We start from the raw sequence: 288,358 nt of genomic DNA on the forward strand, positions 1-288,358 counted from the left end.
GTGAGCAGGCCCTGGATGCAAATCATGTTCTGTAACAGATTGCAAACTTATTTGCAAACTCTGTAACTACCTTGCAAAGGTGAAGCAGGTGGCAAAATGAGCTAAGCACCGTCTTGCATAATTTACAACAAGTACATGCATTGCACATCTCTAAATCCTTCAAGAGTGAATCCTCATACTACATTGAGACAACGTGATCAGATGCCCCTTGTATTTTTTATGGTTCCAATAGCAAATCACAGTCTCTGGATCCCCACAAAACGAATGACGTAATGTTGATGAAAGAAAAGCACTGCAGGCTTCAAAACACGCACATTATCTTGGTTATTGCCATATTTTCTGACCTTGACCTTTAGGACTGTTAAAACTGTTCTTGCGCAATTTCCATTCATTTCAGTGGTGGTGGCCTGTGCGGGGGAAGTAAGCCATGTATTGTGCCACAGTTAGATTTTAAAGGAATCCAAGGTCAGAAAAGCCTCTGCTACGACAGCTTACACATAACACATAGCAATTCTCACTCCATTCCTGCATATGATATTTCAACACTGAACTGAGAAAAATAAGAAACCGCAAATTATAGTGCTGAGTAAAAATGTAGTGAATCTATATTAAGAAGTTTACAATATACTAGAGCTTTCCAAACCTTTCATGTTGGTGACACAGTTTTTAGACATGCATCATTTCGCGCCATAGTAATTCAGTTTTACTTGCAGACTGGAGGTTAAACAAACCCTTTTCCAGCCCCGGGAGGGGTGTGGGGAGCATTTGCACGACACACTTACACACTGCAGCCGACGTACTCCGTGTTGCGACACACAGCTTGGAAAGCTCTGCAGCATACAATAGTCAACTGCTAAACTGCTACAACATACCATAAAATTTTTCCTACTAATTTATTTAAAGCAGTGTTTCAAACTGGAGGTAACACACATAAGGAAATCCTGGGGATTTTCCCTTTCATATCCTTCCACTATTACTTCCTCAATTTCTTAACCAGGATTTAAATATATTTTATGCTGTTTCATGGCTTGCAGCCTGGCGATTGTCACTTAAAAATGATAATAAACTGTTCTTAAAAGACAGAAGTATTCTATTTTCACTTTGATTCCATTGTCAGTCCTTTTGCTTTTTTTGGTCTCATTGGAGGATTCACATTCTTAATGCTCAGTCGTATGCAATTTAGAGCTATTTAAAAGACTGGTGTGGTTTTGCTTGTTTAAGTACAACAACACTCATATGTCACCTGCTTCGTGGCTCAACATCCTCCCAACCTTTTCCCTCCAGGATTTAAGAACAATCATAGCCTACTCCCCTGCAAAGGGACGCAGGTGGCGCTGTGGTCTAAACCACTGAGCCTAGGGCTTGCCAATCGGAAGGTCAGTGGTTCGAATCCCTGCGACGGGGTGAGCTCCCGAGCTCCCGTTGCTCTGTCCCAGATCCTGCCGACCTAGCAGTTCGAAAGCATGTCAAAGTGCAAGTACATAAATAGGTACCGCTCCAGCAGGAAGGTAAACAGTGTTTCCGTGTGCTGCTCTAGTTTCGCCAGAAGCAGCTTAGTCATGCTGGCCACATGACCTGGAAAAACTGCAGACAAACGTCGGCTCCCTCGGCCAGTAAAGCGAGGTGAGTGCCACAACCCCAGAGTCGTTCGCGACTGGATTTAACTGTCAGGGGTCCTTTACCTTTTTACTCCCCTGCATTAAGTTCAAATTCATAATTTTCAAAATGAGTCATTATAAACATTATCTTTCAATTGTCCTTGTCTGTGTTATATCAAAGCAAATGGGGGAGGGGAAGCAGGAGAAGGAGAAGGAGGAGGAGCTGGCTTTTTAGCTGCTATAACTTCTCTCTTCCTTTGAAAGTCAGCCCAGTAGAGGCTTACACATGGGAATCTGCACAATGATCCAAATTAAACTATCTTGCCAGAAGCACATTGAATTCAGTTCCAGAAGTGAAATAGATTATTCAACTGTTGTCAACTTTATACTATGCAACATGCATGGAGCATACTTCTTCAGAAAGTATTAGACAGGGTAGATAAGCAATTAATCTCCATAGCGGGCCTGAAGGAAAAAGGCCAGGTTCACTAGAGAAAATACAGGAACAACTGGACACAAACACACACGTGTGTGAAAGAATTGTGTGTGCGGCTAGAGCTTAGCTTCTTGTTTTCATTCCAGAAATTCCCGCTGCCAGAGACAAGCCACTGTTCAGTTTAGAAAGCAGCTAACCTCTTAGGCAGTGGGAACTGCTGGGCAAAAGCTGCAGGCAATGCCCCACTTTTCCTCTCCTACCTGTCTTTGGATTGATCCTACATGCTTCAGTACTCAAATGATTTCGGAGGTATCTCAATGACTTATCTAGACTTAACCTTGAGAAGATGGATTGGAGGACTACAGTTTGAGTCACTGTGCCATTCAAGTGGTCAGGGATTAGAATAAGGACAGAAAGCAAACATTATTGTTCCAATAATAATTTCCAATAATAATATTGTTCCAATGTATAGTTTTGTGAATCAGGCGAGAACGGGTTCAGATAATAAGAATACAATTTATATAGAGAAATGCATCACAAAATGTTCATTGAGCTGCTTTACTTTTTTTTTTTAAAAAAAAGGTACAGATAATTAATCCACAGAGACCATGGTTCTGCCACTGGCATCTCCAGTTATAAGGATAAGGCAGCAGCTATTCTTATCCCCTTAAGAGCTGCTGTCAGTCAGAGCAGACAATATTGAGCTAGATAGGAAAATAGTCTGACCAGGTATAAGCAGTTCTTATATTATTTCCTTTGGAGAATGGCTAAAATCAATGGTGGATTATGTACTTTGCACGCAAAGGGTGCTAGGTTCAATCTTTGACAAGTCCATGTATTTGTTTTTTTTTTTTTTTTATAATAATGTTTTTATTTGCTTTTTTCCAAGGTCAGATACATCGTCAGTTATTCAACAAAGGCAGTTTTACAGAAAGAAAAGGAAAAAGGTTATAAGCAAAAAAGAGATCTTACTTTACAAAACAATTTTTCATGATCTACTGGACTTCCCCACATCTTCCATCCCCTGCATCTTTTTCAATAAAATAAAGTTACAGCAAATTAATACCTTGTTTCCTGTGTTTTGTACTTTCCTCAATTGTATATTAGGTTTAGGGGAAATATTGTTAGTTCACAATTCCAACAGTCCTCAATATAGAAACTTTACCCTAGACTTTAGTCATTTCATCATCAGAACTTAAATTCAGCAATATCAAAAATTTGAAATCTGAAGCTTGTTGTCTAAAAACTTAACAAATTCTCAACATTCACATAACTTATAATGTTTTTGTAAATAGTCCTTAAATTTTTTCCAGTCCTCTTCCACTGCCTCTTCTCCCAGGTCTCGGATTCTGCCAGTCATTTCGGCCAGTTCCATATAGTCCATCAGCTGCGTATGCCACTCTTCCAGCGTGGGTAGCTCCTGTACCTTCCAATATTTAGCCAATAGAATTCTTGCTGCTGTAGTTGCATATAAAAAGAAAGTTCTATCCTTCTTTGTCACTCTCTGGCCCACAATGCCCAGGAGAAAGGCCTCTGGTTTCTTAGTAAAGGTATACTTAAATACCTTTTTCAACTCATTATAAACCATTTCCCAGAATGCCTTCACCTTCGGGCATGTCCACCAGAGGTGAAAGAACGTTCCTTCAGCTTCCTTACACTTCCAACACCTTTTATCAGACAAATGGTAAATCTTTGCAAGTTTGACTGGGGTCATGTACCACCTATATATCATTTTCATAATGTTTTCTTTCAAGGCACTACATGCCGTGAATTTCATATCGGTGTTCCATAACCTTTCCCAGTCTTCAAACATGATGTTGTAACCAATGTCTTGAGCCCATTTAATCATAGCTGATTTAACTAACTCATCTTGTGTATTCCATTTAAGCAGCAAGTTATACATTCTTGAGAGCACTTTCGTCTTAGGTTCAAGTAGTTCTGTCTCTAATTTTGATTTTTCCACCTGGAAACCAATCTTTTTATCTTTTTTAAACATCTCTTGAATTTGGGCATAGAGGAACCAGTCTCGCACCTTGTCCTTTATTTTTTCTAAACTCTGCAGCTTCCAATTATCTCCAACTTTTTCTATTATCTCACAATATTTAGCCCAACCACTCTCCATGTTAAGTACTTTGGTGGTCTTCGCCTCCGTTGGTGACAACCACCTCGGTGTCTTATTTTCAAATAAGTCCTTGTATCTAGTCCAGACATTAAACAAAGCTTTCCTGACAATATGGCTCTTGAACAATTTATGTACCTTTACCTTGTCGTACCACAAATATGCATGCCATCCAAAAGCATTGTTAAACCCTTCCAGATCTAGGACATCAGTGTTTTCTAGTAGAAACCAATCCTTCAGCCAGCAGAAGGATGCTGCCTCATAGTATAACCTTAAGTCCGGCAGGGCAAACCCCCCTCTTTCTTTAGCATCTGTTAGTATTTTAAGTTTTATCCGGGGCCTTTTGCCCTGCCAGACAAATTTCGTAATGTCCCTCTGCCACTTTCCAAAACATTCCACTCTATCCACGATCTGCAGGGTTTGAAACAAGAATAACATCTTTGGCAATACATTCATCTTTACAGCTGCAATTCTTCCCGACAAGGTAAGTTTTAGTCTTGACCAGATTTCTAAATCCTTTTTAATTTCAATCCAGCATTTTTCATAATTATCTTTGAATAAGTTCAAATTTTTCCCGGTCAAGTTCACCCCCAGGTATTTCACTTTTTTAGCCACATTTAACTCCGTTTCTTTCTGAAACTCATCTATTTCTAAAGAAGTCAGATTTTTCGCCAAAACCTTTGTTTTTTGTTTGTTCAACTTGAATCCTGCCACCTGACCAAACTCATAAATTAATTCTAAAGCTCTTTTAGTACTAGATTCTGGCTCCTGTAGTGTTAAAACCAAATCATCTGCAAAGGCCTTCAACTTGTATTGTTTACCTCCGACCTGTATTCCTTGTACCTCCCGATCCTTTCTAATCAAGTTCAGCAGTACCTCCAGGACCGAGATAAATAGCAGGGGTGATAGGGGGCACCCCTGTCGTGTTCCTTTTTCAATTCTGAACTCTTCTGTCACCACATTATTCACTATCAGTTTAGCTTTTTGCTCTGAATAGATTGCTTCTATACCATTTTGAAACGCCCCTCCCACTCCCATCCCTTCCAAATTTCTCTTCATAAATTTCCAAGATATATTGTCAAAGGCCTTCTCTGCATCTATAAAAATTAATACAGCTCTTGTGTTCAAATTTGTCTGTAGTAGCTCCAGAACATCTATAATGTTCCTAGTGTTGTCAGACAGATGTCTACCAGGGAGAAAGCCTGCTTGGTCTTTATGAATTACTTCATTCAGAACTTTTTTAAATCTACTTGCCAGAATGTCAGCAAAAATTTTGTAATCCACATTCAGGAGTGAAATAGGACGATAATTCTTGAGTTGAGTCTTTTCAGATTCCAATTTTGGTATCAAAGTGATGAATGCTTCTTTCCACGATTCCGGAGCCCCCTTCCCCTCCATAATTTGGTTACACACCTCCACCAATGGTTGAATCAAATAATCTTTTAAAACCTTGTAATATTTGGAGGTGAGTCCATCTGGGCCTGGGGATTTCCCCAATTGCATGTTCTGAATGGCACTTTCTATTTCCTGCTGTGTTATTCTGTAATTCAGGGTTGTTTGTTTATCTTGGGATAATTTTTTCAATCCGTTACTTTTTAAAAATTGAATAATCTCCTCCTCCGCCTGTGGACCTTGAGTAAACAGTTTTTTGAAATATCTCTGGAAACACTTTCTAATTTCTTCTGGTTTCTGAATACTTTCTCCATCAACCTCCAAGTTGGTAATAGAATTCAATTTGTGTCTCTTTTTCAGCTGCCATGCTAATAATTTTCCACATTTGTTTGCTGATTCAAAAGATCTTTGTTTCATTTGTTTAATTTTCCATTCTACTTCTTGGTTTATCAATTTGGCATATTGTGCTTGATGGAACTTAATTTCTCTTAACACTTCTTTTGACTTTGGGTTAAGTCTAAGTCTTTTTTCACCCTCTCGTATCTTCTCTAAAATCTTATCTCTTTTCCCATTCCAGAGTTTTTTCTTAATAGAATTTTGTTGAATCAGAAACCCCCTCATTACAGCTTTGCTTGCGTCCCAGATTGTTCTCTTGTCCACCGGGGTATTCATATTGATTTCAAAATAATCCTTCAACGTTTTTTGGGCCTTCTTCACAATCTCCTGATCTCTGAACAAAGTGTCATTCATTCTCCATCTGAAGGATCCAGCTGGCACAAGTCTCAGATCCATTTTCAATGCGTTATGGTCGGAGCAGGTTTTAGGGCAGATCTCTATTTTTTTTGTCTTAGGGGCCAGCCCTCTAGTTATCCAAATTTGGTCAATTCTTGTCCATGATAGGTGAGCCTCAGAAAAGAAAGTCCCTTCTTTACCTAGTGGGTTTTTGGTCCTCCAAATGTCGATCAAGTCCATATTGTCTGTCAGTTCAAAAAAAGATTTAGGTAGTCTGCCATCTTTAGTCAAATTTTGGTTTTGTGACTTATCCATATGTGTAGAGACGACTCCATTCATATCTCCCATCAAAATGATGTTAGTGTAGTCTATATGATCCAACATTATCTCATGCAGCTTTTTGTAAAATTCCGCTTTCCCCTCATTTGGTGCATATACTCCTACTATCAAAAATTTTTCTCCTTGTGTTTGGATTTCAATCGCCAAAATTCTTCCTTGTTCATCTTTAAATATCAACTTTGGTGCTAGGTTCTCTTTTGCATAAATCACTACTCCTCTTTTCTTAACTTTGTCTGAGGAAACAAATTCTTGGCCTAATTTTTTGTTAATTAAAACTCTCCTATGGAGCCTAGTCACATGTGTTTCTTGTAGGCATATGATGTCCAATTGTTCCTTTCTCAATATGTGAAAAATCTTTTTCCTTTTCTCAGGGGAATTTGCACCATGAATGTTCCAACTAAATAGCTGCAGAGACATCTTGAATCAAATTGTTAGCCAGTAGGAGTGTCTTTCTTGCTGTCAAGATCTGGAGGTATTGCACCAGGCGGAGGTAGTGGCCAGGCACCTGCTACTCCTTTCCGAAGGTCCTCCCCGTAGTCGTTCAAAAATTTTTCTTGGTCTTCTGCTGATCTAATTCTCACTTTTTTCCCTTTAATGCTGAAGGATAGTCCTTGAGGGAATTCCCACCTATAAGGGATTGTGTTGTTTCTCAGTAGGCTTGCGAGGTCTTTATATGCAATTCTTAAATCCAACAGCTGTTTCGGAATGTCTCTGAAGATTTCTGCAGTTCTTCCCTGAATCACCAATGTATTTTTAAAATGAAGGCCGAGTATGTTATCTTTTTCTTGCTTAGATCTCAAAATGACCAAGCAATCTCTTGGTTTGTCCTTCTTTGCTACTCTTCCCAGCCTGAAGGCGGTGACAATTTTAAAGTCCTTGTCTTCTGCGATACCCCAGAACTTTGATATTTCTGCCGTCAGGTAGCTGATCAAATCTTCTTTCTCAAGTTCTGGTATATTCCTAATCCTAAGGTTGCTTTCCCGGTTTTTCAATTCTGCCATGGACAGGTAGGCTTGCTGTTCATTAAGCTGTCTGCTCAGTGGTCTTACTTCTCCTCTTACTTCCTCTATCCTCTTTTTATTTTGGTCTGCCTTTAAATTTGCTTCTTCGGCTAATTTACGATTTTCTGCTGTTGTTGCCTGCAAATTTCCAATGGCCTCTAAATTTTTAGAAACTTGGTCAGTCAATTTGTTGATTGTGGCTGTCACCTGATCAAACTTAGAGGCCTGCTCATCTGCCTTTTTATTTAACGCTGCCAGCTGTTCCAAAATTTCCTTAGATACAGGATCTAGTCCTCCTGCAGCCATGTCCCGAAAAGCTGGCTGTTTAATTTCTCCTTCTTGCAGACCTGTAACTATTGGAACTGATGATCTGCGAGGCTGCACCGGCAAGGTTGTTTGTATTAGCTCAGACTGTTTTGCTTTTTTGGCAGCTCTTGTTTTTGCGGCTCCACTCATTCCACAGCTGTCCATGTAGCAAGGTCAAATTGTAAATCCCATGGGAAAGACAAACCGAAAGGTAAACATCCAGGCAGAAGCTTTACAAAAAACCCTGCAGTTCCCAGAGACTATATATTCCACAATCCAGTAGGGGGAGCTCCCCAAAAGTTAAGAGAAAAAAAAAAGGTGAAAAGTTTCCACCATTAAATTCCCCTCTTTAAAAGTTCCAAAAGGTTCCAAAAGTTAAAGAAAAACCGAAAACCAAGGGGTAGAACCTTCAAAAGTTCATTTAAACTAGCAGAGAGTACGTGTTCTTTACAGTGGTGCATGCACAGTTCCTTATTTGTAACCACAAAAGTAGCCCCAAAGTAACTTTAAAGTCTTATATACAGTTACCGCAGTCTGATGATTTTTGTATCCAGACAGCCCGAGAGCTGTTTTGAAACTTTGTAATCCACACAAAAAAGAAAGGAAGAGGTTGCTGCCTATATCCTCTTGTAAAAAAGAAATTCTCAACTTTTCTTAACTTTCCATGCACTTTAATTCGAATTTGCAAGGTGTACTCCAACTTCTTAAAAGTCCCTCTCAGCGCTTCAGATTTATAGCTCTTTGCTTGGTGTTTAAACAGAGCCGGAAGACGGACTTCCTTTTTAACGTCTCCCGCTTTCAGCCAAATTTCAGAAATTTAGAGTCCCAAATCTCAAAAACCTTACTCACGAGTAAGTTGATTCCAATCGAATGTTCAAGGAAGAAAGGTCAGCGCTCATCAGCAGCAGCCGCGCGGCTTCACTCCCGCGGAAAGAGCGATGAACTCACAGCACCGCTACCCCCTCCACGTTCCGGAGCCCCTTACGGGGTCCCTTCTTCGTTTCCGAGGTCGCTCTTGGTGCCCGCCGAGTCCCACGACCACAGGCTCACTCTACCTGTGGTTTTTCTTAACGGGTCTCCGCTTTGCCGTAGCGGACGACCCTTTTCCGCGGAGCCCCTCTTCACAGCGCGAAGAGGACCGCCATTGCTGTTTCGTTCCATGTATTTGGAATCTGGGAGAGTCTCTACCAGTCAGTTTAGACAATGCTGGAGCAGTTGGACAAGTAGTCTGACCTGGTACAATCCTGTTCATATGAAAAGGGGGGATCAAGTGGGAAAGTGATAATGATTGACATGCAGGAAAATCCATACAGTACACATGTTTTCTTGGAAGTCTTATTGTGTTCAGTGGGCTTATTCCCAGATAAGTGTGAATAGGACTGTAGGCAGTGTGATTGGGAAGGATGGGAATTAACTCCCAGAGATTCAGAAGGGATTGGGGAACATTAATTTATTTCATAAGATTTATATACCACTCGGTTGTAATAAATCCTCAAAGAAGATTAAAGGTAAAGGTAAAGGGACCCCTGAACATTAGGTCCAGTTGTGGCCGACTCTGGGGTTGCGGCGCTCATCTCGCTTTACTGGCCGAGGGAGCCGGCGTACAGCTTCTGGGTCATGTGGCCAGCATGACTAAGCCGCTCCTGGCGAACCAGAGCAGCGCACGGAAACGCCATTTACCTTCCAGCTGGACTGGTACCTATTTATCTACTTGCACTTTGACATGCTTTCGAACTGCTAGGTGGGCAGGAGCAGGGACTGAGGAACGGAAGCTCACCCCGTTGCAGGGATTCGAACCGCCGACCTTTTGATCGGCAAGTCCTAGGCTCTGTGGTTTAACCCACAGAGCCACCTGTGTCCCGTTCTAAAGAAGATTAAAACAACATAATTATCAGTAAAAAAACCCACAGTGTTAGAATTAAAATCAACAATAAACTAAAAGCCATATCAAAACACATGTTAATAGTCTACATGTCTGGATACACTTATCTACCGTATTTTCCGCTCTATAAGATGCACTAGACCACAAGACGCAGCTAGTTTTTGGAGGAGGAAAACAAGAGAGAGAAAAAAATCTGAATCTCAGAAGCCAGAACAGCAAGAGGGATCGCTGTGCAGTGAAAGCAGCAATCCTTCTTGCTGTTCTGGCTTCTGGGATAGCTGCGCAGCTTGCATTCACTCCATAAGACGCACACAGATTTCCCCTTACTTTTGAGGAGGGAAAAAGTGAATCTTATAGAGCAAAAAATACGGTATTTAGCAGAAGTTGAAAAGAGTGCTGGGAAGGTGCCTGCCTGAGTGCAACAGGCAGTTCCAGAGTACGACTGCTGCAACACTAAAATATTGATTCCTTATAAATGTGGAATAAGTATTATTATGTGACACCTTTAACAATGCCAGTTCTACACATCAAAATGGTCAGGTTGGCATATATGAGCTAAGGCAATCTCGCAAGTAAATTTTGAATCTGATTGACATTAGGGTTAGCTGAGTGCTTGGTGATAACCGCTTATAAATTGGGGTTGCAGATGACAAGTAGGAAAGCAGAACAGAACTGGTGCATCTTCCTTGCAGAGGCCAGTGCTGCTTTAGCTATGTAAATGCAAGCCACTCTAGATCCCAAATCAAGTGTAATCACAAAGTGATTATTCAATGCTCTTCTGCATAGTCCCCAAGAATATAATCTTTTTTGTACAGTGCATTACCCACTCCAGACTCCTTCTTGGACATTCAGATTGCAACCCTGCATTCAGCTGGGTTTATAGACATCTCACAGAATCATACGAGCTGGAAGCGACCCTGAGGACCATCTAGACCAACCCCCTGAAATATGTAGCTGTCAGGGATCGAACCTGCAACCTTGGCATTGTCAGCACCACACGCTCAACCAACTGAGCTATCCAGCTAGCTTATACCTAACTTGAATAGGATTTGAGTAACTGAAATGAGCTTGAATGTTTCCCTTTTTATATAATCTATTAGTTAAAATTACTTAACTAACATGCATCAGAGGGAAAATTAAATAGCGTAATGGGCAAAGCCCATTTGTATAATTGCATTTAAAACTCTGTTATCCAAATTACTCATCTGTACGAAATGCTAAGTGGCCAATGACAAGCACCCGATTTTCAAAACACATAAATAAATGAAACAGCAGATAGCTTTTTGACTTTTTTACCTTGAGCCACAGATCCTCTTGAGCAGCAATGCTCTGACATTTGAATCAACTCTAAAAGCACTTCACTGGAGGAAAATGTTACACTGGAAAAATCCTTTATACGTCTCGATAGCCCCATCAGGGTCCAGGACACCTGGAAACGTTCAAATATTCCTGTGTATGGCTGAACTCCTAGATGATATCCACTAAAAATTTAGCAGGCGGCCTGCCCATGTTGAAGTCAAAAAGTACCGAGGGTTCACATTTGGAAGCACACTATTTACGCATAAAAGGAAAATAGTAGATACTAATATTACTTTGGATGAGGCCTCAAGTATTAGCTGATGGTGGAAATTGGCAGATGTTTAACTCATAGCAGTCTTGTGCTTTGCCCCAGTACATAAGTTCCGAACTGTGGTTTGTGGTGTACTTACAGGTGGTCCTTGAACCTTGGTTTATGTTCCAACTGTAAAACTAGAACTTTTGGGTTGGCATTCTTCCTTCTTTCCAGCAGCAACATAGCTACAGACAGGAGATGTAACTAACAACACTTTCTACTTGGTGTTTTTTTTAATAGGTGCACAGTTGCTGCTGAGGCTTCATGTGAATTCGGATTTTAAAAGGTGTTCTCAGAGGACATGTCTCATATAAACCACAGACTTTTTTTTGTGGAATAAACTTTATGTGATATTATTTCATCTTTTCTTTAATCGTTTCAATTTCATTGAATGCAATCCCCCTGAAATAAAACAATGCAGTTAAATGGCTGCAAACCTGAACACATTTACAGTATGAGTATATGCTTGCTTACTTTTGCAGTCAGTTCCACTAGGAGCACCATGATGTTGTTGTTGTTTAGTCGTTTAGTTGTGTCCAACTCTTCGTGACCCCATGGACCAAAGCACTGCCTCCCGCAGTTCGGTCAGACTCATGCTGGTAGCTTCAAGAACACTGTCCAACCATCTCATCCTCTGTCATCCCCTCCTCCTTGTGCCCTCAATCTTTCCCAACATTAGGGTCTTTTCCAGGGAGTCTTCTCTTCTCATGAGGTGGCCAAAGTATTGGAGCCTTGGCTTCAGGATCTGTCCTTCCAGTGAGCACTCAGGGCTGGTTTCCTTAAGAATGGATAGGTTTGATCTTCTTGCAGTCCATGGGACTCTCAAGAATCTCCTCCAGACCATAATTCAAAAGCATCAATTCTTTGGCGATCAGCCTTCTTTATGGTCCAGCTCTCACTTCCATACATCACTGCTGGGAAAACCATACCTTTAACTAATCGGGCCTTTGTTGGCAAGGTGATGACTCTGCTTTTTAAGATACTGTCTAGGTTTGTCATTGCACCATGATGGATCATACCAAAGGTCCGCGCAGTCCTGCATCCCGCTTCCCACAAGAGTCAAACAGATGCCTTTGGGAAGCTGACAAACAAGGCACCAAAAGCAGTACCTGCCATGTTATTGCACCCCAGCAATTGGTATTCTGCCTCTGAACCTGGAATATCCATATCAAGAATGGCAGTCACTGGTAGACTTACTGGGTTGCATCTAACTCTCCTGTTCCGCTTGTGCAGCAGACTTCTGCTTGCTTTATGGAATTTCCCACTGCAGCGCCCTGCAAACCCTCAAAATGTGATCCCAAGGTTTGGATGACCCCTCCGGATCAGGATTTGGGGTTGTGTAGGGAGAGGAGAGGAAATCCCATTGCATGGGTGGGATGGCGCAAATGCAATCCATTTGCCAAGGCCACATTTTGGGGCTGCAAACTCCATCCACAATGCAAAGCTCAGACGGTAGAGCACGAGATTCTTAACCTCAGGGTTGTGGATTTGAGCCCCATGTTGGGCAAAAGATTCCTGCATTGCAGGGAGTCGGAGTAGATGACCCTCTTTATCCCTCCTAACTCTACAATTGTGTGGGAAAGTATTTTGTCTCCCCTGAAATCTCCTACTAATTAATTTCTTTGAATAGCTTTTAGTTCTAGCTTGATGGCAGAACTGTTGTACTGATGCAAACCCATGAGCACATACTTGGGAATAAGCCCACTGAACTCACAAGAACAGTAGATAGGTGTAGGACCAAGCTGTTGATTCCATTGATTTCACTAGGATGTAGGCACACTTAGTTTTTTGTATGCATTATCTCATTGATAATGCTGTCACAGGAAGGAATATATGATGGTGCATTGCTCATTCTAGCTCAGCATTGTCTACAAGGACTGGCAGTGGCTTCTGAAGTTTCTTTCCCAGCTCAAACTGGAGAAGCCAGGGATCTGAACCTGGGACCTTTTGCAAGCAAAGCATGTACTCTCCCACTGAGCTTTACTAGCCTGTCCCTAAAAGTACCAAGTAGGATTCTGCTCAATTACCCAGGCCATATGTACAGTGGTACCTCTGTTTAAGAACAGCCTTGTTTACGAACTATTTGGTTTACGAACTCCGCATAACCGGAAGTAGTGTCCCGGTTTGCGAACTTTACCTCGGTCCAAGAATGGAAGCCGAATGGTGGAAGGGCACCGGTGGCAGGAGGCCTCATTAGGAAAAGCGTGCCTCAGTTTAAGAACGGTTTTGGTTTAAGAATGGACTTCTGGAACGGATTAAGCTCATAAACCGAGGTACCACTGTATATGCTACTGTGAACCTGGGGTAATGAACCTTTTCTAGCTCCAGGGCTGCATTCCTTTCTGATCAACCTTCCAGGGCCCACATACCTGAAGCAAGAGCCGGCAGAGCAACAGATGTGACTCTTATCTCTGGAAAGTAGGCTACATTCCAGCCACATATGACAGGGAATTCCACACACACAATACACGCCATCCAGGCAAGCAAGAAGCATTAGTTGAAGGACACATTCCAGCCAGGCAAAAGTACTCAAGGATGACAGACCACTGAGGGGCATGTGGGCATGATCAGGTCAAAGTCCAGGTCAGGAGAGCCACATTGGGCTAGCAGATCTAAGACTCGCCCCACTGCTTTAAATGCATCCATGCAAATATATAATTGTGTATTATGAGCATTTAAGGTGAAGTAAAAACTAAGGCCAACTAGACAGCAAAAACTCTTAATTACTCTCATTAAAAAGGCACAAGATACTAATTTCAGAGTCCCAAAGCACTGTTTTTGCTTTTCTTTTATAATTAGCATGGCTGAAATTCAAGAGCATTTGGTAACCATGACATGTTGTGAACTTGGGTGACTCACTTGCACATTGACTATCAAAACAATTCCCCACAATAGTCTAGCACACCAGGGGGGCTATTTCTACTCAAGAGAGGGAATTGCTATTAATAGCAGCTGTTACAAGTTGAAATTATTTTCTATGTGGTCATAAAGTGACTTATGGCTTGGTTCATGTTAAAGAATATTTGATGTTGATGATGACAGCTACCCAAATAAGTTCTTGTTTGGAAATTCATACTGGTGCATTGCTTGTTTAATACAATGCTGCCGTCCGTACTGGAAAAACCTTTCAGCCACAGCAGCTCTAAAGGAAAACTCGTATTTTATAACTGTGACTAATTGATTAATTATGATTAAAAACTGCGTGCAGGAAAAGACCTGTATAGTGCACATCAAATGTGTATATGGCTTAATTTCATAAGATTTATTAAATTCCGTATAATAGGGACCAAGTGGTCCTGTGTTGTGGGCATGTGGAAGCTGGGGCCTTCTAGCTGCTCCAACACTAAAACTCACATCATCCCTGACCATTAGTCATATTGGCTGAGATTGATGAAAGGTGGAGATGACAACATCTAGGTGGATCACAGTCTCATTACGCCTTTATAATACAGACTTATAGCAAGTTTGGGTGAATGCTACAGTATCTGAAGGCATGAACTATTTGATGTAGTAATATATTTAACCCTCCCCTAACACACACTTTCAAACTGTTTTAAGGTTCCTTCAAGGCTTTTCATGTGTCCTCAATGAGAGAATAATAATGGCAGAGAAGCTTTTCTAAGTGTGATTTGTAGGGGAGTGCTGGGTGTGTAAACACATTTGTGTGAAGCTGCAATGAAGAGTGCAGCTGAATGGGACACAGCTGTGGGAAGCCTGAGAAAGTACCATCCACCCATAACAAGCAAGTCTAGCATAAGAGACTAGGATGATGCCCACTGTTTCTAGGAACTTTTAGTGGTGTAAAACTTTTGTCGGTGAGCTGAGGGTTTGTTTGGACCCTGGGTGAGAACCCATAGGCTGAGAGAGGAGGTGCGCCAGAATGAAAATGATTTGATACACACACTGTATTAGTAACTTTGTATTAATGTAACATTTTTATATGTAAATCTGTATTTTTGTAATATTTTGCTTAAGTTGTCTGTTGTTGCTTCAGTTTTGTGTATGCCGCTTAGAGATATTTTATATTAAGCGGTATGATTGATTAGAAATTAAATGATCATTTGCAGAAAAATTGGGCTTGGAGGAAGCACATTCTCAGGATACGACCCCAACCCTGCTCTTTTCAGCAGTAAAGGAGCAGCAGGAGATTGGTGAGTGTCTTGTGAGTTCAGTCCACCCACAATAAAAAAGGAAGCAAGTTGCACACTGTCTGCTACTTTTCAGCCACCTCAGCTCCCAGCTCCAGCTTGCTAAGGGCTAGAGAACCCTGTGCCCACATTTCTGACTCACCCACTTCTATTTTGCATCACTCCTACTCTCCTACCCTGCCTTCCCTCCATATACTCACAAAGGCATAGCAATTTGCAAACACAAGGAGTGGTGCTTATAATGCCTTGGTTAAATTATTAAAACTGTATTTTTGCCAACTTTGATCTTCCTTACGTGTATCTGGCTTGATGTATGCAGAAAGCTTTGGGGACTAGATGAAAATGGCTTAGGTTGATGGGAAATGCGATTGATATTCCCATTGCTTGGTTTAAGTTGGGTATCACAATATTCATATGGCAGGGAGGGGAAACATGTGGTCATGCAGTTGTTGTTGGACTCCAGCTCCTTTCAGGTCCAGTCAGGGATGATGGGAGTTTTAGTCCAGCAATAATCTGAGGGGCACCAGATTATCGTATTCTAATTTCTAACTCAGCCCAGCATCTCCTCTGAAAATGTGTGGAATGGAGGAATATAAAAAAGGAGGCTGGGTAATGAAAACCATCTGTTGCATAAGCATTTTACTCCAAAGAGTTTCACCTGACCTACTTTCAAAATATAATTTCTGCAATTATATTTTTCAGCTTTACAGCCATGTCATGAAAAGTAGGCTGAGCACCCCCACCGTCGGTACAAGGCGCTTCATTTCCTTGAACTGCCACAATCCCGCCTCCCCTTATCCAAAAGTCGTCCTCTCGAGCTCCCTTGAAACTTTCCAGAGCAATCCTGGCAAGAATCTAGCATTCTCCAGAAGAAGTTTCTCTCCGTTTCCCAGGCCTGCTTCGTCAACCGCCCTTCTGTGCAATCGACTACTTTTGCGCACTACAGATCCCAGGATCCCTTCCGTAGGGTTGAGTCCCCTCCCTCCCTTATTCGTTAGCGAAAGGAGAGAGCGAGCGAGCGAGCGAGCAACCTCTGGCCGACTTTCAGAGAGTGGGGAAAACACTCGCTTCCTCTGCTTTGGACGGAAAGCACGCAGAAGAGCTATAGAGGCCAACGCTGGGGGAAGAAGAAGGGAGAAAGGTTTAGGGAGGGGTGGGAAGCGTCACAGCAGAGCGGGCTCCAAAGGCAGGGCACTCGGGCTGCAATCCTAACCCCCGTTACCACGGAGTAAGCCCCGCTGAATTCAACAGGGCTTACTTCCAGGTAGCCATAGGTTAGGATCGAGCTGTTACAAACTGGACTTTCCGCTTGCTGAACAGGGGCGGGTGAGCCCCTCTGGGGCAGCGCCCCCCCCTCGCCCGCGGTGGACACGCGGAATTGCGTCCCCGCCTTCCCGGGTTTTTAACAGTTCCGACGTTCTGAGCGCAGAATTCCGCCGCCCTCAGGATCCCAGAGGGGCGTCCCCTGAACTGGCTCAGCGTCGCAGCTGCAGCGAGGCCCGTCGAGGCAGCACTTCCAGCGGGGACGGGACTAACCGGCCGGGTTCCTCCTCCGCGCTGTACCAGGAAGGGACAAAGCGCAGGCTGTAGCAGCGTCCAGGCTTGCCCAGGAGCTGCCAGCCGAAAGTTACGGTGGCCGCTCTGTGTCTTTTCCCTACCCGTCGGCTGGGAGGAGGAGAAGGAGCGCCTCTGTCCCTCCAGCCCGACGTGGGCTCTCTGCCTGTGTGTGCCTTTGGATACACACATACGTAAATACACCACCTCTCTCGGCCCGTCCCTCCCTCTCTCCCTCTCCTGCTCTTTCCCGGCCGTCTCCTCCCCGCTCCCTCCTCCTCTTTCCCCTCCTCTTTCCCTTCCCCCAGAGTTGCCGGAGGAGGCCGGAGCAGGCAGGCAGGCAGGCAGGCGCGGTGCTCCTGTTGTGTGCGCGCCTCTCTCCCTTTCTCTCTTTCCCTGGGCTGCCTCCTCTCGGCCCAGGCGCACCGCAGCTGCCCAAGGAAGAGTCTCCCTTCCCTCTGCCCGGTGCGCAGCAGCCATGAGCGGCGGCGAAGTGGTCTGCTCGGGCTGGCTCCGAAAGTCGCCGCCGGAGAAGAAGTTGAAACGCTACGTAAGTGCCCCCCCTTTTTTGCCGCGGCTTGCGGGTTGTGCTGGCAGGGGCGTCCCTCGGCTTGCAGCAGCCGCCGCCGCTCTCCGTTCCTCCTTCCTTCCTGTGTGTATGTTTTCGCCCTCAGTCCTTTCTTCAGCTCTCCCTTTCCTTCTGCGCCTCAGCCTCTCTCGGTCCCCGGAGCGTCCCACCCAACCTGGGCTGCGGTGAAGGCTCCCCTGGCGAGCGGGGCTTTACCCGTCGGCTTGCCCACCCGAAGGTGCTCGGGGCAGCCGCGGAGCCCGTCAGCCTCCCAAGTACTTTTCAAAACTGCCAAGTGCGCAGTTCTGGTTTCTCAGCGTTTTGCAAAAGGCCCTGAGCGGACACAACTTTTACCACCTTCTTCTTTATCAGTGCCCTTTGCCAGGGGATGGCGGTGGGGGAGCGGGCGAAGTTGAGTCCAGAGGACGCTAAGTTTTGGGGTGTTTTTCCTGGAACGGTTGTCTTAAAAAGAAAAAAAAGGGGGATGGAAGACGGGAGATCCTTTTGGAACCGGGTGATAATTTTGTTCTTCGAACTTCCGCTGGTTATCCTTGTATATGATGTCTGTCCAATCCGATTTGCAGCATAAAATACAACTCTAAGGCACTGGGTCCCCCCTCCCCTCCACTGAAAGGACATCCGTGCGATAAATAACCTGCAGGCTGTGAACAGATAGTCGCATGTGCATAATCGTGCATGTAGGTGTGTTGTTGGAGCTACATGTGAACCTGCAGCCATATGGCTTCCTAGTGCACATAACACAACTTAACTGAGCTTGTGTGTTTGTTTAAGATTTGTATGTGCAGCAGACATTGCCACTCAAAGGACACCCAATGGGGAATCCAGAGTATCAGAGTAACGCAGTGATTTTGGGGTGGGGGTGGTATCATAGATGCTTAGAAACCAAGTAATTTTTTTAAACCCCAGATTCTTCCCTAATTTTCCTTCCCAGGTGTAAATGCGCACAAATCTAGTTTATCTGAGCTGTGCAGCCATGTATAAATAAAATCTGCCCGTGACATCGATTCTTACATATATCATTGATGATTTTGCAGCTGTCTCTAGTATGTGGTGCCTCTATAGATTATGTATTTTAGTTGCAGTGAGATGTAACTAATTGGCAGAACTGTGTTATCCCTAGTGCCATTCAGATTAGGATAGGAAGACCAAATACTCCTAGAAGCCTTTGGTTTTAATACCAAACCTTTGCCTCCTAAATTTCTACATTTCAATACATGTTATTTTAATCCCTTCACTCCTAGGGGTGCTGATGAGACTGCCCATTCTCTCTCATACCTTCAGGCATAACATTTCTCAAGCTACACCATTGGATTCTGGTCTCTAAACAAAACAAAAACAAAACAAAACACTAAGTACTCTAGTTAGTACAACAAAAAGAGAGACTGTCCTTAGAAAACAAAAAGCAACAATTTTCACGTTGTCTAGCCCTAAGGTCCCATCTGCACTAGACATTTAAAGCGCTATGAAACCACCGTAAACAGTCATAGTTTCCCCCTAAAGAATTATGGGCGCTGTGGTTTGTTAAGTGTGCCGAGAGTTGTTAGCAGCCCCCTATCTCCCCACAGAGCTGCAATTCCCCTAGAGAGAGAGATTTTCATTGTTACACCATTCTAGCTCTCTGAGGGGAATAAAGGTAAAGGGACACCTGACCGTTAGGTCCAGTCATGACTGACTCTGGGGTTGCGGTGCTCATCTCGCTTTATTGGCCAAGGGAGCCGGCGTACAGCTTCCGAGTCATGTGGCCAGCATGACAAAGCCGCTTCTGGTGAACCAGAGCAGTGCACGGAAACGCTGTTTACCTTCCCGCCAGAGCGGTACCTATTTATCTACTTGCTCTTTGATGTGCTTTCGAACTGCTAGGTTGGCAGGAGCAGGGACCAAACAACGGGAGCTCACCCCGTCACAGGGATTCGAACCACCGACCTTCTGATCGGCAAGTCCTAGGCTCTGTGGTTTAACCCACAGCGCCACCCGCATCCCCTGAGGGGAATAGGTGTCTCCTAAACTCGCAGCATCCTTCGGAAACTGCAGTTCCCAGGATTCTTTTGGGGAAGCCACAACTGTTTAAAGTGGTATGATACATTGTAGGTGGGCTCTAAATGCTTAGCAGAGTTTGGCTTGTTGAAGTAGATAATTCATCATTTTCTGATACAGAGGAAATGTCTCAGTAATGGAGGCATTCAAGTAGTTTATATGAGTAGACATCCTAACATTAGAAATACCTAAATATCATTATTAACCTATAACTCTTTCCTTGCATGTTGTCACCTCTGGTTAAACTGAATGTTGTCTTGCAGTGGTGATCGTCAAGTTATCACATATTTATCCTGGGAAGGGAGAGGAATGGGAAGCCCCTAAGTCTCGCTTCAAGCTCCGTTAAACACCTTGATCCTTTAAGCAAATCTGGGTTTGAAGTGGTAAAGGGATAAGTGGTTTAAGCAAGTCCAATTTTAAAAAAACAGTACCTGAGTAGAATCTTGGGATGAGATGAAATTGGGCTTCATAGAGAAAGCTTTGGCCATGACCTGAACTATTGACTAATAGGGTTAGTGGCACATGTGAAAAAGCCCAAGGACATGAGCTTGTATCTGTGGAATAGCAGTTCAAAATAATAAATCTTTGGAGGAACAGTATATGAAGCAACTAGGCTGGTGAATCACTTCTCTATGGTTGACATTTAAGCAATCAGGCAAAAAATTGAGGGAATACCATCATAGTGTCAGACTTGTTGTTAGGTGAAGTGTTGGGTTAACTTCATAAGTTACCTTCTTCTAATGGAGAAGGCCTCTTCATTTGGAGGAAGGAAGGCAGTCTTTGGATCAGATTTATAGGGCAATAGCCCACTAAGTCATGCTTGGAGCAGACCCATTGAGGTCAAAGGGCATGACTGATTTGTCCATTAATATTAATAGGTCTACTCTGAGTTCAGCTCAGTACGATATCATCCATTTAGTCTTGCTGCTGCAGTATATTAAATACTTTCCTATTTTCCTTTCAATTGCAAGCCTTTTTTTAGGGTGTTTCAACAGAAATATATATTATAAAAATACACATATCAATCATTCAACTATTATACCATAAGCAAGGATGGGTCAATAAGTCTATTTCCAGTTTGCATCACTTTTGCTTTGTGTTCACCCCATAAATCCATGCTTAAGAAACTCCACCAATTTGAATAGAAATATGTATTTAAACACACATTTCTGAGTATATTTTTTGTCTAAAATGAATTTTGAAATGTAAGATATCTTTTAAAAATTAAGGCTCAAATCCTATACTTTGGGAGTAAGCCCCATTGAACTTAATTGGACTGACTAAGTAGACATGGATAAGATGGTGCTGTCAATATAGGTTATATTGTTTTTTGAACTAAGAACTGCATTGGAACATTCAGGAAGTGTGAATGCTAGTGGATAACTATGTTCCAATTTGCGTATTGGTTTGGGAGATGCAGATCAACCCAGTCCATTTTGGAATGTGCAAAGACTGAATTCCTCAAGTGCCTCTAATTAGAACTAGTAAAGGTTTTACCCCTCAGTTTTGAAGTCTTCTTTCCATCTCCTCATTAGTGATTTGTCATCCATACTCTAAATGTTCTCCATCTCTGGCCTCTGGGAAGTAGATTGTGAAGCATCATATCAAGAAGAAAGAGCCTACCACTTTATTATATGAGGGTGGTAAGGAAGTTAATAAAACCTGTGTCTATAGGCAGAGAAGTATTCTATTTGGGTGTGGTGAATGGGTGTATGGTTTGTTTTTGGTAGAAGAGATCTAGTTGTTGTTTCTTCTGAGGCGGGCTCCTAGGAGCAATTAGTACAATAAATTGAGGTAATCATTAACTCCTTTATTTATAGTCCTGTCACACGTGCTTTGGTTCAATGTATATTACTTTTCTCCTCTGTCAACCCTACTGAGGCATTTTTACTGAGAGATAAAGTGGATGATCATGCTTAACTTAATAAGTGGGACTACATATGTGGGATTTCCTTCCATTTTTCTGGCAGATATTTCTTCATTTGCTTCATATTGGGGAGGGGGCTAAAGCAACTATGTTCAGGCAAAAGCAAGAGAGGCCAGGCTGATAAATATGAATTTCTCATGCAGTATTCCTACTGCGGGCATATTTGTGCTTCAGGGTTGCTTCTAGAAATGCTGTATGGCAGACTTTCACTTCACATTTCCTTTCCTGACTAGTGTGGAACTTTATTGCCTCACATGTTTTGTGATCCAGTAAAATCCCCTACTTGGCGTTCACGGCTGCAAGCAAGCTTTTATCTTCCCTTCAAACCCGTCCTTTAACTGGTTGTATGGACTCCTGTTTTGCTTAGCTTACAAGTTCTGATGCATTGTTTGTCTCCTGTGCATTGTTTGTCTCCTGTGACTTAGCTTAAGGTCTCCTGCGAGCTCGATTTGGGATAAGTATTGTTGTGGTTGTGTTTAGCCTAAGACTGTTGCTCTGCCCAATCAACATTAAAGGAAACTGTTGCTTGAAAAATTCAGAAAGCAAGTTGCCACACCTTTTCTTGAGTAAGTTTGATCAGGCTAAATGTCACTGGGTTCTCCCAGGGTTTCATTTTTCCACAGTGCTCCTGGGGATTTAAATGATGTGCTGCCGCTTAGAATAAATTTACTGGAATGACTGAAGTGATTCAAAACAGATTCAAAAAATGTGTTGCTGTACCATCTCTCACGTAAACTTACTCAAGTGGATGAGCAGTAGTATATCTTTTGAAAAACTGGAGCAACAGAAAGCTCTTTCCTCGTGTATCCTCCTTCTTCTTTCATGCCCCATTCTATCAGAAGAAGATCTTAGATATGTGAGATCTGGGTGTTCCTTTTATGATGCCGGGTTTTCTTGTTTTGTATTTGCAGATCTGTCAAATTTGCAACTATTATGGAGTACCAAAAATATTGGGGAGGGAGGACAACATAAAAAACGAAAGGGACTCCTAAGCACACAGTCAACATTGTCCAGAAACTCCACTAGACTTTCCTGAGATGGTTACTTTATCCCAGCAAAAGAGAACCTGGTGGGTCAAGCCAAAGGCCCAACTAGTTCAGCATCCTTATTCTCACAGTGGTCAACCAGCATCTTGCTTCTGACACTGGACAACTGGGATGATTCTGGAAGCCCACAAATAGGATGTGAAGTGATGTCTTTCCTCCAGCAACTTTTACCAGAGGCTTGCTGTCTCTTTAACATGGAGAGGTTCCTTTTAAGGATAATAGCTATTGGCAGATTTAGCTGCCATGTATTTGTCTAAAGCCATTTGTTTTAAAGCCATGTAAGCAAGCTGCCATCAACACATATTTTGACAGCAGATGCCATCAGTTCAATTATGTGTTGCGCATTGCCTATGTCGATTCTACTTCTAATTGATTTATTGAGAAGGCGTATGGAGATCAGAAGGGGCAGAGGCAGAAGCGAAGTGCAGCTGACAGAGGGTGTCAAGATCAGAAGCAGTATTGAGCCAGGTTGGGAGCAGGTGTGCAAGCTAGTCTTTCCCAACTTGGTAACCTCCAAGTACTACAACTTCCATCATCCGTCACCACTGGCCAGTTGGGGGCTGGGACTGATGGGAGTTGGAGCCCAACAACACCAAAAGAGCCACAGGTTCCCCATGCTTGTGCCAGCCTGGCTGCTGGCACTGTTGTTCAATCCCTTCTTTTGCAAAAATGGTTACTCAAATAGGATTTCCCTTTGCAGGAAGCATACTGATTCTCCTTAAGTGAGACTTATTCTTCCATGTGTTCAGTAATTCTAACTTTAATAGAAATATTCACTAGTTTATGAGGAACAAATCTGGGGCAATGGACTTGTAATTTTGTACAGCTGTCCCCTGTTAAATTGGTGCTAGATTGCCTACCTCCCAACCATCTGGTAATAGGTCTAATCTCAGTGTTGTTACATATTTCTGTGTCATATTTTGTATTGTTTACAGTGTACTTCTATACATTGGGGACGCGGGTGGCGCTGTGGGTTAAACCACTGAGCCTAGGGCTTGCCGATCAGAAGGTCGGCAGTTCGAATCCCCGCAACAGGGTGAGCTCCCGTTGTTCGGTCCCTGCTCCTGCCAACCTAGCAGTTCAAAAGCACGTCAAAGTGCAAGGTACCGCTCTGGCGGGAAGGTAAAAGGCGTTTCCGTGCGCTGTTCTGGTTCGCCAGAAGCGACTTAGTCATCCTGGCCACATGACCGGAAGCTGTACGCCGGCTCCCTTGGTCAATAAAGCGAGATGAGCGCCGCAACCCCAGAGTCGGTCACAACTGGACCTAACGGTCAGGGGTCCCTTTACCTTACTTCTATACATATCTACTCAGAAGTTGGTTTAATTAAATTAAGTGGGGCTTACTCCCAGGCCAGTGAAGATGGGATTGCAGCCATAGCTGTTCCTGTTGCCTCTTACTACTTCGGCTGCCCTCTTGGGGGTAGGGAAAGCGGTTCAGCCATGAGTATCTGTCCAACATCTTCCACACAGAATACTGGTTTAAAGAATTCATTCTCCCTCTCTGCATTCTTCCCAAGTTTCTTTAGTACCCCTTTCACAGCTAACCACTTAGATGGCATCTTAAATACGACTGCAATTCATAGACAGCCACCTCCATAGTTAGCTGGTTTCCTGCTTCAGATATATTTAAAGAAACGTTTATTGGCCATTTTGATATTTGTAGCAAGGAGCTCCTGCTGTTTTTGCTTTTGCATAGATTTCCTTTTGCCAGAATTGCTGCTCCTTTAAATTTTCCTCAGCTGGGCAAGGATGTAACATTTTGGAGGAAACTTTCTTGCTCTTTCTGTCTTCCTTGACTCTGCTTGCTAACTGGTGACTTGTTTCATACTTATCTGCCCTATCTAGGCTTCTATTCTCATTTTTAAATAACCTCAAAGCATCGTGGGGAGATTTGACCCATTTAACAGACTTGCTTCCAGCTTCTTTCTAGCTAATACTTCAATTATTTTGAAATTAAATATGACTGCACTGGGACTTTCTAGGCAACTTTCCATTTACATACATGTTGAATTGGATAGCATTGTGGTCACTGCTCCCCAGTGGTTTAGTAACTCTTACATCTTTCACCAGATTATGGGCTTTGTTCAGAATTAAGTCCAAGTTTGAGCCAGCTTCTTGGCTAATGGTTATAAGGGACAATTATTTGTTGTATCTAGAAATTTCACCTCCTTGTTGCAACCTGATGTGTATGTACCCAGTCAATGTAAATATAGTTAAGGTCTCACATTAGAATAGTTTCTTCCTTTGGCTGTGCCCTTAATTTTTCTCTATCTCAAGATCACCTTCAATGTTTTGGTCATAAGAGTGATGGCTTAGCATGAATACTTGGCTCTGGGAGAGGAGATTGCAAGTGTTTTGTTCATCTCACTAGTTGTTCTAATGCTGTGCTGAGCTAAGCCATGGTTTGGCTTAGTGTTCTGTCTGAACCTGGGGTTGTCGCTTAGCTCTCTCCAGACTAACCATGACCTGTAACCAAAAATGATCCTATGATTTACAGCTTGTGGTTTGCCAGGAGAACAAAACCATGAGCCCAGGTTCAGATAAGACACTGAGCCATTCTGCAGCAGCAGAATGACCAGGGAGGAGGAAAGTGGTTGAAATCTCTTTTTGTGGAGAGCTTGTACAATCATGCTAAGCCATGGTTTGACTTAGCATGGTTTGCCAAACAGGCCACTATGTCCCCTCTACTTGTTGGGTCTAGTATTTCTACTCTCAGTGATTCTGTGAAGTTTGTTCCTCTTAAATTTTTGAGCTTTTTGGAGTTGCTGTCATTGTTATCCATCTTTTTAGATCTGGTCATACCCAGAGATTGTTTAAAAATTGTGCTGCAACCTTTTTAGACATTGGGCACCAATAGTCTGAAGTTTGTGTCTTGTTCTGGTCTGGCTTATGCCATCATGTTCCCCAGTGCCTAACAAAAATTTAAATCCTTCCTGCTGGTGCCACTGCTACTTGTGCATTGATTCCTTGTTGGCCTTGCATGCAGAAAAGGTAACATTTCTGAAAACGTCACCTGGATTTCAACATCCTATTCAGCAACCTAAATTTGCCTTCCCTCATTGTATTTCCAGATGTTTAAATGATAGTGCTCATATGTACCACTTGAAATACAGACAAACGAAAAGGTATTAATTTGGGACCTGAGTCTCAACAAAGAAGGCACCAGGTGGTGATTTATGGGGTTGTCATTCCAAAAATGCAGCACCACAAAACACTGAAAAGGACCTCTTATCCTACGTGGGAAAAGGCTCCTGTGATTTTCTTAATGCCGGTGCAGGTTTCATATGGAAGTAGGCCATCCTTTCAGTTCTTATGGCAATAATTATGGGCTGGCATGATCTTAGCCTGGATTATGCAGGTCGTTGGCTTTGGCTCTTCCTAGCCGTGGATCATTTGTTGTTTATCTGTCCTTTTATACACCTCCATGTGTGTAAATAGGTGCAATGTACATTTTGAGTTGTTGTTCTGATTATTTTGGGGGTAGGGAGGGAAAATAAAGTTTGCCCGCATTCATGGTGATGATCTGATTTCTATCCCTTTCTAAACATAATTTTTGATGCCAGGTTTTTGCAACAGGATTACTTGTTCCCTAACACTTGATATTTGAGAGGCACACTGTCCCCCGCCCTTACTGCTGGCTGCATGCAGTTCATTGGAAAGAAGCTTTGCCCTTGGGATAGAAATGTTTAGATTGTAAATTACGGGGTGGGGGTGGGGGTGGGAGACTAGAGACAAGAAAATGTTTTTCTTTTTATAGCACCCTACCGTTTCTCCTGTGTAAATATTTTAATAGGCTACAGTAGATCTGACATTTTAAGATGCATGAAACTGTTTCTTGTTTGCTGAGAGGGCAGATTCCTTGACATGGGAATAGCAATGCTGTTGTGTGCTAGCAGCTTTTCAGACCTTTTTGAGGAACTGTCTAGTCATGTTTGGGCAATGGATCTTGCAGGAAATGTTCCATCTGTATGCTGTTTATTCCAAGGTGGACTAGGTGATGTCTGTATTCGTGAAGAGATGTTGCAGGCGGTTGTTGCTCATACAGAAACAGGGTCTGGTTCTCACACCCATATATACCGCTTGATCCCTCTATATTTGATTGGCAGCTGAGTGTGTCAACTAACCCTGCTGAAAGATGTGCCGTTGGAGGTGAAATTCAAGTTCAGTCTGTTGTGTTGGATCTGTACTGGCCATTCACACATGCAAGACTTTGCTTAGCACTGCAGTCAAGAGCGTTGACCTTGTTTATGGGAAGCAAGGTGGGTGGAGGGTGGAGGAAAAAGTGATTTTGAACTAAGGAACAGTTATTAAATAATTTGTGAAAGCTGGGATTGTTGTGTAGATAGTAATAAATATAAGCAATCTTGGAACAGGGAGAAAAAGAAACATTCACATCACTCATCACCTTATCATGAAGTGATAAGGAGTGGGTTCAGTTGGAGCTAACTCAGCTTGCTCTGGCCTTGCTCTTCCAAAGTAAGTTTTTTGATCTGGTCCTTATTGTTGCCTTTTATATATTCATACTTGAGCAGATAGCATTTATGTTCTAACCTGCTTTGTATTTTCTCTGTACTTAATATGATGGTGTTTTGTATGGTTTTATTTTGGATCTCAATTCTGATTTGTAGACCATAAATCAATGGTGATGATGATTCAGTGTGTATAGTCATCTTTTTTTCTTTTTTAAAAAAGTGTGTGTGTGTGTGTGCGTATAGTTTCATGCCACCCCAATCCCCACAAGTTGTGTGAGATTCCAGGGATTTCAGGCACTTACTCAGGGTTATGTTTCCATTAGGAAAATCAAGGCACAGTGGAGGCTAGTGTCTTCGTAAAATATGGTTTATGAACACGTATTTGGCCCTGGAAGTCTGCAATTGAGTGGGTGCAGAACATTATACCCCCAAGAGAATCTCTTATTGCTCCTCTGATAGTTTCAGCAAGCTTGAGTCCAAAGCAGTCATGGTTCCCAGTCTCTGAGTTGCAGCCTCTTCAGGCATCAGCCAAGATAGTTTTGGCCTGCCCAGCAGCTCATGGAGATCTGGCCTGTCTTCTTCCCAGCACACCTCTCACCAAAAACCTAAGCCTTTTGCAAAACAGCACATTTTGCTGTCACCTCACACCCATCCCCATCACCATGGCAACTCTGTTTTGCACAGACCTGAGAACCTTCTTTGAAGTGTAGGTGCCTGGCCCTTGTTTCATAAAGGCTTGCATTCAACCAGCCTGGCAAGGCTGGTTTGCATAAGCGGATTCAGGGATCCCTTGTGTTTCTGGCACACTTCTGTAGCTTGCATTTCGCCTTTCTATCCCAAATATTAGCTAGATTCTGACATTCATTTATTTCTTGCATTTAGGATGGTTCCCCACCCCAAACTTATAACAGCATGCTACCGTACATCTGAAGTATTCCCCACCTCTTTGTTGGCAAAGGTGTTATAAGCGTTGTATGTTGTATTATACAGTGTGTTGCAAATCATTTCAGGATGTTTCATGGGAGCAATTCATAAATGAAGTACAGTGGTACCTCGGGTTACATACTCTTCAGGTTACATACGCTTCAGGTTACAGATTCCGCTAACCCAGAAATAGTATTTTGGGTTAAGAACTTTGTTTCAGGATGAGAACAGAAATTGGGCTCTGGCAGTGCAGCGGCAGCAGGAGGCCCCATTAGCAAAAGTGGTGCTTCAGGTTAAGAACAGTTTCAGGTTAAGAACAGACCTCCGGAACGAAGTAAGTACTTAACCCAAGGTACCACTGTATATAGTCTTGCACTAGTAAATTGGGCAGTTTTATTTTTTTATTGACAAGTGAAATCTATCTTATTTCAAGTTGACTAAGGATCTTGATATTTGGCATCTCTGAGAAAATTCTGTTTTACACTAGTGAGTGTTTTCTGGCTGTGTGGCTAAAGGAAAATTTAATTCTACACCCACAGGGTGGTGTGACTTAACACTCTGCCTCTGAATATGTAGCTTGATGTATCAGTTTGCAATATCTGTGCATATCTTGCAGTGAACACTTTCATAATAATTGTTATAGTTCATACTAAAGTTACTTGCTAGCCTTTTGTGAGAAACTAGTTTTTGCTGACTATATAAGAGGTGCTGTTAAGTTTGAACTACAGGGATAGCAGCCATGGCCATGGGCATTCTAACTAAATATCTACAGCCATAAAACCTTTTTTTCCAGTTTCTAGATATGATGAGACATAACCCAGGTGGCTCCTCTTAGCCAACAATTCCTGCCACTATAAAATAGCCCTTCTTGCTACGCTTCCTTGGTCAGAGGAGCTGCTTAATAGACTTGTCTACCCAGACTTTAAGACGTTGCCTATAGATTTGTACATCACATGTAATTGTAGCTTCTTGACTGTGCTGCAAACAGGTTTGGTTCCTTCTGATGCTTGCTTGCTAATCTTTCATCCTAAAGCAGAGGCTGCATTTGGGCATCTGCTAAGCCATTAACTATGGTTAAGCAAAAGTGCCTATGCACAAGGGGAAGAGGGGAAAAAACCCTGGCCTAGTGTTGCATATGAACCAATGCTCATAACTTGTAGGAGCAAAACAACCCACAAACGGGAAGCCAATAACAAACATGTCATGGAGAGAAACACTGAGCACACTGGTTCAGGCCCAGTGCTGAACCAGTTGCTTAGTGGTTTGTTTTCCCACTCGCAAAAGAAAGGACTGAAGGAGGAGATCTCTAACTGTGTGCCTCAGCTAATTTGCTTAGCCATAGTTAGTGGTTTAGTGCTCCACCGGAACATGGTCAGAGCCTGATAGGGAGCTGTATGTACATGCCAGACTTCTGAGAATATAGAATGTGTGTGCTTTCAAATTTATAGAAGGGTGTAATATGATGTGCGGAAATAGGACTAAAGCGACTTCCCAATATATGCAAACGTTATTTAGAAAGATGTGGTCCACAAGCGATCATCACCTGATCAGTGAAGAGGGGGCAATTATAATATCATGGTACTGTGGTGGGTGGTGAGGTCAAAATTTTGCCCCCTGTCACAATGGAGATGCAAATATTTCCTTCTGTCTCATCCAGTGAGCAATGTTCAAAATCCCCCAGGCACCAGACTCATTTTGCGACTGGCGTGCATCCAGTTGCGACCAACTGAATATATTTTGCTTCCAAGTTTGGTGACTAATGTCTTCACCATCTTACTGGTGCACAGCAGCATTTTCTGCAGTGGCGCACGTCCCCATGCCAGTCAACCGGCCGATCTGTGGAGATGTCTTGTCGCTGTTCTGGATTGTTTTATTCAATCTATTAATGTGTTGTAAACCACTTTGAGCTCCACCCCTCCTTTAAAATATAAAGTGGTATATAAATGAAAATAACAACAATAACAGCACCACAACAACAGTCCCTGTTGGGGGGGGAGTCAGTCTGTTGTGGTGACCAAAACCTAGGTTTAATGTGCCATTTGGTGATTGGCTTATATATCTGAGTTTCTTACACTGTCAGTGAGCAATTTGATTGGCGGGAAGGGGGCAGGAACCATGTATGCCTGTGTGTGTATGTGTCTCCATGAGCATGGCATTTGGTGTCCACGGGAGTGTGGGTGGGTGTGCTTGTGGTGGCTACATCCAATGCTGCCATGCAGCCGCTGGAGAGTTGCCCAGGATGCTCCTCCAACCATTGAAGCTTAGCCATTCCTGTTTTAAACTGATGTACAGTTCTGGGATAAGAAGCAAGACCCAGTTCTTGGTGGATTCTCGCATGGCTTAGTTTCTCTCTTTCTTCTTTGATTTGTGAGCTCCATAGCTACATATTTTGCATAAGCTCTATGTTGTAAGTTTGAAGGCCACTTTAGAACAAAAGGTGGTGTTTTTCAGAGGAAAAGTTACTGGAGGTTTTATATTCTAAGGCTCAGTTGTTTTTCGGAGGAGGCGTATCTTCGATGCCAACATTCTCTTTTTCAAATATGAGGTTGATCATGTGCGCTCTGTACAAAGACCTGATTAAAGCTGGTGGCCAGTAGACTTGGCTACAGAAAATGTAATTGCATCATGGTAACAATGTATGTGTCGAGCTTGTTGAAAGCATAGTCTGTGTTGGCGATTATTCAAAGGTCTCTCTTGGGGGAAGGGGAAGTCTGATTGCCATTGGAAATATTTTTTTATTTAATTCTGTAAAGCACACACTTCCATGTGTATCTAGAAAAATTGCACCTTCACACCCTGTTAGTGAATGCATGTACGTGTTAGAAAAAAATCAGGATTCCATCTGGGCTGAAGATGGTAAATATGAAGTTGCACTTGTTACATGTGGTTTCAGTGCATTGTTTTAAGAAGTGGGAGGAAGAATACTTTGAAGCTATTAGGCAGACATCTGGTCTGTTGTGATTTTCAGGTTTTTTCTCTTCCCAAAATGATCTGACACAGCACTCATAACTTCTAAGCCCTGGAAGCTTCGCTATACTGAAGAATTTCCTTACAATTGGAAAAATTGCCTGGATTTGCGTTAAAGAATTCTGACCCATTTTTTTCTCATGCTGAAGCTGAACTGTGATGTTGTTCATTAAGAAGCAACATTAATTGCTAGCAAAGCATCCTGTGTATAGGTGACATTAAAATCCATTAAACAGATGCTGAAAATGCTGGGGAGAAACTCCAGCAGCATCTCTTGTGAGTAGCAGGTCAACTTTGTCCTGTTGGGACTAGCAGATTTGTCTGCTTGTTTTTAAGGTGCCAGTGGGTAACGTTTATGTATGCTGGGATATCTCCCATCTCAATCTGGGAGGCAATGTTGGCTTGTTGGTGTTGAGATGAACCCTGATGCAATTCTATAAGCTTGATGTTTTGCTCCTGTTACCTGTGTGAAGAGCCAGCTATGTGATGTAGTCATTAGTGTGCTGGAGCAGGCCTGGGAGACCCAAATTCTAATCCCTGTTTAATCATGAGGCTCCCTGAGTGACCTTGGACTAGGCACACACTCTCAGCCTAATGTCCCAATCCTCATAAGCTTGTTGTGCAGAAAAATGGGTGTGGTTGAGAACCATGAACATCACCTTGGAAGGAAAGCTAGGCCACAAGTGTAGTAACTAAATGAAAATATCCATTGGTCATCCGTATATCCATAGTTGTTGTACCCTATCTCTAAAACTCCCTTGCAATACATGCCTAGTCCCCCTCCTGGAGGCTACTGACTGCCATTTTATTTAGGAGGGCCTCTAGCTGGAGTACCGTAATCTCTGCCCTCAAGTAAGGAATAATTATCTAGGCTTTTTTCCATGTTGTGTTTGTGCAGTTAGTGCCATTATTGGTACTGGGAGGGATCCGAGATAACGTCAGTGGTTCCAGTGATAGGCTCTGCCCGTATGTCCCAAGACGTAGACCACTTATCCTGATGACCCCCAACAGTGTGTGGCCACAGAGAAAATGAATTGGGCATTAGATGGGGAAATATAGCAAAAAAGGAGATATGACCCAGTCTGAATCAAGTTGCGCAACATTTATTTTCATTCGCTGTTACATTTGTGTCCCATCTATCCCACAAGGAGCTTAAGGTGGTGTACATGGTTCTCCCTGTCCTCATTTTATCCTCACCGTTTCGTGAGCTATAAGCTAGAGTCAGCAGCAGTGACTGGCCCAGGATCACCCATTGAGCTTTGTGGTAGAGTGTGGATTTGAACCCCTGGTCTGCTAGGTCCTAGTCGGACTTTCTGACCACTACACTGGCTCAACCAAACTGCAGTAAATCTGTGTCTGGGTTGTACCACTTCAGACTGCATGTAGGGGCTGGGTGGCTTGATCCTCTATGCTAAAAAACAGTCAGTCAGTCCTGTCTCCCTACTTCCACATAGACTAGCTTAGTTGAGCCTCCTCTCTGACGTCTGAAGTGGATTTGGGAAGAGGTCATCGACAACTGAACCTAGCCTTTTACCTTGGCTTTTTCAGAATGCATCATTTGCGAATTCTTCAAACCCTTCATGTTGGCATTCCTCTAAAGAACTGAAAGTGACATATTCTAACGAAAGCTTGGCTTTGAAAAGCAAAGTGTAGCTCAGCAACTTTGCTCCGGGGCAGTTTCTTAAATTACAAGCTGCTTGCAAGAACTTGTATTCATGTAAACAGGAAAACTCTCAAGGGGACACATATATATCATAGCACTGTTTATCTATGCATATGTAACACTTTTAATTTGGGAAGTGCTTTGCAGTCTTTTATTGTGTTTGCACTCAGAACAACCTTGTGGTTAGGTCATTAACTAATCCAGGCTTGCATGTGTTCAGCACAGGTATGGCTACATTTGAAAATCCCCTTTTAGTTTTGTTTCAGCGCTTGTCTGTTCATTTGCATGAATTTGGGATGCACAGTCCTGGTGAGAGAGATAATAAAAGTGCTTTCCAACAAGGCAAAGTGTTTGGTTCCAAAACATCTGGCGGGCACCAGATTGGCAAAGAATATGATAGACTGTCTGCATTTCTCTACATGCTAGGTGACTCTATTTTTAAATGCACAGGTGTAACTCCTTCCTTTGTTCATTTATTCGTACATTTTTTAAAAAATACTTGAAATATTTGAAAATGCCTATTTGTGGATGGAAATTCAGTACAGTGGTACAGTACATACGCTTCAGGTTACATATGCTTCAGGTTACATATGCTTCAGGTTACATACGCTTCAGGTTACAGACTCCGCTAACCCAGAAATAGTACCTCGGGTTAAGAACTTTGCTTCAGGATGAGAACAGAAATTGTTCTCTGGAGGCACAGCGGCAGCGGGAGGCCCCATTAGCTAAAGTGGTATCTCAGGTTTAGAACAGTTTCAGGTTAAGAATGGACCTCCAGAACGAATTAAGTACTTAACCCGAGGTACCACTGTACATTAAAAATCTGAGATTCTTGTGGGGACTTCCATTGCCTGTTCTGAACAGACACTTATCAAGCTTGCTACTTAACAAGAATGCTTCAGCTTGTTAGAAGTGACCTTCAGTAGGAATGCCTAAAAGAAAATTCAGTATGAGGCTTAACAGAGTAAATTTCTATTAATTTGTAGTTTAACCATCCCTCACAGAGCTGCAGTTCCCGGCAACCTTAGCAAACTACAGTTCTCAAGATTCTTTGGGGGAAGCCATGACTGTTAAAGCTGTATGAGTGCTTTAAATGTGCAGTGTAGACGTGACCTTAGACTTGTGACAGTCAGCAAATAGCTGTGAAAAGTATTTTCAGAGCGTCTCATCTCTCCCATGTGACTAGTTACATGCTGGGGCCTAGAGTCCTTGGTGTTTTGGAGAAGAGGGATGTTTGGCTGACCTTACAGGGGTTGCCAATATGGCTCCCTCCATAAGTTTTTGGACTAGAACTCGCATCAACTCCAGCTGGCATGGCCAATAGCAATGGTTGATGAGGACTGTAGTTCAGGAACATTGTATTAGCACTGTATTAGCTTCCCCTAAGCTGGTTTGAAAAGAGGAAATCATCTTGCTCTGCGAAAAGTATTCAAAGACAACTAATCTTTACAGTTAAGCCCTCCAAAATTGGGAAACACTTGACTTGTCCTTTCGTGTATGTGGATTATGAAAGTCTTATAATTATATGGTGACAAAGCATATTTTGTAAGGGACAGCAATGGTAGTTGCTGTGCCAGTTTTTTTCCAGAAAGGGGTTGCTTTTAAAATAGCAGTAGAAGAAATGTTACTTCAGAACAGGAGTTATTAGCTGAATTGCAACTTAACAACAGTTTCCTCTAAGTGCGATGAGTTCAGTCTTGTTCCTTTGAACACCAAAGGCTACTTTCAACATGATGTATTTCCTGTACAGAAAGCACCAATATATAGAAAAAGGTGGCATGTGTGTACAGTAGTTTATATTTCTATTTCTCTGCATAGATGCATGCCAGGAAAATGTGACTGAGTGCAGCTTTCTAGTATGTGTATACATTGGCTGCCTTTGGAAGTCATGATGAACCATGGTTTATTGTGACAAAAATATGTCAAGCCTCCCTCCAGGTTCACGTGCACCCTGTCCTTTTACTTCACAGCATGTTGCCTCAAGGAGAACTTTGCAAGTTTTTGCTGCTTTAAAAAAAAAATTTAACCACAGTGTGCGGTGTTGGCTGAACCAAACAAGTTGTGGTTCAGCTTAATTAGGGTCAGTGACGTGGGATTTCTGGAAGATGTTGACTTGGAAAAATATCAAAAGTCCTAATTTGCATAGAGTGAATTGCATAGTAACATTTTCAGTTTGCATCAGAAAATGTTATGTTGGCCTAGAACAGGATCTAATTCAGCATGTTTTTTCACTTATATTTTGCAAACAAAGCTAAAAACTAGGAGACTTGCAAGTTTGCCTATTGCTGTTTTTGCAATTGTTGTTAAAGAAGTTGGGAAACAAATACACAAAGCAAAGAAAAATTTTCTACCCCACATCACTGATGGTGGTCTGCTTAAAACAAGCTACCTCTACACCATGATTTATGAAGTTGGCTTTTGTCAAAAAGGATTAATCATAGAAGATCATAGAACTATACTGTTGGAAGGGATCCCAAGAGGTCATCTGGTCCAAACCTCTGCAGTATAGGAATCTCAACATGAGGTCTCCCATCCAATTTGAAACCATACCAGACCCTGCTTAGCTTTGCAAATGTACTAGCAGTTTAGGGTGAATTGGGGTGGGGAGAGTTTCCATTCTGCTACTGCTGCTGTGTTCTGCCAAGCTAAGCGATGGTTTAGCTCTCCCAGACAGACCATAATCCACAGGGCAAATCTATGCCCTAGTGCAAGCAGCAGAATAACCAGAGAGCAAATTTCACATGGATCCTGTATATTTGTGCCAAGTCTTGGTTTGGATTAGCATGATGCCAGAGTCCAGCCTGCCTCCTTACACTATAAAAAAGTATCACAATTGTGTAGAATTTGCAGGAATTTGAAGAGTATACATGGTACTATCTTTTCTTGATTGTCCACAGTGAATGCTGCATGTTGGAGGTTTGCATGGGCTTCGGAAGCTGGGATCTCAATATAGGCTTAATTGAGATTTAGAATTGTACAAAATGAGTTCTTTGAGAGAAGTCCATTTGGAATTATAGTTTTGGCAGTTAGAATGAAGCAAATTTCTTCATTGTTACAGAGCCTTCCCCAGGCATGTACGTGACAAAGTTTTTCATTCACTATTCCTTTGTGGTATGAGAGATAAATGTGAGGGTCTGCCAGCCTTCTTGACCTCACGCTTCATTTTCAAAGCCTTTTTTCCCTACCAGGATGACAGCTGCAGACATTTTCTTTTTGGGTGGTGAAAACTGAGATTCTGAAAGCCTTTTAAAAAAAAGAGAGAGATGGGTATTATGGGTTGCATGGAAGTTCTTGGCATTCACCTGCTTCCTCCAAGTATTTTGTTGTCCCTCTTTGATGGTTTCAAATGTAGCTGTAACAAACTTGCAACAATGGTGCTTCTACTAAGAGTTAGCATGCCACTAATATCAGTTTTACAATTTTTTTTTTAAACATTAGTGTAAGCATGTTGTTGTTCTGGGGCAAAGGTTTGGCTCACCAAGTTGAATTAGAGGTTTCATTTCTGGGTCACATACCAAATTGGGACCATTTTTTTCTTTTTAAGTTTCCCCAAAGGGCTCATTGGTCTTTATAGGAGAGCTAGCCTTTATAGGGTCTAAACATTGAACAACAAGCCAGTCTTTCTTTGTCTGATGAAGAAAGCCTGCCAAGCTGAGGCAAATCAGAATCAAAACGTCTTGACTCCTTGGTCAGACTCTCATCCAAGGCCCTGTGCCACATCATTTCACCATCTTCAATGTGCCAGCTAAGCTTGCAAGATAGGGGCTTGTTGGTCTAATTTTCTTCCATAAGAAGTGGTCCATTTGGCTTCCTCGCTGCTTCCTTTTCAGCGCCCTGCTTTTTCGGTGGCAGGGGGCATTTGCTTGGTGACAGCTGAATATATCCTTTACTTTATTGTTGCTGAAGTTGGGCTGTGTTTGATGCCTGCCAGATGTTTCTTCTGATTTGTTTATAACACACACACACAAACACAGGAGTAGGAAGGCTGCACCAGAAGGATCAGAAAGCAAGCTAGGGCTGATACAGTGTTTAGCACTGGCTTGGATGCACATACAGGATCTATGCTCTGTTGCACGTGAAGAGGCTGCAGGTAAGGAAATGATATTGAGGCAAAAGTGAATTGTGGGGTACTTTCTTCAGGGCAGGGCAGTCTAGGTGAGGGGCTGTTGAGGTGACGTGGGCCCAGGAACTGCACACTCTAGAGCAGTAGTGACTAAGTGAGCAGGGCTTCTTCTACTTTGTTCTCAGACACACCCAAGCTCCTGCCTTCTTGCATTTAGAGGGCTTAGCAATCTGGTTATGTGCACATCAAATTTATTCTGGAATCTAACCCACGTACAAAAACAGATGTTCATAAAACATTGATGCAACTTCAGTTTTTATGTAGCGTAGCGCTGATTTCCAGCCCCCAGTGGCTAGTAAAAGCCAGTGACCTATGCTAATGTAGGCCTCTGTGGCCTCTTTGGAAGTGGGGGCGGCACCTTGTTAGACATGTTGAGAAGTGGCGCTGTAATTCAGATGAAGATAGATTTGTCTCTCGGAGCAAATAATGTTATAGTTCCCTAATACGTAAATGCTCATTTTTGCAAAAACTGAATAGGGGGATAAAGCGCCATCTACAACATTTAACTGAGACCTTAAGATGTATAACCTTGGGGTTTTTTGCTATGTGGTCCGAATTCAGCCTCTCTCTTTTTTATTTGAGAAAAGTTTTGTCATTGGAACTCATCCTTGGACGATGCTTTAAGACAGCAGTGCTGCCAGGTTTGAGAGAGCCCTGAATAAACTGCCTTCTGGGCTCCCCTACTTGCCATTCTGGCTGCTTTACTGCTGCCACCACACTGTCTTCCCCACTCCCCCACATACACCTTGCAATGCTCTGTCTTACTCTCATACTCTACCAGGAAGCTGGTAGGGCTCTTTTATTTAACATTTATGAGGTGGGCAAGTGCAGTAGCTGTGGCTGAGACTGCAGCCATGGACACCATTTTCACATCCCCAGAGTGTCTCTGAACCACCGAAGATGGCAGGTGCGGCTGGAGCCACAACAGAGGATTTGCTGCACTCTGTATCTGCCCCACTAATGGTTGGAAAAGAAAAAAGGATGCTGTACGATAACCAACATCTTGCCCATTATGCTAGGTGCAGGTACCCCGCTTGTTCCCTGTTCACCATCTGCTTTGGCTGCTGTTCCCCATTATCTGCCTTCCCATTTCACTCTCCTCTTACTTTCATATGCTAGAGGAAAAGAGAAGGATTGTGCTTTTGTTTTTAAACTAACCACAGTCTCTTGTGACATCTGAGCTCAAAAGACCATGGTTGTAAAATCTGGTTATTGAGAACAAGCCTAAACTTGGTTTCAGATCTTAGGTCCCATTAACCACAGTTCATGCAAACCACAGTTTCTTGAATCTGGGTGGGCATCATGTGGAGCTCTGCTTCATTTGAAGGTGGCATATTTTTTCCCCCTTCTCTTTCTTTTAGGAGGAGGAGGAGGAGAGGGGAATAGAAGCACACAAGCCTGAGGCAGGCAGCCACAATTTTCTGTTGCATCTGAAGCTGGATTGGAGGGGGGAAATGTCTAAGGATGTGTTGTGAAGTGTGTTTTGTGACCAAGCATTTAAGAGCTGTGTTCATAGCTGAGCCCAGGGTTTGTAACGATGCACTTGTAATATACCACATTGGAGTTGTTGCCAAATTTGGGCAGGTCTAGTCTTGTCTATCTCAGGCAGACTTTTCTACTATGTTGCATGGCTCACTTTGAATTGTAATTGAACTGCCATTAGCAATGATGTCCTTTGTGCCACCTCCCATCAACCTCCATTGAAGAACAAAATATCCAAGGCCTAAGATACTGGTTTTGAGGTTATCAATTTCTTCTGAAACATTTATGTTACTGGCATTGACCATTCCACATGAGAGAGAAAGAAAACTAAGGTTTAGGAGAATGATCAGAAAGCACTGAAGAAGTGGTGATCAGGCATGCTGTATAAAACTTTTCTGTGGTGTGCAGCCTGTTGGAACTTTTGATCTGTTTCAAGGTTTGTTTGTTCTTTTGCTAATATGATGAATGCTTTGAGGATGGTGATGCAGGAATTAAGTGTTAGTGCCCTGAGGTAGGAGGTGTTTTGAGGGCGATGACTGGAATGCAGTGCTCGCTTAACTGATAGAAGAAGCTATATATTTGCTATAAGCACTGTTGAAGCTGCATAGTGCCTTACTAATTTTATGGGATAAAGGTCTTAAATTTCTGATAATTAGAACTATCTAAAAGGAACTGAGAGGGCTATTTTAAAAAATACGGTCTGTATCAAATTTAAGGAATTTGATGATCAGGGGTACTAACCACCTGCTTTATGCTTATTGTGTTGTTTTTATGATGTTAGCAGCTCCGAGCCCGGCCTTAGCCGGGGAGGGTGGGATACAAATAAAAATTTATTATTATTATTATTATTATTATTATTATTAAATAAGAGAGAGTGAACATTTTAGCTCTGGATTATTGCAGTAAAGTTTGGTAAGGAGCAAACTTCTAACACCCTGTTATCGAGTTATAGATTACCATCTTGTCCTTATTATAATCTGCTGAAAGAAATTGCACTGCTGAATAATTTACTGTATTAGATGAAAGTCATTAAAAATTAATGCATGTATCTCTTATGGCTTTACAACATTTGTGTCTCCAAAGAAGATTTTTAAAAGGCAGGGCAAAAGTGTAAAGAAGCAATTTCTCGATATTGGGATGCTAGCTTCTTGGAACTCCTAGCACTGTAGAGTGCACGAAGATGAGGCACTGATGTTAAATCCTAAAGTGGACATATCTGTGTTACAGTGTCTGTTGTTGCTGCTCTAAAAAGAGCCTGCCTAAGGAATGGGATGAAAAATCTATCTGATGGTATCTTTGTATTAGGGAAGCCTTTGTTGACATATAGTTATTGATAAATAGCATGGTAAAATACAACATACACATATTGTTAACATTGGAAAGGAAATGAGGAAGAATGTACCAGTAAATCCATTGCAAAACAATCCAAGAAATGTAGAGGGGACAGAAACCCCATTGGTCAGACCCTGCCCAGTGGTAGAAATAGCCACTTACAGGACTGATGAGAACACACATGCTCAACATTTATCAGGAAATGTCCTGAAGCCCTCCCAGAATTCCTGAATGAGCCTTCCAGAAAGTGGCTTGTTCTCCAAAGTTTAGTTTAGTTTATTAGCTGCTATAACTTTGTGCCTTTGTAGCTTGGTGAATGTTTGGGGTGGAGTTCTCAAAGATTGAGAAGGGTGCTGAGTTCATGCACAATACCAAACCATAATTAAAACAAATCAAGTCTGGTAAGCCAGCAACAAACCATGGCTTCAGATAATGTTTTGTTGGCAGTCATATTGGGCAGGGTTAGCACATACTGCTAAGAAGAACAGAATGGCCTGGTTTGCACAAAATGTTAAGCTATGGTTTATTAATCAGTAACTTAGCATTTTGTGCAAACCAGGCCATTCTGCTCTTTATTACCCTATTAACATATTGTGGTGATCTGCCATGGATACAGGAGCACCTTGTGCTGGTCAGATGAAGCAGGATTCAAATGTTCTGTTTGGCTTTGCTCATTTCAGGATGGCTTAAATGCCTAAGTTTTTTTGCCAGGGAAGTGGCATTGGTTGTTGTAAACAATAATGTTGCATGAATGAAACCAGTTCTCCTCACGATCTTTGATGAACCCAAGCGTGGCTGCTGGGGTGTTCATTCTGCTCTTGTGCTGATCCTATGGCCTTTAAGACTGTGGCCTTTAAAGAAGAATCATCCTGGCTCAAGTCAAGGCCCATATTGAATCTGATCTTGGAGTGGTCACTAAATAACTTTTATTTCCACCAACTCACGTCTTTTTAGCTATTCCCTCACACACCTTGAGAGCAGTGGAGTTGCCAGAGTAGACAAGGACTTTTTACACTGTCTCATGATTGGAGCCTGGTTTATTACCCAGTTGTGCTATCTGACCTAAGCCACAGTTGCCTTATTTGAATGTAATGAACTCTGGCTTAATGTGTGTCAGCATCTCTACACTGAAGTCAGCATGCAGTAGGAGGAGGAGAAAGATAAGAGAGGAGCCCGTGGCCACTGTGCTTCTCTGTGGTTTCATGAAGCTCCCAACAAATGTCTGAATGTGACGGAAGATTGCAGTGAGAATTTTAAAAACAACCTGAGAGGCAATGCAGAGAGTTGTTTTTCGAAGATCTTGGCAGTGATTCCATTCTTAATTAAAGAAAACCTTTTGAGGAGGGTGGGAATGCCCTTTAATTTAGTCAATTACTCACTGTAACTAGTAGAATTCAATAGGACCTTGTTATAATTTGATAACTCAGATTTGAAGCAGAAAATTAAATTTACAGGCTAATGGATACTGATTAACTAGAAATACAATTTATTGCCATGAAACACTGCTTAAAGCATTTATTGTTTCCTTTAGCTAAGGAAAATGTAACTCTGAAAGCCCACAACTAAAAATTGTCCTTGGATTTGATTGTGCTCTTGCATGAGCAAAGAAACTTCTACTTGAGAGGGGGTGGCTGATTTCAGCACCCACCCAAAAAAACCTAAATTTCTGGTTAACACCATTTTAGCAACGTGGTTAATAGTGGTGAAAGGAGTTTTTTAAAATTGGCTTTAAAAACAATTAAAACCATGGCATTTTGATATTACAGTGGTACCTCGGGTTACAGATGCTTCAGGTTACAGACGCTTCAGGTTACAGACTCCACTAACCCAGAAATAGTACCTCAGGTTAAGAACTTTGCTTCAGGATAAGAACAGAAATCGTGTGGCTGCGGAGGGAGGCCCCATTGGCTAAAGTGGTACCTCAGGTTAAGAACAGTTTCAGGTTAAGAACGCACCTCCAGAACGAATTAAGTTCTTAACCCGAGGTACCACTGTATAGTGTTATACCTCTCTTCTTCCTGCTTATTTAAAGACACCTCAAAATGTGTTACTGTGATAATTAAAATATTGATTTAAGAATTGGGTTATATTGGAGTGTGGTAAGGTGACTTAAACTGAGAAAGACCCATTGGTCCATTGAACTCAGTGCTGTCTACTGACTGGCAGTGGTTCTCCAAGGTTTCAGACAGAAGCCTTTTCCAGCTGTTCTGGGAGATGATGGGGTTGAACTTGGGACCTTTTGGCATGCAAAACATTTGCTCTGCTACTGAACCTTATGGCACTTCCTCTGGATTATAAAATGGCACCCCCACAAAGGCCATAGTGAATGTGTGCTGAGCTTCGTACGATTCCACTACAGCTGCTGTGCCATGCCCAATGGTTTGAATGGAACATAGTGGAATGCACTAATGGGAAGAGTGCAGTGCTCCTAATAATGTGCGGAAGTCCATTGCAATTCCTCTTGCAGCTCACGATAGAAGAGCAATGCTTGGGTAGCACCAGGAGCCACCCATCTGGAAGCAGCCTGAGATAATATCACTTGTTATAGCCAGAATCCAGCACACAGAGAGGCATGCTTAAACTCCCTGAGGTCTGCACGCATGAGCACAACTGATTATGGGTTGGGTTGTGGCCGCTTGCAGATCTAGATGTATCTGCTGTTGATGATCGCTGTGCAGCAGCTTTTCAAAGTTATGTCAACACAGCATTTTTTGCACAGAACAATTGAGGCTTTTCTGGGTACTCTCGCCTAAGCGATGACACTAGCTGATTCAAGAACAATGCTTCTTGCCTTAGACATTGTGGGTTAGTCATCGGTGACGGGTGGCAATGCTTTGAAGGCGCAGGGAAGACAGAGGAGTGTACCCTCTCCCCGCTCCCCAAGTGTCTGCAGTTCTTCAAGATCTTGCAACACAGTTTCACATATTCACAAATAAAACTACATGCACTCATTGTTTTTAATGACGTTACCGTGACATTGTGCTTTCAAGCATTTTATGTCATGCTGAGTAATCAAACAATCCCAAACTGATCATCGCATTTAAAGTGATGTAAATTGTTTTGACCGAGTATAAAGCATAAGAAGCCTATAGTCTTGCAATTGAGTGGTTAGTTTAAAACAATAATTGAATTTTTGCCCCACTCCCAAAAATGTACTTGAAGACTAGTAGGTCTGTACATGTAGTGAGCTTCATACAAGACACAGATGGTTGGAACAGGATAACATGCCAACCTTCAAACAGGCCCAGATGTTATTGGTGGGACATGGATCAATTGACTCTGAGAGGAAGGAAGAATGAGTTCAAGAACCTTGGGTCAGTGTGTCTATGATTGTTGGCGTGTGGAGGCCATTTTAAGTTGTTCTTTTATGTGGTGAGCCATATGTGTGCAGTAATTCGCCATAACTACTACCAACTTCTTTGGGAAGACACAGATTGCCCAGTCTTGGGGGTGAGCTGTTTTAGAAGAACAGTTTACCATGTGATGACTGCCACATCCATTAGTTTAAAGCAGCTTCTGTGTGCTATCTCGAACCTGCATACTCAACCTAAGTGTCCTCCTTGTATTCCTCTTTATATTTTGCAGGGTAAAACCTTTGTTGCTGTAGTCTTTGCTGGTTTCACTGCCATTGTTTCAGCTTTTCTCTTCTATCCGTTGTTTTTGGCTGTTCTGTCTGCTTCGCTGCTCTTGAAATGGCAGACTTAGCTCCTCTTGAAATATACAAAAGTACAACATGTCCCCTTTTAGCATTTAAGATGTCAGTTGTCACCCTCTTGTTGCCACGAATCTCCTGCAGCTCATGTGCATTGTCAGAGGCTTGCCTTTTGGGTGCCATAGAATTGCAGAGTTGGAGGGGACCCCACGGGTCATCTAGTCCAACCCCCTACAACGCTAGAATTTCAACACCCATCCAATTCTATTTTATTTTTAAAAAAATTAATCATTTTTCTTTTTGCAATTGTAACAATAACGATAATCCAGATGTAAAACATACAACTGATTTTGAGTTCCCTTCCCCCCCATCCATGGTTCATTTTATAATTTTCTTTTCCACTACATATTCTGATTTCCCCCAATATTTTCTTTTTCTCAGTTTTATATCCCAATAATTCTTACTGCTGAAATTACTCTAATACTATCCAAACTGAAGCCATAGCAAATGTGCTAGCAGTTTTATTGCTGCATCGCCAGTGTGAATGTGATCCGCCAAACGCATAAGCCTAAAACAATGTCTGGGTGATAAAATGACAATAAGCCACAGGTTTATCACACAGGAATGGAACACCTATCATAGAGTTAATACTTCAAGTTCTCTAGAACTTATTTTTATCCGTTTCCATTATGCATTCTTTATTTTCTCATTAGTAGTTCTGCAAGAGGGGGGAAACTCTAATGGAAGAGGAACATCTGAACTCAGATCTTAATAACTTCCTAACAAGCAGTGGCAATACATTTAAATGAAGAAAGTGCCTTCATGTTACTGAGGTCCAACTAAGTGTTTCAACTTGTCCTGCTACATGTTTTCTCTGAGGCTTGTTTACCCTATTGTACAACTCAAACTTGCCTATCTTGTTGGGCAAGTACTGCTAAGACTCCAAAACTGCAAAGTGAATGATAGTAATATTACCAAAGCACATTCTTACTGTGCGCCATCTATGGCTATTGTTACAGGTAGGTAGCCGTGTTGGTCTGCCGTAGTCGAAATAAAATTTAAAAATTCCTTCCAGGGGCACCTTAGAGACCAACTAAATTTGTTACTGGTATGAGCTTTCGTGTGCATGCACACTTCTTCGGATACTTCATGTGGTATCTGAAGAAGTGGGCATGCATACGAAAGCTCATACCAATAACAAACTTAGTTGGTCTCTTAAGGTGCTACTGGAAGGAATATTTTTGTTTTGTTTCATCTATGGCTATTATCATTATGTGTGCATATGTGCAATTTTGAGGCAAATAGCATCATAGCAATCTTATTCTGTTTCTCTCTTTCGTAAAGAATAAGCCAGCTTTGGGAATGCTGCCCCTTTGTGATTATTTTAGTGCGCTTTTGGTAAAGTAGGACAGAACAGTGTATTTACAGTCTAAATTCTAAATAAGTAAATTACTAGGCTCCATGCTTAGAGAAGCTTGATCGTAGACACAGAAAACCTGGATTAAAATATCACCAAACTGTGGATTCATTAGATTAGCAAGTCATTATCTTTCAGATTCCTATTGGTACAATAGAAACAAATGCTGGGGTGAAAATAAGATTAGGATTGTAAAACTTTGTGGCCTTGATCAGACAATAACCAGCATTCCTATCTTCCTTCTGAGGCCACTGGTCTTTAATGCATGAGTCCATAACGATTCAGAAGGGTCTGCACTTAGGGCCAGATCACATGGCTTAAAGATATTGACTGTGGAGATAAGTCATGTAACATTGACCATAGTTTGCCTGGCAAGGAGAGAGGGAATCAACATAAAACCACAATATATATATTCAAAATAAAAAGAACAACCCAATAACGCCCCCCCCCCAATACCCATGTTTTAAAAGGGTTTTGGATGTCAATCAGATCATCTGAAGGCCTGGTTAAAAAGGAACATTTTTGCCTGGTGCCTAACATTTTGCCTGTATAATGAAGGTACCAGGCGAACTTCCTTGGGAAGAGCATTCCATAGACAGGGAGCCACTGCAGAGAAGGCCAGTTCTTGTGTTGCTCCCTCTGATCCTCTCAAGGAGGAGGCACATGAAGAAGGGCCTCAGAAGATGATTTCAGGTTCCAGGTAGGTTCATATGGAAAGAGGTGGTCCTTGAGGTATTGCGGTCCTGAGCCGTTTAAGGTTTTATAGGTCAAAACCAGCACTTTGAATTGGGCCCAGAAACTAATTGGTAGCCAGTGCAGTCAGACCAGGATCGGTGTAATATGTTCTAACTGTCATGAGCAACCTGGCTGCTGAATTCTGCATCAGCTGAAGTTTCTGAACCATCTTCAGAGACAGCCCTACGTATAATGCATTGCAGTAATCTAGCATTGTGGTCACCAGGAAATACACAAATGTGTGTCACTTAGCAAGCCTCCAAACTATGGTTTTCAGAACTAGGAATATATCCACACTGGACTATGAAGGGCTGGGAATCACAGTGTATCTGATCTTTGTTTCCCTTGAATTTATTCATGGAAAGGGATGGTGGTTTGTTCTCATTTTGTCTGGAAGCAAGAATTTTCCATTAAGGAAAATTTTTGCTTTAGTGCTTAAATGTTTCTTTCCAGGCCTCCATCACTAAATTTTCCAAGTTGCTATCTCTGGTTTGCTTTGTCTTTGCTTTCAGTATAGAGGCAGTCTTTTAAGAAAGGTTGGGCTCAAGTTTAGAACCAGTATTTATAAACAGAAATCTAAAGGGGGAAGTGAAGCAACTCTCGTGATTTAGTAATATCTCATTTTGTTATGAAAATGCAGCTTGAAAGGACTCTTGGTTATTGGAGGAGCCCTGTTGATTTTGGGGTGGGGTTTGTATTCATGACAGTATGATTTCCCTGCTGTTGTTTTTTTAAAAAATAAATAAAGCTAAAATTAGAAAGCACAACCCAATTATAATAGTCATGTTTGCATTTTTTCCTTTCATTACACCTTATATATGCTGTATCAGTTCAAAGAGCAAATACTTAAACTGGATTAACTTGTTTGAAACTTCAGGTATGTTCTGCGCCTGCAATTTGCATCTCTTATTACAAAACTTTGTGTAGTATTACTAATAAATAAACTGCTTCTGCAGTTGATGGCTGGCTGTCTTTAAAGCAAATTTATATAAGTGTTTACATATCAGCTCTGGTTGGCATTTGAGAGGGATCTGGCAAAGCTCCTGCCTTTTTGAACAGATAAACAGTTTTTTAAAAAAATTGGAACAGCTAATACATAATAGCTGCAAACGTTGGTAATTATAGAATCATAGAATTGTAGAGTTGGAAGGGACCCTGAGGATCATCTAGTCCAACCCCCTGAAATGCAGGAATATGCAGTTGAGGATTGAACCTGCACTATTCTCTAGCCAACTGAGCTATCCAGTGGTGTTTAGTTGATTGTGTAACCTTTTATAAATTACCCAACATAGGAATTATGCAGCTAATGAATTATGCAAAGAACAGATTGTCCAAAAATTGTTCCACCCCTTTAGAAGTTCAGCTAAAAGTTGACATTTCTACCATTTGTGCTTCTGTAATAAATGCTTCTTTTCTGTTATGCTCCTGTCTTGTGGCTATCTGACCTTTTGTGTTTTTTAGGATTAAACATATTCACTCAAAAGAAGAAGAAAAAAGCAAGCAGAAATTCTCTGTGTGCGTTTTGCTCATCGTGAATAATTTCTACAGCATATTAAATGTAATTTTTCAACCTAAATTTTGTTTCTAGCCCAGTGAGGTTGCTCCCATTGTTCTCATTGCACAGGCCCTTCATGTTTCAGAATTAGTTAAAATTTCAGACACATCCAGAATATTTGGCTGATTAGTTTAATGTTGGTACAGTTTGAGTGCAGCATGTGTCCTGCCACTTGATGTTTTGGTGTTAGCATGGTTTTTATATCATTTCACAAATGTCCAGCATTAGTTTTATGCTGTGATGGCTGGAAAGGGTCAGGGTGATACAATGACCATTTACCAGGTGGTAACTTTGTTACAAACCACAATACTGGTGCCTGGCTTATTTAGTTATTTTCTACAGCTAGTTATCATTTGTGAAATGTTCTTCTGTATTCTCTCAGTGTTAAATCTTTTGGGAAAATATGAATATATAATTTTTGCTACCCTTTTGGCAAAAATAGTTGAGTAAAGTGTTCTTTTCAAAGTGCAATTCTCCATGCTCATGTAAAGTAAAAAAAAAGTAAAGGTAAAAGAAATTTAGGATAGTCATGTTTTATTTATTTATTAGATTTGTACACCATCTTTTTACAGCAAAATCCTCCTAAGGGAGCCTATATAAAAAGGATAATAAATACAATTCCATATTTTTGAAGAGGAATACTTGTATCCTGATTGAAACAGCTGTGAAAATTTCCAGTTGTTTTGAAAAAAGATAAGCACTGATGTCCATTTTAATGCTATTTTATCCTACCAACTGAATTCATTCTCTAGGTTGAGATTTCTTTTCTTCAGACCATTTTCAGATTGATGATTGGTATTTGGTAAGCATCTCAGTGAAGCCTCTTTAGACCAGCCTTTCTTAACCTTGGGTATCTAGATCTGAGATGTTCTTGAACTACAACTTCCATCATCCCTGACCCCTGCTCTTGCTGACTAGGGATGATGGGAGTTGTAGTCCAACAACATCTGGTAAGCCAAGGCTGAGAAAGATGCTTAGGACAGTGGCAGAGGTACAGGGAAAGGTTTTACATTATTGGCAGTTGTGCTAAGTTTATTCTCCCTCTCTGCCTCCAGACATCAGACACTTGAATGAGTGGTAAATGAATGCATTTGTACTATTAGAGTGGGCCTGAGATGACGTACTTTTGGTATAGCTAACTCTTGCTATAGGTAGTGTTGAGGCTTGTTCTGAAATGCAGTTTTGATGACTGTGTGGAAATTCTAGAGTGCACAATGTAGCAAAATGTATGCTTTGTGATTTTTGGGAAAGCTGAGGCCTTATGAAAGTGGCAGTGCTTGAAGGGCAAACCCAATTTGAGGGACAGTTTTTAAAAAGTCAATACAGTGGAGAGCCAGTGTGGTGTAGTGGTTAAGAGTGGTAGACTCGTAATCTGGGGAACCGGGTTCGTGTCTCCGATCCTCCACATGCTGGGTGACCTTGGGCTAGTCACACTTCTCTGAAGTCTCTCAGCCCCACTCACCTCACAGATTGTTTGTTATGAGGGAGGAAGGGAAAGGAGAATGTTAACCGCTTTGAGACTCCTTCGGGCAGTGATAAAGCGGGATATCAAATCCAAACTACTCCTCTTCTTCTTCTTCTTCTTCTTCTTCTTCTTCTTCTTCTTCTTCTTCTTCTTCTTCTTCTTCTTCCCAGGGTTACAGACGCTTCAGGTTACAGACTCCGCTAACCTAGAAATAGTACCTCGGATTAAGAACTTTACTTCAGGATGAGAACAGAAATCACACAGTACCAGTGCGGCAGCAGTGGGAGGCCCCATTAGGTAAAGTGGTACCTCAGGTTAAGAACAGTTTCAGGTTAAGAACAGACCTCAAGAACAAATTAAGTTCTTAACCCGAGGTACCACTATATCTCTCCCCAATCTCCTGCAACTTGTTGGGAAAGAACAGACAGCTTCTCCATTCTCTGCCACCATCCCAGTTGGGGAGAGTTTATAGTTTACATTGTTCTGAGTGAAATTAACCCCCTCCTAAAAAAGGTTCTTCTCCGGTCTGCCATTCTAGTTTCCACTAACTGCACCAAGACTCCTACAACGTAGGGTGTCATCTGCTATATTCTAATTCTAGTATGTATTGCACCCGTACTTGTAATGAAGAGTTGAGACATGCACTTGGAGTTAACTAAGGCCACAGCTTGTATTTAAGTACAACAGTGGCAGGTGCAAAATTCAAGCAGAAAATGCTATGGGCTGTGCAGAGACTAGTTCAACCCTCCATAACCTAACCAGATGTTTTGGACTACCACTCCCATCTGCCCCAGCCAGCATGGCTAGTGGACAAGGATGGTGGGAGTTGTAGGCAGGGGTGGATCTACTATGAAACTAATGAATCTGAAGCTTCGGGGCCCCTAATCCCCTAGGGGCCCCTGAAGCAACTTTAGTCCACATTGCTTATAATTTTTCAGTTTAGGAGACTCAATTTGAATGGTGCAACTCAAATTGATTCATCTTTTGTTATATATATTTCAACAATCCCGAAGTTTGAGAGATAGTAGCACAGATGTTGTAAAGGTGTGGTGATCTGCCATGGAACACCAGCATTGAAGAAACCAGTGGTTACCCAGACCTCATTGCTGGTTGCAAAGGGGCCCCCATGACAGTTCTATCTTCAGGGCCCCCAAAATGTAGGTCTGCCACTGGTTGTAGTCCAACGACATCTGGTCACCAGGTTGGAGAAGACTAGGGTTCTGCCCGGACACTGAGGTTCAGTGCCGAGGGCCTTCTGGCTGTTTTCTCACTGCGAGAAGTCAAGTTACAGGGAACCAGGCAGAGGGCCTTCTCGGTAGTGGCGCCCACCTTGTGGAACGCCCTCCCACCAGATGTCAAAGAGAAAAAAAACTACCAAAATTTTAGAAGACATCTGAAGGCAGCCCTGTTTAGGGAAGCTTTTAATTTTTAATAGGTTATTGTATTTTAGTGTTTTGTTGGAAGCCGCCCAGAGTGGCTGGGGAAACCCAGCCAGATGGGCGGGGTATAAATAATAAATTATTATTATTATTATTATTATTATTATTATTATTATTATTATTAGGTGAACCTAGCATTGTTTCCTTCTCCCCTATCTTTTTGGCCTTTCCATGATTCTGAGTGTGTGATCCATAAGAACATAAAAAGAGCCTGCTGGCCTATCTAGTCCAGTATCCTGTTCTCACTCTGGCTAACCAGAAGCCTAGAGGAAGCCCACAAACAGGACCTGAGCACAATAGCACTCTCCTCTAGTGGTTTCCAGCAACTGGTATTCACAAGCATACTGCTTGTGACTGGAGAGTACTGAAGCTGATGCTTTGCCCTCCCATGGGTTCCAGCCCCTTGAAAGTGACAGTAACCCTTTTACCATAAACATGTCTCTGGATGCTCATCAATGTTTATGCTCAGCACCAAATTCATGCAATGCCTTGTCATTTAACCAAACTCCTCCATTGGTTGGTACCGCCATAATACTAGATGCCAAATCCACCTGCTTTAACTGTGCATAGTAGGTGGATAGGCCTGCTTCGCTATGCCAATTTGATCTGCAGGTAAAAAAAATAATTCCTGCTGTAACCCTAAAGCAAGTAGCAAAATCTGCATGGGAATAACAGTTGGGTGGGAAGTAAGTGGGTGTCTGGGTGATCAGAAAGAGGTGAATGGGCCTAAGTGATAGGTTTCTGTGCTCTTCTTTCTCTCGCCTCCATATTAGTTTGTGGGTGGGTGCACTGGTGTGTTCCATGCTTGCCCTGGCATGCCACATCCCTATCTCAGGCTGGCTGTGGTGCCGTCCTCCACCCTGTAGCGTTCTGTGTTGGAAAGAGCGAAATAGTCAACAAATCTCTGTGTTTGTAAAAATCTGCATCTAAGAAGTGTTCAGTGCAAGCAAAATCAGGGTTGATGAATCCTTCTGAAATAATTTGGTGTGAGCAGATTGACCAAAATCACTTTCGTTCTGAGGACATGGTCCCCAACAGTCCTAATCAGAAGAAGTCCCATCTACACCATTTAAAGCACGTGGCTTACCCCAAGGAATCATGGGAGCTGCAGTTTGCTATGGGTGCTAGAAACTGTAGTTCTATGAGGAGTAAGCTACAGTTCTCGGGGATTCTTTGAAGGAAGCCATGTGTGGTGTGGATGTGATGCATTCCTTTACTATGGAATGCATTTCGCTTCTGTACAAAGCATGAGGCATTTTTGTTGAGTGATTCTGCAAATATTTTGTATGCCGGTATCTGCCAAGACTCATCTCCTTCTGTTCAGTTGGTTGGGGTGGATTTAGACAAACGTGTCACAGTTCAACTACACAAACCATGCTTTGGTGTTGCATGTGAACTACACCAATGGCGAATTGTGGTTCTGCCTCTGAAGTTAAGCAAACGTCTTCTTGGCTGTTACCTGACCTGATTACCTAGCAGCCCTATATATGTCCCCCTTGAGTTCCTTTGGAGTAAGGGCAGGGCACAAATGTGGCGTAACAAGTGAGGGTTATGATGCAAAGAATTATTAAGGTGTACAGCATGTTACGGGACGCAGGTGGCGCTGTGGGTTAAAGCCTCAGCGCCTAGGGCTTGCCGATCGAAAGGTCGGCGGTTCGAATCCCTGCGGCGGGGTGCGCTCCCGCTGCTCGGTCCCAGCGCCTGCCAACCTAGCAGTTCGAAAGCACCTCCGGGTGCAAGTAGATAAATAGGGACCGCTTACCAGCGGGAAGGTAAACGGCGTTTCCGTGTGCGGCTCTGGCTCGCCAGAGCAGCGATGTCACGCTGGCCACGTGACCCGGAAGTGTCTCCGGACAGCGCTGGCCCCTGGCCTCTTAAGTGAGATGGGCGCACAACCCCAGAGTCTGTCAAGACTGGCCCGTACGGGCAGGGGTACCTTTACCTTTACCTTTACAGCATGTTAGCCTATGATGTAACCACATTCAGTTCTTCTCATGCAGTAACAAATGTTCTGATCAGACAGCATGTCTTCAAGAGAGGTTCAACCCCCAGAACCTCGTATTAGAAATTGATTACCAGCAACATGGTTTCTGGTGCTTATATATTTGATTTTTATTTAAGAATTTAATATCCCACCTCATTCCTAAGATTCCTGGAAGCGTGCAAACAAATGAAAATCAATATTCATAAAGCATAATGGACATTAAAGAGCAACAACAGAAGCAAGTAAATCCGTTTGAACTTCCACCTTACCCATTAAAAGCCCTTCTGCGTAAAGATGCTTCGCTAGATTATCTGAAAGCCTACGAAGTTGCAAACAGGTGTGAGCTCCATAGGCAGCTGCCTTCCTTGAATAGAGACTTCTGTTGAGAAGGTCCTCTTTGGCTTATGATGAGCAGAAATTTGGATACACTTCTGTTTTTCCATAATGATCGTCTTAATGGAATGTTCTGGATAAATAATAAGAACAGCCCTATTGGGTCAGATCAAGGGGTTCATGTTGTCCAACATTTTGTGCCTGCCAGAGAAGCACACAAGCAGGGTGTGAAAGCAACATTCTGGACTTCAGCGATGCTCTATGCATAGGGCTGCCTTTGAAGTCTGCCTACAAACTTCACTTGGTTCACAAATCCAGCCGTCAGAATGCTTGTGGGAATTGATCATATTCCACCAAACTACCATCAGTTGCCTTGGTTGCCATTTGTTTCTGGGCTCAAGTTAAAATGTACCCTTTAAAGACCTGAAGAGTTTGGGACCAAGTTCTACATTTAAGAATAATAATAATTTGAAGGTTCCTTGTGGCACAAGTACTTTTGATGAAAGATGTTAGTAGCAGCGTCAGAGAACGTCGCAAAATATGATGGAAGTATCTAATTAGGATGAGTTTGTCAGATACTACACATTATACAATTTGCGTTGAAGCAGTAAAATACATCGCTGCAAATTTTAGGTATTGTGGTCTTCCAGACCATGTCCCCACCCCCAGTTGTACTTATTAATGCAGTTGTAGTGGTGACTTTGACCATCACTTGCAGAACTGAAAAATGCACAATATAAACAGTACTTGGAAGGGGAGGGGGATAACCAAAGCTTTGCAGGCTTTTCAGACAAATGAATGTGTCTCTAAAGCTTCTTTTTAAAAAAAAAATATCTGAGTCTGTTTTGTGCAATTGCTGTGCAGCAACAGCTTCCCTCCCTCTTTCTCTCTTTTGAATGCAGACAGTGGCTTGACCAAACTGTCTGATCCACTCCATTTTCTGTCTCTGTCCCCTGTGTATTGCTTCTGTTACTGTATGAATATGGAGCAGTTGAAGTCACTGACTTGGCTGAAGGCCACTTTGTGCTCTGTGTATAGCTTCTGTGAAGACCACTTTAATGAACAGTATGATGATGTGATTCAGAGATAAGCAGAGATTCAGCTTGGATGAACGGTATGTTATTCTCTTTCTATCTTGCTTTCTTCGCTGCTTCAAAACCCTGCTTAAATACTTGATATCATCTATTTTTCCACTCTTTTCTCCACCCCTTTGCATCTCTCTTTCTCTCTCTCTGGAATCATTTTCCTTTCTTCCTTGTTAGGCAAACTGATGCTGCTTTGATAGCTAAAGGTCTGCCTCTGTTAAGTAACATCCGTTGCTCGAAGAAAAGTCTTGTTCAACAGCCTTGTAAGCTAAGATTGGTAGACGATCACCGTGTAATATATAGTATAATAATCCATGTAAGCCATTTTGCAGCCCCTAGATCCATTGGTATGAAATAAATATAGATGTAAATAAAGTATTGCATTATAACTGAGCTTAAGACTTTCCTATTTATACACGGCTTTGAGTTTTTATGTAGTAGGTTTGTAAATACAGATTATTATACATGGATGTGTCTGATTCTACTAAGACAAGAAGCATCAAATTCATGAATCCCTGGATGTTATGTGGCTTGTGGCGAAACACAAACTTGTAGTGCAGTCTTATGCTGGGTTTGTTCACAGTTGGCCCATTGTAGCCAATGGTGTTTACTCCCGCATGAGTGTTTGGATCACAGCCTTAAAGAAATAGGACGTTGCAACTTTACTTCCAGCTTTTGAACATGTGTGCCACCACTGAAATAGATAAATGGATATTTTCTGAGCAATTTTTTTAAAAAAATATATGTTTAAACCATGGATTGTTCATTACATAAAGATATCAGTGGATCTACTTGGAGTTATGACTTAGTCAGATACTACTTTGAGAAATTTTGTCATTTTGGAATACTTTTAATATTTCTTTTCATGTCATTGAAAATTATTCCTACATATATTAATCCTGTTATCCTATCTTTGTTAACTGTTTTAGTGTTTACACATTTTATTTCTTAATCATAAGTAATAGTTAATACTGGCTCTGTGTGTGTGTGTTTGCTTCAGTCTCACTAGTCTTTACATCTAGTGTAAAGTGGACTGTGTTGTCCTAACAGGGAACACGAAGGATCATATAGAGGTTACAGTTGCACTGGACAAAAATCTAAAAAGTCATCCAGTGATTGCTTTAATGTATCTTGGTGTTGAGTTGTTATTGATGATGGTGGGCTTAGAATGGGGAAACCACTTACTGAGCATAAAGTGCGGTTCTTGTTGGACCCTGGACTAGCCATTTTGTCTCAAGGTAATCATTATTGACGTAAACCCCCCAAAACGTATTTTCTATAGTTAAGTTTCTACCTCTATCTTCAGTACATTTTATTTTGTTTTATTGCCACAGCTAGTGGCTGATGCAAATAAAGATTCTTCTGATTCAAGGTGATCATGAGAACAGAAGTAGCATGTGCTGTGCTGAGCTTCTTGATAAGAGCTGTTCGACTGTGGAACAGAATCCCATGAGAGGTAGTGGACTCTCCTTCCTTGGAAGTTTTTAAGCAGAGGTTGGATCTGCCATATATGATTTAGTTGAGGTTCCTGGGCTAAAGGGGGTTGGACTAGATGACCCTAGGGACCCTTTCCAACTCCACAATTCTGTGTAGATTAAAAAAATGAAATAATGCCATCAGTTTGCACAGCATAAGGCTTTTATTTTTTAAAGTAAAGTAAGCAAATAGATACTGAGGGCTTTCTGTTTATATCTTTGCATTTTTGGATGATGCCTACCATGGGAGATGGATGTGTCTGAAATTCTTGTGCTAAAGCATTAAAGTCACATTGCAGTAGATTGCCTCATCTAAACACAGGGAACACCATTTACACAATTCTTTGTTTATTATGACAGCTGTTAAAGCTCCAGATAAAAAACTGGTAAGCATCTGCCTTGGATAATTATGATTAAAGCTAATGATTTAACAGTGATGAAAGCAGAGACTCAAAGTGTAGCTAGCTTTGAAAAGGGGCCTTTTTAAAATCATTGGAACTGTGCACTTGTTTATGTTGGAAGTTTGCAACTTCCTACGTCTACTGCGCCTTGTTCTAGATGAGTAATGATTTTTCATCTGTGGCTGCTAATTCGTGTTAAGAGTTCAGATCATTCAGTATTTTTAAAGAAAATAGATTGTCTTCCTTTCTGTGCTCCAGTGACAAACCACTGTGCAGTTTTGTTGGCATTTGTTCTACAGATTGGTGATGGCGTTGGAAAGTAGAGGAGAAGCCATTTGCTCCGTTTTAAGACATTGAGTATTTAAAAAGAGGTGATGCTGGTAGCTTTCGCAAATGATGTGTCATCTTGCATCAAACTGAGCCCTATTGTCAGGCCTCGCTGAACCTTCTTGCCTCCCACCTGCAGATTTTGCTGCAAGAAAAGCTAAAGTTGACTGGCTCTCTAATTGATATCTAGGTAACTGTAACATGAAAAATAAAGTTTAACATAACTTATTGATGAATAAGCAATGTGACTTGGCCATCCTATGGAATTCAGATCAATTTATTCTCTAGTGACATGTTGATAAAGTGAGAATGACTGGAGAATTCGCGTTCTGGCATTTGATATCTGTGGGTTCTGGCAGATGCTACAAGGGTTCTGTGGAAACTGCCATGGTGTGAAATTGCAGAATCTGGTTGCTGTGTGCTAAGATGGATGCAGAAATAGACCATAAGGATCCCTGACCTCTTTGCCCTACATCAGCTATTCTGGATGACAACGTCGCCCTTTGTATTTTTGCTAGTCTTGGAATTACGTAGTTTGCTATCTGTGTCTGGGCCATCTTTGCTCAGGGACTGTGACAAAAAACAATTGCCAGAAATAGGCACTACAACATTATGTAATGCTCTGGCAAGTGCAATTTTATATTAATTTCAAATGATACAAGTTGCTGGAGCAGAAGGGGAGTCCATCTTAAATTCATTTGCTTTTTTGATTCCCCTCCCCCTTGATTAACAGAGGGGTTTTTCCCTCACAGAAGTGACCATGGTACCCTTGGTTAAGTTTACTATAGAAACCTATAAAGATCAACAAAGCAACTGGGATATATGACTGCAAAACTAAATCAGTTTGTTTGTGGACCATATTGAGCAATGTGCAGAGGATGTTTCAGCAGGAAGTCTAAAAATATTTGTTAAAGTTTTTCTCCAGAGAGACGCCTCAGAATGTCAGGAAAATGAAACATGTGTTTGCAGGGTACAGGTACTTGAAATATTGTCTGGCAAAAATCAGGTTTGGGATCTGCTTTGTGAGGAAAACGTAGATTTACAGCAGAAGTAGAGCGCCTGGGGCCCTTCACATGTTCTCTGTCCAGTGGTTAGACCAGATAGGAGTTTTATTCCAGCAATATCTGGCAGGCCACAGGTTGAGGGACCTGTGGCCCACTGGATGTTACTGGGCTGCCACTAGACTTCTGGAAGAATGTCATAAACTTTACTTCCCATGACGATTTACGTAGCTTTAAGGCACTTAGGAAGAAATATGCATTAGAATGCAAAGCAAATTAGGACACAGCGACATGAAACAATGCTGTTAAATTAGACCTTACGTTTAGTGGAAGAATTCTGTACAAGAGTGTCCTGTGAAATAAAGAATCTTATTTGGAGATTGTTTCAGTAATTTAACTTGTGCAATAAATAATGTGTATTATCTGCTATAAAATATGGTGGACTCGTCAGTCGGCAGTGTTATAATGATTACAATGGTGAATAAGCTGTAAATAGTGGAATGCTGATTATGTAACTTTAGTAGAACATGCAAGTGTGTTTTTCTGCTAAAATTAGTGAAATCCATAAACTGCCTTGAAGACCTGGCTTAGAAATGGCATGTAATCAATTACGCCCCCCTCCCCACCCCTTTCTCTTTGCTTCTAGATGTTGCAGGGCAGTGTTTCAATGCTGTGTTTAGATGGTAAGCTGATTAGCCCTGTGCCAGGGGACTGGTGTAATGGGTTGCCATTCAGAGTGCACTGTGAAACCACACACACAAATTACCTCATCTCATTAGATGATCGAAACCTTGATTTGAGCGTTTCAAGATCATTTCATGAGCTCTATAGCAGGGAAGAGATACTAAAATTGTGATGGCTTCATTTACTTGAGCTTGTTAGATGTTTTCTTACAAGACAACAGCATAGGTTTAGTGACAAGTAGAGACGGTTTCGTGGAGGTGCTTGTTTGAAGAGTGAGGTTTTGATCTACATACCGTACAAGCTTAATGATTCCTAAAAGGCCAAATTTCTGAGAGTAATAAATGCTGTGTTCATTGAAGGCAGGGTTGGGGACCCAGTGACCCAATAGAATCTGGAGGGGTGCAGACTCTCCATGCCAGCTATGGGGTTTATTAAATGTTAAGTATTGAGGTTACATTTACGTTTGCGGTTTCGTGTGTGATGTTTTTTCCTTTTCCCTGGTTGCTCTTTTTGCAAACTTGAAAGGATCTGAGCTCCCATGTAAAAGATCCAGAATTCATGTAGGTGCAAATAAGCACCTGCAGTTAGAGCACTTCAAATGGTAATGCTTTTGAGAAGCGTATTTCCCTGTTATTACTTGCCCCCAAGATACAACGTATATAGACAGGAATGCCACATGAACTCTCAGACCCCGCTTTCAGGAAGGTGATCTAAGAGAGTAATTTTTTTGGGGGGTGGGGGAGTCTCGTGCTGCCTTCTCTCTCTCTCTCTCCTTCCCCCACCTTACTTCCCATTGCTTTTATCCATGTTGTGTGTGTTTGCAATTAGTTCATTGCAATTATCTTGTTTTGAGTGGAGACAGTACTACATAATAGTTCATATTTTAAAAAGAGATGATTTCATAGATTGGCTAGACAGACAGACCTCAACTAATGATTCCTAGGCATGGGCCAATTGCCTCAGCAATACCTAATCAAAATGGTCCTCTCCAGACTGGGTTTTCTTTGCAGTTGTACTCTGCAACATGTCATTGATGATACGATACTGCTTTAGAGGTGGATTTATACTTGACCATCCACACCTCATCCTGTTTTATTAGTTCTTCTGCAATGCTTCGCCAGTGTCATTGCATTTTGGAGGGGGGGTAGTCATAAACCAGAACATGTGTGGTGTAAGAGTTACAGGATTTCAGCAGGAAGTTATGGGACATGAATTAATTGGAAACGAAGCATTATGTCTGCCCCAAAACATTTGGGTGGGCAAACACTATTGAATGCTCGCTGGGGTATTACCGCCTGATGCCAACTTGAACACCAATAATGAACGCACAATAAAAAGGATATCTGAAGGTGCCTATTGTCACTGTAATTAATTGTTGAGTTCGCTTCCCAAACAGGGCAGAAACAGCCTTAAGGCAAGGTGGTATAAGCAAAACAAGCCAAATATATGCTAAAATGAAGAAGCTGGCCTGTACCCGACCCCGCAGCATAATTAAATTATTGACACTGAAGCTGTTGCAATATTCAACCACTGCCACTCCATGGTTCCATAGTACTTGTATTGAAGGAGCAAACCTTGTTGATGGGTTGTTTGCAATTTGAAGCAAAAGGCAGGAGTGGCGGACATGACTTTTAAGCGATTGGCATCGGTTGCTTCGGAATAGTAATGTCAAATTCATATAAGTGAGCTGTGCGAATGAGAAGGTAGCACAGTTGGCAGCAAGTGAAGACTTGTCTCACCAGGGTGGACTGCAAAGAATCTATTTTAACCTCTAAGCGGTTTTCTGTGGCTAAAGGGAGCACAGGAATGCAGCTTGGAATCCAGCATTTAAATTTAAAAATGTGTGTGTGTTGCTATCTGGAATATCTCTGATCCTCTCGGGCTGGCCAGATCTGAAACTGTGTTCTGCTGTGAGAAGATGCAGCACCTTAGCTGGGAAAGGCAAGCTTAAAGGCTGGCGGCATCTGTTTCTCCTTTCAGAGAAGCATGCAACTAAAGAAGTGTGAAGAAAGTGCTGGGTTTTCTTGCCAAAATTCACAAGCGTCAGGATTGAGACCATCTGCCAAATGTTGTGAGCAGCGGTTTTAAGAATAAATGATCAGAATGAGTCAAAAGTGTTGAGGCAACATATGTCTTTGTTTGGTGGGGGCTGAAATTTGTGCTGTGTAATGCTCGTTTTGGCAAAAGTGTTCAATGTTGTGAATGCTTGTATATTTATGTATTTGTTCATGTAGCAATTCTGTATACTAACAGAGAATTTGTTCTCCCAGTGTGGATCCTTTTGTAACCAAAATGGCGGCATCCATGCACAAGAATTAGATACTAGCCTGCTGGGAAGGGGAAGCTTGGGCAAGCTGCTCTCAGTGGGTCCCCACCTTAAGCAGCTCCATCTCCTACTTTGCCACTGGTAACTGCTAGCCTTTTGTTTGGCCTTTCCTTCTGTTCCCAGTGCACACAACCACCCAGAAAGAAAGTGCAAGGCAAGAATTGTATGCTGCTGTACCACCATATTTTATTCTGGAGAAGAAAGGTGAATAGAGCCTGGAGGTTCTGGGAGTCAAGAGTACCTGCAGTGTTGTGACGTTTAGCAGGTGCCCAACAGTGCTGATCCCCAACGCTGGCCTTGGGGAGTGCCAAGGTTTGCAGAAGGTTTACAAAAGCAAAAACTGGTAGGTGGGAACCTAAAAATAGACCCAGTGATCACAGAATGCTAACTTAGTGTTGTGGGAGAAATTGAGAATGAGGTGTGTGTGAGGAGACTGGATTGGACTATCCTGGAAAGAGCATGGCTGTATGGAAGCTGAATGAGGACACTCTGCCCTGCTGCCTCATTTGAACCTGGTATTAAAGTATATCTTCCAGTTATCCATACTTAACTGGTAATATACTAAGGCTTTTAAGTGTTGGGAAATACATTTGTATAATATGTTTGACATACCTTTTTTCAAATGGTTTGTTTTTTAAATAACTCATCTCTATAACCTACCATGGGGACTTTTTCAGGGGGTGGAAGGACAAGATATCCCTAATCTCACCTGGCAACTGTTTCAGTGTGTGCAGTAAAGGCTTATGTTAGGTATGTTGGTACAAATTCCATTTTGTATATCTTTAAGGGCCTTTTAGGCTGCTTGTGATATGCACGTGTGGATGTTAGTACGAGATTGAAAGGGAACAGGAGTCCTTTCTGTTTGCTGGCCTTACAGAATCAGGAAATACAAAAAAAAATTCAAAAGTTACTTGTGGAAATGGCTTGAGGGTTGCATCTCCTTGTGCTGTGTTTTATGTAACACGCTTCTTCAGATCACTTAAAGGTGTCTTTCCTTGTGCCACTATATGTTTTCTTGACTAACTGGATTCCATGCACATCTGGACAGCAAAACAGATCACGATCAGGAACCAGGGAACTATGCAGCTAGTTCTGTGAGCTCTACACAGGCGAAATAATCTTGAAGATGAGTTCAGGCAACTACCGGTCTTCAGGACTGTGAAAAATGTAAACCTAAATTTTGTTGCTATATTATGATGTTTTCACATGTGTACATTTGTCCTAAGAAGCCCAGTCGACAAGCTATGTGTATAACTGGCAATGAGCCAAAACATTTAGCCTCAAGAAGCCCCCAAGCAATAAAAGCTAGATTTTAAAAAAATGCCATTGGGAGTTGCTTCTGAGGTAAATGTAAAGGCAAATGGGGGTAAGCTAAAGCAGCCAAACATGATGTGACAGAGCACTGACAACAACAAAGGAAACATGAAGGCATAGTTCTTCTGTGGCTCATAAATTAAACGTGGGCCTCTAATGCTGAACGGGAGAAAGGAGATGAATAAGAAGTGTTCAGGAATACTTGTATATTTGGTGAGGGACTCATGTGCACTACTATTTTTAGTAGCATTCATGCACAGAGGTGTCCTTTATATCACAAGAAAGTGCAGTACACTTCCCTTCTCTTAGATTTACTGTTGCCAAATGGCAGAAAGCTCTGTATGTTGAAAGGCAGTTGGAACAGAAGCCAAGGACTGGAGTTGGAGTCTGGGTCAGGAGGTCCACATTTTAATCAAAGATGCCTTTTGTGTAACCGTTTTCATCCATGACAAGGCACCTGCAAGCTTCCCAGAACGGTAAATTTAGTTTATAAGGCATAGAATTTCTTGGTAGATTGTGGAGTCCAGCAGAAGTTAGCACAACTGCAGCCCCCTTTGGGCATTATTCATTTGATGACGGTCTCATAGGTAAAGGGAGTCTGTGCCTTTGCCCCTGGCAGTGTATGGTTCCCTGCCCACCCCCCACGCCCCATAACCTACTTTGTGCATGGACGCCTTCTTAGGGGAAGATTGCACACATAGAACTTCCTTCAGTCTTTCATGCATAGATGTTGGGAGTGTGGGGCCAGGGAACTACATAATACCAGGGGTCAGGCCGATGGGGTGGCAAAGTCACTGCCCCTTCTTTCTGTGAAGCCCTCTACATGCAAATGGCTGTGAGTAAGTGGTCTTTTCCCCCCCTTTTCTACCCAACATGATTAGTTCCTGCCTTCCTTCCTAACTTTCAGTGTACACTATTAATTTTTAACTCAGTTTTGTAAGTGCTAATCCAACACTAGAACCTTATTTCATGTTAACATTATTTGCCAGTTAAAGTAGCACCTAGTATCTCTTGTCTTGTGCTAAGTATCCTCTGGTTTTGTATGTCTCTTTAAAGGCATGTGGGGGAGAGCAGGATATCCTTTTTCAGTTATTCCTTGGCCTTATGGCAGCATAGGCTCCAGTCTCAGGATGGAAGTGAAAAGCGTGTTCTGAACTTCTCCAAGCACACTTTGGCTCACAGAACTAAAGAGGCTCTTAGCTGCTCTTTTGCCAGGTGTCAAATAAATGAATTTGACACTGGGAAACCTTAAAACTGAGCAAAGAGGGAGCTACATAAAGGAAAGGCAGTGCATGTTTCCGCCAGCCTTCTCTTGTGAGATTAAATAAATGAAAAGTGGAAAACAAGAAATGTACTTACTACAATTGTACCCTGATCCCCGTCCCCCCTCCAGGGAGTACAGAGTGGCTTACATATGGTTCTCTGTGGACTCTCTTCCCCACTTAGCTCCAGTAGCTGAACTGAACCACATCCATTCAGACCATCCTTTTTTCAGGAAATAATTGCCAACATTTGCAAGCAGTTAAAACTTTCCTGCAGGACTGCATATGAAATATAAAACGTATGCTGTATGTAGAGATGTAGGGTTTTTTTAAAGCAATAATTATAATAGAGAATCCATAGAAAGATACAAATCAACAGAATAAGAGTTTTGGCATTAAGCTTTATAGGTTTACTGTGCATGACAACTGCCCCTGTTCACTGTCCTTCCCCCCCCCCCCTTCACAGCACAAAAATAGTATTTGGTATGCAAGGATAAAATCAGCTTTAGGCAGTTTGTTCACCAGTGAAATAAGTACCTCTTTCCTTTACATTAAATCATTCTGAATGCATACAATTGCTGTTATTTTCATTCTATTGTGTCTGCTTCCTGTTGGTCAAAGGTTATTAGAATAGGGTGGTGTATAACGAGATGGAAAGCTGACAGGAAGACTTAACGCTGTGCTTATTTTGGGGTAGACACAACTACTGAAATGGTCGGGATTTTGTGGCTGTGCTGAAAACAAAATGAGGTACTTTTATTATCCAGTCTCAAGGTCCTTTTGTACATATGCACAGTCCTGTTTTTAAACTTGTTTCAATGGCAAATAAAAGCAACTCTAAAGTTACTTTATTTAATAGAAAAAAATGTATTTTAGAAAATTACGGTTAACTTTTCCTCCTAAGCAATTCTGTTTGGTTTAATGATATATATTTGGTCTTTTTTAAATAGTTACTGTTCAGACTTCAAGAACAGTCCTTTGTTGATAGTGTGTAATACAACTGCCTTGGAACCTGAAAGAACACTTTCAAAAAGTACAGTAATGTCCACCTTTTAATGTTTGTTGTTGAATAACAGTGTTCTTAAGAGCTAATCTAGATGACATTTATTGAGAAACAGCTGCTTGCCTAAGACATGTTACATGTGGAAATCAGAGTAGAGGATTCTTGTAACTTTGTTAAAATAAAACCGGTAGATTGTAATACTCATTGATCCACAAGAAAGTTGTTTTTTGTTGTGTGACTTGAGGTTGTTTTGAATTGCCTACTCTCAAGGTCTCTAACTGCACAGTCATGAATTCATATGTAAGAGTGTGGCTTCATAACAAATTACTGTACTTTTTAAAGTAAATGTTCATTCATCGTACTGAAACGGAATGTGAAAGGAAGAAAAGACCAGTGGTAGAAGATAACATAGGAGGGGCTGTCTTTCTTAGCAATCCATCTCTGCTGTATTGTTCGGTTGTTGTTGTTGTTGCTGCTGTTTAATATTTATAAAGTTCTTAAAGTTGCTAGGAGCTGTACAGAAAGTAAAAATGAACACAAATCCTAGCAGGAGGTTTACAATTTAAAAAATTGACAGGAAAGTAAAAGGGGCTACAATGAAGTGATTAAGGCTGCAATCCTATACAGTTACCCTGGGATTAAGTGCCATTGAAAACAGTGTTGCTTCTGAGTATACAGCATTGGTCTGTATAAATAACAAATTATGCTAATGCATGTGAATAATAAAAAAAAGCTTTGAAAAGCAGAAAGGTGTAAACTTGGATTAAACTTTTTAAAATGTAGTTTTTATCCCTTTGAGAGGTTGGAGGTTTATGTGATAGCTGCTGGTTTTCAAAGCAAAACCTGACCACAGACTGGTTTTAGTGCATTTGTTCTTCATATCTAAGTTTGTGCATTTAAGATGTGGGGTATTTTGGTTTTTCCTTATGTTTTTTTTTATGAGTCCTGATGAGAGCAGATTACACCAAAGCTTGCACATTTTATTCAGAGAAAGGGGTTGAAACTTAGGAGAATGTAATGTAAATAGCTGTGAGTCGTAAAAAGACTTGGCACTGTTGGTAAAATGGATATATATGGAGCAATTCTATTCAGGGGCATTAATAAAGAGTTGAGTAATGAGGGGAGACACTTGAAAGAGCCCCCCCCCCAAGTTGTTGTAATATAAAAAAGGAAACCACTGGACAAAAACAACAGAATATATGGTGGCTTCTGAACTGCTGTTACAGCAATGCCACCAGAATGAACCACTGGAGGTTAATGTGGAATGGAACATGATATCAAACAATACATCTTTCCAATGTGTTCATCTGGTTATGAGAACAGTTGTAGAAGAGATAGAAAATGTTTCTTGAACAACAGAAAATAAACTTGAAGATGTATTCTATTGTTGAGCACAGGGAAACATAGCATGCAACTATAAAAAAGTCACAGGTAAGACCAATTTGGGCATATTAGAAAACCATGATTTCCTGTTACATCTGAACCAGGCCAAAAGCACAGGTTTGCCTACCCTTGTTTTTGCAATAATGAGATGGGATATTATGGGAGTGATATTCATATTGTGATTTTAAGTCAAAGGAATGTTCTGAAATCATTCCCATTATTAAAAATGGTCTGATTCTATGAGTAACCCATAATACACTGAGAATCCCAGGGCAGCTTGGCATACCTGTATTTCTTCTTATTTACCATTCCCTTTAGTGTTGGGTGTTAAAAACTTTTGATTTAGGTCTGGGAGTGGATTGGGAACCAATGAAGATGGCAAAGCTTATTAATATTAATATCTAAAATGTATATAGTGCTTTCAAGTCCTTAACATGCGTTAGCTAGTTGTAATTTTTAGAACGACTCTATAAGGTTAGTATTATCTCCCATATTGTGCATGGGGTGTGGGAATTGAAGCTGAGAAAGAGTGACCTGCCAAATACAATCTAATGAGTTTTTGGAAGAGGTGGGATTTGAACCACAGACTTCAAGATTCACAGCTCAATTTCTTAGCCACTAAACTACACCAGCTCTCTAGCTTGTTGAGCACCACTGATGGGGCCAGGATTTCTCAGTCATCCTGACTGGTGTCACAGAAGTTAAACCTTACCTTTGCTACTGTTCAAGCTAATAACTTGAACATAGGGTTAATGAGTAACTGTAGGTACATAGGAAGATTAGTTTAAAGTTATTGCATTATAATTTATCATACCATGTGGATACTAACAGCGATGGGAAACTGAGCTTGTGAACACTCTAACTTGTACCTTAGAATCATGGAATAATAAAACTGTAGAGTTTGAAGCACATACATGAACGTAAGAGGGGCCTTCATACTGCATCACACCAAAAGGCCTGTCTAGTCCAGCATCCTGCTTCCACAATTGCCGTGGGAATCCCAAGAGCAGGACATGAGGGAGATAGTGCTCAGTCCCAAGCACTTGTATTCAGAGACACATTCATTCTGATGGTAGTACATAGCTATGATGATCGGTAACTGTTGAAAGCTTTATCCTCCATAAATTTGTCTAATGCCTCTTTAAAACGAAGTTGATGGCCACCACCACATACTGTAGAAGTGGATTCCTAAGTTTTTAGCTGTGCAAAGGAGTACCTTGGTTCTCAGACGCCTTGGAACCCAAACACTGCAAACCCAGAAGTAAGTGTTCCAGTTTGCGAACTTTTTTGGGAAGCCGAACATGCTCCGTTTTGAGTGTTACGCTGAGGTCTGTCTGTTTTTGCTATTTATTTTGCATTTTTGTTTTTGTGGCTTTTTTGTTTTGCTTTTGTGACTGTGTGCAACCCCGTTCGGCTGCTGATTGGTTGATTGTGTGACTGCAGTACATTGTTTATTGCTTTAATTTTATGGATCAAAGGTCTCGTTAGATAGTAGCATTCATCTTAAATTGCTGTTTTAGGAGTTGTTTTTAAAAGTCTGGAACAGATTAATCCATTTTCCCTTACTTTCTATGGGAAAGCGCGCCTTGGTTTTGGAACAATTTGGTTTTGGAATGGACTTCTGGAATGGATTAATTTTGAGAGTCGAGGTACCACTGTACTTACTTTAGCGTGTTGTGCTTCTCACACAATCCTTGGATAACCCTGGCCACATGGCTACAACAGGTTGAGGTGGCCTTTAGAATAGTCTTTTATTACATGAACAAAACTGTAATTAGACAGCAGCATTCTAGGAGTGTTTCTAATAAAGAATGCTATAACAGCGCTAAGTACCATGTGGTTGGTAAACCCTTAATAGCGATAAAGTTCTTTGGGTTGCATAAAAAACTCCTAATTACTAAGCGTGTAACAACTGCAAAGCATAGCAAACTTTCTCTCTCTCTCTCTTTGTTCTTCTTGCCTTTCTGACTGTTTTTTTCCTATTATTTTTTCCAGTGTAATTGAACAAATTCCATTTCAGATTGCTAAGCACAAAGCGCTTCAATGCTGCTTTTCTGTTTTCAATGTTTTCTTTGTTTGTATAAGCAAGCTAAAGTTAGAACTGACCAACACAAAACTAGCAAATGGTGACAATAGATTGAAAACAGGAAATTTTGGCCGTGTGTGTGTGTATATTCTGAACAGATTATAAGGATGATAGCTGGTGGAGTGGAAACTTCCACTGAGACTGTTTTTTCCTTATTTTCCCCTGCTAGAAAAGATGAGGCTTCCTGGAAAACAAGCCTTATGAGGTGTGAGTGCAGAGTGTTTTTATATCTTGGTCAATATCTTAGTAAAGGTGCACTGGATATTTTCCACAGTTCATTCATATTTGTGAAAGATTTTGCAAAAGGCATTAAGAAATATGGAACTCCATTCATCTCAAATACTATTTTCACCATTCTCTAAGACCAACCTGGCAACAACTTTCTATTGAATGCCTGAATAATAGTTGTATGTGGAGTCGAAGATGGGGCTGTCTCTACCTCCACATTGGCAAGGGGATGTCTATAGGGGGAGCTTGTTGTATGTTCATTGCCTCCTGCTCTTGCGCATGATGTGGAACCCTGGTTGTTTCAGTGGGGAGGATCCTGCATGCATACCACAGGGAGGCCAGGTGGTTACGTGGGGCCAGTGGTCACAGCCCCAGCCTTGCGCTGTGTAGGGAGTTAAAGCTCATGATTGAATTCCTGAATCAGGCTTCTGTTTATTGTGATATTTGATACTATTGTCAAGTAGCACTCCATAAAACAAATGTGAGAATATTTAAAGCAAATTGCATTGAATTTTCACATTTAAAATGATACAAAGCAACTATTTTAATTAAGGGAAAATAGGGAAAAAAACTCACCATTTGCTTGTTTAAAAGGCAAGGAAACAAGAGATTGAGGCTCATTCCAATACACATATACTTGGGGGTTAGCCACATTGAGTACAGGGAGGCCTTACTTTCGAGTAGTCGTGCATGCTACTGTGCTGTAAATTGTTTTGTTTGTAGCCCATTCCTCCTCAGAGCTTTTGTTCCTTTGTCTTCACTGATCAATATTCTGATCCTCAGTTTTAGGACTGGTGGTGTAACATCCCTACAATACCAAACACTATTTATGGTTTGGATTAAGCTGTTTCATTTCTCTGTCTTGGAGGAAAAGTTAACATTTGCTTATTGTAGTAACACTTCTGTAAGCAAAGATCTGTTTAGCCTTTCTGAGCATGCTTTTCCAGTTTCACCATCAGGTGTCCCAGCTGCAAAACGTAAATGGATTTTTGTGAAGTATCTCTTCATAGGCGAATGAACATATAAACTTTGTAAGAACTCTGTTTGGGAACAACCCAAATGTTTTGGGTTTGGAAAGTACCTCCCAAAGCTGTACTGCTTAACTTCTGTTGTGTAGCATGGGCTTCTGAAGCACTTCTCAGTAAGGCAATGTAGAGCTTCCACCAGGCAGCCAACACTAAAATGTTAAAAATAGAACATGCTTCAAGAATGCCAGATATTTTCAGATAACAAAGAGTGATTTATGTGGGCTCCCTTTTCAGTTTGACAAAACATAGAAGGGCCTTTGTACTATGATTAGCACGCGTGCTGATGTCAGTTCTCTTGTCTAGCTTCAAGCTTTATTCTGCTGCTAAATTGTGCTTTTGTGCTATAATCCAGAGAAGCTTTGTGTCTGCCTTATTAGTGTGTAGTTTGTGGAATTGCTTTTGTTTCTGAGGATAGTCTGTGCCAGTTTCAGTGTGAGTGACTCATTATGCAACTGAAATAAACATTCCCATTTTCACAATGTGGAAAAAGAAATCTTCTGGGGAGATAAGGGGAGGGGGGCACAGAAGCAGGTGTTAATGGTCACTGTTTCAGATACTTGGTACTTTGTGGCTTGCCAGGCTAAAAAGAATTATCAGTTTATGAAACTGGTTCCAGTGAGAGTTGTATTTTACCCTCCATGTTGAATTGGGTCTCTGTTAGCACTGAAATACAGAGGCGATTTCAACTCATGAATGTGCAGAATTAGGAAGTAAACTTCCAAATTACCTTCATTCGGTGTGTTGCAACCACATCATTAAACAAATTGCAGCTCAGTTTTGTGTAGCATTTTTTACACTACCCAAAGAACTTGATCATTATTAAGGGTATACCAACCACATAGGACTTACAACATTCTTTATTAGATCACTCCTGTCTTATTAACAGTTTTGTTCATGTATTTGAAGGGTGTGGAGGGGGAAAGCAAACTCAGGCCCCTCCACGTAAAAATGACCTCCCCAATCAGATCTGGGAGTGGGGCAGGTGACAACCTCTGGGTCAGGAGGGACGGGACTGTTCCTTCTGCACTGGGACAGCATTGGAATCCTCACAGAAGGCTGTTTGATGGAGTGACCCTCCTCCTTTGCTGTTGTTAGTGGCAGTTTTGGTTTCTTGGTCTCAGTAGACAGCAACCCCTCCCTGGATGTACTCTCTACCCAGATCAGATATTTTTTCTGCCTGTAGGCATCTCCCCCCTCCTCTCCACCCCCCAAAAGCCACATAATTGGAAGTTAAACAAGTGTTTGGATTATAAACTGTGCAAATATGAGTTGTACTGGAACTTCTTCTTCAAAGCTGTTTAAAAGAGGCTGTGCCAAGTTGCCATCTCTGGTCCAAGCAAACTGAAGAATTGCCGGGGCGACACAGGAGTCTTATTCTAGTCTAGCAGCAGCACAATGAGAGCTCCAATGATAGTATGTGGTCATGTAAATTATAGTATAGAAGAGGAAGAATTTTCATTCTTGTTTTCATTCAGAATTCAGAATTTTGCACTTTGTATTGCAATTGTGAGTTTAGATAGCATGCTACTTAGATCTGCCAGTTACCTATTGGGATTATTGTTACCAAGCCTACACATGTCCTGGTTTATGTTACATGAACACATGTGTTTAAAAGTGCAACCATTAAGGTATGATATTTGAAATCTTTGTTCCAAAGTTTGCTATATGTCACAGAGGTTATTGCACTGTACTTACACTTTTAATCACTTGGGGAAATTAGCAAATACTGTACAACTCAGTCCCAGTTTGGAGTTAAACACAATAATATGTACTTATTTGTGTGCCAAAATTGTGGTGAGTGAGTAATTTGATTTGTGGTTTGAAGCACCAAATGCACTATTACAGAATTGCAAGATGGGTTGGTTGTTGAAAAACTATATGCAGGCTATCCAAACCCACATGGCCTGAACCAGTAGCTGACACTTAGGTTGCTACTATCTTAGAGACAGCAAAAGATGGAGGCAGGGAGTCTAATGGCTGCTGTTGTGTAAGAAGTGAGAAGCATTGTCAGGGATGTTGCAGTGTGCAGAGGAGGCCAAGGCATGCCAAGAGGATGAACGATCAAATGCAAATGACCTGGGCTTGGACCATGGGAGGGCAGAAAGATGGCAAGATTTAAGACATGAAGCAGGTGGAGAGAAGTGAGAGGAATAAAATGCCAAATACTATTTGTCACAGAGAAAGAAGGGGAGGCTTTCTTGAGGTCCCAAGCATGCACTCTGATGTCCTTGGAATGCTCAGACAAATAGGATTTTAAAATACTGTACAATGTTGTCCAGAAAGCACGTGAAACTTCCTGAGGGAAGCAGTCACTCTTAAGACAAAAGACAGTTACATTAGGGACAAAGCAAGATGGAGGGGAACATTGGGAGCTAATTAACACAGTTGCTGAGTCATTACCAAGCTTATCAATGCAAGTTTCCTGCTGCATAGTGGCAGGGATGTCAAGAAGGGTCTTTGTCCAACCTGGTGACTGAGGACTTTTGTGGGGAGAGATGGAGGCATTTCCCATTCAAAGTTAGACTTACTGTAAATTTCGACTTAATTCAATTACCAGACGTAGGTGCTTGCTGGAAGGTGTCCTAGAAGTGATTAATGTTATTTGAATCTTTGTTGCTGAGATATTGGGGGGGGGGAGGGGGCAGCAATTAGGCTTTCATGATTGATTGTGCATACCAGTTCTTGCAGGGAAATTCTCCTGTGCAGCAGCTACTGTAGAGATATTTGGTAGAAGCCACTAGAGCTCCCCATGATGGGACTAAACTTGAACTGCCACAGTTTCCTCTTATTGTCTTGCAATGGCACTGCACTGATTGTCCACAGTACTCACGTACCGCTCAACCAAACTATGGCTTGGTGTGACAAGTGAACACAGAGGGGAAATTGTGGCCCTTGCCTGGATCTACACCAACTGTGCTATCAGGAGCTAAGTCATCGTTTGGCTTAGAGTTGGCTGCACACCTGACCCCCATGGTTTGTATGCTCAAGACATGGTTTGTTTTTGGCTTACCCATATGATTGCTCATTGATGGTTAGCTGTGGATTCGCTTAGCATTACATGTGAACTGGATCGATGTCTCGGGGCATGTGCAGAGTTCCAGTCGAACTGAGTTTCTTAGTAACAGATTGCACTCTGGACCAACCATGTGTCTCCTTTTCCTTCTTAGGCCGCTGCTGTCCCTTTTAGTGGAGGTTTAGTGAACTAAATAATAATTCATGATATTTCAGATTTCCAGAACTTTGGTCTAAGATACAATTTTACAGCTTCGAATATTTTACAAAACTGTTTATTGTTTCCAGCGCTGGCCGAGTAATGCACTGGTATAAAATATGAATTGCCTGAATCTTTTCTGCCTTCCCTTCTCTAGGCATGGAAGAGGAGATGGTTTGTGCTCCGCAGTGGTCGACTGACAGGGGATCCAGATGTGTTGGAATACTACAAAAATGACCATGCCAAGAAACCAATTCGTATCATTGACTTGAACTTGTGTCAACAAGTGGATGCTGGATTGACATTTAACAAAAAAGAATTTGAAAACAGCTATATTTTTGACATCAACACAATAGACAGAGTCTTCTACTTGGTTGCCGACAGTGAAGAGGAGATGAATAAGTGGGTTCAATGTATTTGTGAAATCTGTGGGTTCAACGCTACTGAAGAAGGTAGGATTCCTCCCTTGGTTCCCCCTTCCCTCAGCATTTAATCTGTATTCTTTTCCCCTAGGAACCCCAAAGCACTCTATGAGACAATTGCAAGGCAGTGCAGATGTCTGCTGTGCCGTGTTTGCTTGTTTTAAAAAACTGCACAGTGTTTGGAAGTTTGCAAATATTGGGTCATCATGTAGACACAGTCAGCAACTGAAGAGTTGTGTTTTGAATTCTTTACACCATATAGAGCCACATTTTTGTATGCTTCTCTAGAAGGCATTGCCTTTTTGGAGGCAAAAGAGAAAGGTTCTGTATTTGATTTTATAGGCTTGAATATTTTTAGGACAGTATTTGCATAGTGGCTAGTTACGAGTTTTTATAATTTGTCTGGCTGTAGATTTAAACATATATATTTGTGGTTGTAATAAGCTAGCTGAACAGCTAAAGCTTGATTGCAGCTTGAGCAGTGGGGTTGACTTGCCAGACTGTGGTTAAGTGGAACAGCGGCCAAAGAAAAGCAGATCTTTTAGTACACAGCAATAAAATAATAATAATTAATGGAACCTGACTTAGTATTTGTTACCTACCATTGCAAAATTCCCCAAGGATCTCAACAGCTACCCCCTGCTATTAGTTCATAGACACGAAAAAGAATTTATTCACTGACTATTCTGACTTTCCCAGCATGTCTTGAACTATGTAATGGCACTTTTAACATGAGGAATGTCTAGCTGACTTGTATTAACGCACCATCAATGTCTCCAAGATGTCGCATTGCCCCCATTTTCACCATTAATGCTTGGAAGCTAAGATAGAAGGGTTCTGCTGGTGCACTGAGATTTCTGTTTCCCCTTCTACTCCTATGTTCCCTTAAAATCTGCTCTGGTGTGTCCTCTGGAGCTAATTTTAAAGACCTGTGGGGAGCTGTAGGGGAGAGGGACTTATGGTTATGCTCTCTCCAGACTAACCACAAGGTGTGATCAGGAACAACCCTTGGCTATAGCTCGTGGTTAGTGAGGACAGAGCTTAACCATGAGTTCCAGTTTGTACAACACATTAAGTCAAACCTTGGCTTAGGTCAAATGGCCACAGGCAGCAAAAAGGGAGATGCAAAGCACCTGTCAGCTGATTTCTAGGAGCCTATACATCCACACCAAGTCAACATCTTGCCCAAGACCTTGCAACTATACTGTGGTTAAGGTGAGATTTTAGCCCAAGTCTTCCTAGTATGATTCTGAAATGTGAAGAAGGCTTTTCAAAATTGTTTCCTGATTTTTGTAAGGTTTCTGCAGGAAAGGCAAGAAATGCTCTTTGAATCCTTCAGCAAGAGATAGATTTGCACATCTAAAAATCTGAGAAGTGAACATGCAATTTTTAGATGTGCAAATCTCTCTCTTGCTGAAAGATTCAAACAGCATTAATGTGATTGTTTTGAAAGATCCTATGAACACACATTTTCAATGTGGAGGAGCATTTGAAACTGGCATCATCCACACATGTCTTGAGGAAGTAGAGTCCGTTCTGCCACCTCATTCCTACTCCTAGTTCACTGCGTGTGTAGACTCTGCCTCTTTATTAACTTACAGGATACAAAGTGATATTGAATGTAGGATAAAAGAGGTGTAGGAAGTTGCCTGTACAAATGTTCACAATGTTGTACAAAATAACGTGTGGGCTTTTAATCAAAATAGATGCATGTGATTCAGATGTACTCCCTGCTTTGGATGATGTGCTCTAAATTTGCATGGTTTACAGCTTGCAGACAAAACTCCTTTTGTCCTATGCTCCTTTGTAAGCTAATCACTTAACGTCCATTGCCATTGTATCTGCACATTTCTACTTGGTATCAATTTGAATTGCATTCGGATTGTTTTGCTTCTGTACAGATGTCCTAAGTGACTCATCCCTGAAAACGAGTTGCAGTGCAAGACAATCACTGCAAGACAATTTTGTTTGTAGCTGATTCATCACTTTCCATGGCCTCTTCCCATGTTCTGTGAAGTGTGCCTCCATCTCTGTGTCTGAATCTGACATTGCTTAAGGTCTTATCATTGTGGAGGGGTGGAGCTGGTATCTAAAACATGTTCACCCTGCCTTTAAAGTATTTATTATTTCTCAAAAGGTTGGTGGTAATTTTCTGCTCATATGTAAGGCTGGATATTGGGAAAGATCCAGTTTATGTGTATTGTACAGTATGCTACACCAACATAGGGGGCGTTTAAGAAGCACACATATGTTATATTGTTGTTGGTGGCAACTAAGTACAGGGAGAGAAATGAATATTTTGCTATTCTGAAAGGTCTTTGGGGGTTATTTGCTGTGGCTTTCTGATGTTAGAATTTAGCATGCAGCTTCACCAAGGGACACATTTGAAACAGTAAGCAGTCAGACACAACTCTTGACTCATGATAGTGGTTGGGTCCAGCCGTTCTCACCTCAAGACAGGTAATCTGTATCCCCCAGCGCAAGGCAAGTAGTTAAACTATGGAATTCATTACCACAAGATGTGCTGATGGCCACCAATTTACACTGCTTTAAAAACAGGATTAGACCCTTCTCCCAACTGGTAAGAAGAAGAGTGGAAGAAAGAAGCAGCTGCCTACTGAAGCTGGCAAGATGATGAGTAGGGCATACACATTTCCCCCAACTGGCCTGAATTTCTGACGGGAGAGACCATTGAAAGTGGGGTGCTTACATGGCTTGGCTTGCCATGCCGTGCTCTTGCTCTGAATGGAGCTTTGGATCAACCCACTGGCAGGAAAAGGGGTGTTTCAAGGAACAGGCCACCACTCCTTCCAACATAGGGCACTTGCTGCATCCACCCCAGTATGGGGATATTAACAGCAGGCTACATTAAAGACTTGTAATGTCATTTCCCCCCCCCCCCCGTTAGTAATGTAGCATTTATTCAAATGCAAATCACATTAATTGACTGAGCATCTCATGATTAATTGATTTTTCAAAGGCTTCAGTTGGGCTTGGCTCTGATTTAAAGAGACTTAAATGCAATTAAGCAAGGATTGAATGCTGCTGCATGCTTTTTGTAGATGCTGTGAAGCTACCTGGCAGTTCTCTACAGGCGCCTGCCGAATTGCCCTCGGCTGTCAACACTTCCCTGCCATCTGTGCAAGCAGAACCATCCCTACCTCCTCCATACCAGCTAATTAACATCCCACCATCAGAGTCTGCCTCAAGTCAAGAAGATCCACAAGACTACCTGTTACTAATTAACTGTCAGAGCAAGAAGCCTGAACCCACAAGGTAAATGTTAACTTCCTCCCCCATAAAAGTGCTTATGGTGACAAATCCGACATTGGCTGCTGCTGTTGCAGTTTGAACATGTCTTGCAAAAGCCTATCTCCTCCACTTGCAATGGCATTTGATGCTCATCAGGCTTGGACAGACTTAGTGTTGCTATCTAACCACTGACAGTGACAATGTATTGATTTTACTATATTATTTGGTCCTTTAAAAACCGGTCACAAAACATGGCCCCTGTCTGACAAATGAATAAAGTGCGTATGTAAACCCATTTATTTCAGTGGGTTTATTGTGCACTTAATTTACTCCCTACGGCACACCATGGTCAAGGTGCTACAAACCTTCGGATTACTTGCCTATCTTAACATTGGTACACTTTTTGGAAAAAACAACAAATTTTATCCATGATTTTTCCAAGAACTAGGCTGCTTTTTGTTCAAAATGGTTTGTGTTGCTGACCTCTCTCAATTTTTATCATGCACTTGTAAACCAGCTCATACATAATCTCGGAAGAAGGGGAGGAGTATTTACTGCTGGAGGATTTTGAAAGTAAAAAGATTCCCTTGCCGTGAGTGTAATGTGAATTGTTTGGGATCTTGTGTTTAGACTTTAACCTCAAAGCTATAACTTGCTTGAATCAATTTCAGTGTGCGTGTGTTGCACGTTGTGCTGTGAAATTTTAATAAGCAATGCAAATAATAACCACCTGGAGGATCCAAGCACACAAAAAGGATTGTGTTTCGGTGTGCGAAGCTGTCTGTGCTTTTGTGGACATTTTTTTTTTAGGGGGGTGCTTTTAAAAATTCAGAGAAGAATCCTTGGAGGTGTTTTTGTATATTATGTTGGAAACTGCCCAGAGTGGCTGGGGCAACCCAGTCAGATGAGCAGGGTATTATTATTATTATTATTATTATTATTATTATTATTATTATTTTACTACGCATAACTGAAGAATGCTGTGGCTGCCCTACATTCTTTGTATTCTGCTCTTTTTTCTTTCCCCCCGACGAAAATCCAACAGTTGCCTTCCCAGCCCAGCCCCAAATGACAGGTAGCCATGCTATTCATACCGTGCCAGTTAGCATGTCATAGTAAGCCGTAGTTAATGCTCCACTGCGGGCTTTGAGGTGGCTTGCATATTGCTCCTACCCATTAGCATGTCAGAGAAACACGACCCCTGGCTTAATGTTACTTCCACATGGGGACTGTGGTTTTTCTGTGCCAAACCAATTATGATTGCTAAGCCAATTAAAAAGCCATGGCTCCACATCACGGTTTGTTTGGAATGAAGCAAATCACAATTCCTAGTTTGGAAGTAACACTAACCCAGGGGGCGTGGTTGAGCTCCAGGCAGGAGGTGATGCTCATCATACTAGGGGAGGAGTGAAGCAGGAACCCAGTCACATGTTTGAGGGGAAACATTAAGTATGGTACACTGCATGGCTGGCTAACCTGTGACCCTCCTGATGTCATTGGACTCCTAGCTCTTATCAGCTCCAACCAGCATGGCCTCATTAAAGGATGGTGTAAGTTGTAGTCCACCAACTCTTGGAGTGCCAAGAGTTAGCATCCCTGTGATGTGCCAATGCAGCCCTGTGTTAACAAATTCAAGCATTTCATGCCTCAGCCTCCTTTAAGTATACAGGCTTTTTCACTTTTAATTCCCTGCTATGTGAGCAAGATAGGTTTGCTGATTTTAGAACATAAACATCTTCTCTCTGTGTGTTGTATAGTGGTTTTATGAATGGCCACAAAATGCAATCAATACTGCATGTAGCAGCAGGTTACAATTTGCAAATCGTCTCAGTTCCTGTCTCATCTTAATAGGGTTTCCCCTTATTATAGCACAGTGGCGTAGCCTGGGTTGTCAGCACCCGGGGCAAGGCAAGTAATTTGCACCCCCTAACCCGTGGATTTGCGTCCCCTAACCCGTGGATTTGAGCCCCCTAACCCTAACCCCCAGATGTTGCCCCCGGTGCGGCCAGCCCCCCCTGCACCCCCCACGCTACGCCACTGTTATAGCACGAAGTTTGCTTGCTTTAAAAAGCAAACAGTATTTAAATAAAAAGGATGAAACTTAAACTCTCAAACCGAAATTGAAAATCTCACAGTTGAAATAACTGATGAGTATACCTCAAAATTGAAAAAAAATAATCTTGTTCAGTTATTTAGGGTGTATATTGTGACTAAAAATAGTACCTAACATTTATTTATCTATTCAATTTATATCCCGCCGTTTATCCCAAAGGAGCCCAGGGTGGTGAGTTTAAGACTCAACCAACATGTTCCAAATTATCCTCACATTTTGACTGTAACCAGCTTTGCAAATATTAATTTAGGAAATGGTCACCTGATTTATTTTCAACCTGTGTGATTTTTTGTCCTCCACCCCAACTGCCCTTGTAATACCCTTCCCACCTAAAATGTACAAGACAGATAGGAACTGAGACTTTAGCAGTGTCCAGTGCAGAAATATAGAGGATCATTGTGTAGCTATTCTTTGGATCCAAACATTAGAATGAGATTGACATGTATGCATATGCAGCCTTTGTGATTTCACCCTTTTTAACACAATAAGAAACTTCCCCTTCTAGTATAAAGAGTCCATATGTTATAGGTGCATGGATGTGATTCACATAAAATCAAACTATTAGTTATAGTTTACAGTTGTGATTCACTGTTTTCATCTGATTATTTTGCAAAATGTGCAAAAGTTCCTGTAATAAACTTGGGATATGCCAAGAAATTACTTTCTTTTTTTAAAAAAATCTTGCATTTAGGTCACAGTCTGACACAGCAAAAACTGCCTCTTCAGAAACAGACTGCAATGATAATGTGCCTTCCCATAAAACATCTGTACAGTCGCTGAACAAGCATGCAGTGAATGGGTTTTTTCAACAGCAAAGTGTCTATGACTCTCCCCCGCCGAGAGCTGCCTCCGTATCTGTGGATGGCAGCCTTTATAATTTGCCAAGGAGTTATTCGCATGATGTTTTACCGAAGCCATCTCCTTCTGGGACTGATGCAGATGGAGAGCAACATGTTTTCAGTGTTCCATCTGCAGCATCTTCTCTTGATGCACAACTGAAGGCTTTCTCCATTAGTTATGACATTCCCCCAACACCTGGAAGTACGTACCAGATTCCACGAACTTTCCCAGAAGGAACATTGGCTCAGAGTTCGAAGCTAGAGACTATTCCAGATGTCCCTCCACCTCGGCCACCAAAACCTCACCATCCTTCGGACCGCTCACCTGTGGAGGTGTGCAATATCTCCCGCACTTCCTCAGATACTGATAGCAGCTACTGCATCCCTACCGGCGGAATGCCCCCATCGCGCAGCAACACAATTTCCACCATGGATTTGAATATATTTCGTAAAGGTTAGTGTTCTTCCATCTGGCTATGCTTTAACACAAATGTTCCTTGAGGTGCTCCCAAAATTCAGCCTCTCTAAAAAAAGAGCAAGATCTGCCCTGGAAATCTTGGTTCTTGGGGGGAAACTACACATTTCACTTCAGCTGTGAGAAATCACACCTCAGTTCCCACTTACTGATTCTCAGTATTCTCTTGAGAGAGGGAAATTTGCATTGAGGAGAGGGGCAGGAAAGGTGTATTTAACGTTTCTATTCGTAGTTGCTTTCTACGTGGTGCTTCCCCAGCTGCTTATACACTTTGCAGTGTTCCAGACCTGGGTTTATCTTGAAAATACGGGCTTTGAACTCTGCAGCGATAAAAACAGCTGGAAGCAGGGATATTCTAGGGGGAAAGCTACTTGCAGGATTCTTTTCTTCATTGCAAATTACCTCTGAGATTGCTTTGCAATGGTTGAGGCCTGTTGACTCAGGCTATGTTTTCCTTTGGCAGATAGTTAAGTGGACTCACAAGCTCTCATTTTGGCTTCCAAGTGTTTGTTTGTTTGTTTGTTTGTATTCAGATCCCACCTTTTTTCTAAGGAGTTCAAGGTGGTGTGCATTGTTCTCTCCCTCCACAACAACCCTGTGAGGTAGGTTAGGCTGAGAGGCAGTGACGAGCCCAAGGTCACTCCCTGAGCTTCATGGCTGAGTGAGGATTTGAACCCTAATTTCTCACTTCCTAGTCCAACTTTCTAACCACACCACCACACTGGCTTACTTAATGCAGAGAGAGTGGACAGCACTGTGGTCTAAACCACTGAGTCTCTTGGGCTTGCCAATCGGAAGGTTGGCGGTTTGAATCCGCACAATGGAGTGAGCTCCCACAACTTTGTCCCAGCTTCTGCCAACCTAGCAGTTCGAAAGCACACCAGTACAAGTAGATAAATAGGTACTGCTGCAGCGGGAAGGTAAATGGCATTTCCGTGCTCTCTGGTTTCTGTCATGGTGTTCCGTTGCGCCAGAAGCGGTTTAGTCATGCTAGTCACGTGACCTGGAAAGCTGTCTGTGGACAAGCGCTAACTCCCTTGGCCTGAAATGAGATGAGCACCACACCCCATAGTCATCTTTTACTGGACTTAATCATCCAGGTGTCCTTTACCTTTACCTTTCTTACTTAATCTGAATCACCAGAAATTCATTTTTATTTTTTTACAAAGATGATTTCCAGCCAGGGGAAACTTTTCATATAGGTAATTACTTCATTTTCCTTGTAAATCAGTGAAGATCTTAAATATAGGGGATTGTTTGGGAGCTGAGAAGCAGGAACCTGTGAGCAGAAATCTCTTTGTGCAAGAATCAAGACAGTGCAACTCTGAATTCATGTTACAAATATGCTGGTGTATGATGTGTCCATGTGGTGTAATGGTTAGAGTTTTGGACTATGAGCTCTGAGAGGTTTGAATCCCCACTCAGCCAATGAAGCTCACAGAGTGACCTTGGGCCAGGCACAGTCCCTCAGCCCAACCTACATCACAGGGTTGTTGTGAGGGTAAAATGGGAAGGAGAACCATGTACAGCATCTTGAGCTCCTTGGAAGGTGGTATGCAAATGCAACAAACAAATAAAAAATAAAAGATGTGCTACATTAACTGCTAAGATACACTATATAATAAATTGAAGATATATAGACTGTGATTATTGTTATAGCTCCCTGTTGTTGTTTTTTTAGGATCTGTTTCAAAAAAAGTTGGTTGACGTAATAGACCTCAAAAACTCTTGATCTACTTTGTACTTAACCTGAACAGATTTTTTAAAACAATATTTACTGAGTTTGCAGAAGTTAGTGGATGTTGACATTATGCTTTGTGGATGTCTGGAATCAATCACAGGTACCTAATAAGATGGCCTCCACAATTTTAAAATAAACTTTCCCAACCTTATATAAACTGAAGTTGTCTAATGGCACACCCGTAACTCATTATATATAGCTCTTACATTTTCCCTTCATTTCTGCTTGCCTTGCATTTTTCTTGTCTTTATCCAGTTTAATAATCTACTCCAAAGAGTTTACTGTGTGATCTGCAAAGTACCATGTGCAAGGATCACACCTTATAAATAACACATATGGATGCCCTCAACCATTTCCCAGCTCTATAAAGGCGCTTGAGAGCTTCGGCGATGGCCTGGCTTTCTGAAGCAATTAAGATTTTAATTAAAATTTACTTGGTGTGGTTTTGTGTAAAATTCAAATTCTGGATACATATTCAGACAGTGCACAAAGCCAAACTGTGGGAGTGGTATGGGGCTAAGAATGCCAGGGGTGAAAAGTGAGTTTAAAGAATTAAGAAGGGGAACAAGGGGAATCCAGAAGGTGGCACTTAGAACAATTGTTAGCAATGTAAAGTGGGGTGGGTGGGTGGGAGGCAGGCAGAGTCACCTGTGAAGAAATGGGGCCAGGAGAGAGTAAGGGGAGGTTTCCATATGTTGTCCAATAAGACACACATGTATTGACCAATCACTAGTCAACATGGTTTTTCATAATGAAGATGTTCAGTTTTGTATCACTTTGTCTGGGCTGTGCATTTCAGAATGGTTGTGTGTGAAATGTTGCCTATCCTGGTATTTCTATTTCTTAAAAAACAAAGCCTACTGTAATCTGTGGTGAATGGTGGTAAGAAATGTAATACTACTACAACAGGTATTTGCTTTCTAGGTTGTTGTTTTTTAATACATACTCTATTGTAAGATCTCCCTCTTTTTAAAATTTCTCCTCACTTTCTTCTCCTTCATGTGGTCTGGGTGCTTTCGTCACTTCCAGATTTTAGGATTGGTAGTGCCTTGCATTCAGACTGCATAACCAGACATAGACAGCAGCAAGATAGCATCCAGGAAATTTCCCCCCTTGTGCTATTTGCAGCTAATGGTGTGTGTTATGCCACCAGGTGTAAAAAGGAGGGGAAAACAATGCTTTCTTTCTTCCCCTTTCTTTAGATATGGGTTCTCAAGATTGCTATTTTATTCCACGGACATTTCCGAATGACAGATCAAGCTCATTGGAAGGTTTTCATAACCACTTTGTAAGTATGTTTTGATTTTCAACATTAGCACAAGGCATATCTGCTTATGTATACTCTGATACGGATGGAGGCAGGGCTGTGAAATCCTTCTACACAGAATGCTTTGTTCTTAATATGATAAGTGGGCTAGCTCATAGTGTTGTGTGAGACAACAGGGGAGGTAATTGAGTCTTGGGAGGGAGGGGAGGTAAGTGATGGGGATAGCGGTTAAGAACATGGGAGGCTGCAAAGCTCACACACCTGATTAAAAACATGTAGAGTGTGGCAGTCAGTTACAAGACAGAGACAAAATGTAGATCCTGGCTGGAGCTTGTACAATGCAAATGGGGTGAAGCAATTCCATAGAACCTGCAAAAGGGGAGAAAAAGACACACAAATGTTTTGAGGCCGGTCAGGTGTTGTGCAATATATGTACGCTAAATTTCTGTTCACCTGTTCAGAATGTTGTTTAATTTCTTGCTGTCGGAATCATTTTTGTTTCCCAGAAAAACAAAAGCCTGTTGACTGTAGGAAGCGTTTCAAGTGAAGAATTGGATGAAAACTATGTCCCCATGAACCCAAACTCTCCCCCGCGGCAGCATTCTAGCAGTTTTACTGAACCTTTCCAGGAAATGACGAACTATGTGCCGATGACTCCTGGCACTTTTGACTTTTCCCTCTTTGGAATGCAAGTCCCTCCGCCAGCACACATGGGGTTTAGGTCGAGTCCCAAGACCCCTCCCAGGCGGCCTGTGCCTGTTGCTGAATGTGAACCACCACCAGTGGATAGGAACCTCAAGCCCGACAGGAAAGGTAAGGAAGGGGCATGCACTGCCAAGCACTCTTGAGTGTTTCATGATCCTCGTTTTGTCCTTCCACCTATCCATCTTGTTCCACAGAATAAAATCCTGCTTGAAATTGAAGCAGCAATATTAACAGTTTACAATTTCCTTTAAAACACACAGACCTCGACAGTGAATATATTTACGGTTGTTTTGATTAATCACTAGATTGTACTGCTACTTCTCATCATATGTGGAAAAAACTGTGACTGGATCAGAACCTGCGCTTTCATTTGTGTTTAGAATCCACTTAAACCAGGCTTCTTCAAACTTGGCCCTCCAGATGTTTTTGGCCTACAACTCCCATGATCCCTAGCTAGCAGGACCAGTGGTCAGGGATAATGGGAATTGTAGTCTCAAAACATCTGGAGGGCCAAGGCTGAGGAAGCCTGACTTATACTTTTATATATATATTTTTGGTAAGGCTAGCAAAAGTACACATTCAGATGATATGGATATACGGTATAATAGCTGCGATTCTTACATTCCATACATAATACAGATGCTGCTGCTTTAAAAATAGCATTTACAAAAACCTTAGTACAGGCTTCCTGTAACTCAGCCCTCCAGATGTTTTGAGACTACAATTCCCATCACCCCTGACTACTGTTCCTGCTAGCTAGGGATCATGGGAGTTGTAGGCCAAAAACATCTGCAGGGCCGAGGTTGAGGAAGCCTGCCTTAGCAGGTAGGCATATGTTAAGTATTAGCAGTTTTTCATTCTTTTTCATTCACATAAAATCCATAATTCACAATTACAAAGCTGACGATCAGATTTTCTGTACTGTCTATTTAAATGTATGAGTTTCTATGCGCATATGCCTTTCTGAAGGGTCAAATACTTAGCTGTCTGCATTTGGCATCATGAATCTTCCTCTCCCAGTTAACAGCTCTTTCCATAAATGAGGAAGAGACCTTCTGGAAGGCTGTACCAGAAGCTACCTAACCTAGCAGCACTGGCCAGCGTAATGTATTGTGAAATAATGGCTGCATTCACGCATCACACTACTTTAGCATAATGTGGACCAGGAGGAATGTGTTGTATGCAGCGTCTGGCTTGCACCCTCTCACCTTTCTCCATGTGGCTGGAAGCAGCAGTGCAGAGGCTTCTGCTTCTGCTTAATCACATCCAGACCAACAAACTGTGATGAACATTAACTGTATGGTTGGTTTCTATTCACACCATAACTGATTGAAATTGGGTTTTTAAAACTAATCATATTTACTGGTAACAGCAACATTCAGCTAACATGGCAAACTGTGATTAAAGTAAAAGCCTAAGCAGAAGCTTCTAAACACCAACACCTGACCTGCATGTTGAGGGAAATGATTAAGGGAAGTATATGAACCCAAGGCTCACTGTGGCTCATTCACAGGGGAAAAGGCCATACAGAGACAATCAAGTTTTAATTTTAAAAAAACTAAAAGGCACCAAATGTTTAAGCATATATGTGTCAGAAATAAATGTCATTTCAAGAATGTTTTTGACAGCACTGTGTCTATTGAATTATGCATTGGGGTAATTATGCTTTCTGCTGCTTAAACCTCTCAAAGCTTGCATGTGTTGGTGATGGTATGTTGCAAGCAGCATTGCTAGCAAATTGGATTTCAGCTTGGGGAAAATCCCTGTTACCTCTCAGCACTACTGGATGGCATTCGTCTCAAATCTATTAGTTAAATGGAACAAAAACAAAAACAAACCGTATTGAATTGGTTGGTAATAAAGAATGAAAAAGAACGGTGCTTGCAGTTAGAGGGGATGGATGAGATCAAAGTTCTCAGAAAGATCTTGTTTGAAATGTGCATTTCCTTTCTTGCTCAGCATTGTTGCCATCTATCCTGCTATCGGCCTTTTCCTTCAGTAGAGCTATATTGAGATGCTGTAATATAGATCATTGTTAAGCTGTAAGCCAATAGTACAGAAAACTATTTGATGGCAAAATGCAGGCTAAAAAACACCATGCTTTGAAGTTGGAATATAATCTAGAAATCAGAATATGTTTGTTAGTACATAAGGATGAAGATAGCTCATCTAGACAGGCATTCTGTTCTCATAGGGGCCAGTCAGATGCCTTTGGGGAAGTCCACAAGAAGGACATGAGCACAGTACTATTTTCCCAGTCATGTTCCTCAGCAACTGGTATTCAGAGGTATAGGGCCTCTGATGCTGGAGGTAGAAGAATGAGGTCTTCCCCCCATCCACTGAATTTGATACTTTTGCATTTATAAATTGAACGTATAGAGAAAAGACAGTTGTTGCATGCCGACTTGGAAAAGATAACGGCACTTCTATAACTTTATATATGAATATACATGCATATATGTCCCCCCCTTTATATAAGGCAAAACAGAAAATAAATTTCACTTTCAAGTTTGGTTCTTGGGTTTGTCCTGTGCTCCTGTCTTTGAAGCTGTGTTAAAACAAGGATGTAACATTGCTTTTTTTTAGTTTATATACCTGTGTCTGTCAAGATAGTAACATAGCATTTCATATGCAGTGATACAGGGTGAGCACTGCTAGGAAACTTTTAAGTTGCTTAACTAATGACAGCTGTCTAGTATTCTGCCCTAGAGATATCTAGGTTGGATCTTTAAAGTGCCTCTTACTTGGATATCAAGAGACGCTTAAGGAATTCCTTAATTAAGGAAGTTCGTGGAAGGAAAGCTCCTTTCTCATTCTCCTTCTTGCATCAACCTGCACCCCTGAAAGGCCTCTGTGGATGACTGGTAGTTATCCTCAGCAGTGGGAAATAGGTTGTGTGTGTGTGTGTGTGTGTGTGTGTGTGTGTGTGAGAGAGAGAGAGAGAGAGAGAGAGAGAGAGAGAGAGAGAGAGAAAGAACAGAACTTTCCTTCCATTACTTTCTTTAGGTCAACTTACCTTAGGGTCCAATACTATAGGTTAACTCCTGACTTTTACCCTGTTTATAAATAACTCTTTCCTGTGGCTGGTAAACAGCATTGCTTTTTCTGTGTATTAAATAATCTAATAGTAGGTAACTAAATTGAAAGTCTCTTTGATAGGGTTTTGTTTTATTTATTTAAAATGTATATTCAGTTCTGTAGCCCTCAAGATGACGTGACAATTTTAGGTTACTGTAGTAGAGTAGACTAGAATAGAATTGTAACCCACAAACTGTTGAAGCCAGATGTACATAGATATTAACATGGTTCAGTGTGACTAATGAACTGTTCCCCACTTGAATGACTTGTGACCTCAAGACAATATAAGGGATATAAAGAAGAGCTAACAAAGTCTTCTACATTTTTTAAACTTTTATTTTATTTATGGTTGCATTTCAAATAATAATGATCTGCAAGGCTGTTAACAAGGAAATTTAAATGGCAATGCATATAATCAATCAACAAAAAAATGCATTAAAAGCTATGGTTTGATACAGTTCAGCACAATAAGATACAGTAAGTACACTAAGACAAGCACAAGTTTGTGAATGTGTCTTCACCAAAAGGAAGTCATGTCTATTGTTAACAGCTAAAATGGGATGTCCTCTGTAAACCAATGCTGCATCTTGGGGATTAGAAATTATGCCTGGATTTGGTTTTGTTTGGTTTTAAATTGCAGTAATCCACAGTTTTACAGATACCTATTTAAAGAAAACTGTGATTGGCGCAGTTACTTTCTTGCTCCAAAACAAGTTTTATTTGTAATTAGCAAGGAGAAAACTTAACCAGAAACCGATGTTCAGATGACAAATAATGGCTTTGCTAAGGGCAGGGCAGCACAGGAGGAAAAAAGGCCAGAGAGCAGTAAAGTGGCTGTGTATGGGCACTCTAGGAGCCCATACATTTGCATGGTCCCAGAAGGCCATAGTTTGTCGTAGTGATGTGTGAGCCAGGCCAATCAATGCATCAGAAACAGGTGTTGTGTTTTGTTTTTTACAGCATATTAATGTTAAAAATTGGGGGGTCAGGAATAGGAATAGGAGGCAGGTTTAGCTCCATACCATTGGTATATAGCAGAGTTCACTCTCCCCAGAGTTCATCCCTCCCCCCCCCCCCAATCTTTAGTGGCAGACATACACTCATTTGGGGCAAAATTAAATTATTTGCACAGTCTCTCTGTTTCACCCTGAGACTGGCAGTCATCCCACAGTGGCAGAATCAGTACCTGTGCGCAGAACATGTGATATGCATTCACCAGGAGGTTTCCACCACCATCGGTTGAGCATGTGCACTGCACATCTAGTAGTAATGCATGTCTGATCATCACATGCTGTTTTCATGCATTTTTCTATGTGGAATTTTGTTTCATAAAGTGATTCTAAGCTTAGCATGCTAAGGAGATGGCCTGCAGTGAAGAACATGAACATATGAGGTCCCATTGGCTGCTGCAGCCGGGGAACAGCTTCATTTGGATTTGAAGACTGATTTTGCTGGAAAGTAATCGTGGTCTTTTCCAATATAATGATCTAATAATCATTCTCCTACAAGACAGTGGAGACATGCACATGGTGGTAGTCCAGCACATGATGGTAGTCCAGATCATATTGTAGGCCTTGCAAAAAGCCTACAATATAGAAATCCGACATAATCCAAGGGGAAGGAAGTCCATAGCCATGGGGCCACCACAGAGAAGGGCATCTCCCTTGTGGCCACCCATCTTACCAACCTAGGAGACAGGCATGCCAGGGTAAGCCTGAAAAGCAGTTCTTAAAATGTGAGCAGGATAACATTGGTACAGGCAGTCCAATAAACAACAAGGGCTCAAATCATTGCGGGTTTTCAGGGTCAAAAAACTAGACTGATCCCAGAAGTGCATCAGTATCCAGTGCAGCACGGTATTGTAGCCAATGGGGTTAATCCGAAGCGTGATTATTGCTCTTTGAAAACTTTCCACACTACCCCAAAATCTGCTTTATGGCATAAAGAGCAGTATTTAAGGCAACACAGAGAAGATACTTTCCTACAGGAATTAGCATGAACTTGCCATTACAGATTGTGACCCACAGTTGACCCTTCACATACATTTTGGATGTGCATTTTTGGCCAGTTCTGGACCAGCTGAAGTTTCCGAACCATCTTTGAAGGTGGTGCCATGTAGAGTGCATTGCGGCAGTCTGGAGTGACCAGAGTGTGGACTGCTGCTGTAAGGTCAGCTCCTCCAGATAGAGGTGCACTTGGCATACCAGCAGAAGGCGGTGAAAAGTGGTCCTGGTCACTGATGCCCCCTGCACTTCCTCAGTCAGCTCCAAATCTAGGAGCACTCTCAAACTGTGTGCATGGCCTTTCAGAGAGTATGCCAACACCACCTGTGAACCTCCTTCCTGTAATTAAGGAGACCCATCAGTTGATGGCATTCTACCATCTCTTCTTACATTGTCTCTTCCATGCATGTTTCCATCATGCATTCTGAATGTTGTGCCTATGCACTAGCATGTGCTTTTGCCACACTGCAGGACTCTTTCCACCAGCTGCTTGCTTTTGCTTCTAAGCCTCACCTTTCTGCAAGGGGCTTGGCAATTTGTTTATAGGGGGTCCATTTTTTCCAGTTATTTTTTTTTTTAAAAAAAACTATATTAAGAGAGACTCTTCTTTTTACCAATTAGGTCAGAGCCCTAAAATTTTAAGACCTAAGCCACATGGTTTAGAGCGAACAGATTCCCAAACCATAGGTGAATTTACTACAAGAAGAAAGGGTATGTACTTCAGCACTGCATGGTATCTGGGGCTGTGTATGAAAATGTTTTCTAAAAGGGAAACTCTTATAAAAACATGGTCGTCGCTACTCTTATCTCAATTTATTGGTCCGCTTATTTGTTAGCCGCAATATTTCCTGCTTAAGAAAAGGCATTCTTAGCACACAGAAAATGGATTATGCTGTACATAAAAGCATCGTTCCTTCAGTCAGCAATTAGCCCTGCCTGCTTAATGATTGGATAACTGTTTGTTTTCAAATATATTTCCAGCCTGCAGGTTATTTTAACTAACGTTTTCTAATGTGAAATGCTTGAAGGTGCAGATAGTGTGACTATTGGGATGCAGCTACTGGGATCTTTATAGGACTGCTTTAGTATTACAATACTTTTTAAAAAAAAACAAAAAACCCCGAAATATATACAACGAGCACTGAAAATCTGAGATAGGCTAGTGTTTACTGCATTGCCTCATTGGAGAGGGAGGTTTTAAATAATGCTAGAAAAGTAGCGTGTTACAATGGCCAAATCACCATTTAGCACATACCTTAGCTGTGGATCTCACTGTCATATGAATGAAGCAGTTTTTCCACTCCTAGTATGTATCTACTACTAAAGGTCTTCAGCTGTCAACTGTCGCTGCCATCAATCAGCAGACAAGTTGCTGCTCATATTGCTTTCAAAAAATATTGGTGCCTTTGGAGACTTTGCAGCTGTGTGGAGCTCCATTTGAGATAGGCAATGTTCCTGCAGCCCCAGAATCTGGAATATGTGACAAAGAACAGTCCCTTTAGGTATATGCAGAATGGAGACCATTACTTACGATGTATATGTCATAGCACTTACATTTTCATGGACTTGCTCCTACGTATGTTTGTGTAGGCACAATTATTTAAAATTCCTGTGAAGTTCATTGATGTGAAAATATAAAGTATACATTTGCATGTTTATACTTTCAAATGATTCAGAGGACTTGTTAAAAGTGCTTCACAGTAATGATGTTCCCCATCACCACATGAACACTTTAGAATCTGTCTGAGGGTTTTAAGACGCTTTTAAATACAATCTGCTACTTCAGACTGCTCTGAAAACCAAGTGCCTTGAAAGCTTGTGAATGGTGCAGTCCCCTCCTCTGTTTGGGCATTTGCAAAACAGACCCCTGTTATCTAGTCTCATAAATACTGAAAAGTGCTTAAGGCTGTACAGCTACATAAACATACAGTGGTACCTCTGGTTGCAAACGGGATCCGTTCCGGAGTCCCGTTCGCAACATGAAAAGAGCGCAACCCGCAGTGGCGCGTCTGTGCATGCGTGGGTTGCGATTTGCCGCTTCTGCACATGCAAGTGATGTCATTTTGCGCATCTGCGCATGTGCGAGCGGCGAAACCTGGAAGTAACCTTTTCCGGTACTTCTGGGTTGCCACAGGACGTAACCTGAAAGAACGTAACATGAGGTATGACTGTAGTTATGAATAAGTCCCATTGAAGTCAGTGGTTCTTACTTATAATACAGTCATACCTTGGAAGTTGAACAGAATTCGTTTCAGAAGTCCGTTCGACTTCCAAAACATTCAGAAACCAAAGCTTGCCTTCTGACTGACTGCAGGAAGTTCCTGTAGCTAATCAGAAGCCGCAGAAGCCCCATCGGATGTTCGGCTTCCAAAAATAGTTCGCAAACTGGAACAGTCACTTCCGGGTTTGCAGCATTCGTGAGCCAGATGTTTGAGAACTAAGCTGTTCAAAAACCAAGGTACGACTGTAATAATAATAATTTTATTATTTATACCCCTGCCACTCTGGCTGGCTTACAACATATCTAAAAATATAATAAAAACATCAGTCCTTTAAAACTTCTCTAAACAGGGCAGTGTACTTATGAGTACATACTTATTAGGTCTGTCAGAAACACCATATGCAGATAATTTACTGTATGTGACTGACCTAAATGCTTAAAACTGTTCTTTAATCCTAAATAAAGTAGCCTGCAGACACACTGCAATGAGTCCTAGAAAGGTGGGATCAATTTCTGGGAGGGGGGGGGATTATTGCAGGATAAGGCTGGGGGTATAGGGTGATGTGCAACTAACATGCTCAGAGTACACACTGAAATAGATTTCAATGGGGCTTCTCTGAGAATGACAAACATTGAATATTACCCATAGCTATTCATTTTGTAAAATAGCAGTTATGCAATTTTAATATGGACTGTTTTCAATTGCTAAGAAGCATTGCCCCGTTCCCCAAACTAGCAGAGCCTTAAGATAACTACATAATCATGCTACATCAAGATATAACTCTGCTTGGTTATACACTCCAGTGACGCCACCCTTAAAGATCTCAGGCCATGAAACGGTGTATAAATTTGTAAAGTAAATAAATATGCAGAAAGGCAATGTTTGCATTGACATTTCATTTTAAACCATGGCTTAGCCCTATATACATAAGCAGGAAGGATCTGCTATAAATCTCAGGCTTGTACATTCCCCATCTCTTTCTCTTCCTGCATGGTTGGGTGAAGGACTTTGGCAGCATTTAGAATCCTGGCTTGTTGTATCTTATGAAACAGAGATCATGGTTTGAAACAACTTCTAGTGTGTTTCAAAACAAGATGTTTTGAAGTTGGGTTGTTTTGAAATTGACAAAAGTTTTAAATGGTTTAAAATAAACCATTAAATAAATAAGAGTTTATTTTAAACCATGATCTCTGGATCATAAGTCTGGATTCATGGAAAGTAAAACTAAATTCTACTGAACTTCTGCTACACAAGAGTGGAAGGGTGAGCATTCAAGGCTCAAAGCTACTTCTTCCTATTAATGCGCATTAATGAAACCTATTAAATCCTGCATGTGTAAGAGAAGACAAACAGACCTGAAGAGCTTACATTGGTGCAAAGAAAAGCCCTTTTCTTCCTAGTTTCTGTAGCAAAGCAGTTTGTGTACAAAACAGCAACTATGCTGTTTATATGAGAGTTTGACTCAGTTTAGATTCTTAATGACTCACTGTGGTCACAAGAGCCTAAAAAGGTGAAATTGGAGGCACTTCATAGAGTAGATTCGTACATTAATGTTTCTAAATGTAGTAATTCTTAGCTGTTGCATCATTCAATTAGCAGTAGCCATTAGTTAGTGTTTGATAGTAAACTAAAACTGTTTTATTGTTGTTAGCCGCCCTGAGCCCGGCTTCGGCTGGGGAGGGCGGGATATAAATAAAATTTATTTATTATTATTATTATTAAAAGGATATATATAAAACTCAAGTATTTGAAGAAGCTCTCTAATTTTAACACATTCCTATTCCGAATTATTTCCTCACCGACCTTAAAATAATGGGAATTGCAATAATATTGTAAGAATTCCTTTTGAGGAACTGTAGTTCTTTCCTAGTACATTATTTTAAAAACTTGTTTGCTTCTTTATATAGTAAAACCAGCACCACTAGAAATAAAACCTCTCCCTGAATGGGAAGAATTGCCAGCTCCAGTTAGATCACCGATCACCAGAAGTTTTACACGAGAGTAAGTCTTCTCACCCTTTTAAGAAATTAAATATTTGTTTTTGTGGATGTGTGTGTGTATTATACAAGTAAACCTTTGGTGTGAAAAGAAGCATTTCACCCCACTTCTATGTATGCTTACTTATAAACAACTCTCACAGTGTTGAGATTGTGTGTTTTGGGTTGGTGTGTTTTTGCAGCGTAAGACTACGCATGTTCAGAATTACTTCTTAACATGTTCAATGCAGCATATACCCTAGTGCAGCGATGGAGAACCTGTTTTCCTACCAAGGTCCACATTTTCTTGGTTCTTGGCATCCTGTCTCACAACCTGAAACACACAAATATATGTCACATTGTCAACAATGGGATTTTTTAATTACACTTCGATACTGCTGTAATGATTATCATCTCTCAATCTCTCAATCTGTTCCTCTGTTTGGTTATTACTAAGGTTTTTATTGTATTTTATGTAAGCTTCATTGAACTTTTATTTCTTTTTAAAAAAAGGTGTGGTGGGGAAGTATAAATATTATAAACATTTTAAACAAATATAATAATACAACTGCAAAGCATACATAAGATGGTTCCAGTTTTACTTTTTAAAACCAATGTCTCTTTATTTTAGTTCCTCCAGGTTTCCTTTGTCTCCCCGACCAGATTCAGTCCATAGCACAACTTCCAGCAGTGATTCACATGACAGTGAAGAGAATTATGTACCCATGAATCCAAATCAGTCCAGTGATGATCCAGTATGTAGTTTTCATTTTAAGTACTCTCTTTACTGTGCAGCTGTTTCTAAAATGATGTCACAGACCTCATCTGCACTATACATTTGAAGTGGTATCATACCACTCATCACAACTTTTTTTTTGGGGGGGGGAGGAGGCACTATACTACATGCTCTGATAACTTCCATATTGGATTATTCTAATGCACTCTACATTGGGCCACCCTTGAAGATGACTCAGAAACTTCAATTGGTCCAAAATGAAGTGGCCAGATTGCTAGCTAGGGTTCTTCTCAGAGAAGTGGCTTTGTTTGCTGGTTCATTTCTGGGCCCAATTCAAGGTGCTCATGTTAGTGTTTAAAGCCCTAAATGATGTAGGGCCCAAATGCCTGAAAGACCCTCTCCTCCCCTACATACCATCTTGGGAGGTAAGATCGGCAGAGGGTGTCCTCTTGGTTGTTCCACTGCCCTCAGAAGCTCAGGGTAGGCAGTGGCCCAGGAGAGGACATTCTCTGTGGCAGCCCCTAAGTTGTGGAACTCCCTTTCCACAGAAGTGTGTCTGGCACCTTCCTTATATAGCTTTTGGCGAATGCTGAAGATGCACCTTTTTACCCTGACATTTGACGCCTGAGCTAGCTAACTAGATAGATGATAGATAGATAGATAGATAGATAGATAGATAGATAGATAGATAGATAGATGATAGAGATAGATAGATAGATAGATAGATAGATGATAGATAGATAGATAGATAGATAGATAGATAGATAGATAGATAGATGATAGATAGATGATAGATGATAGATAGATAGATAGATAGATAAATGATAGATAGATGATTGATAGATAGATAGATAGATGATAGATAGATAGATATAGACCCGCCTTATTTCTGTAATTATTAGTTGTTTTAAACTGTTTTAAATATTGTGTAATATTGCATTAATATTAGTGTTGTATTTTAACTGTTGTAACCTGCCCTGGGACCTTAGGGGCAGGGGTAATAAATTGTAGTAGTAGTAATAATAGCTCTCTATACCCTTAGCAAACTACAGTTCCCATAACTTTTTGAGATGAATCCATGACCTTCTGAGGTATGATACTGCTATAAAATATATAGCACAGATAGAGCTTTGTTAGTATGGGACACAGGTAGTTAAACGGTTCAAGGATGACATTTTTGTTACCTTATTTTCAGATTTGCTTATATTCAGGGCTGTGTTACAAGGCATGTTGCAAAATGTGATGTGTCTAGACAGTTTCTCACATGCTGTGCAGTGAGCACTACATTCCATTAAAGTTGTCACCATTGCTGACTTAAACATTTTAATTATAATTTCAGGTTCTGTTTGGGAGCAGCAGTCTCGATGGGGGAAGTAGTCCTATGGTAAAACCTAAAGATAAGCAAGTGGAATATTTAGATCTGGATTTAGATTCTGGAAAATCTACCCCACCTCGCAAGGTAAACAAAACTGAGTGGTTTATTAGTGACAATATAGGTGCCTTTCTGGGGTTAACATAGCAGCCGGCACAGCGATTTCTTCAAGTAGCTCTTTATTTTGTAAGCTGGAATAGAACTGACTGCAAACAGCTCAGCCGGCCTGCTTTTATAGGCAGCCGGCTGTCAACATTGTAACAACCACAGCCCAGAGTTCCCGCCTAAAATAACTGCTGCGGACCTGAGTGAAAACTATCTACAGACCTGAGTGAAAACTATATACAGTATCCCCCTGTTGGCCCAGGGTGAAACTACACTACATAACACCCCTCCCCACCGAGATAAGGCGTTAGTTACAATCGTAATGGTTTCCTTATATACAGCACTACGCGTAATGGTTCAATTAGGCACAAAAGCATATCGGTTACATTTACCATACTTAGACCAACAGTGATACATGTCCAACAACATAGTCCTTTAAATAAGTTGGGCGCTTGGAAACTCTGCCAGACCGCCGGGGACTGGTAGCCAAGTCCGGAGGGCCACACAGTTCTCGCTGAGGCTGTGGTGCGACCCTAGGTGGCGTTGGAACCAACTCCCCTGGATCCGCTGCTGTGGGTGGAGCCTCCGCAAGTGGAGTGGTCTGAGTCTGTTCTGAAGCGGCTTGGTTCGGCTCCACGCTGGTAGTTTGCGAGGGAGGTGTAGGTGGGGCCTCGCCATCTGTACGTGTCTCTTCTGGAGCTGCAAGCGCAGTTGGGGGCACCTCGGTAGTGTCCAAGTTCCCAACCCTGCGCCTAAGCTGGTCTATGTGCCGTCGCCACAAGCGTCCATCTTCGAGTGCCACCTGGTACGAGCGAGGTCCAGTGACTCCCACTACTGTGGCTGGCACCCAAGGAATGTCCCCCACATAGTTCCGGGCAAAGACCTGGTTTCCTGGGACAAATGACCGTGGCGCGTTGGCACAGCCTGGGGGTTCAGCCACGGTAAAGTCCGGGTGTAGCCGGTCGAGCGGTGACCTGAGGCGGCGGCCCATAAGCAGTTCAGCAGGACTCCTCCCTGTGGCCGCATGAGGGGTGATGTGTTGCACGAACAAGTATTCGGCGACCCGCTCATGCCAGTCTCCCCGGTCCAGGCGCGCCAGTGCCTCTTTTGCCGAGCGCACCATTCTTTCCGCTTGCCCGTTGCTGGATGGATGAAAGGGTGCCGTTAGGGCATGGCGGATGCCCAGTCCCAAAAGATACCGCTCAAAGGTGGAGTGGTGGAGGGCATCAGGGCGACCTCCAGCCATTTGGAATAGGCGTCCACCACTACCATAAAGGTCCGGCCGTGAAAGGGGCCAGCCAGATCGATGTGCACCCTCGACCAGGGTGTCTTTGGCATCTCCCAGGTGTGTCCCTTAGCTGCCGGTGGTGCAGGCCTCGACTCTTGGCACGCTTGACAGGCGGACACCCAGGCAGTGATGGCATCGTCCATATTAGGCCACCAGACGTAACACCGAGCCAATGCCTTCATTTTGACAATTCCCGGGTGGCCAACGTGCAGAGCCTCCAGGACGCGCTGACGGAGTCCCTGGGGAATCACGACGCGGTCTCCCCACAGCAGACAGCCGCGATGAGCTGAGAGTTCATGTTGTCTGGTTGCGAAGGGCTGGAACTCCGATGCAAAAGGCCCTTGTGGCCACCCCCTCCACACCCAGTTGAGCACCCGGCTGATGGTGTGATCCTGGGCAGACGCGGAGGCCACAGTGGTAGCTGATACAGGCACTGCCGGAAGATCCTCAATCAGAAGGAGCGATGAAGCTGGAGCCGGGTCTTCCACAAATGCTGGAAGAGGGCAACGGCTGAGGGCGTCGGCATGGCCCATCGATTTCCCCGGGCGATGGATGAGCCGGTAGTGGTAGGCAGCCAGGAAAACAGTCCATCGCAGCATGCGTGGCGAGAGGACCGGTGGAGTTGGACGATCACCGGCGAGGAGGCCCAGGAGTGGCTTGTGGTCAGTGATGAGGTCAAAAGTCCTGCCATAGAGGTATTCATGGAACCTCTTCACTCCAGCCACAAGTGCCAATGCCTCCTTGTCGAGCTGGCTGTAATTCCGTTCCGTCGGAGATAGTGTCCTGGAAAAGTAGGCGAGCAGTGCTTCTCTTCCATCTGGAAAACGGTGACTAAGGACAGCACCAATGCCAAAAGGTGAGGCGTCGCAGGCAAGGACCAGCGGCCTGGATTCACTGTACTGTACCAGCACACTGTCTGAAGAAAGGAGAGCCTTGACCGCGTTGAAGGCCGCCGTCTCCCGATGACCCCAGGCCCAAGGCGTCTTAGTGCTAAGGAGTCGGTGAAGAGGCTCAGCCACTGTGGCTTTGTGGGGCAGGAACATGTTATAAAAGTTCAGCAGCCCCAGGAATGCCTGCAACTCCGTTTTGTTCTTTGGGGTGGGGGCCTGCTGGATAGCGCGGATCTTGGATGTGGTTGGGTGAAGGCCGGAGGCATCGATAAGATAGCCCAGGAACTCTACCTGTGGAACGGCGATCTGGCACTTCTCCCTCTTTACCTTGAGCCTGGCCTCTTGGAACCTGGTCAGCACGGCACGGAGGCGCTCGAACAGCTGCTGGTGTGAGTCTGCAGACACCAAGACGTCATCAAAATATGGTACCACGCCCGGAAGCCCTTGCAGGAGACGCTCCATAAGGCTTTGGAAGATGCCAGGAGCCACACTCACCCCAAACTGCAACCGGCGGCAACGGAATGCCCCCCGGTGGGTGACGATCGTCTGGGCTTCAGCAGTGGCATCATCAACTGGCAGTTGTTGATATGCTTGGGCAAGGTCCAGCTTAGCGAAGACCTTACCCTCACCCAGGGAATGCAGCAGGTGTTGGACAACAGGAACCGGATAAGCGTGCTGCTGAAGTGCCTTGTTGATCGTGCACTTGTAGTCAGCGCAGATTCTCACCGACCCATCTGGCTTGACAGGCGTGACGATGGGGGTTTCCCACTTGGCGTGGTCAACCGGCTCCAAAACTCCTTGGGCAATCAGTTTGTCCAGTTGTTCGTCCACCTTAGCCTTGAGAGCAAAGGGAACCCGGCGTGGCTTTAGCTTGATGGGGGCGACTTGTGGATCAAGGCTAAAGGAGATGGGCGTACCTGTATATTGCCCCAAGGTGCCGTCAAAAACCTCGGCAAAGTCTTTGACCAGACCCTCAGTCTCTGCGTTAGAGATGCAGTTGATGCCGGTGACTTCCAGGCCGAGGGCATCAAACCAGTCTAGCCCTAGGAGGCTTGGCCGCTGACCTTCGACCACCACCAACCGGAGCAGGCCCGAAAAATCCTTGAAGGCGATCCGGAACCGGCCAACGCCTACCACGGGAATGTCGTTTCCCTGGTAGTCTCTCAGGTGTACGCGGTGAGAGTTGAGTTGCCTCTTGGACACTCTGGGTACCAGTCTTTTGATGGTGCTCCATGACACGATGGACAGGGCAGACCCGGTGTCGATCTCCATGTCACATGGAGCTCCTTCAATGAGCACCGTGACGTTCAGCTTGCGTCGCGTAGGCGAGTCGGTTTGGCCAATCGTGGTTCCAGACGGGCAGCGGCAGTTGGTGAGAGCGAAACAACTTTCCTTGGCAGACTGGAGTGAAGACTTGGACTTGCGAGTCGATGAAGGGGGGGTGTCAGACGGAGCCGATCGGCAGACCTTAGCGATGTGGCCCCTTCTGGAACACTTCCTACAGATGGCGTCTCTGAATCGACACTTGGCACGGGAATGGTTGCCTCCGCAGCCGGCACATTCCGGTTGGCCCTTGGACTTCTGTTGGAACTTCCTGCGCTCCCGCTTTGTCTGGTGCACGTCATCGTCTTCACTGGAGGATGCCTCATCACTGCTGGCCTCTTCATGATGCACCGGAACTGGCTCCCTAGCAAGACGCGGGCTGCTGGACTTGCGGATCTCCTGAGCGGAGCGTTCAGCAGCTTCTGAGGCCACAGCCTCCTCAATGGCTTTCTGTAGCGTGAGGTCTGGCTTGGCTAGGAGACGCCGTTGCAGATGGATGTCCCGGACCCCGCAGACGATTCGATCCATCAGGGCATCGTCTAAGTCTCGGAACTCACAATGCATTGCAGCCTGGCGCAGGGCGGTGGTGTAGCTGTTGATTGACTCCCCCTCTGCCTGGTTCCGGTGGTAGAACGCATGGCGGGCAGCAATCTTGGACGGCTTTGGTGCATAGTGGTTGCGGAGCTTCTCTTGGATCGTGTCCCATGGTGTTGCCTGGACTGCTTCAGGCGCAACCAATGCTCGGGCCGTCTCAAACACCTCAGGCCCACAGAGGCTGAGGAATAGGCCCCGCTTCCGATCCTTTGATACTGCTGTCAGCTCGTTGGCTTGGAGGTAGCAGTCGAACCGAGCGAGGTAGGAGTCCCATGATTCAGAGGCTGGCGCAAACGGCAGTAGAGGCACAAGTGAAGCCATGATTCCGATGCCGGCGTGAAGGGCGATGGATGGAACACAGTGCTCTAGCCAGAACAGTCAGCTCTGAATTGGTTCTGCCCAGTGATTTCGCTCAGTGATTTCGCTCTGTGATTCAGCTCAGTGATTCAGCTCAGTTCAGAGGCTGGCCGCATCTGGCTGTGCTCTGATGTCCATCCATCCCACCTTCGTCGCCAGTATTAAGTTGTGGGTTGACATAGCAGCCGGCACAGCGATTTCTTCAAGTAGCTCTTTATTTTGTAAGCTGGAATAGAACTGACTGCAAACAGCTCAGCCGGCCTGCTTTTATAGGCAGCCGGCTGTCAACATTGTAACAACCACAGCCCAGAGTTCCCGCCTAAAATAACTGCTGCGGACCTGAGTGAAAACTATCTACAGACCTGAGTGAAAACTATATACAGTATCCCCCTGTTGGCCCAGGGTGAAACTACACTACATAACAGACAATATAGGTGCCTTTCTGGGGTTAACAAGACATATTGCTAGAGGTTCACTGGCATACTGGCAGAAATGTTTCACCAGTATAGATTTTCTTCCAGCATTGTCAGACTGTCAGAACAGGGGAAAATGAGACACATGGAGTGTGGTTGTGCATACACCATATAACACAGCCCTTGCCATGCCTTCAGAATTGGCAGACTATACTGAATCAGTGAAATGAGCTACTATAGTTCATTACCTCCCATTATAGTCATTGGGAGTGAAAAACTCTTCTCAGCTGGGCAATGAATCTGGCAGTCATTGTGTCAGGGAATTTTCTTTCTCCATCAAGATACAGGTAAATTTTTGTTTATTAAATTGTCCCAGGACAACTACTTATTTTTAGGAGAAAATGCTGTATTTAATATTTGCTTTTTCATTCCTCATTACCACATCACAATTAATACAGCTTTAAGAACTAAATGACTTTTATCATCAGCCTCACTAATTAAAATTGGCTTCTGTCTATTAATACTAAACCAGCTTTATCTATCAGTTAAAACTTGCCACCAGTAATCTAGCACAGGGTTTCCCAAATTTAGGCCTCAAGCTGTTTTTGGACTACTGTTCCCATCATCCTTGACCACTGGTCCTGCTAGCTAGGGATGATGGGAGTTGTAGTCCAAAAACAGCTGGAGACTCAATTTTGGGAAACCCTGGAGACTCAGTTTTGGGAAACCCTGTGGAAAACCATGGAATCTTTAATGTCACCTGCCATTATATTGCTACACTTAGGCTTTTCTTGCAGCCAGTATTCAACATACTGTACCATGTTTGAGGATAGGTGAGATGAATAGGTGTTGTTTTAATAAAAATGGTACAGTGCAAATAATTATATTCACTGATACATTTGTCTTACATTTTGGGGGGACGAGAGTTTCAATGAGTTGCCCATTGGACACTCTCACTTGAAAAAGTGGGGGAAGGAAATATGTGCAGATTCTTCCTTACCCCTGCAGCCCCCTGAAGAGCTGTTCTCAAGAGCTGGGGGTCTCCCTGGAACAGTGTGGTTGATGGTTGGAGGATTTGCCAGGGCAGGGGGTGGATTGGCCAAAACTGCCCCCTCCTTTCCTTGCTGGGAGACCCTGCTGAATCTTAGTCCCTTCTGCAAAGAAGTCTTATCTTTTCATGAAAAGGATGCTCTGAAGCCAAACCATAGACTTGTTTTAGCTTATCTTGTTCTTACCCTTTTCTTCATTTCGTCTCCAGAAAAAGAGCAGCGGTTCAGGCAGCAGTGTGGCGGATGAAAGAGTGGATTATGTTGTAGTTGACCAGCAGAAAACACTAGCGCTGAAGAGTACGCGGGAAGCTTGGACAGACGGGAGGCAATCCACAGAATCTGAAACGCTAACTAAAAGTGTAAAATGAAAGAAAAAAAAGAGAATCCTCTTGTCATCCTCCTCAAATTTATAAAAAGAGCTGCAGTTATGCCATTAACTGATGGAAGAGTACTGGACAATTCTTGAATGATTCCCCGCCCCCCCCCCCCAAGTTATATGAAAATCAAGGTGATACCATGAGATAAAACAGTAACCTGTGGCATCTGGGTAGATCATACAATGTAAAATAATGTGTAAAATAGTATTGCTTAGGTCCCAGAGAGGTTTTGGCCTGAAGTTAACACATTTGTAGTATTACAATGTCTTATGCACTTTCCCCCCGTTAAAATGTTGGTTCAGCTTTCCCCGGCTAATGTACTTCTAACACCTTTTTCTCCCAACACTACTATATTTTATAGCATTCTAGAAAGTAAGCTACTTATGATATAGAAATCAAGGTCTGAAGTGCGTTTTAACAGCTCAAAAATGAATTAATAAGAAATAGTTTCACAATTTTAATCTACTTGAAATGTCAAGAGATGATTTGTTAAATACCTATGTTTTATATTTAATACATGCGAAGAATATTTGGAAGGCTACAGGTTACCTTCCTAACAGACATGGCTGTGACTTAATAATAGTCATTATTGGTTTTAGGATCTACCCTTCTGTCTTATGCAATATCATACCAATACTGGAGCTCCTGTTGTAGTTTCATTCGTGACAGTGTTCATATTCAGTGAGCAAAGATTCTGCAGGGAGGGATCTTTTGTACTGAAGAATTAAACTTCGCATAGTCCTGCAAATCACTGATGGGGTGCAGTAATGAGTAACCTTACACTTCATTTGCAAACCATTACTTTTACATTATTTACAGAAGGTAGGCTCTCTTGAGATCAGGTACGTACATAGCACTGTGGTGCTAACACACTTATCAGGTTTAAACAACAAGTTTTAAGTTTTCTACTTCTACCAAGCCTTAATATTGGTTTTCAGTATGAAAATTAAAGAGACAGTTTGACATTCACTGTTTGTAGTACTAGAAAATACTGTGATTTTTTTAAAAGTAGAATTCAGACTATGAGCGTTATTCACCATATTCACTGTAGACCTGTTGAAATCAATGGACTTAATGTCCAGTGAGCTCAGTGGTTCAACTCTGACTTGGTAGGATATAATCCTAGGTCTTGATACCATAGTGCTCTTTTAATGATCCTTATTATGCCTAGTTTCCTGCTTGGCCTTATATTTAAATTCCTATGCAATTGATATCTCTTAACATTTTGTGTTGTTGTTTTTAAAGAAAGGTGGTATGTTGAAGTGATCTCATTCCCTCTCTTCTTTTTTGATAAAGTTCTTTCCCCAGGTACAGAGTCCATATTGAGTACTTTGTTCTATTAATTCTCTACCCCTCCTTCAAATAGCAGCCTCTCCTAAATTAGAAACCAGATTTAGTTGCAAGGAAGAAAATGTACACCTTAATCAATCCATTAATCTTGTTATAATGGCAAATTACTAATTCATTCTCACACGGATGCATTAAAGAAAATTCTTCTCCATACCTCTTGAGTTACAAATGAACATAGAAATACATTAGTATTGTTTTAATGAATGCTGGCCTTAATACTGTGCCTAATTTCCTGTTGTCACCCCCTCAATAGTATGTAAATTGTCTTTATTCCTAACATGGTTTCTTTTTAAATTAGAAATATTTTGATGTTTTCAATATTTTTTTTTTGTAAAATAAAAACTAAACATGTTTCATTCTGAGATGAATTTTAAATAAATTCAAGTTGTTCTGGTTAACACGTGTGCAGTTGTCTGAAACTCACAAAACAGCAATGTATTTACAAAGCTCTTGAGTTGCCAATTTCCGGTGCCTTTGAATGTAGATTATTAACCCAGCCTAGAAGTTGTGAACTATCTCAAAAAGATGATAGCAACCATGGCAGCATTTTATCCAGTCTTCTTGTCCTGCTAGCATTTTTTTCTGTTATTTTCTACTTTGTCTCTATTTTCTCAGCAATCTTTACAGCTTTAAAAAGACAAGCCCATTCATCACTTGGATAGGCCACCACCTCATTTTTCTTACTGATTAGGTGGGAGAAGGAAAGATTGAATTGAGGAAACAGCAGCAGCACTTCCGTTTTGCTGCCAGGGAAAGTACATTTTTAAAACAAGGCGTTAAGTTGTGGGTGAACATATCAGACCACACAGCGATTCTTCAAACAGCTCTTGTTTATTCACAGGCCAGAACAGAACTGAACTGAAGGGTTCAGCCAGCCTGCTTATATAGAGCTCCACTAGAACGCAACAGTAACCATTTTCTGTAACTATCCAATCACTGAACGTCACTTTCGATCCCTTATTTGCATATGTGGACCTGATCTATCTACAGTATCCCCCTGCTGGCCCAGGGTGAGAACTTCAGTACATAACACAAGGCTTGCCCATATCTTGGCTTAATGTGGATTGTGAAGCATTTATTTCTTCTTGAATCCATCCACTCCTACCCCCACATCCATGTAGTGTTCTCTGTCTACTGCCATCCCACACTTTATCCTCCCAAAATCTGAGGATTCCCTACGCAGTTAATGTAGCTCTCCTATTCAGATTTTCAAAGTTTAGGGCTTCACAGTCCACATCAAATCTAGGCATAGCTGTCAACTTTCAGATTTGAAAATAAGGGATCAGCAGCCTCACCTGTCCCAGGGACAGTCTATGGGATATCTAACAATCCAGGATAGCAGCGGGAAACAGCGCTGGAATAAGGGAATTTCCCACACACAAAAAGAAAGGTTGGCAGCTATGAATCAAGGTATGGTCAGGCCCTTAGTTAGGTAAATGCAATGAGAGTTCTTTTTAATAATTAGAATTTTTGAGCAAGAATTTACAGACCGTATAAACAGTGGTGTCCAAACTTTTTTCAAAGAGAGTCAGATGTGATGAAGTGAAGGGCCGTGAGGGCCGACGAATGGGCCATCCAAAGTTGTTAACCTATTTTAGGATTGAAGTTGTTGAGCTTTTTTAGGATTTTACTCCCGGAAATAAACTGCCAAAAGGGGCCGGATTAAACCGGCCGGTGGGCCAGATTAGGCCCCCGAAATGGACTTTGGACATGCCTGGTATAAAGGATAGTGCACTGAAAGGCATCACTTGTCCAAGCTTTTCCAAGCATTTTTCTTTAACTGGGCCAATCTGGATTCTACACAACCATGTAGATTTTTTGTAGGAGCAGAAAGCATTTCTTCTCATGCATAGCAATTTCTACCATTGTGTCTCTGCCTACCAGCTGTATCCCACTGTCACATTCCACACAGTTCCAAGCGGTTCCCCCAACCTCAAGAAGGGAACAGGTTGCAGTGGAACAGAGCAGCCAGGAAAGCCCCATAATGGGCCTTATTGGGGTTATAAACTATGGTACTACCTAAGTGGAACTTTTTATTTTTGCTGATGGGCCTGGAGTACAGAGTGCCTTGCATTCCCAGTAATAGCAATGCTTTCAAACGATGACAGTGATGTAAATTATGAACTAAATTAGCACTTCCTCAACTACACCCACACACAATATTTCGTTTGAGGATTCGTGGAGACCCAATTCCCTTTTATATTGTCAGTGTAAACACAAGAAGATTTATAATAGGAAGAGGAACTTTGTGTACATACCGTATTTTTCCATCTATAAGATGCCCCCATGTATAAGACTATTTTGGGAGACTCAGATTTAAGAAAATGGGGGAGATGTATCCGTGCATAAGATGCCTCCTAATTTTTGACATTATTTTTAGGGGGGGCTAGTCTTATACACAGAAAATAGGGTAATTTCGATTGCATGCAAAGGAGAATACGTAGCTTAGCTCTTACCGTGATTTGTATTGCTGATACTATATACGCCAACCTCAAATTCAAAATAAAAAAAATAGGGAAGCTACTGTTGAAAACAAATTTATAGCTTTGATGCCAAACAAATATATTGGGTTGTTAATGGTATAAAGGTGTATTGTTTATCCATGGGGTGTGACTACAGTTTTAACATTTTACAAGGCAACTGGGACACATACTGAAACTTCCACAAGACTTAATTCAACATGCATATCAGTTGAAAAGAATTAACTCTCACTGGCATTAACATGGAACTATATATTTCTGTGAATCTGCTCACCTTTCCTGCATACTCAGAACCTATAATGTATGTAACACTAAACTAAGCAATGGGTTAGTATGGTAGCAGCAGGACAGAGAGAAGCAGCAAAGTGGCTATGATTTTCTCTCTGGGGACCTGTACACTTGCTTGTTTTCACTTAGCCACACCACTACTGCCCATTGTATTACAGTAGTGTGTTCTGGTTAGCATTTATCAAGCTGTCTTATAAGGAGGTAGCAAAACAGAAATAGTAATTATATCAGATTATATATTTCATTGAGCCAACCAGTTGTTTACAACTTTACCGGTGAAACTGAATATGTTACATGGCTAGCCTGGTGGCTGCTCTCAAAACGGAGAAAATGAGTAGCAGATTATGTAAAGCCAAGAACATAGATCAAAACGAATTAGATTTGCAAATACTACACATTTGGATCTGCGACATTGTTGTTGAAATATGAGATCCTAGTAATTTCTCTTGGCAAGACCTAACAGCCTACTATTTAGTTCTTATTTCAGTCGGTCCCTGAAGAGATGTTCCAAATACATCCACAAAGCCATGATTGGTGGTGAGCTCCCTCTTGTGTATGGCAGTGGAAGGAGGCCTCCTCCAATATCCCTGTAGATCAGAGCTTTCCACACTTTTCATGTTCGTGACACACATGACACAGTACACACACTCCATTTGACTGGGAATGCCCATCAACTTTGTGGGGGCCCAATCTCCTCAAATATTCTATTGTGTGGGCCAAAGCTCCCACGGCCCCTAGGAGTTGGCTACCATGTCCACCAGTATTTCCTCTCCTTTGTGGATCATCCATTCTTGAAATGGATAACTATCAGCAATTTAGCCAATGAAACATAATGTATAGGTTATGAGATCTTCCAAGAGGGTTCAGCCCATCACAAAAGTGAGGCTTCATGCTTCTTTGAGGGTTAACTGGCTAGTATGACCTATCCATTCTTAAGGAAATCATCCTTGACTTCTCACTGGAAGGACAGATTGTGAAGCTGAGGCTCCAATACGTTGGCCACCTCATGAGAAGAGAAGACTCCCTGGAAAAGACCCTGATGTTGGGAAAGATTGAGGGCACAAGGAGAAGGGGACGGCAGAGGATGAGATGGTTGGACAGTGTTCTCGAAGCTACCAGCATGAGTTTGACCAAACTGCGGGAGGCAGTGGAAGACAGGAGTGCCTGGTGTGCTCTGGTCCATGGGGTCACGAAGAGTCAGACACGACTAAACGACTAAACAACAACGACAATGCTTTTAGGTACAAAAACTTGCAAGGCCCTTGATTAACCATGCATCTTGCAAATTTCTGAACCTGAAAGAATGTTAAAAGGTGTGCAAATATCCCTTCTCTAAGTAGATTTGAAGGCATAGGTATTCAGCCAGTGGTGGCATAGAACAAGTTGCTGTCCTCAATTATGGCTGGATGATTTCTACAAACTGCAGTGATTTGGCAGGGCCGAGGGAAGTGTGGGAGGCACGATTTAGGGGTAAAGTGGGCTGGCAGGGGGTGGGATACCATCAGGATTAAGCAGCCCATTAGACTATTTTGAGCCAGAGTAAAAGTTAAAATAGCACATTCCTGACTGCCGCAGTATAAAAATCTCTGTTAAGGAAGGAACCATCCAGTAGCCAAGCCCACCCTGCCTATAATATCAAACTCAAATTCCCCAAATAAACCACTCTTTGAAAAACTTCAACAACAAAAAATCAACAGCAATAACACCTGTTTTTAAAAGTATTCTGTTGCTTTTTCACATGTAACAAACATAATTTAAAATACAATAAACAATAGCAGCTAGTCTGTCATTTATTGGAACAAAAGGAGTAACAGAACCCATTTATAATGTCTATTAGAGACTCGTATCCAACAGGTCTCTCCAGATGTTTTGATGGGTCTGGGCAGTGATGTAGAAGGATAAAGGACTCATCTTGCCTCTAGTCACTCTGATCGGGCACATCAGTTTCTCAGCCAAGGCAGTGGACCACATCTGAGCATACTATGCTTCTATTGCAGAATGCCAACCTTTAGCTATTTCTAAATGAACAACTACCAGCAAAAATGTCAGCATCTCCTGAGGAGATAAATGTTGATTTGATTCATCTATTCTTCCCAGCAGGGCTAACAAGGGAGTTGGAGATACCTGGGTTGTTTTGACATCTTTCTCAATTACCTTCTGATGCTCGCTGACCTTGGATTCTGTTTCTGTAGTACTCACAGTTTGCAAGTTGCTTATTAAGTTTTACTTCAGAGTCTTCCATTTCTCTCTAGATCATTCTTTGATTTCCCCTGACTTACTGAATGTAATTAAAATTATTTAACTTGAAAGTGCAGTTTGATATGTTTGGCAAAAGCAATTACTTTTAAAACTTATTTTATTTTCCAGCATAGTGAACATCTGCCTGACAGGATGCAGCTAATTTTAGAGGCTACTCTGTTGCGAGGATGGCAGCAAATGAATCTTACTTCTCTGCCACCACAAAGTCAGCGCAGCGCCAGCCAGCAAAGCTTTTTTGAGTGGTTAGGGGCTTATCATATCTGAACCAAGAACAAATCCTTGGAGGCCTACTGTGACCAACACTTTGTTGAAAGTTGCTGACATCAATTCTAATTTAGGTTGGTTCTACACTAAGACTGTGAACACACCATACAGTGGTGCCCCGCAAGCCGAACGCCTCGCAAGACGAAAAACCCGCTAGACGAAAGGGTTTTCCGTTTTGGAGGCGCTTCGCAAGACGAATTTCCCTATGGGCTTGCTTCGCAAGAAGAAAGCCCATAGGGAAATCTCCGGGGACCTCTTTTAAATGCTAGCGGTGGGGAGCAAAGCCTTTCCCCCCCCTCCGGCCTTCAGAAGAGGTCCAGGAAGGCCGGCGGGGGCCGAAAGGCTTTGCTCCCCACCGCCAGCATTTTAAAAGCAGTCGGGGATAGCAGGGAAGCGCTTCCCGCTATCCCGGATGGCTTTTGAAGGCAGGCGGGGGGGGAGAGCAAAGACTTTTGCCCCCCGCCCGCCTTCAGAAGAGGTCCTGGACCTCTTCTGAAGGCTGGCGGGGGGCAAAAGTCTTTGTCCCCCCTGCCTGCCTTCCCGGGGGCTTTTAAATCGCCCCGGGACAGCGGAGAATTCCTCCGCTGTCCCAGGGCAATTTTAAAATGCTGGCGGGCGGCAGTGAAGGCTTCGCTGCCGCCCGCCAGCATTTTAAAATCGCCCCGGGACAGCGGAGAAGTCTCCGCTGTCCCGGGGGCTTTTAAAATGCTGGGGGACGGCGGCGCTGCCGCCCGCCAGCATTTTAAAATCGCCCCGGGACAGCGGAGAAGTCTCCGCTCTCCCGGGAAGGCAGGCGGGGGGGGGGGGAGCAAAGACTTTTGCCCCCCGCCGGCCTTCAGAAGAGGTCGGGGGACAGACTGTCCCCAGACCTGGTCTGAAGGCGGTTTCCATAGGAACGCATTGATTGATTTTCAATGCATTCCTATGGGAAACCGTGCTTCGCAAGACGAAAAACTCGCAAGACGAAAAGACTTGCGGAACGAATTAATTTCGTCTTGCGAGGCACCACTGTACATTTAAAGCACATGACTTCCTCCAAAGAATCCTGGGAACTGTAGTTTGTTAAATGTGCTGGGAGTTGTGGTACTGTGAAAGGTAAACTGTGCCATCGAGGAAATGGTTTTTGAAGGGAATAATGTGATTTAAATGAATGGTGCATACAAATCCAAAGGCTGCCTACATGTTACCAGCTTAAAAGGCAACTAGTCATTCTTTTTATCAAAGCTGGTTTGGGGGAAATGTGTCAAAATACAGTATTTCATTAGAAACAACAGGATAGATCTGGCAGGTCGCTAAAGTTATGTATACACCACTTCCCAAACCTGCAGTGGGAGCACACAGGATGCAGAGTAAAAGGGAGTGTGTGCACAGCCTAGGTTTTCTCAGCATTACTAAATATTCTCTCTTCCATTTTAAGCTCTAAGTGGAATTAAAGCAACGGTTCTACACTGCAGTTAACATTGTAATTTATCTCCATTCACACCCAGCAATGCAAATGGTGTTAAGGGAAAATGGGGGTTGTGCATGTAGGGCAGACCCTTCAAGTGTCCCTAATTTCCAGGAACAGGCCCTGATGTAGAGAAGCCGTCCTGGTTTCTGATTTGATCCTGGAATGTCCCACTTTACCTTAAAGGTAAAGGGTAAAGGGACCCCTGACCGTTAGGTCCAGTTGTGACCGACTCTGGGGTTGCGGCGCTCATCTCGCTTTATTGGCTTTATTGTACAGCTTCCGGGTCATGTGGCCAGCATGACTAAGCCGCTTCTGGCAAACCAGAGCAGCACACGGAAATGCCGTTTACCTTCCTGCCAGAGTGCTACCTATTTATCTACTTGCACTTTGATGTGCTTTCGAACTGCTAGGTTGGCAGGAGCAAGGACTGAGCAACGGGAGCTCACTTTACCTTAGGACGTCCCTATTTTCATCAGAGAAATGTTGGGAGGTATAGTAGGATGTTCTTTTCCAACGGAGAAATGTTGGAGCTAGAGTAGGGGGGCGCATGCATGTGTATCATTTGAAGGGATGGGTAAGGAAAAGAGTGCAGGAAGTGAAATTGACAACTATATGAAGCTAGTAACAGCTGTCATCAGAGGATCTGAAGTGTCATCAATATATGGATGATACCAAACTCTATCTCTCTGTCCATATGAATTAAGAGAGGTGGTTGAGGTGTATTGCTTATTGGCAGTAGTGGGCTAGATGTGGACCAAGAATTTGAAGCTGAATCATAAATCGACAAAGGTGTTTTGTGTCCCAACTTCTCATATCTGGGAGGTGAGATGTGACCTGCTCACCTTCTCTGTCTCTAGCCCAGTGGGAGAGCACCAGCAAACAATGTAAGCGAACAGAATGGCAGTTGCCCCTGGCTGCTTGCTCATCTGTTCTTTCTCTCTCTGAGCTGTGATGGAGACTAGGCCCAAAAGCAGAGGGATAATTAGTGGGTGATCACAAGGAGGAGAGAGGCCACTGGGGGATTTTATCCAATGACCCCCCCCCAAAAAAAAATCAAGCTGGCGCAGGTGATTTTTGTTAATATGGGAGGGAAACTCGGAAACTACAGCTAATCCAGAATGCGGCAGCTAGACTGGTGACTGGGAGTTGCCGCCGAGACCACATAACACCGGTCTTGAAAGACCTACGTTGGCTCCCAGTATGTTTCCGAGCACAATTTAAAGTGACATTTAAAGCCCTAAACAGCCTCGGCCCAGTATACCTGAAAGAGCATCTCCACCCCCATCGTTCAACCAGGACACTGAGCTCCAGCGCCGAGGGCCTTCTGGCAGTTCCCTCACTGCGAGAAGCAAAGTTACAGGGAACCAGGAAGAGGGCCTTCTTGATAGTGGCGCCCACTCTGTGAGACGCCCTCATCAGATGTCAAAGAAATTAACAACTATCTGACATTTAGAAGATATCGGAAGGCAGCCCTGTTTAGGGAAGTTTTTAATGACTGATGTTTTAAGGTATTTTTAATTGTTGGAAGCTGCCCAGAGTGACTGGGGAAACCCAGCCAGATGGGCGGGGTATAAATTATAATGATGATGATGATGAACATTTCCATACCCGCCTACATTTTTCCAATGAAAATAGGGACATCCCATTCCATAATGATAATTTTACTATTTATATCCCACACATCTTATTGGGTTGCCCCATCATTCTGGGCAGCTTCCAACATATGTAAAAACATAATAAAACATTAAACATTTTTTTAAAAAACCTTCCTTATACAGTACAGGATTGCCTTCAGACAGCTTGGCGGTTGGATAACTCTATACCCTCCAACATTTCTCCAATGAAAATTGGGACATTCCAGGATCAAATCAGAAACCGTGGTGGCTTCTCTAAATCAAGGACATCCCTGGAAAATAGAGACACTTGAAGTGTCTGCATTTCTGTGACTGTGTATTCTAGCCAATGTAGGCTTTACAACTGCCATAGAGAAAACAGCAGTATTTAGAGGTGTTCGACCAGTGCTTGGAAGCAGAGATGGGTTGGATGAAGGTCAGTAAACAGAAGCTGAATCCTGAAAAGACAAGATCTTATGTTCTCAAGTTCTCATGCCTGGGAGGTGGGTGCAAATCCACTACTTGGGCTGCTCTTGGATTCAACACTGTCCCTGGAGGCTCAGGTGGCCTGAATGGCTAGGAGTGCCTTTTCCCAGCTCCAACTGGTCTGCCAGTTGCAGCCTATTTTGGACAGAAATTACTTGGCTGCTATATGGAGACTCAGGAAAAGCCACAGAGGCCTGTTCTTGTCCTGTTTTTTTGTCATTTTGCTTCTGTAAAAAACTGCCTGCTTTAGAATTTAGGAGGGTGAGCCACAAACATGTGAAGCCCAGATAACGTTGCTTGGCAATTTTCAGGAAAACCTCCCTCTGCCAGGCATCTCTCCCCTTCAAGGTCTCCAGGCAGTGTGTCCTGTTTCGATTAGCGCAAGGAATCTCGAAAGAGGGAAAGGAAGGGGGGATGCTTATAAAAAGTATGAACAAAGGCTATTTGGGGCGGATTCACCATCACACTCAGCTGAATAAACAAGTGATGATGGGAGACCAAGGCAGCTTGGGCCTGGTTAGCAGACCCCAACGGCTATACTCCATTCTTTGGTAACTTCGAGACTGGATAGTTGCAATGTCCTCTATAGGGGGCTACCCTTGAAGATGACTTGGAAACGTCCAACTGATCCAAAATACAGCGGCCATATTACTGGCTGGGATCCTATTTAAATTTCATATAAGCTGTTTTAAAACAGCTACACTAGTTCCCAGTTCATTTCCAGGTCCAATTCAAGGTGCCCCAAATGGCTCAGGCCCCAAATATTTGAAAGGCCACCTCTTTCCCTACAGAGACTCTTGGGTGTTAAAATTAGCAGAAGTGGGCCTCTTGATAATTTGGCAGCTATCTATGCTCCTATTCATTGGAAAACACATGAAATGATCAGCCCCAATTGTTTAAAGCACTGGTCTTTAAGTTGAACTGGTGATGTGGGGCTCACTGTCATTCACATCTTTCTCTAAAGTGGGTGATGAGAGTGGTGTTACTTTTTTGTTTTGTTTAGTAATTGTTTTTAAAGAGGGAAGGTGCCTACTTGACCCAAAAAAGGACAGGTGATCTGTAACTTTAATAATTTAGAAAAGGGAATTTCATCTTGTCCTGCTTTCCCCATCTTTGCATGACTAGAGAAAAAAAAATGGTCGTGATTTTATAAAACCCCAAAATCGCACCCCATGTTGCAAACTCTAGTTAAATGTATGATCAGGATTATATTGTTTTAAGGCAGCAGCTCCCAAGATATTTTGGGACTCCAGCTCCCCTTAGCCATAACCACAGGCCAGGATGAAGGGAGTTGGAATCCCACATAAACTGAAAAACCCCTTTATCTAAATAAGAAATGCACTGCCTCGCCACGCTTCCTGTCTTTAAAAACGAACAAACTCCGGCAGGCTTTCGCTTTCTTTGGCGGGTAATGTTTTTAATGTGGCGCACTTGATAAATCTGCTGTCCCCGTTTCGCTTCCACATCGGGTCGGGTTGTGGTTTTATATTGTTGTTTCTCATCCTCAAGTTGTTATATTTTAGTTATCTGAGAGATGCGCAACAGCAGCAGGCCGGAGGTTCGCAAATAAAATAAAGCAATACAAGTATTTTATTTTATTTTTTTTAAAAAATGGCAGGCACCCAAACAGACTCTGGCACGTGCCTTCAACATCATGTGTGAAAACGTCCTAATGTGCGTGTCCAAGCCTCATCCCGCCTTCCGGCCCGCTCCCTACGCGCGAAAAGAACGAACGCGGGCCCTCCCCGCTACTCAAATGACGCAAACACAGTCCCCGCCCTTCCCTCGTTGATTCCGGAATCGCGCTCACACACGCGCGCGCGGCCCCAAATCCCTCCTCCTCCGCCCTCACGCCAAAATAATCGCGGAGGCAGCGTCCCGTGCCGCCTCCTCTCTCGTCTCTTAGCCAATCAGAGTCCGTGTGCTCCGAGCGCCGGCGTCTCGGCTCCCCTTCCTCTCCTCCGCCTGCCCGCCCTCGAGAGGCTGTCTCGCGAGACTCGAGAGCCGGCTCTGTTCCTGGTTGGTGGGATCGCGCTGAGAAAGCCGGGGCGGCAGCGGCGAGAGGGGGCCGTGGGAGAAGAAGAAGAAGAACTAGAAGAATAAAAGAAGAAGGACCGGCCCGAGTCGCGCGGAGCGAAACTAGCGGCGAGACCCGTCCTCATATATACATATATTGAAGCGGCGGAGTTTTCGAGCCAGGCCTCCTCTTGTGTGTGGACGGGGGTTTCCATTATGTCTGCGGCGGGGCAGGAGAACGAGAACGCCGGCTCCCTGCCTGCCGGCGCTTCGGTTCCCGTCGCGGAGAACGCGGGGGCGGGCGCCGCCGAGGGGCCGCCCGGAGGAGACGCCGAAGGAGCGGTGAGGAAACGAAAAGGGAAACGGCGCCTGGATGAGGGGGGGAGGGGGGCAGCGGCGAAGGTGTGAAGCTCCTCGTCGCCGGTTCTTGCCCGGTCGGTGGGGAGGCTCTTCGCTCGCCCTATCCGGCGGTGGGGGGGGGGGCAGGTGTCGCGGCGCCGGTCCAGTGCCGCCCCCTCAACGCGCTTCTACTTCGACCGGAGCGTCGGTTGTAGCCGCCGCGTCTCTCTCGTCGGCGGTGCCTCAGAGCGGCCGGGTTGGGCCCCAGCCGAGCCGCGTGGGGCTGAGACAATAGCGAAGAGGAGGAGGAGAGAGAGGAGGCGGAGGAGGAGCGGCTCTTCTCAGAAGCGCCTCGGGAAGCCCCGCCAACGTGCGTTGGGTCTTCGCCTCAGGAGCGCCTCCCGCCCTCGCTTTCCCCCTCTGAGGAAGGCGGGCGCGTTGGTTGGCACCTCCAGCGACGAGACTCCTTCCTTCCTTTCTCCCGGAGGCGGGATCCTCCGCTGCTTCTTTGCCGTGGCAAGCGGCCCGACAAAGCAAGCAACTGAGGGGGAGGAAGGGGGCGCACAGATCCCTCCAAGGGAAGCAGCCTCCCTCTCCGCACACACCGCGATCCCTTCAAACGGCCCAATCCTTAAAGGTGTTCTTTGTCGGAAGCGAGTCTCAAACAAGTGAAATCAGGATGAACTACGCACGAAAGTTACCCTACTTGCAAACTGGGTCGATTAGTGAATTCGTTGCTTCCAATGCGTGCACGCAGTTTGAAGGGTTGTTTTGGTTCTGTGCTGGAGATACGACACAAAAGGCCTGCTTGGTTTTTTTAGGTTGTTATAGGTCTTTCATGCTTGTGTGTCTGGTACAAAGCCAGAGTGGTTGGCCTTCCATTAGGATACTTTGATATAACAAGTGGTCCATCCGGCCCGGGTCAGATGTTCTCAGGTGGAATGGATAACGATAGATATTTTGTGCCCACGAAAAGAATGAAAAGTCATTTGTATGCGTTTACCCCACCACTAATGGTGATGTTGCATACATTTTCTTTTGTTTGGTACCATGTTGTATTATCATTTGTGCACCTGTTTCTAGTTTATATACATTTTCCTAATATGGGGAAATATGGGACTGTTAAAAACCTGATCCTACTGTTTTCAAAAGGACTTACTTCCTGGTACTTGCAGCCTCATAGTTTTGTCTTCGGTGTTTTTCTGTTCTGTTGTGTAATCTTGCCTTATATAACTATATTGGCGGTTAATATACAGCAACAGCTAATAGACTAAAAGTTCTACTCATACAGACAAACACAAGGGCTGCAAGTTGTTGAACCACCTGATTTAAACAAGGGGGGCGGGATAATAACAATAGGTAGTAGGTGCCTTGTATGGTTGTGAAGCTGATCATTTTACCTTTCTTAACATGTTGAGGGATCAAGTGGGGATGTTAGTGTTAATGATTAGGGTCCTTCACCTGCTGCGGCTCAGGAATTTGTTTTAAGTTCCATAGCCATGGGAATAGGACAGAACCCTGAAGAACATCACTAACTAACAGCCAAGGTTCAAACAGGAATCCCTCAGCGCCACCTTCTAGGTTTGCCCCTCCAGAAAGGAACAGAGCCATTGTAAAATAGTGCCCCCAAGTCCCATCTCAGAAAGGTGACTCAGAAGGATACCATGATTGATGGTGTAAAAGCCACTGAAAGGTCCAGCAGAACCAACAGGGACATACTCCTCCTGTATAGTTTCTTGCATGTCATCCATGAAGGCAACCAAAGCTGTTTCTGTCCCATAACCAGGCCTGAAACCAGTTTGAAATGCTCCAAGATAATCTGTTGAATCTCAGAACCACTAGAGTTCAGATACCACAACACACTCCAGTATCTTGCCCTGAAAGGGAATATTGAGAACAGGCAGCTGATTATCCAATATGGTGGAATTCATGGAGGGCTTTTTCCATAGAGGTTTTATAACTGCCTCCTTTGGGCATGCTGGAACCCTTCCTTGTTGTAAGGAGGCATTTACCCTCTCTTTACCCACTCAGCCATTCTCCCACTGGCCTTTTTAATGAGCCAGGAAGGCCAAGGATCTAGCTCTCACATTGCCAATAATCCTGTCCACATCATTGGGCTGTACAAATCGAAAAGTATCCATGCTCACCCTGGTTAAATACATATGTCATAGGAATATAGTATGCTTCATAGTGGAGGTGCTGCTATATGCCTCCTTGATGAGAGAGAGTGGTTCCTACAGTCCCTGTCTGCTCCTAAAGGGTAGTCCTCAGTAGATCCAACTGATTTTAATAACGTCACTCTAGTGTCAATTCTTCCTTTAGATATTGAAATGTGTAGTTTCTCTCAAATGCCAGGATTTCTTTGCATGATACTGAACTAGATCTGGTTTTATAGGAGAAATGGATGGGAAAAGTCATCCCTGTTGACTCTTACAGATCTCCTCAGTGTCTTTCTTCTTCTTCAAATATATAACTATGATAACTTTTCCAGGTTGGAGTCTTAAAGTGATTGGAGCAAGAGGTGGTCTGGGTTCTACCCCATGGTTGCTGGCTTGTGGGTTGTGCAAATGTTCCATTTTATTTCCTGTGTTACAAAACATGAAATTGTTGGGTACAGTGATATCAGTATGCTGCTAGTAACCAACTCTAGCTGTCATTGTTTAATCCTGGGAATGCAATTGAAGATTGGATGAACAAACTGAAACTTAATCCTGACAGGATCTGGATTTGGAACAGTTTGTTTGTTTGTTTATAATGCCATCCTTCATCTGAAGATGACAGACGGGACAGTTTACAAGACAGGGAATTTTAAGATTGTTTGTAACTTAAATGACTTAAAAGCGAGGCATTATTCAAGCTTAAATCCATTGCTACATCTTACCTCCTCAATATTACTCCCCAAAAAATATTGACTGGGGCCACAGTTCAGTGGAAAATGCCTGGCATGCTAGATGTCCCAGATCCAATCTCTGGCATCAATCGGGGGAATGCAGGTAGCAGAGCTGTGAAGAAACACACGTGTGCACATAAACACGCACAGAGCACCTGGAGGGCTGTTGCCCGCAGGAGTAAACCTACTTAGCATAGTTAGTGTGCAATCTGTGTGGGATGGGATTACACTGCCCCTAAAAACTCAGCTTCATGGCTGGTGTAACAACAGTGACCAATAGCATTCTTATTACCGTACAAACTTGGGTATGCCCACTGGCTCCTTTTCTGGCCATGACAATTCATGTGTGATGATAATCCACTTGGATTGCCATAAAGTGCTTCATGCAGGACTGTATTTGAAGACTTCATTGAAACTATATCGTCCAATTTAAAAACAAATGCACTGGAGAACTGGTAGTCAGTAAATTAGCTTTTAAATAAAATGAACTCTTATTAATTATTTTCTTTGACTAAAATTTCCTTGTGACCTGATAAATTTTCCTCTTAAAGTGATATGTATTGTTTTCTTTTCTGCCTTCCTTCTCCCCCCCCACCCCCAGGTTATAATTTGCGTTCACTAAATAGGCCATAGGGAAAGAAAATGTTTATATAGGTTCCGATAGCTATATAATAAATTTCACATTGCACTGGAAATACATTGTGTTATAAAGCTCCCTTACTGTCTTTCTTTCCCATCATACTTGTTACCATGTTACTATAGTACCTGTATTGAGTGGAGAATTAAATGCTGAAACGTACTATCTACAATATTCTTCATCTATCAATTTAAAAGTTACAAAATGTCTACTGAAACTTTCTGCAATGAATAATGGAAAAAATATTTAGATTAACAATTTTCAGTAGAAGACCCAGTATGATCAGCAATTTGATGGTTATATAATTCTAAATTGGGAGAAAGGAATAAACATTGGACAGTCAACATTCTTAAAAGGTACATGAGATCAAGACAACAAATGTTAATATACCATATTTTTCTGTGTATAAGACTAGGTGTCCCCCCCAAAAAATAATGTCAAAAATCAGTGGGCGTCTTATACACGGATAATGCAGAGGGTGGACTGGCGATTGGTTGTTGTCCCCAAAATGTTGTCTTATACATGGGGGCATCTTATAGATGGAAAAATATGGTAGTTTGTCATCTCTGTTATTAGATTGGGTAGGCAATAGATCAGAAGTGATATCATAACTGTATAACCATGCCAAAAAGACAAAATAGTGGATATATGCAGCTTGTCATGAGAAACACCACTTTGGGTTACCTGCTTCTTAAATACTTGATACATTTGTGAAGTTTTGAGGTGCAGAAAGAAAACAAAGTATCTCTTTTTAATTTTTATGTTCCAGGATGTGGTTGATGACGAATCTCCAGGAATACAAAAAGAGAACCAAGAACCAGATCCTACATATGAAGAGAAAATGGTTTGTAGTTTTATACTAATAAGTATTGTTTAGATGGTTTAGAAGATTGATAAAGATGTTAATCTCTTCTTGTCTGAGATTTCACATCACAATGCAAATAAGATTGCAGAAAATATTGTTTATCTTACTCACTTGCCTTTGTGTGCCACAGATCTCTTCTGTTTCTCATTTGTACCTCTTGCTTCTCCATGGCCTCCCCCACCTTGCACCATTCATAGACTCAATGTGGTAGGGACAGTTGTGCTAATAACAAGAAGATGCTTCCACAAGTCGAGTGCAATTACATCCTGGTCCCCCTTCTTATGAACTAGGAATTAGAATTTCCCATAAGGGGAAAAGGACAGTTGTGAAACATGTGACCTGGCACCTAGGTAGGTGATAGTTTTTGAAGGGCACTGATGTCTCCACCTGGGTTTCTCAATACCTATTACCTTAAGAATAAAAGGCTCTGAAAGAATGGAGAGAGCCAGGTGGGACCACTGCTGATGCTTAGAGACTAAATAGCTGCTTTTATGTCAGGCTTGGACATCCTTTCCTTTCCTGTCTGCTTTCTCCTGTCCTCCCACCCTGTCTTGTCAGAAGGGTTGAAAGACAACTTGCATGACAGGGACTTGCGATATTTGCTGTCTTCTGTGCGTATCTGCCTGAGAAACAGAGAGGTAACAGTCAGACACTTGAGTATCCTGCCATGTTTCTAAACTTGCAAACACTGTAGGATATCCAGACAGCTTTCATGTTATCCTCTATTATTCTGCCAGCGGAGAGTCAGAAAAGAAGAAAGTATGTAGTCTTCTAGTCTTAAAGAACCAGTTGCTATGTTCTCCATTTGCATACCTGTTTCATCTCATGGTCTAAGCAGTTAATATTTGATGTGTAGAAATATCTGCTACCTGTTTTCTCCTGACTGGAGGAGGCATTCTTTCTTTGGAACAAGAATTATAAAATGCATACGTATAATGTACCTGGCACAGAAATGAAGTAAAATAATTATTTATGAAATGAAGTGAAAAATTTCAGATAATGACTAGCATTCCTACTAGCAGTGTGGTTGCACATTTTTAACTACAGGAAAGAACACACATAGCATCTCAAGCCTTCAGCAGTTAGATTAAATGTTCATTTACATCTTTTCAGTTAATGGTGCATGTGAGAACTCAGTAGATATTAGTGTTTTTAAAAAACAAACCTCTGAACTTTGCTCAGCTACTCTTCAACCTTGGAGGGTTAATTAAAGATAAAATTTGCATCTCTCCCTCCCCCCCAGTAGAAACATTGACAACATGTTAGCTTTTTAACCATGGCAATGAACTTGATGTCAAAAAGAGTTGTCTTCAGAACTAGGGTTGAATGTTTAGTGTGTGTACAACTTTAGATGTTCTTAGCCTAAACAGGAAGGATGTTTTTAGATGGGGCAATATGCAGTTGATTCTGACATTCTGAAAGCTAATGTAATTCTAGAATCCTGCTTGCATCTTTGCTTATGTTTTTCATTCTTATTCCAGCAAACAGACAGAGCAAACAGATTTGAGTATCTGTTGAAGCAAACAGAATTGTTTGCTCATTTCATTCAGCCTGCTGCTCAAAAGACTCCAACTTCACCCTTGAAAATGAAACCAGGACGGCCACGAATAAAGAAGGATGAAAAACAAAATCTCCTATCAGTTGGCGAGTGAGTACTACCCAATCTGTTGATTATGACTGAAATTATTATCCTTTTTACAGACAAGTGTCAATCTAGAGCATAAAAAGTGGTGAGGTAGTTTTTTTAAAAAAAAAATGAACTCCAATGTATAAGCACAATTCTAAAGAAAGCCACTTGTCTGTAAACTCTTTTTCTTTTAAGTTTATTCCATAGTGTAGACAACTTCCTAAAAACAAAGTCAATGTTTACTAGCATCACATGACTGGGGAAATAATCTTTTAAATGCAGGTATACATAGATCAGGGTATTTAGGTATTGCAAGGGTTCACAGATATTGCCTGGCTTGTAGCCAGCTCAAAATTGATGGCTACCAGATACTGCCTGTGAGGGGAGCAGGCTGTTGTTCCTGACCTTGTGCTTGCAACTCCATGAGTTCTGGGACAGTCTCCTGCTGCTCTTTTCAGTTTGGGATTGGAGAAGGGAATGAGAGCTCACTTCTGCAACCTGTCATTTACTACTATTTTCCTCTCCAGTTGGGACATGGAAGTGGAAAGAGTGGCAAGGGTCTTCCTTGTACTTGTGTTATGCTTCTCGGGCAATAAGCTTCTTAGAGTGTTTTGGTATACACGGTAGTTGCTGCATACTTAGACTGATGCATTGTTTTTAGCTACCGCCATCGCAGAACTGAACAGGAAGAGGATGAGGAGCTGTTAACAGAAAGCTCAAAGACCACTAATGTCTGCACCCGCTTTGAAGACTCTCCATCATGTATGTAGTGGCTTTTGCTCTTTGTGGTACAATATCAATTACTTACTGTATTTTTTCATCTATAAGATGCCCCCATATATAAGACGCTCCCCATTTTGGGGGACTCAGATTTAAGAAAATGAGGGGAGATGAGCCAGAGTATAAAACGCCCCCTAAATTTTGACATTATTTTTAAGGGAAAAAAACCTAGTCTTATACATGGAAAAATACGGTATTTTAAAACTAAAATAGAGAATGCTTTCTGCCAAATTTTACAGAAACCCTTACATTTGCCAAATATCGACCAACCAAAAGTAATTGTAGGTAATAAAAATGTAGTGATCTGTTTGGGCAGTGTGTACATAGTCTGTTTGGATCCTTTATAATACTTGGTTTATTCCCCTGGTGTGTTTCATGTTCGTTGCCAAGAGGAATTTGCTATCATTACAGTGCACCAGCTAAACTGTGTGTTTGTTTTTTTTAAAAGTAGATAATTGGGATAGCTTTCTCTCTCATCTGTGTTGATTGGCTTCCCTGTGGAAGTATTGTGCTATGGCTAACAAGGACATTTGACCAAAACTTGAGGTTCGGCAAATCTGCAGGCAGAACTGAGAGAAACTCTTCTGGGTACCCTAGTTGCTGTTGCAGCTGAGCCGTCTCTGGTCCTGGTGCCCCCAAGGATTTCCATGCTCACTGCTAGGATATATACTAAAATATTCTTATATCCTCATAAGAGGATATATAAGAAAACATAAGTTTTCTTCTTGATCATTGGAAGTATTATTAATGGTGACTTTAACTATTTCATACTGTATACTGTTTTTGTTTCAGATGTAAAATGGGGCAAACTGCGTGATTATCAAGTCCGAGGGTTGAATTGGCTCATTTCTTTGTATGAAAATGGCATCAATGGTATCTTAGCAGATGAAATGGTATGTTCAACAACTGATTTTGTCTGAGATTATCAAATTTAAATTAGATGTAATCATACTAAACTGAAATAGTGACTACATTCTTTTTGTTAGAATCTTTGTACTACATTGTGGCTAAATCTGACATTAAACTAGATGCATAACAGCAAATGCAAATAACAACAGTTCACTTTACAGTACATAATGACATTCATATGCTGATTTGCCTCAGTAAAATCCAACTAGAGAATATCTTTTTTGTTCTGTAGAACAATGTAGGCACTCAAATTGCTGCTTTTCTGGTTAAGAGTGTTTCACATTTAGAAAGGCCTATATTCTGAGACTGTAGGAAGATGTTTCCATCTGTTGGATAATTAACATTCAAGAAGCTTGAGAAACTGGCATCAACATGCCCTCACTTCTGTTCCTACTTCTGGCAAGCAGCTGAAAGTTGCTTCCAGACTAAGTTGCTTCCAAATTCGCTTTAAGTGATACAGCTTCTAAGGCATGTGACACGTTATATTGAGAAATGCAGCATATAGTTGGAGAAGATGATTAAGAAAAATGTGCACCTGATAATTTGGATGATGGACAAATCCTGTCTAGCAGAGCTGAAAGAGAAATTAAACATGCCTGTGCACTGATTGAAAGTTTTGCAAACATAGACAGCTTCAAAAATGTGTTTTTAAGGGAATTAGCTGTGTTTGGATGTCTTCTTTATACATGTTCTGTCTTGAGTAGATGACATTTCTGTTGTTCGTTGTGTCTTTTTGGCTAGTAAGAATATTTAAGGGAGAAGACATATAACTCATAGAATTGGAAGGGATCCTGAGGGTACTCTAGTCTAACCCCCTACCTATGTATATATTAGGTATTTTATCTTGGTGACTGGAAACTTCTCAAGTTAACTTTATACATGTTCTGTTAATAGGGTCTGGGAAAGACACTGCAAACAATTTCTCTCCTTGGGTATATGAAACACTACAGAAATATTCCTGGTCCTCATATGGTATTAGTTCCCAAATCAACTTTACATAACTGGATGAGTGAGTTTAAAAGATGGGTGCCAACTCTTCGGGCAGTATGTCTGATAGGTGACAAAGACCAGCGAGTGAGTATGAACCACCTCAGTGTTTCCCTAAAATTTTCTGGTGTAGTTAGCACATAATGCTAAACCAAGATTTAGTACCATGTGGATTACCTTGAGTGAAATAAGCTTTTGTTCTCGTCCTCCCATTTCTCATTTTATGTTCCCAAGAGAAGGACGTTTGCTAAGTTTAGTTTCACTTTCAAAGCATCTTTGTTTAGCAGAATATATAAACCAGGGCTCTTAGTTTAAAACAAACAACAGCTAAACTCAGCAACAAACTATGTGTTATTAACAAACAGATTTCCAGAGACTGTGACTCAGGTTCTTGGATTCTAATGCACCAGCTTTCTTTTAAGTTCTGATGTGGTAGGATGGGGGGGGGGGGAAGGACAAGTGTGCTGAATCAGGAAAGATACCACCCAGAACCCCACATTCTCCGCATCCCACAGGCTTTAATTCTATATCATCCTGAATTTGCAGAACATTTTAAGATGATCTAGAGTAGGGTGGTCCAACTCACGGCCCACAGGCTACATTTCGCCCATGGGGACTTTGGCAGCATTCAATAAAAATCATCTTAAAGCCTTAAAAAAAAGTTTTTGTGTCATGCATTGTTAATGAAAGTGCATACATTATTAATTGTGTATATTATAATAAATATATTACAAACACTTTTAATTTATGATTTGGAAATTTAATTCTGTGTGGGCCTGCAGGTTCTGTGTTGAAGTACTCTTGCAGCCCACTTGGTATGGAAAGTTGGACTGCCCTGGTCTAGAGAAATACTTTTAAGAACCAGCATCAAACCTGAGGTGACCAAGGTACTTTGTGAAATATGTGAAATAATAGTTGTATTTTTACAGTTTTTCAAATCATTTCTCTCCCTCTTATGAATAGGCTGCATTTGTGCGAGATGTATTGTTGCCTGGTGAATGGGATGTCTGTGTAACATCATATGAAATGCTCATTAAAGAGAAATCGGTGTTCAAAAAATTTAACTGGAGATACCTTGTTATTGATGAAGCTCACAGGATCAAAAATGAAAAATCAAAGGTATTTTGAAACACCCAGTGGATGTAAATATTTAAATCATGCAAAAAAACATTTCTTCAAGTTTAAAATATATATATGCATTTTTCTTTCAGTTGTCAGAAATTGTGAGAGAGTTCAAGACTACAAATAGACTACTGTTAACTGGAACACCATTACAGAACAACTTGCATGAACTTTGGGCACTTCTTAACTTTTTACTGCCAGACGTCTTTAATTCAGCTGATGTAAGGGTTTGCAACTTGTAAAATTCACTTTAATCTTGCCTATCAAATACTGTTGATTACTTATATTTGCTGTGCACATTCATGAGAGGTCTCTTATAATGCTTGGTGGTTTGCGTATATAGCAACCTTCCCCAACCCACTGACTGTGACTTATGGGAGTTTGTAGTTCAAAATGTCTGGAGGGCAGCACGTTTGGGGAAGGTGGTGTAGGTGAAATTTTGTCAGCCACAAAACTTCTCAAATGTACTTATAATTGTCAGAGTAATGGCAATAAGCATCCTTAGTATTTCACGAAGCAAACTTTATCATCTTGCCCCGGATGAACTCCTTGGGATTATTCAGAAATATAATATTATTTTCCAGGAAAATTATAGTTGATAAAACAAAGAATTAGTGAAAGCATATTTACCTAGAATTTTTTTTTAAAAAAATACATTCTATGCTATGTAAATAATTTGAAAAAGTGGAAAGACTTTCTATTTGAGAGAATACCTTTTATGTATTTATGCTAATGAACAAACCAATGCAGGTCTCTAGAATCTTCAAATGCCCATAAGGCAGAAATAATCCCTTATTGATGCTGATTGGGCTACTTTGTATTTGGACATGGAAATTGACTTATCTGGCTAGTGGCAGGTGTAGTTTTGACTTTTTACAAAACTATGGTTTGCAAATAGGAGCCTTGTGAACATTACTTTCCAGTGTAACTTTTCCTCCTCCCAATGCAGTCTTTACTTTGGCTCTGTTTTTGCATTATATGTGAACCAATGTCAGCTGTGAAACTAGCATAAAGTAGGTTTGTAAAGCATTGCTGGGCAGGAAGTTGGATTGTATTATCCATTGCTTGTGTCAGTGCATGTGTTATGTGAAGTCATGGTTAGTGCAAGAAAGGTAGGAGTTGTGAGTTAATGAGTGCCTAGCACCTAATTTTCAAATATTTATCTGAAGGGAATCTGCAGCATATTCTGTCTCTTAATTCATCAGGAACAGAGCCAGAACATTCTTACAACTTCGCAAGGAAAGCTTGAACTAGAAGAGTTATGTATGCTTCCTGAAAACCTGGATTTAGCCTTTGCAGAACTACATAACAGAAATAAATACCAATTTTTGTTCTTAGACAAATAATGGGTAATCTTACTCTGAAATGTGACTGATTATAACTTTTTAATGCTTTAATACAGGATTTTGATTCATGGTTTGATACAAACAACTGTCTTGGGGATCAAAAATTAGTGGAACGGCTCCATATGGTGAGATTTTAATTATACTATCAGTTTGTTTAATCCATTGAACTTCACAGGAATGTTTCTACTATTCTATGTACCACAATCAACTTTCTATATGCATTGTACTTGGGAGGTGAATAATTTTCTGCTTGTAAGCTTCAGTTGATATTTTACAAAAATTGATTTACTGTAGATATTGGGGCTAATAAGATATTGGGTTCAATTGCCACTTAATATCGTTGGGAAGCCTCTGATACAAAGTATGGCACTGTATTTGGAACCAGAAATCAGACATACACTTGTATGCAGACAGAATTATTTGTTTGCATATTTTGTATCTTACATATGTATAGAATGCCTACAGCACATACAGCCTGTCATATTGAAAGGAGGTGGAAAGCAATCTAGTTCTGAAGTATCGGTAATATGAACAAGTTTGTGTGTAGTGCTGCAATTTGAAGTCATGTGCTGCTTTTTGTGTTTTTGGTAGGTACTACGACCATTTCTCTTACGTCGTATTAAGGCTGAAGTAGAGAAAAGTTTGCCTCCAAAAAAGGAAGTTAAAATATATGTAGGTCTCAGCAAAATGCAGAGAGAATGGTAAGTAATTGAAATTAATAAGAAATTAATGAACAAAATACTTAATCTTGCTGGTTGTGTATGAAAACTCTTTGTATGACATGATTCTCAGTTGCCTTACTCTTTCCATACAGGTATACAAGAATCTTAATGAAGGACATTGATATATTGAATTCTGCTGGAAAACTGGACAAAATGAGATTACTGAACATTCTTATGCAGTTGCGAAAATGTTGTAATCATCCATACCTGTTTGATGGAGCAGAGCCTGGCCCACCTTACACAACAGATATGCATTTGGTTACTAACAGTGGCAAAATGGTTGTCTTGGACAAACTGTTGCCAAAATTGAAAGAACAAGGTAACATGTTTATCTTATTGGTAAATGCAGGTGGGAAACTGCCTCTTTTCTTATTTGATAAGGTAGTATTTGCCCAGTTTGGGCTTTTTGTAGTGCCTTGTAGGAATATATTAGTGATCTTCAGTCTTTACTACTAAATGGAACAAGATTGGTGTATTGAGATCCTAGACAGTACTATACACTTGTAGGGTCTGCCTGTTAGTGAAATCTTGGAATCTTAAGCTTTATTATAGCACTGAGACTATTCCTGAAGAAGCCTTTTCTGTACCCTGAACATTATTCAAACAATTGACTAGTTGCAAATATTCCTTTAGGTGCAAGGTGCTGGAGTTAAACATTTCTGGCAGCCCTTCTTCCTGGAGATGTTGTGTACAATATTTCAAAATCATAAAACCTGTTCAAATATTTGCCTGTTGGTGGGGACCAGGGATGCGTCTTCCTCCGTCAATCCTGATGGATGGTCCACCTGTCAGTCATATGATGTCACCTCTGCAAACACTGATGAACAGCTGATCTAAATTGGTTTCATAGTTGCTTTATGCATAAAAATAGTATGTGATTGTGTAATTAATGTTTTTAGTTATGTATTTGATGTATACTTCTGGATTGCCATAAGTTTTGCAATTGTTTCTTAAAATTCTTGAGTGATCACTAATTGGTTTGAGAGTGTGGTTTACTTTGAACTATCTTCTAAAATCTTGAACAGATTCGCGTGTCCTAATCTTCAGTCAGATGACCAGAGTCCTAGATATCTTAGAAGATTATTGCATGTGGCGAAACTATGAATATTGTAGGCTTGATGGGCAGACACCTCATGATGAGAGACAAGTAGGTGCTCAGAAGAATTAAGCTTAATATTTTTTCTATTTGAAAATTTATGAACCAGTATTGATGTACTGACTGACTCATTTTTTATATAGGCCTCCATTAATGCGTACAATGAACCTGGAAGCTCAAAATTTGTGTTCATGCTGAGCACACGAGCTGGTGGTTTGGGAATCAATCTGGCTACAGCTGATGTTGTAATCATTTATGATTCAGACTGGAATCCTCAAGTAGATCTACAAGCTATGGTAAGGTTCATAAGAATACCTTAGAAATCATGAACTTGAATCTCCCTTCTGCTTTGTTTTTGAACACATTTTCATGCTATACACGTTGACTCTACAAGAGCCTATTTTAAAATTGTACTATCTACTGTTGATCCAGGTTCAATGTTCTTGTATTGATTTATAAAGCCTTGAACAACTTAGGTCCAGGGTAACTCAGGGATTCCCTGAACACTTACATCCCAGATAAGACACTGAGATCATCTGCAGGAGTATCGTTAATTATTCCCCAAGTTGGCAGTAGCTGACTGATGTCTAACATTTTATATTGTTTTAATTGTATGGATTATGTTCAATTTTTGTAAATTGCTTCTTTTTTTATGAATTGCAGTATACAAGTACTTTTATAAATAAAAGAAAGTTTTTCTCAGTGTTATCATTTTTGATCAAGTTGTTCAAGATGTTGGCTTCTACATTCATATGAATAAATTTTAAGTTATGCAGAGTTGCATGAATATAGTTCAATATACTGCTAGTGCTTTATTGTGGATAACTTAAATGCTGAGTTCTTTTCTTTGTAGGATCGAGCACATAGAATTGGTCAAACAAAGACTGTTAGAGTATTCAGGTTTATTACAGACAACACTGTAGAAGAAAGAATAGTGGAAAGAGCAGAAATGAAACTTCGCTTGGATTCCATAGTTATTCAACAAGGTAAATAGAACTTAGCTTTTCTTTCAACAAGTGTGCACAGTGATATTGGTTGATACTGGGTGTTTTTAGTAAGTTAAGAAGCTGTTATATGATACACATTTTGTAGTAGTGTGTGGACATAACATAAGAAAAGCCCTACTGGATCAGACCAAAGGGCCATTTAGCTCAGCATTATTTTCCAAAGTTGCCAATTAGATGCCTATTGGAGCCTCATGGCATTGGTGCAATGTCTCTCCTGCTCTGTTTCCTGGCAACTGGTATTCAGGATACACTACATCACATACTGAAGCTAAAATATACTGTACAGTATGTTTTGCTCTATAAGACGCACCAGACCATAAGACGCACCTAGTTTTTGGAAGAGGAAAACAAGAAAAAATATATTCTGAATCCCAGAAGCCAGGATAGCCAGTGGGATCGCAGCGCAGCAATCCCGCTGGCTGTCCTGGATTATGGGATAGCCACGCGCAGCCTCTCCCGGGCAAGGGGAGCCTTCATCCTGCTGCCCAGGAGAGGCTGCATGTGGCTAAGGCTCCCCCTCCTTGGGGAAAAGCCCCCAAGAGCCGCATGCACACTCCGCACACTCTTTAAAGGGAGCGCTGAGCAGAGCCTGCCGCCTGCATTCGCTCCATAAGATGTACCCATTACTTTTTAGGAGGGGAAAAGTGCATCTTATAGAGCACTTCATTACTAGTAGAAATTAATAGCCATTTCTTCCATGAATTTATTTCATCCCCTTTCGAAGCTGCCCAGATGTTAGCAAGAAATACTACAGTTTTAAACTGCGCTGTGTGAAGAATTACTTTTGACTTTTTTAAATCCAGAAAAAAAGGAAAAATGTTTAAGTAATCTTAGGGAGATGTATTCCATGGGCTAAATCAGTACTATTAAATACTTTTTATTTACATAGAATTTATTGTTTTAGTGACCAATATTATTTCAGTTGCACAAAAACCAGGAAATCTACAAAAATACCTTTAATGAAAGTGGTTTCAGAAAGTATGGTCTGTAATTATTATGAAGCTATTATCAGACATTACATGTTGTCAGGCAGAAAGAAAGAGATCCAAGTTTTTAAATATTACTTGTTTTCTATAGGTTATAGTGAAGTTCACCTGTTGTCTCAAGTATTGTGTATTGTTTCAGAAAATCTCTTTTTTCTATGAAAAAAAGAATGTAAACTGCACTGCATAGGCAAAAGTAGAGTGTTTAAAGATTGAGTGCACTCAAACTTATTTAATCAAAAGTGTTTGCTGAGCATCGTTGGGAATACAATAGAAATGACATTTCAAATAATAGCACTGCTTCTATGGCTGACCAGATTTCAAAACAGAAAATTAAAAACATTCTTATGACAGCAGATTTCAAAGTACTTGACTTTTAGTGTTACATTCTGTTTCTTAACAACATTTTTCATATTCAGGAAGACTAGTGGATCAAAATCTGAACAAACTGGGGAAAGATGAAATGTTGCAGATGATTAGGCATGGAGCTACCCATGTCTTTGCTTCAAAGGAGAGTGAAATTACAGATGAAGATATTGATGGTATTTTGGAAAGAGGGGCAAAGAAAGTAAGTTAGCATGTTATACCAGAATAAAATGTGAGCTTCATTTTTTCCAGGTCAAAATTTGAATACCACTAATAATGCTTTGTCTTGACTGCATGCAATTCTCATTTGGTTATGAAGCATTAAGTTTATTGAAAAAAAATGGTTCTTGTATTTTTAGACTGCAGAAATGAATGAGAAACTCTCCAACATGGGTGAAAGCTCACTCAGAAATTTTACGGTGGATACAGAGTCAAGTGTCTATAACTTTGAAGGAGAAGATTATAGAGAGAAGCAAAAGGTAATGAGGGGCTTTTAGTGACTAGAATTTCACGCAGTGTTGTTGGGATCTGTAGACTGGTTAATATTTCATTAACCAACAATATTGCTTATTGCAGATGGCATTTACAGAGTGGATTGAACCACCTAAGCGTGAGAGAAAAGCAAACTATGCTGTTGATGCTTATTTCAGGGAAGCTCTTCGTGTCAGTGAACCAAAAGCACCAAAAGTAAGCTAATTCATAAAGCAGAACATAAACAGAAAAAAGTTGGCTTATTTGCTATGGGGAGGGTGGGGTGGAATCAGTTTGTTAAAGCCTTTATTTTCCAAAATACCCATTTTGTGTAAAATTAAGCATACTACACAAGTTTACTACTCTTGACAGACTGCCATGGTAGGTCCTATTATTTGAGAAACATTTATTCTGCTGCTGTTTCCTTTGGCATGATTTGTAGTTTGTATCTTGTGTAGTTCTTGTTCTGGGGAGGTTGTAGTTGCTAATATTTGCCTACTGTATTAGTGGGCCTGATGGTGTAATAGCCTTGATTTCTTTTCTTTGATTTGTGTGTCTCTTTTTTTTAAGGCACCACGCCCTCCAAAACAGCCTAATGTTCAGGATTTCCAGTTCTTTCCACCACGTTTGTTTGAACTGTTGGAAAAAGAGATTCTTTATTACAGAAAAACCATTGGGTACAAGGTAAATTAGGATCAATGTTTTGTTTTTCATCTTAATTTAAATAAATTTCTTTTTTTATGCTATATAATTTGCCACTGGTTTATCTTATTTTAATCTTAGCAAAGTCAAATAATTTTTCATATAGAAAGCTTAGTTTAAGTATTTGGTGATGTCTGGTAAATTTTAGGTACCTCGTAATCCTGACTTACCCAATGCATCCCAGGCACAAAAGGAAGAGCAAATTAAAATTGATGAAGCTGAGCCCCTTAATGAAGAAGAGTTGGAAGAAAAAGAAAAGTTACTAACCCAGGTATGGTCATCCTTCTATGACATATTCTGGCTAAGTCTACATTTCATTTCATTTCTGTCAATACTACAAAGAGAAAACTGATTTTGAGAAGCACTCAAAGTACTGTTTTTTCTTTTGTAAAACACTTTGAGGTTTTTTTACAATCAAGTGGGGTATATATTTTAATAAATAATAATAAAACCCACTGTCCCCATAAAGGATTATCTTGGTGCCTTCTGTTTTTGATGCTAGACAGATTTAGTTTTTGTTTATTCCTTCAGATTTTAATCAGTAATTGTTTTATGTATTCTCCTGATGCTGTTCTTAGTTCTTATCTTGTAGTAAGCTACCCTGGAATTGTTTTACATTAAAAGGCGGTAGGATACAAATTTACATGATAAATAAAGCTTAATCTGGGTCACTTAGAGAGAACACTGTTTTCAAAGTTTTAACTCCCTTAAGTTAGTTAGAAAGTTCTCAAGGCAGCTGATGACCCAATCAAGCTATGTCTTTGAAAGAAACATGAAAATTCTAAATACCTATCTTGTTATTTCTTAAGGGGTTCACAAATTGGAATAAGAGAGACTTCAATCAATTCATCAAAGCTAATGAAAAATGGGGCCGTGATGACATTGAAAATATAGCCCGGGAAGTAGAAGGAAAAACTCCAGAGGAAGTCATTGAATATTCTGGTAACTTATGTTTTCTTGTGAGAAGTTCTGTGAATGATTTTATGTCTGAATAGACATGCATGCGTATACATGTCTATTCAAAAATAAGCTCCACTGAGTTCAATGGACCTTACTCCTAGGCAAGTGAGTACTTGACCATAGCCTAAATACCACTTTTGAGTTTTTTGGGAATTTTTCCCCATGAAATCTTAAAAACAACTGAGTCAGCCATAAAATCTGTTTTGAGATTTATTCACTGTAAAATGGATTAAAATGCCAGTTTTCTATTCAACAGGGTATTTTAAAGGTAATATTTGTCTAAATAAAGGGCGTGGGAAATAATTGGCTGGTTGGTTCTCCCCATTAGGCCTGCAAATCTGCTACTGGCAAGCCCAGTGTCCTGCCCTACCTACACCTGACGTCATTTATAGTGTTTGTGGTGAAGGTGAAGGTGGGGTTTTCTCAAAAAGGCCAGTTGACAGTGCCTGCAAAGCCCCTTTCAAAGTACTTCATAAGTGCCTGATAACCCACTGGTTTCCAGGTGCTTAGGATGCACTGTGCCAAGGTGCTTTGCAAGCTCTGCGCCTCTCAAGCACAAGGAAGGCAAAGCTTGCTCTTTTCTGTGTGCAGCACTTCCCAAACACCTGGCCTGCCAGGCCAAAAGGGTTAACCACCCCAGACATCGTGATATATTGCACATTGCACTATTTAGCTGTTGAAAACCAGGTATCACCCAGCTCTATTCTCTAGCTACCTCTTCTGCATCTGGTTACTCTCACAAAGACTGCTGGCTGTTTTTCTCTGCTCTCTTCCACCTTTTCCCTGCATGCATGCATCATTTTCTTATTTTTCCCCCCTGTGTGTGCCTTTTTTGCATCATTTTTTTTTATAAAAAAAATTGGTATTGCACATAAAGCTGCAACACATACATTATATAAGCATAAAATGAAAGTTCCTTGCACCAGTTTCTTTCAAGGAGCTTGAGGTGGTAAGCATGGTTCGCCTCCCCCATCCTTCCCGTTTCATCCTCACAACAGCCCTGTGAGGTAGGCTACGCTGAGAGATGTTGACTGGCTCAAGGTCACCTATTGAACTTCATTGCTGGGTGAGGATTTGAACTCATTTTACCAGGTCATAGTCCAACACCAATTGTTACATCATACTAGCTCTGACTTGTTTACATATCAGTAGCTATAAATTCATATTTATTTAACCTAATTAAGATTATGAAACTGATGAACTTTTCATAAGATGTAACTAGCAAATAATTCCCCCCCCCAGCTGTTTTCTGGGAACGATGTAATGAACTCCAGGATATAGAAAAGATAATGGCACAGATTGAAAGAGGTGAAGCTCGAATTCAAAGGCGGATCAGTATTAAAAAGGCACTTGACACAAAGGTAATTATATATTCTTTCTTTTTAATTACACTGACATTTCAGGGTAATGATATATTATACTACTTAATTTCATTTAAATGTTGTCTTTCCTATTCTCTTCAAGTTACTTTTTCTGTATTTCAGAAGTTAAGCTTGACATGTCTTAAGTCACGAAACTGTAAAGTGCTCTTGGTGTTTCAGATTTAATTCTCCATTACTGTCTGAATAGTTTACTCCTCTTCAAATTTGAAAACAGTCTATTATCCACAATTAGAAATACAGTGGTGCCCCGCAAGACGAACGCCTCGCAAGACGAAAAACCCGCTAGATGAAAGAGTTTTCCGTTTTGGAGGCGCTTCGCAAAACGAATTTCCCTATGGGGTTGCTTCACAAGATGAAAAAATCTTGCGTCCCCTGGCGTTTGTTTTTTTGCCCTTTTCCTAAGCCGCTAAACCGCTTATCAGCTGTTCCGCTGATAAGCCGCTTAACTGCTGATCGCTGTAAGCCGCTTGACAGCTCTAGCACTAATCCGCTAAGCTGTCAATGGGCTTGCTTCGCAAGACGAAAAAAACCGCTAGACGAAGAGAATCGCGGAACGGATTCTTTTCGTCTAGCGAGGCACCACTGTAAAATATAGCTCATTAAAAAGTGGGTTGAGTTTTACAGGCTGATTTTCTACAAATGATGCTTTCAGTGTTGCTAGAAAAGTGTAGTTATGTATAACTTAAATCATATTTCAAAGTGATATGGAGCTGTGGGTCATGTCTCTATCCTGCAGTACACTGATGCATGTCTAGCTCTGTGCATTAAATGGTTTCTTCTTAGATTGGCAGGTACAAAGCACCTTTTCACCAGCTGAGGATATCGTATGGCACTAACAAAGGAAAGAATTATACGGAAGAGGAAGATCGCTTTTTAATCTGCATGCTTCACAAGCTAGGATTTGACAAAGAAAATGTTTATGATGAGTTGAGGCAATGTATTCGCAACTCTCCCCAATTCAGATTTGATTGGTTCCTCAAGTCTAGAACTGCAATGGTACGTATTAGTTCGAATGTATCAATGTCTTCTGAAGGGAACCTCTTCAGAAACTGTGTTTCAGAGAACTAAAGCTGTTGTCTTCCACACTGGAACCTGCTTTGGCGTTAGCAGCCACAGGCCAAAATGAACAAACTGTTTCAACTAGGGCCTTGTCTCCTGTGTACTTACAGCGTTTGCCCCTATTTTTGGCAAGTTTACCGTGAGGGTCTTTTGTAGGCTCACTCTAAAAATATGCACACTGATGAAGTAAGCTTATGTGGCTATAAGTCAAGGTGTCACATGTCTACTTAAAATATGTATAGGCTAACCTCACTAATGCTGTATTCACCAATGTGGTTATTTATTAAAGTCCAGTGGTGCTGTTGGTTGAGGGACTTATGGGCCCCTTCCTATCTCTTTTCTTCCCATCCCCCAAACTGGGAAGCTTCTTAGTCACCTCTGTATATGATAGACACCACTTGCAGAAATCAAACCTATGACTGATTTTTCAAAAATGATATATACACCCTCCTTGTTAAGAGTTCACTTAATGGCCACAGCACTGTGCTAGTGGGCTCTACCTTGATCATATTCATTCTTCCCTCTACTTATGTAATGTTGGCTTTTTCAAGCTGCTCTTTTCTTCAGCACAGATTGATTCAGGGACTACTGGAAATAGGATGTAGTTGTGTGAACTTTTTGTGTGTTGTGGCTACTATATAATTGGGCCTGTTTCCTTATTCATGACTCAGGAGCTGCAAAGACGATGCAACACCTTGATCACTTTGATTGAAAGAGAAAACATGGAATTAGAAGAAAAAGAGAAGGCAGAGAAGAAAAAACGGGGCCCAAAGCCATCTTTGGTGAGTGTAAAATATGAATTTGTTACAAGTGATTTATGTGAAGAGAACCTGTTGATTTTGGCACATAATTTGAAAACAGTCACTTTCTGTATCTGAATCTTTGACCAAATCATCCCCTGAAGGAACATGTGTACTCTGGCCTCTGTAGCTGCTTCCAAAGGCTCTCTCTGGGGGTTTGTGCCACTGGAATTTTGACTTTCTTTTTAACAGACTCTCTGTGCCATTTCAAAAGGTGCGTTCAAACTCCTCTGATCGAAAGTACTCTTCTGCTTATTCAGTGTAGTTCTCTGGTCCTTTGGATCATGACCAATTAACTTATGACTAATGGCTAAAATCTAATCTTTCAATCCCTATCCAGGTGCAGAAACGTAAGCTGGACGGTACTCCTGATGGTAGAGGGAGGAAAAAGAAGTTAAAGCTGTGAATTCTAAGTTTTTATCACTAACTTTAAAGTAGTTCTTTAATTTTACGGGTCTTCATAAGATGTACTGTACAATTCTCAACTATTATGTCATTAAAGGACATTGGGTTCATGTGTTTACTTACTGAACTAGAAGAATAGTAATGTAGTTTCACTTTTTTAAATAAAACAGCTGTGCTGAACTTTTTTTTACCATTAACACTTGAAATAAAAAATAGGCTTCATTTACTGGTCACTAACTTTTTTATATGTTGTCCCTTTCTTTCTGCATGAATAATGTTGAAACTCATGGCTCAAGATTTGTTGGGTTCAGAAGTAGCAATACAAAGTGGCTTTTACAGTTGTCTATTTTAACAGTGACCGAGATAAACCTAGAGGTGCTGACACTAATTGTTAATGTGGAGTAAGAAATAGGCAAAGAAAAATCTCAAAGGTAAGTACAGTTCCTGAGAGGTCTGTTGCATTCACTTACATGCAAACATCTTTTGCAGTGGTTGGTACTGATTGCTTGATTGTTGTACAAACTAGGCTTTCTTAACTTACCGTATTTTTCGCCCTATACGATGCACTTTTTCCCCTCCAAAAATGAAGGGGAAATGTGTGTGCATCCTATGGGGCAAATGCAGGCTTTCGCTAAAGCCTGGAGAGCATGAGGGGTCGGTGCGCACCAACCCCTCTCGCTCTCCAGGCTTCAGGAAGCTCTCCGCAAGCCTTGGGAGCCTGGCGCGACTTCCTGCTGGGCTCCCAAGGCTTGCGCACAGCAGCCTGCAGCCCGAAACCCGGGGAGCGCAGTTGAGCGCGCCCCGGGCTGCTATCCACAAGCCTGGGGAGACCGGCGGGAGTTCCCGCCGGGCTCCCAAAGCTTGCGGATAGCAGCCTGCTCTGGGGGCTGGGGTCGGGGGAAGCTCGGGCTTCCTCCGCCCCAGCCCCACGCCTGGGGGGGGGGGATTTTCTTTATTCCCCTCCCCCCCAAAAAAAAACCTAGGTGCGCCCTATAGGGCGAAAAATACGGTAGTTTGAACTGACCAGCTTAATTTTCAGGGGTAATACAGCGTAAGAATAGTAAGGAGACAAGTAATTCACACAAAAATGTATTAAAGAAAAAAACCTTTATAAAACATTTTGGCAATTTCACAATGCAAAGTGTAAGGTCACAATTATAAGAACGTATAAGCGACAGGACAATTCAATGATAATGTTTCAGTGCTTGCCTGAACCGGCTTTGCTCATATCTGGAAAACAAGTAGTAGCATAAGCATATTGCAGAAATATACAACAGTGTCAAATGTATGTTTTAATGCTTATATCTCTGATTCCATAAACAGCAAGAAAGGAGCTGGTCAGTAACAGGTCACGCAGAAGGTGAGGTAATGAAGGAATACTTGCATTTTAGACCCTTTCAGTAACTTTGTATTGTTGAAACATCTGCTTCAGCATCCCGAGACTGGGTTGGTGGGACTTGCTGGATTAATTTGCTTTGCCCTCCCTTGCACTCTGGAAAAAACAGGTCCCAGGTAGGCAGGAGGAAGATCCCCTCTACCTTAGTTTAAAATGCATAGCATCAATTACTTCCAAGCAAGTTTAGAGAATTGCACTGTAAGTCCTGAGTTCAATGGGGTTTACATATTACATAAACAGGTTTAGATTGCGGACTTTTAAACACATAGTAACTGTTCTCCTTTGTCAAAAGGTTGCTGCAGTCTACTGGGCCACAGTGGCTAAATGAAGTATCTGAGGTCAGCTGCCATAGTAAAACTCAATTTCCATGTTTGGAGGGCTAGCCTGTAGCCCCTACCATATTGTGTATGCTCTCTAGTTTGTAGAAGGCAGATTTATCAATTGACAGCTTTCCCAGTTCAGTTTCATCACTTAGGTTTTTTCTTAACAACACTATTTACAGTTATGTGCTTTGGGGGGTTTTAAAGTCAATAAGGAATTTTTAATTACCGTAATTGCATATATGTTTGTTTCTTTTGTGATAGAAACAAGTATTGGGGCACAAAGTACCTCCTGAATGAAAAAGCAAATACTTCTAAAATAGGCACCACCACTTAGCTGTTAAAAAAATCTGACCAATGAAGCTTAGTGAACATGTCTCATAAAAATTATGACTTGCTTTTGAGTAAACATGCATAAAATTCTCCATAATTGAATTTTCTGTGAACAGACCTTCTAAACCCATTATCTTAGCTGTAGGCAATGCTCAGCAGAATACATGAAATTTACAAAAGCTGCATGTAGAATAAATGAATCTTTAACTACATTTTTTTAGTGTTATATATACTTACTGGCAAACTGAGATGGTTGCTGTATTTAAGTTGTCATGGACGTGACTGTCTTCATCTTACAGCAATTTGAGTCTGTCAGATGCTGACCAGTGCCAAATATTGTTTCAAAAATGTGGGCAAAGGTAAAGGGTTACCTGACATGGAACAGAACAGCCTGAACCACATGGTGCTGCTTCACACAAATAAGAAACCATGCAGTCTAGCTTCTTCGTACCACCGTTACAGCATTAGAAAACATGCTTCGCACAACCCTTTACCAAAACATTTGGTGGTAATGATTCCAAGTTCCTTTACTGAAGTGGCTGCATTTGATGGTTTAGAGATTACATAGCTGGATTAGTTCTTTTGCTCAGTGAATCTGACAACAAATTATAGGATATAAATGTCTTAAGTTATTCACAATATCTTACAAAATTTGCCAAACTAATGGACATTTTACTAACTGCAGGCAGACAAAAGGAAGGGCCATCTAGTAATGATTTAGGGTTATTGTAAAAGGCATGATAAAATACTAAGGACGCGTCAGCTTTCGCGTCTTGTATTAAGGTGTGTTTGTAATACCATTTGGGAAATACTCTTTAAATTAGCTTTCCATTTTTTCCAGTGTATCTCTCAGCCACTCAGACAGTACAATTCTGCCCTGAGATTTAATTACAGATACTTTTCTTCTACCCTATCTCATTAAAATCTGACCCCTTCTCTCATTCTCCCTCACACCACCCCTTTCCATATACAAGACGGGTTATAACTAGACATCATACAAGTTAAACAAAAAGGAAATCAATATCCCTTTGAGGAGCACCAGGCTTTCATGATGGTAGGTAAGGCACATTAATAGCTGCTAGCTGATGATTTATCTTTTTTAGCACCATTTGAAGAAGAAAGGGGGAAAGCTAAGTTTATTCCAGGAATCCATCCTGTTTTCCTGGGTAGGTGGGGAGGAAGTTAAGTTATAAATAAAGCACTCACACTTCTACACACTTCACCTTGTTTGCTACACTTTTTGTATGCTGGATATCTCACACAACCTAGCACCAACACGGCAGCTCCCAAGTCTGTGCAAACACAGCCCCCCAACACCAGTTTTTATGATGAAATGAAGTATCTTCAAACAACAACCCTCACCTTTGTGATGTGATTTAGACTTCAGAGCTATCACTGCTGCTGTGCCGCGTGGTCACAGTTTCATTACTGCTGGAATAGCCAGTGCAGGAATTTGCTTTCCCATTAGTAGAACGTCCCTTTCTCTTCAGTAGGAAGATGATAATCAAAACTGTGCTGATCAGAAGCAGCAGCCCAGCTGCACCTCCGACAATAGGTACAATCCTGTCTTCCATGTCGCTTCCAGTAATTTCCAGGACCGGCTTCTCATACGGTTTACCTGGCGGGGACCAATCTTTCTGCTCAATAACAATTTTGTTAGACCGGTCAAGAGCTATGTGCTGGATGTTGGTGCCTCTATTCTTATCTGCACTGATATCTTGCGCAAGCGTAGGAGCATCCGAGATGGCTCTCCGACTGCGACCAGAATGTGTAGCACCTGGGATTCCACTGGCTGAAGATAAAAAGTGATGGTACTCGACACTTCTCTTTCCAAGGCCTCTGTGGGCATTCTCACGGGACCGAACCATGTAGATAGTGTGGATGTACCATTCTCGACCTGCTGCTACCTGTTAAATTAAAAACACACATGACAACTTTAAGCAAATTTAAGTTGCTAAATGCCTCCTAATCTCTCTGGGGCTCAAGATTTCAAATATGACTGTCACCCAGAGTACTGCTCCTGACACAAAAATAACATGACAATGCTATTTTGCATGGGAGGGGGGCAGACTTTAACAACACTGTATGCAAACATAAAACATGTCCCTTGATTTAAGATGGAATGTTTACAATCTATTCCAGGAGGTATTTGAAGGCGAGGATTATGCATCCCTTGATCAATAACATTTAACTGTTTTATTTATTTAGTTCTACTGACATGAAAAAAGATTTCATAATAAATAGGTTTGGATTGATGGTGCCCAAAATTGTCTTTCATGTAAATTTATATGACAAAGAAAGCAAAAAACGTTTTTGACAAAATTCCCAGAACACTTTTTTTTAAAAAAAAATCACTCTTATGCATAAGGCTGCGTTTCGAAAAACTGCAAGAGTTTTGAAAAATACCTTGCTAGTTAGGAAGCTAGTTTCCAACATACAAAGGTTCTGGAACAATATTGCTCTCAGAGGTTACCTGGAATAGCGGAGTCGACAACATGCTGAATCCATCAGACCCTGGCTGCTTTACCAAAGGATAACCATCTATGTGATCAACAGCGAGTTTTGCATTGAAGGCCATATTTCCAAACACTTTTGCCTGGGTATCAGGCTGAGCTTTATCCTAGAAGACAAAGAAACCAACACTGGTACATTATTACATTCAGGATTTCAAACTTGTTGTATTAGGACTGTGCTGTAGTGTACCATGGTACATACCAGAATCTTGAATCTGTATAAGAGGGAAGGGGAGTCTGCTAGGCAACCATATTCCTTGTTATCCGGACTGTACTTGGGGACATACCCGTCAGCCCCAGTGCACAAAAACACCTTCTCGATGTTACAGATGAAAGAATCTCCTAAATTCTGGACAGGATCCACCATGACACGACCATAGATTTCAGAGCCTAGAAATATTTTTAGAAAAAGTTATTTAGGAATACCATTGATACCCCTTACCTTCAAACGCAATCAGACCCCATAGGGCAGACAATAGAAGACTAATAATATACAATATAGAAATAATTAACATCAATTATTTTTGTTACAATAAATGTAATTAAAAACATACAATAAAATAAAATGTGTACTACTTTATATAAAGCCCGGTATCCCAAAACACAGCATAAACACCTTTAATGCTCCAAAGATCTCAATATTTCTTAAAGTTTTTTGGGGGGGCAGGGATATTTTTCCCTGATGCCTAAGACAGGCACCCTGTGAACATCTCTGGGAAAGCATTCCAGAGGTGAGGACTCTTTTGTATGTCACCATCTGCTGCACTTCAGAAAGCAGAAGTACCTGGAGAGAAGTCTCAGATGAAAATGTGAACTGATAAAGGGGAAGGCAATCCAACAGAGATCTAGGTCCTCCGCTCCATTTTTTAAAAGGCCAAAACATACCAGGTGCCAATGAAGTTGTTGCAAGGTAGGCTCTATTAATGTGACTTGCATTAGCAAGTGAGCCACAGTATTTTGAACTAGCTGCAAGTTATGAACCTTTGGCCCTTCAGATGTTGCTGAACTGCAACTTCTACCACCTCTGACTATTGTCTATGCTTGCTGGGGTTGTTGGGAGCTGACGTTCAGCAACATCTGAAGGGCCAAAGGTTCCTCACACCTTGTCTAGAAAGCATGGGTCACTGAGGTCGGAAACCAGGAACCCTTAAGTCTCTGTTGGTGCTGTAAGTATCCAGCTGAAACCACTCCATTTCTGATACCAAAGTTTGGGGCTCTTTTTTTTAGTAGTGAGAATGTTTGAATACATTCTTTTCATAACTTCTCCCCTGCACCCCACCCCCAGTTGTTAAGTGGACCATTTGCATCTCATAACTTCACCAAAATATTGCTCTTGCACAGAATTTGAAATGTGCAGAATTAAGCATTCTGAGAATCTCTCATTTTGTGCATATGCAAATTTTTAGGCTTCTTGTCAGCAAAGTTGGACTTTAAAATGTACAAGTAATGTCTGCTAAAAAGAAACCAGAGCAGAAAAGGAAATGGTGCTTCAAGGGACTACTTCTTGCCCCTCATGTCAAGCAGAATAAAATTGTTCATAATACAGTGGTACCTCTGGTTACGTACTTAATTTGTTCTGGAGGTCTGTTTTTAACCTGAAACTGTTCTTAACCTGAGACACCACTTTAGCTAATGGGGCCTCCCGCTGCCGCTGCACCGCCGGAGCACAATTTCTGTTCTCATCCTGAAGCAAAGTTCTTAACCCGAGGTACTATTTCTGGGTTAGCGGATGTAACCTGAAGCATATGTAACCCGAGGTACCACTGTAAAGCAATTGTGCTCAATTTGCATGATGTACACAATGGTGCTAACCTTACTTGGTTAGCAAAGTAACTTTGCAATCAGGATGGTAGAATCAGGCTTTCACTTACTGGGCTGACTAATGTTAAAGTGAATTTGCACAAGCTTATCTTGCTAAATGACTTCACATCAATCCTAGTTAAGCGTTCTCTTTGCATTTCTCAGAGATACAACCATCTTGTCAAGACATGTTGAGTGCAACCCCACTTTTCCTCACTAGGGGGCAACCCATATCCAACCACACAAGCCCAGGGGGTTCTGCATAATAGATGTTAATTAAGTACTGATCAAACAGATGGTTTTGCTTTCCTAGCAACAGTTTGAGTATGCAACACATTATGAACACTATGAATCCTACTTTCTAATAGCAATTTCATTCAGGGTCACTTTGTTCAAGAACTTTCAAACTCAAGAAATGGTTCTTAAATACAGCCACCCTTTAAAACACCCTTGAAGCCTAACCAGAGCTATTTTTCCTGGTAACTTTTATTAAAGCATCTTCTTCCTTCAAAACACGCCTCCTTTTTCTATTCCCTTTTCACGTTCTCAACTATGAAATCATAGCATTAGTCAAAGGTGGGGAATAATATTAAGAAGAAAGAACATTAATTGATCCTAACACGATGCTAAAAGTAGCATGCCAGCATCTATATGTAAAGAGTAAAACTATTTCTTTGCCTTCTGTGAATGCAACATCTGTTCCTTCTCCAAATCCCATGGAGCCATCAGAAAGCCAGAGGTCCTTCTTTGACAACAGGAACATTTGGGTGTTTAGACTGAATTCAGCTGCTACCGGGTCACTGACCTATATAAAAAGAAAAAGAATCACTGTTTTGAAACTCAGCTATTAGTTTCTCAATTTCAGTTCTTTCTGATGCTTGCTCAACATCAGCTTGCTTGCTTTAGCCCTTCAAATTTAAAACAGCTAATTATGCTGTTTTAAATGTATATTTTATATTTAACTTTCTTTAGTAATTTTTCTTATGAAATATTTAAGATAATATTTTAGTTTCCTGTTAATTATGTTGTTTTGACTGTATACTTGAACTTATTTGGTAATGTTTTATTCTGGATTGTTTTAACTGATGTGTTAATGTAGTCATAAACCACTTTGAGATTTTTCTTCTTAAAAATATAAAGCAGTATAGAAATGAAAATAACAACAACCACAACCTCTTTGCACAAGAGCAGAGTCTGTGCAAGCAGACTGAATCCATTAACCCATTTATTAGAAGAAACACACTTTCATCAGAAAGTTCTATTCATAATATAGTGCAGAAGTCTTGAAGACAACCATACTGAGTGAGACCAGTGGTCCACCTAGGCTTGTATTATCAATGCTGAAGAGCAGTAGCTTCTGAAGACTCAGGCTAAGATCCTTCCCATCACTTCCTTATTTGATTCCTTTAACTGGTGATTTGGGCATTGATCTTGGGGCCTTCTGCATATAAACCACTACTAATGAATTATGCCCCTCTTCTTCCCATTCATTAGGCTCAGTATAGCTTTTAAATCTTGGCTGATCCCTCCCATCTTATGGCACTTCCAGGAGAAGGATTTTGGGCCAAACACTCACAAATCACTAAAGGACTGTGCTAGTTTTGATGCTCAATGCAGCTGGTTAAAAATGAGAGACCAAGGACCAGCAAGACACCATCAGTGGTACAGTCCAAATCAGTTACTACAATGCAGCCCTCTTGTGCTAGCTAGTAGCTCTACACTGAAGTGCCCTCTCTTCTACTTCAAGAGTGGAAAGGGACATGGAGCTGCTGCCCAAAGTGGTGGGCATGTCAAATGAGCTCTACTCTTTCCCTGTAACCATCCGCAATCCTTCCCAGCCAAGTGATATGGAGAAGATACAGGGAAACATAGCACGCAGATAAGTGTGCCAAAATTACGGGGAGAGAGGAAAAATAACTTGGCACAGGGCTGTGATTTTCAAGTGGGACATCAAATTCCACACCCAAGTTTAGCACTACAGTTAATGGCAAAGAAGATTGGTTGTATCCAATAGCGGCTTAGTGCAAGAACCATGGCAAAATGGGGTCTCTTGTTTGGCTCTTTGGCTAGCTCAAAGTCACCACTGGATACAGTCCACTGTAAATTTAAACATTAATTCTGCTCCCCACTCTTCACCCCAAGTAGGTGGATTTTTAAATATTCAGGACCAGCTCTTCTAAGTCAGTGGAAAATAAAAAATACAGTATGTAAAACAAGTACCGACTCTACTACTGATGAGCTGCACAAGTAAACAATTTAGTTCAATTTAATTGCCAAGGGAGTGTGCATGATGTGCCAGATAAATGCAGTCAAAATACTTTGTTGAGAGCATTAAACACAAGAGAGGTTTTACCTGCTGGAACCTGATATCTAGATCAAAGGTGATTGGCTCCCGGGGGCTACAAATGACAGGCTGGGTATATTCTTGGCTGGGTGCAGCAATACAGGGGATAAGTTTCACAGTGTAAGTCCCCGAATAGTCACGTACCTACAATAAGGGGTGCAAGATCAGAATATGAAGTTTTTGTTTAAAAGTGTTTTAGTTTAATACATGCACACACACACACACAACAAAAAGATACTACATTTGTCAATGGTCTCTTTGGCATAATACTGCTTCACTTGGCTGTTTAAATTCATCTGTTTTGGGCATCTACTTTTTAAGAATCATGGTGGCTGCTTCTGAGCAGAGCATCAGCTGTTTCTTCTCACTGATTCTGACACCCACCCACATCATGCAACTCTTTTTGTCTTCCTACAATCCTAACGTGCAACCCCACTGAACTCAATGGGATGTACTTCTGAGCAAACATATTTAGGGCTGGATATGCTTAGGATTCAAGAAAGGGCTTAAAAGATTGGTGTTCATTTCTGTCTGCATCCAGAGCTGACAGGTATTTTATATTTTAATTAAGGTGAAACCATTATGGCTTTCCTTCTAGCAGTAAGAATCACAGGTGACTGAAGTTATCATTCGAAACCAATGTTGAGGCTGACATATCTTTGGTATATAAATCTTCCACTATCTCATCATTTATTTGCATTTTGCTTTTCTCCCCTAAAAGGAAGCCCAAAGTAGCTTACAACATAAAAAACCCCAAATACATACAAAGCAAAGGACCCCATACCCCCAAAATCTGAAAATAAAAGAACTACAATAAGTCTATATGATAAACATTAAATTCAAAACTTAAGAAAACACCAGTTCAGTTAATAAAGAATAAAAAGTACTGATGATTTTTTTTGGAATTGAGAAAATTTTACATTTCAGATTCCAAGAGGCACTGTGTGAATTGGGCATAACTTTCTCCATAGTTTGTGCCCAGCAGGGGACACTGTAATGGTGTTGAATTTGGAGAAGTGATGTTCATCCATGTATTCAGACATGAAGCTTGCTGGGTAGCAAAATGCTGGACAAAATACGCAGATGTGTTGGTTTTGGAGAACACACAATCTATCAGCTTAACCAATCATAGAGTTGTGAGAACAATGTATTATGTAACAGCCACAAGCCTCCCCACCCCCCTCAAAAGGTACCACAGAAAACTGCATTGTTGGCACTCACAGCAAAATCTGAGACAAATTTCCATTGCTGCATAGGCTGGTGGAAGGTTTGTTCACTTTGAGAAAGGCTGAGTGTAAATGTGAGGCCAGGGTGATCAGCAGACATCACCATTGATGACAAAGAAGTACCTGTCAAGGAAAGGGACACGTTGTTATAATGGAATGAATGTTGCCATCCAGCACACAGTGGCACACAAGGGCTTCTTATGATCTCTGAAAAGAAATATTTCACTTCTCTTTGATCACAAAAAGCAAAACAAAATCTCCACCCAAAAAAAATAAGGAGAATTTAAGATTCATTGCATACCTAAGGTAGAAAGCAAAAAGCTAATCTTACCTGGGTGGGACATCACAAATTGCCCTCTGAATCGAATCTCAGTCCTGAAGTAGACAACAAGCCGCCCTTCATCATTGATCTGCATGCTGGTTGGGTAGAGGGAGCCTAAATTCAAACAACCATTGTCATTACTATATACAAAAAGGTATTAAAGCTTTGCCACTTCTAGCATTTGAGAATATCAGGTGCTACGTACATCCCAGTTTACTGTGATTTTCAGATTGTTTGATTTCAGTGGAATAACTCTATTTGCAAACATGGGGTACCAATCTCCTCTGGGCAAAATTTTCATGTTTCCCCGCCAAAACAATATGCTGGTACAATTTTGGAGGAGCACACAGAGAGTGTTGAAGGTGATGAATAAATTATTTGTAATAATAATAAAAAGTAAAATGTACTCAACATTGTAAACCCAGGGTCAGGGGCTGCCATTATTGGTCATTGTGAGCCATTCTGGAAACCCTATTTCAGCTGAAAAGTAGATAAAAATGCTTCAATTAAATAAGAACTGAACAAAATCACCTTGGAGCTCAGCTTCTGGTGGGCTTCCTATGCCGTCCTTCCAAAGAATGGCAGTATCATACACAAAGGTGAGCTTGAGCTCAGACTGCAAGTCAAAGTGCTGCCAGCCTCCAACAGCAGCCGGGGAATGGAAGACGTAGGAGACATACAGGGGCACTCGCAGAGTCACATATGACTGGACCAGATTTAACACCTGCAAAACACCATAGTATTTGGTTATGCTATGTTCAGATTGCATCCTGAGAAGTCAATTTCACAACCATTCTGGGAATGGTATTAAGTCTCATCCTCATTCCGTCCTGAGTTGCTGAGTTTGACAGATGTTGAGTGTGTACATGTTGGCTCCTGAACAAACTTCACTGGCTTTGATTAGAAATCCACTTTGATGATTTATGAATGAATTGCAGCTTGTGTTGAAGTGTGAGAGAATGAAGCACGGATCAAATCCAAGCCGGCAGGCAGACAGGCAAACACTCTTGCTGGCTTCTGAGATGCAACCCTGGCAAAGAACACAAACACCCTGGAATTGACTTGACAGTCATCCCAAAGTGTAATCTGGAGTTACAGCTAAGTCCCTATTATAGGATTAAGTTGATACTAACAGTCTCACAATCGTTTGTGACCTCCAGTGCATTCCGGTCCAACTTTCTGGAAGTGAATGGGTAATGATTAAGCTCTTGTTCAGTGAAATGGTCATTTAAAGAAACAACAATGCAGATAGTTTGGGGAAGTTAAAACTGAAGCTTGCTTCCCATTTCCCCTTTACTTAACTTTCAGCACTGATAACAAATCACATGGCAGTTAAGAAATGGGCCAGTCAAAAGTCCAGACATTAATAAACACATGCTATGACTTGCTCAGAATCCAAACAATAAGAAACACTCAAAAATGAAAGCAGTTCCTCGGCCTTTGATCAAAATTAAAATGCAACTCAAATCTTTACTGACTTGCCCTATCGATTATGCTGGATTCCCAACTTCTATCACACCATGGGAGTTGGAGTCCAATAACATCTGGGCAGCCACAGATTTCCCAACCTTGATATGGCAAGTAAATGATCCTAATTTTATTTCAATTATCATCAACAAAAAATTCAAGATGCTCTTGTCTAGCCCATTATGCCATGTATATATATACATGTTTACTGCATGCACAATGGTGTTAAGAGTGGTGACTCCTGACAGGTGGAAGACATCTTTAAGCCTCCATGGACCAACAGGCCAGGGTTCCCACCTGCATGACTGTTTCAACCAAGTTTTACTCAGAGTAAACCTAACTGAGCCAGGTCCATTCATTTCAAAAGGTGCACTCTGAGTAAAATTTAGTTGAAACAATACTACTGCTGCTGCTTTTAATGACTGAACAGTTATTTTCTTTTATTGTTATGTTTTTCTTCTTGTTGTGCTATGACTACTATAAATAAAATAATGAATGAATAAATAATGTTAACCCATTCACTACAATGTCATATTTCATCTTCCTTGAACTTGCAAGATAAAATCCCATGTTGCAGTGATACACTTACTGCAAATGAGTTTGCTGTCAACACAGGCATCTTTTACTTGTGTGTAAGCAGCACATAAGAGACGCGGGTGGCGCTGTGGGTTAAACCACAGAGCCTAGGACCTACCGATAGGAAGGTCGGCGATTCGAATCCCCGTGACAGAGTGAGCTCCCGTTGCTCGGTCCCTGCACCTGCCAACCTAGCAGTTCGAAAGCACGTACAAGTAGATAAATAGGTACCGCTCCGGTGGGAAGGTAAACGGCGTTTCCGTGTGCTGCTCTGGTTTGCCAGAAGCAGCTTAGTCATGCTGGCCACATGACCTGGAAGTTGTACGCCGGCTCCCTCGGCCAATAAAGTGAGATGAGCACCGCAACCCCAGAGTCGGCCACGACTGGACCTAATGGTCAGGGGTCCTTTTACCCTTTACCATTTAAGCAGCACATAAATGGAAATCTTTGCTTCTCTCTCTGAAAGTGGCTCCACATGTATTTCATGGCAAAGGGGCTTTTGAAATCCAAGGGACAAGGGCTTATCATGTGGTGAAAAGGTTTATGTCCTTCACACAAAAATCCAATGTACACATGCAACATCTAGTGCCACACAGTTTAAAAGATGATCATGTATGCTCACTAACGAGCATCATGTTATGGTCCTACTGATTAACTTAATGGCATATGAAATAGAACGTGCCTGCCTCTGAGTCTGGGAATCCTTTGTGAAAGTCCAAGCCTTGTTGCTAGGCAGCTTCAAGCTACAAGATGCTAAACCCTTGTGTGTGTTCTCTAGAGGTGCTGCTAGATAGAGGCAGGAGGCTGAGTTAATGAGCAGAGTCCAGATGGGGGCGGCTGGGCAGAGGTGACTAACAGGGGAGCATATGCATTTGGAAACAACCAACAGCTGAACTACATACAGAACTATTTTGCTACAACTGTCATGAATTTTAAAGAAGGGGCAGGGAAACCACTAGAAACCTTTGTGTGTGGTATGAGCCAACATGACTGCACAAGCGAGTTTTTGACACTCTTCATTTTGCTTTCCTTACAGTTTTACAATAATAGTTGGTTTCAATACAAGATGCTGAGTTACCCGTCAGCTTTTACTAATCAAGGGAATGTTGTAAAGATTTAAGTTGGGAATGAGTCAGATTAAAGATAGATGAGATCAATCATTCATTGGTTTTCACATGTGGGCTCTCTAGAAGACTGTCTGTATTAGTGCAAATCAGTATATCATTCCCTTGTCAGGAGCACACTGTGTGCCAGACCTCACTCTTGCCTGCCCAGCAAGTGACTGCAATGTCCATGTCACTGCAGTGCTGTGTATGCAGTGAGCTCCCATGCCACATCCATCTTGGTTACTGAGGTGAGCAGTGTTCGTCATAAATCAAATAGTGTTTCGAATGAGGTCATGCATAGTATTTGACAGTCACTGCACATGACTGCCATGCTGTTTGTGGCAATTTCTTGGAGCCCAGCAAATGGGAATGTTAGACTTGTGTGGAAGAAGCAAAACCTACACTGGGCCACTATTCCTGTAAAGGAGGTCTGTGATAATTGGCAAATCAGGGAGGGGCCGTAGCTCAATGGCCATGCACATTATCTGCATGCAAAAATCCCAGAAAGCTCCAACTTCCACCCTCTGCCCCCAGTAAATAAATCCTGGACCCGTCTCTGTCTCCAGATTTCAAATATTTTAGCTAGAAGGGTTGGAAAAGATCTCCATATGATGCACCAGAATGCTGCAGCTAGTTAGAGATGGATGGGTCAATGATGAACTCAATATAAGTTAGCTTCATGTGTTCATGGCAGGCTCTGCTCTGGATAAATGAGAACGAAACCTGTTTGGCGTAAGAAAGCACAGCTGGCACAGGTGCAAGCTAAAAAAACAAAACCAGATGCAGCTACCACAAGCAGGTAGCTGTTTCTACCAGTTTTCAGCCAGGCTGTCATGTTGTACCTAATCTGAAGGTACCGTAACAAGTGTGCCTGTATAACCAGGATCAGAGTTAAGTGCTAAAGGCAATTCAGATTTAGCAAGCTCTGTATTGACCTGGGTGGGTTCCAGCAATCACACTGACTTGTGGCTAACAGTAGAGAGTGGTTTAATAGGACAGATAAACAAGGAAGCTTGCAGCCACCAACGGAGTGGCATAGAAGTAAAAGGTTCAAAATGTAACATCTTAGGCTTCTGTGTTTGCCAGGGAAGAGCAGGCCAGAGTAGCAGCAGGGGCTGCTGGGAATTACAGACACAAGACTCCATAATCTCATTATAATGCAAATTAAAACAAAATTACTCCATTAGTCTCTGTAAAGTTACACTAAGAAGAGTGAATCCCGAACAGAATGAAATAAAGGAAATTGGAGGGAATAGAAAGCCCCTCACTTTTACCAAATGTTTCTAAATATTAATGATGGTTTAAAAGGATTTGCTCCCAAAGTTCCTTTGAAATCTTGGTGTGGATCATTATGAGCTTGGCACCAGCCTCCACTTTCATCCAAACTTACCTGGCAGTGGAGACGCCAAACACCAGCACCAGGGAGCTTCATTATACCTGACATAGCTGTGCTCCAGAAACCAGATTCCTTGGGAAATGTAGTTCCTTAGGGCACCTGAGTCTTAGGAACACTAAGTAAAGTATTTTTTCAAGAAGCTTTGATTTTCAATCTTGTGCAGCCCCATCCCCCTGACTATTTCAGTGTGCCACAGAGATGTCTTAAGAAACCGTCAATGACGACATTTTGCCAAGCAAATTAATTTCCGATGGTAGAGTCACTATTTGGTGTTTAAACTCAACCTGTTCTAAGATATGGACCATTAATAACAACACGGGTAGTACTGGAAATGCATCAAGTATCGCACAGAAAAGCAAAACACAAGAAAGGAAACTAAATCCTACTTCCACAAACCCGTTAAGTACAGTTATGGAGCAGATGCCAAGATACCCTTCAGCTGCCATATAAAACTCAATTATCGCCCCATGGCTTCCATAGAGACGGGCTCAGTGGCAGAGCCCGCCCATTTAAATGAGTCAGGCAGTGAGGGATGTAAAGGACCTCACCCACAAGAGCCACCACCATTCGGAGTAGATAAATGGACAAATAAGGCTAGATAGGTGAATAGTTTGTCTTTGTATAAAGGCAGCTTCGCAAGTTCCCATGCCGGAAACTCAAGTGCATGCAACTGGGCATAATGCTAGCATTTTCTTTTCAGTTACATAGGCTTGCTTTTCATGCACGCAGCATACCTGACCATCTGTGCCAATGGAGCCACTGCAGTCGGTCAGCAGTTCTGACATGTGATAGTAGCTGTTAAACTCCCACAGGCAGGCCTCCAGATTGAGGTTACGGTAGAAACGCAAGGTCTTGGCAGATCGCACAGCGCTGCTGTACTGGTAGGGTGAAGTTTCTCCAATCACTTCTGGGTTCTTGGTCTCCTCTGTGATGAATCCGTAAGTTGTCTCAATTTCGTTATAATCCAAGAGGTTTGAGCACTTGTGATTTCCTACACGAGTGCCATCAGGGCTAAGAGTCAGCTCAAAATTGGACAAAGGTCTAGTTGATATAACTGGCAGCATCCCTGAAAATAGGAGGACATGTAAGAAAAGCCATATAAAGCAACCTGTTTTGCACAGTGGGCAACCATGAGAATTCCACAGTTCTTCCCTAACAACTGGTACATTCAGGGGCAGGATAGCATCACAACTAGCACCAATGGTAGCCTTATCTCCATGATTTTTAAACCCATTTAAGTTGGTGGTCACCATCCCATATTGAGAGGGTGAATCCAAGTGTTTAACCATGAATCACCAGTCATGTGATTGTGATGACAGATAGTGCTGCACCAGTTGTTGTTCAGTATTAATCAAATGCACGTGTCTGCTACTTACCATCCATATGAGGCATTGTAACTGTTAATTTGATCAGGTTGGAATAGTCAGGATCATCAGGACCTGTGTAACGTATTCTGGCTGAGAAAGGTTCTGCTCCGACCGTCCCTGGTATACGGGGCTGACACAATCCTACGTGGAAAAGGGCAAAAGGTTGATTAAAAACAAAGTGAGAGCAATTCAGCTTTGCCTTTCCTTGGAAGAACCAAATTTTAAAATGCTGATACTTTAAAAACTCATGGAATCTTATGGTTGACATAATATACTCTTGATCTGATTGTGAAGCCAACACTACTGAGCACAGCCCCAGTTTACTTGAGTAGCAGCAGGGCCACTTTTTCTTCCATGCAGCACCACCCCCAATTCAAGAGGACAGGAACCAGTGTGGGATGAAGCTTTCCTCTACCTCCACGGGAAAGACAGAAGCTATACTATGCATCACAGATGGCGCCATCTTGGTCTCTCATTCACAGGAACTGCTGTACGGACTGATATTGCCCTTTTATTTCACTTCCTGATGATGAAACTAAGTTATATTGGGCCTGTGCCTGCCTGTGGGATCATACCCACAGGTATGATCCATATACTCATCCATATATGATTAAACATCCAGTTCCAGCAGGTTGCAGAGCAGACATGTGAGAGCAGAGCTCTTTGCTTTGATTATGGAACTTGCCTACTTTACAGTTTCAGCTGCAAGATGTAAGGAAACTCTTGGTGGAAGTGCAAAATATGATAACAGGACAAAATACGTGATGGGCTACAACCAAGGTTTGCCTTCTGGTTTACAGCTTGTAGTTCAGCAGGGGAAATGAAACATGAGCCAGGGGTTGGATGACATGCTCAGTCAAACCATGGCTTGGCTCAGCACATCGGCAAAACGGCCATAACATCCCTGTGTGCAAAGTCACTGATTTCCATAGCCTTTCCACCCATTTCATTAAGGTGAAAGCGCTACAAGAAGCAGACATATACTATACAACTTTGCAGAGGATGAGAACCTCAGGACTGGATCTGAATGTGGCCCTCCAAGCTTTTCTATCTGGCCCCCAAACTTTCCCCAGGATAGACCCCCCTCCCCAACCACATCTCCTACATCCCGTGCTTCACATCCGCTGTGTGTGTCCTTGAACTATAAAAAAGCCCTTTGAAACAAACATCTATTTCAGCTTCACAAAAACCTCTTGATTTTACTTCATTCATGAAGACTTTCTGCTTCCTTACCTTCTCCTCTGTTTATTGTGTAAATTGGGCTCAGTAATTCTAAACCCACATCTCCATTGGCATTGACAGCACGTGCTGCACACTGGACCCTCGAACCAGCCTGGAAATATATGGAGTCCAAGGCAATGGACTTGGTGTTGGTGAAGAAAGTGTTGGAGTCCACTTCTCGCATGGGACTGGTAACCCCATCACTGCCACTTGGAGCGCTGACAAGCCAGCGATACAAAGTCAGCGTGTCATTGATGTTTTCAGCAGCACAAATAGATCCAGTCTTGTCATAATCTGAATATTTGGGGTTGCATGCCTGAAGTTAAATAGAAACATACAATGAATCCATTGAGTTATATCTAAACATGCTCCAGGAAAGTAAATAATTCAGATCAAATTCTAAGTAAAATGTATTTTTCCTCATGTTGCATTAGTATTTAAGAAGTTCATTTTTTTTCTTGCTACTGGTTTCATCACCATAGATGCTGCATTTTAGTTTCATAATAATTGAGAAATTGAATCTTAATGTATGTGGCATATAAAATTAACAATCTGATACTGTGGAAAGCCTTCAATTTATCACAGCTCAGATGCCTCCCAGGTGCTTGGAAGGAAAAGAAACCTGTGTCATATAATATATGTAAATGATACCATGCATTGGCTAAAGTCAGAAAAAAGGCAGGAACTGAAGTTCATTTCTTCTTGTGCTTTCATCCAATTGTGAGCCAGAGCTTGAAAATTTAATAAGTTTAAACTGGCCTCAGTTTCCCAAAACAGAAAAGTAAGAACCTGGATAGGATACAACCTCCATGGACGGCTCATTGAGTGGTATTGAGCATCTTACTATCTCTTTACATCAGTTTTCTATCTGTGAAATGGGAGTAAAAGTGACTCATCTCACGGGCATGCAAAATGAAGATCACAATATGCTCTGAAAACTGAAACTGCTATAAAATGCCAAATATCAGTTCTCGAGAAATGAGGTGTGTAATTCTAAGTACTGAAATTGAATGCATGCCTTAAGCCTCTAGGAGAGCTAAGGAGATCATAGAATCACATAGAACTGTAGAGTTGGAAGGGAACCCAAGTGTCATCTAGTCCAACCCCCTACAATGCAGGAATCTCAACTGAAGCATCCATGACAGATGGCCATCCAACCTCTGCCTAAAAACCTCCAAGGAAGGAGAGGCCACCACCTCCCAAGGGGATCCATGCCACTGTTTTACACATCCAGAAAGTGTTCACTTCCTAGCTAGTAGCAGACCTTTAGAAAATATAATCTGGAGAAGAGCTGGCAGAGCAGAGCGTACCGTTACACACACAACAGGGTAGCCAGTTGGAGGCTGGGGGTTTCCTTTGCTTTTAGCAGTGTCGTCATACAGCAAGAGAGAGACAACCTGGGGCACAGCTGGGAAAGTCACATCTGCCACACTGTCCATTTCTTCAATGTACACAATAGCTTTGTTCATCTGAAAGGAAAGGCAGAAAAGAAGGTTCCATCTGCAGGCATGCTGCTTCTACTGTAAACTTTTATACTGCAACCTTTGCAAGATGGAGCAGAAAGGTTCCTTTCCACTGGAGTAAGGAAACATTTGGATCCACACTATGTCTGTTATAAGGTATCTTTTTTAAAAAAATGCACTAAGCTAACTCAATTTCCAAAACTTTTAATAAAAGCAAACAAACAACCAGATGACATCAGATGGCTGTTTGTATGTGAAATAAGTTCTGCCACAAAACAGATAATGTTTGAGCACAGATTAGGCACATAATAAAAATAGGTATTTTTCATTGAGGGTCCAACTAGGTACGATTAGATTGTATTTGAACACATTTCTCAAATAGCACCTAGGGGGAAGGATTTCAAATTAAGTAAAAGGGAGAAGGATGAAACTTCCTTCAGTGTCACAGTTCTGTTTAGATTTGAGGTCCTGCGTATCTGATACCAAAGGTGTTTTTTTTAAAAAAAAAAAGCAGGAGACCTGATCCTAGGCTTCCAGTCTAGTTTGGTCCTCAAAATTGGCATCTAAGGAAGTAAAAAAACAGCGACACTTTTATTTGTTGCTGTTTCTGAATCATCATGATCAAAGGCAATTGTGTCCACAACTAACCAAAAATAACCTAGTTCTTACCTGTGTCTCAGCTACCATATTCTCATCTGGTTTCAGGTGCACTGTGAATGCTTCACGCATTTCTCTCACTCCATCATACAAAACTTCAACCTCAACAAAGTGTTCTGTTTCTCCTTCTTTGAATTCAATATCTGAAATGAAGATATATTATAGAAAGAAGTAAACTTTCCCTCTCCAGTCATCAGCACAGTTAGGCTAGGTTCCAAAAGGCAACAGTCTTGGCTCCTCACAAGCCGTGTCAAACTCATGTTGGGCAGCTGGCTGGCAGAAAACCAACTGCTAAAAACCAAGCAAAATATCTAGGACTAGTACGAATAGTCTAGGGGTGCTCATTGTTGTCAGTGGAGGTTAACAGCGGCTGAAGGCACCCTTTCTCAGTTTTGGCTGTTGTGCCAGATTCTGGACAGGGATCCGATGACCAGAGGGATCCATGCACTGGTAACCTAAGGATTGGACTGTTGTAATACACACTGTGTAGGGCTGCCCTTAAGGTTGGTCTGGAAGCTTTAGCTCATGGGTAGGCAAACTAAGGCCCAATCGCCTTCTAAATCCGGCCTGCGGACGGTCCGGGAATCAGTGTGTTTTTACATGAGTAGAATGTGTGCTTTTATTTAAAATGCCTCTCTGGGTTATTTGTGGGGCATATGAATTCATTCATTCCCCCCCCCAAAAAAAATATAGTCTGCCCACAAGGTTTGAGGGACAGTGGACCGGCCCCCTGCTGAACAAGTTTGCTGACCCCTGCTTTAGCTTGTGTAAAATGCAGCAGTTGGGTTGCTAACAGGAGCAGCCTACTTTGATTATGAAACATCTCTGCTAAATAAGCAGCACTAGATGCCAATTTGCTACTGAGTCAAGCTTAAGTGTCTGTTGCTGACTTTAAAAAACACTTAACAATCTGGTCAGTGGAGGAAATACCTGCACCCATATAGGCCGCCCAGGCTACTGAAATTCTCAGGGCGATGCCCTCTTGGTTGTACCACAGCCTATGGAACTACCTCTGGTAGTGACCAACGGAAGAGAAGGCCTTAGCTGTTGTGCACTCAGCTGTATTTTAATTTGCATTCAACTGAGCTAATTTATAATGTGTTTTTACTGGTTTAAAATTATAATCTGCATGCATATGAAAGGTGTGTGGGGGGGTGTGTGTGTAAATAAATAGCATTTACTGTAGTTTTTCTAAGATTCAGAGGAAAATCTCACCGTCAGACATTGGATTATAGTCTTCTCCAGAGGTAGCTGAACCATCTTTAGTATGGATTCTCACAATGGAAACTTTGGAACTGTCCCCCACACGCAAGACTGGAATCTTTACAACTGCAATCTCCCCAGGCTCTTGAGGTTCTTGAATGCTGTATTTGATTTCGGAGAACTTAATCACTGGTTCTGCAAGAAAACTGAAAAACATCACTCTCTCCTATTTAATAATGTTATTTATACATAGGCAGAATTGTCTGAAGGACACATGCAGGATTGTATCCTTAGTGCGTATAGGGTGTCTCTGGAGATGAACAACAAAAAATGTGCACACAAAGCCATCAAACAACACCAGAAAAAAAATGAAAAGCAATGAGCTGTCTGTCAGGACAGCAGCAAAGAACACAGAAATAAAATTAATTCACCTATGCATCCTGCACCCACTTTTCATTTTCTTGTTTTGTCTTCTTTCAGCTATTGAATTAAGCTTTCTTTACATTTTAAAATCTCCAATATTCACTTGGGGGAGTGTATGGGTATGGTTTTTTAGTAACATGATATTTTTTCAACAAGAATTGATTGTACTACTGGGAACAATGCTATTTTTACGCAAGCAATTAAAAAACAACTGTGCTTGAATGCAGGGCATATGAGAAAATAAACGAATGCTTTGTTCCATTTAATCCCACACCTTTGATCTGACAATATGTAATGAGTACAAAGTGGCTGATAAACTCACTGTCTTCTTCATCTTTAATCTTCACCAAAGTTTCTTTTTGTTCCCCAACGGAGGCACCAAATGTTGAAGTGCTTTTAGGTGTTCCAAGCACCAGTCTGAACTCTTCCTCCTCTTCATAGATGGCATCATCTTCAAGGACCACCACACACGGCTTCTCAATCTCTCCTGCAGGAGGCAAAACACCAGATTAGTTGACATAAATATTTTGGGTAGCACCTACAATCTAACTCCAATTTCCAAATTAAATATATGCTGGGTTGTCTCCAATGTTGTGCAAGAAAAAGTCAGCTCACGCCATAGAACATTATCTTCCCCTCCTCTGATGCTGGTGTGTGTGTGCATGTGTGAATACTGAACATTAAGGACTACAGTAGAGGGGGAATTGCCCAGAATATAATTCACTGGCTTCACATTGAGGGCTCCCTTTGAAGCCCCTTTGAACCTTAAAAAAATGATTTAATATTTGTATGTTAATTTCCCAACAACAAAACTGAGCTGAATGCTTAATCTGAAGGAAGCACAACTGAATTCAATAGGTATCTGAAGAAGTGTGCATGCACACGAAAGCTCATACCAAAAACTAACTTAGTTGGTCTTTAAGGTGCTACTGGAAGGAATTTTTTTTGTTTTGACTATGGCAGACCAACACGGCTACCTATCTGTAACTGAATTCAATAGGATTTACTCCCTAGTATGTGAATGTATAGGACTGCAGACTTAGGGCCCTTTTAGACTAGCGGGGTTGTTGTTTTTTGTGTAGCATGTCACTAAGCAAATAGCAGTGCATTAGTAGTGGATTTATATTGAGCCACATAATTTTGCTTTCCTGGTTGTTCTGTGATGCTTCCTCATTGCTGTCACATTATTGGCATTTGGAGGGGTGCTCTTGCAGTACAGCACAACAGGAGCAGGACAAAGCAACAACATTTGTGGTACAGGATGCAGTTTTTCATCAGAAGGTACAGAACATGCATCAACTGGAACTTGAAACTTTTGCAACTGCAAATTATCACTGAAAGAAGGATTTCGTCTAACTGCCCTGGTACAGATACTGTCATGAATGCACAATAAAAAAAGGAAGCCTGGAACAACCCTTAGTTGCTACAAACTTTGGTCAGTTATAAATAAAAACAAGCCCTTTCATGATAAATTTTGAAAATGCAATAGCTTCCTTGCAAGAGAAACTCTTGCTTTCTAAGGATGAGACCTTACCTGGGAGGAAGACCACTACAGAGTCATCAGTGTTTGGTCTCTCTTCATAGTCCATCATGACCTGGGCAGAGCCTTGGCGGGTGTAGCAGCGGACTGTAGATTTATGATTAACATCACCACTACGGTAAATTATAGCTGCCAGTTGCCCATCTTTTTCATTCACTGTGTATACAGGTTCCTTGAACTGGACTTTGGGTACTAGAGGGGAGGGAAGCATTCCAGCATCATGAGTTAGTCTTTTTATATCTCGCTATGATCACCTATGATTCAGATTCATATGGGGCCATTTCATGGTAATTCATCACCTTTCTCTTACATTCATACTGGGGAAAAGTTAAAACGTTAAGTTCATATCAACAGTTACACAGGATTACTGATGTGCATATGTGTGTGCATAATATAATTAGGGGGGGGGTGTTTGTGCTGGGAGCACGAATGTGGAAATCGCAGCAGTTCCTATGCATGTTTACTTGGAAGTAAGCCACACTGTGCTCAATGGGACTTAATAAATGTGTTTGGGATTGCAGCCACAAACAACTTTCCCCTTAGTGAATTTTCTAGGCAATTGAAAGGTTGTAGAATCTAGAGTACTTACAATCAGTGATGGTATCATTGATGAAAATGGTGGTTTTGCTTGGTTCCCCAAGTACTGCATTCATGGGCATTCGTAGAACAAGTTCAAACTTTTCTGGTCCCTCAAGGACAGGCTGTCCTAAATCATCCAAGATGGTCACACGGAAAGTCTGCATATTTACACCAGGTACAAAATCCAGGTTTCGGCTGATGCCAACGTAATCAACTCCAGCTACATAAGAAGCAAGAGGGACTATTTCGAATCACATCCATTAGATTTTACAACTGTCTTATTAAATTAATATTTATTTTATTCATAGAATGATAGAATTGTAGAGTTGGAAGGGATCCCGAGGATCATCTAGTTCAACTCCCTGCTTTGCAGGAACCTCAACTAAATCATGCATGACAGGGGACCACCCAACATCTGCTTAAAAAGGTACAAGGAGAGTCCACCACTTCTTGTGGATGTCTGTTCCACTGTCAAACAGCTCCTACCATCAGAAAAGTCTTCCTGATGAATCTCCTTTCTTGTATCTTGGAAGCCACTGATTCGGGTCTTACCCTCCAGAGCAGGAGAAAATAAGCTTGCTCCATCTTCCATCTTTAGTTATTTGAAGATGGCCATGATATCTTCTCAGTCTCCTCTTTCTGAGGCTAACCATACCCAAATCCCTCAACAGTTCTTCATAGGGCTTGGTTCTAAGTGCTCACAGACCAGCCATTTCATTATCTGTTCTAGGACATTTCCTGGAATCAACATTAAGCTGACTGGTTGGTCACCTGAGTCTTACCTGAGTCTTCTTTCACCCTGCTTTTGAAGATGGGGATAACATTTGCCTGCCTCCACTCTGCAGGTACCTCATCTATTTTCCAATAATTCTCAAAGATTATAGACAGAGGCTGATATTACATCTGCAAGCTCTTTAGTAGCTCTTTAGTGCAGCTCATTAACAATTATTAACCATTACATTTATTTTTAGCAAATCAGATTTTTGTCTTATTGTTATTCTTAGGTTAGTTGGATTAAACCAATTAAATTCCTCAGTTGCACTCTAAAAATAAAAATATTAGGTTCTCTTATAATTTTGCCCATAATTCCACACTCTGGAATCACAATATCTGAAGGAAACTGTTGGGGAGTATTCTGGGCAGCTATTTATTGAAAATGTGTACTGAGATTTTCCTGGGGAAATCTGCATATGTCTGAATAATGCACAATGCAAACGTATCTGGACTTAAAGATGACATCTGCACAGAGCAGAAATCAATGCTGAGATACAGCACATCAGTAATGCCTCTTGGAAAAATTAATTCACCTTCTGCAGATAATGGTTCTGTTTTCCTGGAGCGCACAGTGACAGTGGCTGCTTTAGACAGGTCAGTTCCAGTTCTCCAAACACGAACTTCGATGTGGCCAGCACTCTCAGCCACATGATATTCTGTGTCACCAAAGTAAAAAGCAGGTTCTAGAAGCGGAACATAAAAAGGAGAAAAGAGATAAGAGCTCATCAATTTCCCAAAAGACAGTGATCAGGTAACAAACCTGTAACTTGCAAACAAATGAATCAGCAGGGCAATCCTTTTAGGGAAATCTCTTGTAAGTAAAATGAGTTAGAACTACGCAACCAAAGGAACAAAATGATTTTTTTAAAAATGATTTTTGGCAATTAACAAAAATTGTTGCCAAAATAGAGTCCTTTATTTACTATACACATGGTATTATTCTTCATTCCTCAAAGTGAAAGACTTGCCTTTTATCAGGGTGAATCCCAAAATTTACAAATCAGGTCAGGGAAAAGGCCAGAGTAAAAATGGGCTTAAGTAGTCACCCCATTGTTTAGTGTAAGAGATCAAACATCACAAGACTGACTGAAACTAGCACTAATTTAGCAGCTCAGCACATTAATTAGCTGGGCAGGTGGATGGGGAATGTCTTCGTTTTCAATTAAAAGCAATTTCATTATACTTTGTCTAACACAGTGAATACAGCAGCCTTTGGACTTAAGTTTTTTAATTGATATTCTGCTTAGTTCCAATGCAGCCCTCAAGGCAGCTCCTCTATCTTCATACAGGCAATAATTGTGTCAGCCCTGCTTGAGGATGCTTACTTTGGTTTTCCTAACCTGAAGCACTCTAAAAACCTTTAAAATTGATTTAACTGATGATCGGGTATTAAAAAGTGAAGTATATATTTTGTAGGGAACAACAGCTCTGAAGTACTGGGCCAGTCACCCAGAGAGTGTGTCTGGAAACAGTACTCTCTGTAAAGTCATACATTCACTTTTCATCTCACTCTGCTATGATTGCCTGGCTCGCACCTCAATATTTAGGCACTTTTATGCACAAAGAGAGGATATTTCCAGGGGTGACAGCAGGGGAGACAAGACTGTGGACAAACTCACAGATACCGGACAACTGCAGGAGATGGAACGTCTCTTAGCCTAACCGTTTGCACAACACAGCACTTTGCCATAGGCAGCTGGTTCAGCTGTGAGCTGACCACCCAGGAGGCAATAATGGCAAAGAAGGCCAAGCCAGCTCCTCACCAATTGGAGTTCGCTTGTCAGTAGATACTTAAATAAAACATGGGGAGGGGACTCTTTCTCCAAACTTAGGGTGCTTCTTGACAGGAGATGAATACTACAAATGAGAGATGTCACCAATTATAACTGGCGACAGGCTTACTTTAAACTTAATTGGATTTTCTGAAGAAAGCATAAATCTGGATTAAATGGGGGTGGGAATACAGGCTAGCACTTTGCTGCTGATTTTGTCAGCATAATAAATCCCATAATAAACATACGTCTGGAAGCACACATAGTTAAATGTTTATAAACCTGCTTCCATGGTTGATGCTTATATTTTTTACAGATCCAATAGATGCTCTTCCAGGCACAGTGAGAATACTGGCTAGGTGGTAACAGCTGCCCAGACTAGAACCAGCAGCTTTCATAGAAACAAAGAGCTAGAAGTGACCCTGAGGGCCCCTTGATCCAACCACCTGCAATGCAGGTATCTTTTGCCCAACACGGGGCTCAAACCCACCACCCTGAGATTGAGAGCCTTATGTTCTACCAAGTGAGCTATCCACAGGGCGCTGTGCAGCTGCCCCGTGTAGTGAGCTGTCAACTTGACCCCACCTATCCAAGCTCAACATTGCACTCTCTTTGTTTGGACAGGGACCTTCCCTGAGCATCAAGGTCTTTCTGGTGTCCCCCACCAAACCCTGCATTCCTTGTCACTGACTGCTGGCATTGTTCCTGAGATCCAATTCCTAGCTTGGTCGCTCAGGTCTGACTTCTCGGTCAGTTCTTGGCTTCTGGATCACCTTTGACAACTGCTTTCAGCTCAGCCTTGACCCAAGTCAAGGTGTGCTGATAAGGACCCAATACCTTATCAGCACACCTAAGTTTGCTGGTGGAATATAATACAGTCCCTGCCCATCAACGCTATGATTAGTGGTGCTAACACATTCAGAATATTAGTGCCAATTTGGGTGAGAAAAATACTACCAATTTGCCTCACTGGATATTTTGCCTATCTCCAAGTGTCTGCAATATTTAGCTTCCTGTGATTTAGCAAACCGAACAAGAGACAAAATAAGAAATCAGAGGCAAAGGAATTGCTAGTTTCAAACACTGATAAGCAGCTTCAAACCATGTTGCAAATTGCAATGAACAGCTGTTGGTATATAAATGTCTGTGTTTCTGTTGCTATGCACATATGCCGTGAGATATTTATGTTGCACATATTTTCATTTGTGCAGCCCTCGGCAATTAAGATCCATGCCATAAATACGTTTCAGAATAAATATATTTATATAAATATTTGTGGGCACAGGGCCAGATCCTGATCTCACTCTCAGATCATTCTCCCAAAGGGCAACTCCCTCCCAGCATTTGCATTAGTGTAACTGTAACAAAGCACCTGCACATAATATCTAAAGCTTATGAGTTCAAACCCCTATTTTCAACCCCCACCCCCTGTGGTGTGCCAATCACGAGAGCCCAAGCCATAATAGGATATAACAGAAGAAGCACACCATCATAGAAGTGTAGAGTTTGAAGGGACCTTGAGGGCCATGTAAGTCGAACTTCCTGCAATGTAGGAATCTCAATTAGATCATACATGACAGATGACCAGCCAACCTTGCAAGTGTAGTCAAGACATCAATGATGCCGGAACCCCCCCCCCCCCAGTTTCTTTTGTTATGTTTGTCCACCACAGCACTGCCACTTCTATTCCTTTTAGTGGGGCTGTCCTGGGACGCCCACTGTAAGCACCACTAGAAAACAATGGCGGCTCAATAGTAACAGTTCCTGTTGCTTAATGAATTAAGCACAAAGTGTGCATGCCTCAGTGTACAGTTTGTGCACAGAAACTAAAAAGAGCAGTGCCGGAGCCATTATATAGCATCCTCAACATTTTAATTAAATACAGTTACTCTTCCCATTCATACAAAAATTAATTAGGAGACTACTAAACAGACATGACTGGAGGCCTTCAGAACATGACCCTAGTCACGCCTCAGTTATTACAGGGATTTAATCACTTGTCTCTGAAATATAATCCACTCTTGCTAGATGGACCTAAACACACTGCCAGCAAGCTTTGAGGCGGAACCCACTAATAACTGGAAGAGAACAGAGGCCTATCTAACATATCTCCTTTTCTCTCTTGGCAAGACAACAACCCGTGTAGCTGGAGCTACACCCCAGTCAGAAGAGAAAATATGTGCTTTTCTTGTTCTTCATTTTCCATCTGTACCAAGCAAAGCCAATAAAGCCAGGAAATTTTTACAATAAGGTAGTCCAGTAACAATGAAGTCAATTTTCTTATGGCAGTGAAATATTCCACATGAACTTCTTCTGCCCATGGTATCTCTAGAACAATCTTTCAAAGACAGGCCACAGCAAATAGGATAAATAATAAGAGCCTTTAAAGACTTTTCTCGGTCAACAATTTCCTTAAGTAGGTGCCCAGATTGTGAAACAATTGCCACTAATGCTTTAATGAGCACACATCCAATAGCAGAAATGGTGTCAGAAAGAGAAGAACAACAGACTGAGGTTGCTTTTGTAATTTAGCACTCACTCTTCTCCTCTGCCTCTAGCAAAGCTTGGGACTCTGCTATACAGCTACAAATGAAACATTTTAAATGTGTTGCAAAGTGCATTATACAAATGTGACACTAAATGGTGATGGTGAGCTATGGCAAATTGAATATATTTTTCAAAACTTTTTTCAATTTTTTTTTCACTTTTCTTAAAAAAAATCGCAGCGTTTTATATATGTTTCTAGATTCCACCTTGGTTAGAAGGGAACACCTTTATAGAATCATAAACATTAACCCTATGCAAGATTTGATACTGCTTATATGCGTATATAAACAAACAATGTTCTATTTTAATTTTAAAAACAAGCTATTTTAAACACATTTTCAAACATTTCTTTATGAGGAAATTTATCAGCAGATAATGATGTTTGTAAATTAAAAAGGAAAAAAACTGAAAAAGTTACACTGCTCTGAAATATGTGAGCTAATGAAGCGGCAACTACAACAAAGAAGGTAATGCCTTTCCCCTAAAATCCTTTTATTTACTTAGTATCATCCACAAATACATACAGTTTCTTAAGCTAACTCAGCACTTTTTTTAATGGCAGTGAAATCTTTTGAGCCAGCGGTTAATTTAAAATCTATTTCTGTTTTCTTCAGAGAAGACTTTACGGTGTTTACTCAGGCTATCTGGATAACCTTGTTGTTCCCTTATTTAAAAACATAAGCACTGGACACAAAACCTGTTCTACCAGCCATGCCACTTAAACATTCCTGTAATAGAGAACCATGGTAAGATTTCCGCTTCCTTATAAAATCACAAGTTGTTTGCATCTCTGTCTTCAAAGCGCATTACCGTACAACTGGATCCTTTGTTCAGCTACACATGATCAGAAGGCATGCTTCTGAAGAACAAGAAAATAACACAGAACCCACAGTTTACTACTAGTGTATGATCAAGGGCTTGCTGCAAATGCCATACTATTCAGCCGTATCTAGAAAACCAAGATCAAAGGATTGGCTTTTTGTCTTGACTACCTGTTTATGAAGCTTTTTTAAAAAAGGAATCATCAACAGCTGGCACCTGTGATGTTACAGATCAACAGGTCACTGATTACCTTTTGAAATTCAATTTAAGCATTTCCCTTATCAAGCACATGTCTTACTTAAAAGAATTTAATGTGGAACACACATGAATATACAGACAGAACCTTTGATTTGCTGTCCTTTAAATAGCATGAATCTGCATCACCAATATGCAGAACTCCAGTTGGATCAAGTATTTATACGGGTATACCTCATTTATTTCACACCACTTTACTGCTCTTCAAAAATATTGCGGGTTTTTTTTTTTAAAAAAACAAACAAATTGAAGGACTTGGAGACAAGGATGCAGGAGCCTGTCCCTGCTGCAAAGTAACTCTTGCTGCACCTTACAAGGACATGGGCGCAGCTGCAGGCAAGACCCTGCATCAGAAAAAAGATTATGACTTGCTGAAGGCTCAGGTGATGGTTAGCATTTTTTAGCATTAAAGTATTTTTTTAATTAAGGCATGTACATTGTTTTTGTAAAATGTAATGCTATTGCACATTTAATAGACCACAGTATAATGTAAACATAACTTTGATATGCAATGGGAAACAAACAAACAAAAATGTGTTACTCGCTTTATTGCATTATTTGCTTTATTGCGGTGGCATCAAGTGAACTCACAATAGATCAGTATTGACTTGTATTGACTTTAGCCTAGACACCTGTATTGCCTAGACGCCTGTATTGACTTTAGCCTAGACACCTGTAGCATACTCTACTTTCTAGCCCCATCAACTGTTCATCAGGGATGAATGGAGACCTTTGCATGGAGCCCATACAATTGATACTCATGGTTTCCTGAGCAGTTTTTTAGGCTCTTGTCCTGCAATATACCCATTATGCTGGGGAAGGGGGTGGGGGAGAAGCTAAATGGTGCATACTGTACAAAGGAATAAAACTTGCTGTGTGCTTTCCCCTCCTGCAGGTCAAGCCCAGATTTCCATCACCTATGAGAATGGAGTGCAATGAATCATGATTCAGCAGCCTGTTTTGATCATTCCTGATACTTTAGAAATATTTAGAAAACATTGCACGTGCATTTATAAAATCAAATGTATATTCATGACTTTAAGAAAACAAAAAAGGAGTAACAATTGCAGTATGTTTGTAATATCACTGATTTCCTGTCAACCTTCACAATGCAGAGCCAGTTTCTGCTGTGAACACACAAAAGTGGCTTCCCCTGAGATCTGTCCAGGAGAGCAGGTTAGCAGCACATCGCTCCCAGAGTCCCGGAATCCAGGTCCTTCCGCAGTCTAATGCCCCACAGTGTGTGTTGCTGCACATTGTCAAAATAAAAGACGACAACAAAACTCAAAGAAACTAGGACTTAAAGAGTGCTCCCTAACTTAAAAAACCAATGCCATGCTATATATACCAATAGCAAACACATTCTCCAAGTGTGAACCTTCATGCAGCTCAAACATCATTACCCACAAAGAAGAGGAAGGTATCATGAGGGTCTAAAGTTTGAAGTACAAAAAAATTGTTTGAACAAAAATCCTAAAGGGGTGGGGGGAGATTGCATTTTATTCCTCACAGGGCTTCAGTTCCCAGCAACCTTAACAAATTATGGTTCCCCGGTTTCAGGGGTGTGAGAGTTAAATGTATGGTGTGTGCATGCAGCCATTTCTCACTTCTCTGTTGATCCCCATAAGGAGGCATTAGATGCTTGCGAAACAGGATAAATTTTGGGATCTTGGGAGCGACTGCTGCCATTGTTCAGAGCTCCTTTCCCTGCATTCAGCTGCCCTCAATTTGAAACACATTAAAATGGCATAATAGGATCAGTGGCAATACTGAACAGCCCAGTTTAACAATCCGGTGTTAATAATGGATAGAGATCTCACATCTGAATTTCCATATGATTTCCTACTTAGATGTCAAGGTCCATCAGATCCAAATATACTGTTTTCCTGCCCAGATAGAGCAAAGAAACATGATATTTCAAGCATTTTAATCTTCACTTTAAATTTAGTTTTTATTCAAGGTTGGGTTTTTTTACCACTTAATATTATCTCTTTCAAGCTCTAATACCAGATTTACAGAAAGGAAATACTATGTATAATTACTTTATTGTTGAGTGAATGACAGATGGGTATCAGATAGTGATCGCTCTGAATTACAGTATTGTCTTCTCTCAGAACAATTTTTTTTCTCTCCCTCAGCCACCACTCAGACACCATAGGAAATAATTGCAGCTCTATAGCTTTCTCTCCTTCAATAAACCTTAGAACATTAGTTAGGTGACAACAGTTGAATTTATTTCTCTTTCTGTCGCAGAACTGATACGCCCAGGAAAAAGATCAAGCCATACACAGTTTTGTAGATTTCACTAACAGGATGCAGCACAAATGTTTTACAGTGGATTTTTAAAAATAATTTTATAAGCAAATGCAGTTTTTAAAATATACAAATAATGAAAAGGCAATTTACAGCGACACTTACCTTCAAGGTCTGGTGCCTGCTTCACACCATGATCCAGTGTGGAACATGGCAGAAGGTGTTTTCCAAGGCCAGAGCGACTCCAAACTGGTCTCACGCTGGCCTGGGAAGTGGATGCTAGCTTGCCCAACATCTGGCCAATCACAGCCAGGCTGGATGCAGCGCTCTACCCAGGGGGCGGTCCCAACTGAGCCAAAAGGTTTCACTCTAGTCCGTTTCTGGACTATTTAAACCTGGCCTGCCTCAATAGTGAAAAGGTAATTTACAATGTACATTCATTGTTCGTCCTTGTGCCAGCCAGTTTTTGTCAACCTGGTACCCTCTACTCTCATCAGCCCCTAACAGCATGGAACAAGGTCAACAAAGGCTGGACTTGACTCTAACCCAAAGAAGAAAACTGCAGTGAACTTTGTAAATAATACCTCTAGTGGAATGTATATTTATACTGCTTTAAACACTCTTAAAGTTTATTTTACTGACAATATCTGTGCCCAAATCTCATCATAATGGATTTGTAAAATGCCACCACCACAAAAAAATCTTCGATAAATACTTTATGATAAATCTCTGTATTTATCTATAAACATTGCGATGAAATACATTTTTCCTTATCCAAAGTTCTGCTCTTTTCTAACACCGCCTAATCTGTCAAGCTGATAATTACATACTGTTGTTCAGTTTTCCAACTTAATTATCCAATTTAAATTATTTTCCCTCTGTTTTCAACACTGACATGCAAGACTAATTTGCAGATCACACTAAACTATGTTTAGCAAGATGTGCACAAGCAGGGATTGACCTGCCATGACTTCAGGGCTCATGTCCCCACCCATGCAGTTTTAAGTTTCACTTTTAAAGTTGGCTTGTTGTGTTGTTCAGGTCAGGGATTGTGGTTCACAAGAAACAAGCCAGTTTCAGAAACCACGGTTTGAAGTTTTGAAAGTGACCAGAGTTTGTTTCAAGCCAAGATCCCTTGTCCAGATGACATTTCAAGTTGACATTCAGAGGAAGAAGAAAGCTGCTTAAGGCTTCTCCCAACTGCATGAGGCTCCAAAGCATGCTGTGACTTCTTCATGTGTCACTAAACCATGGTTTAGAAAGATGTGCAAACTGAGAATGGCAATTAAGTACCAAGAAGAAAGGGGGCAGCCTTACTTCCTCTACAACATAAAGTATCTATATATTTAACTATTAATTGATAACATCTCTATTTTGTAACATTATTATTCAATCTCCAATTGCCCTTTTTAAACAAAAGAAAACAAAAACCTCTTCAGTTCCCAGACTCATTCCTTTGATTACTATATAGCTGACATAAATCTTATTCCCAATCTTTGCTGTTTTTATGTTTGAAATAACATGCAAGTGGAGAAAAAAAACCTACTTTCTAGTATGAATTATAGTGGCATGAATAGTATGCATAATTAATTTAATCTTCATTTAAGATTTGCCAAACACATCATTTCTTAGCTGGAAATGTTGGAACACTTTAGGAAGATGTGCACAACTTGAATACTAATTTGATTTGTCTAATTTTTCATTTATCACTCATTAAAATCTTCTGCCACTATTAATTTTCCCTCCCTCCACTTATCTGCATTTCTAACTAATCTCTGTTACTTTGTGTGTGAACAGACTAATCTGCACATCTTTTTTTAGCAGTGAAAATGTACCCTTCATAAAGTCCTTTACTTGAAAGATCTATCTGACAACTCTTACCATAAGTAATAAAAAAATAAACCGAAGTTTTCTCCTTTTAAAGAAAATGTGATGTGGGAAAGGTACAATAAGTACAGATAAACCTTTTGCTGCAAGTTTTGGATGATAAAAAGGGCTATTGCTACTCTATGCTTTGATATCCATTTCTGAAATGTTATTACTATATATTTGGGTTACTTCCTATTTCCAACCCTTCTGTTAGTTTTGTCCGTCTTGATATCTGCTGGAGTTCCCCTGCAACTGCCTGCACTGAGAAGATTCCTCTCCAAAGAAAATCCTACATGCCAAATAGGTTTTTTTAAGAATACAGTAAAACAGAACACACTTGTAAGCGCTTTTAACAGTCACCTCACTCTAAGCAAAGCACTGAAACCCACAACTGGTCAGCTGAACTACTTACATGCTTAATACTGTGCACAAATGAAACAGAAGACAGACAGCTCTATGCCGAAGTCAGACAAGCAGACTATCCTGACGCCAAATCAAGTTGAGATAAGAAACACACTGCGGAACATTAGTTATTGTGCCCATTAATGTCGTTAGTTTTGAGACAAGTACACAGCATGGGAAGCTGCTTCATCCGTTGTTGCCAAGTGGACTTTTCAGGAAGTCAAGGAAACCCTGGCCTTCAAAGTCTGGGAAAGAAAGTAATTCTCTTCTTTTCACAATGGCTTAATTCCCTCTTTATTCTGCTTTCCTGTTAAGCAAAATAGGATAAAGAAGCAGGGATGCAATGCAAGTGGAAAATATAATGGCCTTTGGACAAGTTCTGTCTAGTTAAAAGGCCATTATGGCTTGATTAACTCCACTCACTGGGGATTTCTCTGGCCCATTCTCTTCCTTTCTCCACTGAGGAAACAAAAATATTGTCTTTCAGCCTATTTGTTTGCTAGTATCTGTCCCAAGTCCTTGAATTTCTGGAGAGTATGCAATCAGCATTTGATCAAAAAGTTGTTTTCTAGTTTGAATTAACACTAGAATGTCATTTAAAACCAAGTGGTAGATTTTGATTTTTGCACAAAGTCGGCCTCAAAATATTTATTGTTCAAGGAAGTTAAGTGTCCATCATTTAATGGGCACTGCTGAGAGTCTCGGGGGGGGGGGGGGATGAGGAGAACTGATGTACACTCACACCTATTAAAAGAATAAATGCACTGTTCCTGATCTTACACATTAGATATTACACAAAGCCTGCTCAGAGTGTTGATAATGAAAAAGGATTAACTCTTTGTTTTGTAAAGACCTGAATTTAAAAGCCTTCTTTCATAACGAGAACCAGTTCTGTATTCTTACGAAATCCTTTTACAAACCTCTGGCTTTATGGCACACTGACCAACTTTTTAACCTGCATAAATTTGCATTTTTAATCGACACTGCACAGACATGAACGTACCTCTCATCTTTTAAAACACACATCAGCTCGGGGTTCACATGACTTATTGTGTTGGATCCTGGGTTCCTCCCATGCTGGGATCCAGCAGAAGCCTCTGCTGAAGAGAGGAGGGAGGAGGCAACTGCCATTAATTCCTCCCTCCTCTTGCGCTATCTACAAACAACTTTTCAGGGGCCACAAGTCATTGCATGGGGAAGGAGGAGTTAGCAAAAGCTGCCCCCCCCCCGCTTTCTGCCACTCACAGAACCCTAAAGCCAACCAATTGTAAATGCGTCTCAGACAGGAGTTGTCTGGAAATTTCATTTCGTACTAGGGGGAAAAAAGGATTCTTATAACCTGATTGATCTTCAATGCAGCTGCTTTGAAGAAAGCGGAACATAGAAATGATGAAGGGTGCTTAGTTCCATAAGTGTGCGCAGCTGCAACATTACAGAAATCCAAATTAAAAAGCAACAAGTCCTGGCAACATATTGTTATCATTGGGTTGGATTCAGTCGAGGTTAGTTGCACATATGTCCCATTCTACTGAATGGGAACTGAAATCATGACTATCATTTCACACTGCTTCCAATAAGGCCTTAGGTTCAACTCACAATCCAGATCTAACCCATTTTGTTTCCATAGACATAGGACATATAATTCTATCTAAAATGCGGAATTTTCTAGGTAGAATGTTTAGAACTTATATAACAACGCTTTTTTAAAGTCCATTATTAACTTAAGAAGTAGTAGCTGCTACATTTTTACTATAACCTACTTCTAAGAGGAAGCAAAGGGTTATTCAGGAACAAGGAACAGCTTACTGAAATACTTGACCAGGGCCTCAATCTTGATCATAATATATCTAGCTAAAATAAGAAAAATGCATTTTGTACCATAAAGTTTGATGAAGCAGGTCTCTGATGTGGACCTTTCTACTCACCATCATCTCTGTCAGCTAAAATGGTTACTTTGGTGCTGGGGAATTCCGTTCCAATTTGTCCGCCCATTGGCATACTTAATGTGACGTTGAAAGTTTCATCTTCCTCATAAAGCGAATCATCAATGATGATGACACGGCAGGTTTTCTCCGTCTCATCCTTGTCAAAGCGAATGAGGCTAGTATGGTCTTCAGGACGAGAAATGTAGTCTGAGTAAGACAAGACAGTGGAGGGAATCGTGCCTGTGGCAGATCCTAAAAAAGGGGGTGGCAAAGGAATGAAAAGCATTAGAATGATGAGAACAATGACTTTGAGCAGCAGAATACTAAATCATCCTTTCCTTTCCAACTCCAATCTTCAGTTTTTTCTAAAAAATAAAAACCCCACCAGTTATGAGCCTTAAAAAACCCTCATTCTCTCTGCTTAACAATATGAATGACATGATCACGACTTTTCATAATGTGCCAGTTTCCTGTTCTCCACAGCTATGGTTCATCCCCCAAGCAACCACTTTTGCTGGTTTCAGGGATCATGTGATGGTAAGAAACCTTTCGAAGTTTCCTGTGACTCAGCAAGCTTATCAACGCTGCCCAGACTACTTGTGGGGCAGGCCAGTGGCTGCCGTGGACTGGGAATGGGGAGGAGCTTCTCACGAGCTCTTGTGAGGGCAACTACATATCATGTGGCTCACTGGGCTCTCACAAAGCAGCAGGGTGGTGGAAACCTTTCAAAGGACTAGCCACCATCCTTCTCATCTTTGTTCCTTCTATCCTTGGGCAGAGGTAAACTTGGGATTTCTTGCATTTGCAAACTGTGGAGCCTTTCCTGTAGTTTTACCATTTTCCTTGCTTCTAGCAAACAATGTTTGCAGGAAAATATGGCTACAGTAGATGCCTGGTCTCATGGAATTAACCATAAGAAGAGCTCTTAATCATAGAAGGGGTTCTCTGTTCTTCTTTTGGTTTCCAAACATTCATCAGGTGAAAGTCAACTTTTCCTCTGCAACTATGAATGCTGAAATTCTTACAAGTCAAACATGTTCTTTTCCAAGTTAGAAGTTACACTCACTGAAATTACAGGCAGGATCAGTCACAAGGACGAAAATTGCAATAGGGAAAGCAGTCAAATTCTGCACTAGTTACCATTTATCTTTTAAGGTATGCATTAAATTTGCTATGAACACCTCTCCCCATCAGAAAATCTGGCTGTGTGTAGCACAGTACTGTGTATAACAAAATCAATCTGTGTGCGAGATCAACTGTAGTTTTTCACTAAAAGGTTCATAGTTTGAACAACATAAATTATTTTCTTGTCACTGTTTGCTGTATGTCTTAATATCTTCAAATTAATAGACACAATAGCAAATGAACTGGCTTCACCAAAAATTATCATTATCTTGCGGAAAGATATATTAGTCTTTGAAATACTTTTTTACATGCACCACTGCTCTACCAAGTCACATTATGCTTACCATCAGTGAAACTGCAGAGGTACAATCAAAGGTGTTTGTGTATACTATTATATACACATTTTAACTTTCCCCTGAAGCAGCCACATGTAGCAAGATTCAAACATTGTAACAGAATTAAATTCAATGTAAAAGCTATAAATCTGTGTATCTGGTACACAATGTAGTACCTTGATAAGAAAAAAAAATCCACCTGCCCCCTCCCCCCATCATACTTCTAAAGCACATTGAAATGTGTTTTAAATGTATGATATGTAGACAGCTAAAGACAAAAATCTAGAGGGTTTTCACAAGCCATTTAAGACTCAATTCAAAAAGAGTCAAATCCTCTTTAAAACCAATTTGGAATATTTGAATATTTGCTTTCAAAATCATATTCTGTTAAATTATTCTTCTGCTGAAGGAGTCCAAGGGCCCCTTCTAACATTCGGTAGGTGGCAAACAAGACAGTCACCTCAATCCAGCATGATGGGCTGGGACAGTGCGGCTCACCTTACCGCCTGTTGCCTGCATCACTGCTGCATACTGGGATGAAATGGGGGAGCAGGGAGGTAGTGGTGAGGCTGGGATGGTGCAAATGCACTAGTAGGAGACGACTGGCTCTGTTAGTGCATTTTAAACACACAAACCTCCCTGGCCTCCCTCTATCCTAGTATGCAGAAGCAACACAGGTGATTGCAGGTCAGGTAAGCCTTGCTGCCCCACCCTGGGGCCTGTTACTGAGGATACTGATCTCTGAGCAGTAGGGACTCAACTTATGGAACACCCTGCACATAAATATTTGTTTGGTACTGCATTTTATATTTTAGGTGCCAAACCAAAACTGCTTTACTCTGCTGGAAATTTATTAGGATGGCTGCTTTGCTGTTATATTATCACTTTTTCAGTTTTAAGCTGGATTTTACAGTTTGATATTTTATTGACTCTGGTATTGGTATTTAGTTTTTCCACTCAGTAAGAGGGATAAAAGTTATTTTAAATATATCTTTCACAAACAGTTTGCTAAAAATAAAATGTATTTCAGAACATTAAAGATGCTCGTTTCTGAAGTTTGAAATGTTAATACTTTAAATATATATTTCCAGTACATGCAATATCCCTGAATTATAGTTTGAGCCCTGTACAAAGAGACTGATATTTAAATCTCAAACTGCAGTGTTTTTATCATACCCAAAATAGAGGATCGGTCAAATAAGGTTATCATATATGCTCAAGTGACATGATATACTCAAGTGAAACTATTCTATAGCCTGTTTGACGGTAGAGTGTGTTGTGCTGTCAAAAGTGGGTCTTTTGACTCATTTTACTTAGGAACTGAGAGTATAGAGCAACAATTAGGATCACTGCACAAATGTGTGGTAGCAAAATGCTTAGTTTTGTTAAAGCCAGAGAATGTTGGCAGCTTACAAGGCTGCAAAATTCCAAGCCACCCTTGAAGATTTTCTGTGCGCCAGTAAACAACAAAAGTTGGAGTATGGGAAGAACAAATGGCATTTAAGGCTCTGTAATAACTCACTGATTAAATAACATATGACCTTTGAATTCTTGACTTTCAAAAAGATTCCTGCAAGGCACTAAGGTTATTTTTTTAAGAAAGAAAGAAAGAAAGAAAGAAAGAAAGAAAGAAAGAAAGAAAGAAAGAAAGAAAGAAAGAAAGAAAGAAAGAAAGAAAGAGAAAGAGAGAAAAAACCCAAACGAAGACTGGCAACACAGAAGCAAAAGACTTAAAAAAGAAAACTTTGGGAATCCCAAATGCAGGAAACCCAATACTTCACTTCCATTTTCATGCTCCCAGACTATGCAGGATGTGGCTCTCCCAAGCTGATCAGCTGGCAGAGGACTTCCTTGGTAGAAAAAAATAGAGCCTCAGCCTTGCCTGCTCTCACTTGGATTTGAATTCCATTATTTGGGGAGCACCACTGAAAAGGCTCGATTTCATTACACACCAACCTAATTGTAATTTAAAGGCAGGCATCTCAACAGGGCTGCAGAAGCACATCTTAAGGTATGGACAGCATGATATGGCTGAAGGTGGTTCTTAAGGTAAGCTGGTCCTAAACCATTTAGGGCTTTAATGGTCTTCATCTGCACTTTGAATTGGGCCTGAAAACGTACTGACAACTGGCGCAGCTGGCTCAGTACTTGTGTAACATACTCTGCCTGCTGCGCTCAAACCAGTAGGCAAGTGGCAGAATTCTCCACTAGCTGAAATTTCCAAACTATCTTCAAAGGTGGCATGACATACAATGCGTAACAGAAGTATAGCCTGGAAGTCACTGGAGCACTTACAACAGAAGCAAGGTTCAACATCTTCAGATAGGGTCACGGCTGGCATGCAGTTGAAGATGGCAGAAAGCACCCCTAGACGCCACCTGCGCTCCCGCAGTTAGCACCATGCCCGAAATCACACCCAAGCTGTGAACCTGGACTTTCAGGGAAAGTGCAAACCCACCTCAGACCAAGTAAACGCCTCCAGCCTCATGCAATAGAATGTTCTCCTCATCTCTCTTCCCTCTAAATCTGTTATGGGGGCTGCTCCAACCCTCTGGAGAAAATCTGGTGATTGGGAGGGACACCATGTGTGGTGGCAGGAGATAATTACCTTGCATAAGCTGAATCCATTCTGCTTTTGGAATTATTTAGTTCAATACCACTCACAGTATTTGGGCAGGGTGGGCACATGTGTGGAAATCATGGAAGAACATTCTATCATTTGAACTCCCGCTTGGAATCTGAAGTGGCAGAGCCAAGATACAAGTTTTCATTCTCAGTGAGAATGAAGCCAACATCACTTCTGCCATATACGAAAACCCTAGGTGACAAAGGCATCTTAGGTGTACTCTCTCACAGACACATTTTTGTTTATTTCTAAGTAGAAGCTCCCCTGCACTACATGAGAAGCTGTTTTCTCTCAAGTGTCACAAAGCACCTTCCATTGGAGCTCAGAGAAAAGCAAACATTTCCAATGGGGTACAAGGGAATTAAATGCGCCACTGTGACACAGACTTCAAATGCTTCTTATACTGACAATGAGGGGAGAAACTTCAAGCCTCATTATAGATGTGACATAAATAAAATTCTGTTATAATAATAAAAGAAACTTTTGCTTTTCTCTGAGCTCTAATGGAAGGTTCTTCATCTGGTCTCCCCTACCCACCCTGCCCCCACTGGCTCACTGTAAGAGAATGTGGCCATAAGCAAATCCTAATCTAGAAGTTAGCCCTTATCTTTGGTGTGGGGGCCGGGGAGCTGCCTCATATAAACTAAGATGCTTTCCCTACAATCTGTTGAAGAGCAGCACGTACTTTAAAAAAATCCCATTCCTCAACCACCCTCATTCCCAAATCTTATGTGGAGGCATAATTTTTATCTTTTGCATTTGGGGAGCACAAAATGTCGGGCAAGAAATGGCAGGAATGCAAAGAAGAATGGTTATCTCTAGAAAGGGCAAATATACAAAGAAAGGAATTTATCTGAAGCAGCGGGTTTTCTTTTCAATTAAAATAGAATTTAGACTAAGGCACTTAAAAACCAAACTTTGTTGTTGCTGATATTAGCTCTGTCCTGTTGGTTTTATCATGTACTGTTGTTTTATGCTATATTTAGGTTTCATGCTTTTAACTTTTATGCAAGTTGTTCCACTGTTAGAAAACCAAATAACTTTTATTATTAAACAGTATATATAGAAAATAGATTAATAAAAATACTGGGTTGTATTGCCTCCAACAAACTCATCTTGTTAGTGCAAAGACTTCCACTTTCACAGACTCCTGTCCTTACACCTCCCCCTACATCTGCTCTGGAGGGCTGGGGGCACCCAAACAACAGATTTGGGGGGGGGTGCTCAATGGAAGAAGGGATATTCCATTGCACAAGCAGAAGTCCTTGCATGAATGGAACAGCTCTGTTGAATACAGCCCCACAGATAGTACAGCCCAGTGCCCGTTTGCTCAGACATAAACGCAGATTACTTCTAAGCACATGAGTTTAGGCGTACTTGGAATTAAGTGCCATTGACTCAAGTGCAACTTCTCTAGTTTGAACTGGTCTCAAAGTCCCAGTTACAAATTCTTAAATGGGTCACCCTGATATTTATAGAGAAGTAATGCAAGCTCAATATACACAGCATATAAAAAGATCCACTCCTTTTTTGACTGCATTCCATTCACAGAATCCATAATTGGTGCCGGGTGGGGTGGGGTGGGGGGGACAGCACAACCCTTCCAAGATGTTTCGGAAGAATCTTTTTTATAATTATTTTAATTGTTTTTTTTACATATATTTCCATACATAACATCTAATACACAAAAGTAAATAAAACTTTTGGCTGCTTAAGCCTGTGACTTCCTTCCTCCCCGACTGTAGGCTTTCAAACCTATTCTCTAAACACTGCATTCTCCTATATTTCTTAATACTATTAAATCTCATAAATATTAAATTAGCTATAATTAATAAGTAGTAGTTTTAACCTTACAAAACTTCTTGTAACTTCTTGTCCAGACCTTCAAGTTCCTCTCAAGGTGACCGTTTAGAAATCTAGTGTGCTTTTCAAGAGAAATTGCAATATAAAAAGGAGACCTCCAGTGCAATCCTGTCTGTCTACTCCTAAGTAAGCCTCACTGAGTTTAACAGGATTTACTCGCTAAGTGTGCATACGACTGCAGCCTGCATGACCTGGTATCAATCAGCAAGCTTACACTCTCAGCACTATCTCTATAAAGGCCACCAAGCAACTCCAGCATAAAAGTCTGCAATGGCAAAGCAATCTAATCTCTGTAAAAAGTGGCTATGGACCTGTTTTTTTAATGCTTTCATCTTCCTATTACATCCCACAGCTGTGCTAGCATACTTAACATCTGAAACTGACCAACAGCTGTCATGCTTCACCGAAACAACTTGACTAGCTGTCTAACCCATGGGGCATAAATCTTTCAGCACGTGCACCATGCAAAAAGGGAGTGCTTCCTAATAAGGAAACTAGGAATTAAAAAAAAATCACCTGGCATATATTTTCCACCAGCCCTCTCACAAAGATATGAATAAGCTGAACAACAACAAAAAAACGAATATCCAAAGAATATTATACTTGAACATTCAGCATAAGTTTCTGCATATATTTTATATCACTTGTACTTAGCATGTAGCAGTTCACTTTCAAAATAATCATTTTATAAGTCATTTTACAACTACATGAGTAGCTGAGCCCATGACCAACCTATTATCTCAGCAGTAAATCCTACGGAGTTCTGTGGCCTTAAGCAAGTGCAGGACAGCAGTTTGAGTGAAATATACAGATAATTGTTGTGGGAATTTATTTTTTATTACATTATTATCCCACCTTTCCTCATAAAGGAGTCCAGGGCTGCAATAACAAGTAGTAAAACATTTTTTAAAAAATTAAGCACCTAAGATATTTGATCTGAATATTTTAAGGAAACCTGAAACCTAATGTATTTACCTAATATTGCCACATAAATTACCTCATTAGGTATCTGATACTATGTTTTTGTTTGCCATCAAAGGAAGCGTAGAGCTTGTACACAAAAGGAAAAAAGGGAGAATATGTTTAGTTGGTTTAACTGGATCGCATTTCCTAGCAAATGAAAATAAAATAATATTTTAGAGCAAATCTCCCCAGTCACTTAATGTATGTTTGTATCTGCTTTAACTATATTCCAGGATGAATATATGTGATACATTTTTGAACATGCCATGCATATTGCAAATTCTGCTGTATGATGCAAATGCATCACAAGTCATTCCTAGGCTGTAGAGGCACTACGACAATCGGGGGCAGTGTGTCATGTTTCACCGTCTGAGGCAAAATGGGAGCGTACTGCTGTGCCGCCCCACACTGCCAAAGCATCCCTTACCTGTGGTGGCGATTTCCAGAAAGATCTAATGAGATCTTTTGGCACCGCTGAAGGCACCGCTTCTCCACCAGTGACGGAGGTGCTGTGGAGCCCACAGGGACACTGCCACTTCTGCTGCCTGAGGAGACTGCTTCACCTTGCCTTATGGGCAGGCCAACCCCTGAAAACCGCTAACAGCAGGCCTAATGTAGTAAGGAACACCTTACCTTGATGTGTGGAACAAATGACCATTAATTCATGGCTGGCATCTCCAGATCTCCTGACAGGAATTAGCAGCTCGCCAATATCTTCTTCTATTCTATACTCTGGCCCAGGAATGTACACGGTAGATTCTGGAAAAGAGTGGAATGGGAGAGAGAGAGAGAAAGATCGAGATCAAATAAATACTAAGTAAAATAATTTAAGGTAGATGGCATTACAGTGGTACCTCGGGTTAAGTCCTTAATTCGTTCCAGAGGTCGGTACTTAACCTGAAACTGTTCTTAACCTGAAGCACCACTTTAGCTAATGGGGCCTCCTGCTGCTGCCGCGCTGCCGGAGCACGATTTCTATTCTCATCCTGAAGCAAAGTTCTTAACCTGAAGCACTATTTCTGGGTTAGTGGAGTCTGATACCTGAAGCGTATGTGACCTGAAGCGTATGTAACCCGAGGTACCACTGTACTGTCTATACTGGGTGGTATTTAATTGTATTCTTATGCAAATGGTATACCTGAAGGAGCATCTCCAACCCCCATTGTCCAGCCGGGACACTGAGGTCCAGCTCAGAGGGCCTTCTCTGTGGTAGTTCCTTCATTGTGAGAAGTGAGGTTACAGGGAACAAGGCAGAGGGCCTTCTCTGTAGTGGCGACCACCCTGTGGAACACCCTCCCACCAGATGTCAAGAAAATAAACTATTTGACTTTTAGAAGACATCTGACGGCAGCTCTGTTTAGGGAAGTTTTTAATGTTTGATGTTTTATCGTGTTTTTAATATTCTGTTGGGAGCCGCCCAGAGAGGCTGGGGAGGCCCAGCCAGATGGACGGGATATAAGTTATAAATAATAAGTTGTTGTTGTTGTTACTACTACTACTATCCTTCTGTTGATGGAACAGTGTATGATTGAGCAGGAAGTCTCTACTGATAGAAAGGGAGCGAGGGGTTCCATTACTGATTGCTCCCTGTGGTTTCCCACACCACTTTCCATGCTGCTCTGAAGGGTCCGCAAAACCCTCTGCAACAAGTTCTCAGGAGTGCAAGAGGCTGCGGGTGAAGAGTGAAATGAGAGTTGACAAAAAGTGCCCCCCCCATCCATTAGTGGAGGCACCCACTGCATCAAAACCCTTCTGCAAACAGAAAGGAACAATTGTTTTCCACCCATTGTAATCCAATTCTGAATTCCATTCCATGGGGACAGGATTGGAGTGCCTTTATAGGGGAGAAAAATTAAAGCAGGAATAAAAAGTAAGGAAAAACCACATACCATCACCTGGATCCACAATTTCCACCATTGCCTGTTCTGGAAATTCCAGGGCAGCCATAACTGGATCGGACAAAACAATCTGGAATAGTTCTGATTCCTCGTATTCATTGTCCACTATTATTCTTACTTTCCAGGTAGCCACTGTCTGCCCTGGGTTGAACTGAACCTGTTTCTGGGCTTTTCCTTTGAAATCTTTATCCTTTTCTGCTGTTCCATCTCTAGTCCCAATGCCTGAAGGAATATTTGGAAGAAATAACAATAAAGGGATAAGAAAATATTCACTTTTTCTACTCCCCAAGAGGAGCCACTTCAAGAAAAAAAGAATCCATTCTTGAAATTTCAGAAAACTGTCATGTACACATATATAACATATATACCAATATCCCTGTCCCAGAAAAGATAGTGCAGACAGAAAGCCTACAGCATCATTCTGCACCCTGTGGCAACCTGTTGTATCATTTAACAGCCAAAAGAGACATACAGGTGAGTAAACAGAAATCTGGAATGGGTGAGGAGGAAGGAAAGATGGTGAGCAGGGAACAGGTTTGTCTTTGCCTTGATCTTCACTTCCTCCAGTAATTTTTCTAGTTGGCCCATCTTTCTTTGTGAGAAGTAATAATAATAATAATAATAATAATAATAATAATAATGTACATCAAAATCCCCATCAGAGCAGTATCTTCATCAGGATCAACAACAAAAAAGTACTTATCCATTGGCCTGCTCATAAAATATAATGATTTAAGACAAGGCAAACAATTATTACAATGACAAGCTAAAGAAGATTTTAAACAACTGTGTAAGACTTCAGCATAGACAAAGTGGAGGTGGAGGAAAAGCTGGATGTGGTATTATTTGATACCCAAGTATGCAGAGTAACAACCTTGAGACGGAATGCTGGAGGAGATTTGCAGACAAAATTGCATTTCCCTCTCAGGGTGCAAGACAGATTGTAAGATGCATCCTAGTCTACAGGCACAAAAAATAAAAACATATGTTCTCTCCTTTTTGAGAATATAAAATCTTGGTTCATTTTTAAGCCCCAATTGGGAGGCTATGTGTATGTGTAAATACATGTTTTTACACAAACACTGCTTAGAAAACTGAAAATCGACTGCAGCTGTAGCTTAATGTTACTGATTTGATCATCCAAAGAGAACCTGACAATTCTGTGGCTCTTAATGCTATTGCTGCAATACTGGTGATATTTTAATATGGACCTAAATAACTAGTTCTGTTACTTATTGAATGTATTAATAAGTTGTATGCATGATGCCTTAAAATCCATATCAGAATCAAATGGCTGAAGCTGATTTCTTTCTTTTTTAAAAAAGTGAGAGGGTGCCATACACAATTCTACCAACACATTTAAGATACTGGTTATGTCCTTGACAGCTTTTAAAATTTCAGCTGCAAAAGTGTGATTTTACTGTTGTCTATAATTTTAAACGGAGAAAAAAGTGGGCACAGTTTAATGTCTATGAAGTTAGATTTTGAATTTCTTAATGTCTAACATTTCTACTCTACTTCAGCTTAAATAAGCGAACTATTTTATTTAATTTATGGTTTGACACCATCAGTTAGGAAACTTTACCTCTCTGTCAGAGAATAATGAACCTTTGTCAAGCTGAATCCCTCGCCCAGGTCTGGGAGAACCTGATAGCCTGCAAGAAACTTCTGAAAGCTGTGAAGTGTGAAAACCATTTCCACTTTAGGACTTGCAGTTCTTACACTCCTGACCTAATTAGAAATGCTTCATATAATTAGGAAAGCCTAAGTCAGCATTAAACCTGCTCTACCAGGTTTGCTCTTAAATACTTGATCAGCTAATAGTTGTTTTTTCAGTGTCAAAATGATGGAAGGAAAAAAGCGAGACCTGGCCATGTGATCTTTTCTGACTTAGGGTACATTCAGATATGAGGATTATTGTGTTGGTATTCCTGGTTATAATGCTAGCACTACTGGCCCAGTTTCTAACATTTCTTTCACACTATATTATCCTGCTATGTTACAGAACTGTAATTGCTTTTTCAGCAATCTACCACAATGTCACTCTACTTTTCATTCACACCAGTGAGTGTGGTGTGACACCACAGCCGGTGTCATCTGACATGTTGCCGCCACTCTTTCTTGTGCATGTTCGCATGGGTTCACCCATGAACTGTATGCTGTGATACTGCCCCAAATTCCATCCCATCAACTGTCCTAGTTAATGGACATGGAAACAATTTTTTTTCTAGAAGCAATGAACCCAGAAATGATTACTCAAATCCACTGTATTGAGCAAGAAATGTGTGTGTAAAATGGGATACCTCTGTTCTTCAACACACTGTGTCATAGAGTCTTTACTGCAACTGAAACCAATATATTTTCTACAATTTATGTCAGCGAAGACATGTCTACGCATATACTTATAGGTAGGGCTGTGCTTAGGGATGCGGATGGCGCTGTGGTCTAAACCACAGAGCCTAGGGCTTGCCGATCAGAAGGTCGCGGTTCGAATCCCCAAGACGGTGTGAGCTCCCGTTGCTCGGTCCATGTTCCTGCCAACCTAGCAGTTCAAAAGCACGTCAAGTGGCAAGTAGATAAATAGGTACTGCTCCGGCGGGAAGGTAGACGGCGTTTCCGTGCGCTGCTCTGGTTTGCCAGAAGCGGCTTAGTCATGCTGGCCACATGACCCGGAAGCTCCCTTGGCCAATAAAGCGAGATGAGCGCCGCAACCCCAGAGTCGGCCATGACTGGACCTAACCGTCAAGGGTCCCTTTACCTTTACTAGGGCTGTGCTATAAATCAATATATTGTCTGATATCAGGTTTTATATCAAATCATGGTAACTTTTTTTTAAAAAAAATGACTTTGCAATTAATCACATATTGTGTGTGTGTGGGGGGGTATTTAAAAAATCACAATATTGGAAAAACCACGAAGCCGATGCTTCTTCCTGTGTGTGCAGCTCTTGCTAACTCTACCTCAGACAGCTCTCCCCTGCCTTCTGCAGCAACAACAAATAGCTACAAATCACTACAGCAGGCTGACTCAAATGTCGCCCAGCAGATATCAACAAACAGCTTTGAGAACCCCTTAGCAGTCACTGTGAGTCTCACCCTTACGTCTCCTGCAGCAGCAGTAAAACACTACAAATTAAATACAGCAGGCAGATTCAAAAATTGCACAGCAGATATTGCCAGAGTTTTGAGAACCTGTTAGCAGTCACTGTCAGCCTCAACCTTCCCTGTCTGCTGCAGGAGAAGCAAATGACCACAAATCACTACAGCAGGCTGACTTAAATATCGCCAAGTAGTTATTGCCAAACAGAGCTTTGAGAAAAGTTAGCTCTGGCTACCCAGCCGGCAAGCAGGGACTTCTTCCCTCAAGGCTCTTGCTTAAAGGTGCCAGGCTTAGGGAAAGTTTGCAGGTTCTGACTTCTGGAGCCCTTTCCTCATAAAGACATAAACTGGGGTTAGTAAAAAAATAGACACCTTCCTTTGGCATTTTACGCTCTTCTGTCATTCCCCCCTCCATCTGCATGTGTGTACTGCTTGTGGGTGTATCTCCCTCCCCTCTGCTGTTGGTATGTGTGGTGCATTTGTTTTTGTGAAGCAGCAGCCAGCAGCAGCAAAAAGCACCGGTGTTTTTTTTTTTTATTAACTCAGCCGACACTTCGTTTTTTGTAAGGGCAGCCGGCCCCTTGTTAAAACTGTACTGCTGGAGGGGGGTGATTGTGTTTCCCTGACTCCCTCTCCCCCCTCTGTTGGTGTGCCCAGCTGATGCTTCGCTTGGAGCCATGGCACTACGGCAAGGAACTTTCCTGGAGGTGCAGGGGTCTGTGCTGAGAGGCTTAATTGAGCCCCATATTTCTTTAGCTCAGTCTGCCCTGCAGTGCTTCCAGTGGCGTAGCATGGGTTGTCAGCACCCGGGGCAAGGCAAGTAATTTGCACCCCCTAACCCGTGGATTTGTGCCCCCTAACCCTAACCCCCAGATGTTGCACCCGGTGCGGCCGGCCCCCCTGCACCCCCACGCTACGCCACTGAGTGCTTCACTTGCACGCTCTCTCAACTCTTTCCCTTCCAAGTTGCTTCCTTCCTTGCTCCTTGAATTCTCCTTCCCTGCTTCTCTTTCTCTATGCATGTGTGTTCCAATGTTTATTTAGCTCAATCTGCTCTGCAATGCTTTGCTTGCATGTGCGCTCTCTCTCTCTCTCTCTCTCTCTCTCTCTCTCTCTCTCTCTCTGTGTGTTAACTCTTTCCCTTCCAAATTGCTTCCTTCCTTGCTCCATGATTCTCCTTCACCTTCTCTCTCTCTGTGTGTGTGTGTGTGTGATTGTGGTTTGCAAGTTGCTTCAGGATAAAAGGGGGGGAAACACCCAGCGTTTGTTGTGTGTGCTTTTCTTTCAGGGCAGAAGTAGCCCATGGGACGCTGCCAGCCCCATGTTAACTCTGCGAGTCTTCGGCTCTCTCCTCCCCAATCGCAAGCAGGAGGGAAATGCAGTCTTGAGATGCTTGTTGGCTTGCAAGTTGCTTCAGAGTAAAAGAAAAGGAAAACCCACCCTGCTCTGCCATTTGAGCCTCTTCTGTGTCTCCCCCAACCTCCTTATACTCCCCATTTTCTCCTATATGGCAATGCCAAGATGGGACGTTGATGAATGTCCTCTGATGTGGTGTAAGGCACATGAGGCATCCTTCCCAGTGTTGAAGGTGCTTGCAAAGAAGTTTTTGGCTATCCCAGGGTCAAGTGTGCCATTTGAAAGTGTGTTCAGCACGGCTGGCAATGTTCTTCAAATTTAAAGGGCATCTCTATTTCCAGAAAATGCCAAAATGCAAATTTTCCTTGCAAAAAATATAATTTTCATTTAATAATTTTTGTTCTGTAAAAATTTATCCATTCTTTCTGGTTTGGCCTGGTTTATAAGAGAAATGCAAATTTTCCCGGCAATAAAAATACAAATTTTGTTTATATTTTGTTCTGTTGAAATTTATCCATTTCATTCTTTTGGTTTTGTCCTGGTTTAGAAAGGAAAATTAACAAACAATCAAATAACTGGTGTTGTGCGATGTATACATTCAACTAAGACTCAATAGTGAATTATATTTGAATATCTAAAAGTGTGACACTGAATTTGCTTTTTTTCTTGTTTAGTAATGTAATTAATTTTTTATGGAACCTTTGATATCTATGCTATTTACTTGTACAGCTTTAATTTTAGAGAAAATGTGCTATTATTGGTACTGTAGTACTATAATGTAACAGTTGTAACAATATGTTAAAGGTAAGTAGAAATGTATCAGTTTTAGAGTTAGACCCTTAAGTAGTAGCAGTTGCCAGGATATTACCATTTTCACCACTACATAGTTCCAGCCTTATTTCAGATATTCTGATATATCGAAATATCACAATGTTTAACTGGTGATATATTGTGATGTTGAAAACCAGGTATCGCCCAGCCCTATTTATAGGAAAGCATTGGCATTGTAGCGCTGCATTTCCACACACTGAGCCTTATGAGGAATGTGTTTTAAAACGTCTCCATGCGTCATCCAGTGGCCGACTGGAATGTTCCACTTCACATTTATCTAAATACTTCTGAAAAGCATCTGATAAAGGACACTTCGGTGTTTCTTATTGACTTTCTTTTCTCTGTTTCTTACAAGAGTTCACTGTTAAACAAAGGTAGTCAAGGCATTTTGCTGAAGCTGGGAAAGTTCACTGGCTTTTGTGAAACATTAAACAACATTACCAGTTTTCTGGCCACTTTCTCTCTCATTCAATGTGCACTATGACTGCTTAAGGACAATATTCACTGCAGCAGTTTTAAAATAGTTTTTAAAGAGGTCACAGAACCCAAAACAGGGCAGACAACCACAAGTTAATAGTACCCAAATGTTCCAAGTAATGCCTTGATACACAGTAACCAATGAAATAAATGGGAATTATATGAATGCATCCTAAAAATCTATACATTAACAAGTAATTTTTCAATAAATCATGAGTCAGTCAAATGTGACCAGTCCACAATCCTGAACATGTTTATAAACTTGTGCATTCATGGTTTTGAAGCCATGTGAAAGCCACTCTGCTGTAGTAAAATGTAAAAAAAAAACCCCCAAAAAACCGCTGTAAAGATAACCAATGAAGGTAAGAATTGCTGTAACTGACCATTTTACTGCAGAAATACATTGATTAAACATTAAGAGTATGGTTTATTTTCAACCATTTTGTACCACCCTTTAAACATATTTTGATGGTTTGTAAGTTCCTCTAATAAAGTTGCATTCGGACAAATTAAAGGTATACTCACTAACAAATGATGTCTCCCCCAGATATCCTCTCCGCTTGAGTGTTACTTCCAGAACCCTTGACTCCTCGTCTACAACATAATATTCTTTTTCCAGAGAAATCCAAGCCCAGTTCAGACGGAAAGGTTGGCTCCTCAACTTGTTTCCTCCTAAAATTCATCGGCACAAAACAAATGTCATTGTACAGAACACATAATGCACAAAAAGCCCAATATTCTTTAAATATGCAATGTAAGCATGCTCTCATACGTATCTCACACAAATATTCTCTTAGTTTTTAGGGCTTTAGGGGATTTTCAGTTAGTCATTTAATTAGTAACAATGAAAAATACACATCAGTGGGTTTAACAGAAGATAATTAAAACTGCTTGTGATAATGATTTCATAAAAGCACCATTTTTTCCTTATCTGGATCTGAGGCGTGGCTTTGCTTTTTACCCATTTGCTGTGTGGCAAATCTTACAAATAAACTGGATTAATTAATTGCTAGATCCAGGAATCAGAAGCCTTCCCCACCCAACCCATAACAATAACTTTACAATGCCAGGTCTTAATTAGCAAGAAGTGTGTGATGGGGAACAGCAATGACTTAGAAATGTTTTTTTAAAATATGAGATCATACTCTTGGTGGAATAGTACTTTGAATACTCTAAATCAAATTCTTTTTCAACAGAGAAAATTACAGAAATGCCATTCAGCCAGCCAGTCTCAGCAGCAGAACACTTTCGAGATCTGTGGCTCTGTGGTTTGCTTCCTGGTGGACGCTCTGCATCACCACACTGCCTCCCTCATACGTGAAAGCGGTGGGAGTGGAGCCAACTCCCTATTTAGAGGCCAAAGGCCACCTTTACCCCCTTTCCTTCTCTTAGCAGCACCCCCCCCCCCTGCAACTCTCAGTATGACCTAAAGTTGCTTCTCAGCCACGAAGGAGGCTTTTGCTCACCAGTTGCTTGTTCTGGCCAGTGGAGGTTTGTGCCTCCTCTCTTATCCCAGGGTGGTATACCTGGGATAAGGGGCAGGCACCTCTGAAATACTCCCCATTTCTGGTAACGGCCAGTATTTACTGTCAGGAGTTCAGCCCTATACTCGAGTAGGACCCTGGCAGAGACACATGCCTGACTGGCATGTTCTCTCCCTCCTGGACAATACCAGTATAGTATTTACGTAACAAAAGGTTTAGCAGTGTTTTGTATATACTCCCCATTTCTTCAGGCAGGTTGGTTCACGTGATTAGCTGCAGGCTTGGCCTGGGGTTCCGACCTAAAGGGGCTTCCCTCTGCAAATATACATATGGCTCTTTGTTTAATGAACTGGCCCTTAGTTCAACCCAATTGACTGACTCCTTATTTAGCCTTTGGGATGCAAAGAACAAGCACAGCACGTACCCTATAAAAATACTTAAAGTTTGAATTTTTAAGAGAAGGACAAGAAATGCCCTGTATTGCACAAATCGCTGTTATCTTGGTGAAATTGCTGGTAGAAATACACTCAAATTAGCCCAGATGACAGCTGCATACCTCTTATTAAATGAGTCTCTTCACTGAGCTATTATGGTTAATAACACCTGTGACTTATACTATGGAGCCACAAGGCCTCTGTCAGCTTAATACGTTCCTCCTAAGGATGACAGATGCTGCAAGCTCTTCATGACAAGTTGTCTCCATTCCCGTGACAAGATGTCTGCATTTTTTTTTCCTTTTTCAAAAAAAGAGAACTTTTGTGACCAAGATGTCTTGAGCATCCGTGAAAGGAAAGACAACTGCACTCATTTTTCAGGGCTGCCTTTCTCTCTATCCCAAAGGTCAAATGATATGAGGTCAAGGTATGGAAAGAGGATTTTAAGAGAAAGAAATTTATTTTACCTTTCTTTTTGAACTCTGATTAAAAGAAATCATAATCAGATATGTGAACGAATTCTTATTTATGTGTAAGGCAAATTTAGTTCTTGCTGATTCCTTCTGTGGTCAAATTTTCATATTCAATTGGAAACGATGTTGGACGAATAGTTTACCAAACTGTTGGGTGTACATTTTAGTAAGCTAACATTTCGTAAATACAGTAGCCACCAGTAATAACACTATGTGACTATACAAATAAGATACATCATGGGAATTTTAAGGACAGCAGCTAGTTTTGGGCTAATACAAGTTGACTGACTGTGTAGAAGCCTATTCATTTCAGACTGCCTTTCTGTTTTTCAAAGCAGATTGCAGATGACACATTCCACACACCTTGTGCATCTCTTTCAGCGTCATTTGGACAGGTTAAATAGATGACATTTCCCATCATATTTTCCCTTATCCTTCCCATCCTGCTAGAAATGCCAGCTGCCATCAGTATAGTGGATCACTAGAAGAATTGCAATGCTGCCATTCTCTTTGCAGAATGGCTTTTCATCTAGAGCAGGTCTGAGGAACCTTTACACTCCAGATGTTGCTGAACTATAACTCCCATTATCTTTGGTCATTAGCCATGCTTGCTAGGGCTGACAGAAGTTCTAGTTCAGCAACATGTGGAGGGCCAAAGGTTCCCTATACCTGATCTAGTGGAAGCAATTTGTGAAAGGAGGCAAGAAGCAACTCTAACAAACTATCCTTTCCCTGTGCAACCTCCTCCATGCAGCTCTGAAAGGCCTCTCAGCTCCTCTGGAACACATTGCTGAGGCAGATGGGGGATCTGCAGCAGGAAAGGGTAAGTGGCAAAAATTGTCTTCTTTTCCTTTAGCAGAAGCCTGGATCAAACGCCATTCAACTCACAGCACTGACGTCAATGAAAGGTAATATTCCTGCAAGCCATAATTTAAAGCCTATTCGTTACGTAACAATTTTCTTAATTCCTTAATTCGCCCAAGTCAACACAAAGTCTAGATGATGAAGCATCAATCTATTTCTCATACAGGAAGAATCCCACCTTGGAAGAGTCCTAAATAAATGAAATCTACGTAGACTAGGGATTTCTGCTATTTCAAAGACAAAGCAGATCAGTATAAATGGATGTAATTATGGATGCAATGATGAAACGCCACTCAGATAAAGTCACATGCCATTATTCAAAAGTTAAGAGCGGATGATAAAACTGAATTCTGACTGTCCTATCATATTTCTAATATTATATTTTTGCAGCACTGTAAAGGAGCCGTTTTAAAGTTTTCAAAAGAGTACTGGATTTTATCTGGTCAAAATTTAGCTGGTGAGAAGCCCTATCATATCCATTTCAGAGATCCGATACCCTCCCTTAACTAAGATTACAACAGATGTACTATTATATATAGCTGTATATACAATAAAAGCTTTGCTCAGACATTAGGGGTCCCCTAATCCATCACATTATTTAAAGCTGTCTTACATTCAGTGTCACTGGGAAATGTTAATATCTTAACATATTCACTTCTAATTGTTGACAAAACACATTCCCTTTATGCACGCACTACACTGTAAAACACAAATAAGAATTATTGTTTTGATAACAGAAAACTAAGTTAATGAAAAGAGTTCACGCTTTAAAGCCTCCATTTTATGAAGTGAGGTAATGTTTCTTTCAATAGGCCTAGAAGTTAATTGATCGAAGAGAGCCAGTGCCTGCAGCAACACAAAATCAGAAAGTGTAACAGGAGGCCGCAAACTGTATATTCCCTATTGTCAGTTGCTCTGTGCTGCCACCCCACCATTTTTAGACATTTATCTTTATAAGGGTTGTACTTGGTGCCTTTCAGAAGACGCTACAAAGCAGTCATTAGAAACTGATTTTGATGATGATAATAATAATAATAATAATAATAATAATAATAATAATAATAATAATGCAGCCATGTTCTTTCTGATCACTTATATTGCTTTATTCATATATCCGAACACATTTCTTGAGTCTTCTGTTTCAATTTGGCACATTCTGTCTCTTAAAGTAATAATTCTTCGAACAGTGTTTTCTTTCCCATTCCAAAGTGTTTTCCTTTCCTGTTTTAAATTTCACATGGAAAACACATAGATAGCAAGTACATCCAGATCTCCACATTTCAGTTTCCCACAAGCTTTTTCAAGTTTCCATCAATGGTATTAATATTCAAAATAACTTAACAAAATAATTTTGACTTATTCCTATTAACTCTATAACTGCATACCAGACTTCACCAACTTAGTGCCTCTAGATGTGATGAGAGCTGCAGTCTAAGACATCTGAAAGGCATAATATCATCTGTATATTACATGATTTTAATTCCCCTACATACATTACCTTAATTTCATTTGTATGTCTAACGCAAAACATTAAGGCTGGATGACGGATGGATGAGAAGTTAAATTCAATATGCATCTAAAGTTGAACATATCAGACTTGCAGTTTTTGTAGCAACATGCAAACTGAAACACAGCTATCCTTTGAAATTCACACCTATCTGAATTTTGTGATGTAGCTCTTCAACCAATGTCTACAAAAACACATAAATTAGTGGAAAGTGTGAATAAAAATGAAGGTAATAGTGGTACTTAGTGCAAAAACAGGGAGATAAAATCCCTCTGCCTGCTCTTTACATAGGATCTTTAAAGAGCAGGCAGAGGAAGTGGTGGCCTTACATTTTTTGGGCCCTGAAGCTTAAAGTGCTATGGGGGCTCCTTCCCAACCAGCAGCAAGGGACTCGGCTAGATTGGTAAAGAAAAAGCATTTTATATGCGTTGTATATGTGATATAACACTGTGACACCAGATGGCACTGTGGAGTCCCATCTTTCCCTACCAGATTTCCCTGTTTGAGTTTGCAACACGTTTAAATGAATCGCTTCTTTGACGTGCCTAGATCCAGCCAAGATTTGTTAGCTTCTTCAATTGGATTATTCTACAACACATCACCTCTTTTCCTATCTTGCGCTGCAGCATCCTCTTTGCAGCATTTATTGTGCTATCACTGGGTGGGGCACCGATTTCCTTTTGGGGCAAAGTAGGTGTTGAACCATTCCGCCTTCTCTTTGCCATCCACTTGTGGCCCCACTGCTAAGACATACAGCTATGCAACCAGCAACATTGACATTTGTCATGACCCTAACAGGTTACACTCTACCATCCAGATTCATGAGAAGAATGAGCATAAAGAGCCTGCAGCCCTTTCATTATTCCAGGACTACAACTCCCTTGACCGCTGCCTTGCAGGCTGCAACTGATGGGATCTGGAGCCCAACAACTTCTGAAGGACCAATAGTATCCCAATAAAGGTCAGGTCTTTACAAAGACCTTCAACTCTCCACCATTTTCTCCAGAGAGCCTTCTTTTTCAACAGGAGAAAAAATACAAAACATGTCACGATACGAAAGATAATCATACTTAAAACAAACTATCACCTACTTCTATTGTGAAATGCCAGGCATGAACAGCCAGTAAGGGGGCTGAACTATGTGCTTCACCAGGCACATTCAATACAGAAATAACATCAAGTTCAAGAGAAGTGTGTGTAAAAGTCACCAGGTAAGATAAATATACAAGTTGCAGAAAAATGTGAATTGAGTAGTTCAAGAGACGAGACATCCAAAAACACCACAGAAGAAGAAATAAGACCTCATTTACATGCACTCAAAGCCATGTGGGAGCCATGTCCTTGCAGTGCAAGCCCTCCCCATTCAGGGTGTTGCATGAATGAAACAACCACACGATCAGGGCCAATTTTCTGCTAATTTTGCCTTCCCTCTCACCCACACAACAGATAATCCAAAAATGCCCCATTACATAGCAAAGTTAGTGTACAAATCACACCTGTGGCCCATCTAATTCAGCACTGCCTACACTGACGGCCATGTTGGCACACCAGGGTAGGTCAGTCTGAGAGCAGTGACCTCACTAGCGCCAAGTGTAGTGTAGCAAAACCCACCCAATTGTGTTAAGCAGCTCAGAAACAGGTGGATTAGACAAATTAATAAACATGTCTATCAACAGTGAAACGTCACAATTGATATGTTATCTCTAGGTTCGAAGGCGGCATGGCTCTGATCTATCAGTTGCTAGGTGACAAAACGCCAGAGAGGATACTGGGCTCATTTCCTGCTATTCGGCTTCCTACTCATCTGGCCACTCTGTAAAACAGGATGCTGGACTAGATGGGCCTTCCGTCCAAACTAACAATTGTTGAGTTTAAGGCAAGTGATGCATGACACACATTTATCACTACAGAGCCCCATGTGCTAACAGCCAGCAACTAACTGGCATTCTAGCAGGATGGACTTGCCCCATTTTGTACCACTGGATACTGCTGTACATTAGTGAAAACACACACACTATAAAATAAAAAATAAATGAAAAGTTACTCTATGCATCTTTAGGAATATGGCACTGACTTGGCACCCAGCAAAAACATTCATTTTCTCTCAGGCCTTTGGCTATTTAAACAATCTAGGGACTGTGTGGGGAGGGCTATTGTTTTTGTTTGCTACTATGGTATATATTTTTGTTTTTATATTGTAAACCACCCTGTGATTCTTGGATGGAGGGTGGTACAGAAATTTAATAAATAAGCAAAAACAACAACAACAACAGAACAACAAAATATCTTTTCGTGAAAAAAACTATACAAAATTGATGATTTGATAATTAAAATATCAAAATCTTCAATGCCTTCCCACCCAACACAAAACAATTCAAATAGAATTAGCAATTGTTGTATACGCATTGCTGTCATTATCAATTATACATCAGGGCTTTTAGACACCCGTCACTATACTTCCAAAATGTCTGTCCAATTATATACATACAGATCTATAAAGTCACAAGACTGCTAGCCTAGAATGTGAAAAAACACTGATCCTATTAGAGAGAAAGTGTGTGTGTGTGTGTGTGTGTGTGTGTACACAAGTGCCCTGAAGAGTGTGCTTGGAAAAATATGATAAATGCACTTTGTGGGTGCCAGCATAGTGTATTCAAGTGAAATGAATACAGGATGTAAAAATAAACCTGCTATAAGAATAGATAGCTATTCATAAGACTCTAAAGTTCCTGCCAGTATTCTGGAAGAGTTCCAAGAGCTGTGACAGAAATATAAGTTTCTCTACATGCCAGAGAATCATTTGCTAGATAGTATTCCACTCAATGTGGAGACAGGGAAAGAACAGACAAGGAAATACAGGTTTTTTGGGCTTTCCTTTGACTCTTATGCCTAATTGGCATCTGCCGGTAACACTGCCACAAAGTCCAACACTAATTGTTATTCTGGCAAAAGTTGCTGGCAGGGCAACAGATCCAGTCTCTGATTGCTTCCTGTGCTCCAACAAATCCTCTAGGTCTCATTACACATGGGCTGCTTTGAACAACAGAACACACCATTTTGCCAATTACTTAGTTCATCATTTTGCCATTCTTATATGATCGACATGTAAGATTAAATTTGCAACTGTGCTTACAGGTTTACAGTATTACAGATGACAAATAATACACTGTATTCATTCATATATGTGTGTGTGTGTGTTTTGCTAACTGCTGAAAGCACCTTTGTTTCATTGAATATTGGTACCTACTTTTCCTTCCGAAAGAAGCTCAAGGTGATTAATAACAACATATAGAAATAAATGAAACAATAAGTTGAAGCAACAATAAGAAAAAAGAACCTCAACAGTAAAAATGTTGTGATATTCTGAGGATAAAAGTTCAATAATACCCAAGGTGAGGGGAGGAGGGGCAGAAAAATAAAATATATTAAAGCACTCCCACCATGCTTCACTCCAGCATTTTCTCTCACCTGCACCATCTACTTTCCTTAAGCATTTCATGCCCCCAAATTTATTATGGAAGACATTTGATATATTTGTGTTCCGCATATTATCCCCAAGGATCAGTGTTCTTCCATCACACCAGCACCAGCCCCTGTGAAGGTTCAGAGTAGGTACAAGGAATTCCTTCTTCAGGTGTGAAGATGAGCTAGGAAGAATGGGCAGTGGGGCAGCATAATTTCTACTGCCTTCCAACTTGTGGAAAGCGATATGCTGAAGCATTGTATTTGCAGAGGCTCCCCACACATTTTTGTAGCCTGGTGTTGCAGGTGTCTAAAATGCAAGGTAATCCTCCACGGATATAAAAGGCTCTGCACTTCAGACTGTCATCTTCCATGGCTTGAAAGGCAATTAAAAGTGCAGCGAGGGGGCACTGTATTTCATGGCCACTGTGCCCCCCCATGAGCTTAGCATTGGAAGAGGACACCCCTTAGCACATGATAGAGCATGGTGCTGATAATGCCAAGGTTGCAGGTTCGATCCCCATATGAGAAAGCTGCATATTCCTGCATTGCAGGGGGTTAAACTACATGATCCTCAGGGTCCTTTCCAACTCTACAATTCTATCATTCTATACAAGTTTTGAGACCTATGGTCTATCCACCCATGGATTTGTCACTGACAGTGATATAGCCAGAGGCTTCCAGATGTTTTTAACTACTATAGTTGCTAAAAGTGTTCCAGGAATGATTACAGTCAACTGGTATTGATCAAAACCTAGTCAACTGGGATTGAACAAAAGCAAATATGGAGTTCAAAGAAATCTTCCTTTAAAAAAGTATCTCCCGCTCTTTGGCCCATTGTTATATTTCCTATGTAAAGGTAGCTATAAATCCATGTTTAAACAGTCTTTCTCTTCAGCCTCCCTGCTACCACTCAGGTGCAAGGCAGCAAGGCATTAAACAAAACGGCAGGACTTTCACAAGCATGCATACATGGGTGCAATAAAAAACTGTAATACAGAAATATAAGCTAGAGTTACGTATGGGGGTAAATGCTTAGTCCAAACAGAGGAACGTTTTAAAAAAGTTAATAGGGATTAACTGGGATGGCAAACATCCATGAAAACTAAGAATTGGTATTTTCCTCAGCTATCTTCCAAATGTATTAAGTAATCTAGTATTTCCTTCCTGCTAGTTCTTGAATATAGAGTGGAAATTAAGGGTGATTTAAGTGATTTATCCGATTAGCTATTGCATTACATTTTAACTCAACTGCTACGGAAATGAATAACCCTCCTGCTACAATTTTCTATAGGAACAAACTCCAGACAGCCCCTCTTACATTACTAGCTGACATTAATAGGGCCATCATTTCACCCATTTGCAGTGCAAGACTCTTTATTGCAATAGCCACAACACAGGTCTGGGGCAACCTTGGCCCTCCAGATGTTACAAGTTCCATCATTCCTGATTGCAAACTATGATGGGCAGGGCTCATGGGAGTTGGAGGATAACAGCACCTCGAGGGCTTTTCGTTTCCCATCTCTGCTGTGAACACAGCTACCGATCCCTCTGGGAAAATTCCATCATCGTACAAAATCATAGTCTAGCCTGGATTGCAAGCATGACTTGCCTATATAGATCTTTCATTGATTTCAATTCAGGGTGAGTTTATACAAAATTTACCCTAAACTAAAATAAGTCAATAGTGCTAAAGCATTTAGTGCACAAGGACAACTGTCAGAAGCATGTCGTGTTCATTATTTAGGATGCAACCCCAAATATAATGCATTTTTGTATGCCATTTTCACTAATGCATTCTTTTTTATGCACACTTTCCCCTAACATATGTATTTTCGTAAACATTTTTCAGTTGGAGAACTACGGAGCAAATTCAGATAAGTGAAAATTTCGAGGGATGGCTGTGTGCTTGTTTTCATATTGTTTCAGAAACAGCAAATTTGATATATGTGGCTTAAAATGTGAATGAAATTTAATTTCTCCCTCATCCCTACCCAGGAGCACACCCTACTTTTGCCTTAGGAGCAGCTCCACCCGATTCCAAAGCACCAGCTGTGACAATGAAAACTAACACCCATCACAGAAGTAATACCAAGCTCCCTACCTCAGCTACGAGAAAGGTGAAAACTCATGCCATGCCTAGGCAATATAAGGGTGCAGTTAAATTACTTTTCAGTTCCTTTAACTGGCAGCCAACCCAAGATTTTGCAGTATCCAATGAACACAGCTAGATCAATAAGGGATTTCCAAGTTGAAGGTGGTAGGGTGGGTAAAGTTAGGTAACAGTAAACGACCCTTGGGCAGTTCAGTCCAGTCAAAGGCCACTATGGGACTGCAGCGCTCATCTCGCTTTCAGGCCGAGGGAGACAGCGTTTGTCCACAGACAGCTTTCCGGATCATGTGGCCAGCATGACTAAACTGCTTCTGGTGCAACGGGACACTGTGACAGAAACCAGAGCGCACAGAAACGCTGTTTACCTTCCAGCCACAGCAGTACCTATTTATCTACTGTATTTTTCGTCCTATAGGGCGCACCGGCCCATAGGACGCACCTCGTTTTTTGGGGGGGATGAATAAAAAAAATATATTCCCCCCCCCAGCCGCGGCTGCCGCCCCAAGCCTTGCACACACCTGCCCGAAGCATGGGGCACCCTCCGGAGGGCTCCCCGTGCTTCGGGCGACAGGCTGCCGCCCCAAGCCTCGTGCGCTCGGCGGGAACTCCCGCCAGGCGCGCAAGGCTTGCGGACACTCGCCGAGGCTGCAGGCTGCTGCCTGCAAGCCTCGTGAGCCCGCGGGAACTCCCACCGGGCTTGCAAGGCTTGCGGATAGCTTCCTGAAGCCTGGAGAGCGAGAGGGGTCGGTGCGCACCGATGCCTCTTGCTCTCCAGGCTTCAGCGAAAGCCTGCATTCGCCCCATAGGACGCACACATATTTCCCCTTCATTTTTGGAGGGGGAAAAGTGCATCCTATGGGGCGAAAAATACGGTATTTGCACTGGCATGCTTTCGAACTGCTATGTTGACAGGAGCTGGGACAGTGATGTGATCTAAACCACTGAGCCCCTTGGGCTTGCCGATCGGAAGGTTGGCGGTTCGAATCCATGCAACAGGGTGAGTTCCCATTGCTCCATCCCAGCTCCTGCCAACCTAGCAGTTCGAAAGCATGCCAGTGCAAGTAGACAAATAGGTACCGCTGTGGTAGGGTGGATGGTTCATTAGACCAAGAATTGACTGATTGAAGCACAATTTAAATACATTTGGAAAGAAGCAGTCTCCACTCCCTCAAGCTCACCGCCAGCCCAGCCAGATCAACAAACCCCCCAAAACTGACACAGACGCTGGCCAAATCTGCAGAGCGATACCACTGGGCCAGCTGCCTCCTCCATCCAACACTGAGCACAATCTCCAGTGCATGCTCAAGTGTGGGGATTTTTGCTTCTCCTTTTATCTTTTAGATCATTTACCCAAAAGTTAGTAACTCCAAGTTTCTTAACTTCAAAAACCAAAATTGTATTTTAAAGAAAAGAACTGGTAGAACATTGCTTAATGTGATTACTTACACATTAATAAAGTTTAGCCACTTAAGTATTTTAAAATAATCACAGACAGATAGGTAAGATAGGTATAATTGCGTAGAGATCATGACATGGAAAATATTTATCTACTTAGTCCTTTAATAGTTGCACAGTGCCTAAAAATATTCATAAAGGATTAAGACACAGTATATTATCTAGTCACTAACAATTTTCTCATGTAATTATACATTTCAAGCTGACAACCCATTCCTCAAAACAGAAGTGATGCAAGCATCTCGCAACTAATGCCATTTTAAGGGGGGACTGAGTCTGGCAAGGCTCACTTTATGATTGTGTGGTAGTGCAAGATAAAACTATAAATTTGATGGATTTATTCAGCAACTGACTACTCATTTTCGCACAGTTTTGCATCTCCATTTTGCGAAGGTGCCAGGTTTACTCCAAGTCTTGAAATATGATTTATTTTACACAGTCTGCCCTGTAGACTGCAACAACTTGTGCACAGCTATCGTCTTAGAATGTTCAAAATTCCAAAATAAATCCTGCGATTCAAGTTTGCAAAGCATCTATCCTCTAGCTGCTAATTCAAATAGCTCCATCAGGTGGAAGAGCTAAGACCATAAAGAAAACAGCTAATTTTTCCAGTCAGGTGCAGGTACCAGAAATGCAACACAGAGTATTAGAAAGGAAACCTCGTCGCTCCCTGATCATCACCACTAGGGGAGGAACCTCAAGCCCCAGGGCCAAAAGTACACCCCCCCAAACCTCCCTATGTGGCCCTTGGGACTATACCAGGCCATACCCCTGCCTCAACATCACTCCAATTCCCTAGGCCTGAATGCCTTCCTTTGCCCCCCTTGAGTGCTTTTGCCTGAACTGAATGTGCTCTTGATGCTTCCTGCTTGCTTGAATGGAGGATAGAGAAGGGTGTGTGGGTGTGTGCAAAACCTAGCCTACTGTACAAACGTAAACTTCATGTTTGTTGCTTGGCCCTTTTGCCGCCAACCCCACCCACCGCTGACTTGTAATCCCCAAACGTTTGCCTAGAGGGAAATGTTGCCTGCAGGCTGAGAAAGGTTGTCTACCCCAAGCTGCAACTATATCTGAACACCGCTGCCTCAAACTGGTTTAAGTTCAAAGAGGTATCTGTCCAGGAAAAATACTTTGAACCTGGATGTCCGCGTTCTAAACTCTGTGGGATATTATAAAAACCATGGGCAAGACTTAATGCAACAAGTTTTTTAAAAAGAGGGTGTGTTTCCTTGGTATTCAGCTGAAAGAACTAAAAATTAATATATAATTAGACGGTGCAAAATATATGGTGCCCTAATCAAATCTGTGTGTATATGTGTTGCTACAACAACTGTGATGAAGTCCACACTGCATGAGAAAGAGTATGAATTTCCCAAAACATAATGTCAGCTTTTAATACTTACATTTACTTATTTACTTATTTAGACAGTTAGATGCTGCATTTCAAAAAGAGGAGTTCTCAGCTTGCCTACATATGAACTTCCTTTGATTCAGCCCTGTTTCTCATCTATTCCTGGGTGGTCATCAGTGCAGTGGTCTCCTTATAAACTCTGAGGTCCTCATAACCTTTACTGTAATTTTACTGAAAGCACAGAAATTGATTTGACATATTGCTTAAAACACTAATGACCTCTGAGCAAGCTGCAACGTGTTAATTAGGGAGAAGCAGCAATAGCATTTCAGTCAAGTATTTAAGCTTTGCTCCCAAATGTAACAAATTGCTAGAAATGTATCTTTTGTTTGCTTTGTCATGGACACATACAGGCAAACATTGTAGTATGGACTATAAATAGTTAAATGGCAGGTGTCAAATGGTTGTGTCTAGAAAGCAATCAAAACAGTGCCATTAGAAGCAAAGGCCAGCACCCAACTACATTCTCAGGTTGCTTAGCTTTAGAAGATGACCTAGAATATTAACGTCCAGATAGACTGAGCCTAAATTCAGCTGTGCTGATTATATTTAATATATTACAGAAGCACACACCATGCAGAACTTTTACCCCCAAACTGAGGATAACAATTAGGAAAGCAGACTGCTATAAATTGAGGTTGAGATTCCTACTGACACACACCAACTCAGCAGCATATTGAAATCAATGAGACTGACACATGCAATTAAGTCTTGTTAATTTCAATATGTGTCTGAGTAGGTATGTGAAGGACTAAAAAATAATTATTATTTGTCACATTTAAAAATTAGGCAATAAATTAGATGTATGCAAGAAAAGGTGTACTGGGAGAGTACTTTTCAAGTCCACTACAGTCAACCTACTTGCGATACTGAAATGGTGACTTTATTAACAGTATTCTCTCAGTTTTTAAAAAGCTGCTGTAATTGGACAAGGCAGAAAACTCCTCTCTCTAAAACAAAACAAAGACATTTTCACATTTATCTCCAAAAGAAAGGACACTACTTCAAAGGGATGCTTGCAACCAAGTATCTGCTTAAGGAACATTTTCAAAAATATATTCAGTGCTAACAACTTACATAGCAAAGCCCCTCTCAATCAGGGATGAAAGATGAAGATGCAGAAAGGAGAAAAGACTGTTTGTCCTGCTTGCGGTCTATTGATTAACTCAGGCACTCTGAGAAAGGAGCTTAGTGACTGATCCCAACTAGCTAAGAAATCAAAGATTTAACACCATTCACTCTGTACAATGGAAAAACTGTAAGGGGGAGAGGGTGTTTTTCTAACTCCAATATTTAAATAGCACTAATTGAAAAGCTAATGTTCAGCCAATTCTTTTCTTAAAAAGCATTAGTTGTACTCATTAGCATGTTATGTTCAGTCATTAAATGTCCTATATTTAAATGTAATTTTCATTAAGGATTTTTATGTATTTAACTGTGTGAGTATATCATTCTTTTTTCCTGTATAAGAGATCCGAACTAAGGCACCAATGCCCACAGCCTCAGAAGCATCTTTTGTAAACCACTTTGAGCAGTTGGTTTTTTTAAAAAAAAACTATCAAGTGGCATATAAATTTTATGAAATAATAAATAAATGCAGCAGAGAAAATGCAGTTACGTAACTGTAGCACATATGAAAATGCTTTGTGAAATTGTAAATGTGCTGTTGCAGACAAATGTCTTCTACGTAAAATGCCAAAATATGGGAATACTTTAAGCATTTGAGGGAAAGTCTTCTTATTGCAATATTTCAAACACAGGCTGAATTGGGACCCAATGCTAAATTTATGCCAGCAGGTACGTCAGGTTTGGTCCTTCCTGGATAGGGATAGCTTGGTTACAGTGGCCCACGCACTGATACCCTCATGATAGGATTACTGCAATGTGTTCTGTATGGGGGCTGCCCTTACATTTGGTCCTGAAGCTGTAGCCAGTGCAGAATGTGGCAGCATGGGTCGTGGCCAGGATTGCTAGCATGCCAAATTTATGGTGTTACATCAAGTGTATGAAGCCCTATACAACTCTGAACAATATCTGAGACATCATCGTACCCAATTTATACCTGTCCGTTCATTGCTATCATGTATGGGGGCACATCTTTTGGTTCTGCATGTGCCAGAGGTTCATTCCAAGGCTACTGCCCTGTGGAACACACTACCCACGGAAGTTATCATATAAGCTCCAGGACTGTACACATTTTCCTGGATTCTTCACATCCGATCCTTTAAATGTGGGACAAATTACACCAGTGTTTACATCCGTTTATAATGATGTTGCAGCAGCTTCATTTAAAAAAAAAAATGGTGCAGGGGTGATTCTGAGTATTTTTTGCTGGTAAGCAAAACATTATAATTTTGAAATCTGAAATTAATGTTTTAAAAATTCCTCTTTTTGGCATGCTTTTTTGTGACTTGGGGTGAGCGTATGTTGCATAGTTTTGAAGCCAGAGTTTTAAAATTTCATTTTTGTCAATGCATAGCAGTCACAGCGATTCCAGCTAGGTCAACCATTCTCAGGTGTGTGAATAGGAAAGCAAGCATATTCTATGGGAAAGTAGGCTTTTGGCTACTTTTTTGGCCCTTTTATTTCCAGGGAGTAAACTGAAAGGGTGCAATTCCCTCATGTCTGCTCCCACTGAGTGATCCCTCCTCCCAGCAGACAATCCAGAGTGATGTATTCCCAAGCTTTGGTCATGGAGATGGAGTGACATAACAGCCTCCATTTAACAGTGAAAGTGGCTCTTTTCTATGTGGCAAGAAAAATATTCTACTTGACAACTGAGAGTATGGATATTATTTTGAAAAGTCAGGCATAGGCATTATGCTTGTTATCTAGTATTCCTTGCAAAGTATTATATTTCTTAAACACGGCTGGAGGTATATAATGAAGGGGGATTATACTTTTTTTGTTTATACTGTTGTGCCAGCCTCCAGGATTTCTTCCCTTATAAGGCAGAGTTTCTACAGTCTGATCCTACATTGGAAACTATTTTCATTGTTTAAAATACATTTATTTCAACACACTTCACAGCTTTTTAAAGCAAGTAAAACAGAGAGATATATCAAAATGCTTAACTGCATAGATCCTTTTTCCGAGACAAGAAGATCACCACAGGTGGTTTTCCTTCCCCTAATATGTATGCTGAACAGCAGCATAAAAACCTAATTTCTACAAAACCCTGTTAATTGACAGAGGTAATACAGCAATAGCAAGTCTAATCTGTACACAAGGGGGAAAAAACACCTTACTATTAGATTTTAGTGCAGTCTTTTCAATTTATGCTAGTGCTTTGGATGGCAAACATCAATATAACCATAAAGCAATTTTTAAAACACAGACTATATATTGAATATTATTTATATCCTGCTTTCACTCTGAAAGAAGATCAGAAGCATACACTATAAACAATTTTAAAAAGCAACAGATAAAAAACCAGAAGTGAGTTAGACATAATATCCAGCCTCTCTGACTGCAATATTTTAAACTGCAATAAATAGAGAATGTAATATTTTAAGATACTCCCATTGGATAACTGTGTTTGCTGATCAGCAGCTTTCTCAATCAATTTTAGTGTATGATGAATATTCTGCCACCCTGGTCCAGGGAACCTTAAGTAAAACAGAAAGTTGCAGGTAGCACATACTTGGTGACATTGACTGTGCCTCAGAAGTTTGTGCACAGCTTATACCGTATTTTTCGCCCCATAGGGCGCACCGGCCCATAGGGTGCACCTAGGTTTTTTTTTTGGGGGGGGAATAAAGAAGAAGAAAAAATTTTCCCCCAGGCACAGGGCTGGGGCGGGGGAAGCCCGAGCTTCCCCCGACCCCAGCCCTCAGAACAGGCTGCTCTCCGCAAGCCGTTGGAGGGCTCCCGCGGCTTGTGCAGAGCTACCCGAAGCCTGGGCGCGACTGCTCAGTGTGCCCAGGCTTCGGGGTGCAGGCAGCTCTCCGCAAGCTGTGGGAGCCCGGCGGGTGGGAGCCCGGCTCTCCGCAAGTCGTGGGAGCCAAGGCTTGCAGATAGCTTCCTGAAGCCTGGAGAGGGAGAGGGGTCGGTGAAGCTCTCCAGGCTTCAGCAAAAGCCTGCATTCACCCCATAGGATGCACACAAACTTCCCCTTCATTTTTGGAGGGGAAAAGGTGCGTCCTATAGGGCGAAAAATACGGTAAATGGGATATGCATAGAGATCAGCTGGGGTTTTTTGTGCTCCTAGTATTATATATAAAAACAATTTTCTGTATATGATGTGCATCCCCTGTGTACAAGTTGATATAGTTGATATATTAAGTAAAGGTAAAGGGACCCCTGACCATTAGGTCCAGTCATGGCCGACTCTGGGGTTGCGGCGCTCATCTCGCTTTATTGGCCGAGGGAGCCGGCGTACAGCTTCCGGGTCATGCGGCCAGCATGACTAAGCCGCTTCTGGTGAACCAGAGCAGCGCACAGAAACGCTGTTTACGTTCCCACCAGAGTGGTACCTATTTATCTACTTGCACTCCTGCTAGGTTGCTAGGTTGGCAGGAGCAGGGACCGAGCAACAGGAGCTCACTCCGTCGCAGAGATTCAAACTGCTGACCTTCTGATTGGCAAGTCCTAGGCTCTGTGGTTTAACCCACAGTGCCACCCGCATCCCAGTTGATATAGTAGCTAATACTTTATTTGATACTGCTTTGGGGTTTGTAAATGTGAATATACATACTTCTAACCAGAACTGCATACTATTATCCAACTGTTAATGGTGACATTACTGCATACTTTGAGCAACAAGAAACCATAGCTAAGGCCAGGCTTCCTTAACCTCGGCCCTCCAGATGTTTTGAGACTACAATTCCCAACATCCCTGACCACTGGTCCTGCTAGCTAGGGATCATGGGAGTTGTAGGCCAAAAACATCTGGAGGGCTGAGGTTGAAGAAGCCTGGCTAAAGCTATAGTCCTTGGTTTGGAGTATTCCATGTACACCAAGTGGCCTAACTTCCCAGGGAAATCAATTTGATATGTATTTTTTTTACATTAGTTACTACAGTTATATTCCATGATGTGCCTATCTATCCACTCGCAAAACACACACAACAACTGGTTGCAAGAGTACGTACAACATATTCTCTTGCATAGTAAAGATAGCATTAGCTTAGCTAAATTCAGAACTACATTCCTTGTGTTAACCAAGTAACAGTGCAATCCAATACATGCCATATTCAGAAGCAAGTCTCAATAGGGCTTACTCTGAGGCAAATGAGTATAGGACTGAAGCCTAAATACTTGTGTTTGTCAGTTGCATGCAGTTACAGAAGGACTGAATATGTTTTTTCTTTCAGTCCATTTTGTTCCAATTGGCTCAGGTTCAATGTTTTTCCACTGGTAGAGACAAAGAGCAGACAAGGGTCATTTGCACTGTCACAGCTTTGTCTATTGCTTACTATATTGGCTTCATTCAAAAAAAGAAGATCCTTTGAGCTGTAAGACTGCCAAGGATGCAAATGTACCCAGCAGAGGTATGGCTCAGAGAATTATTACTCAAACAAGAGAACTCTTATTCCTTGAAATCCAATACAAGAAAATCTCAATGAAGCAATATCTCAAAGTAATATAATCTGGACAGGATTTCCCCTCCTACTCCCATTTTATGCATTTGTCTATTTCAGGTATCCCCAAATTCGGCCCTCCAGATGTTTTGGGACTACAATTTCCATTATCCCTGACCATTGGTCCTGTTAGCTAGAGATGATGGGAGTTGTAGTCCCAAAACATGTGGAGGGCCGAGTTTGGGGATGGCTGGTCTATTTTAATAGATTTGTTTTCCACAACTTCAACAGCTCCCATTATATTAACAAATTGAATGAGCAAATAACATTCCTGCATCCCGTTATTAGTCAGGATATAAAGAGAAATATGTTGTTCAGGGTGGGGAAACCAAATGCGCTATTCTTAAATTACAGGTGTTTGCCTTCTAAAACAACAGAAAAAACAGCATAAAGATAGAAGAGAGTACATCTACGCCAACACTTGCCACAAAGAGCATTCATCTGCATATTAATTACCATACACTCTTAGTGCCCAGAATTCACCCAGAGTAATTCCAGAGTTCAGAACTGTCACTAGTACAGTCCTACTTGAGACTGTAGCTCTATCCACCTGGTCATTCACTCACACAAGTACAGACCACATGGAGAGGTTAGTGGTCAGTGAAAAGCAAATTTAGCCACATGCCCAGGTTTAGATGCTAAGCCCAACCTTATCTTCTCTCAGAAGCAAAAAATGGATTGAGGAGGAACAAAGGGGTTGCAAGCTCTGTGGAAGCCCGTATGTTTGCACAGACACAGTAAGCCATAGTTTGAGTCATGTAAACAAGGCAAATCTTTAACACTTACGCACTACATAAACACTAAAAATTATTATTCATTATAAATTTTTAAGTTACTGGATTAAAGCATCTCTGCCTTACTCATCCCACATCTGCACCATTATAACACCTGCTACACAAGCCATTACTAACAAGCTGCTGTCTATGAGTGGGGGAGAAGCCCTCTCCAGTCCAGGAGATAACCATTTATGATAGAAGACAAATACAGACAACTGAATCTAGCATGAAGCAGCTCTGAAGTGACAACCCAGACCAGTAAAAAATCTAAAGGTTTATTTAAAACAAGGCAAACTTCTCAGTTACACAAACTTTTAGCTGAGAATATAAAACCAAGAAGTTAATGTCTACATTCTAATTACCCGTTAATACATACAAAAGAAGCAGGATTAGAAGACATTCTTGGAACCCCCAACTGGATTCAAAACTAACCTTTCGGAGGAGAATGACATACTTATGTTGAGAGGAATAGCTGAACTAATAGGGTCTTTTTGCCAAACTGTAAAAGTCTGGTGGCCAGCCAACTCAATCACACCAAGAACCTAACTAACAGCACCTGGGCTTTGCTGATTAATCAAATCAGCACAAGGTTAATTGCACCTGACCAAAGTAAATCCTTGACAGCTACTGCTTCTAGTCTACCTTCACCAAATGAAATGAAACTTCTCAAACTTCTCTGTTCTGCAATGTTCCTATTCCTGCATTAACCATGAGTCAGAATTATACACCTGTGCAGTGCTGAAATATGGAGTTATTTCTTACATTCTCTGGAGTAGGAAAAGAGTGTGCATAAAGACAACATCTACTAGCCACCCATAAAGGATCACGAACGCTTGCATCTAGCATTGATATGTTCACACTCATGTCACATGCGTTCTTCCAGCTTTCAAAATCGGTGCCACAGATTATCACCTTCTACCGACTTCAGTATCACCTTATCACTTATATTCACAGGCCTCAAACTCATTAAGGGATTTCTGCTAAACACATATGATTTCGTTCCAGACAATCCCAGCTGTTAGCCACTCAAACCTGGTACTTGGAACCCTGGAATACTGTGTCATATGACATCAATCAATGCTAGAGCCAAACAATTTAACTATGTCCCTGGTACACTTTCACTAGGTTCACATATGTATAATTGAGAATATAATCTGATTTAACAACATTTTGCATTTATACCTATCATTTTAAATTACATATCTATTAATACCTCTGGGCTGACTTTCAGACTCATTAGTAAACAGCATACATTTTCTTAATTATCTTCTTCTGAAGGGTTATTCAGTTCTTTACATCTCAGCTACATGTTCAGAAAGCCGCCATGAAACTTGACAGCTAAAGCATACATTTAAGTGTATGGAGCAGGTATCATATTTTGTTCTGTCTCTGTACAACATCCGGCGGAATGCAATCTCCATCCAGATGCATTGTAAATTGTGACACAATAATAACACCTTTGCCTGTGGATGTAAACAGCCATAAAACTAGGGATAAAGAAGGTCAATCTACTTGCACAAGGAACATAAGTGTATTACAACTTGTTAGTTTACTTTTGAGCTTTAGGAATATAATACTAGATGATGTGATAAAGCCAGCTGTCTGTACGCTCCAAAACTATCAAGATCTAGTATAAAAGTTAGCCTGAATAATGGGCATTTTTGAAACATGGAATCTTATTACAAATTTCTTATGAAACAACACAATCCTGTGCATTTTTATGTGGAAATGTCCCTACCAATTTGCAGAAGTGTTTTCACACAACTGCAGCCTAAATTATCAAAGGAACCGTCTGATTTGCAAGAGTAGTAGTTATAGTCTATTATTTTCTTTATCATTTAAATAGCCAGAAATTGTAGATATGTGTCTAGCAGAAGTATTTTTTTGAATGCTAATTTAAGGTTGCAATTTTATAAAATTTTATGGAAGTCTGGGAGCAAAATGAAGGCACAAAAGTAATCACATAGACTGTCTTCATGCTCCATTACTGTTCCAACCAACAGTGAGCTTTGAGTTACTACTAAAGTATATGCTCTAACATGTTCCAGATTTTCCACACTGTTTTTAAATTCCTCCCTTCCCCCTTTTAATTCTTCTTTTCTAGTGTTAAAGGGCATGCATTTAGCAGGTTTCTGTTTGATTTATTCTTTAAGAACATATACCTTGAGAGCACTATATAAATATTTAGCAATCACGCAGCCTAGGACTTCAGAGCATTCTCCCTGCATAGGCAGAACAAAGAATGCAGGGAAATTTATGGCGCAAAGAAATAGGCATTGGTTTATGGCACACACAAAAACAGTTATACCAACCAATAAAAGATTAGGGATAGATGTTTGGATTCTTGTGCAAGGGCTAGTGTTATGCAAATTTACCTGTCACGATGGCAATGATACAGGTTAGATACACCTGGAAAATATTTAAAATTGAGGATGCCAGGGCGTCTGACCACAAGCTTTGTATGCAAAAGGTATCTGGTTCAATTCTTGGCAATTTCATGTAGGGGTGGAATTAATGGGGACATGGTGCCATTCAGTATAGCAGACAATTGAGTGCTAGATGGACCAAATGGTTGCTCTTGGTGCAAGGCAACTTCCAATGTTCCTAAACAGCCCCTGTTTTGAACAACTGATATACACACCATTTTAAAAAATTGTTATTATTATTTTTAATTTGTCACATAAGTCGCATGAAAGTAGCCTGTGCTCCAGGTTTTTAACTATAGGGAAAGTACTTGCAAAAGGAACATAAAATGCACAACATAATTTGCAGTTATCCCTTACCACCCCCCACCTAACCAACTGTACAACCCACATTATGAGAATCATTTGTAGCCGGGCAGGTGAACCTCTGACACTCCAGATGTTGTTCAACTCAAACTCCCACCAACCCAAGCCAGCATGGCCAATGATTGGGGGCGATGAGAGCTGTACCCCAAAAACATCACGTGAAGGTAAGAGACAGAAGTGCAAACAGGGGGATCCTGCCACATATTCCACGTCCCTGACCTGCAGTATCAAGCCGAAGTTAATGGCAATCCCATGCACACTTACTTAGGAGGAAGCACCACTATTCACAGGGGAACTTGCTTATAAATAAACATGCATTGTTTTGGGTTAATAAAAATACACAGAATACATGGTATGCATTCTATGTTAATCATATTCAGAGTAGATCCGTTAAAATTAATGCACATGACTAACACAAGACCATTAATATCAGTAGGTCTATTCTGAGTAAACCTTAACTGGACCCCCTTCTCCTTTTCTGGCAAAACTACACCTAAAACTGTTGTCAAATTCCCAATAGAAAGTGTATAACTGATTCCAATATTCCTGTGTTGATTTTAGAGTATACTTCAGCAAGAATTTTTTTTATCTTACCACTGTCTTCAACGGAGAAGTAGAACATGTCACTAGTTGCATTGTCACCTTCCTTCAAGACATAGCAGATCTTCATGTCATCAATATCAGCTAACAGGATAAGAAAAAAGCCACGTAAGTAACTGAATCACTACAGTGCTGACACCAAAGACTGCTCAGTAGTTTGAACTTATAAAAGGAATATGCCTGCAAACTGCAAATGTTCTTTGAAGACTTTATGTTTTATTTTGGATACAGAATATCCCCCTCTTCAATACAAAATACAACACAAAAAATATATGCAAGCAACAATTCGCAAATCAAACCAAAACAAATTTAAAAACAAAACTGTAAGTGCTGAATACGGGTATTTTTGTTTTTGCTAAAGGCTGAAACATGAAGAGAAACTTAAAAGTTGCTTTTAAAAAGTGATCTTAAAACTCAAGTCCATGACTTAAGCCACTGTCTTGAGCAATTCTGTTTTTCAAAGAGCTGTTTAGATTACAATTCCAGGATTCACTACCTTCCCTGAATGCAATCTACCTGGGATTTTATGATTGTGACTCACATCCACTTAAATTGCATCTTCAGATTGAACACTTGCCCAGGAACCAAAGGACTGTGTAAGGCACCCCCAATGGCATTTCCTTTCCTCTGAACACCAGGCAACCACCACACAAGGAGCCTCGTGTACTCTGGATGTTTAGCACTACAACTCTCATTTGTCCCATCCACAACAGCCTTGCTGGCTGATGCTGATGGGAGCTGTAGTCCAAAGCCTCTAGAGGCACCGGGTTGGGGAAGGCTGATGCACAGAAACAGCCTCTTAAAGTTCCATCCTATGCCACAAGGTTGCTGCTCAAGAAACCTATGCTCTTTGGGCACAGAGCTACCTGGGTGGCTCTTTGGGTGCTGTTATTTTTGCGTGTCCATACCGGTGTATACAGTGCCTATATAGCCAACAGGTTGTATATAGCTACTACACAACTTGTTGGCATCCAGACTTATGTTATCATAGTACTACAGGGAGGGAAGAAGCCACAAATAATATTTAGCACTGTAATTGCTCAAAGCACTTCACAAAGTCAGTAATGCAGACCCTATTACCCCCACCCCTTGCTGGTTGAGGACTGAAGCTAAGGGCAGATTCACGTTGTACGTTTAAGGCAAATTCAACACACATTTAAAGCACATGACTGTTCCCAAAGAATCCTGGGAAGTGGAGTTTACGGGTATACTGGGAATTTTAGGTCTGTGAGGGGGAAACTAGTTGCTGCAACTCTTAAGAAAAGGTCGTGCTTTAAACATGCATTGAATGTACTTTAAATGTATGCTGTGGCTCTGCTCTTTAACAAAATACTTGTCATTTTGCAAATACACCTATATATGCCACTAATCAAATACCATCTATCCCAGAATGGATTAAAATCTGCGTGCCTTTTACAAGGGAAGTGGTTTGTTGACTAGAATCTGTAAATGATGCACGATCTTAAAGCAAGCAATAATCTTAAAAGCTACAGCTATTTACATGAAATTAACATTCCAAAGAAACAAATAAGTAATGAGGAACTAAGTTAGCACTAACCTTGAGTAAAGGCTTTAATACTTCCATTTCCTAGGCCAGTATGAATGAGAAGTCCATGCTTTGGCCCATCTGTGATTTTGTATTTCAGCAATTTGTGTGAGCTGTCTCTGTCTTCTGCCTTCAGGGATTTGCTGGTGATCAAGAAGCCAAGGTGCCCAGTTGGAATATTTCTCAGAGTTGAGGCACCCTTATTCACTACTATCTGTGGCACCCCATTATCCAGGGAATTGATTTGGATCTTCATCGTCTGCGGGTGACGTGTTTCAACGATGGTGTCAGGAAAAACATAGAAGTCTGAGTGGGTCCCATCAGTAACAGTAAAAGAGAAGCTATCGTGAGTTGTTTCTGTGCCATCGTGTCTATAGTTGATCAAGTTCTCATTTAAGTCTTGTTTAGTGAAGCTGGTCACAGGGTAGCTATTGTTGTAAATAATCTGACCATGTACAGGGACTTGGGTAATTATGAAACGGAGTAGATGGTCAGGTGTGTCCCGATCCTCTACATTAAGCTCAAATGGGGTGATCAGTTTGGTTTCTCCTTCCTGAATGTTCAGGTCATGGACAGTTAGAACTGGCTTCTTATTGTCCACATCGGTAATGGAGACTCTGAAAGTGCGGAAGACTGGATTATAGCCATCTGTCACTTCAAACTCAAAGCTATCCATCTTCACCTCATCCTCTGCAGTGTGGATGTAATAAATCTTGTTTCCAGCTAGCTGGAGCTGAGTGAAGGTAGTGACAGGAACACCAGGGCTGTCAGAGTTCTCCAAATGACCTCTGCTTGGGGCACGGGTGATACTGAATTGGAGATGCTCATCAGGGCTGTTAATGTCGCTTGTGCTGAGGAGGTCAGTAGTGAGTGTCACCTTCCCACCTTCTTTCAGAGTCACTCCTTTATTGATCACCTCAGGGAAGACCATATCAATACTACTGATGGTGATGTAGAAATATCTGTCTATCAAAGGATTTATGCCATCAGTGACATCAAACTTAACTAAGTCCCGGACTCCTTGTTGGCCAGTGTGAATATACTGAATACAACCTTGGTCTATGTCATCTTGTGTGAAATTCATGCCCAGTGTAATGTTGCCTAACACCTCTCCTTCTTTGCTCAAGCGCTGCAGAAGGCCATGCCTGGGTACTAAGCGAATAACATATGTAAGCGTCTTGTCCTCTGAATCTATATCAGTTGCCTTGAGGTCCCGATTAGTGATAACTTTGGACTCACCAATCTCCACTTCTAGCCCATCATTGATAGACATCCTAGGTGTCTCATCATCCACTAAGATGACCATAATTAACACTTCCTGCTCCACAGTGTGTAGGCCATCAGTCAGTTGGACTTTGAAAGTGTCCTCTTTAGTCTCTGAGTCATCATGCTCGTACACAATGCTGGATGCCTCCCGGATTTCTTCCAGAGTGAAATTGTGTACAGACACAGTACCAGTGGTTAGCTGGTTAACAATCTGCCCATGCTTAGGAGGAACAGTTATAAAGAACCGCAACTCATCTGGAGGGATATCACCATCAGCACCATTCAGAATGGGAGTGTCAATCACCAAGCTCATCCCTTCCAGCACCACAAACTCACGTACAAACAGTTCAGGCTTCTCATCATTAGTTGGGATAATGACAATGGGAAAGAACTGGTGTGGCGAGAAGTTGATACCATCAGAGCAATGGAAAGTGAATCTGTCCTCCAGTGGTTCAACCCCTTTGTGAATGCTCTGCACATAGTTGATGTGCCCAAGACGAACATCCTTGATGGAAAAAGCACTAATGGGAGTCCCAGCCCTGGATTTTTCAGACCCAAGGGCTGGAGAGATATTCTCCAGGTACCCAGAAGTGGTTTGTATTAGAATGGTACACAGAATGTCATCTCCAGGGGTGTCTACATCTGCCACATCCAGCAGCTGCAAGCTTAAAACATTTTTTCCTCCCTCATAAACAGTGAATGGTTCTTCCCCCACCATAACCTCAGGAGCAATGCTGTCCACTGGCAAAATAGTCACATTAACACGCACTCCTTCCACTGTGCTGCCTCCCACCACCCACTCACTGGAGAGGTCCGAAATAGTAAGATTAAAAGTGTCAGACCGCTTTTTCATACCAATCTCCCCACCAGTGTGAGCATAGACTACTGTCCCACTTATGAGGTCCTGCTGGGTGAATCTCTTAGAGGGCACCCCATCCACTAAAATATCGCCTAGTTTGGGGGGATCCTCCACAATAAATGTTAAGGCCAGTTCATCAGTGTCCTCATCTGTCCCCTGGATAAGAGAAGTAGTAATTTCAGTGGCACTATTTTCCAGCACATCAATAAAGGCACCCAAAAGTCCATTACTACCAGGGAGAGTGATGCTAGGACGCTCATCATCCACGGGCTGAACAGCGATCTTAACAGTGATTGGCACTTGATGGACCCCATCACTCACTTCCAACTGGAAGGAATCACTTGTGTGCTCATCACCGCTATGCTGGTAGGATATGCGACCATTAGCAATGTCATCTAACAGAAATGATTCACCCTGTACCATCAACCCCTCCTCCAGGTAGCGCAGGTGGCCATGCTGAGGTGCCTCAGTTAAGGTGAAGACAATCCTGTCAGTGTCTGTATCCTTATCAGTGGCATCTAGCTGACTGCTGGTGACAAGAAAGCTGCCCCCCTCAGACACAGTGAAGCCAGCGTTGGTGATTTGAGGGGGCTGGTTGTCCACTGGTTGCAGGAATAGCGTGAAGGTGCCTGGCACAGAATTACCTGCCGTGTCTTCTACACTGTAAGTGAACTGCACCACTCTTGGGGTGATCCCAAGTTCCTGGGCTGGTGGCTTATATGCCACCTTGTGGTGATTTATTTGTGCTTGAGTGAAATGTGTAATGGACATTAGAGGGTTGTCAGTCAACACAATTTCTCCAGCCAGTACGGGGTGGTTTTCGTCAGTGTCAGTTGGTGGTGTGAGCAAAATGTATCTCAGCTCCCTGTCATCTGCGTCCAAATCGGTGTATCGCAGGTAGCGCTTTCGGAAATGGGTCACCTGATATTCAAGAACAGTCATCTGCAAGGTGGTTCCTGGATACAATTCTGGGGGCAGGTTGTCTACTGGTTGAACCTTGATGATGAACACCTGCTCATCAGATTGATTTGGGGGGTCATTATCATCCTGGAGATAGAACGTAAACTGGTCCATCACTAGGTTGGTGTTATGAGGCCCTGTGTGTCTGTAGAACAACTTTCCATCCAAGATGTCCTGTTGCAGCCATTCAGTCACCTTCTTCTCATACACACCTTCACTCGCCACAAAGTGCCAGGAGGATGTCCCACTATGATCTCCCACCACATCCTCCTCCTTTTCATAAGAAACTGGAATCTCTGCCTGACGCAGCAGAAGCTCACCAAGACGTTGACGGGTGGATGTATCTGGAGATCCTTCTATCTCCTTAAGTACAAATCGAATGGTCGAGTCTTCAGAGTCTATGTCAGTAGCACTGAGGACAAAGGGAGAGATCTGGACCACCTGGTGCTCACTTAGGACCAAGCCAGTGTTAGCATTGAGGATGGGCGGCTGGTCATCATCTGGGGCAATAGTGATTGGATAAAGAAACTCCACCTGATGTCGTCCATCCCCCATACGGAATACAATGTTATCACTGTAGCTGTGCTCATTGCCATCATGCTGGTAGATCACCTGACCAGCCGCCAACTCTGCTGCAGTAAAAAACTGGCGGCCTGGTGGCACGCCCAAAACCCTGAGTTCACCATGTTTCAGCCCTCTTGTAACCCATACCTTCACCTCATCCAGGTTGTCCTCGTCACTGATTTCAAGATTGTCAGAAAGTGGCCTTGACTGGCCTTCAAAAAGCATCATCTGAGGCCCAGCAACTCGGTTAAAGACAGCCACTGGGGCCAACGTGTTCATAGGCTTCACCACCACCATGAAGGCAAACGGCTCTGAGGAGGCACCCTCAGGGTCCAACACCTCCATCTCCAGCTGGAAGAGCCGCTCGTGGTCAGAGTCCACTGTGGGAGGCTGGTAGGCGATCTTCAGCTCCCTCACTTCTTGCTGGGTGAAGGAAGTGAGGGGCCGGCTGGGGTCATCAGTGCTGATCAAGTAACCCCGCAAGCGGGGGTCGTCGCTCGCTCCCCTGTCGTGCCCACCTGCGCTGGGCCAGGGCGAGGTGAGGTTGAAGAGCAGGAGGTCAGACGGGCTCTCCAAGTCCTCAGCAGCCAACATGTCGGGGGTGATGGCCGTGAGCACAAACTGGTCCACCTCCATCATGAGCAACGCCACAAAGCTGGGCTTGGGCGGGGTGTTCTCGGCGCCTTCCCGGATGCGAACCACTACCTGGAAATACTCCACTTCGCCGGGGCTCTCCACGGCGTCGTCGCCGCCGTCCTGCTGCAGCAGCTCCACCCGCATGGGGATGTAGTCGCGGTTGGGCGACGGCGTGGTGGCCGTGTGCTCGTAGCGGATGCCGTCGTCGAGGAAGCGGCCGCACTCGTTGCTGTAGCCCGCCGGCAGGGGGCGGCCGCGCGAGTCCACGAGGCGCCCGTAGGCGGGCAGGTGGCTGCCGCTGCCCGCGGGGAAAGGCAGCGTGGTGAGGCGGCAGCGGCCAGCGGGCTCCCCGGGCTCGGCGAAGGCCAGCACTTTGGCGTCGAGCGGCGGGCTGAGGCCGCGCAGCTTCTCCACGGTGAGCGGCAGGTTGCGGCTGAGCAGGCGCAGCTGCTGCGAGAGCACCTCGGCCTCCAGCGTGAAGGGCGCGACGAGAGTGCGGCTGGGAGAGTCGTAGCGCAGCTGCAGGCTGAGGCGGTCGCGGCCGGGGCTGCGCGAGCCGTAGTGCGTGTACCTCACCTCGCCGGGGCCGAAGGCGCACGGGAAGCGCTTGGGGGAGAGCGCGCCGGGGCGGTGAGGCGCCGGCGGAGGCCCGCTCTCCAGCACCGTCAGCACGCACTTGTCGCCGGGCTGCACGCGGAGGACCAAGTCCCGGGCCGGGTCCAGCCACACGGAGCGCCCGAAAGGCACGCGCAGACCCCGGTTGGCCACCAGGATGGCGGAGGCGCCGTCGAGCGCGCGCGGGTCTTCCTCGGCCGCCAGCAGGAGAAGCGACGGCTCGACCGGCTCGGGCTGCCGCTGCGCGTATCCGGGCGTCGCCAGGCTGTAGAGCAGGAGCAGCAGCGCCCCGAGCTGCCTCGTCGCTCCGGCCATTGCACCTCCTCGGCGGCGGCTGTTGCTGGGGCCCCTCGCGCCGGAGTTTCGGCGGGCTTTGGGACCCGGCGCCGCGGCGGGCCGGCGGGCTTGTGGCGTGTGAGGCAGGCAAGGTGCACGACCCCCGGCTCCTTCGCGCTGCTGGGAGCGGGGCGCTCTGGGCTCGGCCTCTGCCCGCCGCAGGTACTAAAGGGAAGGCGAAGAGGGGGTGGGAGCTGGCAGCTCCTCGCGCCGCCCAGGAACACCCTCGCCCCCCTCCGCGGCCCACCCAGGAACCAAGGGCTCGCTCGCTTCCCTGCAGCCGAAAGCGGCGAGAGAGTAAGCCAGCCCCCGAAAAGAGGGAGAGGGACTCTTCCCCCCTCCGGCTCCGGTTGCTGCCAGGCTCGCTCCCTGCGCGGGAGGGACGCGCTCGGGGCTCAGCTGGCGACTTTCAACGAGGAGAAGAGCTTTCCTCGCCGGGCACGGAACTCGGTGTGCAGAAATCAGTGGCTCCGGGGCATAACTTTCTCCCTGCCTCCCCCGCGCTGTTGCGTTGGTTCTACGGGTAGGATAGGAAGAGTGTTGTCTTTCGCTGGGTTCCTGCCACTGGGTGTACCCAGATTCTTCTTAAAAGTGAAGTACAACAAGGGAGCCCTTCTAAGCCAAAAGGGGAAAGCGCCTTCTGAGAAAGCCACAAAGGAATTAAGGCTGCAACCCTCACTTTGGGGGGAAGTATGGTTGGACTTAGCATGGCTCACCTACGAGAGGACATGCATAGGATTTTGCTGCAAGTGAAGCTTCATAGCTCTCTGCTCAGATAAATTAACCAGTTTCCTTCTCCAAAGAGAAAACTTGGGACTTTTGGTAGCTTCACAGTTGCACAGCTGTAACTATTTTAAATCAAATACAGGTATATAACATGTGCTGTTCTCTTGAGTGCCAGCTTGATGTTCTTTGGGACTGCAGTTCTGTGCACACTGATATAGGAGCAAGTGGTACTGAACTCTGGGGCTTATCTACAGGTAAACATGCACAGAATCAGAGCGCATGACACTTTCTCGCCTATCATAGAAGACGATAGCTATAACTCATTTTAGTTGCTCCCAAATTGCTGGAAACCTGAACGACACTCAAGTCAAAAGCAGGGCTGCATTTAACATAAAAATAGCCTCAAGACTTTGTATTTAGTAGAAATTCACACAGGCATACAACCCTGAGATTTTGCTCTCCCTTTGTACCCTTGGCTTTGCAGTTTTGTTGGACTCATCTGCAACAGCTTGCTGCTTTTCAGCTCACCACTTTTCCTCCACTGCCTTTAGCTCTAAATGGAGTGGTTGCTGTTTACGCCCCCAAACACTGAACATGCCAGGTGTGGGGGTGGAGCTTCATTAATCATTCCCTCTGCATGATGAGAGCTTTCCACCATATTAAAAATGGGGAGCTCACATGCAACGTTTAGTGACATCCACAGACCTGAAGTCTGTGCTCATGAACACTGGGTGGGGAAAATAACATTTGGGGTGGAAACACCAAGAATAAACTTATTGGAACCTAAACCATTATTGCCATTTCAAATTCATAAAACGCAAACATTCTAAAAGCCTATGCCTGGAATCCAAACTTACGACTTGGATGAATCTGAGTAATTCCCATTGAACACAGGAACACATGTTTTCTGACTAAACATGCATAGGACCAGCCTGCCATTCTTTGGAGGCTTGAGAGTGAGTCCAATTGAACACCATCAAGCTTGACTTCCTAACAGACTTACGCAGGATTCAGACTGTAAATGTATTTGTGTGTGGTGCTTGTTCCATTGATAATTTGCATTTCTCTAGGCAATTGGCTTAGGTAATTTAAAACGTGCATCTGTTTTATGTCTCATTTTCAGATTATCATGCACAGCACCAGTTATAATGTCTAATACATTTTGTCATATACCGCCTTTTAAAAAAATTCTCTCCAAGTGAACTTTCAAAGCATACCACATTTTATGTTAAGAGCTCTCTCCTAAGCACTGTTGCTTCTGGTTCTTATACAGTGGTACCTCAGGTTAAGTACTTAATTCGTTCCGGAGGTCCGTACTTAACCTGAAACTGTTCTTAACCTGAAGCACCACTTTAGCTAATGGGGCCTCCTGCTGCTGCCACGCTGCCGGAGCACGATTTCTGTTCTGATACTGAAGCAAAGTTTTTAACCTGAAGCACTATTTCTGGGTTAGTGGAGTCTGTAACCTGAAGCGTATGTAACCTGAAGCGTATGTAACCTGAGGTACCACTGTATCTACATAGTTGCACGTGGCTTCGTTAATTTGAAATATAGCAAAGCAGATTTTGAATGCTTTTAGTCTAAATATTACACTAAATTGGCTTAAATAATTAGTCCTCATGGGCTGCCAGCGACATTAAGTTTAATTATGTTTGCTCACTTTTTCTAATTTATTCTATGTGCTAGTCTTTGGTTTTGCAAACAACCTGAACTGTGCCCTATTCTTCAAGTAATGGGGCAGTGTATGCAGCAGGACAGAGAAAAGGTGCTAGACAAAAGGAAAAGGGTTGAAATGGCACCACTGATACAGATAGTTAATTTTAGATGGTCTTACATGTTTGTGTGTGTACTTTAGGTAAACAATATGCTGGCCAGGCTGTTGGGTGTTGGAGTCCAACAACAACAACTGAAGGGTCACACCTTCCCCATCTCTGCAGGAAACTTTATTTCATAATTATCCAGGTTACAAATTTGGAAAAAATAGAATGGTCAACACATGGTAATTAAAAGGCAACTTGGCCCCCAAACCACACTAAAGGATTCTGACAATCCCCATCACACATTGGGGTCCAGGATTGCAGAGCTGTGTGGATAAATCCTTATCTATCACAGACACACACAATAACCATGTACAGCCAACTGCATGTTGGTTGGGTTTTTAAGCATGTGAATAGAGTCCATTTTCACATGTACTCAAGGCATGAAAACAGAGGTTGTGGCTACCAGTGGTTGGTGGTAGAGAGCTTGTGACCCCTTTCACACATTCTTGGAATGTCTTAGTATGACCTGTTCAAAAATTTCTGAACCCAAAAGTGGTGTGCTAGAATCTTTAGGCGATCACATGAGGTTTGTGACAGTCTGCTCCTCAAGCGTCTTCCCCCAACACCCTCACAACACTTGCTTCTAAGCTTCTTTCTCCACCTTTCACACCAGGAGAAGAAGAGGAGGAGTTTGGATTTGATATCCCGCTTTATCACTACCCTAAGGAGTCTCAAAGCAGCTAACTTTCTCCTTTCCCTTTCTCCCCCACAACAAACACTCTAAGGTGAATGGGGCTGAGAGACTTCAGAGAAGTGTGACTAGCCCAAGGTCATCCAGCAGCTGCATGTGGAGGAGCAGAGACACAAACCCAGTTCACCAGATTACGAGTCTACCTCTCTTAACCACTACACCACACTGGCTCTCCCACAGCTTCCATGATCAGCCAGTTCCCACACTCCTGACTTTTCCCTATATACTACAGCCCCTTTCCCATAATGTGCAGGTACCACATACAGGTACTCCATATTTAAACAGCACTGAATGCAAGGCCCATTCCTGACCATTCCTTGGGAGCTGTGGCTTTATGCATGCTATGCCTGCCATCAGGTGAGTGACAGAAAGGGGTGGCTGGTCAAAAAAGGCAACGTGGGCCAAATTTGGCTCATGGGCTAGAGACTTCCCACCCTGCCATACCTCTACAGACTATGCCGTGACTGGCATCTTTTTTCTGTCCTCCTTGGCTCTAGTCTTGTAGTGAGGAGAGAAGGGGAACAAGTATTTGGGCACTTACCTTGTTTTGGGGGCTAGGATCTTATTTTGGTATCATGCAGCACAATCCTATAGAAGTTTCTGCAGAAGTAAGTTTGCTGGATTCAGGGGGATTTACTCCCATGTAATTGTGCACAGGACTGCAGCAGAGTGCAAGAAGTCGAGCAGATCAAATAGGCCAAACTAGCTCTGATGCAGAGGGAACTTATTTATACAGGAATGCCATAATCCTGTGTGGGACAAAATCAAGCATAACCATTGGTTTGAAGGCTTCCACTTAACAGGCCAATTAAAATGCAGATTAAAATCAGGAAGATTGCAGGAATGATGGCAGAAAAAAGGATTAACAGAAGGTTGTGACCCAAACACACAAAATGAGTCTGCTTCGTTGAACACAAACTGGAAAATTCAGTTTTATGCAAAAGCAAACCTACCTTAATTTGCAGTTGCCCAAACAATGTGTGCACTAAAACATTGAAATTTGCACTTCTCAGAATTTTGCAATGCAGCTGTCCAGCCAAGTAATGGGTACAAAGATGCATATACCTAGGATAAAGTGTGCATAAAATGCATGTATTAAGCTACATACTGCTGGGAAATTGCTTGCAAAAATATGCGTATTAGGCAAAATTGCGTAACAAAATTTGTGTACTAGGAGAAATTCAAATTTAAACGCTGAGGAAACATGCATAAATGTGGAAAACTGAAAAGATTTGAAAAATGAGAAACAGAGAACCCAAAATGAAGAGATTTGTTTTGTCACAACTGATACCGACCTATTATTTCCTTGTAGACCTGCTTCGGTTTTGAACCTGTGAGCACTCAGCCACCTGAATTTTCTATCAGAGGGAATTATTCCAAAGCAAGACTAGTGGGCAGCCCTATCCTATGGAAAACAGGCTCCATCAACTCCACATAGCATTTCACTTTTACAGGGCAAGCTTATGAAGGGTTTTTCAGAAGTCCCACTGACTTCAGTGGAGGCTTATTCTCAAGCAAGTGTGCATAGTTTTGAATATATAGGAATGTATTCTTGAGTAAGCATGCTTAGGGTTGCACCACAGATGCAGGCAATCTTAACCTTTTGGCCTACAAATATTGGATCCAAGATGAAACAATAGCATTCCTGTTTAGTACAGGCACTTGCCTATATTTCAATTGCATGCCTGCTTGGAAATGTTGAATTTATTAGTAACAATTTTGTGTACGCGTGCCTTTATTATACTAGATTCTGCAAAGCACTTGTAAGCCCCATTGATTTTAAAATCCGTAATAAATATATTTGCTGTGGAAAAAATTAACAACAGACATAATATTACCACTTCCTCTGGCAATCTGTTAGTCAGCAGCAGTGTTTAAAATGTTCTTTGTCACTCCAGCTGAGCACAAACAAATGAAAGTTATTGGCCATTCTTTTTGGTTAATGTAAAGCTGATTTCTATCACCTTTGAAAATATTACTTCGACTGTGAAAACATAGCTGTACACAAATTAACCTTTATGTGGTGAGCAAGCAGAGTAGCCTACTGTGGTGGCTCTTTGATGTATTTGAGGGTTGATATTTCAGAGTAGATTACCATGGTAATTACCAACTGCAGGCCATGTGAACAGAAAGGTCTTTCACAAAACCTGGTTTTATGGTAATGCACCATCCCGTCACACTATGATCCTTTATTCACAGTCGCATCAAGAACAGACATCAAGTCGACAGATGGAAAGGACTATGAATGTATTGAGTTATTTACTGCACGGGCAGATATCCGATTCTTCATTTAACTCTGACAAATTGTGGGAAGATCTTTCAGGGACTGAAGCTATTTCACAGAGTTTAAAGAAAAATCCAGATTATGCAACTAAATAGCAGGCAGGTGTCTGAGCTTCCAAAGCCATCGCATAGTTGTGTTTCACATGACTTGCAGCAATTTACCTACATATTATTGGACTGATAGCAAATGCATAACGTTTAGTGCAATTTTCCAATTCGGCACTAAATTGCACATCAAACAGAAATGCCAAATTCTCACTGCAAAAGAGGGCTGGCAATATGATGATTCTGTTGCTTTTCGGTGTCCTTTTAAAGGGCCTTCCGATTAATCCCACACATTTTAGGGCCTATATCTTTATTATTTCATGATGCATCTGTAAATGCTTATTTTTCTTTATGCTGTGTGTTTTCTTCTAACTCAGAAGGTAATAGGTTAAAAGGTTGTCTCTAAATAAACAGCAATAGGTATCAGTGCTGTGAAGTATCACGGCAGGGCTTGGTTTCTGACCCATTATTATTCAACGGGATACAAAGAATTGCACAAACAGTTTCATGCACCCAGGCAAGCAATGTGTTACTCAAGCATAGAAAACCTCATTTGAAACTGAGAACAGTCTCAATGTAGATAGCATTTGCTTTGCAGCGGGGAAATGTCTAAACACAGGTTATTTTGAATCCAAACCATACCTGCAAACAGGCAACTTCAATGGGAATTGCAAGCTCACTGATTGACATGCGACCAGATCCACCCACTTGTCAAAAATGGCCCATAGAGGGTAAGCCAGTTCTTGAACTGGCCCTCCAACTGAAAAAGGTTCATCACCCCTGATCTAAAGGTGGCCAGTGACAACTGCAGGTCTCTTGAGAGAAGCTGTGGGACAGCAAGTGATTTGATTGACTTGGATTCAGCTGTCTCTGAAATTCAAGTTCATTTCAAGAGTCATTCTATTTTGTTTCAGCAAGTAAAGTGTAACTATTTATACCATGTTGAAGGGCATATAACTGTTCTTATTGCCACAAAGTAGACACTTTAATTTGAGCACACAATCAATATAGAGTATGTTTACATTATGCAATGCTCATGGTATTTAACGGGTAACTTTTGCTGGCATGCTTTCAATTAATTCCAAGGTGTTGTACTGACATGCTAGCTCTGAGTTTCAGAGTAGCTTTTAGCTAGATAATTGTTGGTGTGTGGGATAAATTATCTCTAGATCTTGAAGCGTTAGAGAAATTCCGTTCAGTCATTTACTTATACTGCAAAACTCGTATAGCAATCTAGTTATAGCGCACTGAGTTGTATAAACTACCCTGATATAGATAAACGGGTAAGAAACATTAAATCAAATGTGTGCAAAAGATGTTTTATTAGTTTAATAAAGGCTTGATAGTAAATTGGGCCAAAAGCAAACTTTTTAAAGCACAGTTGAGTTCAGTAGGAGAGATTTAGGCAATTCCTGTACAGAACACGTCCCCAGACTATACCTTGATTAAATAAAGGTGTGATTCAAAGTATGTGTGGAGAAATAGGATTGTAATACCAAACACCAGCATCCAAAAGCCTAACTATGGAGTACATATGACTAGAATTGGGATATCTACCTGAGTGGTACTCACTGACCCATTTGGTACATAATACTAATCCATTTGTTTAGTGTTACATGAATAAACAGAAACAAGATGTGGGCTTGCACATCCTTTCCCATTCTCTTCCTTCAATATGGCTGCAAGGAAACCAGAAGCACCGGCTTCCTGTTCTAAGCTTACCAGTGTTTACTGTTAGGGAAACTCTGATTAGTTTCAACAAACCATACTTAACCAGAGCTTCCTCGCCCTACTTTGGATGCAACAACAAACAAAAGCTTAAAATGGGAACTGAATGCTTCATAGCCATGCAGCAGGAGGAAAGTCCTTTTTTTTCAACTCACTCACATTGTGTTAAACAGAAATGGCCCACTCCCTGCTCAGTTTGAGCCCTCACACCAGGCATAGGCAAACTCGGCCTCCAGATGTTTTGGGACTACAACGCCCATCATCCCTGACCACTGGTCCTGTTAGCTAGGGATGATGGGAGTTGTAGTCCCAAAACATCTGGAGGGCAGAGTTTGCCGATGCCTGCCTCACACATTATTTTGGTTTTTATCATGTACAATGCTAACAGCCCAAAATTGTCAGCCAAAGAGAGAGCACAATTACACATGCAACAATCCCCATCAAAAAGAAAGTGGTCCATTACAGAACATCATGCCTTTGCGGCATATTGTAATGCTCTGTGATTAGGCCACATTTGCACTGTACATTTGAAGCAGTATCATACAACAGACATGACTTCTCCTAAAGAATCCTGGGACCTGTAATTTGTTAACGGTGCTGAGAGTTGTTAGGAGACTGCTATTCCCCTCACAGATATCCCATTCCCAAAGGTTTAGCAATCAATCCTGCTTCCCAGGAAACCCTGGGAACTGTAGCTTACTGAAAGGAAAAGCTAACAATTGTGAAAGCAAATATGGCAATCATCTTTGCTTTATACACAGATGAGGATTCATTGGTCAGCACAGCATTCTTATCAATAATGCAGGTTCCTAAAGTAGGATAGTTTATTCAGTGGCGGAGCCACTGGGGGGCAGAGAGCAGGAGGGGGGCAGGGCTGGCATGCATCCCGAGGGTGTGACACCCAGCGCGGGGAGGGGCAGCCATGATGGCACCCACTGGGATCGCGCTGCCGCGGGCGGTGCTCTCCCCCTGCACTCCTCTTCCTCTGCCAGTGAGTTTATTTACCCCTTCTTCCATTTCTCAAACTACAGTATTCCTATAGTTGCTGTCTAACTTCAGCCTTCTCTGACCCTGATGCTCTTCAGGTTTTGGACACGTGTGTTGGCTGGGGCTGATGGGAACTGTAGTCCAAAGGGGTACCAGGTGCCCAAGTGGAGGGCACTAGGTTCTGGAAGGCTGCCTACCAAGAATATGTTAAAATTCCAGCTCTTCCCATTGACTAACTGTGCAGTCCTATGCATGCCTACTTGGATATAAGCCTCACTGAATTCAGTTGGATTTACTCCCAGGTAAGTGTGTGGAGGAGGGACGCGGGTGGCGCTGTGGGTTAAAGCCTCAGCGCCTAGGGCTTGCCGATCGAAAGGTCAGCGGTTCGAATCCCCGCGGCGGGGTGCGCTCCCGCTGCTCGGTCCCAGCGCCTGCCAACCTAGCAGTTCGAAAGCACCCCCGGGTGCAAGTAGATAAATAGGGACCGCTTTCTAGCGGGAAGGTAAACGGCGTTTCCGTGTGCAGCTCTGGCTCGCCAGAGCAGCGATGTCACGCTGGCCACGTGACCCGGAAGTGTCTTCGGACAGCGCTGGCCCCTGGCCTCTTGAGTGAGATGGGCGCACAACCCCAGAGTCTGGCAAGACTGGCCCGTACGGGCAGGGGTACCTTTACCTTTACCTTTTAAGTGTGTGGAGGACTGCAGCCAAAGGACCAAGTTACACGTTGCATGGAGGGATTGCCAGAGACTGCTCTCAACCAGAAGAGGAAGCCAATTTTACACCTCTTTGATTGCCTTCCTTCTACAATACAAATTTTCCAAACACCTGCTTGTTACATCCACACATTACAGGACTATACTTTAAAACAACAACAACAACCTTAAGTGTACTTTTTTAAAAAACGTAATTTTTGAAAACGTCCTTAGTTCTACTGCTCTAAAACTCTGTTGGGGTTTTGTTTACTCAGAAGTAAGTCCCACTGGGTTGAATGTAAGCGTGCAGAGGATTGCAGCCTAAAGTCCTGGAAAATAGGTTGCTCTAGTAGTATCTCATATTGTGGCATTTATCTAAAAAAGACCTCAAAGCCCCTTCTCTACATGGGCTGCTTTCCAAGAAGGGAGTCTCCCTTCCTCTAGGCATAGCCTGCATTCTTTGTTCCCAGATGTACAACCCTGTATTTAGTTATATGAAAACACACGTTTTGTTTGATTGTAAGCTTTTAACCAAACAATCCAGGGATTCCTTACAAAGCAAGGGCTGTGCCGCGCGTAGGAGAGAAGACTCCCTTCAGAAATGTCTTGGCCACATGAAATTCCACATTCCACTACAGGGGCACAACACCCCGTTCTGCTGAGTCCAAGTACCTCCACACCTTTGATCGGCGGAGCATCAAATCTCTGATCCTCTGTCTTCTAATCAGTTTCATACAAGCTTCGCTCACATAATTGCCTTACAATTTATTAAAACGAGGAGCTGGCTGGACAGCTGCAACAGGACTCATATATTCCGTGTTAAGCGGAATGATTCCCCCCCCCCCCCTCACAGGAGTTATTATTTTCAACAGCTGCCAGATTTAATTGGCTATTAATATATTGGGAAAGTAAAAGGATGGAGAAATGCTTTGCCCATACAAGTTGATAAAAACTATAAATAGGTGGTGGGGGGCTCATTGCTCTTAAGATTATGTAATGACGAATGATGTTATATATTAAGATTCAAATAGGGGAAGACTCTCGTGCTAAAAATAATATTTAGAAGATTATTTAGGATGGCCAGCCAATGATCAATGCTTGTTTGTTTAAAATGATGCTCCGGTTAATTTTAACATGAAATGAGACAGCATTTACCTATCATTTAAATAAACGTGTGTCCTGCCCTTCAGTATTAAAGTACACTTAGGATTTAAAATGCACAACAATAAAATAAGAAAAACAAATCACAGCAGTAAAACAGGAATGAATTAAAAGCAGCAGCCAATTTAAAAACAGTAAGATACAGAACTAAAAAAAATAAATAAATTGATGAAATAAAGCTGCCCCCCAAAGCTTGCCCGAAAGCAGGACAAGTGGTCCTCTCTTAGGAAGTGGTTCCACAATCTGGGTACCGCCATGGAAAAGGACATCCACCCTCTGCAATCTGCCAATGGGGGTGGAGAGGACCTCGGATGCAGGGAGAAATTCCCATGAGCTTTTCTTTGCATGGAAAAGGTTGTTTCTAAGAAGTTGTGTTGGTACTGATGGTATGGTGGTTATGAGAGGACAGACCCTTATCCCAAAGGACTTAGCATCTAAAAACAGACAAAAGGGAAGCAGCACTTCAAGTACTAAATTGGATCAGAGAGCAGATGATATGGAAGAGCCCCTGCCAGTCAGAATAGACTGAGCCAGATGAACAAAGAACAAGGCTCAGTATAAGGAAGGCAGCTTCCTATGTTCTTACAGCATGCTCAAATGCTTCTTCATAACAACAACACCCACAATACACCTCCCTGACATGTCAGTTCTCTGTACAGAGAGAACGTTTTGTCTGGAGGAGAATCCACTTGTAATACAAACAGGGTTGCCATATCAGCAAGGTTTAGGCATAAAGCAGATTTGCATCCCACGGAGGACTGCTCACCTGCTGTTTGTGCACCTAATATCAAGTCACAAGTGCATGTCTCTAGGGACTAGTGGCGCTGGGAGTATGGAGCCCTCAGGTGCTTCCAGGCGAGTGTTTATTGAGGGATCAGTGCTACGCATGCACTCAAGTTTGGGGTTTTTTTTGCAGTGTTTACACGACATCATTGGCATAAAAATGCCAACCTGTATGCCACCCACTCCCCATTTAATCCAGAGTTCCAGGAAAAACTCGGTCTTTTTTAAAAAAAGGAAGGAGTTGTTGCCAACAAACTGTTTGCAATATCTCAGTGGTCCACTTGAAAATGAAGCCCCTGTCAGGAAATAGAGGAGTGTCCACTGGTGTGTGCCTATTTGTTCTCATATCCACCCCATAATAAATATAGCTAGATGAGCTTTTCCACTCTAGAATTATACAACGTGAAAATTCACAACAGCAGCAGCAATGCTTCTGCTGTATCATATTTCCCCAGATACAAATATTCACTCACTCACTCACTCACTCACTCACTTGTACCCTCCATTTCTAGGTAAACCCTTTTCTGGTCTTGTCCTCTGCCTGTTCAGAAACTGCAGTCATCTCACAATTGAAGCATTACTTTTGTGGAAAAACTGGCAAATTATGTGCAACGAAAAGAGCTGGTAGTGGTGGTGAAATGTGCACGTGAATTGCACAATAAACTGAGCAGAAAAAGTTTCAAGCATACTAGGATTCCTACTTACAGGCACAGTGTTTGGGATGTTACAGGATGCCAGCACCATTCATCCGGTTGCCATTTCTTACTTCTTGTGCTATAGACAAGGGGAGTTAGAAAGACAAAACACCAAGCAAAACCTGGCCCCTTTCATGTGTTGTTCTGGCAGCTATCAACCTCTTTGCTTTTATTTTTATCAGGCTTTACACACAGACACGTTGGCCTTTAACAGCATACTGCAGATTCTTGGCAGGGGATGCATCATATTAATTCAGTGATATGTTTGGTGAAGACCTATGAAACCAGATGCTAGTTTTACTGTATGCGCCACTTGCTCGGTCACAGATACTTGAGAATTGAGTTCATCATACCTACTGTATGATAAATATAGAGAGGATTTAGTTGGCTCCCGGTCAGACTTGCCTACGATTTGCTCTTAGGAAGTCTGCTGCCACCCCCAACTCTCTAATTTTAGATCCCACTCCCCAATTCCACTGTTACTGCTGCAGCCATAAAGAAAGGGGGAAGAAAGAAACTCAGAGACTTTTCAGCAGGTATCCCTAGCTTTCAATTTGTTCTTGTTAAGAAATTTATCTTCTTTTCTCTTTGCACCACTTCTCTTCTTAATCTTCACAATAGCATGTACCATCCACCCAATGTGATGGATAATATACCTATTTTGCAGATAGATAAACTGAGGTCATGACTTGCTCAAAGCCACACTGTGATTCATGGCTGAGGTGGGATATGAATCTGGGACCTTCTGGCATTTAGTCCAATCTTCTTTGCAAGAAAAGTGTGTATAATTACAGTAAGCATTTGAAAAAAGTAGCAGTATCATAGCAACACCTGCACTGGTTGTGTGTTCTTTCTAAATAATAATAACAATATACCCTTTCCATTTTACTCAACTGATTTTAAAGAACTGACATAGCAAAAAGTGGCATTTTTATAATAATCAAATATATAACCTGTCATTCTGTAAAAATGCTCACTTGCCCATAAAAGTGATTGGAAAGAAAAACAAAATAATAGATTAATTATAGTAATGTATAGTATGTGTATTAATTATAGTAATGATTGTGAGATAATTTGTCTAAATTGCAACCAAATATGCCATTAAAGAGTCTCATTATAATGATACTGAAATTCTAAAATATTTCCTTAGTTTTTAAAAATTTAAAATAAGGTGTTGTGGTGCTAGATCTTGGAGAAAGGCTTTGTGTAGAGAAATGCAAGCCTGCCTTTAAATTTTTTACACTTACCATTTGACCACACATGCCATTTTCCTACATACAAAGAACGAAGGAAAATGGGGTTCTTCCAACATTTATACTTCAATTCTTTGCAAATTTGATTGGGAGTTAATATCATCAAATTCAGTAGAACTTGCATCTCGGTAAACATGCACAGGATCAAGCTGCCTGTATCTCTGTGTGTTTTAAGATTAAGGTTCTAAGCATGTCAACTGATGCTCTGTATTTATAACAATTGCCTAGGACACATTTTTGAGGATTAAAGTTAAACAGCTGGTATATTTTGAAAGAGTCATCAGAATGCCAGTGATTGAAACATGCTCAAAAGACAGGTTGTATGCATAAGACAGTATGCCTTTGATGGAAACTTTTGTTTCATCAGATTCTCTGCTTCTTATGTATAGCAAATCAGACATCTAAAGAAGATGCTATCTGCAACAGCCTCCACGATACTCAAAGTCCAAACAACAGGATTTTCAGTGTCTAAACTAGCACATTGAATTTTGTTCAGAAACTGTGGAACAAGGTATTAATATAAGCGGAATATGACAGCACTGACTTCTGTTAGTTGCTAACTGTGCAATAGTTTTTTGTACCACCTGAAGTTTAGGAGCTATATTCATTGCTGGACATTAGAGATGGAGGACAATTGCATTTAGCCTGCATTTTTTAATGAATCATTTTAAAATGTTTTGCACATGTTGGACTAATATTCTAATAGAATTTTACTTATCCTTCTGATTTTACATTTATCTGAATTTTACAATATAATTATTGGCTCAAAAATGTAACCAAATGCATTGAGAACGCATGAAGGCAGTCATATAAATACTATTTAGATTTGCATTTTTTGATATACAGATAAATGTGGAAACAGGAAGGAACAGTCGTATGAATGAAAACATGCAAAACTGCGCAAACTAGAGATAAACTGACCTGTCTATCATTAGCAGACAATATGCCTGCAATAGTTGGAGCAAAGCAAGTGCCAAAGGAGAAAGAGGCTTTGATCCAGGCTTTCTACCATACCATAATAAGAAGCCCAAGGTAAAAAGCATATTTGATCCCTATGCCAACAAGGCCATCAGCTGAGTTTGGGAGTATCTGCTGTATTAAAGATATTGCCATGGATATTTTGTTAATTACATGCCCTTAAAATAAAATAATTTGGGTTACAGCTCTGATTTATTATATTTTTCATCAACGCTTTGGTGCATGTGGGGCCTCTCTTGCGGTTTTGTGCTTGATGATTTTGAAGCTGCCAAGTACGAAACTTACCCACGACAGAAGATGCACCAAATTGTGCATTTGGAGATGGGGTAGATGCTTATAAACATCAGAACATAATGTTAGCCTTTAGCAGAAGAGCGTATTTACTTTTTCCAATATGAAACTCATTAGAGCAGCTGTTTAAAAAACTTAGGACTCATCCATATTGTTGTTCAATGCAGCTTGAACCTCAATTAATTCTCTGTTGTTCATAAGACATTCTCCTTCAAATCACTGCTTTCCAACACTTTCCCCTTCCTCAATGTATGTATGTATGTATGTATGTATGTATGTGTATATGTATGTATATATAGAGAGAGAGAGAGAGCGCGCGCGCGCGAGCAGGGATACTCTGAAAAAGAGAGGATATAAGAAAGTCCGGACTGAGGGACTGTGGGAAGGCAGTGGCTATTGCAGAATCCATTTTGCCTTTCCCCTTTAATTAGTGGTAGATTTTCACAGAGTATGCTAAGTTCTGATATAGAATGTAGAGAAATGTAAACTAACACTTCCCAGTACCCTTGTAAACTCTATCCTGGAGTCTTAGCTATGAGGATAACACAACCACCATGTAATTATATATATTTTGGCTTTTGCTACCCTAGACTTCTTTAATCTCACTTTCTATTGTCATGCTCTGCTACAGGCAGATCAAACACTCTTTATTTATCTCTTCCAAATCACACATTTGAAATATCTTGGATATAGCAGCAGCTGAAAACACTGTAATTATCTAGTTATTTCATAAGATTTATCTACCACTTGATTGTAGAAAACCCTCAAAGCCATTTACAAAAAACCAGCAAGATTATTAACAATAAAAAAATCAATTAAAACATTTAAAAAAGAAGTTAAAACCAGCAGTAAACTTAAAACACACCAGCATTCTAAATAACTGGGTAGGCTTGTCGAAACAAAAATATTTTTAACAGGCACTGAAAAGAGTATGAGCAGCAATAGTTTTCCTACTGACAATTGATGTTGACTCTTTACCTCTGGAGAACATTTTGCCATATTGTATGAAAGTAATGTCAGGATTGATTGATTGATTGATTGATTGATTGTTTAAAAAAGATACTGTCTCTGGTTCACATTCGATGAATTCCCAGCCTGTCCAAGTTCTGCTTCACAAGTTTTCTGACAGATAGGAAAGGGAATGTACATACTTTATGACAATGAAAACACTGCTAGTTGAATTGCCTAGCACTTTTTCTTCTACTGCCTTCCTAACTATATATTTATATCAACCCACATCTTCCCCTGCTAGTGCTTACATAGTCAAAACTGCACCACTGATGCACGGAAAGAAGTACCATCAAAATCTGCAGGGGTTTGTGGTGTGTTGGGACTGTGAGGACCACCACAACTGTCCTGTAATTAATTCAATGGTACAAATTACTATTCTTCATATATCTACTTGCACACCAGGGAGGGCAGTGGGGACAAACATGCTAGCTCCACCTATCTTTGCAAAAAAAATATCAATTGTGCAAATTTAATGTGCATTGCAAGCCACCATGCAGCCAACATGTCATCCAATTATAGGGTTGCCGTATTTCAAAAAGTGAAAATCCAGATATAAAAGTTGAGCTTTTGTGGGGAAGGGGGCAAATTCGCCAAAAAACAACACTTCCAACATGGGTTGTCATACACCCGCTATTTCCAACAGACGAATGCCATATGTGTCCGGGAAATTTCAAACCAATTATCACGTTGCATGGTTAGCTTCGTGTTCGTCCTACAAGGAAGTGTGCAGAAAAAGCTCCTTGCTTCATTGCAACTCGCCCCTCTACCCCCGGCAACCTGTTCCTATCAATAGCCAAGTATAAAACCTCCCTCTTATACTTTCCTCCTTGTTTTAGATTTCTGCCACTGAGGGTTACTGATTCTGGCTGGATCCTCACAATGGTTGAGAAAACCCAAATTATGTAGTGAGGAAATGGAAGCGCTGGTGTAGAAAATCAATGCCCTGCATAGTGGCTTAATGAGGAACTTGTTGAAAGAGAGAACTATTAACACAGCAGTGCATAATACATCTAATAACAGGATTCAAAGAGCAGAATTTCCCATTCTCCCTATTGCTGATTTCCGAAGTGATAAACTTCTAAAGGTGTGCTACAAGGACTGCTTTATATCTCCCAGCTTCCCCAAGCCCCTGCCGGACTTTGGAGACTGGGAAAGCATTTGTTCAACCAAAGGTCAAGATAAGTATTTGTCATTTGACCCATTTATTACCATAAAGATTGTAAAATAAAGCAAACCTTGTAGGGAAAATAGCCAGGGTTCTATTTTTTCTCAGGGCAGCTGAAGAGCCAAGGAGGCAGGCAGTTAAGGCAAGAGGTAGCTAATCAGAGAGGAAATTCTGAAGAAACCTCATGGCATAAAGGGCTGTGCACCATGAAGAGGGAGGGAAGAGTACTCAGAACACCAGCCAAGAGACAGGTTGGCTGAAGGGAGTGAAACAATGTACAGAGTGACCTGAAAAGTAGAGTCTGAAGGAAATGGGTGGTCAAGCAGGAATGACTGATGTGTGGGCCAGGACCTGGGAGACCAGGGCTCAAATCCCCCCTTGACCATGAAACTCACTGGGTGACCTTGGGCCAGTCACTCACTCTCAGCCTAAATTACCTCACAGGGTTGTTGTGAGGATAAAATGGGGAGAGAGAGGAGGGCAAGTACGTGTGCCTCCTTGACCTTGCTGGAGGTACAGTGGTACCTCGGGTTACATGCGCTTCAGGTTACATATGCTTCAGGTTACACACTCCGCTAATCCAGAAATAGTGCTTCAGGTTAAGAACTCTGCTTCAAGATAAGAACAGAAATCGGGCTCCGGCAGCGCAGCAGAAGCAGGAGGCCCCATTAGCTAAAGTGGTACTTCAGGTTAAGAACAGTTTCAGGTTAATAACGGACCTCCGGAACAAATTAAGTACTTAACCCGAGGTACCACTGTATATAAAAGAATGAATGAATACTGCAAAGCCACCCTCCCAACAGCTACAGTATGTTGCTTTTGGGAGGGGGGCTCCATGGCACTGTCCCATCATGCTCCCTGCTCCTGGGTCTTGCTATGGAGCTGAAGGAGAACAGATGACTGAAGTTGTTTACTATTATTAGCAGGAGGAAACTTTCAAAAGTGGGTTGTCAAGGGACATGTTGGGTTTCTACAAGGAAAAAAAGTAAGAGAACTTCCCATACTTCCTTGCGTCATTTCCCCCATATTTTCTTAGGAGCCAGTGGAATTTGCTTCAAGTTCTGAGCAAGTATACAAGGACCAAGGCAATTTATTTTATTGTCAGATGCCTGTTGAGAATAGGAGCCAACTCCCTGGAGGCTGAGGTCCCTTTAGCCTCCCCAATAAAATAGTTGATCCCCCCCCAAGTTGAAGGGAATTCCCATTTAAATGGTGTGTGTGCATGCCATGTCCTGTGACTGATTATGCAGGGCTGGGCTTACCAGCCCCCCAATATTTTAATCAAATTGGCACCCCTGCTATTGAGCCATCATCATAAAGCTTTCTATGTGATATTTTTTATAATGAACAGTACATAAAAACGATGAAAAAAACTTCATCTATTCATGAGGTCCAAATTCTGACTTTGCTCTCTTGAGTTATCAATTATAATACCAAGATGAAATTATTTTAACTATGTTATGATATACTTTAAATGCTGACATACCTTGTGGCTATAATTTTGTATCTTCATGTACAAGCAGGTTAATTCCTTGCTGGCACTTGAGAGACCCTTTCAGAGATAGTCTTTAATCTACCTACCTAAGAATGTTGTAATGCCTTTAAGTTTCATTGAGGTGTAGGGTAAGCATGCTCTGCAATTAGCAAATTTCACAGAACAAAATAATTCCCTCTATATTTGGTAATCATGTCTTGGCAGAAGTTGATTAGGAGGAGGGAGAAATAAAATGATCCTTCTGTCCGGACTAATTGTGGGAAAGGTTGTACATCTTTAATGAGGTACAAACTTTAATGTGAAGAAACTCTGAGTAGATGCTATAGAGAGGAACAATGAATACAATATATGATGTGGAATGGATCAGCTTCTTACCCAATTATTTATAGCAGATAATACTATCTTTGGTTTTCTCAAGCACAACAATGGTCTCAGTCCATTCCATTTACAATATTCTACTGGAATGTTACTGCAAAAGGTTACACCTGAAGGTTACAAGATTAAGTAAAATGTTGTGGAATTTTCACACGGGATGTGGCCTGGGGTCACATGATGGAGTCACCCACTGAACCCAAGAGGGTCTGGGTCTGGACAGTGGTGCATGGATGGAAGACACCTGGAAAGTCTGTGTATGTCAGCCTAAGATGCTTAACAGTCAGTCATGAAGAGGAGAATAAAAAAAAGTGAGGATTACCGAACGAAAGGGTCTTGGTGAAAACGAGAATGGTATGGTTAATCTAGCAACTCTTTATCCCTAGTTCAAGTTCTTGAAAGGTAAAGAGTAATGAAAAATAGAAGGTTACACAAACCACAAATTACAATGGCTTCCATTATCTGCTGAAAGGGCTAAGTAGGACCAGTGTGGAAAGGCAGCAGACTTAGGAACTTGTCTACAGTATAATTTTCCACAGTGCAAACTTGTGTCTGTTGATTCATAAGACTTGCACCGCTTTTGCATTTGTCCACTTTGAAAGAAAAAGAAAGAGCTCCCCAACTATAAAGGGACTGTGCCAAAATGGCTGGTTCCTAAGTTTGCTGATGTCATTTCCCCCCTACTCCTATTGGTGGACTATTTGCTTGCCTGCCACCATCATAGATAATCCTTTGTTTACATAACTTCATTTTAAGGTTCATGGAGAATTGCACAAAGCTCATGAATTGGAAAGATTGCTCAGAGGAATGCATAGTTGTGCAAAACAGAGACCTAACTTCCCCCTCTCCAAGCTAGACGTAAGATTGGCTTGTTTCGATCTAATCTCTTTTTGACAGACAGAATATATACATGAAAGAAGGGGAGAAGCACAAGGTGAAATCTGTTTGCCTGTCACACATCTACCACCTAAGTGGCCTAGAAGTTAACTCACATGCCTATTATTCTGTAATTTAGGAAACTATGTTATGTAGTTAACTGATTTGTCCATCTGTGGTGACAGTCAGGTTATATCATAGCTTCACACAGTTATACTTGTGCTCAAAGCAGTTTACAGAAAATAAACAGGCTAAGTCCAATAACCATAATCAAAATAATAATAATATCACTATAACACAATTATATAATAACAACACCCAGAGGGCATTCCATTGGCTATCCCAAGTTTACTGGATAAAAGAAAGCATTGTGCTCAGATGGAAGGAGGTAGGAATATTATAACATGTAGCTGCAGCCTTAAATCACTATCCGTATTTAATCCTTAATTTGACATTCATTCAATAAACATTTATATCCTTAATTTGTTTTAGGCTCTGACCCCAATAAATTATACTTATTTCAAAGTAGCATATATTTCGGACTCTATATAGCATATATTTTGACTCTAACAGTTTGCTCTGAGAAGAGTGGCAAACTAATCCTAATTTTCCACCTCTTGCACAATAGCTAATTAGGGGATACTGTGGAAATTTTATACTGCAGTTCATCTTGGTTGTAAATCCACTCTTGTCCCAAATCTGATATTCTGTCAGTTTAGACTTGCCAAGTATTGCATTGCCAATTTCCATGGATGGCAATGGAGACTGTGGTTGCTCTCTGAAGCAGATGTTTTAGGATTTTTTCCCCTTGCTTTGCACTTCTATAGGTTAGCATGTTTGGACCTGTGGAAGAAAGGCATATTTCTCTACCTTCATCTCAAGGCTATCAACTGTGACCTGGATGTATCCTCAGTTTAAGAGTCCTCACTGGGATTAAAGCAGAACATTAAAACAATGAGTCATGACGCATTTCTGCTTTTATTCTGATTTATTAGTGAGCAAGGCCTCCAGACACCATTATGAAGTGTTTAGAATCACCAGCCTTTCCTCCTCTTCTTCAAAGAACAATCTCAGTAGTAATAAAAGATGAACTGATTAACCTTCCAATGAAGAACTGCATGTTCTTATGTTAAATGTAGGCTTCTTCAGACATTGATAATACGTTATGAGGCATTTTAGAATGACGTTTAGAACTACAGGATCTATAACAGAACATTGCATGGCAGAGTGCTGCTGTCTAGTATACCAGTCACTCAACTCTGCTCCCGCCCCACAACAGTCAGTCAGCATTCTACAGCCACTGAGCATGCTCAGTCCTGATTGACAATAGCAGTCAGTGGGGTGGCATGAGTAGGGTGTTCACATGTCTTCCCAATTCCAAGTGTTTGTGGTATCCGGAGCCAATTTGTCCGTCTGATTAAACTATGTGCTCCTGTTTACTGAGGTGAAGAGGGTGGTTTAAGGAGACAGCATCACTGGGTACTATTGCCCATACCTATTCAGAGAGTCTCCTGCTAGCTAGGGACGCGGGTGGCGCTGTGGGTTAAACCACAGAGCTTAGTACTTGTTGATGAAAAGGTCGGCGGTTTGAATCCCCACGACAGGGTGAGCTCCCGTTGCTTGGTCCCTGCTCCTGCCAACCTAGCAGTTCGAAAGCATGTCAAAGTGCAAGTAGATAAATAGGTACCGCTCCAGCGGGAAGGTAAACGGCGTTTCCGTGCGCTGCTCTGGTTCGCCAGAAACAGCTTAGTCATGCTGGCCACATGACCCGGAAGCCGTACGCCGGCTCCCTTGGCCAATAAAGCGAGATGAGCGCCGCAACCCCAGAGTCAGCCACAGCTGGACCTAATGGTCAGGGGTCCCTTTACCTTTTACCTGCTAGCTACTAGAAACCGAAGGCTCTGCTTCTTCTTCTCTTGTTTACTCACTGGTTTTGTCTCTCTGCCTCAGAGGGAGAGCACCAGCAGACAATTGAGTGCACAGATGGAAATGCAGCCTTTGCTTCCTTGTTCACTCATCTGCTTTTTATCTCTGGGCAATAGTGGGGACTGGCAGAAGAGGAGGAAGTGGGCAACTGCAGGGGGGAAGGGGGGCACCCTGCCCAAGGACAACCCCACCCCTGGTAAAACCTGGAGCCAACACTGCCTGAATGGGCTCTCCTACTGGTGTTCTGGATGGATACTCTTCTTAAATTAGTTACTAATTCAGGGGAGGCACCACATATGTGGGATGGGATTTACCATGTTATTTGTTTACTTATTTTCCATACTCAGGAAAAAGCCAGTGCATGAAAGAATCTCTTTGCTGTTGCCCCCACCTACAAAAGACCCTGCTTAGTTTCCCAGAGTCACAAGAGTAGGAACCTACTCTGCTTTCGTTACAATTAAAAGGTCAGTAAATAGCATCTCACTACAATTATTAATGCTTACATTGTGCCTGATTAAATATTAGAAATGAGTTCCTTTGAAAACCAATTCTAATATGCATGTAATACATTATGGATACAATCCTATCCTTACCTGGGAGTAAGCCTCAATGAACTGAATGAAAGTTCCTTTTGAGTGGACACACCTATGATTCCTCTAAGGGCTCCAATCCTAAACATAATTACTAAGGGATAAGGCTTCAGTCCTACTCCACTTAAATGACCCCCTCAATTCAGTAGGACTTCTGAGCAGATATTGTTAGAACCGCACTGTGGGTCCCATTAGATTTATTTAACAAAATTGCTTGATTGTTAAGAAAGCCTCTAAGTTGCTTACAAAAATTCCATAAACATTACTTATGAGTAAATATGTTTAGGATTTTACTGCTAAGTAGGTTATTGTTGAAATTGAACATTTTAGACTGGATACAGTTTTGACTACTCCTTTTGGTTTTTGTATTTGTCTGCCATGGACCCTTGACATGAGCAAATCAATCTTATAATGAATTTGGGGGAGGCAACTTTGCTTTAAACACAACTTGGAGAGAGGCTGTTACAGTTAAATCTTTGAATGCCTAACAAATACATTTTCAGGCTTGTAATCTCAGCTCAAAAGTTATAAATTAGTTTAAATGAGAGCAGGGTTGTTTTCTTTTGCACAAAAGAGAAGCTGTGTAGTGTATTCGGATGGAAGAACAACATTATTTCCCCCCAAATGTGGAAAAAAACACAAAACAAAACCCATTTATTCCCTTGCTGACAGAAACTTGGTGAGAAGGGGCTATTTGCCAAGAATGTTTGTTCAAGGAACAGCCTACAGTCCCAGAATTGTGCAGTCAAGTGAGCTTTTACCCTTTAATCATGACTTAATGAACTCCTAGTATGTGAGTCTCCTCAGGTCTCCAAAGGTCACAGAACTCGTGCACAAGGCATCCTTAGCTATTCATTGTACTATAATATGATAACATCACTCTAAGTATTCAGGAAAGACGTTTCCTGTTAACAATAATCAGGAAAGAGCTTTTTAATTGGCGGAATTTATAAAAGCAAATTGCTAATCTTTTTAGCTTTTGCCCTTTCAGTAGCAAAATGCTAATCTTTTAATTTATTTTTAAATTAAGAAACCAAGCTCCTTGCAATTTTACAGCCATGTGTGGTCAACCTAAGTCAGTTTTATGTATATCACTCTTAATAAAAATTCAGCACCACACTGTTAGTCAGTTTATGTGGTCAGTGCATGTCGCTTGTGAGTGTGGTTCTCCCCATACCCTTTTGGAGAAGTGAGCCATTGCCGTAGTTGCCTTGCCAAAATACTTGATTCAGCAGCTAGTAGTGGTTCATCATTTTGTGCCTTCAGAACCAGTATCTTTTAAGTAATATTTCTGAATATTTTAAACTCTTTAATATGACAAAATCTGTATCAGTTAACAAAAAAAGTATTTCTTTTAGCAAACCACCTTCCTTATTTGCTTCAATTTGCAGCTCTGAGCTGAGAGTTTGTGTCACATTTTGGTCTGATGCACATAAAAACAGGTATTTAAACTTATCAAATGACAAAAAATAACAACAACATCTAGAGGCCCCCTTTCAACTTGAGCCCCAGACCCAATGGCTTTACTTCTGATTCTCCCTGGTAAAGCCTCCCATCTCCAGGTATCATTTACTCAACAGTCCTAATTTACTGTTCCATCCTTACACTGATCTCCAAGAAGCTCTCTCTGTGGGTGGGTGGGTGCATGTGTGTGAGATAAACATATACACACCCCAAAGTCATAGCCAGCAACATTTCTCTGATGAAAATAGGGACCTAAGGAAAAGCAGGATGTTCCAGAATTGAATCAGAAACCAGAACAGCTTCTGTAAATCTGAGACTGTCCCTGGAAAATAGAGACACTTGGAGGGTCTGCAAAGTACCCCTGGCTTTCAAATGATGCTTTGTGAGGTGATGATGCAGTTGTTTTGTCAAGAAATCTTAGCTTTTGCTCAAAACTAAAACAGAATGAGATTCTACCAGAGAGCTGTGCCTGTGCATTATACTATGCAATTGTCTAATCTAACCCACTTAGAAGAAGCAAACTTTCATAGTAGTGCCAGTTGCTGAAAGAAGGAAAGCTTTTGAAACCGACACCTCTGCAGTTCACTTCTATAACTCTTACATCAACAAAGCGGTTGGGAAAATCCCTCTTTTAAATATGTGTGTATATGCTTGACTTTACTTAAATTCCATTTACACTCTGATCCTAACCAGAAGCATGTCCTGATAAGGGAAAAACCTACATATTATGCTTAATGTGTTGCATGTAGCATCTCTCTCCCACTTTAGTTTTATCAATTACATGTGCCAAAATGGGTGGGAGGCAGGATGATCCTTACCAGGAATGCGACATGGTGAGGTGAGACTTACCTCTTCCCTCCCCAGTCTTTACCAGGACTGCAGCATGGCAAGGAGAGGCTTATGTCTTCCCTCCCCAGTGTGACTGGACCTTAAATTGTCGTCCCCAAGGCTAGAGTGCTTAGAACAAAACTTCCCATTGCCACATTTCTAATCATGTGGAATGGATTTTAGATTTGATTGTGCTGGGGAGAAAAGAGTTAAGCATCCCTTCACAGCATGCTGCATTCCCAGGAAGGCTCCTGCCCCCACACCTGTAATTAGGAAAAAGTAAAAAAGGGAGAAGCAGCTTCATGCTACACATTCAGCATATCATCAGTCGCACCCCTTAGTCTTATATACAATCAAGTAGGTACACTCTGCATTTTGCTTAATTGGTTAAGCACAATCCATCAATGGCAGTGTTAAAAAAAAACTTTTACTTGGTTAGTCTGAGCTCCAGGCTGTGTTCTAAGAGTTTTATGAGGTCACATAGCTTTACTTGAATTTGCCTCATGGAAGAAAGTTGAAAGATCAGAAACATGGTTTGGATTTTGGAAGCTCAGTTTGGAAGTGGAATAAAGTACCGTAGTGGCTATTCAACAAATCAGAAGAAGAGATTACGATCCTTTGTAGGCTATATTGTATAGCAGAACATCCACATGTATTTCAGTCAATTTCTGAATATTCATATTAGAATTATTATTATATTTTTCTGTAGGATAATTCTACTAGCCTTTGCTGATTCCTGATGAATATTCATATATATTTTGGAAGAGACTGCAAATAGGTTTTTTAAAAAAATAAAAAATAAAACAATTCACCATTCATTTGATATGCTGAAAACCTTGTATGCTATCTTTTGATCTATTTGTACAGAAGATTTCTAAGGCACTTAAAAATATCTTAATTCAAAGTAGGACTAAAATCAAACATTAACAAATTCACAATTATTTTCATCTCTCCCTGTGACCCTAGAGAGCTGCTGCCAGTTGAGACTAGATGGCACTAAGCCAAATGGACAACTAGACTGACCTGGTATAAAGTAGTTTTCTATATTCCTAACTTCAGAATTGATGTATGGCCACTTTTCAGTTTATGTTCCTTTTGCTTCCAGCTTTTTGATGCACACAGTTGCATTTGGGCATTGAGTCACACTGTAAAAAAGAGAGAGAGAGAGAAATATTTGTGATTGAGTGATACTCATCAACAGTCCTTTCTAGCTCTGGGATTCAAAATTGCCAAGTGTGCTTAAAATTACACTCTCAAGCTGCAAGCCTACACATACTTACATGGAAGTAAATCCCATTGATATCAATGCTTAAGTCCACCTAAGCCTGCTTAGCTTTGGATTGCAAAGGAGCAGATCTATTGCTCTGCATAAATATGTCAGTGATCCCCATCCCATAACAGAAGCTGTGAATGAAGTCACTAAAATCCTATTCCCTGTGCTTATTTTTCTCTATGCTTATCTACACACATTTTTGTGCAGTAGGCAAATTAGGTGGGGTATGGAAAGTGTCTGATCTTTGCAAAGGATGAATTAGGGCCTTGTTCTAATAGTCAAGTGACAGACAAGCACCACTGAGATTCATACAACAAAAGGAAATATGCATCAAAGGGACAAGCGAGATCAAATGCCCTGCCTTTATCTCTCAACATATAAATACTGAGGGGGTTTTTTCCTTGTTGCTGTTGTGCTATTTATGGAACAGGGCCTCAAGAGGCATAACATATCTCTTTCCATGTGTGATTTCCATTGAATAATATTGACAGCAGGCAGCGTGAAGATTAAGAATGGCCTATACTGCCAATGCCATGTTTATTTTGCCTCTTTTTGTCCATCTCCATTGACCAGCAGGTGGAAGTATAGAACAAGTAGATCTGTAACCATTTACAAATTTCTGACACTTTAAATAATTTTACTGCAGTTTAATAAAATTCCCGGCATAACAGTTTGATTGATGATGTGGATAAAGGAAGTGAAAAGTTTTTTTATATCTTTTTCACCAATATATGCATTTTTGTGCACATTATTTGACTGGCGAACTGCATTCCAAAACTCGGAGATGTGTGAATTTTGACGGATGTTTGTATTTCAGCCCACTTGTTACTTTGGAAAGTGAAAATTAGGTGGGTTAGCCTTTATATATGAACAAATTGCTCTCCCACCCCTAATAGTGGCACATACTGATTTGTTTAAACCTGCAATCTTTTGGTATTCAGAACATTGCAAAAGGACTCTTACTGAGTCCCCCTGCTCAGGGCGTAGCCAGGATTTTTGTTGGGGTTGGGCAGAACTGACATGATTGGTCAGTTAGTTAAGTATTTCAATTGTTTTAAATGATTGGAAGGGAAGCTGCCCCCCTGTCCCTCTTGGCTATGTCCATGGAGGCAAACTGAGACAACTGCCTTCTGTGGCAGGATCCACAGGGGCAGCAGATCTGCCTCCTCCTCAGCACGCCCTATGGTGCCTCCACAGCAGCCTCTCAGTGAATAGGAGGCACTGCTGACCTCCTCCCACTTCTAAGGAGAAAATGGTGGAGGCTGCTTTCTGGGGTCTCATACCTGGCATGATTCAGAGCCTTTCCCTCAGATGGCGGGAAGCCATGGGGATGTTGGATGTGGCATTAACGTAAGTGCACACATCCCCTACCCAGTTTGAGTCCCTACATGAATTTTTGGAATACCTAGGTCACTGTGAGGATACAACCATGGAAGGAGGATGTAGACCTAATTTAAGCTTCTTGGAAGAAGGTTGGAATATGCATGAACTAAATGTAATAAATATTGTTATAGATTTAGAGTAAACACTAGAAATTAATAAATGCTAGGATTTTGGTTATTTGTGATATGAAAGGAAGATGCAAGCTGCAAAGGAATTCCTGTGGCTGCGCAAGTCATCAATAAATAATAGAGAGCAATTGGGGAACATTAACAATACAAGGGAACTAGGGATTCCCACTTAAATAAAATACCGAGGGGGCAGATAAGCCCCACCCCACATAATTGATCACATGATGTGGCAAACAAACACTATTTGAATGGCAATGCTCACAATTGGGGGGGGGCTGGTCCCTCAAATATTTTATTGGGGTGTGTGTGAAGACCCCTTAGCCCCTAGCAGTTGGCTCCTATGAAGGGAACTCCTTCCTCTTTGCCCCAGGTGTGAACAGAGACTGGGGATTTGGGAGGTTGCCAGTGTAACTGCTCTGGGGGAGGGCAGGGGGTTTCTGGGAAGGAGGAGGAGAGAGAAAAAGGGCTGAGATTCATCTTTGGGGGAAGCAGGCTGCAGGCTGCTGCCTCTTGAAGTGACCATGCCACAAGATCTGGACTCCTCCATGCAGAACGAAGGTGTAAATAGGTGAATAAACCATCTTTCTTAAAGCACAACAGTCTCTGCCTTGTCTTCCATCCCTGTGTGGGTGCCTGGGAGCCCAGGGGATCTTGCCACTGTCCAGCAGAGAGAGGGGCAGGCACCCAACTTTTGTACCAATATCTTCAAATACAATAGTTGGGTTGAGGGACAAAGAACATGAGGGACAGACTCAGAATAGAAATGCCTTTTCTAAGATAGCTAATGCCACATGTGGTTTACTTGTACTATAAATAATGACCAAGCTGTCTTTTAAAAAAGTAAAATCTGCTGCCTGCTTAATTGGGGGCACCTTTTTAATCAATCAAGTGTAATCTGATTAATTGACTAAATGTTGCAGCCCTAAAGCAAATGCCTCACTAGTGATTGACCCATTCACCTTTCTGCCTTCAGGGAAATGACACACAAAGTATATTTGTGGAGCTCTGCTAACCATCTTTCTTTTTGGTACTCTGTCAGCACATTGACATGCTTAGATAAATAACAGGCCCTACTTCTGGCCAGCGGGGTGTGTGTGTGTGTGTGTGTGTGTGTGTGTGTGTGTGTGTGTGAAAAATGGTTCAGGGTTCACTTTAAAACATCTGGTCATAGGGCTTCTTTCTTCCCCCACCTCTTTTTTTGGCCATGCTCTCCTACATGCATTTATTCTAAGGCACAAGTACTAGCAGGAAGCAAGAAATAAAAATAAAAATAGTGTAAACCTAATTCTGGAAGAAGGTTCAGATGATCTGTCAAGATCTCATGTCAAACGTACTGGTTCAGATTTCTAAACTATAAAAATAGGGGCTCTCACAAAACTGAAGTATAGTTTATGCTATTCCTGACCACCAGTTAGGAATGACTTTGGCCCAGGGGGATGAAAAAGCATCACCTATGGGGTTTTCTGGACCGTAATAAAGATTGTTGTTGTTGTTTTTCTCCTCCTACTTGTTCCCCCCCCCCCCCAAGCTTTTGGTTGGTATATTGTAAAAATAAACCAGAAAGGCAAGAGTGAACATGTTGAAAGTTGATCACTGCAGCACCATAGGACAATGAGCCACAAGCCCCCTTCAGGTATCCCGTCTTTCTTACCTGTAGCACTTTGCTTGAACCTTTGCTTGAACATCCTCACAGTTCAGAAAATTACTTTGACTGGAATATCCAATGTTTATGGGGGAAATGAGTGCTTAACACTAGCTTTCATTGGCTTGCTTTCAATTAGACAGCATTAGGCATTTTATAAAGATGGGGAACTTGTGGCTCCTCCTGATCTCCATCAGCTGGCTCAGAGCCTTGTGCTTGATCCAGCTCCATAGCTGATACCTCTGCAGGGTCCAGCTATGTGTCTAGATTGCTACTGGATTCAAGGGTCACAGAATCATAGAACTGTATATTTGGAAGGGACTATGAAATTCATCTAGTCCAGCACCCTGCAATACAGGAATTTTTTGCCCAACAGTGAACTCAAATCCACGCTAATGCTTTACCGACTGAGCTATCCACAGATGAATGACATAGACATAGTCTAAACAGGCAGGATTTGAGATGGCCAAAATACCATCTCTATAGCTACTAAGCTGGCTTCTGTCACAACTCTTAAATTTGTTTGCAGATCAGGCAGACCTTGAAACACCTTTCCAAAAGCCACAATCATAATATTCTTTAAATACACACTAGCCCATTCTGTTATGTTTTCAATTCTTAGCTTTGTTCAGAAACTTAGAGAAGTGTTCCTTAAAGTAGACAAATGCTTTTTGTGAACATAGGCAATTATGGTACATAACCCATTCAATAATTTCAAGAAATATTTATTTGACGATAAACATAAGTTAATATTCTGATTGTTCTCATTAACGCATTAATTTGTTCATTAATTCAAAGGGGCTATATAACTAGAATACTCTGTCAATCTGGAATTGCTGCTCTATTTTTTTGTGATATTAACAGAGGGGCAATTCTAGAGTGCCAGAATTCTATGCTTTGTACACCCAAAATGTACATCTTCAACATTGATATTCAGCTAGCTCTATGGCCTCTTTTATTAGACATGACAGCAAACATCACATTAGCTATAAATCAACATCAGCTTGTTCATATGGTTTTCTCACTTCCAAAATATAAAGACACTTAGAAGTGAGGTCTATGACTGGTTATGCCAATGAATTTCAGATCTGAATTATATTTATTTTCTTTAAAACGGCCACATGCAGTATGTTAGTCCTGTAGTTGATGTTATTTTTCAAATGAAAGGTGTTTAATCTTGAAACATGACAAGCATTGACAGGGGAATTGTACTCTGACAGAATAAAAATAAGATTGAAGCAATGATATGTTTCTACTTCCACGAAGACAGACTGTTTTAGTTTAACAATGAGTATATTATCTTTTAAGCCTCTCAGTCACACCAAAGATGAATCCAGCTTAAAGGTTTCCATGTAGTGATTCTGTCAAACTTTGGAATGTGAATTGTCCAAATCACAATGCTTCAAGATATTATGAACCAACCAACATGTCTTCAATAAGTTCTTCTCTGGCTCAGAATGTAAAATGAGTTTCTGAGTATAAACAGTTAATGTTCAATCCATCAGGTGCCCTAACCCAACTGCCTTGATTCATGTGCAAAATGAACGTTAAACTCTTTCATCTCACTGAACTTGTTGATTGCTATGACTGTGGGACAAGATTAACCAACCAGCCAACTGGATGAAAAAATAGGACCTGTAACCTCTTTGCGGTTCCAGCCAGGGAGCCATGCCCCGTTTGAAGGTTCTTACCTCCATTCCTCCATCTTCCCAGTTATTCTGTTTTCTTTCATTTCTCTCATCGATCAGCATTCTGTGCCCCCTGAGCATGCTCAGACTCCACTGGATAGTTTTGGGTTTTTAAATTTCTTTCCACAAACCTCCGAGATCATTGGAGTCTGCTGATACCCACATTTTGTGAATGGATGGTGCTGTTCTGAGAATTTAAGGGTTGGAACTCAGAGCATGACTTCACTTCTGGAAGAAATGATACCCTCTCTTGTTTCTTAGTGTATTTGTTTTGGGGGGGCTTGGATTTCCAAGTGGCTGTCTGCCAATGATGGCATTTGGAACAATTTTCAAAGGGCAATATATGTATTTATTATATTGCCTCCTGAGCATCAGCCACAGAGCACTGACCTCGTGACTGTATTGGAGAGCATATGGCAATATTACAAGGCAGGAAAGAACTCTCAGAAGCAGATGAGTTCTTCCCAAACATTTGCCAAGAAAGCACATAATATCCAAGCCGTTTCTGAATTGACATGAGGGCAGTTCATCCATCATTAATTCCATATGGAACACAGTTAATGACATTTACAAGCCAAGTAAATTTATGGCTGCATCTCTAAGGTGCCTTTACATTTTCAGACAGCAAGATGTAGCAATTGGAAGCATTGCTGAAATTCCTCCATGCCTGCTGTTGCCTCCTAGGACAAGTTACTGCCTGCTCACTAGGAATATCCCTTTAGGATATTATGGGTATTTGTTACAAGGCACTTTTATAACATCTCTACCTGACACTTGTAACATATATTTTTGTCTGCTACTGGGAGCTTCATAGATAAAATGTTTCCTCCCCTAAGACTCAAATGAACATGATCATTTATTATTATGTCTACTATACCCAGTCATAATATTGACTTGGTTTGCTTCTATGTGAGGCAATTCCAGTGTGAGTTCAGTATTTTCTGTTAGCATGTGAAGTGAAATTAAAGTTCAGCCTTTGAAGTCCATTATGAATGGCTACTTCAGATCTTACATTTTCCATCTAGAAAATCATGTGAAGCCTGTATTTTAATTCATTAATTTCTAGTTCACCCTTTATCGATTATTGATCCCAGGGTGTATTACATTATAAAAACATGAGACAAACTAATCAAACTCAAATAACACGAACCAGAAATAAATACAGTACCACAATTAAAAACTCTATACATAACTGAAAAACTGACTTAATGCAGTTTCATTAGCAATTGGACTTCATTCATCAAATGCCTGCAAAAGGCTGAGTGACAAAGTATGTTGTTAGTTGGTGCTGAAAAGTAAACAGGATTAGTGTGATGATCCAATAACATCCTTTTAAACAGTATATGTCCCCTCACCTCCTGGCAATAGAAAGGGAAGAAATGGAGGTAGTGAGAGATTTTACTTTCTTGGGCTTCATGATCACTGGCAGATGGTGACAGCAGTCACAAAATTAAAAGACGCCTGCTTCTTGAGAGAAAAGCAATGACAAACCTAGACAGCATCTTAAAAAGCAGAGACATCACCTTGCCGATAAAGGTCCATATAGTTAAAGCTATGGTTTACCCCATAGTGTTGTATGGAAGTGAGAGCTGGACCATAAAGAAGGCTGGTTGCCGAAGAATTGATGCTTTTGAATTATGGTGCTGGAGGAGACTCTTGAGAGTCCCATGGACTGCAGGAAGTTCAAACCTATCCAATCTTAAGGAAATCAGCCCTGAGTGCTCACTGGAAGGACAGAACCTGAAGCTGAGGCTCCAATACTTTGGCCACCTCATGTGAAGAGAAGACTCCCTGGGAAAGACCCTGATGCTGGGAAAGATGGAGGGCACAAGGAGAAGGGGACGACAGAGGACAAGATGGTTGGACAGTGTTCTCGAAGCTACAAACATGAGTTTGACAAAACTGCCGGAGGCGGTGGAAGACTAGAGTGCCTGGCATGGGGTCACAAAGAGTCAGACACTACTAAATGACTAAACAACAACAACAATCCAGCCTCCACAGCCTGGTGCCCTCCATTTGTTTTAAATTACAGTTCCCACAAGCTCTAGCCAGCTCAGGTTAGGGAAGGATAGGTACCTTGGTACCTTGGTTCTGAAACTTAATCCTTTCCGGAAGTCTGTTCCAAAACCAAAGCATTCCAAAACCAAGGCACCCTTTCTCATAGAAAGTAATGCAAAATGGATTAATTCATTCCATAGTTTTCCAATAAAGATGATAAGACTTCTCATTAAAAGGAAGGAAGAAATATTTTGTATAACCCTTGGAACAGAAAATGAAAGCAACGTCAGTCAGATTCATTATCAGGGAACCAAAAGCAAATAAAAAGAGGAGACAGAACAGAATGTCAGATAAGTTGTGATGCTTCATTCCAGGCAGATTCTACTACCATTTGACAGAGACTTGAAGATTGCAGCTATCTTTCTTCTGCCATTCCCTTTCACCAATAACTCCATTTACAACCATCTAACAGGCTTGCCATGCCAGTAAAATGATTTGTTGGGAAAGAGGTCAATGAAGGCTTCTTTTCCAACATAGGCATTTATTTGCAAATGTACCAGTTGATTTTGCTGCAACAAACTAACACAGTTAGTTAGCTGCTTGTCTGGAAATTATGCAATCACTTGTCTCCAGTTGGTGAATCTTAGGGATCTAATGAAAAAAAAGTTGACCCCACAAGTTTGAAGTTTGCTCATCCTTGAGCTAGATAGCATCAGGTTAGAAAAGTCTTCAAAGAAGAGTTGAGCTGAATATCTTGACATTAAGCATCTTTTCCTGACACGACTAGCAAACCCATAAAACAAGAGAGAACGAGAAAATGTATTAATGCTAAGAAAAAAAATCCTGCCGGGAAAGTACATTTGGCAAAACGATTTCCTTAGTGCTTGCTTAATGACATGATAGTACTGTACATTGTTTTACAGAGATCTGGGTGGAAGAATAAAAGAGTTATAGCAGCAGAAAAAGAGAGCAGATCAATGAATAGAATGAATTCACAAGACTTTGCATTTTTTGACATTTAAAGCTGACTTAGCTATGCTAGTCTTGTTGTGACTTCCAGATATACTGCACTGCACATTGCCATTGGAAATTATAATATTTTCATTCTGAGATTTTGTTTCAATATTGTCAGCTGTTAATACGCAGTTTCATAATAAAATCTAACCCCATTTAAAGCTAAATCACACTGCCTCCAGAATTTCCAGTGAAATGAGATGCTTTAGTACTCTGATATTTCCAACGATGGGTTTAATGAAACATCCAAACACTACATAGGAAAACCCAAGTTTGACAGGCTTAATGGTTTTCCCATGTAGTATTTTAATCATTTGGTTTAACCTCTCATAATCCTGGAATTTAAGGTAGCCTGGTTAAATTGATGGGAGCAGATTTAGGAAGAAGAAGAAAAGGGGGGAAAGCACACCATCATAAATCACATTAATTTATGGATCTTGCTGCCAGAAGATATAATGCTGGTCTTGGTTGGCTTTAGAAGGGAATCAGACACATTTATGGAAGATAGAGCTTTCTGTGGCTATTTAATGGGATTAGACGAGACCTCACCATTTGGAGGAAATACAGTTGCTGTAGATTCAAACAACCAATGGGGGAAGGAGGACTGTTGTCTATATTTTCTGTTTGTGGACTTTCTAGACCCATCTGGCTGCCCCGTGTTGGAAACAGGATGCTAGGCCAGATGGACCTCTGTTCTGATCCAGTGGGACTCTTTTTATATTCCAGAACTTGCAATTTCTCCTCACTTGGTGTGCATTGGATTACAAGGATCAGTGCCTCTGAGGAAAGGACTCTAAATGTAGCCCTTATTATTGGTAATTGCTATTGCTTACAGCTATGCCAGGTCTTTTAAGGATCAAAAAGCTTTTTAAAAAAACAAAAACAAAGCTAGGTTAAGTAAAGGGAGCGTGGTTTTGACATGGGCTTAACTAGCAACAAAGAAAGCAGGTGTTACCTGAGGGAAGTTGTGGTGCCCAGCAATTTTACAAGGAGATAGCAGTTCATCAGAAGAGGGTGCGGCTGCTTCCTTCAGCACCAATTGTTTCAATCAGATGAGTTAATCTAAACATTTAACCAACATATTCACCTGGAGGCTGGGGATTTATCTGTCTCTGGTTACAATGAAACCATCAATTTTCCTGCTGTTCTGCCCTTTTCTAGAGGACATGGTTTTGTGGATCTTTCCCCCCTCAACACACAATTAAAAAAAAAGAATATAGTAAATAGCAAATAATGAAAGATGTTACTAAAAATTAGAGAACTGAATTTAAAAATTGAAGAAATGAGAACCGAAATGGATAGATCTGTCCATGGGGTCACGAAGAGTCGGACATGACTAAACGACTAAACAACAACAAATCCACCCCATCTATTTAAAATGCAAACTTTTCAATGTATTCGCCAGCAAAATCTGCATTTCAACTTTAAAGTGTGTGTTTTTTTGGGGGGGGGGGACTTTTTGTGCACCGACAGTATATTGCAAATTCTGGGAAAGGGCATTCTGGCAGGGAGTTATGTTCCAGTCTGCAAAACAGAAACTTTGGATTGGGTATACTAGACTCCTGCACAAAAGGGAACCAAATAAATTTCTTACCCTTCTCTACTCAGCACTCAAACAGGTTGAGAAGCAGAGCTCCGTGAGTTAATTTGATAATAATGTGCCTCATGAGGTAAACAGCACTGAGTCTACTGTGACAGAACACTCATATTTGGTGCTACTGGAGTGTGACAGAACATTAGGAATGCAGTACTCAATAACTCAGAGCTAAAGGCAAAATAGGTTGTGTGGGAATCTAACCTTTGAAACAATGGGGCAGATTGATAGTGATTATATACTTCTGGCTATGTCACAAATAACAGCAAAATTCTCAGAGGACCAATGTAACATTGTGTGTCTCTGAAAACTCTTCTGTGTATGAAGCTCAATGTTTAAAGTTTCAGGGCCGATAAAAGAAAATACTTCTCCACACAGTGCTTAGTTAAACTATGGAACTTGCTCTGACAGGACACGGTGACCGTCACCAACCTAGAGGGCTTTAAAAGAACAGTGCTACAGTCATACCTTGGGTTGCGAATGCTGCGGATTGCATGTTTTTGGGTTGCGGGCCGCACCGAACCCGGAAGTACCGGAATGCAAAAATGATGTCATGCGCATGCACAGAAGTGCTGAATCATGTCACGCACGTGCGCAGATAGGGCGCTGCGGGTTGCAAACGCTGCGGGTTGCGAACATGCCTCCCGCATGGATCACGTTCGCAACCCGAGGTATGACTGTATTTTTCTAGAAAAAGAGGTGCCGGAACTCACCATGAATGCTTCTCTCATTCTCTTAGAATGGCAATGGCGTCCACCTGAGAGGTGCCGGAACTGAATTCTGGCAAGTTCCAGCTGGAAAACACCCCCCCCCATAAAAGACAATTAGACAAATTCAAGGAGGAGAGAGCTATCAAAGATAATAGCCGTAATGGCTATTGTCTGTCTTCACAGTTGAAGACAGTAATGCCTCTGAATAACAGTTGCTTGACACCACAGGAGGGGCAAGTGCTCTTGTGCTTGAATCCTGTTTTTGAGGTTTCCCACAAGTATCTGGTTGGACACTGTGAGAAGAGTGGGCTATTGGCCTGATCCTGCAGGCTCTTCTTGTGTAAATGTTGAATATTGTAATGTAATGAGTAATATCTAAAGATCTATTAATGTCTTCTGAAAGACTGCACAACATTCTGTTGCCATATAAATGGCATTGTGAATGTGCATGTGCTTATTGTGCTTCAGATTCAGGAAGAGGTGTTCCTACTGTGCCCAAATGATTCTTACGGCATGCGGAGTCCTTTGTTTTCTCCATGGTGATGCCATTGCTAAGGAAACAAATGTAGTAATTGCACTCCCTCTAGTTAGAAATTGGGATAGATTGCACATGCATTCATACACATGCCATATGATTTATCTACCCTTGGCTATTGTACCCATGATTGGCACCTTTAAGTGCAAATGACTCAAATGAAGAAGTCAGTTGATTAACAAAGAGATAAACAATGAGGCAGCATTCCCTCTTTCTCTTCTAGAAAACCTCCAAGCTTTTCAGAACTCACAACTTGACTACTTTCCCCAGGCAGAATGTAATCAGGGCCAGTCCTTGACTTGAGTTGAATGCTTCTCCTATGACATTGGGCTCCTGCCACAGGTTTACCAGGTGGTTGCAGCAAGATACCATTTAAAAATTTCTGCATTGTATGTAGCAATGCTCCAAAGAATATTGTGGGCAATTTAAAATGATGACTCACAGACCAAGGGAAGGTGTTAGCACCATTGGGCTCTGCTACACCATTTGGTTCCTGCAGCTGCCCAAGGATGCCAAGGGCTAACCCATGACCAGAATGTCTTATATTGCCAGGCTTGGATGTGATATGAATGATCTGTTTGTGCCATTGTATCTATGATGGTCTATTCACATAAGCAGATCATGACTAGTTATTGCAGCCATCAAGTACTTAGCATGGCTGTGTAAATGGTTCAGCACATAGAGAACTTGCTTATGAGGCATTTAACAAATAATATCAGCAAAATTTCCTTCCTGATTCACCAAGATTTGGACTAGGCCTCTAGGTCTCATCTGTTAATATATATGCCCAGGTAATACACAGGTCATTTGGTAAACTTCAGCTTCTTGCCTTCTTTGAAGTATTTGTTCTATTAATACCATGGTGTTTTCTTTGAGTCAATTGACACAGTTAGTTAACCAGAATGACAGCTTTTCAGCATTCTACCATCTGTGATTTGTTTACATGTTTAAGGGGCGAAGGGCACAGAAAGAAAGAAAGAAAGAAAGAAAGAAAGAAAGAAAGAAAGAAAGAAAGAAAGAAAGCCTCCAGCTAATTAGGGCCTATCTACAGTGGTACCTCAGGTTAAGTACTTAATTCGTTCTGGAGGTCTGTACTTAACCTGAAACTGTTCTTAACCTGAAGCACCACTTTAGCTAATGGGGCCTCCTGCTGCCGCTGCACCGCCGGAGCACAATTTCTGTTCTCATCCTGAAGCAAAGTTCTTAACCTGAAGCACTATTTCTGGGTTAACGGAGTCTGTAACCTGAAGCGTATGTAACCTGAGGTACCACTGTACTCCCTTATGCTTTTCAACCCCATCCATTACACATGAAAAGTTTTTTGACAGGTTTTCTGATTAAAATAAATAACATATGCAGAGATGCAGAATGAATATTACTATAGGAGTAGTTCAGTTCTGCTGGTCCGGAATATGCATATTTTGATTGACACTTGTCTCAGGACCAAGGTAGACAAGAATGCAAACAGAATTGCCCATGTTCCACCCCCACCCCCCAATCATATATTGACAAATAGCACAATTAAAGTGGATTAGGCACTCTTGTGCTGCTCTCCCTTGTGCTGGAAAGTTTGGAATAACAATGACTTGATGTGATCTCATAGAACCTTTGCGCAAACAAATGAGAATGAATGCTCAATAAGCAGCAGGCTATAACCTCCATACAAACTGTGTATAAGCTCCATACAAACTATGTGAAAACCAGTAAGGATGAATGCTCAGTAAACAGGTTGCCATAGTTTTTAAAAAAACTATGGCCCCGTAAAAAAGTACTCCACTATCATTTCAAAGCTTGCATCCCTATGTACAGTTCAGATGTTCTTGGCGTTGCTATTGCAGCCAGCTCAGCAAAGGATAAGAAAATCTCACACTGTAGCAAGCATTTTCAGTCTAATAATAAATAGCTATTTCCTGGGCATCAGGTTGACTGTGTTGTCCTGATGAATGCTGAGCTAAAGGAAATGGTTGATGCATTTTGGTCATGATAAATAAAGGGGTACATATACCAATTGCCAAAGGCTTTCATAAGGTTTCCTATGAACATCACTATCAATTGCCATATTCGCTAGTTTCAAAATCTTTTCCTATGGATCTGGAGCCATCAAATGTGACCTCCCAAGCTTCTCTTCTGGCCCAGTCCACACCCAAACCACAGACCACATCTTTCACTGGCCTGCTACACTGTGCTCCTTTTAGTAATTGCACCTGGCTGGAATGTGTCCTTGAATGGTAATAATATCTCTTGCTTGTCTGGATTGAGGATGGAGAGTGGTATGTGTCTCAACACACCCACTTTTGTCACTTCCACCACTGGTGTCAGGTCCTCAGAAGGTTGCCCATGAAGGAATGCTGAAATAGACCCCCCCACCTCTGCATTATGCTATTGCAGCAAGGAGGGGAGCATAGAACTTCTGAAAGAATGTAGGATTTCCACTGTCATGCTCCTCCCTTGCCATACTTCCAGTTCTGCCCATATCCCATCCTTGCCATATTCTGCCAACACAAGGCTCCATCTAGCCCAGCCTATTGCCTGTGAAATAGTTACGCTATGCTGGCTTAAATTCATTATGCTGAAATATCTCTGTCCCGCAGATGCAGTCGGAGAAAGTAGCCATCCTATCCTGCCAAATGGACATAACTCTTGGAGACAGTAGTGCCTGGTACCCATTGGGGCTGGTAGGGTGGAAAGCAGGGAGGCCAAAAGCAGACAAAGTCAGGCACAGCCAACTAAGTCTAGTGTGGTCCACAACTTGTTCCCTGATGAGTTATTTTAAAAAGGCAACACAAAGACTAAGAAGGAGGAACGTTCCTACTAGTTGTAGGTAAGGAGGAGTCAGGTGGGGGCTGTATAAAGGCAGATTGAAGTTAGTGCAACTGTGCTTCATTCACTCCAATGGACCAGCCTCCACTGGCTGCATAGGGCCATAATGCAATTCAGTCCTAATTTTCTGATTTCATTAGCTGTTTACCTTGTACCATTTTTAAATGGCAGGTGCTGTTCATACAGCTTTGTCTTTGAATAGGTTCTAGACACCTACTGCTCTATCCATTTCAATGGGATTTTCTGTGGTACCCACTGGCAGGATAAGTGGAGAATGAACAGTTGTTATTGTTGCTTTTTCAGTTGAACTCCGAGACTACTTCACTTTAGGAAATCTTACCTGCCTGGAGGTCTGTAGGGGAATGTGGAGTCTCGCCTCGTCACCTTCCAATTTTCCTCTGGCAGATGAAGATAAAAAGGTTAACAGTTGTTTTTATAAATGTTGTTATGAAGTTGAACAGCTTTAATTTGTGGTGGGGTGAAATTATTGTTTGGTTCAGGAGTGTTGTCAAACAACCCCTGCTCCCAGGAAGCTGCTGAGAGAATTAGAGATAAAACAAAAGTTCCTTCTATTGCTCTTTTGCAGCTAGGGCTTGGTGAGGGCACAGAATGGCTGTTTTACAGTTAAACCCACTTGCAAGCCAGGTTTCTTAAAATACCGTTACAAAACACTGGTTTCCCAAAACATCATGGAATATAAGTTACTGAAAAGAGTAGGAGACACATGAAGTGCAAGTGTTTCCCGTTTCCCAATGTCTTCATGTCCGAAATACAACTTTTGCCTCCTGTGCTTCTACAGAGTTTTCAAACTGTCAGACAAACCAAAAAAAGGGTGGGCAGTCCTAAGAAGGTGCTGAAGCAAAAGTACAGTATTGTTATAGGACTGGGAGGTTTGCTTTGGATTTTGCCTGAGGGTCTCCAAGTTTGTAGTTTGGTATCTGTAAAATGGGAAGGGACCGCTATACTTGTCAAACCAGTCTCTTTGTTAAGGTAATGCCACTAAAATGCCTACCTGGCTTGGTCACATGAAAATTTTGTTGTCTCTTGACAGAGCTGGCTTGTGGATCAATCTGGAAGCAGAGAGAGGTCACTGGGCCTTGGAGCAGGACTGTGGAATAGAAGGAGTAAGAAATGAGAAATTACTACTATTATTATTACTACTAGTACTACTGTTTCCCTCAGAAAAAGACATCACATCAGTAATATGAATCAGTTGAAAGTGTATATACAACCAACAGAACTTAAGCATCACTAGTCATATTTACCTGTGTTGTTTTCCTAGAGCTGCTGATAGTTATTATCATCTTCAGAAACAGGAAATTACTACTTCACTGGAGTTTACACAACAAGCATCTAACAAAATACCACTGTTGGCAGTCTTATCATGGTTCATATGTGAAATAAAACAAAAGTTGGCAAAAAACAATATGCAGTTTTTAATATTTTTATGTTCAGTTTGGTTTGTCAGGTTTGAGTATGTTTACATTTAAAATAATATAATTAAAAATCATGGGACACATGTTATATTGAATCTTGTATTCATTTGGACTAACAACTGCGGTTCTGTACTCCCAGTTCACCACTGCAGATTAGAATGCCCCAACCAAACACTGATTGAAAGGGGGATGGCGGTGAACTAACTTTTTGCCCTCTCCCTAACCCAGCTGTTAAAGACCATGAAAGGGAACTACTGTATATTAAAGTGATGCTAAGGACATACCCCAACAAAGAGTTGGGCTGACTTCAGCCTTACATGGTCTTAAGGTACAGGGACATAATCCTTTATGACTGTGGCGACACTGACTTGAATAAACCTGCATAAAATACAATGCACAACATTATATGTTATGCATGAAATCCTACTGATGCATCTTACTGAAGGTAAGGAGTGGGGGAGATTATCAGGCTAATCATTCCATGCACCATCATCAAAGGGAGACCACTGATCCTTGGGCTATATTAACTGGTAGCAGCTTTCCAGGGTTTTAGACAGGGAACTTTTTTTCAGCCCTAGGTAGAGAACCTGGGAACTTCTACAAGCTTTCTCCCTTTATGTCACATGATCCACTGATGTGTGCTAAATTTACAAGTCAGAATGCATGTTCAGGATCTCTTCCTAGTTAAGGCATAATTAATCTGTTCTTAATGATTTTGAGCATGCAGTCTTATTTAAATATTTTCTGTGTCTGAGCAACAGAAGCATTAAAGACTAGCAATCAAATATTGTCATCAACACAGGTAGGACTCAAAAACTGTATTAGTCTTTAAAAGGGCTAAGAGCTAAAAGAGACATTTCATTAATCTTTAAAAACTAAGTGACACAGTAGTTAAAAGTGACAATGACTAGTAAATACTGCCCTCTGGTGTGCTCTGTTCCCTTGTCTGCAGCTAGGACTGGTCTTTCCTCATCATACGATTCCTTGTATATCTTAATCATTACCTAATACGTAATTGTACAGTTTGTTAACTTTTACCTTATCTGTTCAGAAGGTAGCAATCATTCCTTCCTATGCAAGACATGAGACAAAATGTACATTTTGAAAGTAATGCAAGAGACCTGGGGGCTGCTACCCAGACTGGGCAAAGTGGCTCTCTTTTGATGCAATGTTGTCATGGAGGGTAAAGAATGCAAAAGCTACAAGCTAGTAGTACCTTAACAAAACAAAATGTCACAAAGGGAAGTTTATATCTCATTTTTACTAAGCAAACATTCGAGTTCCCTAGGACTCTTCTCCAGGTGGGAAGGTAAGCAAAATTAGGTATGGATGGATAAGTCTATTTCTTGTCCATATCAATTTCACATGTGCTTATTCAGAAGTCCATCCATCTCACTTCAGCATTAAGCTGCAATTCCTTATTTTTTAAAAAATCCACTAATATTTGTATTATTTACTACATATCTTGTAACAAAATACATATTTAAATATGTGGTTTCCCGTCTCAATGTATGCATCTTGAAATGCATATTTGTAAAATGCACTTGAGCTGTTTTCTCTCATGCTTAGCAGCTTGTTCCCTTTTGTGCTTTTGTTTTGCTCGAACCATGAAGTTTTTCTGCCCCCCTCCTGCAGGCCTCAACAGTTGTTTCCCGTTTTCCTTCTGCTAGGAACATAGCAGGTTTCATGCCAGGCTAATGTCAAAGGGTCAGTTTGAAACCCCCTTGTCTTTGTTTCTCACTCTTACAGCTGGCTGGCATCCATCTTTGGGGCTCCTTAGGAGGCTGACTGTACAACTCCATGCATCACATAATTATTAATTTCTGGTTTAACTCAGCTGGCTACCTGTGGTTTGGCTCAAGCTTCTCAACCTCTCCAATTCTCTTTCAACAACCTAGCATTCCCACTAGAGTTACTTCCATCATCAAGTGCCACCCAGTGGCAGAATGTCAGTTATCATGTGCTTGAGGCTTTGCAAATCTTTACCATGACCTTTGAGAACTGAGAAATATTTTTAAGGACTCACCCTATTTCTCTGATTGAAAATTGTTTTACGGAATTTTAATGTTATGTCTTTATATCGCTGTAACTCACCCTGGGACCTTATGGTAAAGAGTGAGTATGAAATCTAAATCGTCAACATAACCCACACCATTTATTACACCTTGCAGTCCAAAATCTATATTTGATACTAAAGGAGTTAGAAGCTGGAAGGAAAATGAAGGAAATCTAACCTGAAACCTTCTCAGGAAAAAGATACAGACCATGAGACCTGGCTTGGGCATATCCTGAATGACTATTTTATTAGATGTGGTCAGATGTGGCAGCTTCTCTACATCACATTCTGTGTTCTATTACACAAAAAGCTGAAATAAATGCTCAGCTATTTAACATCTAAAAAAATCTAAGGGGGCATTTTAAAAGTGGTTTTAACAAAGGACACATATGGGAAGCATTCATGTTGTCAAGGAATACAACCTTGTTCCTCCAAGATATTAAAAACATTTGGATATGTCAGAGTCCTGATATTTTAGGGAATGACCAAGGAAAAATCTAAACCAATGCCAGCGTATCCTAGCTTGGTTTTCATGAGGGTTGCACAACAACATGACTGTTCTTTGTTACAGGGTAAAATGTCATTCAGGAATGATCCAATGGAACACCATGGAAACAAAATGACCTCTTTTCATTTTTTCCTTTATGATTCCTTCACTTGCTAATAATAAACATGGTCCCTTTTTCAGCCAACCCCAGCAACTGTGTTCAAAATAGAGGAAAACAGCTAAATAATAATTACCTAATTAAAAGGCAGACTTGAAGCAAATTGCGAAGTGATAAGACTCTTTGGCCAAAGACTGAGGAGAATGGCTTGGCCAAACTGCTGATTAGAGGGGAAAGACATTAACCAGTTGAAAACAGTCAGTTGTCTTTCCTTCTGCCATCTTGTTTACCCTGCTACAGGATAACTGTTTACTTGGCCCTGTTCTGGCAACCACAGAAGCTCTATTTGGACATCCAGATTATTCACGTGTGAATACTCATGTGATAGGTAGGAGGACTCCATTGTCAAGTCCCACTCCTCCCACCACAGCCTTGCATGAGTTCAAGGAGAAAGTCTGAAGAAGGGGTCTCCTCTACTTGCCTAGTACATTACTCAGCAGAGGGCCCTGCAATGCATCAGGACAAGTTTACAGTTATACCTCGGGATAAATATGCTTCAGGATAAGTATTTTTGGGTTGCGCTCCGTGGCGACCCAGAAGTAACAGAGCGTGTTACTTCCAGGTTTTGCCGCTCGCGCATGCGCAGATGGTCAAAATGACGTCACCCACATGCTTGGAAGCGGCGAAATGCAACCTGCGCATGCGCAGATGTGTAGTCACATCTTACGTTTTGTTCAGGATGTGAACGGGGCTCCGGAATGGATGTTGTTCACATCCCAAGGTACCATTTTTTACATATTTTTTGTTCAATACAACTACAAATAACAGAGGGGTGAAAGTATTGAGAAAACAGCAAAATTAATACACCCCCCCCAAACCGGGAGCAGACATTTTAGAAAAAAATGAATCCAAATAGCAAAGGACTTTCTAAAAAGTTGGTAACAATGACAGAGTTACATTATCAGATTATATACTCTTTTAATATCGTACTGTCCCCTAGCTAAAGTGACTACAAAACTATTACTATAAAAGCAAGAAGCCACTGTCATCAGGTCCGTAAGTGGGTGAATGGTGAAAGCAGCGAAAGCGAAGTGATATATATTACCCTCTTAAATGTGCGGACTTGGTAAGACCAGAGTCTAAAATTACCCAATAGCACCAATGGTCATTGTCACAGATGATGTGCCTGATAAGTTACCTATCCTGTTAAGTATATAACCCTTTAGGCTAAACTGTGGCCCTCCAGATGTTGCTGGATTACCATTATTATTCATCATCCCTGACCAATGGCCATGCTGGCTGGGGTTGATGGGAATTGTACTCCAACATCTGGAGGACCATAGTTCAGCTACTCTGGGGCCAAAGTATTACCTGGAAGATCTGCAACTGGATCTTCTGACATTGTTATTTTTACATTAGAGCAACTGCAGAAGGTGCTAAATTTAATTAGAGCTGTGATGCCAAGCCCCCTATATCGGTGGTTCCCATAGTGTGGTCCACAGATCCCCTGTGGCCCATGAGCTTCATTTAGGTGGTTGATGGTGGCAACTGCAGAGATGCACAGCCACTTACATATAAAGAATGGTAGGCACAATGGCTGCTCCATTGTTCTTATAACTTGGTGGTCCTCCCAAAGGTGAGTGGGACAGACCAGAAGTGACAGAGGAGGTGGCTCTGCCTTCCTCAGAGGATTAAGGTCATAGCTGGTGTCAAGATGGGGGTCTAAACTTTGTTTAAAAAGTAGTTTAGCATCTAGCACAGCACATTACAATTACAAAACAAGAGGGAAGAAAAATCATTAGGCGGTCCACCAAGACCCTCAGCAATTTTCAAGAGGTTTGTGGGAAAACATTTTGGAGATCACTGCTCTGTATCATCTCTCTTAACCTAAATACTCCCCTCTGGGAGTGGGAGGGCTACAGAGGCAGCAATCACAACAACGTTATCTTTTTATCCTAGACGTTGTTTTATTCTCCTAAGCAAACAGTTCCCAAATACCACTTTAAGTGCTTTTAGCCTATTGTTTTCCCTAACAACTATATGTAAAACTTGGGTGTTGAGAACTCTTTCAAATATGCATGAGGACATGGCTCAGATTACTACATGTTTTAAAACAGATTTGCATAGTAATGCAATGACAGCCTCTTCTCTTGGTATGAAGACTTCAAAAAAAAGCACGCAACAAGAAGATTGGAAACAACGTGGAAGGAAAGCTAAGTCGCAGATTAAGTGTTGGTTTGAGTATGTGAATGCTAGTATATTCGAGCGGCATATTCAGCCAGCATGGCAAGTTGTAGCTTTATTTGCACAGTGGATTGGTCATTAATAAAGGAGCTGAACCAGAGGAAAGACAAATGAAGTAACAGCATGATAAAGTCAGGGCACTCTTCTCCAATTGTTCTGCTGGTCTCCAGCCACAGTCGCTCATCTGGGCACTCCTGTTTGCCATGGTCTACCGATCAGAGTGAAAGTGCCTGACATCAATTAGCCTCTTTGGAACACAGACTTCACCCACCATGTGGGGAAAGCCACTGTTCTTTGACCCCGTGACTAAGCTGGAGCAGATGCATGTGTAAGAGGTAGGAGGGTGATTCAATTCACTCTGCTCCAGGACAACATGGCGAGCAGCCTGCCTTGCTGGTCATGTTGCTTGCTTCCTCATGACATTGTTCAGAATTTCCCTCCCAACTCTCACCTTTGTCCAATGTCTATACTTTTGAAAAACCAATATTCCAAAAGTTTTTAAACCATATATATTCCATCACTGTGGCTCCCTTCGACCAACCCATCCTCTTGGGGATTATCTGGCAGTGAGCAGAGAAAACAAATGTAATTTCTTTTCTTTTTAATTGATGGAGAATGGGGGTGGGGGAACAGGATGAAATTTTGGAATGGCGATATTCTCCACTGTGTTGGAGGGAGGGACAAGGAGAGAGGAGATGCGAGGCATTAATCTTGAATGCTGCATTGGCTTCAATAGTTGTGTATTTCATTATGACAGCTATTTTGGTGCCTTAATTTTATTCTGCTGGGGGAAGGTTGGATCTGGAGCAAGCTGTCTTCTCCTCTGACCCATACATATGCACACTATGAATCTGCCCATTTCTTCACCCTTGTGAGGAACCTTTGTTGCCCCCATCACCTTTAGATATTGCCCATACTTGCTGGGACTGGTGGGACTTTTAGGTCAGCAGCATCTGGAGACCCAACCCACACCTCTAGTAGAACCTACACTGACTTCAGTTTATGACCCCCCTTTGCTCACAGGATTTCATTACTTGTCAATTAATTGATTATAGTTCTGAAGCAAGGAGTGAACTGTCAATGTTCTAGACAATATGTGCCATAGCAAGCATCATCTAAGTTTAGAAGAATGTCTCTCAGGGCGTTCTTACAGACATTCCCTCTACATGAGCAAATGTGCCTTAAAACAGTACTTGCCCCTTTCAGTTTGTGCAAGTATTTGCTATAAACACTAACTAATCAGGGACACATTTTTAGTCGATTAAATATATATTTAATTGCTTAATCTAATGTATTAAACACTACAGCTCTCATAACCACTATTTTTGGAATGAAACTAATCTGTTGGAAGCATACTTAGGGCTTTCCTGTCCAGCTTTAAATCATGTTGCAATCTTCACTGCCTGCCTTCTTTATGCTCACAGCTCATTTTTCCATCACCAAGGTATATTATGAGCCTGATGAAAATCAAGAGTCAACCAGGTAAGCCAGTCATGCTACTTAGCCCATACTGACATGCTGTGAATCACAAAACACAAAGACTGTGAGTTCTTCTCCTAATCAAGGAAGGATCAGGACTAGTGAATATCTCCAGTAATCATCCCTGCAATAATTCCATCTTTAGAGATTTTAGCTTCACTTCAAGATTATACATCTCCAAAAGAATGTACTTCTGGGTTACAATGGGCAGTTTGTAACAGGGGACAGAAAAGGCTCACTTTGTATGACAAGGCTGATGGACATTTAACAATGTCTCTATTTACAAACCCAGACCTTGCCAACATCCTGGAAGATAACTACCTTGATACTGAAGCTGTTGCAGTTGCAGTAATAGGCTCCACTGGATGGGTAATTGTACTGCACCCTTTGACTATCAACACCAGATTTTCTAAACTAATATAATTAACATTGGGTGATGAATATGCAGTGAGTGACTGATGCTTTGCCCACTTGCCTGCCAATTACAAACAGATGACAAAATAACAAATCGTACAGAAATCTACCTTGAGGGGTTGGTGTAAGGATTACACAATGCATGTGAAGCCCTTGAAAACACTGTAGAAGCATTAATTATTATTTCTTATTAAAAATCATTTTTAAAAATTTCAAAATTCTAAAAGGATATAAAAATGATCCGATACCTTTCTGGTGTGGTACTGGTCACACAATACATGCTAGTGCCTCTCACCCTTTCCAAACAATCACTTATGGGAAATGCTCAGTCTTGGGTTTGGGCAAGTCTCAAGGATAAAGGTTTTGCTTTTACCAAAACTATTGTACAAACCTAGAGCATTCTGTTATAAAGGCAACTACAATTCCAAACAACACAACACAACGCCTTCATTGGGCCACCTGCCTGAGTGGAGAATGGGGCAATACCTCCTTTTAACTGCTTAAAATAAAATAAAATAAAATAGCATCCAAACGCTATCCTTGAGGCACATTTTAATGAACCCTGCAGATATGTAATCTGTTTTGGACTAGTTTACTCCAAAATCTCTCAAGCTGAACTATTGATTCTGTTTGTTCAAAACAGAGACAGCTAAAAGCTCGGTAGTAGTTTTCCATTTTCAAGGGAAATGGCAGACCTTTTCATAGTGATGCTGATGTTTTGCACCTCCTAACCAATGCACAGTACATGAAGAAGAAAGATCACTTAAGTCCATCTTTGCCCCACCTCCTACACTTAGCCCTTTTTATTTAAAATGTTCCTCATTACATTTCTAAATGGAGTCAGTGTCCATAATGCAGTAATAAATCTGAAACATCTTGAAACTATTAAAGATGCAGAGCTAGCAGCATCTGTTCCTCAGGTCAGGTCTTAGAAAGCCTATCTTCAGACTTTTGAATTACTTTGCACCAATAGCTAAACATCCCAACATATATTAGTCCAGGGATCCAATTGCCTCAACACTTAGGGGTCGATTTGAATACCCCTGAAATAAGGCATAGAAAATGGCTTTGAATTTTTCAGTTGCAGTAATATTTGAAAAGCTCCATATTTCTGCACTGAAAATTAACATTATTAGTATTTGCTCAAAAATGTTTAAAATTGCATAGAATTATTTCAAAAGCCTATTTAAGGTTTCTAGATCAGTAGCCTTTTCCATTTCATTTGAAGAGCCCTGAATCAGAAGAATTACAGCAATGTAGCAATGAGATTTGCACTTGCTGTTTTCCTGTAGAGCCATTGTATCATTCGTGCAACACTTTCTCTTACTAATGACCACTCAATTGGATTTAGCACTGTTAACAGCTAAACCATTATCTTAAATACAAGAATAGCTTGCTAAGCTTTCTCAGTTCCCATGCGAACATAATCGATACATCCTCAAGGGGAGGATCCTAGGTCACCACCCCAGTCTTGTAACTCTACTTGCTTAGATGGAAAAAAGCCAAGAGACAATGACAGTGAGGAGGAGGAAAAGGCCTTGAGCATCCAGGATACCTTATAGGGGGCCTGTGCCTGAAAGGTGGGACTAAGATGTGTGCACTGCCCTTTAAGTCACTTTCACAACCCTTTCACATTCATTGAAGCAGAGGGGGAAGGAAGAAAGAGGGTTCTACTGAATACTATGGAGACCCCCCCCCCTGCATGGGGGCACAGCACCCAGAGAAGGATGAATCATGTCCATTTTAAATAATGAAAGGCCAAGGGTTTGGGGTGTTGTGGTTTTTTTGGTCACACAGTAATCAGATTTCCCATCTTTCATGTGGTCTCTCATCTTGATATTTCATTGACTACGTATCAATGGATGGCCTGCAGTCGCTGTCATTCTGCATTAGGCTTTCTTGTGTGTCCTTTCATCCATACTAGGCACAGCCACTTGGTTCTCTTTGATCTCCACCCATGAGTTTAAAGCCGCTAATGAGAGACAATATCTCTACATGTAATCAGCTACTCTTTATAGTGAAGGCCTTGAAAGATGACCTGATGCACTTGAGTATGATAGAAAAGATTAACACAACACGGTACGTCAAGAGCTATGAAATAATTTTTCACTGGTTCTTTCCTAGCAACAAACAACCCCATTCTTTCTCTCTCTCCTTTCAGATCTTTCCTCAAAACCCATTTCTTAACCGTTTATACCTTACATTTTCAAATCTCCAAAGACAGCTAGTAACAAACCAGAATCTCTCTCACACACGCACATGGGTTGTATGTAAGCATATGTATGTATTTGTTACTAACACAGAAATATATGCAATAGTCAAATAATTACAAAGTTACAATAGCCTTCATATATTTTTTAAAAATGTAATAACCAGGTAAAAATGGGATCTTGACAAGACAATTCATTCTCCTTTGTTTTAAAAGCTTTTCACAGCCTTCTTAAAATTTTAGCAGAGGACATGCAGCCATTTTTCAAGGATGCTGTACAGTCAGTGAAGCAGATCCTGCACTGACTATGGCTTCATCCTGGAAAACCACCAATGCTCCTTCCAACTCTATAATCTCACGATTCTAAATCCTGTTGGTAAAGTCCAGGATTCTCCAGCTTTTATTTTCTAATTCCCTTCCCTTTTCACTGTTTCTTTTGGACCACTGTGAATAATTACTGTATCAGTAACTTGAAAGTGCAAGTTGTAACAGCATTTTCACCTTTTGAGCTTCTCTTGCGTTATCTAGGTGTACATCTGATTAGCCTGGTTATCAATAAAGGCTTAAATAGGCATTATTAGTGGGAATGAGCATTCTGAGCAATGTAGCCTTACATCTTAAATTATAAACAGCTGGTTTAAAATATGTGTGATAATTGTATTTAAACCCAAGTTGTTTATTTGTTACGCACCTGTCAGGATCCAGTCAAATTTAACTGCTTTGTTTAGTTGTACTTTGGTTCTGTTGGTTTCAATGAAGGAAATGAAACTGTTTGCACCATTCATTTAGAGGCACTATAACTGCATTTCTGCAGGTGGACGGTGTTAGGTTTAAATCCCCGACATCTCCAGTTAAAAGCATTGGGTAGTAAGTAGCAGGGGACCAGAGACTGTGAGACCCTCTTAAGTTTCCAAAATCCTGCAAAGCCATGGACGGTCAGAGTAAAAGACAAGTGGGCAAGATGTACCAATAAGTCCTTGAATATAAAGCAGGATTATTCACTTTGTAGGCCCAGAACAAGAGGCTGCCCAACTGCATAGGAAAATTAAAGTAACCACAAGAAAAAAAGGGTGGGATGTCGCCTCCAACCCATTTATTTATTTGTTTACATTTATATGCCACTATATCATTAAAAACAAAGTGGTTTACAATAATCTCTCTAATAAAAAGCACTTAAAATATTTAAAATCAGAGACCATCTACTATTATGAAAGCCAGGGCCGTCTTAAGCATATCCAGCGCCATGGTGCAAAGATCCCCCCGGCCCCCCTCCCCTGTTTCCCAGAGTTGTCCGACCCTCGCGCTGCTGCTCCGGGCTGCTCGTGCACGGCCGAGCATTGGCTCCCATGGCGGGATCATGGTGTAGGGCTGGGCCAGCCAGGCACGATGGGGGTGGCATGGGAGGCAGGTGGGGGTCTTGTACGGGTGGGGACAGGCGAAGTGGGCTGGGGTGTCCATGTCACTGCAGCAGAGAAGCGCACTCACTCAGCCACAGTCTCACCGTCCTTGCTTGGGGAGGAGAGAGTGTGACTGGGAGGGGATCGGGCAGGGGAAGGAAACGCGGTTTGTGTGAAGGAGTGCAGAGGTGGTGGGGGCAGTGGGAGGAGGCAGGCCCCATGCAAGGCGGTGGAGAAGCAGGGGAAGGAGTGAGGGGCGCTGGGGGCAGCAGTTGCAGCGTGTAGCCTCAAGCGCGGGGATCTTTTGAGGTAGAGTGCACGGGGGGAGCAGTGGTAGAGTAACGTTTATTATGCGCAGAGCTTGGGATGCAAGCACACACCATGGAGCTGAGGAGGTGGTGTGGCGTGGAGCCAGCGGAGATGTTCTGGACTGTGGGAAAGCATCCAGAGCCTTCCCGCCTCTGACGGGCGCTGGAGGCATGCAGGCACCCAGCCCCCGCTCCACCTCACTTACCTCCCCACCCTCCCCTCCCTTAACTCTCCGCCTGGTGCCCTCCAATGCTTGGCGCCCTGGCTCGCCACACCACTCCGCCCAATGGTAAAGACGTCCCTGATGAAAGCACATATTCTCAACTGCCTGACTAAGCCTGGAGGAACACAAAAGTTTTTAACAACTGTTCAACAGTTGAAATGGAAGATGCCTGCTGAATCTCTGTTAGCAGAGTACAGTACTACATTCCACTGGAGACAATGTTTAAATCTACCATTATCCATTACTACAGTGCCTATATTTAGTCAAAAATGCTTTGTTACTTAAGGCAAAACAGCATAAAGTCTCTCTCCACCTCGCCACAACTCCCCAAATGCGTAACTAACAAGTTGCTTTCATGACAAATCAGCTGACTGAGGTGACTGGCTCTGTGTAAGGCAACTTTCTATGTTTTTGCATTGAAATTAAAGAAGTCTGGAAAGTGTTTAACTTGCAGATCATGCCTTTAGATGCTGGCTTCCTCGTCAGTCTCTTTCCTTATTTGCTGCCAGGAGCCATGTTAAAGTTTGCATTTTTTTAAAAGCAATCAAATGAAATGGTTTGTTTAACAAAATGAAATATGGCCAAGGTGATACCTATCAAATTTACTGTAAAGCTGTAGTTATTACTGCTTTTTAAAGATGTGGGCAAGTGATTTTTGCCACATAACCATTATTTATGTTTTTCTATACCCTCTTTAGAGGTTCCTAGAAGAGGGCAGTAAAATGAAAGGTACTATAGAATTAGTGATTGTTTGTATTAGGCATGTGTGAAAGGAAGCGGTATATTTAACACTTACCACATCATATGTATGTGCCGTTGCCAAATGTAAAAGACAAACAATCTGGTTTGGTGTACAGAGAGTTAAGCTCTAATGAATGTTATGAGGAAATTAACTTTACCAAAAAAATAAATAAAAAAAAATCTAGAAGTGGTGAGGGCATGTGGTTAATTCACACTCTTGAGACAAAAATCGGGTGGTTGTCACCATTTTATCCAAAGAATAGTTGCTGCAAGATCTGAACAGACAGTTGTGCTTATTTCCAATAAAAAGAAAAAACAAAAGAATTAGAAAAGTCTTGTGTTATGCCTGACGAAAATAATACCATAAATTATATTGTTTCTTGAATGAAGTGACTTGTCAGTAGGTAGTAAAAAACAAAATGCCATAGAAAGAACTATAATAAAGAGGACATGGAAAACTATATGCCTGGTCTACTACTAGACTCCACCAAGTCTTTTGAAAATTAGATTAACTTGGGTTTATTTTTCCATATACAACAGCCTGACAAAACGTGTTCCCCATCTGGATGCCTCAGAATTAGTGGGAGGGTGATTCTTTCCTAGACTGGTTGCTCATATACGTATCACCGAATGAGAAAAGTTTCATCAGGAAACAAGGCACAGATCAGCATAAAAACAGCATATGCTAATTTATGTGTATAAATGCAAAATTTAGAAAAATGCTATAATTTAAATAGAAATACAACACATCTCACCATAGTGGCTGGCTTGTCTTTTGATGGACAGCTTCAATCCCCCTGTTGTTGTAGCTCCGTCTGAGTTCTGTTGCCAAGCAAGCAGGGACAAGGAGTCTCTGAAGAACTTTTGCCTGAGAGAAGAATCCACATACAAAGCCCAACAGTCCAGAGGTCAGGGAATTCAGATGATCGCAGAGCCCAGGGTCCAGTCCAGAGATCAGCTAGTTCAGATAATCAGAGAGTCTAGGGTCCAGCAGGAAGCAGCAAGGTAGGGCTAGGAACTACAGGCATTGTTTCCAGCATCTGACTGCTGCTGAGACCTCTGTTTAAGAAGGCCAGAGGCAGCTGGTTCTCATCAGTACCAGGTGCCTTCTCCCCTGTGAAGGCTGAGTCCACAACCTCTTGAAGGTCTTGAGCAGTTCTGCTTTCTCTGCCACTCAACAGCATTTCGCCATCTTCTCCATGCAAAGGACCTACTACTTGCTTGTTCTTCCTCTTGTTTCAAATATAGCCGAAGAAACCTTTTATTAATTTTAATGTATATTGCCAGCCTGAGCTCCTTCTGAGCTTTGGCCTACCTCACCTCCTCCCTGCAATTCCACCTCCTTAATATAAAACTTCACAGGTTTAATAGCTTGAGTGCTGTTGTGCTCATAGCCTGCCTTCAGGTTCCCCACTATGCGAAAGGGATGCTGGACTAGATGGGCCATTGGCCTGATGCAGTGGGCTCTGAGTTATGTTCTTTGAGGACATTTAGAAGCCAAGAGCACCATTAAGGGAGGGCAAAGATTAGTCCCCCCCACAACTGTACTTTAGATTACAGTAAGGCCACAGCTTACACATATTTAATGTGTGCGTATTCAGCTTTATGCACTTGGCAATCTCCCCCCCCCCAAAACCCCTAAAATTAAAAGGGGGGTGGAAAGGGGGCAGGCATCCAGGAAGAATGACTTTGGCAATTCCACCCACCATCACCCCCATTGTGTTTTGACTTTATGTGTAATCCCAGGAATGTAACCCCTGCATAAATTGCAGGTTTACAGCACATGCAAGTAATATTCTGTGGGGTGAATTATATCTTTGGCCAGCTCACTAGGTCTACACATTGAGAGACTGCTGACACCAGAGGTTAAATGGGCCCATGTGCTAGGTAAGTTATAAAGTCCCTAGGAACCTTGAATATTTTCCTCCACTTGGATAATCTGAATTTGTACTCCCAATAGTCCACTTTCTTCTAGACCGATAATTATTCTGGATCCCCTTATGTACATATATGCACATACTCATGTACACACTTTGCTGTGTCACAGAGCACTACAACTCAACCAACCCACAAACATTTTCTTGAATGTATCTGAATGACACAAGTACATTCTGGGCTAAACACTAGTTATCCCAGTGGATAGACTGGGTATACCTCAGACTCAAAGCTGACTATCTGGCATTCATTCTGTACATGTAGGAATTATGGTTGAACAGGCCTTTATTTGACCATCACCTCAGCAACCACACCAGGATTTGCCATGGGCCACCTGGCATGCCCAGGCCCCAACCCCAGATCTCTTAACACCACAGCTTAGTCCACTAGCCACTGAAAGAACCGCACTGATCTACAGGCTCAAAGCACAGCTGATCTCATTTATTGAGACCTTCAAGGAGGATACTTTCTGTTGAACGCTAGAGGTCACCAAAGCCTCAGATACTGTTAAAGCCCTGGTAGGAAGACAAAGGTTCCCTCTGGTAACTCTGATTTTGGCTGTTACTGTAAAGTCTTTGGGCACCTCAAATTAAGGACACTGAATAGCTCAGGGCAATTCCTTCAAGCGCTAAGTACCTGAAAGGCACCTCTCCCTCTCTTTCTTTTGAAAGAGATAGGTGTTTGTGTTTCGTGAAAGTATGATTTATCAGCCTGTCTTGATACCCAAAAGCTCTTTGGCTGATACCTGGTGTGTTTGAATTCTGAGTAATGTTGTTGTGACAGAACCACATAACACCCAGCCATGTTTCAAAGGAGTCAGCATGGCATATTTCAATAAAGAAACATCTCTCTTCTACTCATTCCACGTGAGGCATGTGAAGGCATCCGTGGAACAGAACATTCAGGAGGACATTTGAATGAGAGACCAAACACCTTTTCATATCTGGGGGATCTGGGAAGGAGGAATGCTCTGGGTCTCCTGTATGAAGAACCTGTGAATGATAAGAAGCCTTCAAAGTGTGTTTTTGTGTATGTGTTACACACACGCACACACATATACTTTTTTAAATAAAAAATTCTTTACAGAAAACGAATCTATCCTTTAATTATCCTCCCTAATTGCGACTTTTTATTTGCTTAATCAGAAAAAAGAGACAAAAATCCACATGAAGGAAACATTTATTTATTGTGTGCCACATGAAGAGCCCAATTCAGTGAGGGAGCTCTTTGTATATAAAGCAAACTGGTCTCATGTTTATACAGATGAGGTTGCTGCAAACCTACAGTAAGTCTTTAGTTATTATCATCAACTAATAATCCCAAGAGGGCAATTAGGGATTTTGCCTCTTCAACTCACCTACAGCACATGACACATGCAAAGAAACCACGGTGATCTATCCATCCATCCACCCAACCACCCGCTCTTGCTCTCTCCCCCATCCACACACGAATACACACACACACACACACACACACACACACACATATATATATATTCAAAATAAAATCCACACAAGCACTCAGTCCTTTTAGCTATTCTATTATTATTACTGCTTGCTTCCCTTTCCCCCCAGTTCCAACCAACTGGAACAGATACAAATGCTCTGTCCAATATGAGATCATACTACCTCAGACTTCATATCAAAAATTGCTTACTTGAACACTGTTTTGGCCATCTTCCTGATCTGCTAGCACTCCTCGTGCAGGGAGACCTTGATGTGGAGTTTCAGATAAGTATTCCTCTATGCCAGTGTGGTGTAGTGGTTAAGAGCGGTAGTCTCGTAATCTGGGGAACCGGGTTCGCGTCTCCGCTCCTCCACATGCAGCTCCTGGGTGACCTTGGGCCAGTCACACTTCTTTGAAGTCTCTCAGCCCCACTCACCTCACAGAGTGTTTGTTGTGGGGGAGGAAGGGAAAGGAGAATGTTAGCCGCTTTGAGACTCCTTAAAGGGAATGAATGGCGGGATATCAAATCCAAACTACTACTACTACTACTACTACTACTACTACTATTCTTCTTCTTCTTCTTCTTCTTCTTCTTCTTCTTCTTCTTCTTCTTCTTCTTCTTCTTCTTCTTCTTCTTCTTCTTCTTCTATATGCAGAATTCCTCTAACGTTTTTGTTTTTTAATTACTTGAGATGAAAGTAATAGAAAGCTGCCTCTGAATGTATATAACTACATATACATGCCACCTCCTCTGGTGGGGATGTTGGGATTTTGGTAACCCATACAAGAGATCTGTCACTTCATATGGGGCCAAACTGCACGTGGCCATAAAGGTGCTTGCATTTTAACATGCATGCTTACTTAAATGCACTGGAGCCGATGCAAATACCAACTTTAGAGGAGAGATTTTCCTTAGGACTGCAGCATGGGAGGAAAGGGTTAAATCGCCACCCCCATCATACCTCTTGTGATCCCTGTAATTATCAGCTGCCCCAGCTAAAGCTGTTTGCATTTTAACAAACCTGCACATTAAAAAAGAATAGGCATTTGACAAGAGGAAGCTATGCTGATGTCTTTGTTCCTGCGGGGTGTATAAGAATTGAGGGCTTCCCCCATCCACTGTGCATCTTTCTTTCTTTTTTGCTTTCTTTTTTGCATGTGTGCAAGGATAGCCAAGAAAGGAAGAATCGGTTTAGATTCCTCTCATCTCAGCAAGAGGTAAAAAAGGAATGATGACAATTTAGCACACATTCTTCCCAGAGAACATTCTGTCACAGCAGGGGAAACTGAAGTCACCTGATGGATGTGGTTAACAGATAATTAAAAATCTGTTACATTCTCCACACAAAGCAAAAACCAAAGACCTTATTCCACTTGTGTGTGAGTTTGTGCAACCTTTGGACCAATGTACAGAATGAAAACAGGTACAGAACCTCGCCGTTATTGCATTACATGAATTCTCGCAGAAGAATTCAGAAACTTCAGACTCATTTGTAAAAACTGCACTAGTATAGCTGCTCTCCTGCTAGCCAACCTACTTGTCTAGCAATCTAACTGCTGGGGGTTCTGTTAAATGTTGTAATATGTGGCAGACACATAGCAAGTGCCATTTCCTAGCTCACCCTTGTGGAACTCCCTTTCTGAAGAACTATGGAAGGTCACTTCAGTGAAGGCTTTCAGATTTGCATTTAAGAACCATTTGTTCCAGTCTCTCTCTCTTTAACAATGTTTTGATTCTGAAGTACTTTAATCTATGGATTCTTGAGTTTTGATTCTTCCTCATGAGTTTGAATTATTAACCACTCAACTGGATCTACTTTAGTTGTATGGCACTTGTGAGGGTTCCAAAACAATACATCATCTAACCTATGTGGATATATGTGTTCCAATACAATATACAGGGTGAGTCTTTTAAAAGAGGCCCTGTGGAAGATGTGTACTCTGTATCCATGGGGCCTCTTTTAAAAGACTCACCCTGTATCATTTAACCTATAGGATTAGACCAAACACTCACTAGCTTTGGGTATAACAAGTACAGCAACTGTTTATACCAGAGGTGGATAAAGCTGTGACTGTTCAGTTGGACTTCCATAACCATTAGCCATCCTGGTTGAGATTGATGGAAGCTGCAGTCCAGTAACATCTGGAGGACCACTGATTACTCCACTTCTGGCTTTATACCCTATAACTAACATAAATACTAAATTCATTTAGTATTACTACAGCTGTCTAGTTATTCCTTCTTCTTAGACATGGCTAGCTAAAAGAAGAGTTTCAGTATATTAGATAGAGGGGGGTATCTCAGATTTGTTATTAAAGACGTGCTTTGTAACATGAATTTGCAGCAACGAACATAAAACCAAAAAGCTTTAACATTCAGGCAAATGATATCACACAGTTTGGATTCATGCATGTTTTCATTACAGCCGCCGCCATTTGACTTTGAACTTCATTTCACTTTGAGGTATAGTGCACAGGGATTTTTTTTTTAAAAAAATGTTATGCGAAATACAAAGTTAAATAAAAATGTTGGTGTGGGGTGTGTAGGGAATATTACCCTTGGAATAAGAAAAAATAACTGGACACGGTGCGGTATTTATTTTCACAACTTTGTTTAAAGTAGCACATTGCTGTATGGTCACAGCGTTTTAAGTGTGTTGCTATACTTAAAACACTTCACATCAGTGCATTATTTATGATGGTATAAACACAGAGAGACGCAGGAGAGTCATTTTTCCATGGCATCCAAGGAGACAAATGGAAAGCTACAGCTATTGGAGATCTGTTATATGAGTCGTCTGAAAGGTGTAAATAAATGCACTGCTGTAGGCTGCAGTCTGCAAAACCGTAAACAGCCAAGAACGAGAGAGTCATTAACTGAGGGAAAACACGCTGAGCAGGCAGGAGTCCAGGAAAGGCCAAAGCTTGGCTAGGTGAGCTGGCTGGCTTTTCAGCACTATTGCTGAAGCAGCATTAGAGGCTGATGGATGGATAAGCTGGACAACCTAAAATTGAAGGGAGGACATGGTTTGATTCATCGGTGAGCATCATCATTTGGGTGGCCACTGTGAGAACAGGATGGCAGGTTAGATGAGCCATTGGCCTGAGCAGCAGGCTCCTCTTATGTTCAGATGACGATGACGATGATACCTAAGGATGATTCCCTCCCACAGGCAACAGTGGAGAAGTCAGAGAGGAATAAGTTGGGTGGCAACTAGGGATGCCAGGGAATTGTGACAAAAACAGAAACACAAGCACAATTTGCCAATGTTCACTTACTCATCCCTGATCTGGAATGAAAATCAATACAGCAAACACCAATCAGCATTCACTGTTGTTGTTATTTTCAGTCCGCAAAGATACGTAATTGATCATGGTCTCCCCCACCCTATTTAAATTGTGCTTCCTTTGCACTGAAATGAGTGCTGTGGAAATAATTATGCCATTGTTGTTGTTTAGCTGTTTAGTCGTGTCCGACTCTTCATGACCCCATGGACCAGAGCACGTCAGGCACTCCTGTCTTCCACTGCCTCCCACAGCTTGGTCAAACTCATGTTCGTAGCTTTGAGAACACTGTCCTACCATCTCGTCCTCTGTCGTCCCCTTCTCCTTGTGCCCTCAATCTTTCCCAACATCAGGGTCTTTTCCAGGGAGTCTTCTCTTCTCATGAGGTGGCCAAAGTATTGGAGCCTCAGCTTCATGATCTGTCCTTCCAGTGAGCACTCAGGGCTGATTTCCTTAAGAATGGATCGGTTTGATCTTCTTGCAGTCCATGGGACTCTCAAGAGTCTCCTCCAGCACCATAATTCAAAAGAATCAATTCTTCTGCAATCAGCTTTCTTTATGGTCCAGCTCTCACTTCCATATATCACTACTGGGAAAACCATAGCTTTAACTATACAGACCTTTGTTGGCAAGGTGATGTCTCTGCTTTTTAAGATGCTGACTAGGTTTGTCATCACTTTTCTCCCAAGAAGCAGGCGTCTTTTAATTTTGTGACTGCTGTCACCATCTGTAGTGATCATGGAGCCCAAGAAAGTAAAATCTCTCACTGCCTTCATTTATTCCCCTTCTATTTTCCAGGAGAGGTGATGGGACCAGTGGCCATGATCTTAGTTTTTTTTTATTTTGAGCTTCAGACCATATTTTACGCTTTCCTCTTTCACCTTCATTAAAAGGTTCTTTAATTCCTCCTCACTTTCTGCCATCAAGGTTGTGTCATCTGCATATCTGAGGTTGTTGATATTTCTTCAGGCAATCTTAATTCCATCTTGGGATTCATCTAGCTGTATTAATTATACCATTAATTACGCTAAATCTGTAATGTAGATAAATTACATAGATAATTGCATAACATACATTAAATAGCAGACAACAAGATGAATAATGTAGTATTTAGCAGAAACTAAACTGCAGTGGAATGAAAACAGAGCTGATTGTGATGAGGACAAGTCAGAATAGAAATCACTTCCTTCTTCCATCCCTAGTGGCAACAGCATTCCTCTCTCTCAGACTAAGGCTCCCCGGGAGAGGCTACAACTGGATGGTCAACCAAAGTGAAGAGGTAGTACAGTAAGGAAGATGGAACCGACCATCTCTCTCCCATACTCAGCCTCATGCCAGTACCTGAACATCAGGGTGTCATGTTGGTCTGTATGAGAATCTAATCAGTTGACATTGACTCTTGCATTGTTTAAAAGTAGCAGAGGTCTCAAACCAGAGTTTCTAGCAGTGAGTCTCAAATGCCTTGCTCTCTGCATCACCATGGCCGATTGTTAGAGGATGGAGGTCCCAGCCTGCTCTATTCAGGTAGTCAAAAGTGAGTGTTGCAGCTACCAGATGGTAGGGCAAACATAAATTTCTGAAACCTTAGATCCAAAGAACATGGTCACATAATTTGTATGGAGGCTGTACTATGACAATAGCCATGTAAGGTAACTTTGTAGGCTGCAGTCAAAGGAGAGAACTACACCAGACTAATGTTCAGTAGCTCAGTGAGAGAGCTTAGCTGTTAGCCTCCAGTGGAAATCCACGTGCCACATATGAAATTAACTAAGCAACAAACGACTGTGTTAATGGCCACCTACAGCATAAAGAACAGTGGAAACAAGGGTATTATTTCTGCTTCTTTGGCAATCATGGCACTGCTGGTAGACATTATCCTAATTTAAAGCATTTTGTTCCCATGCCAGAGTTCTTTCAAGTGGTCTTTGCATGGAAAACAATCATCGTATTTGTGGCGCAAAAAAGTTTAACTGGTTAATATGCTTTTAAGGTTTGTAATGGGTTGTAAATTATACAGGTTAAGCAGTTGTTGTCACACACTCAGGGTTTTAATGCTTAAGAATAGAGATGGAGAATATGAAAAGCCTTAGATCAACCCCAAAATTACCATGAAAAGAATGGCCAGCTTGACAGAAATCGGTCTTAATCCAGCTGAAGTTAGTGATGGCTTAAGTCCTACTGAGGCTAATGGGAACTGAGTGAACCATGATTAAATTGTTCCATTAGTTTCAATGCAACTTAGTCACAACCAATGTTTGCTGAATTGGCAACAATGGCCGCAATCGCAACTATAGTTAGGCTTCTTAAAATCCATTGAAGGCTATGGGATTTACTGCTGAATGTGTGGGCAAGCAGGAGGCGAAGTGGTGGGTTCTTCACCAGTGGAGCCTAGTGGAAAGCCCCTAAAGAGTGGGGCTTACGTAGCAAGTCTGGGATCCACTGCATCCCAAGCTGGTCTTACTGCTGTTGTACAATGATAATGGGCTTGATTGTCCTGGCTCTCCCCTCTCTCCTGTTGCTATGGTGGGTAGCCTGGCGGTGGATGCCATAGTGCAGGGGTCCGTAACCTTTTTCAGCCATGGGCTGGTCCACTGTCCCTCAGACTATATTTTAAAGGGGGGGGGGGAATGAACAAATTCCTGTGCCCCACAAATAACCCAGAGATGCTTTTTAAATAAAAGCACACATTCTACTCATGTAAAAACATGCTGATTGCTGGACCATCCGTGGGCTGGATTGAGAAGGTGATTGGGCCACATCCGGCCCCCGGGCCTTAGGTTGCCTACCCCTGCCATAGTGGCTCCCCTGATCTGCAAAGTCCTACTGGCAGCTACTGCTGCTAGTGGTGGTAGTGGAGGAGGAGGAGGAGGAGGAAGAAGAAGAAGATGATTTGGGTTGCACCCTTAAGCAGACTATGCAGAACTGCAATCAAGGTAAAACTGCCAGCCATGGGCAATTATTTCTGGTACAGAATAACAAATCTGAGTGACCGCAGTGGATGGGAATGTAGTAGACTCTCCAGAAAGTTGTGACTGTACAAAGGAACTAAATCATTTTCAAATTTATACATTTTAGGTGATACATGTTTAGATTAGGATGCTTGGCATATTTTCATGCTTGCTATATGTTCATTGTACCACCAATGCTTGCATCACAGGGGATTATTAATTTCCTCATAGTTCATAGTGTGATACATTTGAGGTTCTATTATGATTTTGAACGACAACAACAAAAAAGATTTTTAATAACAACAACAGTAGTGTGAGGCTTTACACGGCCATATAATATATGCTTCATTCTCTTGTACACAAATGTATTGCAAAAACTGTATCTTACTTCTTATTTCCGTCATAACTTGCTGCCAAAAGACTTCTCTTCTGCCCTTTGTGAGGTGTTCTGAAGTACTCAAACCTTGCACATTAAATTTACCAGTGTGACAAACGTACAATGAACTATTGGTAGTGTTGCCATATTTCAAACAGTCAAAATCCGGACAGAAAAGTTGCTGAGCTGCTTCTGACTGCAGAATTCCGCCTATGTCCAGGAAATTCTGGACATATGGCAACCCTATTATTGGTTTATTTATATAGTTGATGATACACCTGTATACCTGAAGGAGCGTCTCCACCCCCATCGTTCAGCCCGGACACTGAGATCCAGTGCCAAGGGCCTTCTGGCGGTTCCCTCATTGCGAGAAGTAAGGTTACAGGGAACCAGGCAGGGCCTTCTCGGTAGTGGCGCCTGCCCTGTGGAACGCTCTCCCACCAGATGTCAAAGCAATAAACAACTATTTTACTTTTAAAAGACAACTGAAGGCAGCCCTCTTTAGGGAAGTTTTTAATGTCTGATGCTGTACTGTTTTTAATATTCAGTTGGAAGCAGCCCAGATGGGCGGGGCATAAATAATAAATTATTATTATTATTATTATTATTATTATTATTATTATTATTATTACACTTGAAAGGCCATTCCTTTCAAGTAGTAGGCCATTCCCCTCCAATATTTGTCCAGATTTGTACTTCCTTATCTCTTTATCTGATCAGAAGTGTTGTCATACTTTCCTAAGTGCATATGCAGTTAACAGTTATTGTTAACAGACATGGGATATCATTTTAGTTTCTATATTAATATATTATTGTTTCAAATTGTGTTTTAAGCTGATATCACCAGGACCTTGGGAAGCTGACTGCAATTCCAAGCACACAACTGGGAGTAGGCACCTCTGCATGTGATGAGACAAACATACTAAATAATAGGATTGGGTTGAAGTGAACTAATTTTTTCAAAAGCACAGTAACTGTAACATTGAAGTCATATTTGTGAGAAGTAGATATGACTGAAAAAGAACATATTCTTTCCTGAATTTATAAACTGTGCTTCAGTAGAAGACTCCCAGGGCAGTCCCTCCGCCCTTCCAATTTGCAAAATGTAGGAATTCCAAAGGTCAGAATTTTGAGAATGTCATTGAACGTCTTTGTAGACAATTCCACATATCACACTGATGCTCACATGAGCCATCAAATGAAAAGGCTAGGTCATAATCACCCTTTAACATGGACACAAGGTGTGGTCTTAGGCAATATCTCAACCTGAGTTTCAGATCTGTCAAATGGGGATAATAGTAGCTTATCAAATGAGGTTGTTATGGCGCCAAAACACACACTGAAGATCTACAACCAATCTATAAGATGTTACATTGGTAGCAGTGCATGTAATACATTTTAACTACAGTGTAATTTTAGGGTCTGACTATGCAACCAGCCACTAATACTGGTGTAACGTAGTTGTGATTCCTTCCAGAAGCAAAATAAGATTGGCACCTTATATCATATGTGGTGGGCATGTAAGGTAGTAAAAGAATTTTGGGAGATGATACATAATGAACTGAAAAAAATGTTCAAAATAACTTTCCCTTAAAAACCCGAAGCTTTTCTTTTAGGAATCCTAGATGCCGAAATTCCAATGGATTAGAAAAGACGATTTATGTATGTGATGGCTGCTGCTTGGATGTTACTAGCCCAGAGACAGAAAGAAGACGGAGTCCCTACCAGAGAAGAATGGAAGATTAAGTTGATGGAGTATGCTGAATTGGCAAAATGACCAGATAAATCAGAAATCAGGAAGACCAAAATTTTAACAAGGCAGTGGCGTAGCATGGGGGGTGCAGGGGGGCCCGGCCGCACCAGACGCAACATCTGGGGGTTAGGGTTAGGGGGTGCAAATCCATGGGTTAGGGGGTGCAAATTACTTGCCTTGCCCCGGGTGCTGACAACCCACGCTACGCCACTGTAACAAGGAATGGGGAAAATATACAATTTACCTTAAAAACCACTGCAAACAATTAAAATTATTAGTAGGATTGGAATAACACTTGTAGTTTAAATGTTGATTTTTGGGTACAATGGAGATTTAAAAGATTCGTATTAATAGACAATATGCAGGAGGAAAAGGTTAATATAAGGACCCACAAAGGGGAGGAGGGATGTTCAGGAGATTCTTTGCAATTCTCTTCCTATGTCAGTGGTTTCATAATTATTTGTAAATTTTTAAAATCTGAAAAAACTAAATAAAATTTTTAAAAAAGAAACAGCAAAGTAAGACCAGGTGAAAAAGTTCATTTAGTAACACTGACAAGACACCCCTAAAGCCCCCACTGCAACTCTGTTACCAGCACACATCACAGCATTATGAACTAACAACTTGCCCACATCAGCTAACACACAGTGCAGGGGAGATAGATGCAAGGCAAGATATGAAAGAAATCAGGCTTTGAGGAAGGATTTCCCCTCCTTGGTGGGTCCCTTCTCCTTTGCTTACTTCCCTTGATTATTCCATCCCTCCCCAGTTTTAGCCACGGTGTTGATGTTCCTGTTAGGTGCTTGTGTCTAGAGCCTTGAAGCAGAGTACACATAAAAACCCTGAAAAGATAATTGTTAGCAACATGCCTATCATAGTTTGTTATTTGCCCTTGTTCTGTCTGTTGTTGGTGCAAATATAGCTTCCTTTTGTTTTGTTTTGTTATGCACAAAGTGCCCTTTCAGCAGACGTCCCATCACCCAAGTTTCAACCTGTGTGCTTTATGTCTACCAGATATGAGAATAGGGTGAGATAGACCATGCCTCACTGTCCAGTCGTTGGGGCTTTGCATTTACACTGCTGTTGATACGTTGTGATTGGTTACAGAGTTAGTGAGAATCTTTTGCTCCATTGTGGCCCTAAGGTTGGAGCAAGATGTGGGAAAGAGTTGTTTGGGCTCCCTGCTGACCTAAAGGGGAGCTTTTAACCTGCCCCACCTCTTTGCCAGACACAACATTACATCTGAGATGGAGGCAAACCCATTCTGTGCACGAACTTGAGAGATGTCTGCTTGCTCATTGGGAAGTTTGTTTCACCTGTGATCCCACCTATCTGTAGTTTGACTGGTTTTGCCCCTTGAGCCAGTTAACATCACTGTTATGTCATGCTGATGCAACACTGTGATGGTATGTCTTTGGGTTCTGACAATGGAAGTAAATTCAGTAGCACTTCTATCCATATCCAGCAGGTGAAGCTTGGGAACTGAAGTGCCCTATTCTGCAGAGCAGAAAATGAGACCCAGAAGAACAATTGTCTGTAAATATATTGTGTATCATAATTAAGAAGAACATACAACACATTCTGAAACTAGTAGCACAGGAGTAGATAAACATCAGTACAATCCACTCATACATATTCAGAAAAAGCAGGTTGTTCTGATTAATCAAGGTATCCACAGGACTAAATATAACTCTTAAAAAAATGCACTTAGGTCAGTTTTCCTCTGAATATTCTAAACAGGATATTCACAGCTTTATGAGAACTAAGTGATCCAAAAAATTTCCAGCCGTGGAAATTAAATTCTGCACATTCCACTCTTTTTCCAGGAACTTCTTCAAAATTAATACAATATGCAAAAACAAAAAACAAAAAAACACACAAGGCCACCCTTAGGTTCATAATATGCAGGAAAGCTTATGAAAATGTCAAAGTCGTGCCTAGAACCAACGGCAGGAGTCCACAACTTGAACCATCTGTGTATCTGTCCCACCCATGTGTGCATTTCTGAATCTCTTTCTTGTCCATTGTGCACCTCTTGCCAACAGAATCCTGACCATAACCTGAAAGAAGTTCCATTCCATTCTATATTATATCCAATCTTTTAAAAAAGTGAAATGAGCAAATTTTCCCCAAAAAGCATTGGCCACCATCTTTGAATGTAAAGGAGCCTTCTTCACATTGCGACTCTTTCATATGCTACTCTTTCTCATTGTGTTGCATGGTGAGGACTTAGTTGTGCAAGGTGGTATAGAGCATGAGAACCTGTATCCTTCCAGATGTTGTTGGAATCCAACTCCCAGCAACCCCAGGCCCCGGGGTGACCTTCTTGGGGTGCAAGCCTGGGCAGGGTGTATGGAGGTCCTAGGCTGCCCAGACAAGAAGACACTCCCCCTTGGCCTCAGTGATGTGGTCGAAGGAAAAGCTTAGCAATACATTTGGCACCAGCTTGGCTGCAGAAATTGCCAGAAGGAAGTGTGCAAGCAGCCATCCAACTGTCTTAGGGTCTCCACTCCGGATTTGTGTAGGTTTTACTCCTTAGATCAGAGTTTTCCTTCTCCTAGATGGGCTATCTTCCAGATTGATGAGCCCCATCTGTCCCTCACTTCCCTCTACAGTGTGTGCAATAACCTCCTGCTTGACCAGTGGATGCAGTATTGGTCTCATCCACTCAATCCACCAGAGCCTGTATTCACATGCAGGGGAAGTCCTTAACTCACTGAGGGTTTAAGACCCCTTGGCTACCCTCACCTAGTTTAGCTGGCCAGTCAAAATCACTTCATCAGGGTGTGGCCACTGTTGCATGCAGACAGCTTCTAGGAGCCGCAGGTGAGAACCGAATGCAGGATGAGGACCAAAGGTGGACAAACTACACCAGGAGGAGCATGATATATCCCTCACCAGAGGTGCTATCCTAATACCCCAGCAACATCAGAAGGGCTATATCTCTAGCAGAGGAGGTGGTTGGATAGATGCATGGCCCCACCTTGCAGCAAAGGCTGCACTAGCTGATTGCTCAGCTGCTCTCAATTCCACATGTTTCATCACTGAAACAACTAAATGGCATAAAAAGTTTAACATTAGCAAATGTGTCCATGTTTTTTAAAAAAACATATTTATGCATAAAATTGAGAATAATCATTTGCAGTTCATGTCTCATATGTCCTCACCTGTACTTAGACTGCGTGCATATTATACCTTCAAGGCACATTCAAAGCACATTTCCCCCCCTCAAAGAATTCTGGGCACTTGCAGAGTTACAACTCCCAGCAACCCTTAACAAACTACAATGCCCAGAATGCTTTGAGGGGGGAAATGTGCTTTAAAGATATAGTGTGTATGCATTTGTCGTTTGGGATGCACTGGAGTAAGCGGTTCAGCAGATAGTGTGATCTTGCTGCATGCCATGCATTGTCCACCATTAGATAAACATAGAATGCCTAAACACATTGCAATCCTAGGAATGGAAATAAACTCAGTGTATTAAGCTGTCCATAAAGTTTATGGACTGTTCTGAACATCAGACATTTCTCAAATAACCAGACTGATTGCAGTTGCCCATGATTTTGGAACCCCAGTCCCCTGGCAGTTAAGAATAGTAATTATTTATTGACTGATCATGTGCCATTAAAATTCCTTTAAAAAAACAAACTCTGATGAAAGCAGGTTTACGAGCTTCAAGTAATTGAAAGGGAGTAAATAAACGTCATGTTAGAAAGTAACGATGGATTCAATACCAAAACAAAACCAACTAATGGGACTATTTTTAGCTGTTTTTACGGTATGTCTGTAAAATGCCTGGAGACTTTTGCAAAAGGTGATTCAAAAATTAATAAATAATAACAGCAGTACACTTGGCAACATTCTACACTTAAAAAAAAGAAGAAGCATGACAGGAATACAAAATCTGAGGAGTTTCTAGTTCCTCCCAGTGAGGCCCTGGATTGCACTGGGTGACAGCAAAACAGTTTCACCCTCATCTCCCCAAGGCAGCACAACGCAAGAGGAAGTGCAAAAAGTAGTTGACGGTGCTGCAGATGATAAGACACAAAGGTTTATTTTCCAGAGCTCCTCTCCAAGGAATCCCAAAGTATCCTGTGGGCCAGTAGTCTCTTTATTGGTGCACTTTCCTGTTACCTAGCCTGCATCTGAAATTGTAGCTTTCAGGTGAGAGAAAGAGGCAGCTTCTATAAGAACAGAGGAAGAACAGCCAGGTGGGGGCCACCCAGTAAGCAACCACTCTGCTGGAATGCATAAACTGTGCTGTTGTGGTGAGGAGTGCAGCAGGGACTTGGACACAGAGGGCTTCCGATATTTATAAGACAAAATGTCTTCTCTTTTATTAACTGCTTTATTGAGCATTTTCCCATTGGCAATATAACAATATCCAATAAAATACCATTTAAAAAAGCATCTCGACATGGTCCAGATATTAAATTCTAGACTTCCTCCTATCCCACAAACTCCACCTCCTTCCCAGGCGATTTGCTTTATGTCTTCTAAAGTTCATGTTGGACCACATGCAAGGACAATAACCAAATAAAACAGAAATCAGGAGATGGGGAAAATGCAAGCAGGGAAGTGGGGCAGATTAGTGACTGGCTAAGGTTTGCTATGGCAACTCTTTCTGCTAGCCAAAATTGTCTAGAAGACCATTACTTTGTTAAGATAGAGGTGCCATTGATCAGCTGCCAGTGCAATTAGTTTACAGACGCAACCTCTTTGAAAGCAACTTTCATTGATATAACGTGTCCATGTGATAAGTTCTAACTGGCTACATAAGGAACCTCTTCACCAACACCTAACATCAGTCATTCCACCCCGGTAATGTCAACCATCCCACAAAACATGGAAAGATTCTGTTTTCAAGAGCTTATGTTTTTCCACAGCCTGGGCAACAGCAGTTTATATATTTGCCTTTTCCATGTTTTGCCTTAAAGCATTTTCACTCAAGAAGCCTCAAGCACTTTTTGCTGAAATTATGTTGTGATGAAAACATATAGTGAGAAACCAGTGCCTTGTATTCTTTGTTAACTTGCGAAGTACAGCACCTCCAGACTGCCAGCATTTTGTGGGATTCAAGTGCATGCTGGGAAATATAGGTTTACACAATTAAAATGGATTGAACTGCAAAAAATCCAGTTTTTAAAAAGGAAGCAGGCATTTTTAGTTTGGAAAGTGATGAGGAATTACATAGAAAAGTGTGGAATGAACAAATGATTACCTGGAATATGTATAGACACCCCTGAATGCAGGAGGAATGCTCATTGTTGCAAAAACTCCCCACAAATAAATCAGAATGCATGTTCAATAAAGACAAGATATAACTGAACCTCCACATCAGCTTTATGCAGCCAAAACAGGTTGAATGTTTAATAAATAGGTCATCATGAGGGTCCTAAGTCTGTTGCAGCAGAAACAACAAACAGTCTTGTGGTACCATAATGATAAATTTATTACTGCATCAGCTTTCATGGACTAACAGCCATTTCATCAGATGCGCTATGAAAACAGATGTTTAAGCCATGATATTTTTTTCCATCTTTAAGGTGCCAGGCTGGTGTTTGAACTAGAAACACAATTATACCTTGAATTTGTGCACCAAATTTCTGCCCCCACCCTCAGTGTTTAATGGAGGTACTATATTACACAGCAAACAAGCTAATAAACAGAACATTGAAGGGGTGAATGAAAACAAAGGCCTCGTTTTGCTCAGCCAGCAATGGCCATACATTCACATAAATCTGGGTGTGGTGGGGAACCTTTTTTTCAGCATAAGGGCTGAATTCCCCTATGGATAACCTTCGGGGTGGGAGACATGCCAGCGGCAGATGAGGCCAGAGGCACAAAGTGGGTGGAGAAGCAAAAGTGGGTGGAATAACAGATGTGATTCTGACCTTTGTACTTTGCACAGTGCATTCTGGTCACAGAGAGGTCAGCAGTCTCTACACTTATGCACACCTCTCCATCCACGCAGCCTAGAGGTACCATCATAGTTCAAGGCAAGCAGAAACAACTGAACAAGGCTTGTGAAGGCTGCACCCTTGGGAGAGCCCCAAGGACTGGACAGAGTGTCCCGGTAAGCCTGCACTGGGTCCCAGGCTTCCCCACCCCTCCCATAAATATTGAAGGCCCCATGTGTAAAATTACTCTTGGTCCTAGCTTGGAGCAATATTTTCAGCTGTGCTTTGTAGAAGCCTTTCCCAGCAAAACCACAGTTCTTATTTCAACACCAATTGAATAGATGTTTTCTACCCTGGTAGATGGACATACGCCTACTCAAACATTGAATTTGTGCACTTATGTCATCATGTGTCAGTTTTAGTTTGATGTGGGCATGTGTCTCCTGGAAATGGGCTGGCTTGTAAAAAAAAAAAAAGACATTGCAGGGGTGGGGGACTGCCACAGTTTTTTAAGGTGTTTTTTTTTAAGATTCTGGTTCTGTGCATATACCACACAGGCTAGTTTTGCCTATGGAGAACACCACCACATGCTCCAGAATTCATGTTGGAACTTCAGAGCTCATGTAACATTGCTATCCAATATGGAGTCATTAGAGTAAATTAGACCTAGAAACATCTAGTGTTGCCTAAGAACATCCTTCCCTAACCTGGCACCCTCCAGATGTTCTTAATTTTAACTCCCATCAGCTTTGGCCAGTGCCACTACTTTGACAGCACCTATGGGAAGAAGCATAATTTGGAAAACATTTTTAAAATGCTCCTTCCACCTTCCTATTCAAGTAAATAAGCATGTTGTTCAGTGTCCTTTGGTAGGTGTGCCAGCTTCTCTTTTTAGTTATTATGGGGACAAGAGCTCTGGAGATGAGTGTGGATGGAGTGGTCACCTCTGCTGAACTTAATGGAGAAATGTGCACATACAGGAGCTTTGCATAGGTTTGCCAGATCCCCAGAGATGACCTAAAATCTCCAGGTTTGCCTGGATACCTCAGACAGCAGGCTTGAATCTCCAGGTGAGCATGAGTACTGTAAAAAATAATAACAATCCAGGAGACCACATGTGCAGCTTGCAAGCTTCAGGATGGCAGGAGCTGGCTGCAAATTATTGCATAGTGTCTCTGCAGGGGGGAGTGAGCTCCTTCCCTTCCTCCTCCATCTCCTAATTAACCTCTATCGCTGCAAATTATTGCAAAGATTTAATGATATCACTGCAGCCCACTCCCATGACATCAGTGAGGCTTGGGCTCTGAAATCTCAGGATCTGGGATGCTCCTAACCTGGCAGCCCTATGTATGCGTCAGAATTTATATGGTGCTCTAGATGGATTATATACACTGGTATTCCTTTTCCTTGTTAGACCCCTGTCTTTTCATCTGTTTAATGGTATTTGTTTTTAACTTGCCTCCCAGCTAGCAATACAAAGAGGATGCTTTTTTCTTATGTTCTCAGAAATTCCAGATAAGTTGGGGACCATTATCTGCACACTCTTTCATGTGCATTTTTTCAACATTATTTTGGTTATACAATCTGCAACCAACAAGCCACAAAACAGGTTCATCCAATAATACCTTTCTCCTCAATGGCTGCTCTCCCCAGACCACCAAGGTTCTAGTTTGTATGTACAAAACCTGGGTTAAATTGCGGTATAACCACAAAATGTTGTGTGCTATTAACAGCAAGGCTCCGACGAATGACTGACAAACAAAATCTTAACACACTGGAAGCCTAGCCTTCCCACTCATAAACACATGTTGTTCATGAAAGCGGCTGTAACAGACTAAAGTAATCTGGAGCTTGAAGTTTTGCCTTAACTGACAAGATGATGTTTTACTAAATGGATTAAACAAGCAGTATAAATAGCTATGTCTGTATGAGTATGTGTGTGTGCATGTGTATGTTTGCACTTCGTTAAAAGAGGATGGTTAAATATGACATTATGTATATTTTGCAGATCTACATACTGAAATGATTTCTCTTCGCAACCTCTTAGTGTAGCAAGTTTCTCCCACCCCAACTATTCAGAGGATGATCTGTTACACAGTAAGGAGCTCTAATCAAGGCAGGACCAGGGACAGTTTTGTGGGTCTGCTACCATACAGCATTCAATGTAGACAGCTAGATGATTCTCAGAGCAGTTTCACACAAGACATATTAGGAGCTCATTTGATATCCTCTTTTGGCATTTATGACACATGTGGTCATCAGAGGTCAATATTGACGGGCAGTTGCCAAGGCCCATCTCTCAGCAAGGGCCCCACTACTGACCATCAGAGACCCCTGGCTCTCTTGCTGCTCTACCTGCAATCTGCTCATCCATTCTGTCTCTCTGGCCCAGGAGAGCACCAGCAAACAATAAGGAGAATGGCAGTTGTCCCTGGCTGTTCTTTCTGTTCTGTTCTTTCTCTCTGGACTGTGATGGAGACTAGGCCCAAAATAAGAGGGAGAAATAGTGGGTGATCACAGGGAGGAGAGAGGCCACTGTGGAATTTTGTCCAAGGCCCCCCCCCCCAAAAAAAAACCCCTAGAGCTGGCATTGAAGGTGATTTTTGTTAATGTAGGAGAGAGCAGCAAACGTTTCTGTGATTGTACATTCTAGCCAACGTAGGCTTTACAACTCTTGTGGCAGCATTTAGTATTTCATTGAAAATGACTGAAATAGTTATGTACATTTCTTAAGTCCACCTCGATTAGAAGGAGATCTTAGTTGTGTTTGAACTTTTGTCAAGTTGATTCACTTTGGTAGGTAATTGAAAGTAATCACCCTCTTAAATAAATCTTAGGAATATAGGAAGCTGCTTCATAGACGGATCATTGGGTTCCAGACATAGCTCTTTCCCAACCCTTCCTGGAGATGCTGGGGGTGAAACATTGGACCTTTTTCATATGTTCTCCCACTAAGCTTCAGCCCTATCTCTCCATCCTCCAGTGCAATCCTGAGCATCTTTATACAGAAGTGTATTAAGAGAGGTTTATTTTCAAGTAAGTGTGCAAAGGACTACAGCCTTGCTAAACTAATCCAATGAGTTTCAAATCAATTGACCAATTACATTTGCTTATATTTGTGCATTACCAAAGCAATAGTCTTGAGGAGAAAAAACATACTGTACTTTCTTTGCTTTTAGATGGAGCATGCATGTGCCTACATATCATACATTTAAAGACACTCATCCCAAACCTGAATCCTGGAAACTGTAGTTTACCCCTCACAAAGATACAATTCCCAGCACCCTTAACAAGCTACAGTTCACAAGCTTCTTGGGGTGAATGATCTAAATGTGGTTTAAATGTATAGGGCAGGCAAACTCAGCTCTCCAGATGTTTTGGGACTACAACTCCCATCATCCCTAGCTAACAGGACCAGTGGTCAGGGATCATGGGAGTTGTAGTCCCAAAAACATCTGGAAGGCCGAATTTGCCTATGTCTGTATATAGTGTGGGTACAGTCCAAGAGAGACTTTTCTAAGATGGGACATGCTACCTTCAGTTATCATTGTTACTTGTCTTAAGTTTATTCATTCAATATATTTCTAGCCTGTCTTAATAACACCCTCATCAAAACAATCCATTCGAACAATGTATCTAAAACCATATGTTGTCCAATTAATGGTGGGGAGGGGTGTCTTTTTTAGTCCACTGGAAAACTTTCTACTTGATTAATCAAACTAACCAAGTAGATTAGGTTGCAGCCCTACTTTCCATAACTTCAGTGAAATCCAGGCAAATAACGGCACCACATTTCAAGGAAGAAATACAGGGCAAGAAACAATCCATTTAGTTTAAGCATCTAGGAACTATTTCCTAGATATAGGAGGAGTTCATCGTGGAATGAGGGAGCCAAAAAAGCCATAATTCTACCAAGAGGCTTGGTAGTAGGCAGAGGACCTGCTTCTTTGCTTGATAAACTTGGCTATGACCTTTCAGTTCTGCTATCATCGGAACAGGAAGTGAAGAGAAGTTGGTGGTGCCAGAAAACCACACAAAGAAAATCGAAAGGCAGCCTGCTTTACAAATAAAGTGTCAGACTCTAGCAGAGAATTGAGTCAAGATGTTATTTGGAATGAAGTATGTGGTCAAGTGAGAGCCCTATTCACATGGTTGAAATAGGGGAAACTGAATGCAAAGAGTAGAAGAGAGATTGTGTCTGTTATCTCCACTCCCAAGCAGTGCCAGCTCCAGCTCCAGCTCCTACTAACCCCTCCTCCTTAATTGGGTCCTTTCTCCTCACCATTGCCATTCAGTATTTTTCTCGGGGGCCCAATCTTCACTACTGCGCAGGAGAGGGCAAGGGAAACAGGCCCTTGCTCTTTGTCACCATTTCCCCTGCTCTCCTCCATCTTCATGTCCTTGAAGAAGCAAGGGTAGATCTACTATGAAGCTAATTAAGCCTCAGGGCCCCTAATCCTGAAGGGGCCCCAGAAGTTACTTTAGCCTACATTGCTTAAAATGTTTGGGTCTAGTATGTTATGTACTGAAGTTCTCACCCTGGGCCAGCAGGGGGATACTGTAGATAGTTATGCAAATAAGGGATCGAAAGTGACGTTCAGTGATTGGATAGTTTTAGAAAATTGTTACAGTTACATTGTACTGGAGCTCTATGTAAGCAGGCTGACTGAACCCTTCAGTTCAGTTCTGTCCTGGCCTGTGAATAAACAAGAGCTGTTTGAAGAATCGCTGTGTCGTCTGATATGTTCAGCCACAACTTAACATAGGTAAAGGTAAAGGTAAAGGTACCCCTGCCCGTACGGGCCAGTCTTGCCAGACTCTAGGGTTGTGCGCTCATCTCACTCTATAGGCCGGGAGCCAGCGCTGTCCGCAGACACTTCCGGGTCACGTGGCCAGTGTGACAAGCTGCATCTGGCGAGCCAGCGCAGCACACGGAACGCCGTTTACCTTCCCGCTGGTAAGCGGTCCCTATTTATCTACTTGCACCCGGAGGTGCTTTCGAACTGCTAGGTTGGCAGGCGCTGGGACCGAACGACGGGAGCGCACCCCGCCGCGGGGATTTGAACCGCCGACCATGCGATCGGCAAGTCCTAGGCGCTGAGGTTTTACCCACAGCGCCACCTGCGTCCCTACAACTTAACATAGTAGGCTCAAATTGAGACCAGATTTGAGTGGCACAGCTCAAATGGGTTAATTTTATTTCAACAATCCCAGAGCTTGAGAGTCCCCATTGCCTGACCCCTTCCCCTCCCAGTAAGCCCCACTGACAGGAAGCCAACATCGCAGTGCCACATCGCAATGCTTCTGACATGCTTGGTACCCCCACATTTTAAATAGGGCTAGACAAGGGGCCCGCTGACACTTGTCGGTTTCTGTTTGTTATTTGACAACCGTTGAGAAAAATATTTCTCATAGGGGAAAACTCGACTAGTTGATTTCACAATATCTAAAGGA

The 288,358-nt window shown here is 41.6% G+C and overlaps 3 protein-coding genes and 3 long non-coding RNA genes across 11 annotated transcripts in view; 3 read left to right on the forward strand and 3 right to left on the reverse strand.

Moving 5' to 3' along the window:
• The first annotated feature begins 17,070 nt into the window (after nucleotides 1-17,070).
• GAB1 (GRB2 associated binding protein 1) lies at nucleotides 17,071-101,417 on the forward strand. Of its 3 annotated transcripts, none has more exons than XM_081926045.1 (11): nucleotides 17,071-17,669; nucleotides 71,230-71,524; nucleotides 74,557-74,770; nucleotides 77,551-78,152; nucleotides 81,117-81,202; nucleotides 81,688-81,994; nucleotides 87,589-87,678; nucleotides 91,097-91,190; nucleotides 91,797-91,920; nucleotides 93,241-93,397; nucleotides 98,265-98,929. In XM_081926045.1, the coding sequence occupies exons 1-11, from the start codon at nucleotides 17,598-17,600 to the stop codon at nucleotides 98,381-98,383; spliced, it is 2,160 nt and encodes a 719-aa protein (XP_081782171.1). In that variant the 5' UTR covers nucleotides 17,071-17,597; the 3' UTR covers nucleotides 98,384-98,929. The 3 variants fall into 3 exon arrangements, with proteins under 3 accessions (XP_081782171.1, XP_081782170.1, XP_081782172.1); XM_081926044.1 differs by lacking the exon at nucleotides 98,265-98,929 and adding an exon at nucleotides 99,502-101,417 and having other exon boundaries at nucleotides 17,085-17,669; nucleotides 93,241-93,360; XM_081926046.1 differs by lacking the exons at nucleotides 87,589-87,678; nucleotides 98,265-98,929 and adding an exon at nucleotides 99,502-101,417 and having other exon boundaries at nucleotides 17,086-17,669; nucleotides 93,241-93,360.
• LOC309378294 lies at nucleotides 88,075-99,582 on the reverse strand. Its single transcript, XR_014172006.1, has 2 exons — nucleotides 99,479-99,582; nucleotides 88,075-88,437 (listed from the first exon to the last, which is right to left on the reverse strand). It is a non-coding gene; the product is annotated as an uncharacterized lncRNA (long non-coding RNA).
• A 10,375-nt stretch (nucleotides 101,418-111,792) lies between the features above and the next one.
• On the forward strand, nucleotides 111,793-133,567 carry SMARCA5 (SNF2 related chromatin remodeling ATPase 5). Of its 3 annotated transcripts, none has more exons than XM_081925989.1 (24): nucleotides 111,795-112,217; nucleotides 116,511-116,585; nucleotides 118,088-118,254; nucleotides 118,895-118,995; nucleotides 119,806-119,906; nucleotides 120,817-120,996; nucleotides 121,873-122,028; nucleotides 122,121-122,252; nucleotides 123,434-123,502; nucleotides 123,969-124,078; nucleotides 124,192-124,418; nucleotides 125,125-125,246; nucleotides 125,339-125,491; nucleotides 126,049-126,181; nucleotides 127,605-127,753; nucleotides 127,911-128,030; nucleotides 128,128-128,238; nucleotides 128,593-128,706; nucleotides 128,909-128,995; nucleotides 129,534-129,666; nucleotides 130,927-131,045; nucleotides 131,850-132,062; nucleotides 132,797-132,907; nucleotides 133,266-133,567. In XM_081925989.1, exons 1-24 carry the CDS (start codon nucleotides 112,092-112,094, stop codon nucleotides 133,329-133,331), a joined length of 3,075 nt encoding a protein of 1,024 aa, XP_081782115.1. In that variant the 5' UTR covers nucleotides 111,795-112,091; the 3' UTR covers nucleotides 133,332-133,567. The 3 variants fall into 3 exon arrangements, with proteins under 3 accessions (XP_081782113.1, XP_081782115.1, XP_081782114.1); XM_081925988.1 differs by having other exon boundaries at nucleotides 111,800-112,217; nucleotides 128,873-128,995; XM_081925987.1 differs by lacking the exon at nucleotides 133,266-133,567 and having other exon boundaries at nucleotides 111,793-112,217; nucleotides 128,873-128,995; nucleotides 132,797-133,183.
• An 853-nt stretch (nucleotides 133,568-134,420) lies between these two features.
• Nucleotides 134,421-213,604, reverse strand: FREM3 (FRAS1 related extracellular matrix 3). 2 transcript variants are annotated; one of them, XM_081925871.1, is made up of 24 exons: nucleotides 208,281-213,604; nucleotides 206,717-206,806; nucleotides 184,299-184,445; nucleotides 178,003-178,233; nucleotides 176,747-176,872; nucleotides 169,202-169,453; nucleotides 157,890-158,039; nucleotides 156,593-156,802; nucleotides 155,998-156,195; nucleotides 154,786-154,950; nucleotides 154,053-154,235; nucleotides 152,850-152,980; nucleotides 152,028-152,186; nucleotides 150,730-151,033; nucleotides 149,506-149,637; nucleotides 148,864-149,195; nucleotides 144,116-144,308; nucleotides 143,594-143,698; nucleotides 143,258-143,385; nucleotides 142,046-142,180; nucleotides 140,371-140,497; nucleotides 138,095-138,282; nucleotides 137,853-137,999; nucleotides 134,421-137,286 (listed from the first exon to the last, which is right to left on the reverse strand). In XM_081925871.1, exons 1-24 carry the CDS (start codon nucleotides 213,481-213,483, stop codon nucleotides 136,756-136,758), a joined length of 9,567 nt encoding a protein of 3,188 aa, XP_081781997.1. In that variant the 5' UTR covers nucleotides 213,484-213,604; the 3' UTR covers nucleotides 134,421-136,755. The 2 variants fall into 2 exon arrangements, with proteins under 2 accessions (XP_081781997.1, XP_081781998.1); XM_081925872.1 differs by lacking the exons at nucleotides 134,421-137,286; nucleotides 137,853-137,999; nucleotides 138,095-138,282; ... (8 more) ...; nucleotides 152,028-152,186; nucleotides 152,850-152,980 and having other exon boundaries at nucleotides 154,096-154,246.
• An 11,975-nt stretch (nucleotides 213,605-225,579) lies between these two features.
• On the forward strand, nucleotides 225,580-227,334 carry LOC309378049. Its single transcript, XR_014171810.1, has 4 exons — nucleotides 225,580-225,650; nucleotides 225,782-225,836; nucleotides 226,757-226,878; nucleotides 227,214-227,334. It is a non-coding gene; the product is annotated as an uncharacterized lncRNA (long non-coding RNA).
• Nucleotides 227,335-252,507: 25,173 nt separating this feature from the next.
• LOC309378271 overlaps nucleotides 252,508-288,358 on the reverse strand; it is a 110,419-nt gene continuing 74,568 nt past the window's right edge. Inside the window, exons 4-5 of the long non-coding RNA XR_014171979.1 lie at nucleotides 253,161-253,256; nucleotides 252,508-252,546 (exon numbers count right to left, since the gene is read on the reverse strand). This is a non-coding gene — a long non-coding RNA (uncharacterized lncRNA). The remainder of the gene's footprint in view (nucleotides 252,547-253,160; nucleotides 253,257-288,358) is intronic.

This window comes from Podarcis melisellensis (assembly GCF_964234715.1).
Source record: "Podarcis melisellensis genome assembly, chromosome: 9".
In the NCBI taxonomy this organism is placed as follows: Eukaryota; Metazoa; Chordata; class Lepidosauria; order Squamata; family Lacertidae; genus Podarcis; species Podarcis melisellensis.

Coding starts and splice junctions, on each gene's coding strand:
- FREM3 (XM_081925871.1), bottom strand. CDS start 213,483: ATGGCCGGAGCGACGAGGCAGCTCGGGGCGCTGCTGCTCCTGCTCTAC. Junction 154,236..154,785: donor GATTAAAGATGAAGAAGACA/GTGAGTTTATCA, acceptor GTTTTCTTGCAG/AACCAGTGATTAAGTTCTCC. Junction 142,181..143,257: donor AATTTGTCTCAGATTTTGCT/GTGAGTGCCAAC, acceptor CCCTTATTGTAG/GTACGTGACTATTCGGGGAC.
- GAB1 (XM_081926044.1), top strand. CDS start 17,598: ATGAGCGGCGGCGAAGTGGTCTGCTCGGGCTGGCTCCGAAAGTCGCCG. Junction 81,203..81,687: donor AAGGTTTTCATAACCACTTT/GTAAGTATGTTT, acceptor TTTGTTTCCCAG/AAAAACAAAAGCCTGTTGAC. Junction 93,361..99,501: donor AATCTACCCCACCTCGCAAG/GTAAACAAAACT, acceptor TTTCGTCTCCAG/AAAAAGAGCAGCGGTTCAGG.
- SMARCA5 (XM_081925987.1), top strand. CDS start 112,092: ATGTCTGCGGCGGGGCAGGAGAACGAGAACGCCGGCTCCCTGCCTGCC. Junction 116,586..118,087: donor CTACATATGAAGAGAAAATG/GTTTGTAGTTTT, acceptor TTCTTATTCCAG/CAAACAGACAGAGCAAACAG. Junction 131,046..131,849: donor AAAAGGCACTTGACACAAAG/GTAATTATATAT, acceptor GTTTCTTCTTAG/ATTGGCAGGTACAAAGCACC.